We start from the raw sequence: 288,358 nt of genomic DNA on the forward strand, positions 1-288,358 counted from the left end.
GGGGGGGGCACTGTCAGGGACTCAGACACCGCTGTGCAGCCAACGATCCATCTAGGCGAGTGCGCATGTGCGGGACCGCGGGTGCGCGTGCATGCAGACGTGGCGGCGCAGCGCGCGTGCGTCATGACACACATTGTACCAACCCAGCCTCCTCTTAAGGATTGCTCACCCTCTCATCCGGCGCTGGATTATCGTCAGCTTCCTGTACCTTTGACCTGTGTTCTGTTCCTGTTTCCTGTTGTGACCCCGGCTTGCTCCACGGACTTTGTCTCTGCCTGATAACTTGTGTACCGACCCCGGCTTGCTCCACAGACTTGTCTCTGCCTAATAACTTGTGTACTGACCCCGACTTGCTCCACGGATCTGCTTCTGCCTGATAACCTGTGTACTGACCCCAGCTTGCTGTTACTTGTGCTGACCACACGTGTATGACCCCCGGCCTGGCATTTACCACTGCACTGCTTGCTTTCACTGGAGCTTCTCAGAAGGGACCCAGATATCCCTCTCAGCCATCCACCTACACCACTACAAGCATCCAGTGCTACTTGAGTCTCGTCACCACCTGTCTCACTTCCAGGGGTGATTCGCACTGAGCTGCAAGGGAAGCCCTCTCAGCACTTCGGCCTCCACCCAGTGATCTGACTGAGAGAGGGGGATTCCAGGTGCATATCCAGGTGAACCTGCACTAACGGCTGTGAAGCGTTCCAGTGCGAGGTGACCAATCGGATGACACCGCTGACATCCGATTTTGCTTCCTTTCCGTTTTTTGAACGGAGGAAAAAATAGGGTTCTGTTCCGTTCCAAAAAACGGAACAGAACTGAAAGGAAGAAAATCGGATGTCAGCGGATGGTATTCCGCTGACATCCGCAATGCCATAGACTTACATTATGTCCGTAAATCATCCGCAAAAAAATAGGATGATTTGCGGACATACAGAGCACCCGTGTGAAAGGGCCCTTAGGCTCTTTTTTCTAACGCAAAAGCTTATTGCACAAAAATGGCTTCCACTTCACCCCCCCATTATTCCAGCTTGATACTATTTTAATAAGGAAAAAACTTGAATGCAATTGAAATAATCTTATAAATATGCATTATTGTCTCTCTCATTAATCAGTATTCAGTAATGGAAACACATTTTTTTTTTTTTGGAAAATGTAAAATATAAAAATCTTGTTTTTTTTGTAAAGATTGCAGTTACAGTGCCTAGAAAAAGTATTGATACTCCTTGAAATATTCCACGTTTTGTCATGTCATGAAAAAAACGTAAATGTATTTTATTGGGATTTTATGTGATAGACCAACACAAAGTGGCACATAATTGTGAAGTAGAAGGAAAAAGATAAATGGATTTCAAATTTTTTTACAAATAAATATCTGAAAAGTGTGGCGTGCATTTGTATTCAGCCCCCTGAGTCAATACTTTGTAACACCACCTTTTGCTGCAATTACAGCTGCAAGTCTTTTTGGGTATGTCACTACCAGCTTTGCACTAGAGAGTGACATTTTTGCCCATTCTTCTTTGTAAAATAGCTCAAGCTCTGTCAGATTGGATGGAGAGCGTCTGTGAACAGCAATTTTGAAGTCTTGCCACAGATTCTCAATTGGATTTAGGTCTGGACATTGACTGGGCCAACACATGAATATGTTTTGATCTAATTCTAAACCGTTCCATTGAAGCTCTGGCTGTATGTTTAGGTTCGTCATCCTGCTGAAAAGGTGAACCTCCGCCCCAGTCTCAAGTCTTTTGGTGACTCTAACAGGTTTTCTTCTAAGATTGCCCTGTATTTGGCTCCATCCATCTTCCCATCACCTCTGACCAGCTTCCCTGTCCCTGCTGAAGAAAAACATCTCCACAACATGATGCTGCCACCACCATGTTTCACAATGGGAATGGTGTGTTCAGGGTGATGTGCAGTGTTCGTTTTCTGCCACACATAGCGTTTTGCTTTTAGGCGAAAAAGATACATTTTGGTCTCATCTGACCAGAGTACCTTCTTCTACATGTTTGCTGTATCCCCCACATGGCTTCTCGCAAACTGCAAATGGGACTTCATATGGCTTTCTTTCAACAAAGGCTTTCTTCTTGCCACTCTTCCATAACGGCCAGATTTGTGGAGTGTATGACTAGTAGTTGTCCTGTGGACAGATTCTCCCACCTGAGCTGTGGATCTCTGCAGCTCCTCCAGAGTTACCTCTGTGGGCCTCTTGGCTGCTTCTCTTATTAATGCTCTCCTTGCCCGGCCTGTAAGTTTACATCGTCGGCCATGTCTTGGTAGGTTTGCAGTTGTGCCATACTCTGTCCATTTTCAGATGATGGATTGAAAAGTGCTCCGTGAGATAGTCAAAGCTTAGGATATTTTTTTATAACCTAACCCTGCTTTAAACTTCTCTACAACTTTATCCCTGATCTGTCTGGTGTGTTCCTTGGCCTTCATGAGGCTGTTTGTTCATTAAGGTTCTCTAACAAACATCTGAGGGCTTCACAGAACAGCTGTAATTATACTGAGATTAAATTACACACAGGTGGACTCTATTTACTAATTAGATGACTTCTAGAGGCAATTGGTTCCACTAGATTTCAGTTTGGGGTATCAGAGTTAGGGCTCTTTCACACGGGCAGTCCGATCAGATCCGCCTGTCAGTTTTTTAGGCGGATCTGATCGGATGCCCCATTCAGCCCTATGGAGCAGCGGATGTCAGCGGTGACATGTCCGCTGACACCCGCTGCCATCCGCATCTGATCCTGTCCATGAAATCCAAACGGATGGAAACCCTATTTTCCATCCGTCCTGGGGATCGGATCAGATGGGATCGGATGAGAGCGGACAGGGGGTCCGCTCTCATCCGATTCCCCATAGAGAGCAGCGGGGGCTGTGACACCTCCCTCTCCACACTGCAAGCGGAAATGGAGCTGTCATCCGCCGGCTCAGCGGGGATCGCGGATCGATCCCCGCTGAGCAGCACGGATCCGCCTACGGAGGCGGACCGTGTGAAAGAGCCCTTTAGGGACTGAATACAAATGTACACCACACTTTTCAGATGTTTATTTGTAAAAATTTTTGGAAAAAAAAAAATTTCTTCCACTTCACAATAATGTGCCACTTTGTGTTGGTCTATCACATAAAATCCCAATAAAATACATTTATTTTTTTGGTTGTAACATGAAAAAATTTTGAAAATGTCAAGGGGTATGAATACTTTTTCAAGGCACTGTAACTGCAACCTTTAAAAAAAAAAAAAAAAAAAGATTTTTATATTTGACCTTTTCCAAAAGAAAAAAATGTATTTCCATTATTGAATACTGATTAATGAGAGAGACATTAATGCATATTTATAAGGTTATTTCAATTGCATTCATGTACCTAATAAAACATATGGATATGAATACTTTTTCAAGGCACTGTATATATGTAAATGGGGCACCCATAATTGCTTAATACATAAGCGGGTTCTGCTTCTCTGCATTGCTGAGTATAGAGAGTATAGAGAACACCAAGTATAAAAAAACAAAACAGTTTGAACTACCATCCATAACAGATATTTACACAGTGCATGTCGAGTGCTGTGGTAAGAGAACGAGTCCAGTGGTATCAGTAACCTACTGGCTGCTACAGACTCCAATGGTGAGATCTCTCTACTACGGTATGTGACTCTGTTCCCACCCTAATTGGAGTTTTGGATGCTTTTGCTCCTAGTGTAGCATTCTCCACAGTACAAAATAAATTAAAGTCCAACAGGAATGATAGAAAGTCACAGTGGATGCAAAAATCCACTAAAACCCCTAGGCGAGAAAAGAAGACCCTTAGGTGGTTTCATTCTTTAGTATCTACCAGCAATTAAAATAACAGTTTAGATGAAGGTTTGACTATTTAATGAGGACAAATGTATAAAAACACGACAGATCAATTCAAAAGTAAAATTTCCTTTTTCTGTGTATAAATTAATAACACACTTTGTGAATATGTGACCTTACATGGGCTAAGGCTTTGGCTCAGTCCCATGAAAACATCTGCTCCCTTTGCAGGTACACTGAAGAGACCTCTATCTCTGCTGGAATCAAGGTACAGCCAACATGCCCTTTACAAGAGGTCATCCCAAATGATACAACTTGTGAATCAACTTAAGAACCAGCAACAGAAGGTCCTCTTACCCTGATCCTCAAACAGGCATCCAGGCCAGATTACTGCTGTGAAGCCTCCTTCAATCATATCATCAAACAATAACATGTAGGAAGGAGACCTAAGGAGGCAGCTGTACAATTCCCACAAATGAGTCACTTTAAAACACTGACAGATGCATCTGTCATATTGCACCTTCAACTAACCTGACGCATGCAGGCTCGACACACTGCAATTGTCCACCAATCCCTGTAGTTATTTTACAATATATCCATAAGCAACCTCTATAGAAAGCTGCTGTTTCTTAGTCTGTAGGATATTTACAAAGATACACTTTTATAGGGAATACAAAGTATATTCATTAGAATCAATATTATACATCATATAGATTTACAATGGAATAAGAACATTATTCACAAAAGTGTCAATTCTTTGCATGGATATTATTACAATTGTTATCATAGCAAGGTGCTGTTGGGTCAAGGCAACATTTTCTTCATAGTTACAGTTTGACAGGAAGCTCTGTAATTTGCTTATTTTTCTTCTTATATTTGGATTTAAACGTATTTATCTTATAACAATCAAAATCAAATTTATTTTTAATAAAGGCCTTTATTTTAAAAAATGCAAAATTGTTTTTTTTTGCAAAGCATTTTATTATGCTCAATAGCATTAAAATGTCAATATCCTAAAAGACCTATTGTGCAATAACAAGAAGAAAAAAAAATCTCATATAATCACTGAGAGGCAAACATTATATTGTAAGACTTACCTCTGAAGCTTGTCTGTCAGATCTTTAGCAATATGTTATCATTATAATCTCTACTAGAAGACAGTTCCACTTTTTTGAATTTATGATTTTATGTGCTCCAGCTCTATGCTTGGCTGGTCTTATCCACTTCTAAAGACCCCTCAAGATTCAGAATCCGCAACTGATAATGAAAAAAAAAGTCAGTACTAGTATTAAGTAAAGCATTGGTTAACACTGTGAAAATAAAAATGTGAACTGAGTTTAACATGATGTGAAGGATGTGTCGGTGTGTTGTGGCGCTATTCGTTTTCAATAGCAACCCAATCCAATTGTGCTGCAACACAATAAAGGTTTGCTATATAATATTGTATGAATTCTGATTGTGATGTGCATAGGGTAAAACAATTTAAAAATATTACCTTTACCCAATGACTTGGACTGCTGCTATACTGCTCCTTATGCCTCTATGATCTTCCATTTTTTTTTCACTTTCTGACATGCTGCCTGTAAAGATAAAGGTACATATTTGTTTTAACGCATACTGTTAGACAGGTTAATTTGGTTGGTCGCAGGCTGGTTGCTAAGTTGTGACTGGAAACTCCTTGGCTTTTTTGACATGCGTTTTCCCTTCCAGTGCTCATTGCTGTTAGGACCAGTTATAGGTGGGGGAAGTGACCACTTTTTGTATTAAAGTTATATTGGTCAGGCAGCGCACTGAAACCTTTGCTGCCATTATGCAAAGTGCTGGGTGTTCATTGCGTTCCTGTGCCTGTAAGGAGGGGTGGGATCCCTCCAGTCACCTGTCCTCCATCTATTCTTCAGAATACATGTGCTCTCACTATGAAGACTATTAAAAGGTAGAGTTAGGGTCTGCAGATATCAGGGTGCCTTGTCGGGGCCTGCAGCTTACGCATGTAATTGCAAATGTGTGCAACTAAACCCCTGTTTTAAATGCATAGCAGGGGCGTAACTACAGGGGTTGCAATTGCAACCGGGCCCCATGCTCCAGGGGGCCTGTTCGGCTCCCCTGTACACCTGGATAGGAGGGGCGGCGGGGGCAGCATGTAGAGAAATCACTGTCCTCCTTTTTCCTCCTGTAGCAGGAGGAAAATGGAGGATTGGTTCCTCTGTATGCTTTACCAGCTGCTTCCTTTTCTGAATGGACAAAGTCATAGTCAGTGACATTGTAAAAAAAATAAAATAAAATGATAAAAAATAATACAATTAAAATACCAAAAAATATTAACTACTGACACCAGTGGGTGAACTTCCAGGATTGCAAAGGTCACACTTGCGACCAGGCCCTGGCATTCCACCACCGTAGGGAGGCCCCAAGATGGCAAGAAGGGGGCCCACTGCAGAACTTGTGAAAGGATCCTGCTGCAGGAGAGTAATAAAGGGCCCCGCAATGAGAGTAAACGGCCCCAAGATCAGTGGGAAGAGGCCCAGGCTTGAAGGGAAGGGCCCTGGCCAGGGGTCTGGGGGGGCCCTTCATGGTTTCTTGAATCGGGGGCCCTGAAGGTTCTAGTAACGCCTCTGATGCATAGCGTTAGACAGGGTAATTCGGTTGGTCGCAGGCTGGTTGGTAAGTTGTGCCTGGAAACTCCTTGGCTTTTTTGACATGCGTTTGCCTTTCCAGTGCTCCTTGCTGTGAAGACCAGTTATAGGTGGGTAAAGTGTCCATTTGTTGTATTTTTACATATTTGTAGCGCACCTCAGTAGGCTACTAGTGTTAGGTAAATTTCGTTTTTGGACTCCCTGTAATCAGGGAGAGCAGTTATCATTTGTTAGTGTCTGTACTAGGTTCTGCTGGTGCAGGCTCTGCTACTTTCCCCTGCATCCCAATGAGCTCTGGGATACAATAAGTGGGAAAGTTTGACCCTGGCCTGTATATTTATGCCTCTTCAGCCAATCTTTGGCAGGGACCTAGAACAGCCTCCTCTTGTCCCTGGGGGAGTAAGACCCAGCCTGAGGGCTGAGGCATCCCTGAGAAACTATCTACGACACCAAAGAAATCCTTTTACGCAGATCCTGTTAGGGCTCATGAACCTCTGTCCTAGCATTCTGAAAGTATTCAGAAACTACTGAGGATCCAGGTAACAGGCAACAAGTACAGAAGCGGCCTGGTACTGCAGGTGACATTAAATTATACAGGGCACAGTGAGTACCTGACATGTGGATTCTATAGACTTTTCTTTGCACTATTTGAGAGAGCTTACCACAGTACATCCAGCTGTTCAGAGCTAGAATCATCCGTTAAATGTTTTGTTCAAAGTTTTAGGGGTATCCCAAGGCTCATGCTCATCCTAGCCCACTTCTGACTGTAAATAAACTGCAAAAAAGGCATGAACAGACTGTTTTATGACTCGAGTGACTGTGAGCTACCATGTGACTGGCTGCTATGTGCCTATCAGGGAAAAGGACCTGGGACCAAACAGCCAGAATGGTCTGAGGTCTGTGCTACATATAAATACAGTTATCTATAGTGCATGATTGTGTGTCTGTGGTTTTACATGGTGGTCTATTCCCTTTACTGGACAGCAGAAGATTCCTAGTTGTTTACATGACTAAAATCACATACTGTAGTACATATTGTGAGAGGAAGTCAGGAAAATCTATGGGTTGTGTCCAGGATGTGAGATATATTTGTCCCAGGTTCATGCTGTACACTGATTGCTTTTCTGTTCATGCTCTGTAGTTAGCCCGTTTGAGCTCAATGAGTGTTAACAAGCTCAGGTTTAACAAATGAAGCATTCAGAGCTCTATAAAACTCCCAGGCTTGCTTGGGGAAGAGGCTCCACCCTGGAATCAGATCTCTGTGCATGGCAGACTGGGGAGCAGCAATAGCTCTGAGTGATGAGATTAAGTCTGTGTGACTAAAAGCCTATGTTTATTTCTGTGTGACAGTCGGGTGTTTGGGCAGCAGTAGGCTGTTCCAGACCAAGTAGAACTGTTTTGCAGTTATACACCCAAAGTGGCAAGGGTTTATTTTCTGTTTTGTTTTATTTTTTCCTGTTTTGCCACCTGCACTTCGTAACCACAGACTTGTAAATAAACCACAGTTTTGTTTTCACAAAGATCCTGTTGTCTGTCTGTGCCTTCTCAACTGTGCTGTGACCCATCCAGGGGGTCCAGCACACTCTGCTACTGAGCTAATCCCTCACATATGGTGGAGGATGCGGGCAAGTGAAGTAAAGCCAGCATGGAGGAGATACTTAGACAGCTGGCTCTGGCAAAATGCAAATTAACAGCAGACAAATGCAAGTTTGCAACAGAGCCTTGCAGCTCACCAACAGAGAATAGCAGCCCAGCAGCAAGCCCTGGAACAGTCGGAGTCCTGCCATAGGGAATTGCTGGCACAGCAGGAACAGAGACACCAGCAAAAAAATCGAGGCCAACATGCATCAGCTTTAGCAGAGGCAGCAGACTGAGGCTGGGAGTGATGCCAGTAACATACCGACTTTTCGAGTAAGTCAGTGACCACCTGTTTCTGACCACCTTTAAAAGGACAGCGGAAAAAGAAAGTTGGTCTAAAGAACAATAGACTGGACTAGTGGCCCCCTATTATCTAGAGAGTCCCAAAAAGCTTATTTTGACTTGAAGCCTGTGGAAGCCAGCGTGTGCACAATTGGAGCTATCAGCTGGGAAAGCCACCCCGGTCACAAATGTATGACCTTATCCACCTGACTAGGAAATGGCTGCAGCAAGAAACTCTCTCTGGACAAAAAATTGTGGCGCGGGTGGTCATGGACAAATTTGTAAGGTCTCTCCCTACTACCTTGCAGAAATGGGGGAGCAATGGAGAACCAGAAATAGCGGACAAACTTGTGGACCTTGTGGAAAGATACCTAGTGCCCGAGAATCCGATATCTTCCCCCAAAGACTCACGGACTTTGCACCCCAAGACCAGACCATGTCCAGCTATGGGTAAGACTGCACCAAGGGATGGGGGTGGAGAGAGTGAAAAAGTTGGAACTAAAGGTATTTTTGGGACTGCTTCTAATGTCTAGCGAGAGCGGCCTGGAAGACCAGTCCTGCAGGAGGTGACTAGAAAGTTAGTTGGTTACTGCTGCCAGGAAGAGGGGCATGTAGCGGCAGTTTGCCCAGCTAAAAATGAACCAATGCACTGTGACTTTCTTACAGAGAGATGGCAGTCCCTATTTGCAACTACATGCACTGCAGTAAAAGGTAAATGAGAAACCCATATGCAAAATATGTATAGATGGTAGAAATGTTGTTGTATTGTTGGATGCAGGTAGCCTGGTTACCTTGGTAAAAACTGAACTGGTGGTGGGAAAAACCTTGCATCCTAGGAAAATTGAGGTTATTTGTGTACATGGGGACACTCAAGAGTATCTGGTGCCCAGGGTGTCTTTTGAAACCTCCCTCGGTAACCTGTGTCATCAGGTGGGTTTGGTTCCCCAACTACCACCAGACACCATTGTGGGAAGGGATTTCCCCAAATTCTGGGAGCTCTAGGATTGCCCAGATTCACTATTAAGTGGTTCTTCAGAGTTCTCCTAGGGAATCCTCTAAGCGTGAGGATTCTGCTGAGTTTCCCTTGTCAGTATTAGCAGGGGAAACAACAGGGCCTAGGGAGGAGCCTGCAACCTCAGAAGAGAAACAGCGACTTCTTGTGTTTGATGATCTAGAGGTACACAGAGAAAATGTTGCCACTGAACAATTGAAGGACCCCATATTACTAAAGAAATCCCACACTAAGATACGCCATAAGTAATTTATACCTTAAGGTTGCCTCCCTCAAGGCCATACCCTTTTCCCAATTCCATTCAAAAACTTTGCAAGTAAACCTTCTATCAGCATTGAAAAAGCAGACTCGTTCCTTGGATCTACCCATGCTTCCCCCCAAACATAAAATTTCTTGTCCTGCTGGATCACCACTTCAACTTTGACAGTGAGACAATCCTTCCTCCCCTACAATTGGAAGGTTCTTTCAGGCTGGGTAGGAGTACTCCTTTATGCTATTGTTACCCCTGGTCTCAGTTCAGGCTCATGTATGTCTTACCTTCACTGAGCATTCTACCTCACCTGTTCCACAAAAACAGAGTGAGCGAATAAGACAGGGATTCTTACGGCACCAAACCAGCCCAGAAGCCTAGTACAGATATACTCAGACTTCTTCAAGACATCCCCTGTCTCTTCCGAACAGACTGGATCTGCTCTCACAAGCACAGCTTCCCAGTCTCTGGCTTTACCAGCATATCTGTTGAAACCCAGGTCTTATGAGGAAAGGGAAGTCAGTTGAGGCATGAAAAGACACATCCAGGAAGATTTAATGTCATACCTGGAAATCTTACTTCACCTTGTGTGAAAGAAGTTAGTTCCATCCCAGAGATTACTCTGTACACCATGTTCTGGTCTTAGCCAGAATCCAGCTCTCAGCACCCTAAAAGAGCATGTTTTGGCCTCATCCATCATCTTCCAAAGGCTTCTGGCTTTGAATTTTCTCATTAAAACCTTTTATTTAGGGTGTTTCTCGCATTAGCCCCCTCTTGGAACATCCTGTGGTCCCTTTGGACCTTAACTTGGTTCTTTCTGCCTTGCAAAAAACAGTTTAAACCCATTAGGGATATTCCTTTTGAGTCTTTTACCACCAAACTAGCCTTTCTAGTGGCTATTACATCTGTTAGATGTATCTCAGAACTAGCGGCTCTTTCAAAGGACCCCTCTTCATACCTCACAATGACAAGGTCGTATTAAGCCCTAGACCTACATTTCCTCCAAAGGTGATTTCAGCATTCCACTCCTTGGGTCAGAAGTTTTAATTTAGAAAATTTTAGTTCAGTGGATTCAAAGTGTCAAGGGATTTATTTTCAGATTACAGTCACATGCCTGATGAAGGGGTCCTGCGTGACTCTGAAACTTTGTACTCTTTGTTTGTGATGTGATCATACTTCAATAAAGCCGTTTGGACTCAATTTAAAGATCCGTGGTGTGCTGGAAAATATTTACATAGTGTTATGTAAGATCCAGTATCCTATAGCCTTTTCCAGGAACCTGTGCAATGGGAATACGGATGGTTAATTGGTTAATTTCAGACTAGGGGCTAACAAAGAGCGGCACAGGCATTAAGCCTGTGCCACTCAGCAAAATTGAGAAAACAGAGTAGGTCCTGATCCCAACTGGCAAATTTGGTGCAAGCCTTTCGTTAATTAGGATAGAAGTGCTCAATTTTCTCTGCTTTGTCTGTGTCCGGCTTGTCATAAAAAGCAGGAGGGCTGTAGCTGCTTGCTTCAGCTCTATCTGTCCACCCCATCCTCTGCTCAGCTGAGAGCCAGGAGGAACATGTAGTGTGTAGTGTAGAGAGGCAAATGAGCTATCTGACAGGTTGTTGACAGACAGTACGCATCCCATACACAAGGTCCAATCTGTTGGGAGTCTGCAGCAGCTTTAAAAATAGAATAGTAATTAGTAGTACATTTGCTAATAAGGCTTTGGAACCTGTGCTAGCTTCTAGGTTACTCTGAAATAGTGGTTATCGGGTCATCTAATTTGAGATGCATGCCACTTGTGCCATTTTCTTATTAGCCGGGTTTGTTCATCCTTGTGATAGCAAATAGTGTTAAGTTATAAAAAACAAAGAGAAAAAAGTTTCAAAACAAAATTTTTTATAAAATAAAAAAAAATCCAAACATTTTTTAAAGCCTTCTGCCCCAGTCGTTAATGGCGAACATAGATGTCCATGTCTGGTGCACCCCTGCACAAAAAAATAATTGCACCACACATGGTAGGTTAACTTTAAATTGATGAACTGTAAAATCTTTTAAAGCCAAATACCAAAGCTTATTGCCGTTTCACAGACGCAAGCAATTTATAGCTTCACATGTCTGGTATCTATTTACTCAATGCAACCTCATCTTTTGTATTTTACCAAAAATTGTGTATTAATGTCAGTGTGGGTGACAGATTCATGACCTGCCACCTGTTCAACAGTGTAAAAAGACAAGCACTCTGCCTTTCTCTGTATGCGAACTTACAGCTGGTAATAATTATCTTCAGTTTCTTTATCTATGAACTGTAGGAAATTATATTTGAACTTGATGCAGTAATAGTGCCACTTTGTAAAAGCAATTTTAGTAAGAACTGTATCAGAATCTGCCACGTTTTTGTAAAGCTACTGAAGCTGGTAGTAGGGCTTTTATTATCTGGACCAGGATCTTTTAAAGGGCCATATTGTCAGAAAAGAGGCGCATATGCATTATTCAATTCCTCATTCCTCTAATTTGCTCTGATGAAGGGGGGACACCCCAAAAAGTGTAAGCGGTTCTTTGGAGGTCAACATCCTACCAGGGCCTGCATCCGCAGAGGAAGCTCAGTGGAGATTATTGGTGGTCCTTTATTGCTCATTTTTGCACGTGTTTCACATTTGCTTTGCGAGTATAATGTGTATGTCTTTTCATTTTAATAAATTGTTTTAAAGATAATGCGCTAGGCTGGTGCGCCCTCTGTCCATTCCTTTGCTAGAGTCTGTTTGGGTTACCACGACCTGTTGAGAGTGGCAGCACAGCCGGGACAACATCCATTATACCTGAATCGCATTCTCAGGATACCCGCCCTAACGCTACCTCTCAAGTGCAGGAGTCATTTATTCTTTGTATAGTTTCCTGTGAGCCCAGGGTGTCATTATTTCACCCGCAACCCAAGTTCACAGAAGAATGGTTTGGGACACACTCTGATGGTGTTTTCCCACATTTGTTTTAAAACTAAATAGTTGGCGAACATTGAATATTTTGGGTTAAAGCTCTCAGTAGTTCATGATCGGGTGGATGGGTTGGGAATTAGTAATTTTAGTCTTGTTATTTTTTCTGTTGTATGGTATATCTATTCCTGTGCCACTGCAATGCCTTGCTATGTTCATTAGATGGTGCTCATGTCTACTGTGGGAGTAAGGCATTCAGTCGATTTGTTGAGCTAGTGCTATTCTTCAATCAGTAGTATACACTGTGTATTTATTTTCATGTATGCCAGATTAGCTGGCAGTGAAAAAAAGGCAGCAGTAGGCAGACGATTAACTACTTTGCAAACAACAAGCAAGTCCTTTCTTTGAAAATGGTGCCCAAGTGTAGTGTTTATATCTTTCATCATCACTGTAATAAGTGCTAGGCTGGGTCCAGAAGCTGGGCAGTGGGCTCTGCCACAGGGCAATGAATAACGCTGCCTTATTTTTTTTTTCTAAATATTCTACATTGTATTAGTTTAAGAAACTACATTTTGTATGCCTTATCTAATAATATGTGATCTTATGGTGCCACCCAGTGGTCATATACAGACTCCACAGTTTATGTCTTGAAACATTGCTCTTTCAGACCAGTCTTTGTTCCATGTTTTGTGTATTTCCATACAGGAAATCTAGCCAATTAGTTCAATAAATAATGTCTAAAGAGGAATCCCCTAAACAGATACACTGTTGGTGCAGTCTAACAATGAAAAGCTCTTTACTTCATTTCACAAATTTTCTCACACCAAAACTTTTCACTTGGTACGATGTCTTTTGACCTACTCATTTAGCTTGCTCCGCCCACCCCCTTCCCTCTTTCTACCCTGTTTGTACTGCCAAATTTGCCTTCCTTTGGTTTATTGTTGCTAATTGTAAAGTTATACACTCATCAATGGTGAAGAAGGATCTACGTGTTTTGATAGATTATAAGCTTAAAGTGTTACTAAACCCACAACAGTAAAATAAGTCTGTATATGCAGTAAAGCATGCCTGTTATCCTCACTGTGAAACCTAAGGGGTTAATCCTGTGCATTGTGTAAAAAGTATATGCACAGATCCTCCTCTTCTTCCACTGACTCCAGACCATTTTCTGATAGTACAGAGCCTTTGGAGTCAGGCTGCACATGCTCAGTTTGGTGTGCATTGTTAGACTTTTTTTTTTCTTGGGAGAGTGCATGTGATCAGCACAGGGCCAATCAGAACTGTCCAGACAGAGGGCCAGGGGTCCTAGATCCTAATAGGACAGCTCAGTGCAGTGCATAAACTCCTCCTACAAGCTTTACCCGGAACTGATAGAAGTCACAAGACTGCTATATACTGCTGATGAGAAAAGGTATTTAGCCATTTATATTTACTAAAATAATTGCATTTCCACGTTCTGTGTACTGTGGGAGACCAGATATAGTGAATGCAGGGTCCTGGGTTTAGTAACACTTTAATCTTAGCATGCAATGCCAAGCTGTGGTTTCTAAAGCAAACAAAATCCTTTCTTGTATTAAGAGAGGTAGGGACTGCAGAGAGAGAGAGAGAGAGAGAGATAATTTTGCCCCTGTACAAATCATTAGTTAGACCTCATCTGGAATATGCAGTTCACTTTTGGGCACCAGTTCACAAAAAGGATATCGGGGAACTGGAGAAAGTGCAGAAAAGGGCAACCAAACTGATAAGAGGCATGGAGGAGCTATGAGGAAAGATTAGCTGAACTAAATCTAATCTCTCTTGAGAAGAAGAAAATGTGGGGGGGGTATAATTAATATGCATTAATACATGAGTGGTACATATAGTGAACTTGGTGTTGAATTATTCACTTTAAGGTCATTACAGAGGACATGGAGGCACTCTCTTTACGTCCAGTGGAAAAGAGATTTTGTCTCCAAAATATGGAAAGGTTTATTCACGGTAAGAGCTGTGAAAATGTGGAATAGACTCCCTCAAGAGGTGGTTCTGGCCAGCTCAGTAGATTGTTTAAAAAAAATAAAAATCTTTCCTAAATGCAAAAATATAACTGGATACCAACATCTATAGGTAAAGTTGATCCAGGGGGGGATATCTAATTGTCTCTTGGGGGGATCAGGAAGGAATGTTCCCCCCCCCATATTGTTTAATTTAGTATTTAATAAATACTACACTAGGAGATTCCATTTCTCTTATGTCTGGTGATTCCTCTTATATGACCCATTTGAATACCCCTTGATGACACCGCTCTGAATGTGCTGGAGCACATATATCTCTGTCGTTGACATAATTTCCAGAGATACATCATATTCATAACATATTGTGTGTTCGCTGTCCTAGAATTTAGACAGCATATAGTTCCGGTGAGTGTGCATTCTCTTTGGTGGAGGATATCATCTTGGTGACACTTCAGATACAATTGAGCACTGAAAACTACAATAATTTCATTGATTGATCGATTCATTGCACTTTTTAATGATTTGCTGTGTTACACTTAGTTTGTGATTTAAACATCACTAATTTAGATAGCGCTTCACCCTTTATTGATTTATCACTGTTAGTGTTTGTATATTTGCACTATTTTGCACGTCGCTGACTCTATATTGTTTTGCCACTGACATATTTTTCTATTATTGGTTTTGTTACATCCACTTTATAAAACTTTGTGAAAGTGTGTTCCGATGACCAGGTAGCTGCCTTGCACACTTGCGTCACTGACGCCTGATGATGAAAGGCCTAAGAAGCGCTAAGCGCCCGTGTAGTGTGCTCCTTCACAGGGAAAGGAGGAACCTGACCCTTAAATCGAATAGACCTGAGTCTGTCTGATCCATCTGGAAATGGTCGCAGAGGAAGTAGACAGTCCTTGTCAAGGCCCAGCAGGGAGTACAAATAGTGAGTCTCGACTTCCTATTTAGCTGTGTAGCTGCCAGTTACACCCGAATTGCCGTAAACACATCCAGGGCATGCAACGCAATTTCCTTAGGATGTTTCGGCCTGAGACACAGGGAAGGCAACACAATGTCCTAATTTAAATGGAAGTCAGACAACTTTTGAAAGGAATGACGGACAGGTGTGCAGAACCACCTTATCTTTGTGGATCACCAAGTAAGAGGTGCGGCAAGACAACGCCACTAATTCCAATACCCTGCACGCAGAGGTGATCGCCACTAAAAAAAAGCCACCTTCTGGGACAGGCACGAAAGTCACACCATGAAATGTACACTTTCCACGTACGATGGTAGATTTTCCTAGAGGTAGACTTCCTAGCTTTTAACGGTGTTGGAATCACCGACCCAGACAAACCTCTATCCTTCAGCACCTGGCTTTCAACAGCCAAGCCAGCAACTGTAAAGCAGGATAGAAAATCGGCCATTGGGACAACAGATCCTTCCTGAGAGGCAGTGTCCAAAGAATGTCAGCGTATCAAGACCTGCGAGGCCAGCCCAGGGCCACTGGAATGATGGTAATCTCTCCTGCCCTGATTCTGTGCAACAGTCTAGCCAGAAGCTTGAGTAGAGGGAAGCGCGTCTGTGGCGTCTGCTAGCAGATCCAGTGACCGTGCCACAAACCTTTGCACCTTCCTGTTGAGCCGAGATGCCAACAGATCCTCTCGGGGTGCTCCACCGGAAAAACAGCTGATGAAACACATCCGCACTCCCCTTGGTCCAATGCCTGCTGACTGAGATAATCCGCCTGCTAATTTTCCACCCCTGGAATGTGTACAGTGGAAAGGACCGGAACTAAGCATTCTGACCACCGGAAAATTCCGGCAACCTCCAGAGCTGCCAACACACTTCTTGTTCCACCCTGGTGATTGACATAAGCCATAGCCGTGGCGTTGTCCGATTGGATTTGCACAGGACACCCCTCAAGGTGATATGTCTTGTGACCCAGGCAAAGTCTGATCACTTGGAGTTCCAGAACATTGAAAGTGTCCAGACTCCCGATCAATGTCCAAACACCCTTTGTGGAGCTCCACCCCAGGACACCACTGTCCAATACAAGGGGAGAAAGAATTTTCCCTGACGAAGAGCTAAGCCTCCAGACCAGAGACCCTTTTGTTTCCCGTCTCAGCCGGATCTGATTGTCCAGAGACTTCGGACACTTGTCCCATTTGGTCAAGATATCCCTTTGCAGGGACCTCATCTGGAACTGTGCAAATGGGACCACCTCAAAAGGTAGAAACCATCAGGACCAGCCTCCGTATGCAAGTTCAGGGGGACGACCACCTGCTGGACAGCAGGAGATGAATCGCAGCATGCAATTTCTGGAATTTGCCCAGCGGAAGTAACACTCTGGAAAAAGCGGTCTCCAGAGTGAGACCCAGATAGTCCAGCTTCGTGGAAGGAACCAGAGCGGACTTCTGGTAATTCAGAAGCCAGCTGAACTCCCTCAGAGTCCATATATTGATATCCACGTTGTCCACCAGAGCAGTAGGGGACTCTGCTCGCAGGAGAAGGTCGCCCAGTTGCCCAGCACCGCGATCCCTCGCTGACATTAGAACGCCAGCACCTGGGCCAACATTTTTGTGAAGACCCGAGGAGCGGAGAGACAAGACCAAAGGGTAACGCCACAAACTGATAATGCTCCTCTTCCACGCCAAAGCGGAGACAGCTCTAGAGAGAGACACATATTGGAATGTGTAAGTAAGCATCCTTGATGTTGATATAGACAAGGAAATCCACCTGATGCAGGGATGCCACCACCGCGTGAATAGACTCCATTCTAAACTTCTGTACACGCACAAAGCAGTTTAGGGCCTTGAGATCCAGAATTAAACACACCTTGCCTTCTTTCTTCTGGACCGTGATCAGGTTTGAATAAAACCCCTGAAAAAGGTTGGACCTGTGACAATCACCGCCTGAAGTAACAGGTCTTGCACTGCCCCAAAGAGAGCTTGCAATTAGTCTGGGGACAGACGCACATTAGAACCTTTCTGGAGGCTAAGAACGAAACTTGATCTTGTAGCCGGACTGTAATACTTTGTGGACCCATTTGTCTTGCACCAAGGAGGTCCATGGGCCCGGAAACCAGCAAAGACATCCCCCCCCACCCCAGGCACAGGTGAGGGCACACCTTCAAACAGAAAGAGCCTTGTCCGTGGGTCTGGAGAATCCCGCCCTGGGCTTGCCAGACCAAGGTCGCTTGGATCCTCCCGAAGAAGCCTTGAAAGGCTTTGAACCCTTATCAGCCGCCCCTGAGGGACGAAAAAACTTCTTGTGAGCTGAGAATAGCCATGTCTACGATGAGGTTCCTTACCCTTACCAGCCTGCGAAAGAAAAGTTCTCCCCCCCCCCCCCCCCCCCGTGAGACTCTTAATGAGGTCATCCAGGGTAGCTCCAAACAGGCGATCTCCATCAAAAAGAAGATCAGTTAAAGCTCTTTTAGAGGTCTGGCCTGCAGACCAACACTTGAGCCACAAAACACGCCTAAGGACTACTGCTGAAGCAGACAGTCTAGAAATCAGAGGAGCCACATCCATAGAGGCATCACAGATAAACTGCAGCCCCTGAACCAACTGGTATGCTAGCTCAGTAAAGGCAGGGGGGAGCTGCTCACCCTCCAGGTCACGGCATAAAAGCTTAGCCCACTCGGTCAGAGTTTGTGACACCAGGGCAATGGTGAAGACCGGCCTAAGTGCCGAGCCAGCCACAGTGAACATATTGCAGGCCACAGCCTCCGCTTTCTTGTCAGCCAAATCCTTAAATGCCGCTGAGTCTTCTACCAGAATCATGGTTGCCCTATTTAACCTGGAAACTGGGGGATCCACCACCAATGGAACAGTCCACTTTTTAAAGGAGAGCCTCTTCAAAGGGGTACCTCACTGCAAATCGCTTAGGGACCACAAAGGGACGTTTTGGGTGTTCCCACTCTTTTGCGACAAATCTGTCAAAATAGGAGGGGAAGGGAAAACACCTTCGCCGCTCTAGACAGCTTGTGAGTGCCAAAGGGAACTGGTGCCTCCGCCGCAGCTTCAGTTGCGTCCTCCATTTTTCAAGTCTCACGCACAGACACAATAAGTGCGTCTACCAGCACCTTTTCGTGCGCGACTACAGGAATGGAGGAATCATCCTTACTATATGATAAATCAGGGCGTGTGGCCGCAGACCCCTCAGGGTGGGAAAGTAAAGAGACCCAGTGTTTTGCCTAATAAAACAGTGTTTTGAACCACTACTACTACGCTCACTATCATGCAAGATAGGCACAAGTTAATAAATGGCAAAACAATTGATTCAATTTATTGTAATAATAATAATTCTAACATTCAATGATTAGTTACAGAATCAATAGACATAGCAAAGAATTAGCATCAATACATCAACGGATATTGTAGCATCACCCGTTGCCTCTACGATTGGGGGACTCTAGCAATCAGCAAGGGGACCCCTACCGAAGAAGCCAAACGGAGCCCACGCTCCAGGCGTAACGCGTATAGGGAGGCGGAGCCTGCGTGCCTGATGCCGATCGCTCGGGTGCTACTCTCTAACACTGAATGCCATAACAGCAGGCACGGCTGAGTGCCCAACAAATGTGAGTTACCCCTTTATGCTCAATAAAAGCTCATTATTTACATTCAGAGAGCACTAGATCTTTGCTTTATCTTTATTTTATGTCCTGGCGACCACCGGAGGTGAAGGCTGGAGAGGTTACCTGTGATAGTCTGTTTATCCCCTGATATGCTCATGCTGGCCCGTTTGGGTCTGGTATCAAGGTGAGAGGCCAATCTTACTGGTGGAGGGAGTTCACACACTGGTGGTTCCTGCTTGATTCACAAGGGATTGAGGCTGTCCTGTCATCACCTGGATATACTAATCATTACTTTGGAGCACTTTATATGAACATTTATGTTTCATCAGAGCACATATGATGGACACCATATTTTGTTGATAACACTTGTTGATTCATTAATCACTAATTATTTTTGTGCACTTCTGGCGCAGCACGTTTTTTGATTTTTAACACCGGGAAATCGACTCAAGGCATGTCTGCGGCTTCTTCAGAAAAGCCCTGATTTTCCCCAGAGAACCCCCTTCGTTAATACCATAATTCTGTCAAGTCATTCTTGCCACGCATCCGTGACAAATATTTGCTGTGTAAGCAGCATGCATGAATATGCGCAGTCCATAGATCCGGCGCATGGACATGCGTGGACAGGCGCAATAACTTGTTTTTAATGACTGTTCATCTTATTCCCACAAGACTGCTCATTTCATTCCACAAGTCATATCTATGATAACAGGTTCTCAACCTGAAGTGGCCTTGATTCCCATGAAATAATTTGAGAACAGCTGGTTCTCACCGTCAGCTCTATTTTGTCTGATAAAACAACCCTTGTTCACAAAATAATGGCATCCATTATTTGGTGAAGTTTCAATTACATTTAACTATTCACTCTCTCTGATACAGCTGTATCACAATCGTATCACACCCAGGAGTCCGCATGAGGGGATAAGGAGGGGCTCCTACAACCAAAATTGCCGCCCAGAAGGCTCCTCTGTAATTGCCACCAATGATTTTAATGCCGGACCAATGCAAAATGGCCGCCGAGTTACAAAAAACACCAGCCTATACACAATACAGGCTACAACAAAATGGTGGCCCCATGAGACTCCCAGGGACTCAAGAGGGATCCCTGGGGCCCAGGCAAGGCAAAAAAGCAAAGGGTGGAAACCAGGCAGGAGCCCCCACCAGGTACAGTCCCCCCCAGCCGATCGCCCAGTCGGCGGCAGGCACACATCCTGCCCCCCATCGCCAGTACAGCGCCCTGCCCCAGCAGCAGCCCAGACCCCCACACTACCCCATGTTAAGAGCAGAGGGGGATGGATGGTGGACTAGATGACCCACACAGACCACCAAGCCACAGGGGGAGGTCTAATGAGAAGGAGGGGAAACTGGGGGTCTGACCATCCCAGAAAGGGGCCCGTGTCCACCCCAAACCCCTCCAGGGGGAGAGGGGAGACAGCTGCTCACCATACCAAGAACTATACGGGCTTTGCTCCAGACAGAACCACTTGTCATCTAACTGGAGAGTGTGGGCCGAAACTCAGTTGTATGCGACCTTGTGAAATGTATAACTCGAAGACCAGCCCCCGTCCGAAGCTGTGGTCTGTGCGCGCTCGCTGGCCAGACTGGGGTGCCCACTGGATCTAGATTATCCAGCCCATCACTTAATTGTAGATCTCACAGTACCTATAGCAGAGAGGGAGAGTATATCTCCTGTGACTTCCAATAGGCGTAGTCAAGCCTTCTTTTCTGCCTAGTGTCCTACTCCTGTAGGGGGCAGTATAACCCACTGTCTGGACTGCCCAATTTAAAGCGGGAGTAAACTCTATTGTTTCTAATGTGAAGGCGAGTAAACTCTAGTTAAAAAAAAAAATAATAATTTGTGCAGAAAGCCAGTTAATTTCAAGGAGCTCACATACTTTTTCTTGCCACTGTATATAATAGCATGTACCAATTTAGCACACCCCATTAAACCCAGTAGGTCACTGGAAGGACACTGCTTTTAGGAGGTAAGACACTGGACAAGTCAAAAGACCCAGCTTTTTCTATTGACTATGGCCCCTGCACAGAGCAAGCCCAGTAGTAGCAAACAGTGAATGGAGGTGACAAAATAAAAAAACAGCAAAACCTTAGGGTCATGCCCAGTGATCTTACCTGCAACATGGTCTTTCTGCACTCTGCACAAAGTTGCCACAGCAACATTAATTTCTATGGAGAGAGCCATACTCAGAGCTAGGTCACAAGTACAACTACCCATAGAAATGAATGGGAATGTAGCATGCAAACACAGAATGAAGGTAAGCCAGCTGGTACTGTCAATGACATGATTGTTGAATCAGGGCTGAAGGTAAGTATAATCCCAGGATTAAATGCCTAAATGAAAGTAAGTGTGTGTGTGTGTGTGGTTAATTACTTCAGCACTGACACAATATGTTAATTTTCTTCACACATGTTCATTTGTGGTCATACAATTAGGCCCGTGATTGGCCCCAAATTTATTCTACAGCAGAACAACCGCAAACATACAGCCAACATCATTAAGAAGTATCTTCAGTGTAAAAAAGAACAAGGTGTCCTGGAAGTGATGATTTGACCCTTACAGAGCCCTGACCTCAACATCATTGAGTCTGCCTGGGATTACATGAAGAGACAAAAGGGTTTGCGGAGCCTACATCTACAGAAGAACCTGCCGAGTTCCTTCATAAACTGTTGCTTAAATATTGATAAGAATAAGATATTGATGCTAAAATATTGATTTCATTAAGATTTTTCTTGTGTTCATTCACTTTGCATTTTGTAAATTGATAAAAATTAACAAATATAATATATATTTTTAAAGCATTTTTACATTACCTAGCATTTCTTTACACCTGCCTAAAACCGTTGCACGGTACTGTAAGTTGAAGAGCCATGCAAAAAAAATGGAATGGTAAAGCACCACAGATTTTATACTACCACAATTAAAGGTTCTGAATGGGGCCTAAGTTAAGCCCAGAAATAGACCAATATAAAAGTCAGGAACAAATCAGTCTAATGTAGCAGGCAGCAGACTATTTAAACCTAAGCTTTTCCTCTTGCTGGTCTGCTGTTTTCACTTTAGAAATTCATTCTCCTTCTACATCAGCAATAGGCAGTCCTATTGCTTAAACGGCAATCACATAATGATCTGGTATCCCCGTCTAGTACGATGAGCTATGGATGGATGATGCTGCCCCAGGAATCATATCTATAAACACCCTGGACTTGCAGGAAGTGGTCGAATAATGCTGGTTGATATTCAGCCTGGAAGGTTCTTCTAGTGCCACAGAAGTCCTTCTACAGTCCTTCTAGTGCCACAGAAGTACTGTGAGGGACAGAACAGGATTGTAGGTGTTTATTGCAGAAAAAGCAGCATCTTTTTTCTGATACAGCATGTTATCACAGAGCAACACAACAACTGCTCTAACTGGAGCATGGAATCCAAGTTATACAAAACCGGTAAGCAATGGATATGTTTAGGAAGAGAACCCAAAGGACCCCATAAGGCATAGTGAGAGGAAATAAAATAAAATCGTGTACCTAATAAAGCATCCAGATATGTCAAGTTCCCCTGAAATTGCATTAATGTGGACAGCTTTTGATTTTTCCACTTGTATTTGTACTAAACATGGGGATTCCATTAAAAAGGTGTTTCTTTTTAACCTTTATCTTGCATCTTAAGGTTTTTTATGTGAAAGATACATAGTAAATAGTAACAGAGGTGCTGTTTAACCTCTGTGTCTTGTGCTTGCAATATGACATTTCCACAACATACACTTCTGCATCCAGTGGTTCTTTAAACACCTCTGCCTGTAGGCCACGGTAATTCCCCAATGCTTTAATTATTCTCTTAGAATAAGCAAAAGGACAATAATAGAACAGGTGAAAATACCCAATAAGAGAAACCTATAATAGAGGTTTGCAGTACCATGAGAGCAGAAATAAAATGACGTTAGGGCTGCAGCTTTTACATTCTGCTGTGCTAAGAGAATTACAGAAGCAGCCACTGATGACCTTTTTATAAGGATGCAAGTGAGCAGTCTATTTCTAGCTTTAGTATTCTGTGATACATTGTGGTTGATTTACTAAAGGCAAGTAGGCACTTTGCATATGAAATAGAAATACAAGGTAATAACCGTGCTAATGGAAATTACATATAGCTGCAACTTCAAGTGTGACCACACCCCAAACGAAATCTATATAACAAGTCGCGCTAATTTGAAAATGATGGAAAGTAAAGTCCATAAAAGTCCATATATAGAAGGATCACAATGTTCTGATCAGGCTCCCTATGGATATGTGCTTACCAGAAATGGTAAATAATTGGGCAGGTTCTCTATAATAAGTCTTGTCCCCTTGATAGCAGACTGGAACCGATAACCTTGTGTTGATTCAGTAGTCGTTGAATCGTAAAATAAATGAAAAACACAATAGCGTAAAACCCAACACAAATGGTAATAAGTGACTTAAAACACCAAAGTGAGTGATGTAAATTCAAAAATGAGGTTGTGTAGAAAAACACCACCAATGTGAATGCTCAAAAGCAAACAATTAAAAGGAAAAAGAAAAAAATCTCTAATAGTGGGACACCTATAGGTACCCCTTACCAGAAAAAGTGAAGACAAGTGCATAAATTACCGTATGTGCTATCCTTCACCAGCTGGAATCGCCTCTTACCAAGCGAAAGAAAATTGAATGCCAAAGTGAATAGAGGTGGTCATAAATATAACAGTATCTTCTGTGCAAAGGACCTCCACCAAATGAGCTCGCCTCTTACCAGAAAAATATATATATAAGCTAAATTGCAGAAAATCATTCATAGGTGTCAAATGAATAAGGTGCCAGCCTTCACCAGTAAGATTTGCCTCTTACCCAATGGGATTGTTCAAATCGCCTGTAGAGATATCAGACCTCATAAACGGAAACTGATGCAAAGTCCGACCCGAATGACTCCAAGGAAAGCCTCTGCTTGCATGAACTCCAGCCTCACTCTGCAGCACGTGTGAGGCTGGAGTTCATGAATGCAGAGGCTTTCCTTGGAGTCTGGTCCTACGCAGACGCTCCTGGCTCCTCCCGGTACCCAAGCAGGCACGCTCCTGAGTCGCGGCTGTGTATGTCCATTCACACCTGGAGCCACGGCTTGGCCCCACTCCTCTGTCTCTGGATTAGCTTACTGGCTACGATTGATCGCAGCAGGAGCCAATGGCCAAAAGCCAATCAAGAGTGAGAGTCCCTGAAGAGACAAGGCTCTAGTGGACATTGCTGAATCGAGAGGGGGCTCAAGTAAGAATTGGGAGGCTGCTGCACACGTAAGATTTTTTATCTTCATGCATAGAATGCAGGATGGTAAAAAAATCTTGTGCCTTTACAACCACTTTAAGTGAAAGTGATGAAACTTCACTTAGCAAAGAATATCCAATCACTTGCAAGGAAAATAAAAGAACAGAATTTTTCTTGCATATGATTGGATAATGGTCAAGTGGAGCTGAGCTTGACTTGGATAAAAGTGAGCAGAACTTCACCTCATTCACTTCAAGCTCTGAGAAAAAAATCCCCTGCAGCGTGAAACTGCACTTGCAAAGTGAATAGTAAATTTGCCTTTTAATAAATCAACCCCATTGACTCAGAACAAGCATGAAGATCAGAAAAGCATCAGATTATAGTCTGCATACTTCTGGGTCGATGACTGAGAAAGGATTAGAGGCCAGGGAGGGATCAGCAAAGCCTATAACTGCACTCAGTCCAGGCTTTCTAACAATGGCAGCTATACCCCACATGTGACTCATGTGAGGCAGAGGCACTTATTGGATGAGCAGCCAGTCAAGTCTGCCCGAAAAAACAGGCAGCGTAAATACAGCACCTGGATGGACTTCTTGGGATCCCGCTCTAGTAGATGGGCTCTGTGGGGTTTAATTGCTATAGGCTAGCATCAAGAAGCTACAGACCTAAAAACCTTTAATGACTCTAGGTATGCTTTTAGGTTATAATTGCATATCTTCCTCCCAGCCTTTGACTTTAAAGGCCCATTCACACTGTTCCACGTGTGTTAATGCATGGACCCTTCTTAATTCCTTAAGTTTCTATGGACCCTTAATGCACAAAAATTTAAAAAAATGAAATCTGCCCTCATTTTTTGATATTTTTTTCAACATTGACACTTGTGTATTCATGTCTGTGCAAATTGGGGCATTGAAGATTTGGGCAAGTTATTTTTTGCAGTGGCGTGTTGAGAAAATATTACGAATCAATGCATGTTTGGCAAGTGTTACCAATGCGCAAAAAGGCAAGGCACATGCAAATGTGTCAACCTGTGTGGTAACACACATGGAACAATGTGAACTAAATCTTTGTGTTCTAGAAATACTGGGATCTGAAATCTCTCTAACTAAACAATCTGCCTTAACATATTATTATATTTAATATTATATAATGTGGACTTATCTTTAATATCTGCCCTAGAGTTGTAAAGCGCTGCGCAAACTGTTGGCACTATATAAATCCTGTATAATATTAATATGTACAATAGATTTGATAAATGCACTTTTTTGTGTATTTACGTTACAGATTGTATTCCATTACTAAACAAGGGACACATGTAACTAGCCAAGAACATCTTGATTCTACCAAGACCACATCTGCTAAGCCACTATGTAAAATATTCCTGTGCATGCCAATTAAATGCAGCAAATGGAGAGTGCACATCTTGTTTACCAATGATTCTTTATAATGAATGCATATGCCCAGAAGCACATTTTACAGCTTGTTTATTGTGAAAAAGACTTCCATTTTTGCACTAAATGTTCTCTCTAAATTTTATTTTTTTGTCATAAGCAGAGGTGTAGGAAGAACTTTTTAAAGGTGAGGTAACTGAGTTGTACCTGGACTATTTTGAATGACAGTAATTACTGCTATTTATTTTACCCTCTTTACACTAACCATACGCATAAATGCAGCCTCACGGAAATGGGTATTTATCTGAGGTGCACAGAGCTCTCCTAGCACAGGCTGGGGTTTAACTGAGAGTCTCCGGTTTCTAACGATTGGGACCCGGGACTCCCTATTCTGGGTCACCGGATAGCCTTGGTTTGGCTATCACAGTAATCAGTCGCTGTGAGACCACATCTGTGTTTACTTCCTCTTCTAAATAAATTCTGAATAAATATAAATATACATTGTATTTATCTTTTCTTGCAGAAGAGGAAGATTTAAACAAAAGTGTGTAAAAAAAAAAAAAATAAAATGTAAAAGTAAAAATAAAGAAAAAAATAACAAGATCAAGGTTTTTGCAGGGTAAGGGGAAAAGGTCAATGTTGGGGTCAAAGGTCACAGTCAGCATATCTTGGGTAGACTTAAAAAGAGAAAAAAAAATGTAAATTGGTATCAGTGTCAGTGTGTTTTATGCAGAATAAAAAAAATGCAAAATGTGCACCATCCTGGACCCTACTACGGGTACAAAACAACTGCAACTAACATACACATATGTGGTGTCACTGCGATCATCAGGAGCAGAGGAATTTATTTTAGGTTGTTCTTAGATGATAAATTATAGTAATAGCAAGAAATATATATTATATATATATATATATATATATATATATATATATATATATATATATATATATATATATATATATATATATATATATATATATATATAATATTTTTCTTTTTTTTTTTCTTTTTCCATTTTGGCCCAGTTTTCCTTTGATAAAAAAAACAAAAATAGGATATATCCATTACTAATTTGTCCTGAAAAAAACAAGCTAAAATTCACTAGGATACACAAAGTAGTTATGATATGTACAGTTTTACTAACACAAGTCAAAGCTGCAAAATTGTGCTTAGGCATTAACATTTGTTTTACCCTTAGTCACTAAGGGGTTAAATATTCTAAATTGCACCTGAAAACAATAAAAAGAATAAGAGAAAAAATAAATATGAATAATTAAATGTGTTAAACTTTTTATAAAAAATAATATGTTCATAATTTAAAAAATAAAAGTTATTTAAATCCTATAAAATACTGTACAAAAGTGAATATGTATAAAAATGCTCAAATATGGTATTAACAAAACACAATTAGACCAGAGGAAGTTGATGTTTTATATCAGAGCTGTATCTTTAAATAGGCAAGAATCTATGGTTTTGGAAGCTCCTTCATATATGTTGAAGTTCAATCTGTAAGAGAGGAGTAGTCTTTGATGGGATGGAAAGAGTCATTCATATAGCTGTAAATCTGATGACTGGCTGATAAGTCTGGCTCAGGCTCTAGTGGTAGAAAATCTGGCACAGTTCTGTTTTGAGAAAATTCTGTTGAACTCATCGCCATGCTGGCACCGAACTTCTCCTGTCATAACAAAGCATAAAAACAAGGCTATAATTGTACTTGTACATTTTATCCTCACCACCTCCACTACCAACAGAATGCAGTAAGTATGGCAGAGTAGATCTAAGACGATATGCCCAACCCCACTGGTCAATCACACATCGTTCATGATATGTCTTAGCCAAACCAGTGCTTCTGTGTACCAATCTAATTATGTAAATCCTGAAATAGGCAAGTCTTTACAAAGTGTACACCAAGAGCATTCTATTTTCAGTACAAAACCTTTAAAATCATACTCTATATTATACAGCAGCTTTTTGTGTGTCACTTATGTATGGCACGCGCAAATGTTAAATAATGCACCTTTAAGACACATTAGCTCCCTTAAACAGAAGCTATAATGGTTTGAGGTCATTTTAATTTAATTTAATTTTTAACTCTATAGGGGAAATTTACCAAAATTGGAGCAAACTGAATCTGGAGCAGCTGTGCAAGGCAACCCATTAGTTACTTCGGCTTGTTCAATTAAGCCTCAAAATCAGAAGCCAATTTGTTGCCATGCACAGCTGCTCCAGATTCTTGCTGATCCAGTTTTAATGGATTTCCTTCTTTATGTTAGGTTATCTAGGAGACCGGAAGTGAGGAGCATTTTTGTCGCTTAGGGCAAATGTAAACACTGCCATTTTTCTTTTGGGAAAGCATGAGATCAAAGTGTTTTTTTTTTTTCATGCTTTCAAGGGTAGAGGAGAGATCTGGGAGTCTTTTAGACCAGTGGTTCTCAAATCCGGTCCTCGGGACCCACCAACAGGCCAGGTTTGCAAGATAACTAAATTACATCACAGGTGATCTCATTTGCTTCTCAGTGATTGCAGTATTCTAGTCTGCATCCCCCAAGGTAATACTTAAAATCTGGCCTGTTAGTGGGTCCCGAGGACCGGATTTGAGAACCACTGTAGACCACAGATGTCTCCATAAAGAGAACCTGCCATGCTTTATTGCGATCACAGGAGATGTTTACATTTCTTGTGATATCAATAAAAGTGATAAAAAAAAAATAAAAAAATGTAAATAAATTTTTTAAAAGGGACAGTGTGAAAAGAAAACATGTTTAATAAAATAAATTATAAATAAAATGTAAAGCGCCCCTGTCCCCTCGTGCTTGTGCCCAGAGACAAACACATATGTAGATCGCACACATATGTAAATTGTGTTCGCACCACACATGTGAGGTATCAACTCGAACTTTATAGAAAGAGCAATAATTCTAGCTCTAGACCTCCTTTGTAAAGGCCTGTACACACTATCTGAAAATAGTATGAAAAATACCTATTTTGGAGTATGTTACGAGATACAGAATCACAGTCTTAGACTATGGGTTATATGCAGTTGCCTTTAGGTGACTGGACACTGACAAACAGAGCTATAATGCCAGCCCTAATGTAACCCTCCAGTTTAAAGTATTAAAGTATAACTATTGGTAAAACTTTTTCTTAGCTTTGGATAGAGTGGACAGGGATTATAACACCTGTCACGTTTTTATTGCTGTCTGTATCCCCATTAGGGAGACTCACCCTATTTGTCCTGTTTACCATTATTATTGAAAATTAAAGTAAAAGAAAATCCCAAACTTTGGGTTGTCCCCAGAAATGCAATAGGAAAGCTTACAATGGGGACACTAAATCACTAAATCTGTAAAGGAGGAAAGGGACCTTTCTATGCAATAGCGGTATAGCCTTTTATATCACTATATGCGTTTTTGGGGAAAATTATGAGTACATGCACAGTATAAGCAATGAAAAGCTTCTATGAATGCAGGACATGTGGCTAAAAGAAAGGTCCACTTCATACATACATAAAGCACTTTTCATTGATGGAAGAAATAATAAAGTTTCTACAAATGGAGGAGGGGGATGGAAAGGGCAGGCATAGTGAGAATGCTTGATAAATGCCCATGACAAGTCCAGGGACTGTATTAAAGGAGATGTACAGCCAAAGCTCGTTTGGCTGTACATCTCCGATGGAACACAGGAGTGCAGTTTGTTCTGCACTCCTGTGACTTGTTTTCAGCAGAGAGCGGGCTGAAGTCTGCTCTCTGCTGATGTCACAGGAGCCGCGTCATCGTGACCACAGAGTCGGGATCCACCAGGTGCCTGGCTGGACCAACACCCAGCTCAGCCTCTCAGCAACCCACTGAGAGCCTGAGCCAGCCACTCCCTGCTCCTCCATAGTCCAGCGCTCCAGTGAGTGAGGAGGGGCAGAGCAGAGAGCTACTGTCACCAGCATTCTGCTCAGGGAGCTGTCAGAACCGAGCAATTGGTGGTGTTTGATAGCTCGGTTCTCAGTGTAGAGGCACTGGGGGACAGATGCAGCATCAGACCGATACTGCATCCAAAGTATAAATGGGGGGGGGGGGGAAATCCTTAACCAATGCAGCACCAGAAGTTTGCGGGTGGCGGGGAGAAGAGGACAGAAGATTTCAACTAAGACAGCAGCCACCAGCACAAGGGACACTTCTCTTTGAATGTAAGTACTGTCCCTTGTGGTGATTTTAAATCAACAAAGCCTTACAGAATGACAAATGACAGTTACCGGAAATTGGTTTTTGTCCCCTCGCAAGCATGCAGACTGTAGCTCCGACTTAAGGGTGGATATGCGCTTCTCATTTAAGGCTACTGTTCTTTCAAGTGCTGTTGCCTTGGTGCATGCAATTTGGTAGACATCTAGGAAATTTCTTATCATAACCTATGGGGAGGAAAAAAAATATTAAGGTAATGCATAACATACCACTTTCACTATCATTTGAATTAGTGTTGGATAGAGTGGGTAAAGATTACAATCTCTATCGGCTTTTACTGATGTCCTCATTTGATAGTTTTCTTGCACTTTGTGTCATGTGTCATTGGTTCATGAAGTGAGAGAATATCTTCCCAACGGAAATGGCAATATTACAAACCTCAGATATTTAACCCATTCCCATAGTTTAAAAAAAATTAACTGGAGCTATACATTAACCATTTGCAAACCCACTTACAGTAATTTACCACAGTAAACTCACCGTGCCTAAAGACTTTCTGCTTTCCGAAAATTGGGTCATTTGGGGGATATTTGTACTATCCTGGCATTTTAGGGCCTCAATAAATGCGATAGGCCATCAGTACATCAGGAATGATTAATTTCCAAATATATATATATATAATATATACACACACATACACCATAGTTTGTAGACTCTATGACTTTCACACAGAATAAAGAATATACACAGATTTGGGTTATTTTCCCCAAAGAATTGTAGCAGAAGTCATTTTGGCTTAAATGTATGAAGAAAGAGGATTTGTTTGCAAAATCTACAACAGAAACTAAGAAAAACATGGGGTTTTTTTTTTTTTTTAATTTTTGGAATTTTTTCTTCGTTTATATAACAAATAATAAAAACCCAGTGGTAAATAAATACCACCAACTCTATTTGTGTGAAAAAAAAAAGATGTAAATTTCATTAGTGTACAGTGTTGTATAACACTATTGTGCTGAATAGAAAAACAATGCCCTGATCACGAAGGGTGTAAAACCTTTCAGTGGTCAAATGATTAAACATTGGTACCCCCTATATTTTCACCAAACACTTTTCACGGATACACTATATGGCTGAAAGTGTGTGGATACCTGACCATAAAAACACTCTCACTCCAAAACCATGGCCATTGATATGGAGATACCACCCACCCTTTTACTATTCTAGAAAGGCATTCCACAAGATTTGATGTGTATCTAAGGAATGTGTGCCTAATCAGCCAAACAGGCAAGTCAGGTTTTGATGTTGGACAAGAAAACATGGCTTTCAACTGATGTTCCAATTCATCCCAAAGGTGTTTAGTAGGGTTGGGGCCAGGGCTCTGTTTCATTCCAAACACATCCAACCATTTGACCTGGCTTTGTGTATAAAGGCAGTCATGTTAAAGAGGAAGTAAACCCTCCTCTGCAAGTTGTACCTATAGGTAAGCCTATGATAAGGCTTACCTATAGGTACTGTAAATATCTCCTAAACATGTACCGTTTAGGAGATATTTACCTTACATGCAGCCAGTGACGTCACTGACGCATGCGCTCTGAAGGAACGGCCGCTCGGGTTGTTCCTTCAGAGCCCCGGGCCGTGACTGTCGGCTCCCGCGCGCGTGCACGGAAGTGACGTCACCGCGGCTCCGGTCAATCAGATGGCCGGATGCCGCGATCCCGGAAGACGGGCGACTGGACATGTCGCCCGTCATAGAGGTAAGCGGGCGGCACGACGGGGGCTCGTTCTAAGGTAAGTATTTCATAATGAGCTAGTATGCGATGCATACTAGCTCATGATGTATTTCTCTTTCAGGTTGTAAAAAAAAAGAAAAAAATGTTTAACGAGTTTGCAACCTCTTTAAAACAGAATAGGGCTTTGCCCAAATTTAAAGTGATGATAAAGTATTGTTTTTTTTATTTTTTGAATAAAAATAACATGTCATACTTCCCTGTTCTGTGTAATGTTTTTGCACAGAGCAGCCCAGATCCTCCTCTTTTTTGGTCCCTCTTTGGCAATCCTGGCCCCTCACTCCTTCTGAATGCCGCCACAGCAAACAGCTTGCTATGGGGGCACCCGAGCCAAGCTGCCGCTCAGTGTGTCCATTCAGACATGGAGCCGCGACTCAGCCCCACCCCCTCTCTCTTCGTCCACCTTGATTGTGTGGCTAAAAGGTATCTGTTTTTTGTTCAACCAACTGGCAACATAAAAAAAATTAATAAAAAAAATAAAAAAAAAGTGTATGGCCAGCATTAGATTTTGTCTATATTGCATTGATAAATAAAAATGTATTTATTATTAATTGATATATGTAAAGGACCTGGCATATTTTAAACTCTGTTCCTCCAGTGCTTTCATCCATTTCAAACATATTCAGTGTTAACTTTGGAAGCTGGATTGGTGCATCATGCTGTGTGGATGTCGCCCGTGATATTGATGCCTCATCTCGGATCTAAATAAAAAATATATAGAAAACAACCAATAGTATCAGTCATTAAGAAAGGCATTCAAGATCAGCTGCTTTTGAAAAACAAATGCAAAAACACACACATATGCATTAAAACTAAACTCCAGGCACGTACTTCATTGGATTCTTACATCACAACATATCCCATTTAAAAACCATGGTAATGAATATGGATCTGCCAACATTTCTCCACCCAGCTTGAACCAATGTAAGTATACATATCTCATACCAGAGGGGCTGGTGAGGAAGCGGACAATCACTGTCAGTAGTTGGAGCTACTACACAGTGATAGCGCCAATCTTTTTCCAACCTTCTCCTGGGGACGCTCACTTGGTGCTGCCACGATTTACAGAGTGCCTTGTATTTTTTTTCATGGATACAAAGTGTTCTCTGATTGGATGAGGTGGAGATCATGTCGTCAGTGTACAGATCTCTACCTCATCAAATCGGAGAACACACAGTTTGCATTCGGTGCAGCTCATATGTCACATTAAGGTGAGCGGCTGTGTCCATGCAGCCCCTGTGTCCCCAAAGATTTACATAGGCTGTCTGTACGGAGCACCGGGTGACTCCATCTGAATAAATAAATGGCCAATTCACATGTATGTGCCTCAGCGCTGCGGGAATGAGGCCTTCATCTAACTTGACCAAAATATTGACTATATGGGTTTAAGTAGGATAAACTATTTAATTGGCTATTGTTCCTTTGCTCTGTGTAATTTCTGTTGTTTAAATGATACACAGTGGTGATCAAACACCACCAAAAGAAAGCTCTATATGTGTGAAAAAAGAAAAAGCTACAAATTTCATTTGCGTACAGTCTTGCAAGATGGAGCAATTTGCAGTTAAAGTAGCACAGTGCTGAATAGCAAAAAATGCCCTGGTCATTAAGGGGGTAAAATCTTCCAGAGCCCACAAGTGGTGGAAATCGTATATACCGTGTTTCCCCGAAAATAAGACCAGGCCATATAATAATTTTGGCTACAAAAAACACACTAGGGCTTATTTTCAGGGGATGTCTTATTTACATTATGTACAATAATCTACATTTATTGAAATACAGTTATGTTATCATGACGATCTTAAAGTGGTTGTAACCCTAAAAAAAAGGAAAAAAAATATCCTTATCCTTTAAACCATGATAGACAGGAGAGTGCTTGTGCTGTCATTTACCCCTCTCTATGTTCTAAAAACCTGGAATAAAACATTACATTTTTTTTAAAAAGTTCCGTCTTCTCTCTCTCTCTCTTCCCTATCAGCTCAGGAGTCAGCATTATGACAGTCTTCTGATGACGCCCAGTGGGAGGGGCGAAACACGTCAAGCTTAATACGTCATATACGCACGGTGGAACGCACGCCATTCCTGGCTAACCACCAGCTTACAGAGAGAGAGGAACAGTTTGTTTTTACATGTAAGTGGATACTATTTTTTTAATAAAGATTTTAAATGGATTCACACTATGGAGCGTCTATCTATTTTATGTAACGCGGTTGAGAAGAGTTTATAAAGGCATACACTGTGACCCATATCTTCCTTTGATCCATATCTTGCATGAATGATTAATTGACCAGTGTGGAGGAACCCAGTATATTGCTACACGCATTACCCATCATTGCTCCGGTGAGTGGGAGCACTGCCTGATCACCTATTGCACTTTCATTGATTCACTATTGAAGTCAAATTACAGCACCTTATAGAGGATCATATGGACTTTTAATGGAGTGTTTCATGGACTCTTAATTTACATATAATTTGTCACTTTATTGCACAGAGCACTTTGGCATAATTAATTTGTCTCTAATGCTTTTTATATATTTCTAGCTATTTTTTTATATATATTTCTAGCTATTTTTGCACAATTTATTGAATACAGGAGCAGCGCTGACATCTATTTTTATACATTATGACATTCTGTAATCCCAAAAGTAAACCTTGGTTAACGCATCTTAAATTATGTAATCGGTTTTGTGAAAAGATTATATAATGTGCAGTGTGTCTCCTCTTGTAACTTTACAGTGGAAAAAGACCTTATTTACAGCGCTGCAGGGCGCTCACATGATCCTCCGGAGCTCTTCTTTCCCGCTCGGAGCACTGAAGAGGGAGAGGCCACTGACGTCAGCCGGAAGGAGAGGAGATCTTCGGCAGGTCACGTGAGCGCCCATTGGTGCGGTAAACAAGGTATTAGCTACAATAAAAAGGTACAGAGGGAGACACACTGCACATTATATAATCTTCTAACAAAATCAATTACATGTTTTTATAACAACTCTAACTAGGGCTTATTTTCGGGGTACGGCTTATATTGCAACCATTCCCGAAAAAAACTCTAGGTCTTATTTTCGGGGTAGGGCTTATTTTCAAGGAAACAAGGTACCAAAAAATAAAAAAATTATAGCCATCATAGTTACCCTTTAAAATAAATATAAAAAAAAAAAAACACTCAAGACTATTAGGCATGCAGTCACACTCTCCTATAGTTGTACTGTAACATCTATGACATACATTTTATATTTAGGCCAAGTGGCTAGCTTCACTGCTATGATCTTTGTTTTAACTTGCAACAGTGACTCCTTAAAGTGGATTTAAACCCTCACATATACCCAGTGACGTGAACACGCTTAGATGATACACAGAGATGAAACAAATCTCCCTACAAACGTTTTACATGTACCGTATTTTCCGGCGTATAAGACGACTGGGCGTATAAGACGACCCCCCTAATTTTCATCTACCAGTAATACTTATACTTAGGTTACCTTGGAGATATTATACTTGGCGTATAAGACGACCCCCCATTTTTGGGCGATTTTTTTGAGGTTCAAAAGTAGTCTTATACGCCAGAAAATACAGTATATCTGCTGTCTTCAGCTTTATATATTCTTTAGAAAGTAAACATCCTGTTAAGAGATTTTCTCTTCATGTTCAGCAATGGGAGTTGTGTCTTGGCATACAGCCAAGAAAGCTGATTGGAGGAAAGGCGCATCCCCCCATAGGCACAGAGACTTGCAGAGCTGTGCTGTGTCAAGACAAGCTCTCTGCTAATCTATTTATAGCAACCTCCCCATAACACAAAGTTCAGGCTGGTTTTATCTTGGTTGACAGAGAACTTGTCAGAAGTAATCATGCTGATAAAGCAACGAAACAGGAGAAAGCCATGGGACTTAGAGCTTTTGAGAGCGATAAGAAAGCACTACAGATATATGCGCTTAGGTCAAATTTCATGAATCAGGTTTACATCCACATTAAAGTATAACTACAGGCAACTTTTTATTTTAAGTTTTGGAGTGGAAAGGGATTAGAACCCCTGTCAGGTTTTTATTGCAGTCTGTGCTTCTATTTGGGAGATTCGCCCTCGCTATTTGTCATGTTTACTATTAACATTGAGTGAAGGTAAATGAAAATCCCACAACAGGAATATAGGGAAATCTTATCATGGGGGCACTAGTTCTGGTGACCCTGATGACTATCGGGGGTTCCCTCACTTAGGAGGGATTTTATCTCACTTCCTGTTTTGGCTATGCACAGGAAATGTAAGGAAATTTCCCAATGGGACACAGATGGGAAAGAAAGCCTCCCTTGCTCTAATCAGAATGAAAATAAATGTCTTTAATTCTACTTTAATAGTTTAGGTGTTTCTTAGGAGTTTCTTCCAGGTGTTGTTTTCTACCATAACCCAAAGCATACTGGTAAGTTTACTGGTCTAGTTCCAAAACGGACCTACTGTGTTAGATTAGGGTAGATAAATGTTTTATGGAAAATGTATCCTGTAGATATCGATGCGGTAATTTATATACACCATATATATACACTGTGAATTTCACAATAATTTTTTCAATTTTTTCATCAAAGATATATCACCGCATCGTTCTATCTATGATTGTTGGGCAGAAATCACTGATTGGAGCTTTCTACATATTTTACAATTATATTGCTCCGTTTTTAATACACTACATAGTTTTTTCTTGGCCGGTTAAACGGCTTCTTTAGACATCAAGAATTTTCTTGTGACACGGCACATTATTATCATTACTATTTTTTAATAATAATACATTATTATCACTTTACACTTTTTCATTTTATTTTTATTTTCATGGTTACTCACAAGGTCTTTAATACATATTCTTTTCATTCATACTTTATATACACATATATTCTCTTTATATATATGATAAACGTATCACATACACTGAATATGTTTTTATCCTTGATGTTTTTCTATTTTTCTTTACTTTAGCACTTACCACTAAGGATATTCATTTTGATTGATATCCACATATGTAAAATGTTTTTGCACAAGTGTTTTGAAGTTTGGATTTTGTTGGGATCACTCTGTCTGTGCAATCTAGCTGTAGATTCCCAACAGCTGACCAAGGGGAGGAACAACTAGTTTGATGACTCCAATTGTTGCCAGCTGTATGTATGGGGTGTATATATGGCCGATGCACATCCAGAGTGAACTTGGTGATGAATAAGCGACACATCCAGTCGTGAAACGCGTCCACCGATTGTCCTGCACTCACAGTGTGTATCTGTACTTGCCAATTCGATTGATGTGGAATAAAGACACTCCTTTTTTGAAATTTATCGGAAGTGCGGTCATTCCTTTTGTTGTTTGAAGATTAGGGTAGAGACATTAGTATGTGAGCCATTACAGCAGACAGGGCATTGATATGAATGATGTTTATGCACTCTGTAAAGAACTGCGTACTGGGTTAGAAAAATTAAGGACATAAATGATGCATTGATGCAGATATCCATACTCTAAGGGTGACTGTTTCAATGGAAACAAAGACTTGCTGCAGAATTCTGAAGACTAGTCTAATGTTTAAAATGCATTTACCTTTGTGTCCCCTCATATAGGACTAACATAAGAAAGGAATATTGGATCTAGAAACCAGAAAAAATACCTTCTGGGGTATTCCCGGACAGATTATTCACTACAATATGTCAGAGTATTAAAAAAAAAAAAATTGTATATACTTTATTAATGTAACAGCAATATACAAATACTAAAGTTTAAATATCACTTCCCTCCAAAAGTCAACATCGTCTTACACATATATATACAGGCATATGACATCATGCACACCAACACTCCATTATTATAGCATACCTATGCAATGACAGCCATACTGTAAAAGAAATACAAGCAAATTAGGCTAAGCATAAGTTTGGGAAAACCCATCTGTCATGGACATCCACTTTAAGGGACACTCCAAAATAACTGCAGGGCTATATGTCAATAGCAGCTGATAATTAAAAACAGAGTCTCTCAGAAGGTAGGCTTAGCATAAAAGCATAGCTAGCAGCAGCAAGTGATGTATAGCACATTAGCCCATTAGGAATCCAGCCAAGCAGAGCATCACAGCCAGAAACAATAGGAAAGTCATTGCAGAGGTTTCAGTGATCAAGTGAAAATGGCATACAGGCATAATCACTCACAGATCGATCCAGCCATGCTGACAAATTAAGCCGCAAAGAGAAGTGCTGAAGTACAGCTAATAATGAGAAAGTGAAGCCACAGCCGTATAGGCAATTCATAGACAGCGCCCCCACAGAGTTCACCCGATTCTGACTCAGACCGCTGATTTGCCAGTACCTCTTGTGCTTTCAGAATAAACAAGAAGTGCTGTATTCACCTGGGATCCACTGTGTACTTCAGCTTGCTTGCTCCTTGAATCTCTTCAGAGTCTGCTTGTGCTGGCTGACAATCAGCACTGGATAGGAGCTCACCGCATGTGGCCTGGAAGGCATCCACCCTATTACACTGTGCAGCGCCAGCTCCTTATTTGCATAAGTGCTAAGCAGATGGGGGGGGGGGGGAGTGTAAGCAAGAGCTGCAAGGCATCAGACGTCCATAACAGCCCCGTCAATGCATTTCACCGCATTTGGCTTTCTCAGGACGATGAGAAATGGAGGGTAGTTATATTTAACTTTTATATTTGTATATTGGTGTTACATCAAAGTATATACAGTATAACTTTTTTGAATACGCTGTACGCTGACATATTGTAGTGAACAATATGTCGGTTAATACACCGGAGACTCATAATTTCTGATTTCTAGATCAACATTCCTTTCTTATGTTGGTAATATTTGTATGTAGGTATTTCTGACCAGACCATTATTATTTAATAGTGAGGGGGTGTCTGATAGGGTGTAATGTGGCCCTGATTTGATGTTTGATTTTATTTTTTTGTTGACACCTTTGTGTCCCCTCCCTCATCCCCAGTAAAGATCAGCTCAAGCATGTTCGAATTCTAGTCCAAATCCATGATCGGGCCTGCCAGGAAGCGGTTTGTACTGGGCCAATTATAAGCAGCAAAGGAATTCCCTTGTCCTACAGCCGCATGTATACACACCCCTTGTATATATACAGGTGGCCGCAGGCCAGGGAATGCCCCAGCCCCAGATGATTGGCCCAGTACAGATGACAGCTTCCTGACAGCCTCGCTCAAGAGGATTGAGACTGGGATTCAAACATGCCCAAGTGTATCCCTAATCCACATCTTGAGAGCCCAGGTCTGAGGGATTTACAGAAATAGTATCTGTACTTCAGTCTCTCTAGGTTTTGGAATTGCCCTCCTTATATCTGTATAATCTGTGCATACTCTAGGTCCCTGAAAACACTTGAATTTGAGTTTTCAAATGATGGTCTGGAGAATAATTTAGAATCGATCTTCTGCACATGCTGTAATTGAATTTTCCACCACCCAGCATGCACGCTAATATTTTTTTGAAGTTGCAAAAACTTTTGTATAGATTTAACATTATGGTCTATTTGGTAAGCAAAACTAAAACAAGAATTTCCTTATGATCAACATAAAACATCTCGATATAATAACAAAAGCTACTGCAAACAGTGATACCTTTTGAAAGGCAGCTGAAACGGACGTCATGTACCTCACCAAGATTTCTTTATCCCTGGAAAATCACATAAAAACCTACTATTATTACCACAGCCAAGCAAACATTTGACTTCAACTTAAAAACAGTTTCAAACTTATTGCGTCTGACCAATATCAACTGAACAGATTTTATCCTAATAATTTAAATCAGAATGATTCAAAGAGTCAAGAATGTGCTTTGCAGAAAGGTCTAAAAATCATAAGCGAGCTAGAGGGTTAAAGGAATAATTATGTTTTTACTGTGAATTTTCCAAGGGCTTTGTACTTTCCCAGGCTTGGAATTAAAGCACTTATTGATTGAGCTCTAGTTTGTTATAAGAAACTGGCACCCACCTCGCTGCTGCGCGTAGTGCACCTTCTGCACTGGCAATACTCTCTTCCAGTTGACGTTTTCCCTGCTCCAACTTTGCAAACCATGAGCTTTGCTGACATAAATACTGATCTTTTCTCCCTAGCTCCTTCTTTGCCTTAGAGAGATTCTGCAAGGATCATGGAAAATGCAAAGGATGTGTTGTTACTTCTCAATATTCCAGCATGACTTCCATATACGCCATTAACCTTTTCCAAGAGAAATATGGAGGTTACCACTGCTTGACCTCTCCCGGAAATGCTTTACCTGGCTGTCATTATAATCAAAGGGCTTCAATATTAACGTTTTCTGATGTTCTATTATGTGTTCTGATCTGGAAGTTATCAACCTTTTTCACATGACATTGTATTAATACTGTGACTATTCGTATACGGTCAGTCTTTGTAATTCATATAACCTTTGCTAAATAAAGGAATTCTAAAATGACTTCAATAACTTGAGCCACTGACCAGGAAGGAACAAGTATGCTGGCAGAGAGTTCAAACACTTGCTCATTACTTTTGGGAGTCAATAACTCTAAAAGTATTGAAGTTATTGGATCATAATGACAACCAGGAGACTAGCAACCTACATATTTCTCTCAGTATAGGTTTCTTTAAAAGTAGACCTGTCATGATATAGAAGGGCTCCAGGTTATAGAAGGGTATAGGCAAGTTTCCTTGCAGATATCCTGATCCACTATCTTCAATATGTGTACAAAAAGGATTCCCCAATGGTGTGGGACTATGAATGCCACTAGACACTGTATATCAAAGTTAAAATGATAAATTTTATTGAACAAATCACACAAGCAAAAACAATAATTGTACAAATAAAATATGATATAATGACAAGAACATAAGAGGGGGGGGCACATAAAAATTGCATGCAATGACAGATCATATACCAGTCCACATTGAAGACGCTCAGGTGCACATGGTGGATTGAACCGGAAAAAAGACCCTACGCGTTTCGGGCATCAAATGGCCCTTCCTCAGGGTTTAACCAGAGTTCCAAGACACCTAATATGCCCTTGAAGTCTACACAGAGGATTTTGGAATGATTTGTCAATTAAAAAACGGTAATTATTACCGCCAAAAGGAATGCCCAGTTCCAGTGAGCCAGTTAAAGGCAAATTGAAAAGAAAAAGTGTAGTAGTTGCCCTGGAGGACCACCGGGGCACCACGATGATCGAAAGTAGCTCAGCAAGGACCACTCCAAAAGAAGACCTCACTCGTATTGTATGGATAATTATTGTCAACCCGTGAAGTTTAGAGACAATATAGTGACAGATGGTCGTATATTGTAGAAGGGGAGTAATCGTTCCGTATTAGGAGTATCACAGCATGTAAATGTCTGTCTTTTAGGTCCTGGGACTTGGCAGCCTGTTTCCTCCACTATCTTCAATATGACCGGTTAGTAGTGGCAGTTTTCAAGTTTTTTTAAGACAGGTTTACTTTAGGAGCACACTAAAGTATTTTATTCATAAAAATATTGCAATGCTTAGGTTACAAATTGTCAATCTTTATAATAGATAGTATAGTAGTAGACTTTATGTATAGAAAAAAAGCTCTTTACATAAAGAGCTAAAAGAATAGAAAAGTTACCTTGATTGTTTCTGACAGGGCTTGATCTTTTTCTGCACTTTCTTTTGAGAGCAGTTGTATTTTATAATTAAGATCTAGTAATTGCTGAGACTGTTCATGCAGAAGCATCCGAGCATCCTCCTCCCGCTGAAGAGCTTTAACTAATTCTTTATAGACAGTTTTCAACTTCTCATGCGGGTCCTCCTTCAAAAGAAAACAAATTTGAGGAAGAGATGAACCTGATACTTTGCCATAATATGTGTGAATATGAGTGAAAAGCATTGCCATTTCAAACAAATTGTCTTCTAAAGCACTGAACCTCAAATACTCACAGGTTTATACAGTAAGGCAAATGACAACGGGGTTGATTTACTAAACCTGGAAAGTGCAAAATGTGGTGCAGCAGTACATGGTACCCAAGCGGCTTCTAACTTCAGCTTGTTCAGTTAAGCTTTGACATAAAAACCTGGAAGCGGACTGGTTTCTATACAGAGCTGCACCGGATTTTGTATGCTCCAGTTTTAGTAAATCAACCCCAATGTGTAGTACACACAGCAATCAATTCCAATATACCTTTCTATTATCTGACTCTTATGATTTCTGCTTCTACAAGTACGGTTATGGGCAGAATATAAATAAGACTTTATTTAGGGTATACAGTATAATCCACCTAAACAGTTTACTTTATAGGAGGTTTTACAAGCATTTAAGTAATCAAGCCACCTTGGCATGCTCTGGAAATCTGTGGAATATTTGAGATACTCTAGCTTGTATTTTCATTAAAAATAACACTGTCCAACAGAGGAAAGAACAAATACAAATCTGGAGTTGCCCTGGCAGAAAGAACCCTCCCCCATTAGATGGTGCTCCTTGAATGGTGACCAACGCTATTCAACCTACTTTCTGCAAGCCCAGACCATGATGGATGTCATTACATTGGCTTGGGCTCACATTACTGCTTTACTAAACAGTGCTTAAACTACATTATAGGAGAGCTGTTCAATAAGGACTACTGCCACGGGACTAAAAGAGGAAGGACCTGTAAAATCATTGCATTGGCCATTAAGACTGCTAGGATGTAGAGCCCATTCTGGTTGGTTGCCTGAAATTGTATTGTGGTAAAGAATTAATTTTTGAATAGTCTCAATGCACCAAGAAAATAGACATACAGCATTTTGTTCTGACAGTGCCCCACAAAACACAGTAGTGTCATACCATGTGTTGCGGTGTCTTTTAATACATGTGCACCAGAGTTGTATTGCTTTAGTTCTTTGGGGTGCCATTCAAAATGAATAGCATTGCAACGTTCTAATGTACTAAACCTGTGTAGAGGTACGGTAGCAAGCAGGTTACTGCAAAGCACTGAATTGGGTTTCAAGGTATAGGTAAAGGTCTAAGCACAGATGGGCTTTGATTTCATCTGGTCATAAAGTGATTTTGATTTCCAGGCTTCCATACTCTTAGGAAAGACATATCTAGGTGTATATTCTGATTAATGAATGAAATAAAATTAGGGTCAGCAGGAGCCCGTTTCCTTGTGGAGTTGGCATCCTAATGGTGGCAGAGCTTCGATCTGTGCTTTTGGCAAAACATTAAACATTACAATAACATTAAAGTGTATCTTTAGTTTTGTATAAAGTAAGGAATGGTTAGAAGCCCTGTCTCCATAAAACTATTGCTTATGCCTCCACTTACACTTTCAAATTGTTCGAAATGCTGGTCATCCTCTTTAAGCTTCTGTGCTTTGTCAGCATTTTTGCCACATTTCCTGAATTTCTCCTTCATATCGGACAACTCCCGGCGCATGGATAGCCTTTCTACTTCTGCTGTATGCAGGCGCCCAGTAAACCCAAGTATCTGGTTTCTTAAGGCAGCTATGCACTCCTATCATAAAAGAAGAAAACAAATTCAGACACATGCAAGCTTCATGAAAGAATGAGCAGTGATCCATGAAAAACAACAAACTACATTTTATTAGTCCATCTGCTAAGGGCTCATTCACACTGTAGCTCTAAAAATGCTGCTTTTTCAGGCATCTGAGCTTTTATTTCGGGGCCTAAAAGCTTGAAGAAGCGTGTACTTTTTTGTGCTCTTTTGTGTGCATTTATTGAGTTTCTTTGAGCTTTTTTGACCATAAGCGTTTGTTTTTTGTTTTTTTCACAAACCCTCAGCTCATTAACTTTTTTTTATTTTTGTGCATTTTCGGGCTCCTTAGAGCTTTTTTTGCATGTATTAGGGCAGTCAGGCGTCTTTTCTGCTCAAAAGCTCCTCTCAAAAACGTGAATTTAATGGGATTTTTTTTTGGCCTGTAAGAGAATATGCCTGTAAACTCCTGAAAAAGCCATAGTCTGCATGGAAACATTGGCTACCATGGAGGGGATTTTCCAGGCAGAAGAAAATGAGAGATCAAAAAAGCTCAAAAGCCTGTAAGAGACACTTCTTTGAGCTCCATTGAGATGCCGTGTGCATGAGCCCTAATGAGAAATTTAAATTAGAGTTCTAATTGGTTTAACTTAGCACCCTGTTAAGAATAATTCTAGGTAAGTAGTTCAGAAAATTGTTAGCGCAAATGTAAAATATATTATACATTTTTTTATTTATACACACACACTTTATATTTATCTTTATTTATATTTCAAAACTCGCCCAGTCAGCTGTACGGCAGAAGATTACTTCTTTTTTTGTTTACAAAAGATTTTATTAGAAAGTCAGTACAAAAAAAAAAAAAAAAACAATAACGCTTCCACAGGTCGACAATGTAACATCACATATAAAAAAAAATATCTATATATTGCATAGAAAAATACTCTGAAAACATAGCAAGTATACACCGAGCATTGGTCATAGTATAGCAGAATATCAAATAGTCAAATACACATGAGGGGTCAGAACTGTCAAGTTAGACATATCATATAAATCAAGAGGTACCAACAGGCCCAACACAAGTGTCCCAAGTGTCCCATTTAGCATGGAATGTCATCATGGAGCCATGAAGGGAGTGAAAGATCTTTTCTGTTAGTTTAATGCATTCCATCCTGGAGAGTACCTGAAGCCATAATAGAGTATTTGATTTCCAATTACAAGTGATCATCCATTGAATGGAACACATCAAAGTATGAATCAGATTGGATGTAGACTTCGGGACACCAGGGACTTTTACAAAAAGCAAGCATATCTTAGGAGAGAGAGAAACCGATGTCCCTGCCAACCTGGTCACCAGTCTTTGTGCATGATCCCATATGGGTCGCAAAAGGTTGCAGCTCCAAAAAATATGGAGTAAATTACCCTCCTCTGAACAGCCCCTGAAACAGAGGGGAGAGACTGAACCGTAGAAGGAGTGGACCAAGGAGGGAGTCAAATACCATCTTGTAACTACTTTAAGGGGTGTCTCCCTGCATGCACTGGAACGTGAACATTTACGCATCTTTGATATCATGTGGTGCCATTCTGGGATGGAGAAACTACAGTCAAGGTCTTGTTCCCATCTGGTCATATACTTATGTTTATCTGGGAGGGTACTAGTCACAATATGTGAGTATAGGTTAGATATAAGCCCTCGATCTCTAGATGAGGAGGAGCAAATGTTTTCAAAAATAGTAAATGGAGGGTTTAGAGTAAGGAGGTCCTGTGATTGAAAAAATGCCCTCACAATGGTATAGTGGTCCCTTTCAGAACTGGGGAGACCATGTATATCTACCAGTTGTTCAAATGTACAGAAGACATTGCCTATTGAGAGCTTTTTAAGGTTCACCAGGCCTCTGGCTATCCATGGGGATAAGTCCTCTCTGCTCAGAGGGAGCAAACAGGAGTCAAAGTGTCCCAAAAAGGATGTTAACGGAGGGACTCGAGACAACAGACCCAGGGGGGTTTTCAGTTTTAGCCACAGCCACTTTGTTCGCAATTGAGTTATAATTAATCGGCGGTGCACCACTCCAGAGAGCCGCCGAGAGATAACTCGGGGAAACTGTGGCCTGTTCAAACGAAAGCCAGGGAATACTCTCGGGGTCTGCATTCCATTGAGCCATTTGAATGAGTTTGGCTGAGAGATAATAGGACCATAAATCTGGGATGCCCAGGCCACCCTGGGATTGGGGGGCATAGAGTATATGACTGTTATATCTGGATCTCTTACCGTTCCAAATGAATCTAGAAATTTCCCGCTGAAAAGAGCCGATATGAGATTTAGGGACATTAACAGGAAGGGCCCTAAATAAGAACAAGACCTTAGGTAAGATACTCATCTTTATGGCTGTAATTCTCCCCAGAAACGAGATGTGGTACGAAGACCACGTCTTTAATAAAGTACTTAATTTTTTAAATACTGGGGGGAAGTTAGATATAAAAAGTGATTCATAATGAGGAGTAATCTGGACCCCTAAGTAGCGAAAAGATCTCAAACACCAGTTAAAAGAGAAACTCTCTCTGATAGAGGTTTGCATCCAATTAGGCAGGTTAATCGGCATAAGAGCATTTGGAGAGGTTAACCCCTAAGCCCCACATGGATCGAAATTTCTCTAGTTCGATCAGCAAGTGAGGTAGTGAAATATGAGGTTTGGACAAAAATAACAAGACATCATCCGCATACATACTCAATTTGTATTCTTTCCCCCCCTTATGATGCCCTGTAATAAGGCCATTATTCCTGATGGCTGTAGCCAAGGGTTTGATTGCTAGAGCAAACAAGAGGGGGGAAAGTGGGCAACCCTGTCTCGTACCTCTATGTAAGGGAAAAAATTCGGAGTTGCACCCGGGAAGGCGAACTCTTGTTTGTGGGGACTCGTATAAAGCTTTAAATCCATGAATGAACCCATCCCCAGCCCATATTTAGGAAGAAGGTGCTCTAGATAAGGCCAGCTGACGCTATCAAAGACCTTGTGAATATCTAGACTCACAAGGCATGTAGGGGATTTGCTGAGATTGGCATCATTAATTATGTTAGTGACTAGCCTAATGTTGTCTGACAGCTGTCTACCTGGAATAAACCCAGTCTGGTCAGGGTGGATCAACTCATGAATTATATTGGATAGTCGGTTAGCCAGCAGTCTGCCGAATAGTTTAAGGTCATTATTCATGACCGAGATGGGTCTATAATTTTGAGGGAGGGAATGATCTTTATCCGGTTTCGGAATGAGGGACATGTTAGCCAGGAGCATTTCTTCTGGAAAGCTTCCTCCCTGAAGGACGTGATTGAATAATTTAGTAAGTCTAGGGGCAAGGATTGTGGCAAAGGTTTTATAGTAAGAAGAGGAAAAGCCATCTAGGCCGGGGGCAGTGGAGGTTTTGAGAGCTTTAATCATATCTAGAACCTCGTCTACTGTACAAGGTGCTTCCAAAGTATCTCTTTGTGTACTTGACAAAGACGAAACAGATAGGTTGTCTATCAAGGGGTGAAATTCGTTTACAGGTAGCATAGAGGGCACTGAGAGGAGGTTTTTGTAAAAGCTTTTAAAGATTTCCAAGACTTCCTTGGGGTGCGAAACCATCCTCCCGTCAGACCCTCTAAGCTTGTAAACATGAGTGGGTCTTGTTGTTTGAGTTAATTTCTTTGCAAACATAGTAGATGTGGAGTTGCTGTGGAGTGTAAATTTGGCTTTGGACCACCTAAGGGCCTTTTCAGTATCACTGGAGAGGATGTCATTCAATGCTTTCCTTTTAATATGGATCTGATCCATAAGTGTAGAGGTGGGGGAGAAATTATGTTTATAATATAATTGATCTAATTCTTTCGTGAGGGTTTTTATGTCTGATAATCTAGACTTGTTCCTGGCTGAGGCCAGGGCAATCAAATTTCCCCTGATGACTGCCTTATGGGCCGTCCACACCACAGGAGTGGGTGAAATCCCATCCTCATTCATCTGGAAATACTCCACCAGCGAAGAGGAGATCTGGGCAACCACGCAGGATCGTTCAGTAAGGAGTCGTTCAGTCTCCAGTTAAATGTCGTGCTACCCAGACCTACTCCCCCTGATTCAAACAGCACAATTTGGTGGTCAGACCAAGGGCAGACATGTATCCCTGCAGCCGAAGAATTAGCCAGCCAAACCGGGGTACCAAAAATGTAGTCGAGCCTGGCTGAGCTATCATGGGCATGAGAATAAAAGGTGTAACCCTTTACTCCAACATTGTGGGCCCGCCAGGTATCTATCAATTGTTTATCACTCAAAGCACTTGTCAGGCTTTTAGGGAAAGCCTTGGATGAGGCCGTAATGTTACTTCTATCCAATGAAGGATGGGCAGCAAGATTGAAGTCCCCTCCTACAACCATGTATGGGGATTCAAACCTGTCAAGAACTTCGAAAAATTGTCTAAAAAATGAGGCATGCATGTCATTAGGTGCATATACAGAAGCTATGGTAATAGCTTTGCCAGCAATACTCCCCTTGATAATCAAGAATCTGCTCTCTGGGTCACAGTATGTAGAGGATATATCAAATATTATACTATTACGTATAAAGATGGCAACCCCTCTTGTCTTATTTTGGAATGATGAACATTTAAATTGCTTGAAGGATTTGTTGAAAAATTTAGGGTGTCTGTCTGTTGCAAAGTGCGTCTCCTGTAATAAAATTATGTCCGCCCCTAACCTTTTATAATGTTTGAAGGCCTTATGTCTTTTGTTGGGGGAATTGAACCCTTGAACATTATGTGACAAAATTTTAATCCCCATGATCTAGATGAAAAGGACTACGTTCGTTCTGAAATTCCTGCAGGGTAAACTTTTGAGAAAAAGGAAAAAAATGACCAAACACGTAAAACATCCAGGGAACCCAGGAAGGGGGCCCCAGACTAATTGGGGGCTGAATCTCTGACTCGGTATAGTGTGAACACAGCTCCCAGTTAGGGGCTAGAAAAGCATAGATCCACCAAAATACTTGCATAGTATATATAAAGACCTGAGAAAATGACTTTCTATTGACATACGAATATTTTTTGAAACAACAACTGATCAGATAGGAGAAGATCAGCCAAAAATTTTGAACCTGAGAAAACGTCTTGGGGATGGGCAGAAAAATAGAACCAATCCAAAAAATCATTACCCATTGGACATAACCGTCCAAAAACCGTGAGCGGAGATCCGGGCACCAAAGGCGCGGAAAGTCCAGGGGGACCAACCTCGCCTCGGGCGCACGGGCACCCGCAAAACGGCACATAGGGGACAAACCAACGGGAGAGGAGAGAGAAAGGTAAACAAGCAATATCAAGTAAATACGTCAGAAACATTTAAACCATCAGAATGTCTTTGCAGACACACTAGTGGGCACAGTCACCCCATGGTAAGGGAGCGACCACACCAGGGCAAGGGCACACCAGCGTCCAAGAAATCCAAGGGGTCACTTATGTGAAATTTAGTGTATCACCGGGAAAGTATTACTTAATAGTGGACATCCTTAGAAACCGCCATCTCTAAAAGGATTCTGTCATCTCCGTTGATCCCTTCTGGTAGCTGGGGTGGACCAGGATGGTGACGGCCTAGGGGTGTTCTGATGGCGGACTTCAGGGGCAGCTTCCAGGAGGCCTAGTTTGACTAGAAGCTCTTTTCCTTCAGCCAGGTTATATACCACGTAAACTGTAGCATTGTGAGGGACTGACAGCTTGAAGGGAAAGCCCCATCTGTATTGGATTCGGGCTGCTTGCAGCACAGAGGTGACCTCTTTCATTTTGCGCCACCTTTCGAATGTGTGGCCTGCGATATATCAGGATAGATCTGTATGCGCGTGCCCTCCATTAAGATGTTGGGAGTGTTTCTGGAAGCTTGCAAAATATCCTCCTTGATTAGGAAGTCTTTGAGACATAAAATGATGTCTCTTGGAGGCTTATCAGGAGGAGGTTTGGGGCGCAGAGCTCTGTGGATCCTGTCACAGGTGAAATCAGATTCCTGTTTGTCAGGCAGCAGGTCTGTGAAGAGCTTGGAAACTGCAGGGATCAAATCTGTAACCGTTTCAGGAATGCCTCTAAGGCGCAGGTTATTCCTGCGATTCCTGTTGTCAAGTCCTCCACCTGTGTTTGCAACAAGCTATAGTTATCAGAAAGCAGCTCAAAGTCCTTTCTAAGGTCATTATGGGCGATAGAAAGTTCGTCGTGCTTGGTCTCTAATAAATCTGTGCGGCCTCCCAAAGCGGCTATCTCCTGAGTTAAATGTATTAGTGGACTTGTGGATTTCAGTTTGAAACTTGTCTGCCAGTTTTTCATAGATAGCAGCAAACTCTGCATCCAAATCCGCCTTTGTGACAGCACATGAGTTCTCACAGGTCCCTGGTTGAGAGCTGGGAGGTGAAGGTGGATGTGCTGGTTCTGCCTGAGGCAATGGGAGGGACTGGGCGCCATCTTGCGACATCCTGGTGATTTCCTTCGTGCAGAGCAAATAGGTCGTCAGGGAGTGCTTTGGCGTGCCCCCCCCCCCCCCCGATTCTTTTTCTTGGCCGACGGCATGCACCAGGTGTTCCCCCGGGGGTGTTGAAAGTTGTGGGCAAGTATGAGCTAAATTGGCCCCGGGGATCCCACAGTTCCCTCTCCTCTCCGACGGAGCTGCACACTTAGCACCCGTCCATCTTAGCGATGAGCATTACGGCATTAATTTGCCGGGCAGGATGAGCAATGTGCTGCCTGTTTGATGTCTCTGTCCCCCTCTGCAGCCAAGATGGCTGACTGCTGTGCTTAAGGAGTTGTAGGGTTTGTTGTGGCCCTTCTATGGGGAGTGTGAGGAGATGGTGTGGGGACCGCTGGATGGGTGAAGGATGCTGCGGTATGGCTCCGGGCCTAGGCCAAGATGGCGGTCGCGGCCGTGGAGGAAGGAGCCCGCGTGTAGCCTGTGGGGCCCCGTGGGAGTGAAGGCTCGGCAACGGTGGAGCTGGCTAGAAGGCCGGGCAGTGTGTGGCGTTATTTGTGCCTACCTCCCTCTTCCCTGTCCGTCCTGGGTCTCTCTCCGAACGGCCGCCTCGAGGAATTCCGCGGCCGGATGCCGCTTTAGGCGAGTCCGCGGTCTCCGGTCACCACTAGGCCTCAACCGCCGATCCGCCCACGGTGATCCTATTCACAAAATTTTTGGCCCGATGGGATCACTAGAGGTTGGGGATGTTGGGTGAGAAGTTTGGTCCCAAAAGGAGCATCCAGAACCGAGGATTGACCCTGATTAGAACGTGGGGCCGGCGGAGCTCTCGTTGTATACGTCCGTCTCGGTCCTCTTCCGGTCACGCCCCCCCCCCCAGAAGATTACTTCTAAAACTACTTTTACATAAGTAGCCAAGGGTAAGGATTAGTGTTGAGCGAACACGGACTGTATTATTCGTGTTCGTACCGAATAATTGGATTTTTTGTACCCGAACACGGACACGGACACTTTACTGTATGTTCGGGTAAAAATCCGTGTTCGGTCGTTTTATTTCCGGGTTTTGCATGCTTTGGCGCTCTTTTCATGGCGGGCTTTCAACAGCCAATCAACAATCGTTTAACTGGTGTGCCTTAAGCCATCCCAGCCATGCCTGCAAATGTCTCAGTAGCTGTGATTGGCCGTCTGAAGCATGTGACCAAGTCTTTATAAGTTCGAGGCAGCCGCAGCGGCGTCATTATGCTGCTTAGATTCAGGGACAGAGCACACATCAACGTGCTGGCTGCTGATTAGGGAAAGATAGGCAGGAAAAAAACATTTGTGTCCGGATAGAATTGAGGGACAGGTCGGAGTGTTTAGGCAGGGCGAGTTGTAGGCATTTTAGGGATAGAGTCTGCTGAATTATATAGGGTCAGTGTCTTCTACAAACTACAATCGATATTGCTGTGTGGGGGGTGGGGTCTGCACTCAATCCTGATCTACGATCTCTTCTCAATCCTGTTAGGGACAGAGTCTGCTGAATTTTAGGGAAACTGTGTTCTACAAACTACAATCGATATTGCTGTGTGGTGTGGGATTGGAGATAGGCAGGTGTCAGTGATCCACATCCATTTTTCTGTGTGTGAGCTGCAGTGAACACAATCTTTTTGGGCTGCAGTGAACACAATCTTTTTGGGCTGCAGTGAACACAATCTTTTTGGGCTGCAGTGAACACAATCTTTTTGGGCTGCAGTGAACACAATCTTTTTGGGCTGCAGTGAACACAATCTTTTTGGGGTGCAGTGAACAAAATCTTTTTGGGGTGCAGTGAACACAATCCTTTTTGGTGTGCAGTGAACACAATCTTTGTGGGGTGCAGTGAACAAAATCCTTTGTGGGGTGCAGTGAACACAATCTTTTTGGGGTGCAGTGAACAAAATCCTTTTTGGGGTGCAGTGAACAACATCCTTTTTGGGGTGCAGTGAACACAATCTTTTTGGGGTGCAGTGAACAAAATCCTTTGTGGGGTGCAGTGAACACAATCTTTTTGGGGTGCAGTGAACACAATCTTTTTGGGGTGGAGTGAACAACATCCTTTTTGGGGTGCAGTGAACAAAATCCTTTTTGGGGTGCAGTGAACAAAATCATTTTTGGGGTGCAGTGAACACAATCTTTTTGGGGTGCAGTGAACACAATCTTTGTGGGGTGCAGTAAACACAATCTTTTTGGGGTGGAGTGAACAACATCCTTTTTGGGGTGCAGTGAACAACATCCTTTTTGGGGTGCAGTGAACACAATCTTTTTGGGGTGCAGTGAACACAATCTTTGTGGGGTACAGTGAACAGAATCTTTGTGGGGTGCAGTGAACACAATCTTTGGGGGGTACAGTGAACACAATCTTTGTGAGGTGCAGTGAACACAATCTTTGTGGGGTGCAGTGAACACAATCATTGTGGGGTGCAGTGAACTCAATCTTTGTGGGGTACAGTGAACACAATCTCATACTGAAGGTTTGAGGGTGCTGCCTGTTCCATACTCCCCCTACTCCTCATCTAGCCTTTTAGGGGTACAAACAATAGTAATTGGGGCCTAGTGTGGTTGTGTACGTGTGATATACATACACTTTTTTGGGATCATATTTTCTATTCCGCTATTTAATCAAAAACCTTTGGGGATCAGTTAAATTGGGGGATAGTCTGTGTTGGTACGTGTGAGAGAGATCCACCTTTCCAAGTTGTTGGGGTTCATCTCATACTTCTGAAGGTTTGAGGGTGCTGCCTGTTCCATACTCCCCCTACTCCTAGCCTTTTAGGGGTACAAACAATAGTAATTGGGGCCTAGTGTGGTTGTGTACGTGTGATATACATACACTTTTTTGGGATCATATTTTCTATTCCGCTATTTAATCAAAAACCTCTGGGGATCAGTTAAATTGGGGGATAGTCTGTGTTGGTACGTGTGAGAGAGATCCACCTTTCCAAGTTGTTGAGGTTCATCTCATACTTCTGAAGGTTTGAGGGTGCTGCCTGTTCCATACTCCCCCTACTCCTAGCCTTTTAGGGGTACAAACAATAGTAATTGGGGCCTAGTGTGGTTGTGTACGTGTGATATACATACACTTTTTTGGGATCATATTTTCTATTCCGCTATTTAATCAAAAACCTCTGGGGATCAGTTAAATTGGGGGATAGTCTGTGTTGGTACGTGTGAGAGAGATCCACCTTTCCAAGTTGTTGGGGTTCATCTCATACTTCTGAAGGTTTGAGGGTGCTGCCTGTTCCATACTCCCCCTACTCCTAGCCTTTTAGGGGTACAAACAATAGTAATTGGGGCCTAGTGTGGTTGTGTACGTGTGATATACATACACTTTTTTGGGATCATATTTTCTATTCCGCTATTTAATCAAAAACCTTTGGGGATCAGTTAAATTGGGGGATAGTCTGTGTTGGTACGTGTGAGAGAGATCCACCTTTCCAAGTTGTTGGGGTTCATCTCATACTTCTGAAGGTTTGAGGGTGCTGCCTGTTCCATACTCCCCCTACTCCTAGCCTTTTAGGGGTACAAACAATAGTAATTGGGGCCTAGTGTGGTTGTGTACGTGTGATATACATACACTTTTTTTGGATCATATTTTCTATTCCGCTATTTAATCAAAAACCTTTGGGGATCAGTTAAATTGGGGGATAGTCTGTGTTGGTACGTGTGAGAGAGATCCACCTTTCCAAGTTGTTGGGGTTCATCTCATACTTCTGAAGGTTTGAGGGTGCTGCCTGTTCCATACTCCCCCTACTCCTAGCCTTTTAGGGGTACAAACAATAGTAATTGGGGCCTAGTGTGGTTGTGTACGTGTGATATACATACACTTTTTTGGGATCATATTTTCTATTCCGCTATTTAATCAAAAACCTCTGGGGATCAGTTAAATTGGGGGATAGTCTGTGTTGGTACGTGTGAGAGAGATCCACCTTTCCAAGTTGTTGGGGTTCATCTCATACTTCTGAAGGTTTGAGGGTGCTGCCTGTTCCATACTCCCCCTACTCCTAGCCTTTTAGGGGTACAAACAATAGTAATTGGGGCCTAGTGTGGTTGTGTACGTGTGATATACATACACTTTTTTGGGATCATATTTTCTATTCCGCTATTTAATCAAAAACCTTTGGGGATCAGTTAAATTGGGGGATAGTCTGTGTTGGTACGTGTGAGAGAGATCCACCTTTCCAAGTTGTTGGGGTTCATCTCATACTTCTGAAGGTTTGAGGGTGCTGCCTGTTCCATACTCCCCCTACTCCTAGCCTTTTAGGGGTACAAACAATAGTAATTGGGGCCTAGTGTGGTTGTGTACGTGTGATATACATACACTTTTTTTGGATCATATTTTCTATTCCGCTATTTAATCAAAAACCTTTGGGGATCAGTTAAATTGGGGGATAGTCTGTGTTGGTACGTGTGAGAGAGATCCACCTTTCCAAGTTGTTGGGGTTCATCTCATACTTCTGAAGGTTTGAGGGTGCTGCCTGTTCCATACTCCCCCTACTCCTAGCCTTTTAGGGGTACAAACAATAGTAATTGGGGCCTAGAGTGGTTGTGTACGTGTGATATACATACACTTTTTTGGGATCATATTTTCTATTCCGCTATTTAATCAAAAACCTCTGGGGATCAGTTAAATTGGGGGATAGTCTGTGTTGGTACGTGTGAGAGAGATCCACCTTTCCAAGTTGTTGGGGTTCATCTCATACTTCTGAAGGTTTGAGGGTGCTGCCTGTTCCATACTCCCCCTACTCCTCATCTAGCCTTTTAGGGGTACAAACAATAGTAATTGGGGCCCAGTGTGGTTGTGTACGTGTGATATACATACACTTTTTTGGGATCATATTTTCTATTCCGCTATTTAATCAAAAACCTTTGGGGATCAGTTAAATTGGGGGATAGTCTGTGTTGGTACGTGTGAGAGAGATCCACCTTTCCAAGTTGTTGGGGTTCATCTCATACTTCTGAAGGTTTGAGGGTGCTGCCTGTTCCATACTCCCCCTACTCCTAGCCTTTTAGGGGTACAAACAATAGTAATTGGGGCCTAGTGTGGTTGTGTACGTGTGATATACATACACTTTTTTTGGATCATATTTTCTATTCCGCTATTTAATCAAAAACCTTTGGGGATCAGTTAAATTGGGGGATAGTCTGTGTTGGTACGTGTGAGAGAGATCCACCTTTCCAAGTTGTTGGGGTTCATCTCATACTTCTGAAGGTTTGAGGGTGCTGCCTGTTCCATACTCCCCCTACTCCTAGCCTTTTAGGGGTACAAACAATAGTAATTGGGGCCTAGTGTGGTTGTGTACGTGTGATATACATACACTTTTTTGGGATCATATTTTCTATTCCGCTATTTAATCAAAAACCTTTGGGGATCAGTTAAATTGGGGGATAGTCTGTGTCGGTACGTGTGAGAGAGATCCACCTTTCCAAGTTGTTGGGGTTCATCTCATACTTCTGAAGGTTTGAGGGTGCTGCCTGTTCCATACCCCCCCTACTCCTCATCTAGCCTTTTAGGGGTACAAACAATAGTAATTGGGGCCTAGTGTGGTTGTGTACGTGCGAGATACATACACTTTTTTTGATCATATTTCCTACTCCGCTATTCAATAAAAACCTTTGAGGATCAATTGAATTGCGGGATAGTCTGTGTCGGTACGTGTGAGAGAGATCCACCTTTCCAAGTTGTTGGGGTTCATCTCATACTTCTGAAGGTTTGAGGGTGCTGCCTGTTCCATACTCCCCCTACTCCTCATCTAGCCTTTTAGGGGTACAAACAATAGTAATTGGGGCCCAGTGTGGTTGTGTACGTGTGATATACATACACTTTTTTGGGATCATATTTTCTATTCCGCTATTTAATCAAAAACCTTTGGGGATCAGTTAAATTGGGGGATAGTCTGTGTTGGTACGTGTGAGAGAGATCCACCTTTCCAAGTTGTTGAGGTTCATCTCATACTTCTGAAGGTTTGAGGGTGCTGCCTGTTCCATACTCCCCCTACTCCTAGCCTTTTAGGGGTACAAACAATAGTAATTGGGGCCTAGTGTGGTTGTGTACGTGTGATATACATACACTTTTTTGGGATCATATTTTCTATTCCGCTATTTAATCAAAAACCTCTGGGGATCAGTTAAATTGGGGGATAGTCTGTGTTGGTACGTGTGAGAGAGATCCACCTTTCCAAGTTGTTGGGGTTCATCTCATACTTCTGAAGGTTTGAGGGTGCTGCCTGTTCCATACTCCCCCTACTCCTCATCTAGCCTTTTAGGGGTACAAACAATAGTAATTGGGGCCCAGTGTGGTTGTGTACGTGTGATATACATACACTTTTTTGGGATCATATTTTCTATTCCGCTATTTAATCAAAAACCTTTGGGGATCAGTTAAATTGGGGGATAGTCTGTGTCGGTACGTGTGAGAGAGATCCACCTTTCCAAGTTGTTGGGGTTCATCTCATACTTCTGAAGGTTTGAGGGTGCTGCCTGTTCCATACCCCCCCTACTCCTCATCTAGCCTTTTAGGGGTACAAACAATAGTAATTGGGGCCTAGTGTGGTTGTGTACGTGCGAGATACATACACTTTTTTTGATCATATTTCCTACTCCGCTATTCAATAAAAACCTTTGAGGATCAATTGAATTGCGGGATAGTCTGTGTCGGTACGTGTGAGAGAGATCCACCTTTCCAAGTTGTTGGGGTTCATCTCATACTTCTGAAGGTTTGAGGGTGCTGCCTGTTCCATACTCCCCCTACTCCTCATCTAGCCTTTTAGGGGTACAAACAATAGTAATTGGGGCCCAGTGTGGTTGTGTACGTGTGATATACATACACTTTTTTTGGATCATATTTTCTATTCCGCTATTTAATTTAACTGGGCCTCCATGCGAGACCTGTGTGCCTTGTTGCGCTGTTTTGAGTACTCCACCAACATGGCCAGTGGCAATGACGCCGTTCTCAGCTTAACTATCCCACTTCCATGCCTCCTTGAAAAAACAATTCGGGCGATGATGGAAGAGGATGTGGCACAGGATGAGGAGGAGGAGGAGGATGAAGAGGTAACATTTCCAAGGCTTTCAGGGCAGTCATTCGCAAGGGGCTCCGAGGGTGGGTTCCTGCACACGCAAACGCCAGGGACGCAATTGTCCAGCAGGGGCACAGTTCTGGAGGATGAGGAGGATGAGGAGGAGGAGGAGCTGGAGGAGGAGATGGAACCATGTTCACAGCAGGGTGGCACCCAGGCCAGCTCATGGCCATCACTGGTGCGTGGCTGGGGGGATACAGAGGACACGGACGATACACCTCCCACAGAGGACAGCCTTTCGTTGCCTCTGGGCAGCCTGGCACACATGAGCGATTACATGCTGCAGTGTCTCCACAACGACCGCCGAGGTGCCCACATTCTAACTTGTGCTGATTACTGGGTGGCCACGCTGCTGGATCCCCGTTACAAGGACAACGTACCGTCCTTAATTCACTCACTGGAGCGCGATCGCAAGATGCGCGAGTACAAGCGCACGCTGGTAGACGCCATGCTGCTGGCATTCCCATCTGACAGCGGGGCCACAGTGGAAGCACAAGGCAGAGGAGGAGGAGGAGGAGGTCGCCAACGCAACCAGGGCACCGCCAGCACCTCAGAAGGCAGGGTTAGCATGGCCGAAATGTGGAAAAGCTTTGTCAGCACGCCACAACAAACAGCAGCACCAGCAGCTCAGATGGAACGTCTTAGCAGGAGGCAGCATTTTACCAACATGGTGGAGCAGTATGTGTGCACACGCCTACATGTAGTGAATGACGGGTCTGCCCCCTTCAACTTCTGGGTCTCCAAATTGGGCACATGGCTTGAGCTTGCCCTTTACGCCTTGGAGGTGCTGGCGTGCCCTGCAGCCAGTGTATTATCTGAACGGGTATTTAGCACGGCTGGGGGCGTTATAACAGACAAGCGCAGCCGCCTGTCCAGAGACAATGTGGACAAGCTCACGTTCATTAAAATGAACCAGGCATGGATCCCACGGGACTTTTCCGTACCTTATGCAGAATAGCAATGGATACCGACCTTACCCACCCATTGTTCCATTTTTGCTCTCTCACTCTTTTGGGGTGTACCCTCATTTAAAATTTTTGAAAAGAAGCAGTGTTGGCTACCTCGTCCTCCTCCTCAGGGCCAGATTAATGTAGGGGCTATTGGAGCTGCAGCTCCAGGCCCCTACCTTTTATATAGGCCCCGGGTTGGCCATATTCACTGTTACCGCTCTTCTGTCACTTGTAAACACAGAAGTCTGGCTTCTATGCTCGCTTCCCCAGGCAGCACCCTCAGAACCTCCCCACACAGCGTGAAGGCCGGACAAGGAGGGACAGTTGGCGATGCATGGATGTGTTTATGGGCTTCAGAGACAGCATCCCATGTTGAATTAGGCATGCATGGCTGCACCCTTCCTCCTCTGGGTGCATGGCAAGGCACGGCCCTTAAGGCCCTTCAAAATCCTCAGCACCAAGCCCATGATGCTGTTAATCCGGCCCTGGTCCTCCTCCACCGCCGCTTCCACCTACACCGCCCATAGGTGTGCGCAGCCTATTGCATTAAGGTGTGCACCCCAAAGTTGAAATACACATGCATGTGTTTGCCAGCAGGGAGAGTAATGTATCGGGGCCATGTACCTGTAGGCAAGGAGAAATAGAGCAGAGCAGGTCCCAGGGAGATCTTTCCCATCTCCTCACTGGCAATGCTATGTGCCCTAGGTGATTAGGGTGTGCCCAGGCACACCCAGCACACCCTGTGCGCACGCCTATGTCACCGCTAGGCTTGTGACGGTATCAGATTTTCATGCTGCGATTAATTGATTAAGGTTTTGCCACGGTATACGGTATTATCACGGTATTCTATTATTAAATTTAAATTATTAAATTTCCACCTCACTTCAATTTCATTGCTGAATTTAGGGGCTTTGGTTCACTTATGCACATTATTATATAGTCAGTCAGTACAGACTCTGTGAACCAGGCCTAAAATAGGTCATCAAGCAGTGTCTGGCCTAACTGGTGATAACTGGTTCTGGCGCTCGGCTCCGATCCGATGGCCTGGTCATTAAGAGGGCAAATCCTTGTGGTCAAGAAGTGGTTAAACCTGAAGGAGGTGTTGTTTATAAATTACTTTACTATTGCTTTAGGCCTGGTTCACATGTATGCGGGTTGGTGGTTCACATTTGCACAGGCATAGCAGCCCATTGATTTGAATGGGCTGCTATGCCCTCATTTTCCGCAGAAAAAAGGTGCATGCAGCATTTTTTTAAAATTCAGTGGCCTTGAAATCCATCCTGCTTTTGCACCATGCGACTAACCTGCAGTTCCTGCTCTGGCAAGCTTTCTGCATTTTTTGTATACGTGGGCACGGCATTTAAAAATAAACAGTTTGCGTGTGCAGCAACGGCAGGTAAGTCGCATGGTGCAAAAGAAGGATGGATTTCATGGCCACTGCATTTTTTTAAATTCTGCATGCACCTTTTTTCAGCTGAAAACGCAGGCATAGCAGCTCAAGCCCATTCACATCAATGGGCTGCTATGCCTGTGCAAATGTGGGCCCCCAACCCGCATACATGTGAACCAGGCCTAAAGCAATAGTAAAGTCATTAATTGGTTAAACCTGCAGGAGGACCGGTGTTTTTATCTATTAATGACTTTACTATTGCTTTAGGCCTGGTTCACATGTATGCGGGTTGGGGGCCCACATTTGCACAGGCATAGCAGCCCATTGATGTGAATGGGCTTGAGCTGCTATGCCTGCGTTTTCAGCTGAAAAAAGGTGCATGCAGAATTTAAAAAAATGCAGTGGCCATGAAATCCATCCTTCTTTTGCACCATGCGACTTACCTGCCGTTGCTGCACACGCAAACTGTTTATTTTTAAATGCCGTGCCCACGTATACAAAAAATGCAGAAAGCTTGCCAGAGCAGGAACTGCAGGTTAGTCGCATGGTGCAAAAGCAGGATGGATTTCAAGGCCACTGAATTTAAAAAAAATGCTGCATGCACCTTTTTTCTGCGGAAAATGAGGGCATAGCAGCCCGTTCAAATCAATGGGCTGCTATGCCTGTGCAAATGTGGGCCGCCAACCCGCATACATGTGAACCGCCAACCCGCATACATGTGAACCACCAACCCGCATACATGTGAACCAGGCCTAAAGCAATAGTAAAGTCATTAATAGATAAAAACACCGGTCCTCCTGCAGGTTTAACCACTTCTGGATCGCAAGGATTTGCCCCTTTAAAGACCAGGCCATCGGATCAGAGCGCCAGGACCAGTCATCACCAGGTAGGCCAGACACTGCTTGATGGCTATATAATAATGTAATGTGGGCTGCTAGGCGTGTGTGTGTGTATATATATATTTATTAGAGCTGCACGATTCTGGCCAAAATGAGAATCACGATTTTTTAGCTTGGAATAAAGATCACGATTCTCTCACGATTCTCTGTGTAACAAAAAAAAAAAAAAATTGGGATAACTTTACTGTTACGTTTTTTTTTTTTTTTTTATTCATTAAAGTCTAATCATTGCGTTTGAAAGACTGCTGCGCAAATACAGTGTGACATAAAATATTACAACAATCGCCATTTTATTCTGTAGGGTCTCTGCTAAAAAAATATATAAAATGTTTGGGGGTTCTAAGTACTTTTCTAGCAAAAAAAAAACTGATTTTAACTTGCAAACAGCAAGTGTCAGAAAAAGATCCAGTCTTTAAGAGGTTAAACTTCCTTTCTCCCTGGCAGAGGGAAGGAAAAGATACAAATGTAATCATTTTTGTTTATAGTTAGGAGACTTAATGCTGAAAGGTGTTAGCTGAGTGAGTGAATGAGTCATCCAGCTCACTGAAATGTATCAATTCACAAGTCAGGCAGACTTGACAGAGAAACTCGGTATTTTAAAAATGCCACAATAACAATACCGTGGCTATGCAATACCGCGATATATCGAATTACCGAAAACCGGCATATGTCTAGTCACCGCCACATCCACCACCACCTCAACCTCCCTCCTACTCCATATGGGCCTCGTCCTTCAGAGATGAAGAAGAACATTGTTTTATTTTTCTGTTTTTTTTTGTTGTTTTAAGTTATTTCCCTATCCACATTTGTTTGCAGAGCACTTGCCATGCTCTTAATTACGTTTTGCTGCCATTTGCAGCACTCTAGCCCTTTCCTTTGGTGTTTTAGAGCCATTTTAGTGCCTTAAAGTTCGGGTCCCCATTGACTTCAATGGGGTTCGGTGTCCGGGAAAAGTTCGGTAAAAGTCCGGGACACGGACCCGGACTTTTTTTTAAAGTTCGGCCGAACCCGTCGAACACGGACATCTAGGTGTTCGCTCAACCCTAGTAAGGATCAGTAGTAGAATCTTGCCAGCAGAGCTAAATGCCGAAAGCACAGAGTGCGAGTAAACAGTGGCAGCTGTCAATGGTGGTATTCAGATTTATATTCTCTACAAAACAATGGCAAGTCCCATCACCGTTTCTTTTTAATTGCTCATTTTTGCTCTTATGTATCAACAGAGCCCCTGGCGGACGCAGACAGTGTGCAAAATGAATCAGTAAGATCCAGCATGCAAGTATAGCAGAGACAGATGTAAATTTCCCCCAAATTAGAGGTATGCCCCAACTAAGAAATTAAAGTGGAAGTTCAGGCAAAATCTAACCAACGCTAAACCTGCTCTCTGCCACATTCTAAACCATATCTATCTAACCCTGTAAAGCAAAAATCGCTATACTTACCTATTTTGCAGTCAATCCGGTCCGGTCCCAGCATCAGCAGTGGCTTCAGTGTAGAGACGGGTGTAGGAGAGTTCACAGACAATGGAATCCCCATATAGTACCTCTAAGGGTGACGTCATTTCCCAGCCATTTCACAGCCATTGTTGGTCCTTTCCTGCACACAGCTTCCGCCGCTGGAAAAGGGCCCAGATCGGCTGCAGAAAAGGTAAGTACAGCGATTTTTGCTTTACAGAGTTAGATAGATTAGGTTTAGAATGTGGCACAGAGCAGGTTTAATGTTCGTTAGTTTTTGTCTGGACTTACACTTTAGCCTCTTCATATGGAAAATCTCTCTTTACCCTAGTAATATAATAGGGCGGTGTTCTGATGTGATGTTGTATGGAAGGCTGCATCTCCCCACTCAGACACATCTTGAGACCAGCTTCAGCTAGGTAATCTGGCTACCTGTAATGTTGGGCTCTAAACAAGGAGTCAGACCAGATACAGTGGAATACCCCTTTGTGCTCATCAAAATGAGTATCAGGCCAGCTTCCTGTGGGACTATGAAATAGCAGCAAGGGACCATAGCTACTCTCCGTGGACAGAGCAGGAACTTTATTTTTATCCACTTCCAGCTGCTGGTTGTCTGCTCATGAGACCAGCCTGCCTGCAATGGCTCACCAAAGTTGAGTATAAATGCAGGGTTTGGAGGATAGCCACAGTAAGTTGACTCCCAAAGACATTGGTTCTCACAATACAGTGTGTGTTAGCTCCTGTAAAAAGAGGCCTGTGTGACTTTTATGGAATTTAAAAGTGAACTATTGACTTATAAACTAGCCAAAGCCCATAGCCTCCTGCTCAGATCTTTAGATCATAAAAGAATGCAAGCTCTGGGACAGGCATCCTGTGAGACACCAGAGCAGCCAATCCAACACTAGATCCTGATGTGGAGAGTGTCAGATTCTAGGACCAGTGTAGGGCTATAAAGAAGTGACACACTGTGGGGAATGTGGATGTTGTACAGATTACTCCCCCCCCCCTCCAAGCGCTCTCACAGGATGCAGTGACTCTATGAATAGGGAAAAATAGCAGAGCATTGTGTGTGTCTGGTAGTTTTAGCAGACCCTGTCCAATTGAGGCCTGTATTTCTGCCTCCTGCCAGGCTGCTTGGGGAGTGGCACTAGAACAAACCAACCTGAATGAAGCTGGGTGTTTTAGGGATGTGGGTGCTTGACATACACGGTCGGCTCAAAATAAATCCCCAGTGCCAAAACACACAGCACATGCACACAATACAAATATCCACACCCTCATGCGTGTGCACAAGTAGTATCTGCATCACAGTCCCAGCCAAAGAGAAAATGTAGGGAAATGTGGAATGGCGGTAGAGCCTAACAGAGCCCAACAGCCAGAAGGGCAGCAATAGGCCCTGAGTGAGACACAAGCAGCTGAAACGCTGTCGAGGAAAATTATCAGACACTATGAACAAAAATTCTCCCCTCTCAACTGGGATATCACCAAACTCACTGACAGTCTGGAAAGGTGGCCGAGGAGATAAAAATGGTGGCTACAGTACAAGAGACAGTTTTCGGCCTCTGCACAAGACACACAAAGCTCTAGCACAATTAAAAAAAAAAAAGAAAAAACACCTCTTAATCCAGTCACACACTGCAGAATCCTCACTGGCCTGATTTATAGCCATCTCCTGTGAAAATTAACACAGATCAGGTTATACATTTTCACATTATGTCATGGGCCTGGTCCCGACATTCAACCAGGAATCCCCAGACAATACATGCCTGGCTTGAAATGTAAAGTCCTGTGAAAGCTAGAACACAGACTGTTATCAGTGGAAGAGCAGGATTATCATATCATAATAAAAACTGGGAAAACCTGTGCATGATGGACTGGCAAGACTTCCAGGATTTAATTTATTTGGTACAAATCTACCAGTGCATGATTGCCGACTAGAGAGACTTCAAGGATTTCAAAAATATATGACATGAATCTACCAGCAGCTATTATTAGTAGTAAATTCTTGCAAGGAAGAGCATCAGCAGAGCTGGAGAAAGCAAATCTGCTCTCCTGAGGACACTAGCAAAAACAGACATGATGGTTGTGGGCAGGGTTGTCCTGTGCTGACCAAATTCTTTTTGTTTTTGTTTCCAGTGGTCATTTCTCCTGCTCCTGTAGGCAGAGCAGTGTAACCCAACAGTCACAGACATCTAAGAAATAATGAGTTCCTCAATGTACCATAAAGAAATTCAGTGTAATTCCTACTGACCACTAAGTACACAGGATGTGATGCCATACCTTAACTGGAGTGGTATTTGTAATGCCCACATTTGGTGTCTGGCCAATGATCTTGTGAAGACCACAAGCGAGTCTGTAAGCTAAGGAATCAGAATCTATGTAAACTGAATGCCTGTCAAAGGCCACAGTCCTATATTCCATTTCTACATTCAGTTTCTTAATCAGCTTTGAGAAGCAATTTCTGGCTGCATTAATTATCTGTCTTTCAGAGGTACAATTCAGATCTAAAAGAGAAATAAAATGGGATTAATATTACTTCATATACTTACCAAAGATATGATTTGTACTAAAAAGCTACACCACAAATAAACTATTGATTCACAGTATGACTGATTAAAGAGAGGCCAATATTGCAAAAGTGTCATATTCTGGCAACAGTATGTAATTAATTGATGGTATAATAATATTTAGTAAATTAGTTGCATTTTGTTTTTATTTCACATGCTATTTTTCCCAGCATTTACCTGCAGACCAAGCTGTCCAGCAGACATAACAGTAATAGGGCTTGGAATAAACAAGAACACTGAAGAAATGATCTAAACAGCTGGAGCTGAAATCGCAGAATAAAATATTGTTGTAAGCAGCCTTGGTAGCGTGTTATATTTTGTGTCAACCCACATCACTGCCACTTTTATGGACCAATGTGTAAATGTGGAAAAAATATATAAATGTATGTGAAAAAATTGGATTTTTGTACTTACCATTAAATCCATTTCTCTGAGTTCATAGACAGACACAGCACTCCATAAATCATAACTACTGAGTTATATTGCCTCCTCCAGGAGCAGGATTAGGCATAACAAAAAACACCTGGCTAAGACCATGGGCCATCCTCAGCTTGGCATTAAATCCCCCTCTCTGCTCTAGGTAATCAGTTTAGTAGCAAGCAGTATTAGAAGTATCTGAACTCCATTGAGGGGTGGATGCTGTGTCCATCGATGAAATGGATTTTATGGTAAGTACATAAATCCCATTTTTTTTCTTCCGTTCATCGACGGACACAGCGCTCCATTAATTTATAACTACTGGGACGTCCAAAAGCAGTGCCAAAAGGAAAATGAGGGGTAGGGAAAATAACCAAAGACTAAACATAAGAGCCTTAACCAGGTCACAGGAGCCTCGTCTGAAAAATAAAAGTTTAAAGAAAAACACCCCTCAAGAGGGAACAGCCCCTCTTAAACAGCAGCCTACAAAACTTTGCGGCCAAAAGAAGCATCTGCAGATGCCTAAGTATCTACCTTATACAATTATGTGAAGGTATGCACCAACGACCAAGTGGCCGTCTTGCAAACTTGCGACATTGATGCCTGATGACGGAAGGCCCAAGAAGCACTCATCGTACAAGTAGAATGTGCCATGACAGGGAAAGGTGGAACCTGACCTTTAATGGAATTACTGTCTGTCTGATCCATCTTGAGATGGTAGCCGAAGAAGCGGCCAGCTCTTTTCTTGGTCTGTCCGTAACCACAAAAAGCGAGTCTGACCTCCGAAAGGACTCAGTAGCTGCCAGATACACCCGAATCCCACGAACCACATCCAAGATATGCAAAGCAAATTCCTTGGGATGACCTGGCTTGGGACACAAGGAAGGCAACACAATGTCCTCATTCAAATGGAAGTCAGAGACAACTTTGGGCAGGAATGATGGACAGGGACGAAGAACCATTTCATCCCTATGGACCACTAAATAGGGACTGCGACAGGAGAATGACGGCAATTCCGATGTCCTGTGGGCGGAGGGAAGAATGTCATCTTCTGGGATAATGTAGGCAAGGGAATCTCCCAAATATTCTCAAATGGAGGTTTCTGGAGAACCAAAAGTACTAAATTTAAATCCCATGCTGGCAAAAGAGACCATACAGATGGAGCCACATGTCGAACCCCCTGAATGAAGGTACGAACTAAAGCGTGCATGGCTAGGGGTCGCTGAAAGAAGATTGCCAGGGCAGACACCTGGCCCTTGATGGTACTCAGGGCCAACTGATCAATGCCCTGTTGAAGAAAGGTTAAGATGGGAAATGGTTGTCATCAGCTACAGCATGCTGCCAGGATCTTCCCAGTGCCCTCTGCAACGCTGAACCCTCTGCAAGGGGACCCTCTCCTGAGGGTAGAACACACATTAGGGGAGAATCTGCTGCACACTCTGCACTGGGACCCCCCTGCACTATACCTCCACTGCAAACAGTGGGGCATGAACCTAGGGGTCTCCTACACTGGGACCCCCTCCAGACTACCAGGGCAGGACACACTTTTCCAGGGCCCTTACAGAGTGGGGATAGCGGGGGAGACCCCAAGGGGTCTCCGCTGCATCCTCTGTCCTGGGACCCCCACCAGACTCCAGACAGGGGGGAAAGGGAGAGGGGGAAGCCCAGATCACTGAGGGATATTAAAGGATGGGAGGAGGGAACCTGCAGGCAGGCCTGACCGTCCCTGGAGGTTACCTGCGTCCACCCAAAAAAAAAAAGAAAACGCCAAAAGGGGAGGGGGGGGTACTGTACTTTCCCTTCCATGGTGCGGGTAAAGCTCCAGACAGAATCCTTGCCACCAAAGTAGGGGAGCTGTCGGTCAAGGGACCGCTGCGACTCAGACCCAAGCCCGGTCATATGTGACCCTGTGAGATGTTTAACCCATGGGCCAGCCTCTGTCCATGAGGCTATGTCGCAGCTGACCTAGCGCGTAGCTGCGGTCTGCACACGCTCGCTGGCTGGGCTGAGGGGACCACTTGATCTAGATTATCCAGCCCGTCGCCCAGCCCGGCAGTTGACTATAGATCTCCTGAGAGAAAAAACAAAAAAGATGTAAGGAAGAAAAAAATTGCTAGAACCAGATATCCCAGCCGGGAGCCTAGGTCCTTACACCTGACTAGACAGATTAAAACTGATTACCTAGAGCAACAGAGGAGTGTTATATACCAAGCTGAGGACGGCCCATGGGCGTAGCCAGGTTTTTTTTTGTTCTACTTAGTCCTACTCTTAAAGGAGGCAATACAACCCAGTAGTTATGATTTATGGAGCGCTGTGTCCGTCGATGAACGAAAGAGAAATATCATTTTTAACTTCCCTGTAAAATTTTGCTTGGAGTACATTACAGGCTGGGTTATGCAGCTGCCTTCAGCTGACTGGAAACTGGCAAACAAAAGCTGTAAGGACAGACCCAGCAGAACCTATCCCTTTCTCAGCAAGCCTCAGTTTTTTAGCAAGCAAGCAAAAAAGAAGTAAAAACATATGAACAGAGGAGAGGGACCTGTGACTTTTAATGTACTTCAAGAAAGGGATTTTTACAGGCAAGTCAAACAAGCTATACACAACAGGACACAGGATTTTAGGCAATAGGGATGTCCAAAAGCAATGCAACTAAGAGGAAAGCAACACAGCAACAAACAAGAACAGGCCCACAAAAACAAACACAGAACAGAGGGCTCAACACTCCGAGAGCTGGTTCACATAAGGATGTGCACAGGAATGCGCTGCATGCTCCTGTGCAATTTAGATGTGGTTCAGTGCAGTGCAATTTGAGTCGATTCATTTTGAATGGACTTAAATCACATTGCACCAAAAGAAGTACAAGCACTACTTTTGGAATTCACTGTACCCTGATTGCATGGGACTTCTGTACTATGAAAGCCAATGCAGGCAAAGACTCTACTTTTGTGACCTGCGTTTCAGTGCAGTGCAATTTTAAGCCCATTCAAAATGAATTGACTCAATCACATTGCACCAAAAGTAGTACAAGCACTACTTTTGGAAATCACTGTACCCGGATTGCATGGTACTTCTGTACTATGAGAGCCAATGCAGGCAAAGACTCTACTTTTGTGACCTGCGTTTGAGTACACACACTGCAGATCACATCTGCAGTCTGTTTTCAACGCAGTTTGGAAAACACGCACAGAACGCGGGTTTCCACGCCGTGTTCTGGTGTGAACAGGGCCAGAGCAGCTTGAAGCATCTAATGCCTGAAACTGTAGTGAAGCTCCAAAAATCATCACTTAAACCAAAGAATCCTTCACGTATATGTTGAAAGCTCATATTTTCTTTAAAGGAGAGTGTTTGGTAGTCTGTCTGCAAAGTAATGTAAAGCAACAAGCTAATGGTGGGCAGATTGTACTTTATGAATAAACCCAAGATCTCAGGCCATGTTCTTGGACCAGACAGCCTCCAAGGTCTGACAGACTGGCATGGTGGCAACAGCAGGCTGCATTGCAGATCAACAAGAGAAAAAAAGGTCTTAGGCTGCATTCACACTTGATCATAGCGTTTTACCGCAATTTTTACCGCGATTTTTAGGCGTTTTTTTCAGGCGTTTTTGGAGGCAGCCATTGACATCTATCAAAAACGCTGGTAATCAGCCCAAAAAGAAGCTCATGTACTTTTTTCAGCTACAGGCGTTTTGCAAAACGCTCAGAAGTGAACAGGGGCCATTTAAATGAATGGGGCTTTACTTGTTGGGCGTTTTGGAACGTTTTTTTAGTGTTTTTGGAGCTGAAAAACACTCAAAAACACCCAGGTGTGAATGGAGCCTAAAGGAGGTCTTCAAACTGCTTAGTGTTCCTTGAACACTAAAACATCCTCAACAGGATCTGTAAGAGTTTTGTTAAAGCAGGAAATGGCTGGATCCATGACAGGGACCATCCATTTTCCAAGGAACCCCTTCTCAATAGAATATTGCTAAACAAAGCATTTGGGATGGATAAAGATTTTTTCCAGGTTAGGTCAGTCACTATACAAGACAGGCTTCAAGTGTAAGACATCTTTAAAACACCAACACTGGCAACTTTTGACTGGGTCAACACAGACTGCCCTAGGTCAAGACAGGAATATACTGCATCAATTATGACTGAAATAAAATCCTCCTACTTGGGAAAGATTTGAGCAGATTGTATTTTCTCCTGAGCAAACTACTCAGAGTCAGATGGGGAGCCCTCATCTTCAGAGCATAGAGGAGAATCAGAGATGGACTATGGAGGAGAGGCAGAGGGAGCTCATTTGCATCCTCTGCGATCCAAGGCACGAAACAGCAGATAGCCTTTCCATAAAATCAGGATTAAAAATAGTGAGTACTGATTGAGAGAGTGAAGTTCTACTTTAAGAAAAAATAATTTAATATACTCCCATATCTTGTACAATCTTTGAAATGTAATAAAAATGTATTGAACGCAAGAAAAAGGAATTTATAAAAGGATTACCATCATTCATGATTACAATGCAAGGGTTTTTTTAGAATATTAAAGTGTATTTCCACTTTCGTAGACAAAATTGAGAAAACCCTGCTATATGTTTGTTATGTGTTTCCATTCACAGCATGCCTAAAACATTTATTTTTTTAAATATTTCCTATCTTTTAGATGTTTCACAGGATGAGGTGTCATGGCTAATTGCAAGCTTTTGTGTTAAAGTGAGCCTGTCACAAGTCTTTCCTCATTAACATACAATGCAAGGAGCCCAGCCTTTACACCTTTAACCTTTTGTTAGGACAGAGTGTTCAACTCTAGGTACAACAAATAATGAAGATTTTCCTGCACAGTACAGACAGGTTAATTATAACAAACACAGCTGACCAGTTCCCTCATAAACAAAGATATTTTTTTTCCTTGCTGGAGGGTTTAGAATAAAGCATCTAAAAACGCCAAGGTGTGATCTTTAAATATTTTTTAAGTTGTGCTAGGTGAAAGGGGATATGTAACAAATAAAAATAGCCAGTTATCCCAATTTGACTGCAAAAGCGTAATAATGCTTAAATGGTACCTGTGTTTTAAATAATAAGGACGCAGATTCATTTAACCACCCACCAATCTAACGTACCCCCAATCCCTAGCCAACCGCAGTAATAGCTAGACTCCAGCAAGCAAAATCACACACTAGCATATATTAAAAAAAATATAAAAAATCTAACAATGCAAGATCAACTTGTAATGGGCTGCCTCAAATGGATGGATTTTGATACAAACAAAAACTTGACATTACCCCTGTTGTTTAAAACTCCAAGTAATTCAGACATAGAAGTAACTACTGCTGACAGGAGATCTGTATTTGTAAGCCACTTTACAGCTTCATTGCAGTACATTGGTTCATCGTGTGATCCTGGGGAGAAAAAAAAAGAAAGTCAAAATACACCTACTACGATTTTCATTTTCATTACTATAAAGTGACATATTTAGCTGTTAAGCTGTTGTCAGACTGCAAAATATGCCCCTAATAGTGCCAGTCATAAGAGTTATTCTGTGTCACTGTGGCCTCAATAAAGTACACAAAAAAACAAAACAAAACTAATCTGTTACCAAAAAACTGCACTAGTCCTGAATTTATAGATTATGTTTTTTTTTTGTTTTTTTTTTTTTTTTTTAATGGCTTTAGTTTTGTGATCATGCACTGTAGTTCAGGGTCCTATATAAAAACACATACCCTCCTAATGCAGTTTTGCCCAATACCATGCCTGAACAGGAAAGGCAAGGGAAGCACACTACCTCAGTGCTGCTGAGGCAAGGATACTGGGGTGGGTGTGTTGCATGCTAGGAGTCAATAGCCCACACATGTGACATGCTCACATGTCTTGTTTGAGCTACTCAACAATCCATCTTTTCAGCTCCAGACCAAGCTGACATATGGACTGGCAGCAAGAGATCCAGGTGTAAGAGGAACCAAAGGAGACTTGGAAAGATGCATTCATCTGAGAAGTAGCCCTGGGAAGATAGGAGGGATCAGCTTTAATGGGTTCCAGTGGTAAACGATTAGCCTGTGAGCCTAAAGGGCTGCTATCTGTACTAAGTCACTGCCTTTAGAGTATACAGAATAGATGCCCCCAGAACCATTAGGAGAGTATAGTTGAGGTTTGGACCCAGAAAGCTCTTAGTGGCTAACTTGTACTAATACACAGTGGGGTTGATTTACTAAAACTGGAGAGTGCATAATCTGGTGCAGCTCTGCATAGAATCCAATCAGGTTTCAGGTTTTATTGTCAAAGTCTAATTGAACAAGCTGAACTTAGAAGCTGATTGGCTACAACGCACAGCTGCACCAGAAGCTGAGTGCTCAAGTCTTAGCAAACCTCCCCCAATGTCTGGAAAGAGCCAGTTCAATTTTACTGTGCCTCGGTATTTGGTTGTCTGTATGTGGTGTGCAATATTCTGCCAACTTACACAGGAGCTATAAATTCTTGTGTCACTATTACCTATTATTTCTTAATATTGACTAGAAAAACTAAGATTTCTTTTGGAACTACAGCTGTGGCCAAAAGTTTTAAGAATGACACAAATATTAATTTTCACAAAGTTTGCTGCTTCAGTGTTTTTAGATTGTTTAATGTTACGATGGTATACTGAAGTATAATTACAAGCATTTCATAAAATGTCAAAGGCGTTTATTGACAATTACATTAAGTTAATGCAAAGAGTCAATATTTGCAGTGTTGACCCTCCTTTTTCAAGAATTCTGCAATTTGTCCTGGTATGCTGTCAATCAACTTCTGGGTCACATCCTGATGGCAGCCCATTCTTGTATAATCAATGCTTGGAGTTTGTCTGAATTTGAGGGTTTTTTTTGTTCAACTGCCTCGAGGATTGACCAACAGTTCTCAATGGGATTAAGGTCTGGGGAATTTCCTGCCCATGGACCCAATATTTTGATGTTTTGTTCCCCAAGCTACTTAGTTATCATTTTTCCTTATGGTAAGATGCTCCATCATGTTGCAAAAGGCATTGGTCATCACCAAACTGTTCTTGGATGGTTGGGAGAAGATGCTCTCGGGGGATGTTGTTGTACTATTCTTTATTCATGGATGGGATTGTGAGTGAGACCATTCCCTTGGCTGAGAAGCAACCCCACACATGAAAGGTCTCAGGATCCTTTACCGTTGGCATGACACAGGTCGGATGGTAGCGCTCACCTTTTCGTCTCTGGACAAGGTTTTTTTCTGAATGCCCCAAACAACTGGAAAGGGGAAAATTACTTACAATTACCTCAGTCCTCAGCAGTCCAATCTCTGTACTTTTTGCAGAAAATCAGTCTGCCCCTGATGTTTTTCCTGGAGAGAAACTTCTTGACACTAGGCCATCCTCCAAAAGTCTTTGCCTCACTGTGCAGGCAGATGCACATCACACCTGCCTGCTGCCATTTCTGAGCAAGCTCTGCACTGGTGGTGCCCCGATCCCGCAGCTGAATCAAATGTAGGAGATGGTCCTGGCGCTTGCTGGACTTTCTTGGGCACCCTGAAGCCTTCTTCACAAATGCAGTGGAAATTTATTTTTTGTGAATTAAGTTCATTTGCATGGAAGAGAGGGACTTTGCAATTAATTGCAATTCATCTGATCACTCTTCATAACATTTTAGAGTATATGCACATTGCCATCATAAAAACTGAGGCAGCAGACTTTGACACAAATATTTATTTTCACATTCTCAAAACTTTTGGCCACGGCTGTATAAACTATACCTTCTCTCTTACAGCAAACCGAGTTTGAAAGAGAAATTTTAACAGGTGTGGTAAGGCAAAAAAGAAGTAAGGAATCCAGTTAAATGTGGTCAAAAAATCCATTTGGATTTTGAACACTTAGGCTCCATGTACACGGGGCGTTGTTAAAAGTCCCTTTGAATGCTGGAATTTTTAGGACGTTTGAAACGTCCGTTCGGTCGCGTTTGTACCCGCGTTTAGCGGCGTTTGCGTTTAGAAGCGTTCCTAGAGGTCAAAAAAATTATTCCCCTTTAAAATGGAAAAACGCGAACGCTAAACGCGGGTCATCGCGTTCAGACGCGTTCGGACGCGTTTGTGCGTTTGAAACGCCGGGAAACACACGTTCGAACGCAAATAATTGCGTTCTAAAAAAAGTCCCTGAACGCAACTGCCTGCAAATGACTGTAAACGACCTGGTGTACATGGACAGATAAGATAAAATGTAGATGGGTTCAGGGGCTTCTGAAAAAAACGCCCAACTGCTCCTAGTCCTAAACGACCATTTCCAGCGTCCTGTGTACATGGAGCCTAAAGGTAAATACAGGATGGAAACTTTTTAGATTTTTTGTTAATACTGGTTTCATTTTGATCTTAACGTCTGCCTAGCTTTTTATTTTCCATCTAATATTCAGCATCAATATTCAACATTTAAATTATGAAAATATAAATCTTACTTGTTTTCTGTGTAGTCTGGACTTCGCTAACGCACACTGAAATCCCAGGTCTCCTCTGGGCTTTTTCCACCCACGTAAACACAGATTTTCTAGATTCACCAAGCCGCTGGAGCCGTTTGGCAGCCAAAACCACAATGACACCTTTCCGAAACAAAAGCTTCATGGGTTCCGCTTTCCTCCAAGAATTGTCCTTTTTCTTATTCCCATTTTCAGACAAAACTTGGACTAGATTTTGGATCTCCTTCTGAACGTCTATAAAAGAGTTCAATTCCTCTTGAAGGAGGGTTTTCTGTGCAGCCAACAAACAGCTTCTGGTGTATAATGGGCACAGTGCACCAGCCATAAGGGCACAGGCTGCGAGGAGAGACTTGTGGTCTCTCTCCGTGTTGATTATTGCATTTTTAATACGCACATTTTCCATGGCCATCTGATCCTTTGTTTTTTCAGAGATTGAAGCTTTGTCTTTTAATTTTTCAGCAATCTTCTGATATTTCTAAAAATGGAAAATAAAAACCTAGTGTAATCATTTTATGTATCGCACGTTCAATATCAAAAGGGATCGGTTTAGAGTTTGTTGAAAATTAGCACTGTGTACTTGGACAATTACTGTTGTTCACCTTCTCTATTCCCTCGATTGCAGTTTATTCAAGAAATTGTTTTATGAATGTAAAAAAGGGTTCTACAGAAAATTGCCTTTTACAGTCATCGAAAAGGGACTGCGCTTTTAACCACCTGTACGTTGGCTCTGAGAAGTGGTTGTACTGGGATGATACCTGCAGCAGCAAGCATCAACCCCTTACCGTTCTTTAGAGGCCGCAGTCGCCTTTCAGAAGATAACAGCTGATGCGGCTGATGTCCCCCCTCCCACGGCTCTGCACAGGTCTCCCATCCGATCAGAAGACAGGCTGGTTGGAGTCCCGAATAAAGCCGGATTCGGTTTTGATCGGGTCTCCAATGTATTAACCCAGAAGCGGCGTCATGATGGCACTTCCGGTTTACTTGGCGGCTAATGGCGCTAAATTTAAAGAACTGTCGGCATTTGAATACTTTGAAGTGCAGTGGAGGGCTCTGGGGTCTTTTAGACCCCTGATCCCTCCATAAAGAGTACCTATCACTGCCTTTTACTGTCACAAGGGATGTTTACATTCCTTGTGACAGCAATAAAAGTGATCAGATTTTTTTTTTAAAGTGCTAAAAATAAAAAATGTTATAAAATATAAAAAGGAAAAAACATTTTTTAAAGCGCCCCCGTTGCCGTGAGCTTGCGCACGAAAGAAAAAACGCATACGCAAGTTGCGCCCACAAATGAAAACGGTGTTCAAACTACACGAGGTATCTGCGATCGCCAGAACGAGAGCAATAATTCCAAAAAAGACCTACGCTGTAACTCTAAACTGGTAACTGTTAACATTTTTAAAGAGTTGCCTATGGAGATTTTTAAATACCATTGTTTTTTGCCATTCGGCGAGTGTGCGCAATTTTAAACCGTGACATGTTAGGTATCTATTTTCTTGGCGTGACATCTTTCACAATATACAAAAAATTGGGCTAACTGTACTGTTTAGATTTTTTAAATGCAGTGAAATAGATTTTTTCCAAAAAATATGCGTTTGAAACCGCTGCGCAAATACTACGTGACAAAAAATATTGCAATGACCGCCATTTTTTTCTTTGCTAAAAAAATATATTAAATATTTGGGGGTTCTAAGTAATTTTCAAGCTATAAATACTGATTTTAAACGTGTAAACAACATGTGTCAGAAATAGGCTTGGTCCTTAAGTGGTTCATTTTGTAATCTGAATACTTAAAGCGTGAAAAGGAGATCAACTCTGCAAGTCCAAATTAAAGCAGGCCGTTCATTAAGCAATATTCTTTCCTTCAACCACGGGTTGAAGGAAAAAAAATATATATATCATACGCAAAAAAAACCTGACAGGCTGGTTGTACTGAAGTTGATCAATAGGTTGACTTCAGTACATCCAGCCTGTCCATAGATAAATCGAAATTCTGTCAGTTCCTGCTGAGCCAGACAAATTTGAATCCATCTAGGGCAAGCTTAAGCCCTCCCCCCATCATTCATTCACAAAATGGCGAAATCTCAGTGGGCAATAGAAGCTCTAATACTTGATGGGAAAGAGGAATTACAACCAGAAGGGGATAGATGGTGCCTCTCAACTTGTAGTGACGGGGTCTCGGTACATCAATGAATACCAAGAAAGATTTTACATATAGTGTGCAAAATCCAATTTTCTTTGTTATTTATTGAAAGGCACAGGATTCACAGACAACTGGAACATCCAAAAGCAGGTCGAAAAAGGAGTAAACAACATAGTAAACAAAATGTTAACAGGCCCAACTAAAATAGGAAAAAAACTGGGGATTGCATGCAACCCAGTGAGCTGTCTGATGGACCTTACTCCAAAAGCTGACATCAGATGAACCCCCTGATAAAACTTACAGAACCTGTGAACCCAAGATCAGAAGACAGCATTGCTAATCTGGGAAAGTGTTGCCTGTCCAAGAAGCACTCACAGAGCTAGTAGAGCATGCCTTGACAGGAAAGGGTTGCATCCAATTCCTAAATTGGTTCTAAAAGGCAGAACATGTTTTACCTTAAAGTGATAATAAAGTCTTGTTTTTTTTTTTTGTTTTTTAAATAACAAATGGCGCCCTATGCTGTCTCAGCCAATAAAGGAGAGTCCTCGGACAGCTGAGGCTTCAGTGCACATTGGTGGTTCAAGATGGGGCTCAGGTAAGTATTAAGGGGGCTGCTGAACACAGAAGGTTATCGATCTTAATGTAAGGTAAAAACCTTCTGCCTTTAGAACCACTTTAATGCATTCTATGCTTTAAGTCCTTGTTCCTTGCTTTAAGTCCGTGTTCAGCTACCTGAGCCCGATCTTGATCCATTGCTCTGCCCGAAAGCAGTGGCTCTCTACTCTCCTTCCTCATTAGACATGGAGGCCAGCGGCTCCTTTTGCTGTCAAGCACAGCCTGTGAGGAGGAAGCTGGTGGGGGGGCAGAGCTGAGTCTGGGCTTGTGTGTCAATGGACATACAGAGTTCGGCTCGGGATCAAGCCAGAACAAGTTCTCCCAAAGCAGGGGGGAAGGAGCCAGGAGTATCTAGCACGGATTACTGTATTAATGTCACCGGTCCCCAAAAAGTGTAAAAAATGTCAGGGGTCCGATCTGTCCACAGCAATGTTGCCGTCCCGCTAAAAATCGCAGATTGCCGCCATTACTAATAAAAAGAAAACGTCCAAAAATCTATCCTGTAGTTTGTAAACGCTATAACTTTTGCGCAAACCAATTAAAATACGCTGTTTGGGATTTTTTTTTACCAAAAATATGTAGCAGAATACAAATCGGCCTAAACTGATAAATTTGTTTTTTTTATTGGGAATGTTTTACAGCAGAAAGTAAAAAAAATATTGCGTTTTCAAAATTGTCGCTCTTATTTTGTTTATAGCGCAAAATCTAAAAACCGCAGAGGTGATCAAATACCACCAAAAGAAAAAACTCAATTTGTGGGAAAAAAAGACATCAATTGTATTTGGGTACAGCGTTAAAGTAACGCAGTGCCGGATCGCAAAAAAATAGCCTGGTCTTTAAGGGGGTAAAACCGTCCGGAGGTGAAGTGGTTAAAAACATATATAAAGTGGAGTATTGCACTCCCGTTTAAAAGCATTGGGCGTTTAAGCGTTAATGGATTTCACTGGCCGTAATATTCATTTATTCTGGCCACTGGAATGCATTAGCGTTCAAAGCGCACCTAAACACTCCTAGGGTTTACACAAGTTTAGGGGAATTCAGCGTTTTTACTGCTCTTCAGCTCTTCTACTGAATGCACTTTAGATGTTGTTTTTTTCCAGCCTGTAAATGCTGCTCTCCCAGTATGCCTTTAAATACCTTTGTGTGCATGGACACATAGGCTAACATATAGGTGCTGGCTGGAAGAAAAAAAAAAAAAAAAGGCCTTACTTGAGTTTGTTACATGGAAGTATTTTAACCCCCTCCCATCCGCGCTACAGCCTATATACGGCTGCAGCGCGGACTCGAATTTTCGGGAGGCCGTTTTTAAACGGCCTCCAGTGACACGCCCCCCCGCGCGCTCCCGCGAGCGCGCATCGGGGAGAATCTGTGTCGGCCGTGTCACTTGGACACGGCCGATCACAGATCGTGGTGAATGGCCAATCACAGCGGCCATTCACCACGTGATCAAGCCGTCCAATGAGAGATGATCTCATATGTAAACATGTGAGATCATCTCTCATCGCCGGCGCTCCTTCCTCACACAGACACTGCAGTGTGAGGAAGGAGGGGGAGCCGACAGCCGCTGGGGACACAGACAAATGTAATCAGGGCACTGATCACCAGTGCCCTGATTACTGAAGGTAGAAAAACCACACACATTGCCCCCCCATCAGTGCCCACAGTGCCCGCCATCAGTGCCCCCATCAATGCCCACAATTAGTGCCCATAGTGCTGCCAGTCAGTGCCCATCAGTGCCTGCTCTTCTAGGCACTGATGAGCACTGACTGGCAGCACTATGGGCACTGAGTGTGGGCACTGATGGTGCTGCCCATCAGTGCTCATCAGTGCCGCCCATCAGTGCCACCCGTCAGTGTCCATCAGTGCCATCCGCCAGTGCCCATCAGTGCCGCCTATCAGTGCCCATCAGTGCCGCCCATCAGTGCCACCTCTCAGTGCCCAGCAGTGCCACCTCTCAGTGCCCAGCAGTGCCACCTCTCAGTGCCCAGCAGTGCCACCTATCAGTGCCCAGCAGTGCCACCTATCAGTGCCGCCTATCAGTGCCGCCTATCAGTGCTCATCAGTGTGGCATATTAGTACCTCCTCATCAGTGCCCATAAGTGCCACCTCATCAGTGCCCATAAGTGCAACCTCATCAGTGCCCATAAGTGCAACCTCATCAGTGCCCATAAGTGCAGCCTCATCAGCGCACATCAGTGAGGGAGAAAAATTTATTTTCAAAATTTACTCGCAGAAAATAAGAAAAACTTTTTTTTTTTTTCAAAATTTTCTGTCTTTTTTCTTTTTTTTTGTAAAAAATAAAAAACCCAGAGATGATTAAATACCACCAAAAGAAAGCTCTGTTTGTGTGAAAAAAATGATAAAAATTTCATATGGGTACAGTGTAGCATGACCGCGCAATTGTCATTCAAAGTGTGCGAGCGCTGAAAGCTGAAAATTGGCCTGGATGGGAAGGGTGTTTAAGTGCACAGAAGGCAAGTGGTTAAATAAAGTTGACCACAAAACATACTGTTCGATTGTACAGTAACCTACCAAGATTGTAAAATCTGGTTGTAAAATGTGTGGCCAGCATTAGAATGCAGGGGCAGAGTGTGTAAAGAAAAAACTTGTACCTGAGCCTTCATACGAGCTTCTCCAAGGAGAACAGAGTAATGTTGTTCCAAATCTTTGGTCTTTGTCTGCCAGGTACAATGCTGTGCTTTCATTTGTTCAGCCAGCTTGTCTAGAGAGTTTTCATGGTTTCGCTGTAGATCCACAATCAAAACAGCCTTGTTTTTGCATACTTGCTCTAGATGTGACACCTATCGTAAAAGAAAATGTAATGGTAAATTTTCAAGTAGCAAACAGTGTGATACACATTTTTTTTTTTTATGGCAAGTACTGTACCTTCTCATTAGCTTTGTTGAGGTCAGAGATCAGGGTATCAACATTCTCCTGCAACACAACACACAGCTCTGGCCACGTGAAATTGCCCAGCATGCAATTTTGCTGTTTTAGAAGAACACATCCTGCCACTAGGCGTTGGTATAAACTGTGCAAGAAAGTCAACGTTTCCTTAAAGGAAATAAAAACATTGGATAAAATAAAGAATTGGAATAGGAAACTCAAAATAAAAAATAAATAAATGCAAATAAACTTGGGAAGGTATTTTAGAGAATACTGAAAATAAGCATGATAGATATAGACTCCTCTATCTAAACCCCAGAGATCCGTGAAACTGTAATTCAATAAATACTTCATTGGTTCTGCTTTGAGTAAAGCAAGTATGTACATGCCATGCCTGTGGGGCTCCTGTGGAAGTGGAGAATCATTGTACTAGTCCCTGCTACTACAGTTATTGCTGTTGTTTTCAGGTCCCCATTCATGGAATGCCTTGCATTTTTCTCACTGAATGCAAGGTATTCTCTGATTGGATGAGGTGGAGAGGCAGAGTGCTGATGTCACAATCTCCACTTTGTCCAATAAGAGAACAATTTGCATTGGTTGAGAAAAATGGCTCCCTTTCCTTTATTTTCGCCTGGATATCTGGCCAGTAAGTTTGTTGTTTTTCAACAGACCAAACTGTTCTGCAGATGTAGCAGTTTTAGGGTTCAGACAAACCACTGACAGGGCGTTCGTGCTTGGATGTAACTCTTTTTTTTTTTTTTAAAACACTGCCAATCCCAGAAGTGATGTAATCAACTGCTTCTGGGTTCTTACTAGAGATTGACCGATTATCGGCAAAGCCGAAATATCAAGGGCCGATATGCTTTTTCCCTGATATATCCCCAATATATTGCCGATATTTCGGGAAAGTGCTTGTACCGGAGTGATGCCTGCAGCTAGAGGCATCACCCCGGTACCGGCGTCTTGTAATGACAACCGATGCGGCTGAGAAGCTGCTCGGCTGTCATTACAAGGAGCGGGAGGGGACGCCCCCCGTCCCGTCCTGCCGCCTTCCGCGGCTCGCCCAGATCTCCCATCCCACCAGGAGACCCGGGCAACCAGCCTGCACAGCCGCCAAAGACCCGATCAAAGCCGCATTTGGCTCTGATCGGGTCTCCATGCAAAAACCTGTCCGGCGCCAGATTAAAAAAAAAAAAAAAAACACGACAGCATTCAAAACAGCTTTGAATGCTTTTAAGTGCAGAGGAGGGTTTTGGGGTCTTTTAGACCCCCAGATCCCTCCACAAGAGACCTATAAAGTAAAAAAAAAAAAATTTACAAAAATATCGGCCCCCATAGACCGATAGGCATGTCCAAAAACATGTTATCATTGTAGTGTACACAGGGTGTGTCCAGTAGGTCCAGTCCTTCTGCTCTGCTGCCAGGATTCCCCTTGTCCCTGTACAATCTAATTCAGCTGTGATTTATCACAGCTGCATTGAAGGGTACACAGGGAAGGTCGGCAGCAGGAGCTTAAAAAAAAAAGCAGTCTTGCAATGTTTATCAACAACATTGCTCAGACAGGAATACAGAAAATTACATTGAAAGCTAGGTTTCTCACCTACAGATGAAGAGTTAAAGCAACCCAAGTAAAAAAAAAAAAACAGAATTAAATGTTCCTCTGTTGAACCCCTTATTAACCCCTTAGTTTACTCTAATCAGCACTAATTTAACTCCGTATTCTCCTTCTCCATTCAATTGTAATTTTCCTGGTGATTTTTTCTTCTAATTTATTAAGTAATTTAGTTAAACTTTTTTTCTGTTTTTGTTTGCTTTGTTCATTAATATTTTTCACATTCACAGGTATCACACTGGAAAAAAAAAGCGCAAAATTAAAAAAAACTTTACTTCATTTGTAAATAACTTTGCAATGCCTTGTACCAAAATCATAATTATAGTGTTGTTTTAAACAGGACAAATTACAGAATAAAATACACACTTTTTATGTGCAGTAACACTATTTAGGTTTAAACTAACACTGCTCAAAAAAAAGAAAAGTGCATTTTGTTTAGTTTTATTACGTTTAATTGTCTAAGGATTGCGAAAGAAAACTATTGTTGCAGGACAATATTCACAAAAAGAAAACCTGGTTTGTCCTAAAAAAAAAAAAAAAAAAAACACAACAACAAATTTATGTATTACAATGTTATGTTAAGTAATGATAATTATAATTTTTTTTATCTTTGGGGGGGGGGGGGGATGGGCCACTAAGAGGTTAAAGTTTTTTATGCACTGCTTGAATACGATTGGCGATTTTTGTAACAAAATCTAAAAAAAAAATTCAAAGAGAAAAAAAAAAAAAAGTTATGATCAAATTATCCCTGAATAAATAGGCTCATAGCAGAGATTTGAAAATTGCCCTGGTCCATAACGGGTAAACAGGTGTGAGAGCCAAAGTGGTTTAGAAATCTGGATTAAAACAGTGCAGTGCATAACGCTGAACGCCAAAGGCAGAGTGTTTCTTGACCCAGCTTTAAATTGACTTTAGTCCCAGACATTAGCCATTTGTCCCAGAACGGTTTAAAAAGGACATCAGAACTCAGGAGGTCCTGTTTGTCAGAGAGCTTTCAATGACTGTCCGCAACACATATTAATTTATCAGTTTACTTTTCACATAAAAAGCCAAATAGTCTCTACGTTCATACCTCTTTATTCTTTTGGAAAGTCCTGCTGATCTTTTGCATTTCACTCTCAGCTTCTAATACCCTTCGGGCTTCTTTCTCCCAGGCATCTTGTGCTTTTCCAAATTCCTTTTGCAGCCTAGCAATTTCAGACTCCTTTTCAGCACATTTAGTGCTCAAATGATGCAGTTCCTTTTCAGCAATGGTCTGTTCAGATCGAGCATTCTGAACAACAGCGAGATCATATTAACAGGAGTTCCTGGACGGTACTAAGAAAAGGGGTCTATTTTTTTATGTTTTCACACAATATTCACAAGCCTTCACCTAGGCGACATTCACTTTTCCAATTAGATTGAATTGGAAAAATGTGCAAATCTTGAGTGAAAATTGTATGAATCTTCTCTGAAAACATCAATCAATAGACTCCAAACTGTTATGTACACAATACAAATTATGTGATTTAAAGACTTTAAATTGTATAATATAATTGTAAAAACAGGTATAAAATGGCATTTAAGACAGTAAACAAAGGTTAACTCATTTTAAATTGTTTAATCCTTTTGTAAACAGTCATTGGATTTTTGTACTCACTATAAAATTATTAAAGATGCAACTTAAAAACAAAGCAGGACTAAGGGGTGGCCCTCTAGTGCTGACCTTCCCCCCCTCCCCCTCCCCCTTCGGCTTTCAGTTAGTAGCAAGCAGTATCCAGACAATAGCACGGACAGCCAAAAAAGCCTGAATGGGTGCAGTGTCCTTCAATGGACTCAGAGAAAAGGATTTTACGCCAAGTACAAAAATCCAGTTCTCTATCGTTTATTGAAAGACACAGTTAAAAACTTCATAACAGATAGGACTTTCCAAAGCAGTGCCAGGAAGAAAGAAATTGAGGGATGAGCCCAGAAACAAACAACAAAGCAGAGAGCCAAACCCAGACATAACTCAAACTGCCTAAATCACTGGAGGAAAAGTTGGCACTCGGGATAACAACAACTAGCAGTCTCCCTTTACTGAAATAACATGCATAACAGCTGTAAAACAGCCAACGCATTTCGGATGGCAGGCCTTCATCATGGCTGAGTACAATGACATTGCAAACATTCAACCAAACAGTCACATGATTAAGCTCACTATTTAAATGTTTGTAGTGTCATTTTATTTTAGCCATAAATAGAAAGAGTGTGGGCCTGGATCACCAGTACACGGATCCATATGGATATAGTGGACAACGAGGCAGCGCTACCTTGTCTAGGACCCTCTGAGTTGATGAATAGTGCATCAGACCTCCAGAGAAGCTGAAGAAGAGAGGTAAATTCTAATAGCCCCAACAACATCAGAGCAACAAAGAACTCCTGTTCCTGGATCCTGGATGGGAAAGATGGGGACACAAGGAGGCCAAGACAATATCCTAGTTAAGATGAAAGGCCAGGGCGAAGAACCACACCTTGCCCTTATGCAACACCAAAAAGGATTGCTTACTGGAAGGAGTCGCAATCTCGGACATCCAATGAGCAGAAGCGATGGCCCCCAAGAAAGCTTTTCAATAAAGTCAAGAACAGAATCTCTCACATATTATCAAATGGAGGCTCATATAAGGCTGACAAGAAACATGCAGTTCCCAAGGTGGTAAAGTGGGCCCAGAAGGAGGAACCACCCAGGTGATCACCTGGAGAAAGGTACATTGAATCAGGAAAAGAGGCCAAGGAGTGTAGAAAAGGACTGGCTTAGACCCAGCCCTTAACGGTACTGAGGGCCAAATAGCAATCCAAACTTCTTGAAGGAAGACAGAATGCGGCAACCGACAACCTGCGGGGATGAACTCCGAGAAAAGAGCAAAAACCAAAGTAGGTCTTCCAGGTGCCATAATAGAGAAAGTTAGAAGCTGAGCTCCAAGCTTAATGAAAATACAGCTGGAGACAGGTCCTTGTTCTTCAGCACTTGCCTCACAAGCCACACCGTTAAGCCAGCAACTGTAAAGCAGGGTGGAATATAGAACCTTCAGAGAGAAGATCTGAGCACAGAAGGAGACGCCAAAGCAGGTCTTCAACCAGCTGAATGAAACTCGTAAACTAAGCCTTGTGTGGCCAATCCGGGGCAACCAGGACAAACAGAAAGGCTAGCAACCTCCAACAGGGAACTACACACCTTGCCAGGTGCATAAACGTGGGAACTAAAATGGCATCCAAGCAAGGAAAAACATTGTGCATGCAACCATTGAAAATCTTGCTTCACTAAGGCCTGAGACATGGCCAGCAGAGCCCATGCAAATTGCCAGCTGTATACTTCTCTGCGCAATCACTTATCATAGCCATGGGTTCCATCTGGAGGGGAGATCCTGCATCAAGCCAAAACACCCTGCAAGAAAGCAGGTATAGAAAAATGGTGGCCCCCGAAAAAAGCAAGCATGGCAAAAGGATTGCAGTCATCTTGCCTCTCAGTACAGTAGGAGCCAATGCTGCAGTATCAGCAAGCAAAGGATGCCTGCTGACAGAGGAGAACACTTGAAAAATGCAACTACTTGCAGGTTAAGCCACGAAGGAGGAGTTCCTGCATCTGCTCAGGAAGAAGAAGGGTGGATTCTGCCACATGCCCACCTGGAATAGAGGGGGGTAGAGGGAGGAGCACTGGATACGGAACATGATGTGCTATCACTATGAAAAAAGGTGTAATGTGACCAACCCATCCCCCCCAAGGACTCGCAGCAGGACCTGTGGGAGATTGATGAAAGACTCCCATTGGAGCAGCATTAGCTGACCAAAATCCTGTCAGCAAGGCATCCAATGGTGGAGACAGGCAATTGCCCATGCACATCTTATGGCCAATCAAGCCCCCTGCAGTAGCTACTCCCACTGGGTGGAGAGGAAGAACCACTCCCTCCACGCTCTTGGACTTTCCCCTTGGGACTATGTCTCTAAGGGCAGATGCCTATAGATAAAATGGCAGCTGCAGAACTGCTGACATGGCCCACCAACCCCCCCAAAGACTGGGAGGAACTGCTCCTTGCAGAAAATGCAGAAGCCCACAGTAAAGATGGCATCCCCACCCAGGCTGACCACTCCCACTGGAAGAAGCTGCCCTTTAATGTTGCTTCCATGTGTGTGCCAGGAGCGTCAGAAAAGGGGCCAAGTAGAAGCCCTTAGTAAATACGGTGACCATAGGTCCAGTATACAGTCTTCCCACGGCCATGTACTTGTGTGTCCCAGTGCGGATCGTGAGCAATGCATCTTCAACGCACCTATGCCACTGCACCAAGACCAGGCCTCCTGCTGCCCCAGAAATAACCCTGGTGGCAGAGACATAGAATGTGCAGTGTATATGTGACCGCAGTTGCTAACACAATGGTGCCGAAGCCGCAATGAGGAGAAGGGGCTGCCCTCTAGCTCAACCAATTATTTCTAGCTGGCGGGGAGAAACGCACACGCTATAACAAAAACAATGGCGCCAGCAGAATTGCCCCTGGCATTATGTGTCCCCCACACTGGGGAAAAAACAGCAGCCTCTCCTAGCACATAAGTTGTCTCAGCTACAGCACAGTAACCAATAAAAAATCATCACAGAGCTGTGTTTCCCCCAGTGTTCACATAGACTGCATCACTCCCCTCAAAATCCTGTAAAGAATAACAGAGCAGTAGGGCTAACACCATTTGCCACACACCAAAGAACACCCACCACATAAAGGCCTACATAGGAGGAATAGGCAAAGGCGGAAACCCAACAGCAGTCAAAGGGGGTAATAGGGAAAGTACCCAGGGGCAAGGGAATACACACAATGTAAACCCAAATACCCCTCCACAATCAGGAGATATACTCATGGCCCTGAGGTAAACATGAGACTTAGTGCTCCAAATGAGGAAATCTCCATGTGGGGGGATGAAGCACCTCTCATCCTATATGATCTGGGTGCCGTTGGCCAATACGAGGGGCTGCGATGGAAGAATCTGGTCCAACCATTGTATGCATCTGCTAATGGGGACAAACTCCAGCTGGTCGCTCTGCAGGGCTGAGCCGTTGCAGCAAATCCCTCCATACTAAGGACACAATGCGCTTGTGGGTGATTCTGGGGGACTACCTAGATCTAGGATACCCAGCCTGTCACGCAGCAACACAGTTGATTGAAGACAAAAAACACACCTTGATCCACCCACAGAGATAAAAAAACAATTGACTGGAACCATTAATCCATCAACAAATATGAACACAAAAAAAGGAGTAGAAACTCTTTGCTTTTCTAATACTAAGACGCTAGGCAAAAAAAAAAAAAAAAAAAAAAAACTGAATCCGGTCTGAATGATAGAGAAATGCTTGTTTCTATATAAGACTGCATTTAAACCTGAAAAAAAAAAAAACTCTGAAAATAATATAAGTCAAAGGATATGGAAGAAAATTTAAATACGATTTTGCTTTGCTTGGTACTTTAATGGTTCATTTTATGTATAAAGGTCATTTCTTCAAAGTAAAGACAGAAGGAGCAGAACTGTTGCTGCGAGTAATTAATTTATGATTCTATTCAAATGGAAAAGACAACAGAATAATGTATACCTGAAGATTATTATGCAAAGATTGCATCATCTGATTGGATGCATTTAGCTTCTCTTTTAACTCTTCACAGACATGTTGTGTGTTTTCCAGCTGAAAATGACAAGCACATCAGTAGAAACAGTAACTTCTTTGCAATCCTACACTATATTACAAAGGACATATACCTTCAGTGCCTTTAATGCAATAATGGCAGTGCAAACATCCAAAACAGCCATACCGGCATAAATGTTGTCATCTTTGTTATGCCACATACAGGCTACTCTACAAAGCACTTTCATATAATACTCATAGATAACTTTGTACTTTCAAACAGTGTTATTCTTTCTGCCGGTGTCCGCAGCTAACAGATTTCACCCTCCCCCTCAGCAGATTCACGCTTACCCAGATCTGACACTTGTAGCTACAGGGATTGTTTACATCCTGCACTGTAATTCTCTGTCTCAGCAGAGCCCCATAGAAGTCTATAGAGCATGACTCCCTGTGATTCCAGCTGGGAGATAGGGATAGACAAGCTCCAACAGGCTTCTATGGGGCTCTACTGAGTAGCCATGGGAAGGAGACAGAGGACTTGTGGCTCATATGTAGGTCAGCCCTGGAAAACCGTTCCCACTACCAGATTTAGCAGATTTTGAGTACCAGGGCTTGTGGGTGGAGAAGGAGCTAAGCTTGAAGGGGTCTTGACATAGAGGTTGAGGAATTGGTGGAAACAAAAGCGTCTGCTCCTCCTCTCCTCTGAGTGCTCCCATAGCAAGCTTGGATGGGGAACCCCGAAGAGGAGAGAAGTAGAACATGTTTTATATTTTAATTTAAAAAAATATATGCTTTTAGAACTTCTTAAATAGCTGTAATGGCACTCCTTTGAGTATACTTGTGCATAACTGTGGTAAGAACAGTAAGACTATAAGTTACTTCAGGGCCAGACTAATATGAGTGTACTCTGTAAAATGCTTCTAACAGTGCATGCATGCGTATGGAAAGGTTATTCCAAGGGAAATCAAGCCATTGTTTCTTGGTAGCTTACAAGAAACTGTAGTAAGGAAGTGTGGCGGCTTCAATTGTTGACCTCTCCTGAAAATCTTAGTTCCCTGCTTGTTATGCTGGCGCAATGGGCTCAGTATTTTCTGAGTTACTGACCACAGTACAAGACTTCTGACTATCCTGAAATGCTTAATTGTTCTGGGTCAGTTACAGGAAAAACTGAGGACAGAAACCGTAGCAATTGCAGCATTCATGTTTCTGATGGCACTAGTTTAGTTTAATACACTAGTTTGCCACAAAACATAAAAGCTCTTCAAAACTGGACCATTTTTTTCTTAAACACAAAGAAAGAAAAATACCAGAAATAAGCTACTCTGTATAAAATATTTGAAATCAGCTACACAACACTATTGACAGAATATTTATACCTAAAACAAAAATTTAAACTCCAAAACATTTAGCAGGATGTCATACAGAACCAAATAATCTGAAAAGCCCAAGTTCAAAATGTTGACTAAACCTATAAATTAAATCTTGTAATTTATCAATTTGGGCCATGTCCGAAGTAAAATAGATTGCAGGAATGATTTCGGTTACAGAAAACCTGTTCTCTCAACTGCCACACTCCAAACCTTTGAAATGAGCCAGAAAGTAGAGTTACAGCAGGCCAGAGGCCATATGTTTGGAGCCAAAACGTGGCAGAGTTACCTCATTAGATGTGCTTTGCAGCTTGTTCTGGTAATCTGTCAAGGTATGTCTTAAAGCCTCAAGGACAGCAGGCCTGGCAGGTTTAATGTTATCACTATAAGTCCCTGAAGAATACAAGGATAATAATAAAATACAAGAAACTGCAAATCCTGAAAAACACAGTTTAAAAATGTAATTATAAGAATAAAAATTAAAATGCAGTGACAAGGTGCTTATGATTTTTATTTTTTTTTCAAAATATACTATTTTTTGTTTAATTGTTTCCTAAGATACAAATATGACCAATTACAAGGCTTTAAATTTCTCTCCAGGTCTTGGGTTGCTGTTTTAAAGTAAAACTAAAGGCAAATATTTTTTTTAGTTTTGGATTGAGTGAGAGGGATTAGAACATCTGTCATTTTTTAATTGCTGTAATTGAAAGTGAAAGGAAAAGAAAATCCCACATTTTGGGTTATCCCCAGAAAAGTAATTGATGGGAAATCTTGCAATAGGAACACTAGTTCTGATGACCTGGGGGTCCCCAAGGAATACCCTTTGCAGGAATTTCCTTTTAGTTCCTGTTTTGGCTATGGGACAGGAACAGGAAGTGAAATGAAATCTCCATAATAGGACACAGATGGCAATAATAATCTGATAGAGAGGTTATAACCCTCCCTTGCTCTATCCAAAATTAAGAAGAAAAAAAAGTTTTGCCTATAGTTCTTCTTTAAGGCCCCTTTCACACACGATAGTCCTTCGGCAGATTCCGTTTTTCTCAGCGGGGGATCGATCCTGAGCAGGCGGGTGGCAGCTGTGTCTCCGCTCTGTGTGCGGAGACACAGCTGTCAGGTCCCCGCTGTCCGTTCTCATCTGAACCCATCCAATCCGATGGATGGATGGAAAAAAGGGTTTCCATCCATGCAGATTTGACGGATCGGATGTCAGCAGACATGCCTCCGCTGACATCTGATGTCCCAAAGAGATGCATGGGGCATCCGTTCAGATTCCCCTGAAAAATGGACAGGCGGATCTGAACGGTCCGCCTGTGTGACAGGGGCCTAACTGTTGCATTCACAAGAATCTAAATTCATATGGGTAATGGATTATTACAACTATAATCAATAAAACAGTTTAGGATACTCCATGAAATGTATATTATCTATGCTTGTTATTGTAAATGACCTAAGGTAGAGCCTTACTTGATTACATTTTGGCTAGAGCTCAACTACTTTTTTACTTTACTAATTAATAGTTCAATTTTAATAAATTCCTTTGCTTATTTAACCTGTACTTTTATAGATTTTTTTTTTTACTAGGTATACGAGTCCAATTGCAGTAACTTTATAAATCTGTGTTAAAAATGCTTTTGGTTATAGTTTCTTGTTATATGTGTATGCTTCTTGCGCAAAAATGCAGTGACTCTCTCTCATTCATTAGCATTCACTAAAGATAATTTTTTTCTTTAAAGTTATAGATATCAAATAATGTGAATAGTATCAAGTGAAAGAGGTAAAAAATAAAAACCTTGGATCTTTGTATACTATATATATATATATATATATATATATATATATAGCACCTCTAGTATCTACAAGTTATCAAATTAAACAAATTTGGGTCAACAGCTGTTTAAAGCAGAGCTCCACCCAAAAAGGGGAAGCTCAGCTTGTTTGCACCTTCCCCCCTCCACTGCCATATGTGGCACCTTTTTTTTTTTGGGGGGGGGGGGGGGGGGCGGATACCTGGTTTTGACTGGTACCTGCTCCCACTTCCTGGTAAGATCACCGTACAGCAATCTGCGTCATGTCCGGCCCCTCCTTCTTCCCCCGCTGCCTCCTGGGACCTGTGTGTGTCCCAGAAGGGGATGGCACTATTCAAAAATGCACAATGTGCCTCGCACATGCGCAGTTGGAAACCAGGCGTGAAGCTTGAAGGCTTCACTGCCGGTTTTCCTTACTTGCAATACCGACTCCTGCACCTGAAGCCAATTAACAAATCGGCCTGGGTTGTCGGCATTGAGGGATCCCCGGACAGCTAAGTGTCCTGGTATTAAAAGTTAGCAACTACAATATTTGTAGATGCTGACTTTTATTTTATTTATTTTTTTTTTCTACAGGCTGGAACTTTGCTTTAATTAGAACAAAAATATCTGCAAATGACAGAACAATCCAAAAACAAAATCTTTTTTCTATGTCAAAAAATGGAAAAAACAGAATGCCTTGTTAGGTACTACATAGGCTTTGTGAATATGTAATCTTATGGGCTAAGGCTTTGGCTCAGTCCCATGAAAACATCTGCTCCCTTTGCAGGTACACTGAAGAGACCTCTAATCTCGGCTGGAATCAAGGTACAGCCAGCGTGTCCTTTCCAAAAGGTCATCTTAAATAATACAAACTGTAAATCAACTTAAGAACAAGCAACAGAAGGTTCTCCTAGCCTGACCCTCAACCCGGCATCAAGGCCACAGCACTGCTGTGAAGACTCCAATCATATCATCAAAACAAGACAATGTAAGGAGGAGGCCTAAGGAGGCAGCTGCAGAATTCCCACTAAAAGGTCACTTCTAAACACTAACAGATGCATCTGTCATATTGCACCTTCAACTAACCTGACGCATGCAGGCTTGACACACTGCAATTGTCCACCAATCCTTGTAGTTCTTTCATAATATATCCATGAGCATCTTCTATAGAAAGCTGCTGTTTCTTAGTCTGTGAGATATTTAGAAACGTATTACAATTTATAGGCAATAAAAGGTACTGTATATTAGATAGAATCTTAAGCATCATATACATTTACAATAGAACACTAACATTATACACAAAATAAGGATTTTTGATTTTCCTTCAAAATCCTTTATTTGGAATACAATACAGGATGCAGGTTCCTTTAAATCTTAGCAATGGGTTATATGCAGCCACCTACAGGTGACTGGACACTGGCAAACAGAATTATGTAACAGCCCATAAAAACCCCTCCCAATCCCAGCAAACCTCAGTTTTGTAGCAAGCCATAAGAGAAAAATGTCAGAACAGGGAGAGGGGTTCTGATCCTGTACTGGTACAGGGCCAACCCCTTTGTGCTGGTTCAGGTCCATGTACCTGAATCAGAAGTACCTGATTTACCCCTGATTTATCATGGCCCTGTGCACAGTGGACTATCCTGCACACCTTTCCCCTTTTCCCTGTGCCTAAAATCTGCCATATAGGTAAGGGAATCCTTTGAGGGGTACTTGCAACCTGTGCCACGGAACACAGTGCAGTCACCCTGTGTCTTATGACTGAAAGCTTTTGGATAACCCGGTTAAGGTGTACACAGAGACATGGGCCTCAATGGAGCAGAGATGTGTCTAAAACAGTAGAATGCTTGCTCTGTAGCAGAGCATGTGCTCTAAATAACAACTGGGCTAAGATACTGCAACAAGATACCGTCTCAAGGGGCAGGAATTTGCACACAGTGTGGGTTACAGCCCGTCTGACTTGTTCTCAGAGGATGTAACACAATTACCACAGCGGCTGGAGCAGAAAAAGCATTGCACAGTCATTCATGGCCATGACACATCTGCAGTGTCACAGCTGCCCAATAGCCCAAGCACTTATGCTGTCCACCCTATTGTGGCTGGAGGCAGAGGTTCCAGGAATTACACCTAGAAATAGAGCAGGGGAGCTATTGGGAGATATGGAACCCCACAAGAATTAGCATAGCCTTCAGGAACTAGATGACATCAGTGCAGATTGGCACTGTCCTGGACCTGTAGGGCCCCCTACGGTTAACTGCACCTAGCTGTAATGCTACACTAAGGGTGAGTGCCAACTGCAGGGTCTAGGGCCAGAAGCAACATTAATCCCTTCGCGCCTAAGGGTAAAACAAATCTAAATGCTTAAGCCCAATTTTGTGCCTTTGACATGACTTAAAAACTGTAAATATCATCACAACTACTTTGTGAATCCAGGAGGATTATACCTTGTTTTTTCAGGACACATTGGGCTTTAATTTGGTGGTAAATGGTAAAAGATAGCTCCTGTTTTTTTTTTTTTAATCGAAAGAAAACTGCCTAAAATAGCAAAAAAAAAAATATATATATATATATATAAATATATATATATATATATATATATATATATATATATATATATATATATAACTTTGAACTTTCATATATCTTTTTTTTTTTCAAATTTAGCAATAAAATTCCTTGCTATCACCATAACCTACCACCAAAGAATATCCCGAAACAATTCTTATGTTCCCAACGATCACAATGATACCACCTATGTGTATGTTAGGTGTTGTATGTACCCGTAGTACAGCCCAAAAACAATAGTACACATTTTGCTTTTTTTTTTTATCCTCCCTCCTCCCTTAAAACACACTGACACTAACGGACAGTGATGCTAATCAAAAAAATGCATTTACACACACTTTTTTTCTGTGCAAGGATAGAGAGTGATACAATGTATCTCTTGCGGGCGGGCCACTCCCAGTACAAAGGGAGATATGCGGCCCCACAGCACAAAGCCCAGTGCAAAGGGGGTCGCAAATTTGTGTGAAGTCAGCATGAAGGGGTTAAAGTACAACTAAAGGCAAAACTTATTTTCTTTAGTTTAGGACAAAGTGGAGATAGATTAGAACACCTGTCAGTTTTTATTGCTATCTGTGCCCCCATTAGAGAGATTCACCCTCTCCATTTGTCCTGTTTACCATTATCATTGAAAGTTAAAGTAAAAGAAAATCCCAAATTTTGGGTTGTCCCCAGAAAAGTAATGGAGGGGAAATCTTCCAATGGGGACACTGGATCTGGTGACCTAGGGATCCCCATTGGAAGATTTCCTTAATTTGCAGGGATTTCATCTCACTTCCTGTTTTGGCTATGGGAAAGGAAGTGAAGAGAAATCTCCCCAGTGGGATACAGATGGCAATAAATAAACTGGCAGGAGCTATAGCCCTCTATTACTCCAAAATGAAAAAAAAAAAAAACGTGCCTATAGTGCTACTTTAAAGGCAGGCCCCACATCTTTGTGAAGCAGGGTACAGGCACAGTTTCCAAGTCTAGGAAGTCTAGGTCAAGAGGCACCAATCCAAAAGCTGCAGGGGGGTAGCTACAGTGGCTGTGGCACAGCTTGTTGAGAAAGATTTATTAGTGTGAAGATAAGCAAGGAATCTTCCTAATTTTCCCAGTAGAATCAGACATCATCAGCCAGAAACCTGCTTTCAGTAGACAGAGGTCATCCTTCAGCTTAGGACACTAGCAAAAAAAAAAAAAAAAAAAAAATTGAGGTTTGCTGCGAGTGGGAGCACGTTAAATGTGTTGTCCCACAATTCAGTTTTCCATTGCCTAATCTGAAGGAGGCTGCATATAGCCTGTACTGTGTCCTGTACTGTACAATTAAGAAAAGGGGTCTATTCTGTGCATAGAGATTATTATAATCCTTACCATAGCAAGGTTTTGCTCCATTAAAGCAAAGTTGTCTTCATAGTTACTTATTTTTGCAGAAAGATCTGTAATTAGCTTGTTTTTCTTCTCAACCTCAGTTTTAAACTCATTTATCATGAACGAATATTCTTTTTCCAATCTAAACCAAGAATAAAACAAGTATTTCTATTACAAATGGAAAATACTCAATAGCATTCAAATGTCAATATTCAAAGAGGCCTACTGTGAAATAACCATAAGACAAAACCCTCACACATCAGACCAAATACTGTATTTTGACACTTACTTCTTAAGCTTGTCTGTCAGATCTTCAGCAATGGACTTCTCTCTATTATAAGCCATTTCCACTTCTTTGATTTTCTTTTTTACAAGCTCCAGCTCTGTAGCAGTTTGTGCTTGGCTGGCCTTTTCCACTTCTAAAGACCCCTCAAGATCTCGAATCCGCAACTAATAGAAAAACAAATATTGTAAAGGCAGCCTTGCTTATCACCAATACACTCCCAAAATGATGTCAGATTTAATAATAATTAAAATATTGGTTATCGCTGTGGAAATACAAATGTGTATGGATTTTTTTAGCATGATGTTCGGAATCTTGTGGTCCCATTAATTTTAAATAGCACCATATTCCTTTTAAAATATCACCCCAGCACAACTGTGTTACCAACATTGTAGCATATGCAATTTTTGGGCTGTCTTGACATAACGCACATTAACCTGCAGGCACTTTCTGCAGCATGTCAGAAAGTGGGTTAGTCTTCAGAATGACACAGATTATAAAAGGTAATATATTTTATGCACTCTAATAGTCATGTCAAAGTATTTTAAAAAAAGGTCTTATGTTGGAATAGAGGAATAAATAGTTATTTCCCAAAGTTTGGTGACAATACAAAGCCATGAAGGGAAATAACCTCACAAAAGAATATAGCAAACTTACAGGAAGACCTCAATAAAATTTAGGGGTGGACAACTACATGACAAATGAGGTTTAATATTAATAAGTATAAAGTAATGCACTTGGAGATTAAAAATATGAATGCAGGTTACACTCTAGAGGGAGAACCTCTGGGTAGCTGGGAAGCTGCAGCAAGCAAAGCTATCAGACTATAAGCATGAACCAAAAGGGTATTTACTCCAGAGATAAGACTATAATTCTTCCACTGTAAAGAAATCTGGTGCAGACACATCTTGAGTATGCCATCCAGTTTTGGTCTATAGTTGTCAGGAAGAATGTCCTGGAACTGGACAGAGTCCAGAGAAGGGCAAGGAATCTGATAAAAGGTACTGGAGGACCTCAGTTATGAAGGACTACATAAATAAAACTTATTCTCCCTGGAGAAAAGACACTTACAAGATTTGATTTCAATATACAGTAGGCTCCCAACTTACGAACGAGTTCCGTTCCGGGAACCTGTTCGTAAGTCCAACTTGTTAAGAAGTCCAATAAAAATCAGCGCTTGCAGACAAAGTCCCCCTGTCAGAACACAAAGGCACAGCGGGGGGAGGTTGCTGCACCAACATTTAGCCTGTTGGGGTGAATGTAATAAAAAAGTGTGTAACCAGCTTTACAGGATTGACATGCAAACACGTTCTCATCTTTGAAAGTTTGCAAGTTAAATGTTCGTATGTAGGGCACTTACTGTAAAAATATCGAAATGGTGATTCTAGCATAGGGAGAAACTATTCAGTCTCAAGTCTTAAGACACATGGTCACTCAATGAAGTTGGCCGAGAAGCAGTTTAACCATAAAGTACACAGGGGGTTCTTTAAATGTTAGAGCAGTAAAGATGTGGAACCTTCCACAAATGATAGTGTCAAAGGGGAGAGTACATAATTGAGAAAAACTCTTAGAAGGGCATCTTAGCAAACAAAATATACAGGGATACGGGAAATGGTAGAAACATAAATACATACACACTTATACACCGACACCCATACAGGAGGAACTGGATGGACTTACGTCTTTATTCAACCTTACCAACTATGTAACTAGGTACCTGGATAACTTCAGAATTAAACTTGGACTCAAAGTGCGCTGCTCTTTCTGCCTCTATGTTCTCTATCAATTTTTTCACTCTCTGACTTGCTGCCTGTAAAAGACAAAAGTTGCAATACTGTCAGTGATGAAAACCGTATAAAGTGCAGACTGTAGTACATACATGTTTCATGCATAGAAACAATATTGTCAAATCATATGGTTTATTCCTAGCTTCACTGAAGGGAAAATATATTTGATACAAATAAATTAGGAGTGGACAGTTTAGGATTACCCTTAGCTGCGACTGACAGATTTGATGGAATAAATAAAAACTCTCATAAAATTGTATAAAGTTTATTGAATCCCAGAGGGGACGAAGTGCATAAAGTGCTTGATCATGTTCAGTTTAGAGTGGTTTTATTGAGGATTAAAAGACCCTCTTTGCTGGCCGTAGCTCCATTTTTCAAGCCCACATTATGGGTTTTCTTATGGGGCGAGGTATAACCAGCACTGATCCCCCACTTTCTCGCTCTGCTCACTGTTCTTTTAACATTATGAACACAGTGCTCATTGTTCATTCATATCAAAAGATTACTAAGTTCTTTGTCTCTCTGTGATCTATCTGCCGGTGCCTGTACACCTAAACAGCCCCAGCTGATGTATTACACAAACCTGCAGTGCTGTGTTATCTTTCGCTTTTATGAATGAACCATAAGAGAGCTGTCAGGACCAGTGCAGTGCTAATTACTCATGAACAAAAATAAAAGATCTCACAGTGCTGCGGGACTGTGTAATCCACTGGCTGGGGCTGTATGTTTACAAGCAAAAGACAGGCACAGCACCCAGGTTGTGTGACATTTTTGTTAATAGCAGTACTGGTATCCACAACAGCCCCTGCTACCAAAGACCAGTGCTGTGACTCACAAATCTGTCTTGCTAGCAGTGTTGTTGGACAGCAAGTGGAAAACGGTCAGACAACCCTGATTGTCAAGGGCAGGAGGGATTACAATGGGACCAAGAATTACATGCACTCGGTCCCCCATAGGCATAAATAAAGTTACAAAAGCATAATGAGAGGTCTTTAAAGATCTTTCATAGGAACAGCTTTAGGCTTCTTTCACACTTGTGCGACGTGACCTGCGAGTTGGAACTGCAAAGTCGCATGACAAGTCGTACTCCATGATTTTCAATGAGTACAGGTCATATCTGTGCGACTTCAAAGTAGTCTCTGCACTACTTTGGTCCAACTTTGATACGTTCTGAGGTTCATAGACCTCAAGATTACACAGGCATTACTTAAAGTCCAGTCAAAAGCGCGGCAAAATCGTGCAACTTTTTAGGTCGCACAAGTGTGAAAGGGGCCTAAGTGCTTTTACTTCTGCAATGCATACTGGCACATTATGCTTTTACCTTGCAAGGGGAATCTTTTTTTTTTTTTTTTAAGTATACTACTGCTTTAACTGGAGTAATAAAGTGACATTCATTACATCAGATAATAAAAAGCAATAATCACTGACTCAAAACACTGTATTAGTACTGTTGAAATATTTTCTGTTACTTTGAAAAGGTGTGCAAATCCTTGGGGGTCAAGGTGGGGTGATACATCAGCTTCCTGCTGATTGCAAAAGTGAAAGAACAAATTCTTGAGCATGTTCCAAGGAAGGAGTTGGCCACTGGCATTATCTATACAGTCTCCCACTCAGTTGCTTGATTACATTATATGAGATCGGTTCTAGAACAGTAATCAAGTACCTGATCAGCACAGCTAAAGTGTGCACCATGCAGTGGGTAGCAGGCAGGAGCGCGCTAGTCTAAAGAGTGATCAGGGATGTATTCTTTCAGGCTGGGTTCACACTATCTGCAGCATTGGCTTGCAGCAGGAGTCCGGTGCGTCCTCGTTCACTATTTCAGGTCCGAATCTTTGCCTGAATTCGGACCTGAAACAAAGCCAAAGACGCACAGAACCCTGCTCTCAGTGCATCTGAATGTAGCACTACACATAGAGATATTGAAAAGGCAAAATTTATTGTAGACACAGACATAAAGGTAATGAATGCAGATATGGTTCTCTGGAATGATTATAAGATATTTATGGAGAATAAATGTCCACAGAATTTTAAAGAAACAGGGTGAAACAATTCAGAAACCTGAAACATAGATAGAAGTATTTCTTTGTTTTTTTGTTTTTACTTTGGTTACACTTCACATCAGGTCATCCCTTTGATCTTCATATGAATGAAATGGATAAATACAAAAGTAACAAAAATGTTACATTGCCTCTCTAAGGCTCCATTCACACTTGTTCGATTTGTCATGCAACTTTGGACATCAAAGTCACATGACAAAACTGCACACCATTCTTTTTAACGGCACCCGTTCAAATTGCCGCAACTTAAAAGGTGCCCACAACTACTTTGGTGGGACTTTTGATGCAAGTTCGATCCATAGAATGTAAAGTCGAATCAAAATCATACCAAAAGCAGCATCAAAGTCGCGCAATTTCCAGTGTGACTTTGGAGACGCTAATGTGAAAGGAGTATGAACCATGCTTTGAACTGTGTTTACAAACACTGTTCAGGTGCTCCATAAATTACAGCAGCCACTACAGTCAATGCTATATTCCTTAGAAAGTCCTGGCTGCCATTTTCACAGAAAGGGTGTTAGGGGGTGCAGCAACAGTGAACAAGGCATACTACGTACACACTGTGTACTTTTGATGAAGTTTATTTGGGTGTACATGGCACAACCGGATTTGAGACTGGTTAATGTTACAGCAGTGTTACACTGGGGATAGACCATATCTTTGTGCCTACCAAAGGGTAAAAGGGAAAAAACTCCAGCATCTTTGGAATAACAAAATGGGCAACCAATGGAGGAAGTAAATAATCTGCGTTATTGGTGCATGATATTCTTAATTAGTATTTTGGCTGCTGTAACAATAACTATGATAAGCAGTGCACATCTTTATTTGGGAGGTCTATGTGCTGCCAAGAGTTTTATACCTGCGGCAGCCTGCAATTCCAATAGCATAGTGGAGGAACTGCAGGCTGTTACAATTATGTATGTATTATTAGAGCCTCTGGGTGCCTGTAATTTATACCGGCTAGTTGTTTTTTTTTTAATATGACATTTTAAAGAAAAAGTCAGTAACAAGCAAAATAAAAGCCAACTATTATGTTTAATAAATTAAATTGCCTTAAAGACCCACTTATGCCTCTCATTTGAACCTCAAATTTTTGAACCATGGTTAATTCATCTGGCACAATGACAATCTACATTACGTTGCACCATTTACCTCAAGCTCATTTCTCAGTCTCTCTTCTCTTTCACGGCTCGATTCAAGCTCACTTTTATGTTGCCTCACAGTATCCATATGTGTATTGTTTTTTAAGTTCAATTGATGCAAGTTTTGTTGTAGCTCTTGAATGGTCTCATTTTGTTTCTAGATGAGAGCACATAAAATTGACAGGATTAAATATGCTTTTTTCTTTCTTACAGGCAAACACTGAAAAAAAAAAAAGGCTTTAAGCTCAGGCTCCAGACAGATCACCCAAACAGACATACAGGGATTGATGTACTAAAACTGGAGAGTGCAAAATCTGGTGCAGCTCTGCATATAAACCAATCCATTTCCAGGTTTTTCTGTCAAAGCTTAACTGAACAAGCGGAAGATAGAAGCTGATTGGCTACCATTGACACTCTCCAGTTTTAGTAAATCAATCCCATACTTACCTGAATAACAGATTCCAGCTTACTCTTGTCCAGCATTTGTGACTCTAGATCTTGCCTGTAGTTTTCAATGGCTTGGTTTTGAGTTTGCAAATCCATTTCAAGAGTTTTTCGTGTATCCTGCCACCTGAATTCTGTGGTCTGGAAATGCCCCTGTAAAGTTTGCATTTTTCTGTGTAGTTCTTCGATTTGTTCTGTAGAGGGATAATTAAATAAGAATCAATTTTTGCAATCATTTTCAGAGAACAGGGTCTGCAATTAATAGGGAACACGTGGTGAACAGGGGTCAGCCAAAGGGATACAAATGAAACTTTACAAGCAATAGTATGTCAATTAATTTGACCCCCCCTCCCCTCCAACGTGTGGGAGCAAATCAATAGAGTGGCGCAGATAAAGTCTAAATTGAGAAAAAAAGAGCAAATACTGCTCCTAAAGCCCATCTGTTAATAAGGCGGAATCTGTCCTGTTTTCTCTGCATCAGACAAAGCATAAAGAGCAGGAGAGCTCAGGCTAAGGATCCCTCTGCCTGCCCCCGCTTATTTGAAAGGGAGGAGGAAAGCTTTACCCTGCGTTTGCCGAGGTTAATAGCTGGACAAATAGGCAGGGGGGGAAAACAAAAAAAAGCTTTCCGTCCCTATATGCAGGCTCTGCCCATGTAGTGTGTACACTGTACAGGCAGGGAGAGGCATGAGAGACATCTCCTAGGTTACCAGCAGTTCCTCTCTTGTACGCCAGAGGTCCGATCTGATGGGGGTTTGCCGCAGTTTTCTATATAAATCCCTTTTGATATTTAAGAGCAAAGCTCTTTTTAGTTTTCATTTCACTCTAAACTAGGAACTGGCACAGAAGAGACACAGACTTAAAAACGGTCTCTTTCCTTTGTTAATGCGGTGAACGCTACTCACATCAGTTTCCTGTACCACTATAATGGCACAGGAAGCTTTATTAAATTCATTTGATGCAATGTAGAAGAAGTATAGCAGGATCCTTTTTTAAATCTCACCTCTGAAAATTCTGTGGAAGTGTTATTAAAATAAACCTGGGCAAATCAAACTGGGTGTCATAAAAAAAAAAAAAGAAGGATGAAGAACTAGCTATATTTCTTAGAAGTAACAGAGAAAAAATTCAGATAACCAGCCAAACTGTGCTATCTATCATGGTTGAATGAATGTCAGGACTGGACAGGAATACAAAATCCTTGGCAGGCCAGGATGGCCTTCAGAATCTAGAGCCAGAGTACCAAATTTGAGGAGACCCCAAGGGGGCAAGGGAAGGTCAGCAAATCTGTTCCTCTGCTCTAAGAGGGAGAGGTCTACCATGGTGGTGGAAAGATCTTTTTTGAAGAATTTAAAACATTCTGACATTTTTTTACAGAAGAATGTCAAAACCATGTTAGGGTGAAGGGTAGAGTCCACCAGTGAAAGCTGGGTGTTAAGGGGGATTTCAACTGCTCCTCAGTAGAATCCCTACAGGTAAGCACATCCTCTACTGGCCAGTAACTTTACTGTTAAGGTGGGTCACTGGCCAATCTACAGTAGGGTCAAGGAACCTTCAGGGTGCTTCCCGACCACATAGCGGTAAAATTGCAATTAGCTGGTATAGTGAAAATGTCTTCACAACTACAGGGCTTTGAAAGACCCAAGGCTGGAGAAAACAGGTTGATTCTCCAGCTGCAGAATAGTATGTATTGCACCAATAAGGGCCGAAACAGTCTCTTGCACATCTGACGTAATGAAGGAGACTGGGGTTTCTGAAAATAAATCTCAACAGAGAAAAACTGCGGGGATTGTGTTTGAATCAGTAGATCACTGACCAGGGAACTAGCCTTGTTAACGGCAGCAGGCAGAAGAAAAACACAGTGGCTTAATTCATTGAGCTATAATGCATTTATTATTTGCCATAATAATTAGATTTTTGTCTTACCATACCATAAAATCCTTTTCTCTGATGTTCATTGACGTACACCGCTCCAGAATCTTTTTGACAATTGGGTTTTGCTGCCCCCTACAGGAATAGGACATTAGGCAGGAAAAAGCTTTATCACGCCTATGGGGCAGTCCCAGATATACTCCCACTTCCTGATATAGGCACTCAATAGAGGGGCGGGTGATGTGTCCCTCAATGAACATCCGAGAAAAGGATTTTACGGTAAGACAAAAATCCTATTGTCTCTTTCATTCATTGACAGACACAGCTCCAGAATCTTCTTGACCATTGGGACGTCCCAAAGTAGTATCAAACATGAGGGGTGGGAAAAAAACAGCAGAAAAAAAAAAATTCCCAAAGGCTAAACCTAGCCGACAAGGTAACATGGTGCTCAACCAGGAACAACTGGAGCTCACCTGGAACATACACCCTCAAAGAGGACTAGTCCTCTTAAACAGCAGCCTGCAAAACCTTGCAGCCAAAAGCAGCATCCGCAGATGCCAGCACATCTACTAGTAAAATTTAAAGTGTGCACAGACGACCAAGTGGCCACCTTGCAAACCTGCATCAATGACGACTGATGATGGAAGGCCCAAGAAGCACTAAGCGCCCACGTAGAATACACCTTAAACAGGGAAAGGAAGAACCTGACCCTTGACTGAGTAGGTCTGTACCACCGTCTGTCCAATCTATCTGGAAATGGTCATGGCAGACGCTGCCAACCCCTTGAGGAGGTCCATCCGCAAGGACAACAGGGAGACTGATTTCCCAAACTACTCGATTGCCACCAGTTACACCCTGATCGCCCGAACCACATCCAGAGAATGCAAGGCAATCTCCTTAGGATGCTCAGGTTTAGGACACAGGGAAGGCAACACAATGTCTTCATTCAGTGGAAACCAGAGACCACCTTACAAAGGAACAACTGACAAGGGCTCTCTATGAACCACCAAGGGGAACGACAAGACAAAGCTGCTAGCCCCGACACCCAACATGCAGAAGAAATAGCCACCAAGAAGGCTACCTTCTAGGACAATGTAAGCAGAGGAATCGTGCAAATATTTTTTAATGGTGGTTACTGAAGAAACAACAGCACCAAGTTTAGATCACACGGGGCAACGGAGACCACACTAGGGAAGCCAAGTGGCGAACCCCGGGAACAACAGTGCGAACAAAAGAATACGTAGCCAAATTGGCATTGAAAGAAAACCGCCTAGGCCGAAACCTGGCCCTTGATGGTACCCAAGGCCAGACGCTGCTCAACACCTTGTTGAAGGAAGGCAAAACTCAGTTCCACCGAAAAGAGCGGGGGTGATCCCCAAGAGATTCAAACCAAGCAAAATACGCTCTTCAAAAAGGCATTGGAAAATCTTCCTAGAAGTAGATTTGCTAGCTTTCAGCAGCGTGGGAATCACCGATTCAGACAACCCTCTATCCTTCAGCACCTGGCTTTTGACAGCCAAGCCGTTAAGGCCAGTGACTGTAAAGCAAGATGGAAGATTGGCCCTTGGGCCAACAGATCTCCTCTGAGAGGAAGTATCCAAGGAGCAATGGCACCAACCGTATCAAATCTGCGTACCAAGACCTGCGAGGCCAGTCTGGAGCCACTAGGATGGCCTGAATCCCTTCTGCCTCGATCCTACGCAGGAGTCTTGGCAGAAGGTCTAGAGGAGGAAAAGCATATATCAGGACGATACTGGCCCCTAGGAGCCACCAGTGCATCTGAGGCGTCGGCCAGAGAATCCAGAGACCGTGCCACAAACCCAAGCACCTCACTGTTGAGACGAGAGGCCAACAGGACCACCTCAGGGAGTTCCCCACCGGAGACAAAACTTAGAAAATACCTCCGGAGGAAATGTCCAGTATATAGATCGGTAGTCTGGATTCTTCCAGAGTCCAGACCCCCTGAGCACAATCTGTGCCAAAAACACCACCCCAACCAGACAGACTGGCATCCGTGGAGACCACCCTCCAGTAAAGGGGCGGAAAGATCTATCCTGTCAAAGCTCTGGGGAGCAAAGCCCCCAAAACAGGGACCCTCTCATACCCCGGCTCAACAGGATCAGAATGTCTAGAGACTGTGGATTTTTGTCCCACGTGACAAGAATCTCTCTTTTTTGCAGAGGTCTCGTGTGGAACTGAGCAAACGGAGTCGCCTCGAAGATAGACACCATCAGACCCAGCACCCACATGCATGTCCTGAGAGATAATTGACTGCTTGTCAACAGGAGATGAATGCTTGTCAACAGGAGATGAATGGCATCCTGCAGCTTTGGAGCTTGTCCCAAGGTAGGAACACCCTGGCTGAGGCCGAGTCCAGAGCAGCCCCAGATAGTCGGTGGATGGAACCAGAGCCGATTTATGGAAATTTTAATTTCCAACTGAACTCCTGCAGAGTCCGCACAGTAATCTCTCGGTTGTCCATCAGAACAGTTGGAGACTCTGCTCGCAGATCATCCAGGTACTCCAGTACCTCAATCCCCCACTGGCGCAACAACGCCAACACCGAGGCCAACACTTGTGAAGACCCGAGGAGCTGAGGCGAGACCAAAGGTTAATGCCACTGTTAATGCTTCTCGCCCACGGCAAAGCGGAGGAAGCGCGAATGACTGACATATCAGAATAGGAAGGTAAACGTCCTTGATATCGATAGAGGCACATGATCCCCTTGATGTAGGGATGTCACTACATCAAGGGGATGTACCAAATGGACTCCATTCGGAGCATCTCTACCCGCACAAAGCGGTTCAAAGCTTAGAGGTCCAAGATTGGACATACCGTGCCTTCCTTACTAGGAACTGTAAACAGGTTTTAATAAAACCTATAAAAAAAAAAAAAGTCCAATTCTGAAACCGGAACAATCACTTCATGTAGTAGCAAGTCTTGCACCGCCCCGAGGAGACCTCGCAGGCAGTCCGGGGATAAACGTAGGTTGGAAGGAAGAACCTCTCTGGAGGATAAGACCAAAACTTGATCTTGTAGCCGGACCGAGGCAGCTCGTGGACCCACCTGACTTAAATCAGGGAGGTCCACGGGGTCCGGAAAGAAGCAAAGACGTCCCCCCCACCCTAGGTACGGGTGAGAGAGCCCCTTCAGACAGAAGAGGGCTTGTCTGCAGGTCTGGAAAGACCTTCTCTCGACATACCAGGCCAGGTCCTCTTGGAAACTCCGGAGGAGGTCCTAACAGACTTAGATCCTTTGATCTTGGGATCCTGAGGAACGAAAAGGCCACTTATGAGCCGAGAAAGAAAAGGCATACAACTGCGATGAGACCTTTCACCCCTGGCAGCCTGTGAAAAAAGAATACTCTTCCATCTGAAAGACCCTTAATGTTATCATCCAGGGAGGATCCGAACAGGCGATTCCCCACAAAGGTAGGATCAGATAAAGCCTTCTGTAAAGTCTGGTTCACAGACCAGCATTTCAGTCATATCATGCGCCGAAGGACCCCTGCTGTCACGGACAGCCTAGAGACTAAGGCTGGCCATACACTATACAATTTTCTTGTTCAACTTTCCTTTAGATTTACCAAAACCATGTAATATAGGGTCAAACCTAAACACTTTCAATTTGTATGCAGTCACGCAGGCCCTTGCACTACATAGTTTAAGGTAAATCTAAAGGAAATTGAATAAGAAAATTGTATAGTGTATGGCCAGCCTTAGGGAGCCGCTTCCAGGGAGGCATCAATGACAAACTGCAACCCCTGGACCAACTAGTCCGCCAGCTCCGCAAAGGCAGGGGGAAGCTGTTCCCTCTCCAGATCCTGACACAAATCTTTGATCACTCCGTCAGTCTGGGACACCAAGCTATGGTGAACAGGGATCAAGGACCGAACCAGTCACAGGAGCACGTGGCAGACCAAGTCTTGGCTCTCCTGTCAAAGGGATCTTTAAAGGCTCCTCCACCATGAATTAAAGTGGATTTCTTCTGCCCCGGGAACCTGAGAGTCCACCACAGGTGGGACATCCACATATTCAACAGAGACTCTCTAAGGGCATATCGAAACGCTTAGGCACTGCCATATTGCATTTAGGACCAACCCACTAACTCGCGACAATTTTGTCAAAGTAGGCAGGAAAAGGGAATCCCTTTGCCTCCTATGAGGTGCTGCGGGTACCTAAAGAGGACCAGTGCCTCCAACGCAGCGGCAGCTGCATCCTTCACTTTTTAAAAAGACCCGCACTGACGAAATAACTGTAGCCACCATGCCTTCACATGCGCAACTGCCGTATAAGAGGATTTCCTCCTATCAGAGCACTCGAAGTGCGCGGAGGCAGACCCAGCAGGGTCGCTACAGACCAAGCTCACCTCGAAACATATTGATCAAGGGAGGCTGCCGACTGCAACCCCGCAAGAGAACGCCGGCCAAGGTCCACAAATGGACCACCCATGAGACCCCGCAGAATAACAAAGGGGGGGGTCACTCTCGGAGCCCTCCATAGAGGACAAAATAGGACACAGCCCGCATGAAAGGGGGGCTGCCCGCTGTGACGCGGACGCGCAGGCAGGGTACCATCACCCACACAATAATGGCGGCAAAACTGTCACTAAAAATAAATCGCCCAACAGCGCCATCCTGATCAAGGGAGGTGCCAATTTGGCCATATGGCCCAGCAGGCCGCAAGCCACGGCCTAAATTGTTGTAGAGGCCCAGCCACAATAGCACGGATTTCCTGTCCGGTAGATGCCCAAAGGGAGAGTCTGTGGCTTCAGATAGACTCCCTGAGGCCGCCCCCCCCCCCCCAAACGGAGGAGCCCACCTCGGCTGCATGGCCTAGGAGACCACAAGCTGCAGGCTAAATTTTTGAGGGCACCCAGCCGTCAGAACGCAAGCCCAATCGGTCCGCTTAGTCAGCAGCCCGGTTAACAACTCGGTCAGCAACTAGCGCCGACGGGTAGGCTACAAAGCCGTGGCCTAAATTTTCAGCCGCCTCACTCAGCTCAGTCAGCTGCGAGTAGGCCGCAAAGCCATGGCCTACATTTTTGGCTGGATACGGCCTTGTGAGGCGCGTACCCGCAGATGGTAAAACTTCCGCTCCCCCAGCCCAACAACCGCCACAGGGAGCCAAAAGTTACATACATAGTTACATAGTAGGTGAGGTTGAATAAAGACAATAGTCCATCCAGTTCAACCTGTGTAGGTGCGTGTGGCCGTAATCATCTCACATAACCCTGAATTTTCTGATCCTTGAGATGTACGTCTAAAAGTCTTTTGAAAGCCACCATACTTACCACAGAAACCACCTCTTGTGGTAGAGAATTCCACAATCTTGTAGCTCTAACAGTAAAGAACCTCCCACGTTGCCTGAGGTTAAAACGCTTCTCCTCTAATCGCAATGTATGCCCTCGAGTCCTCATGCACTCCCTACGACTGAATAGCTTTTTTTCTATGCCGAGATCACCATTGAGAGATTTATAAATTGCCATCATGTCCCCTCTCAGGTGTCTCTTCTCCAGGGAGAATAAATCAAGCGATTGCAGACGCTCTTCATAATTAAGGTCCTCCAATCCCCTAATTAGCTTAGTTGCCCTTCTCTGGATCCTCTCCAGCTCCAACACATCCCTCCTGAGGACTGGCGACCAGAACTGGACAGAATACTCCAGATGTGGTCAGACCAGAGTTTTATAAAGTGGAAGGATTATAGTCTTATCTCTGGAATACATCCCTTTCTTTATGCATGCTAATATTCTGCTGGCTTTGGCAGCTGCCGCTTGACATTGCATGCTATTGCCTAGTCTATCATCTACCAACACTCCCAGATCTTTCTCCATTTTTGATTCCCCAAAAACTGATATCGAACTACTGATCCCGTCCTCAATGCTGTTTATGAATAAATTGAACAAGGTAGGACCCAGGACTGAGCCTTGGGGGACCCCGCTTACCACCTCAGACCAGTCTGAGTATGCGCTGTTTATTACCACCCTTTGGACACGCCATTTTAGCCAATTCCGTATCCAAAGCAAACCCTGCGGTCAATACCTGCAGACCTTATTTTATAAATTAGGCGCTTGTGGGGAACTGTATCAAACGCCTTGGCGAAATCCAGGTACACCACATCCACTGGTCTGCCCCTATCTAGCTCACAGCTCACCTCCTCGTAGAATGTTAAGAGATTGGTTTGACAAGAACGCCCATTTGTAAACCCGTGCTGATTACTGCTGATGATGTTGTTGTCTTTAGCAAACTCTACGATATAGTCCCTTTTCATCCCCTCCAGAAGTTTACATACTATCGATGTCAGACTGACAGGCCTATAATTACCCGGGACATGCCTCTGCCCTTTTTTGAATATCGGTATCACGTTAGCTTTCCTCCAATCCCCTGGTACATTTCCTGTCATAATACTGTCAGCAAAGATCAGGAACAGTGGTCTAGATATAATCTGAGTTCTTTGAGTACTCTCGGATGTACGCCATCCAGGCCTGGTGATTTGTTTGTATTAATTTTATCCGGCCTTTCCCTGATGTTAGCCATAGCGGCAAGTCCTGTGTAATACTACTGACCATACAGTTATGGTCAGTGTACCCCTCCTTTTCCTGAGTAAAGACTGATGAGAAAAAGGCGTTCAGCACGGTTGCCTTTTCAGTGTCCTCTGTAACCATCCCCCCATCTTCATTAATTATGTGTGCAATATGCTCTGCCCTAGCTTTTTTGCTGTTGATATATTTAAAGAATTTCTTTGGCTTCTTTTTATTATCCTCCGCTATTTGTCTCTCAAAGTTGATTTTAGCCATTTTGATTTCGTATTTACTTTTCTTATTTGCCTCCTTGTATTGCTCGAAAGCCGATACTGTGCCCTCTGATTTATATTTCTTGAAGGCCATTTTTTTTCCCCTAATAAGCTTTTTTAACGTTACGGTTTAGCCAGCCAGGTTTGGCCTTGTCTCTTATAAATGTATTTCCTATATATATATATATATATATATATATATATATATATATATATATATATATATATATATATATATATATATATATATATATATATATATATGGATTTGAAATGAAACAAATAAAGATGTGCTTTAACTGCAGACTTTCAGCTTTAATTTTAGGGTATTTACATCCAAATCAGGTGAACGGTGTAGGAGTTACAACACTTTGTATATGTGCCTCCCACTTTTTAAGGGACCAAAAGTAATGGGACAGATTAACAATCATAAATCAAACTTTCACTTTTTAATACTTGGTTGCAAATCCTTTGCAGTCAATTACAGCCTGAAGTCTGGAACGCATAGACAATAGACATCAACAGGGTTTCATCCCTGGTGATGCTCTGCCAGGCCTCTACTGCAACTGTCTTCAGTTCCTGCTTTTTCTCAGGGCATTTTCCCTTCAGTTTTGTCTTCAGCAAGTGAAATGCATGCTCAATCGGATTCAGGTCAGTTGATTGATTTGGCCATTGCATAACATTCCATTCCTTTCCCTTAAAAAACTATTTGGTTGCTTTCGCAGTATGCTTCGGGTCATTGTCCATCTGCACTGTGAAGCGCTGTCCAATGAGTTCTGAAGCATTTGGCTGTATAGGAGCAGATAATATTGCCCGAAACACTTCAGAATTCATCCTGCTGCTTTTGTCAGCATTCACATCATCAATAAAAACAAGAGAACAAGTTCCATTGGCAGCCATACATGCCCATGCCATGACACTACCACCACCATCATCATGCTTCACTGATGAGGTGGTATGCTTTGGATCATGAGCAGTTCCTTTCCTTCTCCATACTCTTCTCTTCCCATCACTCTGGTACAAGTTGATCTTGGTCTCATCTATCCATAGGATGTTGTTCCAGAACTGTGAAGGCTTTTTTAGATGTTGTTTGGCAAACTCTAATCTGGCCTTCCTGTTTTTGAGGCTCACCAATGGTTTACATCTTGTGGTGAAACCTCTGTATTTACTCTGGTGAAGTCTTCTCTTGATTGTTGACTTTGACACACATACACCTACCTCCTGGAGAGTGTTCTAGATCTGGCCAACTGTTGTGAATGGTGTTTTCTTCACCGGGGAAAGAATTCTTCGGTCATCCACCACAGTTGTTTTCCATGGTCTTCCGGGTCTTTTGGTGTTGCTGAGCTCACCGTTGCGTTTTTTCTTTTTAAGGATGTTCCAAACAGTTGACTGGCCACACCTAATGTGTTTGCTATCTCTCTGATGGGTTTGTTTTGTTTTTTCTGCCTAATGATGGCTTGCTTCATGGATAGTGACAGCTATTTGGATCTCATATTGAGAGTTGACAGCAACAGATTACAAATGCAAATAGCACACTTGAAATTAACTGTGGACCTTTTATCTGCTCCTTGTAAATGGGATAATGAGGGAATAACACACACCTGGCCATGGAACAGCTGAGCAGCCAATTGTCCCATTACTTTTGGTCCCTTAAAAAGTGGGAGGCACATATATAAACTGTTGTAATTCCTACACCTTTCACCAGATTTTGATGTATGTCTGCAGTTAAAGCACATCTTGTTTGTTTCATTTCAAATCCATATATATATATATATATAAAAATATAAATCAGGACATACCCAATACTGTTAACCCACCAAATTTGTCCTGAAAAAAAAAAAAAAAAGGTAATGATATGTATAGTTTTACTACCATGTGTCATAGTCGCAAAACAGTGCTCAGGCATGAGGATTTGTTTTACCCTTTTTTATTAAGGGGTTAACTACCTGTACAGTAAGAGTCATAAAGTTGTGTTTGGAATAGTGTTAAACAAGACTCACAACACAGATAGATATACTGCATGCATCCCTGCAGATGGGTGAGCAGAAAGACAGTCCCACTATTTTGTGGCACTATGAGCCACAGCAAAGATTTTTAAGATTCTAAATAACACTGTGTTATTTAAACAATTTAAAGGCTAGGTTCACCTTTTGAACCTGGTTACATGTTACACCCTAAATATACGTGTAACATGTTGCAAATTCCTCCCCTTCACCATCAAACTGCCTCCCCATGACAGCAGGCAGGGAACCTTCTCCCCTGCAACCGCTGTCACATTTAAAATTGGCAACAGCCACGTCACCTATTCAGGCTGTCACTTCTGCAAAAGTGGCAGCCTCACCACCGTTTATCAGGTATGGGGTAAAGTTGAAACCATATTATAAATGGCCATGAAGTGGACTGCAGGAGCACAGATCTTTATCATTTTACCTTTAAAATGTTCTTGTATTTTGATGGCCTTTTCTTTCTCCTCTTCCAGAGCCATCCTTTCCATACCACATTGTTTTCTTGCCACTGCCAATTCATATTCTAGACTTTGACGAGCTGCCTCTCCTTTCTCAACCTCACAACGAAGCCTGACAACCTGGTTTTCCCATGACAGCAACTTAAAAAGGGATTCAAGAAATATAAAAATCAGCATATAAATACTATTATGAACTTCTATAACATTCAAATTAAACCAGGGGTGTCAAACTAAGTTTCATCACGGCCCACATCAGCATTATGGTTGCCCTCAAAGGGCCGGTTATATATGTAAGATTAGATGTCCAGAGCACATCACGCCCCCTTACATGAGATGTCAAGAGCCCCCCCGCCATCAGAAGTCCAGAGTCACCCACCCTTCCTTACATCACAGTGCACCCACTTACACGGTGCTGCTGCCAGGATGAAGATGCAGGTGGATCTGGGAGGAAGAAATTACAGGTTCTGGAGGAGGAGGACCAGAGGAGGGGTAGAGTCAGCTTCCAGAGTCTGCTGAATGCTGAGATCAGGGGAGGCAGAGAAAAGGTGGTGTTGCGGCTGGACAGAGAGGTGCAGGATCTGTAGGAGGAGTTCTACCCTCCTCTCTGCTGCCGACTGCTAAGAAGGGGGGGGGGGCAAAGACAAGCCCTTCTGCAGCTGCACAGAGAAGCACTGGATCTGGCAAAGGAGTTCTGTCCCCTCTGCTGCCGACTACTGAGACAATGTGGGGGCAGAGACAAGGGGGGTGCTGCAGGAGAGGTGCGAGAGCCACATGAAGTGGCCTGGGGGGGCCGCATTCAGCCCGCGGGCCTTGTGTTTGAAACCTGTGAATTAAACCAATAAATCACAGGTGCCAAGACTTCCAAGCTGTGTAAAACATTTACATCAATCTGATTTCTATGATTGAATTTGAATGGCTGTAATTAATCTATTGAACTTAGTACATGTTACATGGTAAAGGTTTTCTGCATTTGAGACACAGGGAAAGAAGAACCCACAGTGTATGCTTTTGGAAATAGTTCTCCTGCATTACAAGCAAATAGGCAAAAGGCGTTCCCAGATCATTAGATTACTGACAAAAATGTATCAGGTTTACTAGTGCACTACAGGTTGCATGTATATGTAGCACTGCCCCCGTAAGGACTGCCAGTTATTCACTCTACGGGTCCCCCTAAGTTACTAGCACACAGTCATGACAGATACAAGTTCCTAATTTCTTCTCTTCAGCTCACTCCAATAATCAGTCCAGGGGTATTTGGTTGTTTTGTGGTTTATTGTAAAATGGGGATAGAAGAAGGAAATAGTGGCATACACCAGGTTAACTATAGTCAATGTTAAGGGCTCCTGTCTTCTGATACAGCCAGGCTGTTGATTCACCCTGACACTATGGATGAATTTTAATTGAGTCTCTTTTTCCTAAGACGACTTGGTGAACAAACAATTATCTTCAGGACACTCTCCCAAGTATCATCTCTCTTTTCCTCTGCTGACACTCGTCCACTGACTATCCTACAAGTAGGGGTGACCCCCCTCAGGTCAAGCTCCTTGACACGAGCCCCTGTACTCACGATAGTGCAGTCGCAGGGTCTTTAGTGTCTCCCCTCTCAGTCAGCTTCCCTGGACCTCTGAGCTCAGCTCCTCTCAACCTCTCCTCTGGCCCTCAGGACAACCTCCTACGACTGCATGACACCTCTACAAAGCTTTTATACAGTATCCCAGAATGCACTGAGACGACCTCCCCTCTGCCAATCACCAGGGCTGTATCAAAAGCCTATACACTCATTCGTCAGGTTTTCTCCCACTGTCCAACATGCCTCCCTATTGGACCAGCGTGAAACACTCTTCAGACTGAATGAATCGCATACTGAGCACAATGAGCAGATCTCACTAATAGATCCTGCTCCCTGATAGGCAGAGAACAATATAGATTTGCCTGAAGCTCTTCTGGTAAGCAGACAGAGCTCAAAACTATACTTTCTCACTAGCACCTACCTAGGAGGGTGCTACATATAAAATTACAAGCCCTGAGAACAGGTACTTTTGTTTTCACTATGTGTTTATTTTACATTTTGGCTGGAGAACAAGGTTATTTCTGATAATCAAGCTCCATTGGTCAACCCAGGAGCTGAACTAACCAGTGTGTGGTTCCCCGTACAACAACAAATCACTAAAATAGTGATCAATTACTTACTGATAACAGCATGATATAGATCTCTAAATAATAATTATCTTTTACTTTTCCCTTTTCCCATGTGACGGGAAAAAAAAGAAAGAAAAAAAAAAAAAAATGAATAGGTAAAACCATACTGATCTCCTAAGCCAGATAAGTAATACACTGGGCAACCTTGAAGTCAGGGATATGAATACTTTTTCAAGGCACTAGATCACTGTCAACAATAGAGTATTTTCTATGGCTTCTATAAAAACATCCCACTGGCTCCCAAAGTATTCTTTACAGCTCATTCAGGAGATTTATATTTAAAAAATGAAGTATAGACACCTATTTAGTGCCATTAAAGCGGAGTTCCACCCTAGAAAAATTGTTTTAGATAAAAATACCCCTGGGACAGTCAGGGCTAGTGCATTTAAGCAACGATAGCTTCTGAACTGTCCAGGTTCACTTACCTTTTACAAGAAATACTTACCTTGAAAATGTCTTGTCCAGCGCTGCCATCTCAGGTGTGGGCAGCTGAAGCCGGAGCATCCTCTTCGGTGTCCTCTTTGGTGACGTCGGAGTCCCAGAATGCGCTGCTCGTCACTTCCGGTGCAGGCGCATCATCCCTGCACAGCTTCAGCAGGGAATGACGAGCCTTCACCGGAAGTGACGAGCAGGGCCAGTGCAGGCACATTGACTTCTGGGATCGATGACGCTCATCTCCCAGGAGTCAATGCAAGGAGGAAGTGACGGCGTAGGCCGCGGCCGCAGAGGGAGGAAGAGGAAGGAAGGTAAGTATATTTTCATTAAAAAGAAGGTAAGTGAAACAAAAAAAAAAATTTAAAAATTACCAAATCCTTTTTTTTTTTTTAGGTAAATTAAAGCAAGCGGACGGTGAAAAAAAAAAATTTCAGGGTGGAACGCCGCTTTAACAAATTATGCATGTGTATAATAATACTGCAATGCAAGATTTTTTGCAACAGAACACACAACTGCATGTACCGTATGTGAACTGAAACAATGCAGAATTTTCATATGCAGTTTTTATTTTTTTTTATGTGGTGTGCCCATGTGTAAAAGCTGCTGCTTGTGAATGAGGCTGGAGAGAAATCCCAAATAATCAAATCCAAGCCATTTTAGTATTTGGTCATATTTATTTAGTTATATTTAAACCACCCCAAATACCGCATTTAGCTTTGGATAATGTCAAGAAGGGTTAGGATCTTTTTCAGGTTTTTTTATTTCTGCCTGTGTCACGGATACAGAGATTTCTGCCCCAATTCCCATCCCAGGTGAACAACAGTAAGTCAGGGAGAAATAACTCCAACGTGAGGGAAATTTCAACAGCTGTCACTAAAGCAGGCGTCTTCACTGGAAGGTTTCTCCTCTTGTCCTGTTCCAGAGTAAACTGTACCGTTTTGGAATGTTACAAAGTTCTAACCCAGGGATTCCAAAACTACGGCCCTGCAGCTGTTGCAGGACTACACATCCCATGAGGCATTGTAAAGCTCTTTACATTCACATACATGACTAGGCATGATGGGAATTGTAGTTCCTGAACAACTGCAGGGCTGTAGTTTGGGAATCCCTGTTCTAACCCATTCACACTGTATCCAAAACTAGTAAAAAAATTAATAAATACATTTATAGGAAATAACTCACCTCTTCATTATGTTTTGACGACAGTGCTATGTTTTCATGTTTTAACTTATTAAGCTGCAAATGGAGTTCCCCAATTTTATCCAACTCTGCCAATTGCTGATTTCCATGGTTAGATGACTCTGACCTGAAAATGGATTAACAAAGAATGACACTTGAAGCTCAGTATGCCTGCATAGTGCAATACACCCTGTCCCTTCAAACAAGCATATTTCCATAACCAGTTAAAGAAGGTCCTAACTCATTCTACCTTTGGTGTGATAGTAACCAGGCAATGGGGTGGTAAAAAGAGGCTGCGGCTTTACTGCCCTCTAACCAACAACTTAAAACCTAACATACAGCTGGAGGGGGTTGTACATATGCCACGATGCTTTGTATTGTGGCAAATTGAATGTGTCTTGTAGAGCGGACAGGGGGCACCACCTGCCAAACTTGCCCATCAACTGAACTGTAAGCAACACTTGAATCACTGTTGTGATGTGTTGGTTCTATTCAAAATTATCCCTTGGTAAAGGAAACAAAAACACAACACAGGCACTCAGAAGGCATCAGGATCAACTTTGAACACGTAAAAGCTGCTGCTTAGCCGCCCTCTGAAAAGCGTTAGACTGCTGATTTGTTATCTTGGCCTTAAGGCCCTGTTCACACCTGAGCATTTTTCAGCTTGTAAAATGCTCATCTCTGAAGTCTCAAAACACCCAACAAGAAAAATCCCATTAATTTCAATAGCCCATTCACAAATGAGCGTTTTGTCGCCTGAAGCAAAACACCTGAAGCTCAAAAAAGTATATGAGCTTCTTTTTTAGCAGATTACAAGAATTTTTGTTTCAAAGCCCCATTCAGTGTGAACAGGGGCTTAATTGCATCCACCTACTTCAGGCTGCTTTTGTGTTTCTACTAGGGATGCACCGAAATTTTGGGACGAAAATGGGCTTATCCCATTTTGGCCGAAAATGGGTTAAACATGCCGAAATTAATGGCCGCCATGAGGAAGGAGGAGGGCGCAGCGCTGGTTTGAAAAGTCCCTCCTCTGGCCAGCCGCCCACCTCCCTGTGATCCCTACTACTACGATGTGTATGAATGAACTGAACTGACCTGACACCAGGCGGGCGGGCGAGCAGTCGCTAATAGCTATAACTATGTGAGCGCTTCACTTCCCTGTCATGCAGGTATCTCCTCTGACAGGGAAGTGAAGCGCTCACATAGTTATATGTATTAGCAGCCGCTCGCCCGCCCTCCCGCCCGGTGTGTCAGTTCATTCATGCACAGATCGTAGTGGTAGTGACATCACCGGGAGGCGGGCCGCCGGCCAGAGGCGGGACTTTTGAATGAAGGACACCAGAGGAGCAGAGTGTCTGACAGTAAGGACGCTGAGGCGGGGGGGGGGGGAGCTTAGAAGAGGTTACCAATGGTATAAGTATTATGCATGGGGGGGGGTTAATGTATTGTCACTGCTGTTCACTGATTCATTAGTGACGGACCAGTGGCAGTTAATTAACCCCTTTGTGCTGCATTAATGCAACCAGTAGCAGTGCAACCAGTGTTAATTAACACTGATACTGGTTGCACTAATGCAGCACAAAGGGGTTAATTAACTGCCACTGGTCGGTCACTAATGCATCAGTGACCATCAGTGGCAATACATTAACCCCCTCATGCTGCATAATACTAATACTAATACTAATACCAATGGTAATTAAATTAACCTCTTTCCAACCCGTCACAGTACATATACTGTGACAGGGTGGCAGCGACAGGTGTACGTCGCTGCCTGTTTTGGCGTATGCCCCTCTTCTATTTTAAAATTATTTAGGGGAAAAAGTCATTTTCGGTTTTCGGCCAAGGGCATCCTGCATTTTCGATTTCGGCCCAGAATTATCATTTCGGTGCATCCCTAGTTTCTACTGACTTATTTTGGATGAGAAGCAATGCTAATAAAACCCAGATGACAAATGGTCCAATGACTGCTTACAGAGGATGGTTGTACACACAGGCACAATCGGATTGCCTTTAGGGCAGCATATACCCCAAGCGCTTTCCAGCATTCCATAACCTTGCAAATTAACTAACCTAGCAAATGTATGTAAATGCAGAAGGAAGGTTGAGAAGGAAAGTTAAGCCAGCATATTATTCCTGGCACCACTTAGCTCAGGAGAACAGTCAGGCAGTTTTTCTAGCTTCAATGGTCAATGTTTCCCTACAGACCGAAGTATGTATAGTACTGGAGTGAGCTAATGTTATGTCGTTTCAGTTGGTATGGTATTGAAATAACTTTTATATGAGGTTTACTGGCGATCTGATTGTCCAAGTGGGGAAACAATTGTGAAAGCCCGGAATTAGGAGATTTCTACTTTTCCTTCTCAGCCATTTACATTCCTGACATTGACAAACAGTAGGCAGATTTCCTCATCTAGCAGCGCCTGGACCCAAGAGAGTGGTATCTTCACCCATAAGTGTTCCAGGACCTGCATCAATGGAAGGGGACACTGGATTGGACCTCCTGGCCTCCAGGTTCAAACAACAAACCGGACAGGTTTGTATTCAGGTACTTGGCGTTTTGAATGCTTTTTAAGTGCAGAGGAGGGGTTTGGAGTCTTTTAGACCCCTGATCCCTACATAAAGAGTACCTGTCACTGCCTATTACTGTCACAAGGGATGTTTACATTCCTTGTGACAGCAATAAAAGTGACCAAAAAAATTTTTTAAAAAAAGACTGCAGAATTGGTATTGGCCCTGAAAAAACAATATCGGTCGATCCCTAATGGAAGAAGCAATGGATACTCTAGTGACTCAGTAGGATCATTACACCTTAATCTAATGTAATTTCTCCCATAGAAGCCTCTTTCTGGTCTGCTCACCAGGATCAAGATGGAGGAAATTTCAGTGATCCTCAATGGTTGGCCCTGGTGGATTTGGTACACCAACCTAGTAAGATTTCTTGTAAACGCACTATGGGCTATGCCAGGCCATGTTAGTACTATGTTGCTCGCCCACGAGCCTCTAGGGGGAGAGCGCGCGCGCCGCCGGAAGCGCGCTCCCGCCCCCGCTCGGTCACTAACATCCCTGCACGAGTGACCGGCGGCTCCGATGTCCGCCGGCCACTCGCAATCTCCTGCTGGAGAGGGAGAAAGGCAGGCGGCTAATGTAAACAAAGTCACCTGTCATTCTCCCTGGTGTAACAGCAGAGACTATACGATCCTGCCAAGTAGGATCGTATGTCTCTGTGGTTACATCACAAGCCACGCCCCCCCACAGTTAGAATCACGCCCCTAGAGATATATTTAACCCACTGATCAAAAATAAAGTTAACCCCTTCCCTGCCAGTGTAATTTTTACAGTAACAGTGCATATTTATAGCACTGATTACTGTAGTAATGTCACTGGTACCTCCAAAAGTGTAAAAAACGTCAGTCAAGGGTCCGATCTGTCCGCCGCAATGTCACTGTCCCGCAAAAAATAAAAACACAGATCGCCGCCCTTACTAGTTAAAAAAAAATAAAAAAAAATAAAAAAAATTACATAAATCTTTCACATAGTTAGTAAATGCAATAACTTTTTCGCAAACCAAAAATCAAAATACGCTTATTGCGATTTTTTTCACCAAAAATATGTAGCAGAACACAAATTGGCCTAAAATGTTAAAAAATTTTGATTTTTACATTTTTCATACCCCAAAAAATATGAAAAATATTGTTATTTTTTCAAAATTGTCGCTCTTTTTTTGTTTATAGCGCAAAAAGTAAAAATTGCACAGGCGATCAAATACCACTAAAAGAAAGCTCCGTTTGTGGGAAAAAAAGGACGTCAATTTCATTTGGGTACGACCGCGCAATTGTCCGTTAAAGTCACGCAGTGTCGAATCGCAAAATAGGCCCTGGTCTTTGAGCAGCCAAATCCTTCGGGGCTTAAAGCCTCGTACACACGCAACGAATTTCCGCCGACCGGTCGTCCGTCTTTGGTCCAGAGTGGTGTTTTGTTGGTTGGAATGTGCTCTAGACTGCACACGAATTTTCCCGCACGACAGAATTCTACTTCAGAAGGGATGTCATGTGTTGGTTTGCTTTCTTTGTGTTCTTTATTCTCTGAGCATGCCCAGTCTTGCTCATTAAATTTTTCCCTGTTGAAATCTGTACTGACTGCACGAAAATCGGACGTGTTTTGACGGAGGACAAAAATTTTATAGCTTGCACACCAGATTTTTTTCGGCCGAAAAGTCGGAGTCGGTTGTCGGAAGCATCATACTAACAAGCCGAAAATTGGCAGATCGGACATCGGACGAAAATTACCGTCTGAATTTCCATTCGTGTGTATGGGGCTTTAGTGGTTAATATTACTTTAAGACTTCCTATGTCTCTCAATGGACTCCAAGAAAAGGATTTCTTGTCAAGTACAAAAAGAAATACTTTTGTCAACACTGCACAAAAAATATACATGAAAACACTTTATACATTAGAAGCCAGGGATGTCAGATGAATAAACTGTACATGGGTTTATCAAATAAGCAATGTAAACATTCATATATCTTAAAATGTATTATTTTCCCCAATGGGCATCCAGTCAGTGCATTTAAAGGTTAAAGCAGTATTAAACCCAAAAGCAAACATTTATTATATTGCAGCTTACCAATCCTTAAGTGGGGTACACACTAGTAGAAAATCTGCCGAAAATTCCCGTCCGAGGTAAAATCGTACGATTTTCGGCTAGTGTGTACACAACTTTCAGCAGCCGAAGCTGACATTTTCAACGGAAAAAAACGGAGGGACAAACACAAAAATGTTCTCGTCCGTCCCCAGCATGACCAATTTTCATTTAATGTGTATGCAGTGCGTCCGCGAACAATCGGATACGAAAGACCGCGAATGATCTGAAGTTGCTGATGACCCGGAAGTCTAGGAACAAACGTCCCAAAAAAAAACGGACGAGAAATTTCGTGAACATTATGCACTGTCAACTAAAAAACGGTTATGACCGCTGAGCATGAGAGAGAAAACTCGGAGGATATTTTGTCCGATTTCCATCAAGTGTGTACAAGCCTTTAGATGTGATGGCTGCATTCATTGTGTTTTTTAGGCTTTCTTTCTTATATTTTCATCTAGTTATTCAGCGAAGCACAAACTCTCCAGCAGAATGTATCAGTTTACATAGATGAGACAAACCATTTAACACTGGTAGTGGTGCTTAAAATGATCAACTTTAACTGTTTGCTCTAACCGATTAGAAAGTGTGAGCTGGAGCTTGTCTTCAGTTTGCATATTTAAATCTGCTAATACATTTATCACTGACAAGGCTGCGGTCTGCTATGCCTCCTGTGCTCATTCATCCTGAGTTGTGCCTCACTAATACATGAGATGTTTTACTGGCCAGATCACCAGATGAAAACAAAGCAATAAAAGCCAAAGAAAAGAAAACTAATGCAGCCATCACATCCATTGATTGGTCATCTGCAAAATATTACATTTTTGGTTTGGGGTTTAATATCGCTTTAACATAATCTAATGGCATATTACTGGAACAACAAACCAACATGCTGTGCACATATAAGAAATGTCTGTACAATTAAAATCACAATTAATCCCAATCCTACATTTTAATTGCATTATCTGTAGTGTGGTTTTGAGAAATGAACGTCATCTTTTCCATAGTGGCAACTGTTTTTGTTAACCAGGACAATGCCTGTTATTTTAAATTGCTTCCTTTCTTCCAGGCACTGTTCTCCACGATGACATGCTGCATAGATTTATGACAGACTGCAAAAGAAAAAGAAGTAAATGAAGCACAAATAATGAAGTTAAACCTTGTTTGAAGCATGCACAGTGATCCATGTTTGTTTCTTTTACGACACAAATTTGGCAACCTATCAGTACTAGAATTAAATTAATAACAAAACAGATGACGTGATTTGTCTGTCCCGACATAAATCAACACTGACATTAGTGAACCAGTAAAATGAGCATTTGGAAGGATCAAAATCTTCTCCCTTTAAACAGTGATAATAGTGCAGCCTTACTTTTAAGTATTAGCCATGTGTGCTGTTCTGTAGTTATTGTGAGGACAATCTACTGCAGGAGTTAAAAATCTTCACTATATAAATTATGTAAATACTCGCATGAATTATCCAGTCACATGAAAAGCCAATTCACTTTTCACTTTAAACACCTATCTGCAGCTTAACTACTTCGGCTCCGGAAAGTTTACCCCCCTTCATGACCAGGCCATTTTTTGCAATAGGGCACTGCGTTACTTTAACTGACGATGGGCTCTTTCACACGGTCCGCCTCCGTAGGCGGATCCGTGCTGCTCAGCAGGGATCGATCCGCCGATCCCCGCTGAGCCGGCGGATGACAGCTCTGTCTCCGCTTGCAGTGCGGAGAGGGAGGTGCTCTCTATGGGGGATCGGATGAGAGCGGACCGCCTGTCTGCTCTCATCCGATCCGATCCCTGGACGGATGGAAAAATAGGGTTTCCATCCGTCCGGATTTCACGGACAGGATCGGATACGGATGGCAGCGGGTGTCAGCGGAGGTGTCTCCGCTGACACCCGCTGCCCCATAGAGCTGCATGGAGGATCCGATCAGATCCGCCTAAAAAACTGACAGGCGGATCTGATCAGATCGCCCGTGTGAAAAAGAGCCCAATTGCACAGACATGAGGCACTGTACCCAAATACAATTTCCATTTTTTTCCCACAAACAGAGCTTTCTTTTGGTGGGATTAAATCACCTCTGTGGTTTTTATTTTTTGTGCTATAAACAAAAAAAAGACAATTTTGAAAAAAAACAAATATTTTTAACTTTCTGCTATAAAACATACCCAAGAAAAAAAAAAAATGTAAAAAAATCAAATGTCTTCATCAATTTAGGCCAATATGCATCCTGCTACATTTTTTTTTTTAACCAAAAACATCACAATAAGCGTATATTGATTGGTTTGCGCAAAAGTTACAGCATCTACAAACTATGGGATATTTTTATCAAATTTTTTATTTATTTATTTTTTTTACTAGTAATGGCAGCGATCAGCGACTTATAGCAGGACTGCGACATTGTGGCAGACAAATAGGACACTAAGCAACACTTTTGGGGACCAGTGACACCAATACAGTGATCAGCGCTAAAAAAATATGCACTGTCATTGTACTGATGACATTGGCAGGAAAGGGGTTAACACAGGGGTTGACAAATTTGCTTTGAATCTAGGAGCCAGCTAAAGAAGTTAGGAGCCAGCTTATTTGTCGAGCCCTGTCATAGGGGGCTATCCCAAAGCTTACCACTGGGGACTCCCCTGATCCCTGCGTTCACCACAGGGGGCTTCGCTGATCCCTGCGCTCTTAATGAGGGTTCTGCTGATCCCTGCGCTCACCTTGGGGGTTCTGCTGACCCCTGCGCTCACCATGGGGGTTCCGCTGACCCCTGCGCTCACCATGGGGGGTTCCGCTGATCCCTGCGCTCACCATGGGGGGTTCCGCTGATCCCTGCGCTCACCATGGGGGTTCTGCTGATCCCTGCACTCACCATGGGGGTTCTGCTGATCCCTGCACTCACCATGGGGGTTCTGCTGATCTCTACGCTCACCTTGGGGGTTCTGCTGATCCCTGTGCTCACCATGGGGGTTCTGCTGATCCCTGCGCTCACCATAAGGGTTCCGCTGATCCCCGCTCTCACCATGGGGGCTCTGTTGATGCCCCGCTCATCATGGGGCTTGAGGGGATGATCTTGAACACACCAGTTCCAGTGTTCCCACCTAGACCCACCTACAGCATATGTCATTACAGTTTTATAGGAGGGAATGACAGAGCAGCTGGGGCCCCTGAGCACTGTACAATGTTTGCCCAGACCTCTGTATTTCCATGCTGTCAATGGTCCCTAGCAGAGGATGGGAGAGATGAGCAGAGGGCTCAGCTCTGAATACATGCAGTACAAGGCAGAGCCTTAAGGAAGGAGCTTCCCACATACACTGGGAGCTGGGCTGGGAGCTGGGCTATCCTCACCTCCCACAGGAGCCCCGCACTGAGTGGCTACCCACGTGTGTCTGTTCGCCTCTACTACACTCTACGTATACATGGGACAAGTCACTGTACCGGCAGATGCTGGCCGCTCTCTTCCTTCGCCGTCTTCCCATAACCCCCCTTTCTGTCTCTGCTTGCCGGCTGGAAGTCTGGCTCCGGGAACCGAACAGCCTTGCTAGCTGCACCTGGAACTGAAACCTGACAGGGTGCGAAGCCTGGAATATACGGGAGTAAGAGAACAATAAATTCCGCGCTTTCGGCCTGTGGGCGGAGAGATAATGGGCGTGGCGTTCACGGTGCTGGCATTCGATAGGCTGAGGGATAGCGGCTTTAGGAATTACTTATGCCTACTGATAAAAAGTGAATGGGCTTAGGCGCCAGGAGGCAATTTCTAGTCGCAAATGCGAACTGGCGCCTGGGATTTGTCAAGGCCTGCGTGACCAAGAGTAACATATGCCACCTTAGCATATGTTAAGGTGGCATATGTTAGCGAACAGATCTATCTAGGGAAGACCCCAAGCTTCCACAATCTCCGCAAATACTTCTTGGTTCAGACTCCATTCTGATTCCAACACTTTTCTTCTGCTTAGTAAATCTGCCAGAATATTTTGTGATCCTTTAAATGCACAGCTGTCAAGGAGGCCAGATTTTTCTCCGACCAGGAGAGTAGCTGAATTGCCAGATCTGAAAGCTGCCTGCTTCTTGTGCCTCCCTGTTTTGACACGTAGGCCACCGCTGTCATGTTGTCCGATAGAACTTGAACATGAAGGCCCTTGATTGCCTGTTGAAAGGACCAAAGACCTAGAAGGATGGCTTTCAACTCCCGCCAGTTGGATGACTTCCTGGCCTCTGCTTTGGACCATGTTCCTTGCATTGTCCGACCGTCCAAGTGGGCTCCCCAGCCCCACGCACTGGCATCCGTGGTCAGACGTTTGATCAGCTGGAAAGACCACTGCAGACCTTCTTCCAGATTTCTGGAATTTCTCCACCACCACAGAGATCTTTTTGCTTTCGTGGTAATTCTGATGAATTCCTCCAGAGGTTCTTGATGTGACCATTTCTGCAGGATGTCTCTCTGGAGAAGACGAGAATGCAGCCTTGCCCGTTGTACAGCAGGGATAGCGGCTGTGAGCAAGCCCAGAGCTGCCATGGCCGACCTGACAGTAACTTGATGACTGGTTTGCATCTGGGCAACCGCGTTCTGAGTTTTCACTATCTTCTCTTGAGGTAGGAAGACCTTCTGGAGGACTGAATCTATCCTGTATCCCAGAAATTTTATCTGCTGAGATGGAATTAAGCTGGACTTCTCCAAATTCATGAGCCACCCCAGACTCTCTAGATGGTCCTGAGTCTCCTGGAGGTGTACCAACGCCTGGCTCTTGGATTCTGCAATAATTAGCAGATCGTCCAGATAAGGGACAATGGAAATACCCTTCAGCCTTAACGGCTCCAGAGCATCCGCTATTACCTTGGTAAACACCCTTTGAGAGGATGAGAGGTCAAAGGGGAGGGCCCTGAACTGTAGATGCCAGACCGATTCCCCCAGATTGACCGCCAGCCTTAGGAATTTCCTCCTTTTTAGGGATTTAGAGAAAAATGGGGCCCTCTCCGGGTCCTTCCACTCTTTCTCAATAGACTCCGTAAGGACTTTATGAAAAAGGAAAAACCCTGCGTTTGTCTGTTCTAGGCCCTGGTACATTTTGTCATGGATTGACACTTGAACTTTTTCCTCTGCGATTTCTAACGTGGTGTAAATCGCTCCGAGTAATTCCTCTACTTCTTCCAATGATAATTTGTATCTGGAAGATCTAGCCACCTCTTCTTTTTCTTCATCCTCTGAATCCTTGAAGGAACAGAGAGCACTTGCCCTTTCATCCTTTGAGTCACTGGATACTGCAGATTTAGAAGTGGATGGCTGAGAAGATGTTCCACCCGTTTGTTGGGAATCTGTTAGAGTTGCTGGTGTCCTGGACAACAGGGAACGAACTGAGGACAGAGTGTCTGTAAGTTCCTTGAATGAAGAGATGAAGTCACTATTCTGCTGAACAGTCTCTTCTTTCACCAGGTCAGCAATACAAGTTTTGCAGAGTGGCTTCGCCCAGGAATCTCTAAGCGGGTTTCTGCATGAAGGGCATTTCCTTCCTGATGCTGGGGCCCTGGTTTTCACTGTGGCTTTAACCTAGTAAAGAAAAAGCCACCATGAATCCCCAATAAACACTACGGAAAACCACCGCCTAGTGATTTTTTACAAGGGAGAAGCAGTGACCCACATCCAAGGATAAGAGTAAAAAGACTCCCAGACACACACACATCCTGTCAGACTGAGAACAGTATACTCAGTGCTGCAGGGCAGGCTCCCAAGGAGGCAAAGAAAAAACCCCAATAAAGCTCAAATGGTAAAGAGAAAAGAGGCACCTCTGCACCTCTCCTACCTGAGCCTGGCCGGCGCTGGCGGGGAATTTGAAAGTCGAAAGCGACTCCCCGCCAGCCGAAAACGCGGACCCCCGACACCCGGACCGGATCCTCTGATGGGTCTCTGCTCCCCTGAGCGAGCGAGGTCAGTGACTCCGGAGCGTCCCCTTTGCACCCAGGGAGGGGAGCTGGAATGGTCCATAGAATACACACCGCAATTAGGCTTCCACTTTTCTCCCCCTGGAGAGAGCGCAGCCCCTCACCAAGCTCCTGCAATGCTTCCACCATGGCGGAGGAAACACAATGACTGAGGCATGGTGGAAGAGGAGGAGTTTTTATCTTGGCAGTGTTTCCCGTGAATTGGGTGGAGCTGCTCTCTCTCACCAAAATAATATATATATATTTTTTTTTTTTTTTTCCATAAAAGATTCTTATTAAGAATAAGGGATTATTGCAATTTTTAAAGTAACACTCCTTTGCAGAAGTGCATAAATATGTAGAGCACGTTATCTTGAACTTCCAGGAGAGAGCGGTGAAAATGAGATTTAAAAAAATAAAATAAAAATCAAATAATAACCACACTCCCTAAAAACTTACCTTTAACCACCTAGGCGGTAATCCCGAGCGTGACTCGGGGTTGATTTTTCATATCAGGAGCGGTAACCCCGAGTCACGCTCGGGGTAGAGTTGCAGAGTGCCAGCGGAGCCCCCCTTGGCTCCCAGAGGCAATTCACTTACCTTGTCCCGGCGATCCAGCGATGTCCTTCGCTCCGATCGCCGGGTGACCGGCGTCTGACTTCCTGGTTCCGTTCCCTGCGAGCAGAGGCGGCGCACGGGAGCGGAACTGGGCGGGAAATTTGAAAGTGAAACAAAATAAAAGAGGTGATACACTGTAATCTGAGAGGATTACACTGTATCACCAGAGATAATTACACATCTGACAGTACAGTGCCCCTTCTTACAGTAAACTTGTGATTTGTGCCCAAAAAAATATATATATTATGGCATCAAAAAAGCTCCAGTCTAAAGCGCTTTTGGACCAGCTGAGTGACAGCGGCAGCGACAGCGACCCGGAGGTGCTCGCGGAAGTGAGCGATAGCGAGTCATGCGGTGATTTGTCGTCTGACACTGACACGAATCTGGCAAGTGACAACGGCGATGACCCTGACCTGAGCGATGTGCGCACTTGGTGCGCTATTGATTGCGATGCGGACCAGGTAGCGCCCCCAAGATTCCCCTTCACCGGATCACCTGGGATGAAGGTAGATGTCGAGCGTGACAATCCTCTGGCCTACCTGCAATTATTCCTCACTGAGGAGGTAATGTAAAAAATTGTCACGGAGACGAATCGCTACCAACAGCAGCAATCCGCTACGCTGCATGCCAGGCTTTCCTGAAGCAGAAGGTGGGAACCGGTAACGAAAGAGAACATGTGGCTGTTTATGGGACTCCTCTTTCTTCAGGGGTTGGTGGGGAAACCGTTCCAAAAATGGTACTGGACCACCAACAGGTTACTGGCCACTCCGTTCTTTGGCACCGTGATATCTGAGTATCGCTTCTCCCTGATTATGAAGTATTTCCACTTCACAAACAATGAGGAATTTGATGAGGCCACGCATCCTGCGCCCAAACTGAAAAAGATCTGGGAGGTATGGCAACTTATTGTGGGAAATTTCCAGCGGACCTACATGCCAGAAAGGGACGTCAGCGTGGATGAGAGTTTGATGGCCTACAAGGGTCGCCTAAGTTGAATTCAGTACATCGCATCAAAAAGAGCGCGGTTTGGCATCAAATCATATATGCTCTGTGAGTCATCCACGGGGTACATATGGAATTCCGTAATTTACACCGGCAAAGGCACTAAATTCAACCCCAGGTACAGCGGCTATGGGAAGGCCACATCATCCGTCCTGACACTTCTGGAGCCATTGCTGAACCAGGGATATTGTTTGACCACGGACAACTTCTATACCTCCCCGGAACTATATGATGTTTTGCTACAAAATAGAACCGACGCATATGGTACCGTTCGGCCTAACCGTCGAGACATGCCGTCTTTTTTTGCCAAAAAAAAACTAAAAACCGGAGAAATGGTTGCCTGGCAGAAGGGAAAGATGATGGCAATGAGATGGCGAGACAAGAAGGATGTGTGTCTTATGAGCACTGTGCACACTACCTCCACTGCCACGGTCCATACAAAACGTGGGACAGATGTGCTGAAACCACAGGTCGTAATTGACTATAACAAAACAATGGGAGGTGTGGACAGAGCCGATCAGGCCATGACCTTCTATCCCGCTGTACGAAAACAGCAAAAAAATACTATAAAAAAATATTTAGACATCTTCTGGAACAATGTCTATGGAACGCTTACATCCTGCACAAAGCCAACAGTGACAACCCTCTTGCTCATTCCGAGTTTGTCTGGAAGGTGGCTAAGCAGATTTTTGCAAAGTACCAGACACCATCAGGAGTTGAAAATAGACCTGGACGTCGCGCTGTTGACGTGGTCAACCCAGAGCGTCTGACCGGCCGTCACTTTGCAGACTATATTCCGCCAACTGCAAAAAAGGCAGCACCAACCAGGATGTGTGTTGTCTGCTGCTCGAAACGCGATAGAAATGGAAAGAAAGTCCGAAAGGAAACCAGGTTCCATTGTCCTGATTGTGACGTTGGACTTTGTGTAGTTCCTTGTTTCAAGATTTATCACACGCAGCATTTGTATTGAATTTTCTTTCTTTGACAAATTTCCTTATTTACTGCATTATTGAATAAAATTACATTATTTATGAGATTATAATTCATGATTTTGTGTTTCAAAATTTATCACATCTGGGATGTCTACTAGAGTCTTGTTTTGCTCAGGTTTAAGTCAGTAATTACTAAGAATTGTAGGCCTATAATACATAACACCAAATTTCCATGAAAATAATTGTACAGCTTTTGGTATAAACTTCCAGACATAATCATACCGCGATGGAGGTTAAGCAAAGGGCGCCAGATGAAGCCTGCAAAAACTTCCGTCTCTCCTCCTCTTGGGAAGGAGAAGGGCGGGCATTGAGAACAGGCAGTGGAAATTCCTTGCAGCACTGGTAGTGACTGCTTGTCATACTCCCGGCCACCACAAGAGGGCGCCAGTTCCCCGTTGGAAGCATCTCAGTGAAGAAGGCCGAAAAGCCGGGGCCTCAATTTTCGGATGGTGCGGTAGTTCGAGCGCTCGGGGGGGGGGGGGGGGGGCGCAAAGCGACAGGACATCTCCTGTAGTGCACCCCAGGCGCCAGGTCGGGGTTTGTCGAACCCGGGGTAACATCAGGGGCGATCAAAAGGTTAAATGTGTTCCTAGAGAGTGCCTCTCTCTGGAGCCATCGGCGGGTCCACCAGACCTGTTGATGGGCTTCGGCTGTGTGCAATCACAGCTGGAGCGGGTCACCGGTGTTCCGTGAAAAAAAACCTACCCGTGAGAAATGCCTACCCTCGTCACTTCCGGGGCACCTACGTCAGCAGAGGGTATGAAATGTTCACGGTAGTGTGTTATACACCGCATCACCACATTAAAATATCTCCGCTGCAATATGAAACATCTCCGCTCCTACCCCTGTCACTTCCCTCATCTCGGCTAATAAATATAAAAGCGGATCACGGAGCCGAGATCTCTGTCATTTACATTTCATACAGCCGCCACCGCTTTTACATTTATTAGCCGAGATCAGGGAAGTGACAGGGATAGGAGCGAAGATGACCCATGTTGCAGCCCAGCTGTTTTAATGTAACTGCCGCAAATGTTACGTTACACACACTGCCGTGATAAAATCATACCCTCCGAGCATGCGCAGTTGTCAGTTCCTCAGCTGTTCAGTGACGTACCTGGGGCTTTGAGCATGCGCACTGCTACGCTGCTCTGATGTTCCTGACAGGAAGTGACGAGGGTAGGCATTTCTCACGGGGTAGGTAATTCTCACGGAACACCGGCACAGCACGTGCGCTACCCAGACTCAGAAAAGCAGAACGACATACCAGTACTTGATTCTGCGCACAGGAGCCTCCACCCCGCAGTAAATGTACGTGGAAAGGTCCGCAAGGGGTTAAACAATGAAACAGGAATTTGCTTTGTACATGACTGGATAATTGAAAGGACTATTCACACAATTTATTGGGACACCACAGTGGCCTTGCATTTTTTTTTTAAACAGTATTTGTAGGTTTGCAGGTTGTAGTGTGGAGTTACACCAATGGAGAGAGGGTAGAGTTATCCATTCTATGCTTCAAAGCCGCATTAAACCCAAAAGCACTCTTAGGCTCCTTTCAGACGGCCGCTCCGCTGCTTAAGTCCGCTGCGGGACTTTTTTTTTTTACTACGGAGCGGATGACATTTCTGTCATCCGCTCCGTGTGCCCACATATCATCCCATCCGTTTGCGGATGATATGCGGACATAATGTAAGTCTATGGCATTGCGGATGTCAGCGGATGACACCGCTGACATCCGATTTTCCTTCCTTTCCGTTTTTTACACGGATGGAAAAATGGGGTTCTGTTCCATTCGTAAAAACGGAACAGAACTGAAAGGAGGAAAATCAGATGTCAGCGGATGGTATTCCGCTGACATCCGCAGTGCCATTCACTTACATTGATGTCCGCAAATCATCCGCAAAAAAATAGGATGATTTGCGGACACACGAAGCGGCCGTGTGAAAGGACCCTTATAGACCCCACATTTCTCCATCAGGAGGACCTGTCAAGCACTATTCCTATTACAAGGGATGTTTACATTCATTGTAAAAAGAATAAGAGATCAAAAAAATAAAAATGTTAAAAGCGAAAGTGTAAAAAATAAATAAGATCAAAATAAAATAAACAATAAAAATTTAAAAGAGCCCTAGTCCCCGCATGTTCGCATGCAGAAGCGAACGCATACGTACGTCATGCCCACATATGTAAATGGTGTTCAAACAAACCACACGTGAGGTATCGCTGCAAACGTTAGAGCGAGAGCACCGATTCTAGCCCAAGACCTCCTCTGTAACTCTAAATTGGTAACCTGTAAAAATGTTAAAGCCACGCCTATGGAGATTTTTAATTTCAGAAGTTTGGCGCCATTCCACGAGTGTACACAAATTTTAAAGCGTGACATGTTAGGCATCTATTTACTCAGAATTACATCTTTCACATTATACAAAAAAAAAAAAAAAAAAAAAAAAAAAAAATGGGCTAACTTTAGTGTTTTTTTTTTTTTTTTTCCCATTTAATTAAAGTTTTTTTTTTTTCTAAAAAAAACGTGTTTGAAATATTGCTGCACAAACACCGTCTGACATAAAAAGTTGCAACAACCACCAATTTATTCCCAAGGGTCTCTGCTAAAAAAATATTTATAATGTTTGGGGGTTCCGAGTATTTTTCTAGCAAAAAAATGATAATTTTTACATGTAGGAGAGGAGTCCCAGAATAGGCCCGGTATGGAAGTGGGCAAAACCGCCCCCACCCCCAGACTAATAATACTTCTGTCCAAAGGTCCCCCTGTGCTCATTCATCCAGCCTGGGGACACTCTACTACAGGAGGTATGTTACTAGCCAGATTACCAGGTGAAAACAGAGGGAAAATTAGCTAGAAAATAAAACTGATGCAGCCACCACATCTAACAATTGGTAAGCTGCAAGCAGTGGCGTACCTAGAGCATTTGGCATCCGGGGCAGATCCTAAAGCTGGCACCTTCCCCAACTTTTAAATGAAAAAACGCCAACAAAAATTTGTAATGTTTTCAAGCATACTTATTGCACACATTTCACAGCCCCCCATCACAGTGCCCCTTGCAGTCTGCCCCACCCCCCCCCCCCGTCTCTCTAATCACAATGCCTCCTTTTACACTCTCTGCCTCCCCTGCACAGTCCTACCTTTGGCATAAACACATGGCTAATACTATTAGCAATGTGTTTAGGTTTGAGTAAGAGATTGGAGACATGATACAGAGGATAGTCAAATGACTGCAGACATGACACAAGAGATGGTCAGAGACTGCGGACATGACACAAGAGATGGTCAGACACTGCAGACATGACACAAGAGATGGTCAGACACTGCGAACATGACACAAGAGATGGTCAGAGACTGCGGACATGACACAAGAGATGGTCAGAGACTGCGGACATGACACAAGAGATGGTCAGAGACTGCGGACATGACACAAGAGATGGTCAGAGACTGCGAACATGACACAAGAGATGGTCAGAGACTGCGAACATGACACAAGAGATGGTCAGAGACTGCGAACATGACACAAGAGATGGTCAGAGACTGCGGACATGACACAAGAGATGGTCAGAGACTGCGGACATGACACAAGAGATGGTCAGAGACTGCGGACATGACACAAGAGATGGTCAGAGACTGCGGACATGACACAAGAGATGGTCAGAGACTGCGGACATGACACAAGAGATGGTCAGAGACTGCGGACATGACACAAGAGTTGGTCAGAGACTGCGGACATGACACAAGAGTTGGTCAGAGACTGCGGACATGACACAAGAGTTGGTCAGAGACTGCGGACATGACACAAGAGATGGTCAGAGACTGCGGACATGACACAAGAGATGGTCAGAGACTGCGGACATGACACAAGAGATGGTCAGAGACTGCGGACATGACAAGAGATGGCAAGAGACTGCGGAGATGACACAAGAGATGGTCAGAGACTGCGGACATGACACAAGAGTTGGTCAGAGACTGCGAACATGACACAAGAGATGGTCAGACACTGCAGACATGATACAAGAGATGGTCAGAGACTGCAGACATGACACAAGAGATGGTCAGAGACTGCGGACATGACACAAGAGATGGTCAGAGACTGCGGACATGACACAAGAGATGGTCAGAAACTGCGGAGATGACACAAGAGATGGCCAGAGACTGCGGAGATGACACAAGAGATGGTCAGAGACTGCGGACATGACACAAGAGATGGTCAGAGACTGCGGACATGACACAAGAGATGGTCAGAGACTGCGGACATGACACGAGAGATGGTCAGAGACTGCGGACATGACACAAGAGATGGTCAGACACTGCAGACATGACACAAGAGATGGTCAGACACTGCAGACATGACACAAGAGTTGGTCAGAGACTGCGGACATGACACAAGAGATGGTCAGACACTGCAGACATGACACAAGAGATGGTCAGACACTGCAGACATGACACAAGAGATGGTCAGAGACTGCGGACATGACACAAGAGATGGTCAGAGACTGCGGACATGACAAAAAAATATGGTCAGAAACCGCGGACATGACACAAGAGATGGTCAGAGACCGTGGAGATGACACAAGAGATGGTCAGAGACCGCAGACATGACACAAGAGATGGTCAGAGACCGCGGAGATGATATACGATAGAAGAGCACTAGGGGGGCTGGAGCACAAAGGGAGCAGAGAGCACTGGAGGAGCTGAAGGGCATGGGGGGGGGGGACTGGAGAGCATTGCAGGGATGGTTGGAGAGCGCGGGGGACGGAAAGCACTGGGGAGGGGGACTGGAGAGCATTGCAAGGGGGGTTGGAGAGTGCAGGGGACGGAAAGCACTGGGGGGGACTGGAGAGCATTGCAGGGGGGGGTTGGAAAGTGCAGGGGACGGAAAGCACTGGGGGGGGGGGGGGGGTTATTGCGTCTACAAACTAGGGGAAAGATTTATGTCATTTTTATTTATTTATTTTTTACTTCTAATGGCAGTGATTAGCAATTTTCAACAGGAATGCAACATTGCGGCGGACAGATTTTTGACACTTTTGGGGGTACCAATGACATTACTACAGTAATCAGACAGAATGACACTGGCAGGGAAGGGGTTACTACTGTGGGTGATCAAGGGGTTAAATGTATGCCTCATGCTTACTAACGTGTGGGGGGGGGTTCTGTGACAGACACAGAGATCACAACTTCACAGCTATGCTGAATCTGCTGATCTCTTCTTGTCTGTCACTGAGAAGATCCGCCTGCTTTGTTTACATAAGCAGGCGGGTCTTCTCACCTTTTCCCGGACGATTGGGGGAGGAAGGCAGCGATCGCCGCCTCACCTCCCCACGGCCCAACTCCCGAGTGCACCTCCGGCGGTGCGCGCATGCCGCCGAAACCACTTTCCTTTCAGCGACGTAGGTCTACGTCGCTGGACCCAGGGGAGCCGCACTGCTGCAGTAATATTACTGTGGGCAGTCGGCAAGTGGGTAATCTCCTTGTTTGCCAATCCCCCCACCACTACCAGAGTGTGAACTTAGCCTAAAGTGATATTAAACAATGTTCTTGCTCTCCAAGACATACTGTTACTGCTGCTTCTGCTCTTAACTGAAGCTTTAAACCGTCAAATGTCTGGTGTCAATACTGATCACATGGGCAACACCATGGCAGTTTCAAACCAAAAGCTAAAGGCTCGTACACACTATAAGAAAAAAATCGGGTGAGAATTTTCGTCCAAAGAACTTTCGTACGATTTTCGTATAGTGTGTACACAACTTTCTACAGCCGATTTCGACTTTTTGTACAAAAATTTCCCAAGGGACAAACTCCAAATTTTTTCTCGAACAGGAACAGAACAAATGATTTGCGTTTAATGTGTACCATTTTCGTATGATTTTTGTACGAGAAGAATCAGAAAAGAAAGAAATGCACTTCATCAGAAAAAATAAACAACAAAAAAAGCTTTTGTCGTACGAGAATTTTTCGTACGAATTTTCGCTCATAAGTTTTGATTTGCTGTGAAACAATGAGGAAAATCGGACGATCGTTCGCCCAATTTTCTTATAGTGTGTACCCCACTTAAGAGAGCATCTTTCTTGGCTGTAAAGCAGTAGTCTGCAAACTGTGCAGCCTGGAGTTCAGCTGTGGCCCTTTGCTTGCCTTTATCTGGCCCTTGGGGCAATGATTTATCCTCTGACACCAACAATGGGGCACTATCGTCCCAATGACACTAACAAAGGGGCACAATTCCTACACTCCAATAGACACCAATGATGGGGCACAGTTTCTCCCAAAGACACCAATGATGGGGCACAGTTCCTCCCAATGAGACCAAACAAAGGGGCACAATTCTTGCCAGTGAAACCAATGATGAGCCATGGTTCTTCCCACTCAATGACACCAGCGATGGGGCACAATTCCTCTCACTGACACAAAAGATGGGGCATTGTTTACTGCCACCAATACCAGGACATTTTCTATTTCCAGTGGCCACTGTCCGGCCCCCCTAAAGTCTGCAGGACAGTAAACTGGCCCTTTGTTTAGAAAATTTGGAGACCCCTGCTGTAAGGACTAGGGGGGTCTAGTTTTGCTTTAGAAAGATTACAAAGCTTCATTTTTTTAAATTAAAATAACAAACGTGTCATAATCACCTGCTCTGTGCAATGGTTTTGCACTAAGCAGCCCCCATCCTCTTCTTCTAGAGTCCCCCACCGGCGCTCCTGGCTCCTCCTCCTTATCCACTGCCCCCATAGGAAGCCTCTTTCTATGGGGGCACTCATGCAGCCTTGCTCCTGAGCCCCGCCCTCTGTGTCCATAGACACACAGACAGCTGAGTACAGCCCTGCCCCCTTGTCACAGAGTTTGATTTACAGCACTGGCTCCTGTTGCTATCAATCTACCCAGAGAGGAGGGACAGAGCCGCGGCTCTCATGCACAGCTGGATTGTGATGGGGCTCAGGCAAGTGTGAAGTGGGTGGGGCCTCCCAGGCACAGAAGGTTTTTTTTTTTTTTTACTATAATGCATAGAATGCATTACGGTGACAAAACCTTAATACTTTACAACCCCTAATGAAAATTCAGGTGTTTTCCCACATCTGCCGGAATAGAGGAGCAGCCTAGGTGCTAGGCACAGCCTCCCACAAACATAAAAGGTTATGCTCAGCTGTACTCTGGGTATACAGTAGTGCAACTGCAAACATGACTACCCTGTACAGTTGTATGCAAAAAAATTGATGATAGCACCACACCTGGAGTACCGCTGCACACATAAGCTTGCAATCACTTCCAGCGCTATGAGGTCCTCTGTGGTGGAATGCATCAAGGACAACAGCAATTCCAAATGCTCAGCGGATGCAGCCCCCCTCAGATGGGGTAATCAAAATTGGTACTACAAAAACAGACATACAAGAAGGCGCACACACCTAGTGCATTACCAAAATACATTTATTCAATATAAAAATGGATAGTCACAAAGTAGCAACTAAAAATAGCCATAGAACCACACAATGTCATGCAGTTTCGGACACACAAATGCTGTTAACATGGAAGGGGTGTAGAGGTGACATGTTTTGGGGGCGCATCACCTTTCTCAGAGCTAGGGTACCAGTGCGCCCCGAAAGCGTCAGCTCTACACCCCTTTTATGTTACCAGCATTTGTGTGTCCGCACTGCATGATATTGTGTGGTTCTATGGCTATTTTAGTTGCCACTTTGTAAGGATCTATTTTTATAGTGAATAAATGTATTTTGGTAATGCACTAGCTGCATACTGCCGCGCACAATTTTTTGGAGCACCAGGGCGAAGAGGATAGCAGAATTCAGCTGATCAGCTTCAGGTTCCCCTTGCGCAAGAGTCCCTAAACCAACTGAGGCTTTACTCACTGCAGCCTTTTATATTTGTATTTTAAAAATAACCAATACACTAATGTGATGTGTGGCTGGGAAGGTTATGACCCGTTCATACCTGAGATGCAAGTTTCTGAAATGTAAGTATGGCTGAATTTGGATTGGATTCGGACACAACTCGCACAGGACCCTTTTTTGGGTTTGCACCAGAATCAGATTAAATTGGTGTTCACTGCTCTAACAAATCAGGTGATGCCTGTGGGTTGCGAATTCAGCCATACAGATTGTATGGTTGAATTTGCATCGTCTTCGGACCAAAGTCGCACAGGACCCTTTTTTAGGTCCGAATCGGATCACACCTATACAATCCGATTCATATCCAAATTGACAGTTCGCACTGCGATATGCGAACCGATCTGGGGGTGTCGTTAACTTTGTATTGACACCCCAGCAATTTACATACGGCAGTGTGAACTGCCTGCGAATTGAATGTGATGCAGGAACTTGCAGGGTTCCTGCATCGCATATATGTAAACCGGCATTTAGGGAGTGGGTAGCCCTACACTGTCGCGCAAAAAAGAAAAAAAAAATTACAACAACGCATCGCAGAGGAGTGAATGAGACCTTAGCACTATATAGGTAGTACAATAACACAATTCTTTAACTACTTGCCGACCACCCGCCATATATTTACTGCAGCTGTGTGGCTCTATTGCTCGAAACAGCGTACCTGTACGTCGTTTTGTTCAATAGCCACTAGATGGCGCGATCACACCTTAATTGGCTAGAGGGGATGTCAATCAGTGGATACGGCAGACCTGATGTCTGCCAGCCAACCGCGATCATCCCCTGGAGAGGCAGAACGGCAGTCTGCCTATGTAAACAAAGCAGATCGCCGTTCCGCAAGGGGACAAGATGGAGGATTTCTGTCTCCCCCCCCCCACACAGTAAGCAGTGCACCCCCTAAAAACACATTTAACCCTTTGATCACCCCTGGTATTAACCCCCTTCCCTGCCAGCGTCATTAGTACAGTGACAGTGCATATTTTAGCACTAATCACTGTATTGGTGTCACTGGTCCCCAAAAAGTGTAAAAAATGTCAGATGTCCGATTTGTCCGGCGCAATGTCGCAGTCCCGCTAAAAATCGCTGATCGCCGCCATTACTAGTAAAAATAAACAAAAATTCTATAAAAACACCCCCTAGTTTGTAGACGCGATAACTTTTTGTGCCAACCAATCAATATACACTAATTGGGATTTGTATTAGAATAGATATTGGCCTAAAGTGGTGATGAAAAAAAACATGATTTTTACCTTTTTTTATTGGCTGTGTTTTAAAGCAGAGTAAAAAATCTATTTGCGGGAAATAAGGACATCAATTTTATTTGGGTACAGTGTCGCACGACCGCGCAATTGTCCGTTAAAATAACGCAAAGCCGAAACGCAAAAAATGGCCTGGTCATTAAGGTGGCAAACCCTCCAGTCCATAAGCGCCTACGCAGATCTTTACTTAAAGCTAAGAGAGGGAAATGTATCAATAAATGAGCAAGAATTGCGATTTAGTCGCATTAGCGACCAATAATTAGTAGCAGAGTCTATAGTGACCGGCTACAGGCATACACTGAATTACTATTATACCGAGTACATACACAGACGGTCCCTCCCAATGACAGGAACTGAACTCACCTCCCCAAATCACAGCAAACACCTCACTCTCCCGTTATCGGTCACCTCCGGGTTGCGTATGTCGTTACTGCAGCCGCCAGTACAATCCGCCGTTTGCTATTGGAGCATGTAACGCTCGTTGGGATTCTGCCGAAGTTGATTGGCTGGGAGAAGCTGTCGGTTTAGGAAACACACACCCTAGAGGGAGTAGCTAGTCACCAACGGCAACAAGAACAACGCTACGGAAGCCGAATAGGTGTGAAGAAACGACGTCAGTGTCACATGACCAAGACTGAGCCGCACTTTTCCTGTCATGCGCAGAGGTCGGGCATTCGGCATTACTGCAAATACACACACTGTGTGTATAGGTACTCCGCCCCCTAGTCCTACTCGCCAACCAGAGAGAAGCGGGCGTGTCCTTTCTCCTGCATTCAGTAGCGGTGGGGGGACTTGAAGAAAAATGTGTATGTGAGTCTTGAAGAAAGAAAACTTTATTAACTATTGAGCAGACGAGCACTTCCTTTCTGTGTCACTGGTCTGGTTTTCTCCGCCTCCAGCTGAGTCCTGCTGCTAGGAGGGCACAGGTCAGGTGCTGGGGACTGTACTGTCTTCCTGTGCTCCACATTGACAGACCTGTAGAGGAGGCGCAGTGCAGCGGTGATCACTGTAAGGTGAGCAGGGGGAATTCAGTGCAAGAAGGGGACGACAACACATGTACAGTGCTAGTTCTTGGCTGTAATTCTAGTGCTTTATGCTGCTCATCCTTTCTGATGTTGGATGGTCTGTGCTTATCTAATATGCAAGCAGTTCATGGAAAGGCTCAGCATTGCCTAGGCTTAGGGCCCATTCATATCTTTGTGTTGTAAAGTGCGATATGCATTTATTTTTTTTTTTTAACCACTTAAGCCCTGGAGGATTTGGCTGCTCAAAGACCAGGCCCTATTTTGCGATTTGGCACTGCGTGACTTTAACGGACAATTGCGCGGTCGTGTGACACTGTACCCAAATGAAATTGACGTCCTTTTTTTCCCACAAACAGAGCTTTCTTTTGGTGGCATTTGATCACCTGTGCGATTTTTATGTTTTGCGCTATAAACAAAAAAAGAACGACAATTTTGAAAAAATAACAATATTTTTCACATTTTTTTATATGAAAAAAATGTAAAAATCAAAATGTTTTAAAGTTTTAGGCCAATTTGTTTTCTGCTACATATTTTTGGTAAAAAAAAAATTGCAATAAGCGTATTTTGATTGGTTTGCACAAAAGTTATTGTGTTTACTAACTACGGGAAAGATTTGTCATTTTTTTTTTTTAACTAGTAATATTGGCGATCTGCGATTTTTATTTGCGGGACTGCGATATTGCGGCGGACAGATTGGACCCCTGACTGACATTTTTGACACTTTTTGGGAGTACCAGTGACATTACTGCAGTAATCAGTGCTATAAATATGCACTGTTACTGTAATAATGACACTGGCAGGGAAGGGGTTAATTTTATTGATCAGTGGGTCAAATGTGTCCCTAGGGGTGTGATTTTAACTGTGGGGGGCGTGACTTGTGATGTAACCACAGAGACATAGGATCCTACATAGCAGGATCGTATAGTCTCTGCAGTTACACCAGGGAGAATGACAGACGGCTTTGTTTACATCAGCCGTCTGCCTTTCTCCCTCTCCTGCGGGAGAACGCGAGTGACCGGCGGACATCAGAGCCGCCGGTCACTCACGCAGGGATCACTGCAAACGAGTGGGGGCGGGAGCGTGCCTCTGGCGGCACGCGCTCGCCCCCTACAGGCTCCTGGGCGAGCGACGTACCCCTACGTCTGTTTGCCCAGGAGCGGCTGACCGCCGCAGTAAATAGTCGTGTGGCGGTCAGCCAGTGGTTAACACATATTGTGGATCTTTTTTTTTTTTTTTTTTTTGAACATTAAATTTTTATTGAGATTTTTCAAGAACAGGGTTAGAGTGGTGGAGGAGGGTGAGGATGGTAGAGGGGGGGGGGAGGAGGAGAGAGATAAAGGGGAGAAGGAAATGGGAAGAGAAAGAGGAGGGAGGATGCAAGTCGCTATATTAATCAATCATTTATAAGTGGTGCACTGTACACTCTATTAATCCTTGGGTCTGCAGCAGTATAACAAATGTAGTACTATCGGGGTCTACAGTAAAGAACTATAATATATTGTGGATCTTTTTAATCAACTTCTTCTAAATTTCTTCTAACAGGAGAAGTTCCCCATAACTGGTGGATAGATATTGTACCTATCCACAAGAAGGGCAGCAAGGTAGAAGCTGGCAATTACAGGCCAGTGAGTTTGACATCGGTTGTAGTCATGTGAATGGAATCACCCCTGAAAAGAAGGATCATTGATCACCTAAAAATACACAACTTGCTGAATCCAAAGCAGCATGGCATTACTGAGAGCAGATCATGTCAGACTTATCTGATTTACATTTTTTGACTATATTACCAATGTTTTGGACAAAGGTGGTGCTGTGGATTTAGCATATCTTCCTTTCAGAAAAACATTTGATACAGTTCCATTAGAGCTGCACAATTATTAGTTAAAAAATCGTGATCTTGATTCAACCCTCCTTATATTCCTAAAGTGATTGTGAAGTCTCTTTTTGTTATTTAAAAAAAAGAAAAATGTTCTACTTACCTCCTATGTGCAGTGGTTTTGCACAGAGCAGCTCAGATCCTCTTCTTCTCAGGTTCCTCTTTGGTGTTCCTGGCCCCTCCCTCCTGTCGAGTGCCCCCACAGTGAGCAGCTTGCTATGGGGTTATCTGAGTCGAGCTGCAGCTCTGTGTGTCCATCCAGACACAGAGCTGCCATTTGGCCCACCCCCTCTCTCTACCGATTGGCTAACTGACTTTGACAGCCCTGGGATCCAATGGCGCCATTGCTGTGTCTCAGCCAATCAGGAGGGAGAGTCCCGGACGGCCGAGGGGTCCATGGACAGAGATGGGGCTCAGGTAAGTATTAGGCGGTGCTGGGTGGGTTTGGGGCTGCTGCACACGAAAGGCTTTTTATCTTAATGCATATAATGTATTTAAAATAAAAAAAAAACCTTCTGCCTTTACAATTCCTTTAATCCAACATTTCCACGATTCATACAGTGCAGAGCCGTTCTCTGCTCACTCTCAGCTGTCAAAAAAAAAAAAAAGCCCCCAGCAAATGTTTATCAACATTGCTCAGCACAAGAGATAACTATAAACAATGTATCATTTTGGCTCTTTTAATGCCAGTTCACACTATAGCAATGTCAGACATCACATGTGATTCGCAACGCACTGCTGTGCAAATCACATGCAATGTCTGTGCAATGCAAATTCAGCCATACAGATTGCATGGCTGATTTCGCATTACATTCGGACCAAAGTTACACAGGACCCTTTTTTTGGTCAGCACCAGAACACACCTATGGGACACCTATGGGACCCAATTCCTGTCCGAACTGACAGTTCGCACTGCGATATGTGAACTAATCTGGGAGTGTTGGTAACTTTGTATTGACAGTCCCAGCTGTTTGCATATGTCAGTGTGAACTGCCTGCCAGTCAGGTGCGATGCAAGAACCCGCAGTGGATTTGCAGGGTTCCCGCATCGCACCAATGTGAGCACTTTGATCAAAGGGATGAACTTCAGTCTATAAGTGAGGGCAGTTTAACCACTTAAAGACTAAGCCTTTTTCTGACACTTGTTGCTTACAAGTTAAAATCAGTATTTTTTGCTAGAAAATTACTTAGAACCCTCAAACATTAAATATATAATATTTTTTAGCAGAGACCCTAGAGAATAAAATGGTGGTTGTTGCAATATTTTATGTCGCACTGTATTTGCCAGGGGTCTTTCAAACACATTTTTTTGGGGGAAAAAAATACACTTTAATGAATTAAAAAAAAAAAACTAAACTATAAAGTTTCTTTTTTTGTATAATGTAAAAGATGATGTTATGCTGAGAATCGAGATCTTTATTCTGCGCAAAAAAATGTGATTCTCATTTTATCCAGAATTGTGCAGCTCTAAAGCCCCATACACACATACCGATTGTCGGCCATAAATATTCGGCCGACGACCGATCGGCCGATTGTCGGCTTGTTAGTATGATGCTTCCGACAGCCGACAGCGCATTTTCGGCCGAACAGAATCTGTTGTGCAGGCATTAAAATTTTTGTTGGCCAACACCAGAACGGCCGATTGTTCACCAGTCAGTACAGAATTCAGCCGACAAACAGCCGATTAGCAAGACTGGGCATGCTCAGAAAAGAAAAAAGACAAGGAAAGTTAACCATCACATGACATCACTTCTGCAGTCGGCTGTTGTTGGCCGACAAAATTTGTGTGCAGTCTTTTGCACTTTTCAACAGACACCGACAGCCCTGGACAAAAGACGGCCGATCGTTCGGCCGACGTTCGCTACGTGTGTACGGGGCTTAAGTTCCACATAATGATCGAATACAAAAGTACAAGCTAGAACTTAACCCTTGGGTGGTTCAGTGGGTATGCAGTTGGCTAAATGATAGATACCAGAGTGTGGTTGTAAATGGGGCTCACTGAGAACAGAGAGCAGTCACTAGTGGTGTACCACAAGGCTCTGTACTGGGTCCTGTTCTATTTAATCTATATGTAAGTGATATAACTAAAGGTTTGTTGGACAAGGTGTGTCTTTTTACTGATGATACAAAGGTGTGTAATAGGGTTCATATCCCTGGAGGTGTCTGTAACATGGATGATTTGGCATTGCTGGAAGATTGGTCAAACAGGTGGAGACTGCAGTTCAAAGTTTGTAAATGTAAAATAATGAATCTGGGGAAAAATAATCCATTAAAAGAGTACGACATTGGAGGTACAGTGTTGGCCATCACTACAGAGGAAAAAGATTTGGGGGTACTTATTTCAGATGATTGCAAAATGAACAAACAGTGTGACCAGGCAATGGGTAAAGCGAATAGAATTCTACGATGCATTACTAGAGGGATCTCTAGCAGGAAGGAGGAGGTCCTAGTTCCCCTATATAGATCTTTAGTGGGACCTCATTTAGAATACTGTGTCCAGTTCTGGAGACCTCACTTACTCAAAGATACTGATCGGATAGAACAAATCCAGAGACTGGTAACAAAAATAGTGAAAGGTCTGGGGGGGAAAAACATTGAGATTAGAGCTGCACAATTCTGGATAAAATGAGAATCGCAATTTTTTTTTTGCTTAGAATAAACATCACAATTCTGAAGAACTTTTTATATTAACCACTTTAAGACTGCTCACGTTGCTGCTACTGCAAGGGCACAGCCCTGTGTCCAGCGACCTACATCGCTGGATTCCTCCCTGTCTCGGCGGCGTGCGCGTGCTGCCGGAGGTTCGCTCCCACTGTGTTTAGACACAGCGGGAGTCGGGCTGGAGGAGGAGAGACGGCGATCACCGTCTCGCTTCCCTGATCGTCAGGGAAAGAGTGAGAAAATCTGCCTGGTTGTGTAAACAAAGCGGGCGGATCGTCTCTGTGACAGACAGTGACAGATCACAGGATTCAGCATAGCTGAACCTGCAATCTCTATCTGTGTCACACAAACCCCTTCCCCACACACACACGTCAGTAAGCATGAGGCACACATTTAACCCCTTGATCACCAACAGTGTTAACCCCTTCCCTGCCAGTGTCATTATTACAGTAACAGTGCATATTTTTAGCACTGATTACTGTAGTAATGTCACTGGTCCCCCCAAAAGTGTCAAAAATGTCAGTTAGGGGTCCGATCTGTCCGCCGCAATGTCGCAGTCCCGCAAAAAATCGCAGATCGCCGCCATTACTAATAAAAAAAAAAAAGACAAATCTTTCCCGTAGTTCGCAACTTTTGCGCAAACCAATAAAAATCAGCTTATTGCGATTTGTTCTACCAAAAATATGTAGCAGAAAACAAATTGGCCTAAAATGTAAAATTTTGATTTGTACATTTTTTTGGGGGATGTTATATATCAGAATTTGAAAAGTATTGTTTTTTTTTTTTTTTTTTTCAAAAATTTAAAATTGCCACAGGTGATCAACCACCAAAAAAAGCTTTATTTGTGGGGGAAAAAAGGACATAAATTTATTTGGGTACAGCGTCGCACGACCGCGCAATTGTCTGTTGAAGTAACGCAGTGCCGAATCACAAAATATGGCCTGGTCAGGAAGGGGGTAAAATATTCCTGTCTTAAAGTGGTTAAAAATACGCTCATTGAGAATTTTTGTCAGACATGTAGCTAAATACATTTTGGCCTGAATATATGACAAAAATTTAATATATTGGATATTTTTTAACTGTTAAAGTAGAAAATGTTAATTTTTTGCAAAATTTTCACTCTTTTTTTCTTATTAATATCGCAAAAAATAAAAATCAAATACCAACAAAAGAAAGCTCTGTTTGGAAAAAAATGACAAAAATTTTGTTTGGGTACAGCATTGCATGACCACGCAATTGTCAGTTAAAGTCACGCAGTGCCAAGTTGAAAAAAGTGGCCTGATCATTAAGCAGGAAAAACCTCCGGTCTTAAAGTGGTTAAAGATTTACAACCCCTGAACATTAGATTACAAGATGGCAATAAAATAAGACTTAAATTTGGTTTGAAGCAGAGTATTATATTCTCCATTCACTACGGTGCTGCAGCTCCCTTAGTATTCCACTGGGTGGTGGACATGTACCTATGGAGAAAACAAAACAAGGAAGCGCATACAGGCATTCCCTGAAGTTGTGCCTAAGTTGTACCGAAGTTGTTTTCTGAATCGCAGGAATGCTGGATTAAGATCGTGTGGGGGGTCAAATAGAGATTGCGATCTTTTAACAATCATGCAACTCTAATTGAGAGCGACTTCTGGAACTTATTAAGTACAGTCTGGATGAAAGAAGGGAAAGAGGAGACATGACTGAAACCTTTAAATACATCAGGGGGGTGAATAAGGTTCACACCTTATTCACCAGCTGGTCGATTGGGTATCTCAGTGGGACAGGACAGTCCACTGCTTGTAAAAGCCCCTCTGATTGATTTTACAAGAGAGTTGACTGTCGGCTCTAAACCCTGCAGGGCTAAATGTAAAAAAAAAAAAAAAAAACTTCTCACCTGCAACTGCATGTCTCAGGCATTGGGCGATAGGATGTGCTTCCAAAAAATAAATTTCAGTTTTAGTCCCACCTTAAAACACAAAGCAGTGTACAAGTTTACTCCACATACACTGTAATGCTGTGCTCAATATGATAAATAGTGTCAAAGCCTCTTCATTCAAAAATATACATATAGTTGGTGCTAATTATACATGATTACAAGTGTAATCATGTATAATTACACTTGTGAGAGTGAGAGCGATAACACCAAATCTAACACACCTGCTCCCCATTCACACCTGAGACCTTGTAACACTAACGAGTTAAATGACACCAGGGAGGGGAAATGTCTAATTGGGCCCAATTGGGACATTTTCACTTAGGGGTGTACTGACTTTTGTTGCCAGCAGTTGAGACATTAATGGCTGTGTGTTGTTATTTTGAGGGGACAGCAAATTTACACTGTTATACAAGCTGTACACTCACTACTTTACATTGTAGCAAAGTGTCATTTCTTCAGTGTTGTCACATGAAAAGATATAGTAAATTTTTTTTACAAAAATGTGAGGGGTGTACTCACTTTTGTGAGATACTGTATATACTCCATTTCTGGGAAGATTCTGTTGCTCTCATAAAAAAACACAAGCTTTACAGACACTCTCCGGCATCCATCTCCACGCTGGTTCCTGGTGTCGTCACCATCCTGTACAAGTTTAGCAACAGTAGAAGCCAATCGGGAGTCTTCTTTAACCACTTGTGGACTGTATTACTTACATATATGATGGCAAGGTGGCACTGCTGCGCCAGAGCATGTACCTAGTATGTGATCCGACACTTCTGGTAGGGGGCGCGCATGTGCGCCTGCGGCGGCCACTCCTGCTGTGATTATACATAGCAGGAGCTGATCTGCGAGGACCCCAGACTCGATGTCCTCCGGCACCCACCAATTATTCGGCACAGAGACAGAACGGCAGTCTGCCTATGTAAACAGATTGCCATTCTGTCAGTAGGGAAGGCATGGATCCTGTGTTTCTGCAAAGCGGGGACAAAGATCCATGTCTTTCCCTAGTAAAAGAACGTTTCAATGTACACAAAAAACTAGCTAGACACACAGCTAACTCTTTGATCGCCCCTTCCCAGTCAGTGTCATTAGTACAGTGACAGAGCATATGTTTAGCACTGATCACTGTATTGGTGTCACTGGTCCCCAAAAGAGTGTCAAAAGTGTCAGTGTCCGAATTGTCCACCGCAATATCTCAGTCCCGCTATAAGTCGCTGATCACCACCATTACTAGTAAAAAAAAAAAAAAAGACTTAAAATTCCATAAACATATCCCATAGTTTGTAGATGCTATAACTTTTGCGCAAAGCAATTTGAAATGCGCTTATTGGGATTTTCTTTACCAAAATATGTAGCAGAATACATATTGACCTAAATTTGATGAAGACCTTTTTTTTTTTTTTTTTTATTGGATATGTTCTATAGCAGAAAGTTAAAATTATTTACACACACACACATTTTTGTTTATAGCTCAAAAAATAAAAACCGCAGAGGTGATCGAATAGCACCAGAAGAAAGCTCTATTTGTGGGGAAAAAAGCCATGCATCTTGCTTGGGTACAGCATTACATGACTGCGCAATTGTCAGTTAAAGTAACGTAGTGCCATATTGAAAAAAAATTGCCTGATCATGAGGGGGGGGGGTAAAGTAAATCTTACGGAGGTCAAGTGGTTAAAAAAAGGATGTACCTGTACGTCCTTAGGTTGAAGTGATTATACTGGGATCATGACTGCAGCTGCAGCCATGATCCTGGTATCACAATTGATTGTTGATTTTCATTCCTGTAGAAATGATCTGATCAGCTCTACAGCCACCCAGTCACTTCTACAGGGCGCAGAAGGGGGCCCGTCACTGTTCCAGGGCTCTCTAGTGCGGTCAGGGAGCTCAAAACAGCGACCTGTCTGTGATCTGTGACCTCTTGGTAAAAGATTACCTGTCCCTGCCCATGCTATCACAAGGGATGTTGTTCACCCTTTGTGGTAGGAAAAAATGTAAAGAAACCGTGTTAAAAAAAAAAAAATGTAAATAAAATAAATGATTACAATAAAACACAATTTAAAGCTTCCTGTGCTCACATGCAAATGCATATGTAGGTCCAATACACATATGTAAACAGTGATCACACCACACGTGAGATATTGAGTGATAATTCTAGTGGCAGACCTCCTGTTTAACTCCAAGCTGGTAACTTAAAAAGGCTTTTTAAAATGTTGCCTTTTAATAATTTATTGTACTAGTTCGTAGTTCGTCGCCCTTCCACAGCTATGTGCAGTTTTAAAGTGTAACATGTTGGGTACCTATTTACTCTGCGTGACGTATTTTTTTTACATTATATTCTACCCAAAAATAAGATATTGTGCAGTCAGTCATTAAAGTGTTTTTTCTTTCCAAAAAGTTTGCGTTTGATAAATGGCTGCCTAAATCTCGTGTGGTATAAAAAAAAAAATTGCTACAATTAAAGAACTACAAGCAGGACTTTCCCATTCACAGAACATTGGGTTTTGGTAGAACATATTAAAAAGGTGAACTTATTCTGTAACCCTCCGTTTTTAAGGGTTTCAGGAGCTGATTTAATCAGTTACTGAGTATGCAGCTTCTTCATCTTTTATTCTTTGCCTATGGTCTAATTTATGCTGGTGCCATGATCACTGCCTCTTGTTCCATTACAAGGTCTCCTTCCTCTTGCAGCACCCTTTTGAAGGAACTCTTACATCAGAGACTAGGGTTGTGTCTCCCTACACTATGTCTATCAATATTAACACTCAGCCCCATAGCCTGGGATAGCAAGATACTCTCCTGCTCCCCCCCCCCCCCCCCCGTCCCTTTCCCTTCTCCAAACTAACAGACTGATCCAAGACGACACTGTCCACGGGTAACTCATTAATGTGATGACTAGGTGTTCAGGGAAGCAGCACTGAAAGAGCAGGAACCACCAGCATTGAATGTTGGAAACTGAAAGTGTTGGGGTAAGAATTTTGACAAATAATTTCTCTATCGTTCATTGACAGACGCACCCTCTTCTTCATGATCTGTGTGGGTTATGCTGCCACCTGCAGGAGCAGTCTAGGCAGTAAGTTAGTACAAAGTTTTTACATATACACACCCACGGAGCTGTCCCTCCAGGCAATAACCCTCACAGACACAGCCCAGCACATCAGTTTGTTTCTGCCTGGAGAAGGAGTAGGACTAGGTTTCCTGCTAGTACTCCGGTCTCAGTTTTTTGTATTCTTTTCAGAATATTTTCTTTTATTTCTCTTTACTCGCTAGCTAGTGTTCAGGGAAGAATTTCCTGGTGATCTACAAGCAACGATGCCAGCTGGGGCTTCACACTGGATAATCTAGATACTTATGGTCCCCCCAGCCTGGCCTACGAGCGTGATCAGGTTATAGTCCCACTAGGCCTAGCCAGGACGGTGCCCCTTGTCCGGATGGGGACGAGCCTGTGAGCGGTTGCCTCGCCGGGACGCCGAGTCGCACCGTACCCCTCGGCTGGCAGCACCCCCACTTTGGGTGGGAGGAAGTCTGCCCAGAGAGGAGCCCACCGGTCCATGGTATGGTAAGTAAATGTGCCCCCCTTGCCCCTGCTTGCCTTGGGGGGATGTTGGCCCTCTCCTGGGGATAATGGGATTTGTGCCTCCTGAAAGATCCCCCTGGCCTGCCTGGTGCCCGGTCTGTGTGTCTTACCCCCCCTTCCCTGTTCCTGCGGGATGCTATGAGTCTGGGGCGCCTGGCGCCCTGGGGGCGGGTGGCATGGTACCTTGGGCTTGCTGGTTCCTGTTGTGGTTTCTGAGGCCTTCATAGTGTCGGTCCCTGGCCACATGGCTCGCCGTGGGCGCCGCCATCTTAAGTGTGGGCAATGTTGTTTTTTCCCCATATACTTGTATGGGGCAGCCATTTTCACTGACCTTCCTATTGTATTTGCATAGGCAACCATGTTTGTGTAGCCTTGTGCTGCACTGAGCACCGTGATTTTTCATTCAGGCAAGATCAATTCCTGTGCTCCTGTTTCCTGCTTCTGGCCAAGGTCATTTTCTGTCTCTTTCTGCATGCTGCTGGAACAATCAGGAGGGCGTTTTCTCTGAGGTGGTACAGTACTAGGGTCCCTGCGGACATATCCTTGCACGCTCTGCTGTTAGTTTAGTTTAAAGGAAATCTCTGCAGACCGCTGTGATCGGTGGTGGGAACCGCGATCGGTGCTTCTTAAAGCGACAGTACTCCTTTTTTTTTTGCAACTTGCAATATGGAGTCCCAAACTGTGAATTAACCCTCAGACCCACTCCCCGGACAGTCCAGATCGCAGTCGCTGGCCTCGATTTCAGCAGCTCTGGAAAGCCTGGTGACAAAAGTTGATTTAGTCATGAAAAAGGTTGATAGCCGAAAACGGCTGCTGCATTCCGTTTATGGATGTGTCCTCTGATGCAGAGGATGATGAGCTTGCCCCGGATGCTCCCCTTCCTGAGGGGTCACTGTCCTCTCAGTCAGATGGTGTAGAGGACCTGTCCTCTTCAGCCTCAGCGCAGGAACGCGCTTTAGTGGAAGCCCTGATTATTTCAGTACGGGACACTTTAAAATTGGCTGATGAGCCCACGCCGGCAGGGACTCGGTGGCTTTTGGCTCCCAGAAATCTCAGAAAGCTGGCAAGGTTTTCCCTTTTCCCCGACACTTTTCACGATATTGTGAATGACCAATGGCGGCGCGTTAAGCATGTGTCAGTTGTGCCAAAAACGCTTTAAACACCGGTATCCTTTTGCTAAAAAGGTCTCCAACTGTTGGACGATGCTACCTAAAGTGGACCATCCTGTCTCCAGATTAAGCAAATTTACTCTTGTGCCTGTGGAAGATTCCCCGGTTTTTACGGATCTGGTGGACGGGCGGGTGGAATCCCTTTCCCACCATCTTCACGTGTTGGCAGGTTTCATTTTGTAACTGTTTGTGTCTGTTTTAGTCTCACAGACGGTGACGGAATGGATTAGGGGTATGCAGGAGTCTTTGGACCCCGAGAGCAGGTCATCCAGGCTCTGGTCTTCCTGTGTGATGCGTCTACGGATGCGGCTTTGAAGGATCTGCGGGAGGCTGTGCAAGATCTCCTGGCTTAAGGGGTGTTTTGCCAGTTCTTCAGCAGGAACACTCTCAAGGTTTCTATTCAAACCTGTTCAGGGTGCCCAGAAAGGAAGGCAAGGTGCGTCCAAGTCTGGATCCCAAAGCTCTGAACCGCTTTGTGCGGATGCAGAAGTTTCGAATGGAGTTCATTCGGTTAGATCAGGGGGATTTTCTGGCTTCCATTGATCTCAAGGATGCGTATCTACACGTCCCCATTTTCGAGGGACACCAGCGATTCCTACGCTTTGCGGTGGCAGAGGAGCACTTTCAATTTCTGGCGTTACCCTTTGGTCTTGCTTTGGCTCCCACAGTATTTACCAAGGTCCTGGCCTCTGTGCTGGTCTTGTTACGTTGGTGATGTATCTTCATTGTGGGGTATTTGGACGATCTCATGTTGCAAGCAGTCTCACACTCAGATCTTGTTGGGCAACTTCTCTATCACGATTCAGACCTTTTCAATAATTCGGGTGGACGATCAATTTCAAAAAATCTCTGCTCTGACACCATCAGTACGCTTCACTTATCTGGGGCTGACTCTTGACTCTGCTCTGGCGAGGGTCTTTCTCCCCCTGGACAAACTTCAGAAGCTGCAAAAAGCTTGGATCAAGGGGAATAGTCCCTTCATCCAGGGTTGTTTCCTCTTCTGTGTGCCCGGTGGGAGACTCCGGAGGTTGATCTGTTTGCGCCTCGCCTCAACAGGAAAGTTCAGCGGTTTGTGGCCAGGTCTCGGGATCCTCTCGCGACAGACTCTCTGGTGGCTCCTTGGAGCCAGTATCGCCCAATTTATGCCTTCCCTCTGCTCGTACTCCTGCCGAGGTTTCTTCGCCGGGTGACGATAGAAGGCATTCAGGTCATTCTGGTGGCACCAGACTGGCCTCGGCTGTCTTGGTATGCAGACCTGGTAAGAATGGTCATAGACCCTCCATGGAGACTTCCTCTGTGGGAAGATCTACTGTCTCAAGGACCGATCTTCCATCCTGCTTTACGCTCGCTGGCTTTAACGGCTTATTGAAAGCAAGTTGTTGAGGGATAGAGGTCTCTCTGACTCGGTGATTCCTACCCTTTTGAAGGCCAGGAAGTCGACTTCCAGCAAGATCTATCATCGCATGTGGAAATCTTACATTTCATGGTGTGAATCGCTGTGGCTGCACCCTCGCATGTTTTCTATAGCTAGGGTTTTGGCTTTTTTACAAAAAGGGGTTGAGCAGCGCTTGGCTGTTTACTTCCAAAGTCCGTTGGCCACTAATAGCTTGATTTGCACTTTCATCCAGGGGGTGCGTCATCTGGCTCCTCCGAGTAGATCCCAGTTATCGCCGTGGGATCTCAATCTGGTTTTGTCTATTCTTCAAAAGCCTCCCTTTGAGAATATCAGGGAGATTTCTCTGCTTTCCTTGTCACAGAAGGTTGCCTTCCTAGTGGCTATTATACTAGCAGAGTGTCTGAGTTGGCGGCGCTACCCTGTCTGCCTTATTTGGTGGTCCACAGGGATAAAGTGGTCCTCCCTGCCAGTACCATCTTTTCCCCTTGAGGTGGTGTGGGATTTTCAACTTAATGAAGACATTTTGTTGCCTTCCTTATGTCCTAAGCCTAAACATCCCAAGGAAATTGCCTTGCATTCTCTGGATGTGGTTCGGGCAATAAGGGTTTATCTGATGGTTACTGAACCCTTTAGGAAATCGGACTCTTTGTCCTTACGGACGGTACTCGCAAAGGTTTGGCTGCGACCATTTCGAGATGGATCAGGAAGATGGTTGTTCAGGCTTATTCAATCAAGGGTCAGGTTCCTCCTTTCCCTGTGAAGGCTCATTCTACTAGAGCACTGAGTGCCTCTTGGGCTTTTCGCCATCGGGCTTCGGTCTTACAGGTTTGTAAGGCATCGATTTGGTCGTCTGTGCACACCTTTTTCAAAATTTTACAAGGTGGATTTGTTGGCTTCTTCGGATACCTCTCTTGGCCGCAAGGTTTTTGCAGGCTGCTGTTTCATAAGAGAATGTTTTTTGTTTTTTTTTCTTATTCTCTTAGGGGTCTTTTTACCTGGGTGAGCTCATGTTGTTTTGGTTGATCTTCATGTTAACCAGTTGGCTAGGTTTAGCCTTTAGAGTTTACGTTCCTTTCTGGCTGCATTTTTCCCACCCCTAATACTGCTTTGGGACGTCCCACACAGCTCATGAAGATGAAGCTGCGTCTGTCAATGGACGATAGAGAAAATACGATTTTTGTAAGATCTTACCGTAAAATCTTACCGTAAAATCTTTTTCTCTGGTGTCCATTAACAGACGCCTGTGGGCGTTTATATGTAAAAACTTTACCCACACAGCTCATGAAGATGAGGCATCTGTCAATGGACATCATAGAAAAAGATTTTACTGTAAGATCCTACAAAATTTTTATTTTTTTGGAGCTAGCTAAAAAACACTAAGGGTTTAATACTACTTTAACCATGCTCTGCTAGCTAATCTCTAGTGATGATGTAATGTAGAAATCATACAAAAACCAAAAACCCATACTTTTTTTTTTTTTTTTTTTTTTTTTTGGGATAATGTATGATTTCAGTATAACCTCGGATGTGGCAACTTCTTCCACCAAAATATGGCCATAACCAATAGGTTACTTAAATAATAATTGCTGATGAGCTAGGGTACTTTTAGCAGGAAATTGCTGGGGTTATGATGCTACTATAACACAGTAGTCAGAACAGTGATCAAGAATAAGGTGCTGTAACGTATGATAATTGTGCATGGGTCTCTTGCTTTTTTCTGTTTCTCATTGCTAAGCATAATTTGCACTACAGAGATCAAACATAAAAGGGCTACAATATCTCTTCACCTTTGGACTTTATCCTGAAAGATAGTTACTGTTTAGAGCATGTGTTTAACAATTGTCAACATAATTAAGACTGTTTGCCCTGAAATCCTTAATATCTTTGTTTGCAAACATTATGAGACAGTTGAAGATTATGCTATTGTTAAGTAATTTTTTTTTGACTAATTAGAATTAATCATCGTAATAAAGAAAACATTTCCATCTTAATGGAGGGTTTCAGGCTGGCAGTAGAGGACAAATAAACACAAGTCATCTTCGTGTTGTAACCACCAGGGATGAGGTTTGTGCTGTTTGCAGTTCACTAAAATGTCAAGCTGAATGGCCATATTTGGCTTGGTTGCCCTTGTGAACCTCTGGGTGCTACTGCAGCTGAAGCACAACGTCTGACTGTGTGGGCCATAATCCTCTGGTTGGTAGGATGCAAGCTGTCTCACAGTGTCATTGGTTGTTAGGACACTGGTGGCTGCATGTGTTCTTTCAAATAAGATCCTCTGCCTGCATCTTAGCAACTGATTACATCATTGGTTGCTAGGATGTCAGAAACCACATGATCATTGTTTGTTATTATGCACCATAGCAAATGATGATGCTGTGGAAGGAAAAAAAAAAAATATTGCGGGGCAACCCCCCTTGCTTTGCGGAATCGGCTTTCTCAGGGGGATCTCTCCGTTGATTCCTGCTGAGCAGGAAGATGACAGGTCCATGTCCGCTCCCCTATACAGAGTGGACACGGACACAGTCTTGCGCTCCTCTTTGGGGCAACTGGATGGAAAAGGACCACCTGTCCATTTCCATCCGATCTGCCCGACAGAAAATAGGACCACCCTCGGTTTTTGGAGGACAGGATCGGATGGCGTCGGGTGTCATCCGCTGCTCCATAGGGGACAATGCAGCGCCCATCAGGTCTGCCAGAAAAACTAACAGGTGGACCTGATCAGACAGCCTGTGTGAAAGGGGCCTTATATTACTGGGTGAAAGGCTTGACAGATACTGTCAAGACTTTTAGGAACTTCCTTTCTGTCCACATGCGGATGATCTTTTGGCCCAAATGCTGGTCAGTGGAACTCCCATGCAAGAAGTGTCTTGAGTGGCTTCCTTGATAAGAAAAAGAAGGCCCACACTAATACAGTAAGTAAGAAAGTAAGCACTGTCCCTTGTGCTAATATTTTAATTTTTTATTTTTAACTAAACTTAGGCTGTTAACACTAAAGATTCTGTGTCTTGTACTTTGTTCCAAGTAAAAGTTTTTTTTTCATTGAATGACGATATGGAAAGAATTCTTAACCACTTCTGGACCGAAAGGTTTTACCCCCTTAATGACCAGGCCATTTTTTGCGGTGAGGTACGGTACTGCGTTACTTTAACTTACAATTGCGCAGACATGCAACACTGTACCCAAATAAACATTTTTACTACAAATAGAGCTTTCTTTTGGTAGTATCTGATCACTACTGCGGTTTTATTTTTTGCGCTAAAAATAAAAAAAAAGAGTGACAATAATAAAAAACATATTTTTTCTGCTATAAAAACACAGCCAATAAAAAAATATTTAAAAATACATTTTTTTCATCAGTTTAGGCCAATCTGTATTCTGCTACATATTTTTGGTAAAAAAAAATCCCAATATGTGTATATTGATTGGTTTGTGCAAAAGTTATAGCATCTACAAACTATGGTATATTTCTATGGAATTATTCATTATTTTTTTTTTTTACTAGTAATTTCGGCGATCAGCAATTTTTTTGCAGGACAGCGACCTTGCGGCTGACAAATCGAACATCTAACTGACACATTTAAAACTCTTTGGGGACCAGTGACACTAATATTGTGATCAGTGCTAAAAAAAATGCAATATTACTGTACTAATGACAATGGCAGGGAAGGGGTTAACATAAGGGGTGATCAGAGTTAAGTGTGTCCCTAGGGAGTGGTTACTAACTGTGGGGGGGGGGGGGGTTGTTCTGATTGGGGAAAGACAGAGATCCTGGTTCCTGCTTGACAGGAACAAAAGAGCTCCATCTTGTCCCCTTGCAGAACGGCGATCTGCCTTGATTACATAGGCAGATCGCTGTTCTGCCTCTCCCAGGGATGATCATGGGTGGCCGATGGACATGGGGTCCGCCGGACCCATTGATTGACATCCCCTCTAGCCAATCACGGTGTGATTGCTCTATCTAGTGGCTATTGAACGAAACAACGTACAGTTACGTTGTTTTGCGCAATAGTGACACTTTGCCGCAGTATATACAAAGCGGCTGGTCCACAAGTGGTTAAAGCTGGGTATATATGGTTGGTTCGTTTTTTGGGCTGAACAAAAAAAAAAAAGTGGATGAACAAATCCTCCTCATTTGGATGAAAAAATTCTCCTCACTGCAACACTGTATTCTGATGGCTGCACTCTCTGCTTTTGAGAATGCACTGATCAGCAGCTGCAGGCCATTGGCTGCAGCCGCTGATTGATGAAAGTTTTCCATCATGGCTGTTTGACAAAAGTTAGTCTACTCATTGACTTCTCTCAAACAGTAGGGGGGGCACACTCAGATTGAAATTCGCCAGTCCCTTCTGAACCAGCCAAATCTCGATCCGCTTGTACCCTCCTTTAGAAGTAATTCCTCTTAACGTACTATAGAATTTTGTATACAATGGGGAGATTTACTAAAACTAGTGCACTCAGAATCTGGTGCAGCTGTGCATAGTAGTCAATCAGCTTCTAACATCAGTTCAATTAACCTTTGTTATTAAAACTTGGAAGCTGATTGGTTTCTATGCAGAGCTGCACCAGATTTTTTCATTCTCCAACTTTAGTAAATAACCCCCAGTCTCTCCCTGACTCCCTCCATTATAGAATGCACGTATTCATGTTTGGATAAAGGTGTTTAATCACCTTCAGGGTTAGTAACTTTGTTGAGCGTAAGGTTTCACCTCTTGCTCAGTACTGTATATCAGGTTGTGTGTAACATGAGATCAGTTTTCGCACATCGAGTGCTTTGAGCTATGCCTATTTAAAGTTTATCTGCTTATCTGGGCCCTTTTTTGGACATATTCACAACTATATAATAATGTGTTAAACTCAATGAGAAAATCACATCTAAAATTCTTCAGATTCTGTTTAAAGTGAATCAGTAGGGCACATCAGCATTACTAAAGAACATTGGAGTTGACCTATTCTAGGAAAAGAGCATGTTCACTTTGAAAATTAAATATTCACCATGCAAAGGATATCCAATTGTATGCAAGAATTTTTTTTAAAAAAAAAGCAAGTTTCTATTTCGTTCATTGACGGATACAGCTCCTGTCATTGGATTATACTGCCCCCTACAGGAGTAGGACACTTTTTTTTTTTTTAGATAGACAATTTTTTCTTCCTGGATTTTTGCTGTGAGATCTACTATCAACTTCTGGGCTGGGTGACAGGCTGGATAATCTTGATCCAGTGGTCACCCCAGCCTGGCCAGCGAGTGTGTGCAGACCTCAGCTCTGCGCTAGGTTGGCCTGCAACATAGCCCCACTGGACGGTGGCTGGCCCTGCAAGTTAAACATCTCACAAGGTCGCATACGACCTGGCCTCCCACAACCTGGCCTCCCACCTGGTTTCTGGTCTGGTGAGTAGCTGTCTCCCCCCCCCCCCCTGCCCCTGGAGGGTTTTGGAGTGGACATGGGCCCTTCCTTGGGACAGTCAGACCCCTGAATTTCTCCTCCTTCCCGCAGGCACCCCCCCTCAGCCTGCTCCCCCTCCACATACATGGGGGCTGTTTGGGTGGTCTGGTCCTGGCCTGGGATGGGGGCAGGGCGCTATCTGGTGATAGGGGCCGGGGGGGGGGGGTGCCACCGGCGACCGAACGATTGACTGTGCGGGGAGGGGTTTGTACATAGTGGGGACTCCTACTAGGGCCCTCGTCCCGCCTGGATCTGTCCTTGAGACCTAGCTGCCATTTCTGGGTCCCTGTATACCTTGTGGTGCTGCCATTTTATTGTAGCCTGTGTATTCCTATACATGGCAGCCATGTTTGTGCAGTCCGGCGACCATTTTCTTGTGGTTTTCTTTGCAAATAGCGGTGGCCATGACAGTGAAGCCCTGTGGGCGGTGATTTCAGCGGTGGGAGCCCCTCCCCTGGTGTTGACTTCTGGATCGCTTTGCTTCCTAATTGCCGTACGTGTAGTGTGGCTTCTCCTGGTGGTTGCAGGTGCCTGTCGCAGCAGGTGGTGAGTCTGGTGGGGTTCTCTCCCTCTCCGAGGATCGCTCTGTGCATTGTGCTTGGCGACCGGGTAGTGCGGACAGCGCGGTAGGGGCCGTCCCTTGGCAGTGTGTTACACTTTTTGTGGGGTTCCTCTGGTGATTCATGGAGTCTTTTGGAGCACATTTTCCCACCTGACCTCCTCTCTGAGGCTGCGGGGCCCTCTGGGTCCCAACCAACCATCCATGCACTGACGGCGGTCCTGGAGTCCCTTGTGTCCCTGGTGGTGGCAGTTTGCGGGCGACAGGCTAGCAAAAACTGCCCCCCGCCTTCCCCTGCCTCATCTGTCTCATCAGATCCTGAATCTGATTCAGCCACGGACATGGGTCACCCTTCTGGGCCAGCAACCACGCGCCTGGAATCCTCTGATAGTGAGGATAATTCCTCCACGCCTGCGACCACGCATGAAAAGGTGCTGGTGGATGCACTGATTGTATCTGTGCATGAGACCCTAAAGATGGAGGACTCAGATGAAACTACAACGAAAGCGCAGGTACCCTTTGGCACTCACAAGCCATTCAGAGTGGAAAAGGTGTTGCCTTTCCCTTTTTTATATTGACAGAATTGTCGCAAAAGAGTGGAGACTACAAAGCATCCCCATGGGGTACCTAAGCGCTTTACTAGTCGTTACCCTCATGAGGAGTTCCTTCTTAAGAAGTGGACAGTCCCATCAGTGGTGGACCTTCTAGTTTCCCGATTAAACAAGGCAACCATAATTCCAGTTGAAGCGTCCCCGGCCTTTAAGGACCCAGCTGATCGAAAGGCGGAGGCTGTGGCCCGCACTATGTACACCTTACCTGGCTCAGCGATGAGGCCGGTATTTACCATTGACCTGGTGTCGCAAACTCTGACCGAGTGGACTAAACTCCTACGCCGTGACCTGGAGGGAGAACAACTCCCCCGCCCCCTCCCCCCTGCGTTTGCTGAGCTGGCGGACCAGCTGGTCCAGGGGCTGCAGTTTATCTGTGATGCCTCTTTGGATGCGCCTCCTTTTGATGGCTCACCTCTTTGTTTTGGCTGTGGTCCTTCCGCATGTCGTTTGGCTTAAATGCTGGTCTGCGGATCAGACTTCTAAAAAGGCCTTGACTGATCTTCCCTTTCAAGGAGATCGCCTGTTTGGTGCTACCCTGGATGACATCATTTAAAGGTCTCTCAGGTGGGAAGAGTATTTTTCTTCCGCAGGCTACGAAGTGCAAGGAATCTCGTCATAGACGTGGGCCTTCCTTCTTGGCTCATAAGAAGTTCTTTCATCCATCAGGGGCACCTGACAAGGGCTCAAAGCCTTTCAGGACCTCCTATGGCAGATCCAAATAAACCTGGTCTGGCAAGGCGAGAGCAGGCTTCTCCAGACCAGTGGACAAGACTCCTTCTGCATGAAGGTGCGCTCTCACCCATATCAGGGGTGGTGGGGGCGGGGAGTCTTTGCTGGTTTCTGGACCCGTGGACTTCCCTGGTACAAGACAAGTGGGTCCACAAAGTCATTCGGTCTGGCTACAAGGTCGAAGTTCGCTCCGAGCCTCCGCTTCTCGGGTCTTCACAAAAGTGTTTGCTCCGGTGCTAGCCTTTCTATGCCAACGGGGGATCGAACTGCTGAGCTACTTGGATGATGTCCTTCTGCGAGCAGAATCTCCTTCTGCTCTGGTGGAGAACCTAGCAATCACAATACGAACTCTGCGGGAGTTCGGCTGGATTCTGAATTTTCAGAAGTCTGCCCTGGTTCCGACCACAAAGCTGGACTATTTGGCCCTGACTCTGGACTCCGCTGTAGCCATACTCCTCCTTCCACTGGACAAACTCCACAAATTGCAGGCTGCAATTCATCTCCTGCTGTCCAACAGATGGTCATCCCTCCGGACTTGCATGTGGGTGCTGGGCCTGAAGGTGTCTACCTTCGAGGCGGTTCCGTTTGCATAGCTCCATACGAGGTCTCTGCAAAGGGAGATTCTGACCAAGTGGGACAAGACTCTGCAGTCTCTGGACAATCCGTTTCGGCTGAGTCGGGGAACAAAGGAGTTCCTGATATGGTGGCTTCGCTCTCTGGAGCTTCGGCTCAGAAAATGCTTCCTCCCCTTGTATTGTACTGTGGTCACCATGGATGTCAGGGGATCTGGACGCTGCTCCAGACTGCCGATCAATGTCCTGGAACTCTGAGCGATCAGACTGTGTATGCAACATTGGACAGATCGTCTTCAGGGATGCCCAGTGTGCATTCAATTGGACAATTCCACGGCCGTGGCTTATGTTAATTACCAAGGGGGCACAAGAAGTGCCCTGGCAGCTCTGGAGGTAGCCGGCATTCTAAGGTGGGCAGAATAGTTAGTTCCTCCCCCTCTCTGCCGAACAAATTCCCAGGGTGGAAAATTTGGCAGGCTGACTACCTCAGTCAGAAGGTGCGCCTCCAGTAGGACACTCCCGAGGTGGATCTGTTGTCTCGGCTCAACAGAAAGGTTTAGAGATTTGTGGCTCAGTGAAAGGATCCACTGGCAGATGCCACAGACGCACTGATGGCCCGGTGGGGTCAGTATTATCTGATATACGCCTTCCCTCCTCTCAAGCTTCTGCCCAGACTCCTACGCAGGATCGAGGCAGAAGGAATTCCGGTCATCTAAAGGCCCGTACACACGTACCGATCGTCGGCATACAAACGTCGGTGGAGGAAGGATCTGCCGATTGTACGCGTGTTAGTATGGTGCCTCCGACAGATGTCTGCGCACAATCCGCGGACAAAAGTCTTTCTTGCAAACATGAAAATATTTGTATGCCGACACCAGAACGGACGATTGTTCGCCTGTCAGTACACAATTCGGCCGACAGACCGCAGATTTGCAAGACTGGGCATGCTCAGAAAATAGAAAACACAGGGAAAGTTAACCATTACATGACATCACTTCTGCAGTCGGCGGACAAAATTCTTGTGCTGTCCTTGTGCTGTCTTTGCACTTTTCAGCAGACACCGACATCCCGGGGAGAAAAGAGGAACATTTGTAAGCCGACCATCGGTACGTGTGTACGGGGCTTTAGTGGCCCCAGTCTGGCCTCGCCAGACTTGGTACGACGATCTGGTGCGGCTGGTCGCCGACGTTCCTTGGAAGCTTCCTCTCAGGGAGGATCTGCTGTCCCAAAGACCAATCTTCCATCCTGCTTTACAGTCACTGGCTTTAGCACCTGGCATTCATCAGCCAAGTCGTCAAAGGATAGAGTCGGTAAATCCTATGTTGTTAAAAGCTAGGAAATCTACTTCGAGGAAGATCTACCATTGTACGTGAAAGACGTACATTGCGTGGTGTCAGTCTTTTGGGGTGCGTCCTTGCTCCTTCTCGGTGGCTCGAATCTTAATCTTCCTTCAACGGGGGGTTGAACAGAAGTTGGTCTTGAGTACCATCAAGGGCCAGGTGTCGACTTTGGCGGTCTAATTCCAGCGACCTTTGGCCACACACTCCTTGGTGCATACCTTTCTTCAGGGTGTCCGACATTTTGTCCCTCCAGTGCGGGCTTTGTTGCTGCCTTGGGATCTCAATTTGGTGCTTTCAGCTCTACAGAAGCATCCATTTAAAAATATTTGGGAGATTCCTCTGCTTGTGTGGGTACGTAAATTGCATGCATTCCCACAGTCACTCTAAAAATGTGTGAGCAGGGTTGCTTTGCGCTCTAAAGAATGTGTTGCAGGGACCTTTTTCCATAGTTGCCAACAATCATGGATTGGCTGGGACAGTCATAGATATTTGACAGCTGTACCGGGCTGCATCCTGAAAATCAGTGCAGATCAGACTGTCAGTCATTGCCGCGTGTGCCCGGCACAGACTTTGTCACTCACATGGGTACACTCAGGGAGAAGATCAGCCATGCTGCCAGACAATTGGAGAGACAGAAAAAACCCAGTAATTGCTTCCTGGGGACAAAGATCCCTCCTACCTACTCCCCCAGCAGCTGATGATTTCAAGGTGCTCTCACAGGTGGCTCCACTTGGACTCAACATCCCAGAGGGGCGGGCTCAGGGTGGCTTGAAGTTTGTTTGGGCGGGACTCGAGGAGGGGGTGCACCTGGGCTGCCTTCCACTATGGCACATGTGAAGCTGTGTGCGTGCGAAGCAACACTGAGATGGAGGTAAGTGAAAATGGCGGCGCAGTGCTGAAACGATGGGATATTTTTATAGAATATTTCTTTATTTATTTTTTACTAGTAATGATCAGCAACTTATAGTGACACTGCGACAGACAAATCGAACCCCTGACCCTTTTTTTGGGGACCAGTGACACCAGTACAGTGATCAGTGCTAAAAATTGCACTGTTACTGTACTAATGACACTAGCAGGGAAGGAGTTAACATCAGGGGTGATCAAAGGGTTAAATGTGTCCCTAGGGGGTGCTTGCTACCTGTGGGGGGGTTGCTCTGACTGGGGGAAGCAGAAACACCAGATCTCCATCATCTTCCCTTGTTTACATATGCATACTGCTGTTCTGCCTCTCTCGGGAACGATCACGAGTGGCCGGCTGGTTGGCTCCCCCTTTTCTCCAATCAGTGCACGAGCCACCTAGAGGCTATCGCACAAAATGACATACAGGTACGTGATTTCGCGCAATAGAGCCAACCTGCCGCAGTAAATGTACGTTATGCGGTCGGCAAATGGTAAAACAAATTATCCAACCTATTTTTAAAGGCACATTTACTTTTAAGTTGCCTCATCCATCTATCCACAAATTGTTTTGGCAATACTTGAATTTAAGTGGTTCTAAAGGCAGAAGATTTTTTATCCTAATGCTTTCTATGGGGCCAGGAGCTCACAGCGAGGGACCTGAGGAGCGGAGGATCTGGGCTGCTCTGTGCAAACCTACTGCACAGAGCAGGTAAGTATAACTTTGTTGTTTTTAAATGAAAAAAAAAAAACGAGACTTTAGTATCACTTTAACAGTACTTTTTTAAATATTTTATATTGGGTGTATTTGCATATGATTTAATAAAGGCTGCTGATCAGTACAATGAATTCATAGAAATACCTCTGTTGGTGGGAGTCCTGGGAAAGGCAGAGGATCAGTGTGCATTGGATAAGCTGCGGACTCGCCCCCTCCCTCTGTGTTAAAGAGCCAGTCCTGTTTCTCCGTTCTATGCTCTGTATGGGGAGGCGTGCGAGTGGTAGGAGGGTGGAGTTCACTTCGGTGTGACTTATCAGTCAATAGCCTGATAGAGAGTACAGAGGCTGACTTTGCCCAACCACACTGCCTCTTGACCTCCCTGGCTTCTCTGTCCTTATGAATGTAGAGGTAAGGCTGTCTAGCCCTCTCCTGTGAGTATAAAACCACCTCTATCCTTGTTTCTAAACTTTTATTGTGTAGGAGAATCATAATATGGTCATGTATCTTTATTATATTGTTGTCAGTATTGTTTTTCTGCAGTTAACTCTCGCCTGTCTTTTTGTAAATGCTCACATCTGATGCTTTTGCTTAGAAATGTTAGTGTGTTTTCTTAAGGTTGCTACAAGTATAAAAATGCATTTCACTAAATGTTTTTTATTAACTTTTTTTAAATTTTCCCTGCAATGTCTTGAAAGTAAACTGATTAAGCTTTTGCATATGACAGTTGTGATACTTGGTAATGCACTAGTGTGTGATTTTGTTGTGCTTCAGTCATGTTTAGATGGGTTATGGCATAAAAAGGTTGTTTGCACGTGTTCTTGTAATAAGGCACGTACTAAACAATTTTTACAAGGCTTTAGAGTCCACAGAAACGAGTGGAATGCTACATTTTCAACAGCACGCATACTAAAAATGTTCAGAGAATGAAACGGCTATAGGCTTGCAGATGTGGTTGATTGTTCAGGTTGGATCTGACCACACAAACGGCTGTGAGTTATCTCTGACAAAGTGGTTCTGGCTTACTTTATGGGAAAGAATAGGAAAAGGATTTGCAAGCCTGTCTAATCTTTCTCTTGGATAATTGTCGGTGGGAGGGCATCTGCTGTGGCCAAAAGCCTTATACTGTTGCCTAATGTAGCCAAAATTACTCTAATATAGTGATAGTCATCATCTCATGAATCAACTTTTTTTACTTTTTTTTTTTTTTTTTTTTTTCATTTTTTTTTTCTTTCAGACCTGCATAGTAAATGCATAGTGTGCTAGTATGCATCACATACTAGCACATTATGTGAAAACTAAGCCCTCCAGCAATGTGATGCAACTGCTGGAGGCAGTGTCCATCTTTACCTGGTCTTACTTTCGGCTCGTGGTCTCCAGCTGTGTGACAGGCCGCAGCCGCGATGGCGTCACTCCCACGCATATACGCGGTGGAGCCATCATTCACGGCACAGGTATCTGTAGGAACGGCGTGGGTGGCCATTCCTTCAGAGCGTATGCGCCAATGATGTCATCGGCTGAATGTGATGTAGATATCTCCTAAACGGTACTCAAAGGAGATGTTTATAGTACCTATAGGTAAGCCTTATTATAGGCTTACCTATAGGAACAAATTATAAGTTTTCGTTTTTACTTCCTCTTTAATCCTATAGAAAGTTTATGGAGGGAGCTGAAACCTTAAGGATTTACAGAAGATCTGTAAAGAATAGTGGACCAAAATCCCTCCTGAGAGGTGTGCAAACCTGGTAACCAACTACAAGTAACCCATTACCTTTCTGCTTGCCAACAAGGGTTTCTCCACCAAGTACTAAGTCATATTTTGCTTGGGGATCATATACTATTTTACTTATTGAACTGTAACTCAATTTATAACATTTGTATCATGGGTTTTTTCTGGATTTTTGGTTGATATTCTGTTGCTATCGTTTAAAATACACCTATGAAGAAAGAAATTGAAGGAAAAGGGGGTGGCTAGGGGGACTTTAAGGGTACCATCTTAGACAAATAGTACAGATAGGCAACAATTGAGTAAAATGTCAAAATTTATTAACACAAAAAAAGCTTCCTTGATAAAATTAGATTGTCCATGTGTATGGACAATAAGGACATACAGATACAAAGTATTGATGAATACACCAGCAATATTTTGATATAGTGTGTGCTGTAACTACAGAAGATGGGGCAGATAATTGGTAGGGCCCTTAACTGACTACCAAGACCAGCCAGACATATGGAGTAGTTGGAATGCTCGATTGCCCGACATGTTTCGTGGGTTAGCGCTTCTTCAGGTGCAAGAACGAAGGCATATAGTTGGTATTACAAACATAAACTAGATATAAAGAAAGAAAACATAAGTGTCACATATAGGTACATATACAAAGGGTCATATCCATTGGATTAGCTTTTGGGCATGTCTGATTCCCCCCACACATATATTCCATCACCTAAACAAACCCACCTCGTCCGAGGGAGGCCGGCTATGGCTATGACCCTTTGTATATGTACCTACAGTATATGTGACACTTATGTTTTTTCTTTCTTTATATCTAGTTCATGTTTTTAATACCAACTGTATGCCTTTGTTCTTGCCCCTGAAGAAGCGCTAACCCGTGAAACATGTTGGGCAATCGAGCATTCCAACTACTCCATATGTCTGGCTGGTCTTGGTAGTCATTTAAGGGCACTACCAATTATCTGCCCCATCTTCTGTAGTTGATGCATATACTATATCAATTATTGCTGGTGTATCAATTAGTACTGTGTATCTGGGCGGCACAGTGGTGTAGTGGTTAGCACTTTCACCTAGCAGCAAGAGGGTCGCTGGTTCGAATCCCAACCACGACACTGCCTGCCTGGAGTTTGCATGTTCTCGCTGTGCCTGCATGGGTTTCCTCCGGGTACTCCAGTTTCCTCCTACACTCCAAAAGACATGCTGGTAGGTTAATTGGATCCTGTATAAAAAAAATTGGCCCTACTATGTATGTATGAATGTGAGTTAGGGACCTTGGATTGTAAGCTCCTTGAGGGCAGGGACTGATGTGAATGTGCAATGTATATGTAAAGCGCTGCGTAAATTGACAACGCTATATAAGAACCTGAAATAATAATTATAATCTGTATGTCCTTATTGTCCATACACATGGACAATCTAATTTTATCAATGACCCTTTTTTGTGTTAATAAATGTAATATTTGTCTATGACGGTACCCTTAAAGTCCCCCTAGCCCCCCCCCCCCCTTTTCCTTCAATTTCTTTCTTCACATGTTTATTGGGACGCTGGTACCTGTGCTGAACAATCTATACTATTCTGAGCTTTGTCAATTTAAAATACACCTATGATAAAAATTATAGACCCTTTGGTTCTTTATAAGTGGGCAAACTTACAAAATGGGCAGGAGATCAAATAATAATTTCCCTACTGTACCACGGTCATACCACTGATTAAAAAAAATATTTACATATTTGCACTCCCATTGGCTTAGGGAGTCTGACGTTGGCAGAGTGCCAAAAAATGAAATGTTAGACTAGGAAATAACAAGTGTAGAGCCCGGTCATGTGTTCTGTAGGTCACCTGGAAGGCTCTCTAAGGTAAGAAGAATGGCTAATGATATCTGCTGACCATTATTGATCATTCCTTCTTATATTATAAATATTTGACAGTTTGGTACCTGTGTATAGCTAGTCTGTGCTTGCTTAACCACTTTAGAACCGCTCACAGTAATACTACTGCGGCAGAGTGGTTCGTTATCGTCCAGCGACGTAGTATTAACGTCGTTGGACACTCCCCCCTTCTGGGCGGCGCTTGCGCGCCGCCGGAGGTTTGCTCCCGCTGTTTTCATTCACAGCGGGAGTCGGGCCAGGGGAGGAGCAGCGGCGATCGCCGCTGCTCTTACCCGATCGTCGGGGATCGAGTCTGGAGATCCGCCCGCTGTGTGTAAACACAGCGGGCGGATCTCCATAGTGACAGGGAGTGACAGATCGGACTGTTCAGCATAGCTGGACATCCGATCTGTCCATGACTCACACAGTCACCTCCCCCCCTACACGTCAGTAAGCACCAGGCATACATTAACCCCTCCCTCTCCAATAAAATTAACCCCTTCCCTGCCAGTGTCATTTTTACAGTAACAGTGCATATATATAGCACTGATTACTGCAGTAATGTCACTGGTACCCCCAAAAGTGTCAAAAATGTCAGTCAAGGGTCCGATCTGTCCGCCGCAATGTCGCAGTCCCGCAAAAAAAATCGCAGATCGCCGCCATTACGCGTTAAAAAAAAAACACCAAAAATGACAGAAATCTTTCCCTTTGTTAGTAAACGCAATAACTTTTGCGCAAACCAATCAAAATACGCTTATTGCGATTTTTTTTACCAAACATATGTAGCATAAAACAAATTGGCCAAAAATTTTTAAAAAAATTGGTTTTTACATCTTTTTTGGGGGGAATTTCATATAAAAAAAATGTTAAAAATATTATTTTTTCAAAATAATCGCTCTTTTTTTGTTTATAGCGCAAAAAGTAAAAATCGCACAGGTGATCAAATACCACCAAAAGAAAGCTCTGTTTGTGGGAAAAAAAGGACGTAAATTTCGTTTGGGTACGGCGTCGCACGACCGCGCAATTGTCAGTTGAAGTCGCACAGCGCCGAATCGCAAAAAGTGGCCTGGACGGAAGACAGCAAAATCCTCCGGTGGTAAAGTGGTTAAAACCACAATAATAGACTATGTTTAAATAAATTGCAAGCCTTTGTCTCAGGCTGTAAGGCTGGCCATACATTGTACAATTACCAAAAGCCATATAATATGAGGTCAAACCTAAACAACACTTTCAATTTGTATCCAATCAGGCAGGCCCTTGCACTGCATATACAACTATCAACAGAATATGTAGTCATGGATTTTGTGTGGACATATAGAAGAGAAACTGAGTACTATAAAAACAACTTTATTATGTACCATTAAAAATCTATTATGCAACATTAAATATTACTCTCCACATAGGGGTTCACAACATGCAATGATTCTGATTACAGTTCACATGCGGATTTGATGCGTTTCGGGATTTCTTTTTCAGGAGCTCATGTGACAGAATCCGTACCCTGGAACCCACTCCTAATCTTTATTGGAGTAATATCAGCCAGTAGGGTAGATTGGAATTCATGGCATGTGTATGTTGCCCATTGAGGTGCAAATAAGTAAGCCAAGGTGAAGCCACTGCCTCTTGGGTGGAAAATTCAGGAACATTCAGTAAACAGCCAATGGTCTTGTATGCATAATCTTAAAATAAAAGGACCAACTTTCCAATGAGGAACTATCCAGACCCAATGTGAGTTAGTCACCATAAAGACAGCATGGTAGTCAAGGCACATATGTTCCAAAGAGGGGGCTCTTGATATTTATCCTAGAAACAAACTCCGTTCACATGGTTCCAGCATGTAAAGCACTACATAGTTAAAGGTAAATCTAAAGGAGATTGTACAGAAAGTTGTATAATGTATGGCTAGTTTAGATGAGTCCTGCTGGCATACTGAGCAGTACTAGTTTAAAGCCAGCTCATTTATTTGTACTGATTTCCTTGCCATTTTACTAGTATATCTAATGAATGTGCCTGCTGTTTGCTTTTATTGGGCTGACTAGCTCCTAATGTCTACAGTGTATTAGCAGACTTGAACCTTGTGGAGCACCAATTTTAAATATTTGGTGTTAATAGTCTATTCGCTGCTAGGATTAAAAGAAAGTGAGATAAGTCCTGATGTGCCTGGTAACCAAAAACCTTAAAAGGCTGCTGCTACTGCTAGTAGAGATGTCAGGACTGCTCCATTAACCACTTGCCGACTGCCTAACGACGATTTACGTCAGCAGTCAGCCCCTCACAGGCAAAGTGACGTAGATCTACGTCGCTAGCCTGTGAGGGTCTAGGGAGCGAGCACGCGCCGCCGGAGGCGCGCTCCCACGTGGTCACGGACCCCCCCCCCCCCCCCCCCCGCGCTTGTGAGCGGTGGACCCGATGTCCGCCGGTCACTCTGCGATCGCCGCTGCAGAGGGAGAAAGTCAGGCGGCTAATGTAAACAAGCCGCCTGTCATTCTCCCCTGTGTAGAAACTGTGATCACACGGTTCTACTATGTAGGACCGTTGATCACTGTTTCTACAGCTCAACAGACAGCCAATCACAGTTAGAATCACGCCCCTAGGGACACACACAGCCCCTCCCTCTCAAATAAAGTTAACCCCTTCACTACCAGTGTATTTTTACAGTAACAGTGCATATGTATAGCACTGATTACTGTAGAAATGTCACTGGTAACCCCAAAAGTGTCAAAAATGTCAGTAAAGGGTCCGATCTGTCCGCTGCAATGTCGCAGTACCGCAAAAATCGCAGATCGCCGCCATTACGCGTTAAAAAAAAAAAACAACAAAAATGACAAAAATCTTTCCCTTTGTTAGTAAACGCGATAACTTTTGTGCAAACCAATCAAAATACGCTTTTTGTGATTTTTTTTTTTTTTTTTTTTACCAAACATATGTAGCATAAAACAAATTGGCCGAAAATGTTAAAAAATTTTGATTTTTACATTTTTTTGGGGGGGAATTTCATATAAAAAAATGTGAAAAATATTATTTTTGCAAAATTGACGCTATTTTTTTGTTTATAGCGCATGATCAAAAAATCGCACAGGTGATCAAATACCACCAAAAGAAAGCTCTGTTTGTGGGGAAAAAAAGGACATCAAATTTGTTTAGGTACAGCGTCGCACGACCGCGCAATTGTCTGTTAAATTCACGCAGTGCCGAATCGCAAAATACCCCCTGGTCAGGAAGGGGGTAAAATTTTCCGGGGCTTAAGTGGTTAATGAGTGTATGGAAATGTTTTTTTTTTTTTTTTTTTTTTTTGTGCAGTTTTAATTTACCTCATTACAGACTGTATTGGACATATTTTACTACTTTTATGTATGTTTGCTTGGATATTTTACTAGAAGTTTATCCTATTCAAATGGATTTTTAGTCCTTAAAATTCAGAGATTTGTAAAAGCTGTGCAGAATATATTATTGGCTGCTAGGGAAGGCAGATATGACTGTGCTAAGTACAGTAACTTTTAGCAGTGACCCCCAAACTTTTTGGCACTGGGGACTAGTTTCATGGAAGAAAGCTTTGCCAAGGACCGTGGGGGGGGGGGGGGGTTGGTGTTGGGTGTGAAGGCGGTCTCCACAGCCGATTTGTAGGGGCAATGACTAGTGTATTACTTGCATTGTAATATGAAATAAAATAGTTCAACTCCCCATAATGCAGAATCAGAGGAAGCCCTGATGTCACTTGCCACCATCGCCTGCCACCAGCCGCTACTGTGAGGCCTGTTTGCGGTCGATGCAGGGCGGACAGATAGAGATGTCATCTCTCTGTTCGGCCGCCCACCACAACACTAAAACAGCAGCCTTCAAGGCCCGGCTGCAAAGAGGCCAGGGACTGGTAGCAGTCCGCAACCCGGGAATCAGGGACTCCTGACTTATAGCAGTAATATCTACTTTTTTAAAAATATTCCCATCCTGCCAATTAGTAAAAAGTTTGCTTGCATTTAAATGCATCAGTTTAATAACATAGACCTACAGTAAGAAAATATGTTGCAGTTGCTGGTCTTTCCTGTATGAAAATGCTACCTGCCGCTGCCTTGATGTCATGATATCATGATCCTAAGGCTCCAGTACTCTGAGCCACTGACCCAGAACAAGCATGTATATTAGGTATTCTGATTTCACTTACTGCATGGGGCATCCAGGCACGGAGCTTTTTCAGAAGGTCAGCAGTGGCAGCCTTTTATTTCTCGAACTACAAGTGTCTTGTAAATGCGCACTATTGTTTCTACACACAATGCACCTAATACTCTATCAAATCGTTCAACTCTGTCCCAGGCTCTTTTGCATTATTACAGGATTCAGGAAGTTTAAAAAATTGAAAAGGTAAAACACAAGTTTTTCCACTTGTTAGACTAACATTTTGCGATAACTGAACACTGTCTAACAAAACACTGTCTGCTTGAGGTATTTTAGTATGGATGCTGACATAAGCTGGCGTACCTATACAAATATTGGACTACATCAATTAGGATGAATTTAAGTGTCTCGTTCTTTAAAAAGTTAACCAAACTCAGGGTCATGCTGTAGGCCAAGCTCCTATAGTGCCTTTTTTTGCAAAAGAAAGGTTACACACTAAGCATATACAAGATACCCAACATTTTGTATTCTGTCTGGAACATATATAGGCAGAATATTTCTGTGCTCTAAATAGGCTTTGCTTGTGTACACTTTAAAGGGAAAAGCAATAGAATAACTTACTTAGAACCCCCAAATATTGTACATTTTTTTTTTAGCAGAGAGCCATTTTATTCCTTAGGGTATCTTTGGCATTTTTAATGTCACACAGTATTTGTGCAGTGTTTTTGTAAATGTAATTTCTTATGGAAAAAAATACACTTTAATTAAAAAAAAAAAAAACCCACAATATTTACCCCAGTTTTCTTTTATAATGTGAAAGATGTTATGCCGAGTAAAAAGATACTGAAATGTCATGATTTGAAATTGCGCACACTCTTGAAATGGCAACAAACTACGGGAATTAAAAATCTCTACCTTCTTTTCAAGCAAAACATCAAAAAGAAAAAAAAAATGACTTCTGGCCTGGACAGGAAGTGACATCATGACGTCGCTCTTTTCCTCCAAGGCCGAAGAGGCGATCAAAGAGTATACTCTATCTACGGAGCCAGCCGCACCGTTGGATGGTTTCTCTGACAAACCGGCGGAAACAGCCCCGAGAAAAATGAGGTGTTGGCGTGTGGCTCAGAACGGTTTCCTGAAAAAGCAAACCGCCATTTGGCTACTGGGGTGCCAAATTGTACATTCTACGGTGGCATGTGAATGCATCCCTCCTACATGACCAAAGCTTAGGCACCCAGCTATGTTATATGAGTGTGGGGGGGGGGGGGGTGTGGGGGACAATCCTTAGAGCTATATAAGAAATGTGCAGCTTAAACAGGGCATAAGAGCTGCTCTCGCCCCCAAGTCAATGTGAGTGCAAAAGTTGCTTTAAGGAGGTAAGAGGTAAGTCAAAAAGAGGACAAATGCACTTGCCAGTTTACTAAGAATGATCTCCGAAGAGTCTAGGCAGAGTAAGGCAACCTTTTGAGAGGTGAAGATCTACCTGGAGAATATGGAAGAGATTAAAGATCACCTTTTTTTTAAGATGTTCACTAGCAAGCCCCTAATAAAAAGTAAGAGTAAGGATGGCATGGTGAAAATTAAGAAACCTCTAAAAAAAAAAAAAAAAAAAACTGTCACTGTAAAAATATAAGCTTAGTCTACCTTTAAAAGTTAGCTTCAACAAAAAACTCGGCATTCACTTTTATTCACAACTTTTTCATGACTCAAGGGCATCCTACATGGCTGATGTAGTCCATAATGAACACAGAACTGGTACTGCAATTAGTAAAATGTTTGCTTGCATTTAAATGCATCAGTTTAATAACGTAGACCTAGTGGGTAGGGCAGTGTCGAGGGGCCAGTAGAGCATAGGGCAGTTTCGAGGGGCCAGTAGAGCATAGGGCAGTGTCGAGGGGCCAGTAGGAGCGTAGGGGTGTGTCGAGGGGCCAGTAGGAGCGTAGGGGAGTGTCGAGGGGCCAGTAGGAGCGTAGGGGAGTGTCGAGGGGCCAGTAGATTTTAGGGCAGCGTCGAGGGACCAGTAGCACGTAGGGCAGTGTTGAGGGGCCAGTAGGAGCGTAGGGCAGTGTCGAGGGGCCAGTAGATTTTAGGGCAGCGTCGAGGGGCCAGTAGATTTTAGGGCAGCGTCGAGGGGCCAGTAGCGCGTAGGGCAGAGTCGAGGGGCCAGTAGCGCGTAGGGCAGTGTACAGAAGTCAGTAGTGGGTAGGGCAGTGTCGAGGGGCCAGTAGGGCAGTGTCAAAGCCAGGGGTCAGTAGGGGGTAGGGCAGTGTACAGAAGTCAGTAGTGGTTAGGGCAGTGTCGAGGGGCCAGTAGAGCGTAGGGCAGTGTCGAGGGGCCAGTAGGGCAGTGGACAGGGAAAAGTAGAACAGGGAGTCAGGAGGGCACACCACTGGGGGGCTCTGGAGGTAACAGAAGTAATTGCCTGATGCAGAGCAGCGCCTACAGTATATGGGTTGTACTTTACTTGCCAGATGACCGTTCGCTTTATAGGGAGTCACAGATGGTGACTTGCCACCTTTCTGCAGAATTATTAATTTTGGCTGCTGTTGCTTTTTGGAGCTGAGACCTCATTTTTAATAGTGAAAGCCGTGTTCTGTGCTAGGTTGAGTTTCTTGTAGTAGATGAAGGAAAGAGGAAGGGCATTATTTTTCTGGCAGTACTATAGTTTTCTGCTGAGTCACTGACCAGGCGCTGCTTTTGTCATTTGTGTTTTTTTCCAGGAACAATTATTACGCATCTACCGAGCACTTGTATGTTATTTTCACCAGTACCTTTTTAGAAAGTGCTGACTGTGTAAAAACAGAGGAGGAGGGAGAACTTCTGAAATACTAGGTGAAGTGTGACAGCTTCACAGTACTCAAAATTGTATTTGCAGACTAACGATTGTTAAGGCCCGTACACACGTACCGATCGTCGGCATACAAACGTCGGTGGACGAAGGATCTGCCGATTGTACGCGTGTTAGTATGGTGCCTCCGACAGATGTCTGCGCACAATCCGCGGACAAAAGTCTTTCGTGCAAACATGAAAATATTTGTATGCCGACACCAGAACGGACGATTGTTCGCCTGTCAGTACACAATTCGGCCGACAGACCGCAGATTTGCAAGACTGGGCATGCTCAGAAAATAGAAAACACAGGGAAAGTTAACCATTACATGACATCACTTCTGCAGTCGGCGGACAAAATTCTTGTGCTGTCCTTGTGCTGTCTTTGCACTTTTCAGCAGACACCGACATCCCGGGGAGAAAAGAGGAACATTTGTAAGCCGACCATCGGTACGTGTGTACGGGGCTTTAGTTTAGAAGTTGTCGCTTCTCATTGGAATAACAGACAATGGAGTCCTAAGTCTCAACATGTTTTTTATGGCTATTCTCTGTCTTCATAGCTTGTACTCCTATGGCTTTTTTGTATGGTAATATGCAGAGCCCCACGGCAACCAGAGATTTCAGCAATCTACTGCAGCCCCTTTACTATAGTTTTGTACATGTAGTAGTACAGTCCTGCACAATAGTAAACTATCCATACACCGATCTAATATCGACCAGTTACTGTTGAATTGGCCAAAATGTTCTCGATAGTTGGCTTTGTCTGCACCACCTGGTTTGACAGGACTATTTTTTTGTTCATTCAACTGTTGTCAAAGTGCCCAGGTGGAAAATTTCTGACCGAGCTGTGCCTACATCCAATGAGATGCAATCGCTATTTGGGTATTCTGACAGCTGCGAATTCTGGATCTCAGAATGCAATGGCTGACGATGCATATTCAACCATCTGCACTTTTTATCGAGCTGAAATCTTAACATGTATGGCCAGCTTTAGTCCTCGATCGATGAAGGTTTGTAGTTTAACCACTTCAATACCGGGCCAACCCTGACACTTCTAACATACATTTAAAAATATACTTTTTTTTTTTTCTTTCGCTGGAACATTTCTCGGAACCCCCAAACATTATACATATATATATATATATATATATATATATATATATATATATATATATATATATATAAAATGGTAGGTGTTGAAATATTGTATGTCATACGGTATTTGCACAGTGGTTTTTCAAACACAATTTTTTTGGAAAAAAATAAACCTTAATGAATTTTAGTGCTCACAAACACAATATAATACTTTTTTTTTTTTTTTTTTTTTTTAGTAAAATATGAAAGATAATGTTACACATGAGTTAATAGTTACCAAACATGTCACGCTCATGGAATGGCAACGTACTATGGTACTTTATCTATAGGTGATGGTTTTAAAAGCATTTGCAGGTTACACAGGAGGGTGGGTGCTAGAATTATTGCTTTCACTCTGATGATAGTGATCGCACCACACATGTGAGGCATCCCTGCGGTTTACTTGTGTGTTCGCCACTGCCTGTAAGAACGGGGTGCTGATTTTTTTTTTATTTTTAGTGTTTCTTTAAAAAAAAAAAAATTTTTGATCACTTTTATTGCTGTCAAAGGGAATGTAAACATCTCTTTTGACAGCAATAGCAATGACAGGTACTCTTTATGAGACCCCCATCTCACCTTTGGGCTCCAATGCAGCTGATCAGACATAAATCGGTCTGATCATCTGCTTTACTATGCAGCCAGCAAGCCAAGAACTGGAAGTGAAGAAATAGTCATCGCCTCTAGCTTCTGACGTCACACATATGTGGAGGAGCAGCTTCAGTTCCTCTCTTTTTGAGGCATTGAGCTGGATGCCACCGGCCACATTGTTATTTGGCTTCCCAATTTTTTTCAGGAGAGCCTGGAGAAGGCAGCGGCAGGAGGGGGGGGGGGGTAGGACCCCCTTTCCACCACCTGTAACAGTGTTCCAGGGGCTGCCCAGCTGCTCAGAGTACTTTTAGGCTGCATTCACACTTGAGCGTAGCGTTTTCAAGCGTTTCTTACCGCAATTTTTACCGTGATTTTCAGGCGTTTTTGGAGGCAGGCATTGACATCTATCAAAAACGCTGGTAATCAGCCCAAAAAGAAGCTAATGTATGTAAGCCAAAGAAGCTCATGTACTTTTTTCAGCTACAGGCGTTTTGCTTCAGGCGTTAAAATGCTCAGATGTAAACAGGGGCCGTTTACATGAATGGGGTTTTACTTGTTGGGCGTTTTGGAACGTTTTTTTTTTTTAGCGTTTTTGGTGCTGAAAAACGCTCAAAAACGCCCAGGTGTGAATGGAGCCTTACATGAAAAAGAATTGCCTAAAAATTGATAATGGAATCATGGTTATAGCCTCAACCATGATCCCGGTATAAATGCTTCCCTTCCGCGATGTGTATATATACTGTGGCCGGTAGGGAAGCAGATAAATTAAAAAACCTTTTTATTGTCTAACTGAAGTTATTGAAAATGTAAGACTACAGAACCCATTAGATCCCTTCTCTAGACTTTATACAATGTTACAAAGCCATAGGAAGGGATCTGAGGGGGCTCAAAGGGTTGTATCTTTAATAACTTGAGTTAGTCAATAAATCATTAGACTAAAATTTTTCTGTATAGTTTTATATGGAAATCTCTCATCTCCTGTCTATGTAATGCATCTTTCCCCTACTCTTTCCATTACTGACTCTGAGTAGGCCCCACAGTACGGTATCTGGTCAAGGTTCAAGGTACTGAGCAAAGAAAATAAAGGTCCCACTGTTGTTAGTAAGTGAAAGGTTAGGTTAAAACCTTCACCTCTTTTTCACATGGAGACTATAAAAGCTGACAAGGTAGTGCCATTTAAAATGCATGTAGCACTACTCCCTTGGGAGCTGCTGGTTACAGGTTCCCCCTGGGTTAGCATTAGTAACAGCACAACAGTTCAACATTTTCCATTGATTTTTGTTTCACTCATGAAACAGTCTAGGAGCTTTGAGTTTTTGTGTTTTTATTGAAAACTTGGATGGGAGAAGGGAATTAGTGGGATACTCCAACTTGTATAACTAGGCACAATTAGCTGGGACGACTGAATAACACTGAGTAACGCTGAGTAGCACTGTATAATGCTAGTCACGGCTAGGCCGCTGCTTCACCTTGTCATAAGTAGTGAAATAGAATTGAGTGAACTTCCTGAGGTAAACTGTACTGTAGAACAATCTTGAGGGCCCTTCCTGGCACCCCCTTTGTTCCTATTCTATTCTTCAGGGTCAACTACATGGCACCCCTTTACTGTTACACTTCCTGTGTGAGCTAGCTCCTTGATCCCCTGACTTCTCTGGAGTGGTCCCCTCTCCTAGGCAGACCCTGTGGCGAATCCCCGAGTATTCACGAATCACGACACTGCTTTTCTTGAGAGACTCTGCCACCAACTCCACTGTCAGCACTCTGGATCCTCTGTAGCTCAGCTCCACACCTGGTTCACTAGGCCGACTGCCTGAACCACTTTCCTCACACCTGCAGGAGGAAAGACCTGCCTCCTCCTGGGACTCTGCTTCCCGCCAAAGACGCCCTGTCACATGTCCCCTCCGTATTTATGGTCAATCCCGGGATGCATTTCAGGAATGCCCTCCCACTGGGACTGCCATAAAACATGATGTGTCACTGTCTGGGTTTCCTCCACAGTCCAACAAGCTCCCTCATTGGATACAGTGGGGACACTCCCTCAGACCAAGTGACACACACCTGGAAACATGTGATAGGCAAACGAATAGATCAGGCTCCCCCGATAAGCAGCAGGAGCCACAGATGCTTTTACCTATCACCTACCTAACTAGGAGGATGCTACATGCAAATCAATTTAAATCTGAATTTAAAAAAATAAGAGACTCTATTATTTTGACTATTTGTGTCCCAGTTAATACATATCCCATTAATTCACATTGATCATTAGTTCCACTATAGGTTTTCTGTTCTTGCACATTTACTTCCTAATCCAACAGTTTCTTTTTTAGAGGGCAATATTTGGCTGGCACAACCAAACCGTTTCTCTCCTAATTGTAGCATGTGAGCTTCATTTATTGTTGAGGCCTTAAAATTCTAAGCATTCCTGAAAATTAATTCATTAGAAATGTGTCATATGACCTGTTTTGTAAATGTAATTTCTTTTCTCATGGTTTTTTTTTTTCTTCCCATACCACCCAGAGTACAGAATTCTTTAGAAGAATAGAACGCTTTTGCTGTGAACTTTGTCCTTGTTTTACACCCAGTCACTAGAGAAACTGGTGTTACTCTGCTGATGCTTGGAGTTTTATCAACGGTGTTCCAAAAACAAGGCACCGTAAGACGGGCACAAAAGGAGTTTAGGAAAAAAAAAAAAAAAAAAAAAGATTTTTCTTCAATATACCTACATGTTATGTATTTTTTTCCCACAAGTCTTGTAGCTGTTGGTCTCAGTAGAAATGTTTTGAGTTCCATCTCTAATCTTTGCTAAATCTTAGTCTTAGCAGTCTAATTTACAGTACCCAGTCTGCCAGTCTGATGTGAATGGTCCATTGTTCGGTGTAATGCGCTGTGGTCTGTGTTGGCACTATGATAATCATTTCTGACTATCTCTATTATTTTCTTCAGGTGTGCTTGAAACAAGAATTATGAGTAACCCTTTCCAGAAGCTAGTAGAGACTCTTGATCCTGATGAACCAGACAAGAAGTTTTTCAATCTCCACAAGTTAAATGATGAAAGATATGGTGAGAAGTTATTTTTTTTTTTTTTTTTTTTTTTTTTTTTTTACTGTCCCAAAGTTAAAGTGTTGCTAAACCCAGGACCCTGCATTCACTAGATCTGGTCTCCCACAGAACATGGAAATACAATAATTTTAGTTAAAGCGGAGTTCCACCCAGGGGATACTTTTTTAAATAAAAATACCACCGGGACAGTCAGGGCTAGTACATTCCACAATGGCTAGCCTCTGATCTGTCCCGGGTTGCACTTACCTTTTAGGACAAATACTTACCTTGAAAAAGTATTCTCCAGCGCTGCCATCTCAGGTGTGGGCAGCTTGAAGCCAGCGCGATCCTCTTCTGCGTCCTCTTCCTTCTTCTTCGGTCCCACGATGCACTGCACCGGCCCCGCCGTCACTTCCGGTGCACGCGCGTCATCCCTCCACAGCTTCTGGGCATGCCCAGAAGCTGTTTAGAAGGGAATGACGCGCGCGCACCGGAACTGACGTCGGGGCCGGTGCAGGCGTATTGATTCCTGGGAGCGATGATCTTCAGCTCCCAGGAATCATTGCAAAAGCCAGGAAGTGACGAATCGCCGTGGCCGCCGAGGGTAGGAAGAAGGAAGTAAGGTGAGTATATTTTCTCTACAAGGTAAGTAAAAAAAAAAAAAAAAATTGCGATTATCCATTTGTTTTTCAGGTGACCCGGAGCGAGAAGATGGAGGTAAGTATAAATTTAGAGTGGAACTCCACTTTAAGGTTATTTTTCAGCAGGAATGCGGGGAGCGCAGTTCCGGCACCTCCAGCTCTGAATGTATGTAATGCAAGGGGTTCAGGGTCTACTGATGCTAGCTGCTTGGGGATCGATTGTTGCTGGAGGGAATCTATTTTTGCAAGGGGGGGGGAGCTATTGTTGGTAAGTGGGGCTATTGTTTCTGGTAGGGGATCTACTATTGCTGGGGATGGGTCTTATGTTGCTGGAGGTCATTTGTTGCTTCCGAAGGCTCTAGTGATGCTGGCTGCAGAGAAATCTGTTGTTGCTGCTGGGGGTCTAGTGTTGCTGAAGGAGGGGGCCTTTTGTTGCGGGTGATCCATTGTTGCTGAGGGGTCTATTGTTGCTGGCTGCTGGAGAGTCTATTGGTGTTGGCTGCAGGGAGATCTGTTATTGCCACTGGGAATCTTTTCTTGCTGGAGGAGGGGGTATTTTGTTGTGGGAAGTCTATTTTTGACTAGGGGATCTATTGTTGCTGGCTGCTTACTTGTTGTTATCAAATTCCATACACATTAATTAGCACAACGCTTGTTACTTGGTTCTGTATTCTCTAAAGGGACAGTATTGGGAGGTGGGTAGGGGGAGGAACCTAGGAATGGTGCAAGAGGGGGTAGTGGGTGGAGTCAAGGGGTGGCTCATAAAGGGGGAGTTCAGTTCCTGTACCTATTGTCTGAGGGAAAAAAGCCCTGATTTTAGTAAATCTAAACTATTAAATACCATCTCTCAATCAGCAGTATATAGCAGTCTTGTGACTTCTATAAATGCCTGGTTAAAGCTTGTGGGAGGAGTTTTTATACTGCACTAGCTGTCCTATCAGGATGCAGGACCTCTGATCCTTTTTCTGGACAGTGCTGATTGGCCCTGTGCTGATCATGTGCACTCTCCCAAGAAAAAAAATTCTCTAGCAATACACACTAAACTGAGCATGTGCAGCCAGACTCCAGTAACTGTCTTATCCAGACATATTATGGGGACAATGCAAGAAGAGGAGGATCTATGCATACATGATTAAACAGGTTTTTTACACAATGCAGAGGCTTAACCCCTTAGGTTCCACAGTAAGTATAAAAAGCATGCTTTACTGCATATACACACTGATTTTACTGTTGTGGGTTTAGTAACACTTTAAATGATAGTGAAAGCTATGGTATGAAATAATCTGGAGACACATTTGTATGACAAATTTTAAAACTGAAATATAGGTGAATATTAAAAGAAACAAACGTGTATTTTAATGAACACTTAAAGCCTACATTTTTTTTTTTCATATTGTTTTTAAATCAACACAAGGGATAACATATCAACGTGAAATTGTGCTGCTGGCTCCCCTGCCCCTATAATCCCACAACCATAATCTTTCGGTGCTGCGGGGGTTAATATGAGTGCTGGACTTGTGACAGGCAGGTGGAGGATGAGGGGAAGAATGAACGATCCACCTTCCTCATTCATAAATAGATTTTCATTGCTGGAAGCTATAGTACAGCTTCTATGAATGGAGGAGGAAGGTGGAAAGGGCAGGTCATTGGGGAAACTAATGATTAGTGCCTGTCACTGTTCCAGTGCTCATTTTTCCCCTGCAGCACTGAAAGGTTATGGATTCAGGGGTATCTTGCCCGGAAAGGGAGAGAGGGTGGGGCGGTAGTTGGCTGAAAGCTTTGGATTTCAACTAACAGACCAGCCAGCACCACAACACTGCATAGAATGTAAGAAATGTCGCTTGTGATGATTTAATAAAAACATTATAAAAGTTGGGCTTTTTTTGGAAAAAAAAAAAAAAGTTGGGTTGTAATATTTATTAAAAGAGAGAGGTAGCCTTATCCCATCCAGAATTAATTTCCCTGTAATCCCATGCACAACATCCAGGACACATTTAAAGAAGCATGGTCATTACTCTGCCCATTACTTGTCAGTCAATAAAATGAACAGTTTGAGAGTGCAGAGTGATGATCTGATCTGTCTGCTTCCCTGTCCAGTCACTGGATGCCATTCAAGATTTCCTGTATTCAGGGAACATGCTGACCAGAGGAGAGAGCAGAGTGAGCACAGAGATGATCATTCCCATGTGGTGCTGCTTAATTATCCAAACAGCAAGCTGAGAGCTGTGTTTTGAATTTGTATTCTTGATGATGTATTCTTGTGTTGCTGAAGTTGAGGACCTGGCTTCAATGTCGGAATGTCAATCAAAAACTAGCCGAAACAGAAATTTTTCGGCAGATATTTCACCTGTGTATTTTTCTAAATAAAATAAAATTCATCAAAAAAAGAACAGGTTATTTTACTAGAATTTCAGTAGCGCAGGGATGGTGATGACCCCCTATCATATATAATATATATAGCACAAATAAACCAAATAGGTCAGATAAAGTGCATGAGTTGCATCAATAAAAAATACTTAAAATGCTTAAAACAAAATCAGAGTCCTTATAAGTCCTTTGTTATAAAGTGACAAAGCAATATAAAGTGCATTGATGAAGGGTCACTGGTGAAAGTTATAGGAACCACCATAAATTGTCCCCACCACCAGTGCCGGGAGGAATAGCAAAAGTGCAGACTCACCAGACTTCACTCTCATGGAATAGGCAGATACAGCATGAAAACTCCTCCTCTCAATCACAGTGTGTGGAAGACAAAAGCAAAAAACACCTCCATAGCGTGATAACGTTTTTAAAACAAAATTTATTTAAACATAAAATATCACACTCACTTGTTCATAAACTGTTCAAAGCATTGCTCAAAATGATCTGGGTGAGGGTCTGACAGCCTGAAAGCACAATCTGCGGCACACGCTGCATACAACAGACTCCAGAGACTCTACTCCCTTCTCACGATCAAACACAGTGGATGCCGTATAGCCACGCCCCGACGCGTTTAGTCATTTCTGACTTCGTCCCGTGTGTATTTATCTGTCTGTCTAAAATTAAGTGTGAACCTAAACCGACTTTAGGGTCTCTGCTCCGGCATCTGTCCCCCATTCAGTGTATTCCACTGAGGGTGCAGGTCAGGCTAGGAGTCCCCCCTAACTCCATGTAATGGAGGCTGCTATCAGTTATCACACGCCGGGCTTATATGGTTTGCGGTGGCTGAGATTTTTTTCTCTTTGTTCTTCTGTCTAAAATTAAACTGTAACAAATGCATGATTAACAGTTATTGGTAAATCACTGAAATACAGCTGTCCTGATGAATGCTTTTCTTTAGAGTTAGACATAATGTTCGATCAACTGGCAAAGGAGTTTATGATTGTACTCCATGTAGAGCAGGGATCCTCAAACTATGGCCCTCCAGCTGTTGTGGAACTACACATCCCATGAGGCATTGTAAACATTCACAAACATGACTAGGCATGATGGGAATTGTAGTTCCTGAACAACTGGAGGGCCATAGTTTGGTGACCCCTGATGCAGAGCATGTTATTGTAAGTCAGCTGCAAGTGCAGAATATCAATAACTCCAAATACACTTGATGAAGCTATTGCTGAATTTTCTTATGAGTTGATTCCGGATTTAATATTTCAACCCTAATCTGTAAAAATATGTCTTCTCAGTACGTCTGCCCTTCTCCATTCGGGTGCTTTTGGAGTCGGCTATCCGGAACTGTGATGAATTTCTTGTAAAACCTAAAGATGTAGATAATATCCTGAATTGGAAAGTCACCCAGCATGAGAATGTGGAAGTACCATTTCGTCCAGCACGCGTCATCCTGCAGGACTTTACGTAATTACGCTATTTTACTACTTGGTTAATCTTCACTAAATTGTATACATATCCGATTTTGATGTAAAATAAACGTTGCTTCGGATTCTACTGCTGCTGTTTGTTTATCATGCCAGAAAACTAGAATGTGATAAATAAGGGTTTTCCCTAGGGACATATGGGACCTTTTTTCCCTCCCTCCTCTGGTGCCATCTTAAATAATAAAGCATGATAGAATAGTGCTTGCTGCTGCTATTATGAAATGAAGGGGCAAGGTTCACCTGATAGTTGTGAGAAAAAGTTTGAAATCTCTTACAAATGTTCTGTGTGAATTGCTCAAAAATGAGATGGGATCACCTAAGTTCATTTTAACTCCTAATATAATAAAAGTCAGTCTCATTTGATAAAAAAAAGTTTAAAAGGGAGTCATTGTTTTGGATACAGTGGGAAAGTATAGGAACCTGTGTCAATTTTTTTTAATTATTTTTTTATCCTGATTTGGAAGTTTTCCTGCTCTTGTCACGTGCCACCAAGCCAGAAAATTATGACTTTCTTTTAGTAATCGTCTCTTGCAAATATGATTTTTCTCCCAACCCTTAGACTAAAAAACATAACAGAACTAAAAAAAAAAAATGCACTGTATCTTTTTGAGGAGTGCTGGTTAAAAAAGTGTTACTGTAAGAAAGTTTACACTTGATTCTGTAATTTGTCCCATTTAACATCAAACTAAAACTATGATTCTGGTACAAAGCATTGCAAAATTATTTACAAATGAAGAAAAAAAAAGTTGCACTTTTGTAAATGTGACTCAAAAGAATAATGAATCAACAAAGAAAAACAAAAAAAGTTTAAATATTAATGGTTAATAAAATAGAAATGAACAAAACAAAAAAACAGCAGGCAAATAATAGTTGAAGGGAGGAGAAGGAGTTAATTTAGGGTGGATTAGGGTAAACCTAAGAGTTATAAGAGGTTAAACGGAGGAAAATGTAAGTTTAAATGACGTCATCTGCAGGTTGAAGCACATCTTTCATCTGCAGATGAATGAAACAGAACAAAAATAACAATGTTACTTTGTATCTCTCGGTTTCATCTGAAATGTTGATAAAAACTGAATAAAACTTTTTTTTTTTACAGTTTTTACAGCAGCAGCTGCTAGAGCTACTGTATGTACACAGCAACTCCCACCTTTAATTAGAGCTGAGAATTGCTGGGGTTGTGAGGGTGGCTCACAGCAGCAGGCTAGAAGAACTGTATGTGCTACACGTGTCCTGTGCACTATGATGAACAAAATGTACAGTGCAGAAAAAGCAAGAAAGCATGATAATCAAAATCATTTAGGTAGTAGAATACAGTTCAATAATTAACTTTTACTGTACTTGAGTAAGAACAAGGAAAGAAACAAAGACTACTGCTGCAGTACAGTAAGTAACAAAGGTTTGGGCACCAGTGGGGACCATGCTGCTACACTTTGAGCAGTGTCCTAGCAGCATTGTCAACTCTCCATTCGAACTGGTGTTATACAAAAAGACTGGAATACCAGTTAATATGCCAAACATTTTTACCTAAGATCACATTTTAAAGTACAACTAAATGCTTGTTTACCCAAATGCTTGTTTTACAATTAACGCTACAGCACGGTTGTCCAGTTCTGGGAGGGCATCTAGTGGCGTCCTTCCAGAACCATGAATGCCCCCTGTAGTGCGCACCCAGCTCGCTCGGTTTTAGCTGTGTACTTCAGACAAAGCTGATCACAGATCCGAGTAAAGGGCCCTTTACAACGTGATCAACTGTGTCCAATCACAGCTGGTAGCACTGTAAACACGCTTGCTGGTTATCGGCATTCCTTTCCTCCACACTGTCACAGCATGAGGAGAAACAAGCCGGTTACCGGCAAGTGTGAAAGGGGGCATCTACACTGATAATCAGGGCACTGATCATCAGTGTCTTAAAGATCAGTGCAGCCCCAATGGTAGGGTCTATTTATAAAAACAATTTGCTGCACGAACATCATAGCTGATCATGATGTAAACACACTTACTGGTTATCTGCATTCCTTTCCTCACGCTGTCACAGCTTGAGGAGAAGCGAGCCGGTTACCGGCAAGTGTGAAAGGGCTCATCTATAACAGTGTTTCTCAACTCCGGTCCTCAGGGCACACTGACAGGCCAGATTTTAAGTATTAAATTTAGGGGATGAAGACTAGATTACTGCGATCACTGAGCAGCAAATTATATCACCTGTGATGTATTTCAGTTATCTTGCAAACCTGGCCTGTTAGTGTGCCCTGAGGACTGGAGTTGAGAAACACTGATCTATAATGATAATCAGTGTCCTGATTATCAGTGCCACCCCAATGGTGCTCATTAGTGCCGCCTCATCAGTGAACATCAGTGGAGGGGAAAAATTACCTGTTTGCATAATGTTATAACGGAAGTTAGGAAAAACTTTTTTGCTAAAAAAGAAAAAAAAAACGAGTGGTGAATAAATACCACCAAAAGAAAGCTCTATTTGTGTGAAAAAAATAACCATTTAATATGACTGAGCAATTGTCACTCAATAGTGCGACAGCGCTGTATGGTGAAAATTTAAAGTGCCCAGCAGGCAGGTGGTAAAAAAATTATCACATTGCATTGAATTCCCCCATTTAGTGGAATCACTTTCCAAATATTATATTTTATTCCTTAAGGCCCCGTTCACACTGGGGCGATCCGACTTCCCGGGGCCTGCACGCACCGCGACCTCGGAGTGGCCGGCACGGACTTCATAACATTGAAGTCAATGCAGGTCGCTCCAGGTCGCCCCAAAGAAGCTCCGGACCCTTTTTCTAAGTCGGAGCAACTTGTGTCGCTCCTATTAGAACGGGTCCACAGCTTCTCTATGCCAGGCGACCTGTCAGGCGACCAGGTCACCTGACAGGTCGCCCCAGTGTGAACGGGGTCTAAATCTCACTTATGTGCCTGATTAAACTGTTATTTTTATTTTCTTGAGGAGTAGGTTGTGCATAAAAAAATATACTATGTAAATGAGGGTGTTATTGCTGGCCAAATGTGCATTGGCATGCTTAAATGAATTTTGGAGCAGGGACAGGCACCCCAGATGACAACTGTGCTTGTGTTAGAGGGCTGATGTCCCCGGGTTAGAGGAAACATGGAATGAGACTTATTATAGAGTCCGTATTTGAGCTGAGCATAGAGGTCCCATTGAAGGGACAGGGAAATTCAGCAATGGAAAAAAAAAACCTTTTCATATACTTTAGGGTCTTTTTATAAAAACGATTTGTTGAATGAATATCAGAACCATTTGCCCAACCATAACTAATTCTGGACGTATTTTATGTAATAAGATTATTTCCTATGAACCTCCACTTCATCTAGTGGCCATAATGCCAAGCAAATTTATTTATTTATTTATTTATTTTTTATAAATGGACTCTTAAGTTTTATGAGGGTGCTTCTGTACCATAATAATGACCAGCTTTCTGGTTTCCAACTGTAGTTTTATCAACTCCTGCAATAGTGAAATATGACACGGTGTGGATAAGAGGTAGCCACACAGAAGCTGGTCATTGACCTACCAGGATGCCCCCCAAAATATAGTAGATAGCTTAACTGTCTGCCTACTAAATCCTTTTCCTCTTTATTCCATGTACTAGACTTTACATAGGGCCCCTGTTGTGTGATACAGTTGAATTTAAGTTACTGTAAAATAACTGACTTTAGGGGTGTCTGTTCTCATTCAGAGGTGTGCCTGCAGTGGTGGATTTTGCAGCAATGCGGGATGCAGTAAAGCGGTTGGGAGGTGACCCCAAGAAAATCAACCCTGTTTGTCCTGCAGATCTAGTGATCGATCATTCTATTCAAGTTGATTTCAACAGGAGGTGAGACTGTTCCAAAATTCTCTCCCTTTTACCCTTTTGCATGCATCAATTTTATGTTTTTTCATTTTTCTTTTTTGTATAAAGTCAGGAATGCACGTAATAAAACTGAGGAATTGATGCATGAAAACATCTCCCAGCTCTTTTCCGATCTCCTTTTTGAAGCTGTCGCCTATACTTGTTGGATCTACCTTACCTCTGAGCTGAATGCCATGTAGTTGTTCCAGCTTTTACATAACCTATTTGTCTCCTGCTGAGCTACTGTTACAATTTGGGTCCTGCATAAAAAATAAGTTGAACTGAATTGCTAGTTAAATATGCAACTCTGGTCATCATTTTTGTTTTGAACAGTAATAAAGGGTTGTAACTAACTTGGGTTGTTTCTGCTATATTTTATAGAATTTCTCCCACCTCCCAGTGCTTACACAGCAGGGGAATAAGAAGAAATCACTTTTGGCAGCGGTTTCCATTTGGGATACTTGTTTGCTACAGTTTATTAGGTTTAAATAAAGTTATACTTACACAAAAAAAGGATCATAGATACACTTAACTCCAACAGAACAATATTCCATTTATCTCCCTGTTTTATTTTAAATTTGTTAGTTAATCTGTACCTCTCGCAGCTCTTTTCAAGTATTTAGCTTGCTGTTAAAACAGTGTTGGTGACTAATGTCAGAATATGGGAACTTTATAGTTCATATTCCTATCGCACACCTTCCTGGTTTGTAGGCTCGTGTGTACTGGGTGCTGAAGCGATCACCAGTTGGCAACTGTATCGGTTACAAGTAGATACATATTCGCCAGCACACCAAGAATCTTGCAAAAGCAGTCCAAAAACGTTATTCCAAATAAGATCTCATCATAAAAATATAGTGCAACGTTTCGGAGCCGCACAGGACCCCTTCGTCAGGCATGTGACGAAGGGGTCCTGTGCGGCTCCGAAACGTTGCACTATATTTTTATGATGTGATCTTATTTGGAATAAAGTTTTTGGACTGCTTTTGCAAGATCCTTGGTGTGCTGGCGAATATGTATCTACTTAGAATATGGGAACTGACTGTAAATTTTTATGCATAATTAAACTGAATTTGGAAGCTCTTTTGCACCCTTCTCCTTTTCCTTGTTCTGTGTTGTGAATGAATCTTTTTAGGACTAGAGGAAAAATGCAAAGAAATGTATTTAAAATGCATGCGTTAAAAACATAGGTCTAAAAGTACAAAAGTGTATATAACCCATTAAATAACTGAGCTTCTTTAGCAATATGGAGGCATTAACAAAGCTATTGACCCAAGGCTGTTATTTGTTCAGCCATAGAGCAACTGCAAAATGTACTTAATTATCTTTCAAAGTCCAGACAGCTCTATACTAAAGAACAATTACATTTCACATGGGCTACTTCACACGAAAACCCTTGGATCTACCTTAAACAATTCTGTTTTTGTTCTTTATCCCTCAGTTTTCACACCTCAAAACTTGCATTTTATTTTTTATACAGGACCCAATTTTTTTGAAAAACAAGTAATATTCTCATTCAGTAGATTCAACAAGCATTTGCTACAAGAAAATTAAAAAAAAAATTATCTTTGTCTGCGCACCTCCTTCTTCTTATCCCCTGTTTTTCAGGGAGGACAGTTTACAAAAAAATCAGGAATTGGAATTTGAAAGAAACCGAGAGCGATTTGAGTTTTTAAAGGTGAGTTCCTCAATGAATAGAAAGTAAAGCATTCAAGATCCCAGCTGTTGCATCTTCTTAGTGTTTAAAGAAAAGGTAGGAATACTACTGAGTAACCGTGCTCAGGCAACTATTTTTGGCTTGCCTGGTTCACATATAGTAACTTTTTTTCCTAAAAAATAACTAGCTTAGGACTAGGCTAAGCCTGCACTGCTGATCGCTCAGTTGTCCCCTCCTCTCTAAGGAGAGAGCCGTGACTGCTCTCTGATTAGGAGCAGCTGGCTCAGTCTCCTAGAGGCGCAGCTGAGAGGCTGAGCCAGCTGCCGATCCAGACATGTCGGTGGTTCCAGACTGTAATGTCAGGAATTGCACTCCTGTGATTCATAGGAGAAGTATGGCCAACAAAAGCTTTGGCCATACTTTTCCTTTAATTTTCCCTGTATTATATAAGCCAAGTATAAAAGCTGAAGCAGATAGATGTGGCCTCCCTATGGTCCTTTTCTTTAAATGGAATAACCAATAGCTGGCAAGGAACAAATACTTGGTCAAAATTTCAGCCGATTGTGGACAAAATTTTAGCCACGGGTGGCCTTGTTCGTAACACCCAACCCATTAAACTTCAACTTCAGAATCTTTGGAGATTCGGCTGCTGTCAGATCTGTAGGCAATTCTCCTTACTGCAGCAGGAAATTGCATTTTTGAAATCGGAGATATTTAAATTATCTGTTAAACAAACTCCAGCTGGGACTGCTGCAATGCCACTGCCACAGAGGACCCCCAGAAATGGCAGATGGGTTACTGTAGGTTCTGGAAGACTTAGAGTGGTGGATAGAAGACATGTCCCACAGTTGGTGGTTCCCCATAATTCATTTGCAGCACTCTCAGAATGTAAGGACAACATGGATATGGACTCAAGCACAGAGGGTGAGAAACCATCGACTCCTATGTCTAATGTATGCAAGACTGCAGCCAAGGACAAAAAAGATAAAGTGAAGTCTCAAAGGAAGCAGCTGTTGCTGGGTGATTCAATCATAAGAAGTGTGGAGCTTAAAGAAAATGGTTTTGTGAGATGTCTCCCTGGTGCTACTGCTAGACGAGATAGAAGACGTATTATTAATATTGTTAAGCAAGCAAAGCAGGAAGGGGACGTGGATGTTCTTGTCTATCTAGGGACAAATGATCTGGCTTGCAATGAAGTGTCAGAGGTGAAAAAATCTTTTATCACACTTGGTAATGACGTACAGGATTTTGCATCCACCATTTCATTTTCTGAAGTTCTGCCTGTGCATAATGTTCAGAATGATAGGCAGAGGCGCATAAAGGAGTTCAACATATGGCTTAGTAAATGGTGTCAAGAGCAAGGATTTGGCTTTGTTTCTCATGATAGCTCTACTTGGAATAGAAAGGAACTATACAAAAAAGATGTTTTGCATCTTTCTCTCAAAGGAACAAATGTACTTGGTGAACAACTCCAAGAATTTGCGAAAGAGTATTTAAACTAGGAAGGGGGGGCAAAAGAGTGAAAATACAAGAGTCCAATTGCCCCCCGAAACAATGCCAGAACAGGTCAGAAGCACAGAGGTTAAGAAATGACAAGCTCAGAGTCCTGTCTACAAATGCTCGCAGTTTAGGTAAAAAAATCAATGAACTTGGGTCAATAATGGCATCTGAGAATGTAGATTTAGTGGCTGTTACGGAGACATGGTTTAATGAAAGAAATGACTGGGACATAACCATACCAGGGTACTCTTTATACAGAAGAGACAGAGAAGGCAAGAAAGGAGGAGGAGTGGCCCTGTATGTGAAAGATAGCATTAAATCTAACCTAATACAAGTTGGTGAGGCCAACATAGAGTCAGTTTGGGTTATGTTGCAGTTTGCTAATCATGCAGGAACTCGTGTAGGTGTGATATATAGACCACCTGGTCAACTTAAAGAACTAGATGATCTACTAGTTGAAGAAATAGCTAAAATGACAATGAAAGGAGAAGTTATCATTATGGGAGATTTCAATCTTCCAGATATAAACTGGAAAACCAAAAAAGCAAGTTCTACCAGGAGTACAGATATTCTAAATTCCCTACTGGGGTTGTCTCTGCAACAAGTATTTGAGGAGCCAACAAGTAGGGAGGCCATTTTGGATTTGGTATTCACAAATGGGGATTCGGTATATGATGTCATTGTAGGCGAAACCTTGGGATCTAGTGATCACCAGTCAGTGTGGTTTAATATAAGAACTGTGAAAGAGTCACACCACACAAAAACAAAAGTTTTAGATTTTAGAAAAACAGACTTTTCAAAAATGAAATTAGTCATAAATGAGTCCTTATCAGACTGGAACGGATTACATGGAGTCCAGGAGAAATGGGACTACTTAAAAGGTGCATTATTGAAGGCAACAGAAAATTGCATTAGACTTGTCAGTAAAAGCAAAACAAGGAAGAGACCACTGTGGTACTCAGCAGAAGTGGCCCAAATCATTAAAAATAAAAAGCTAGCATTTTGTAATTATAAAAAAACCCAGAGCAATGAAGATCAGGAAATCTACAAGATTAGGCAGAAAGAGGCCAAGCAAGTTATAAGAACTTCTAAAGCGCAGGCAGAAGAAAAACTAGCTCAGTCTATGAAAAAGGGGGATAAGACATTCTTCAGATGTATAAATGAAAAAAGGAAATTAAAACAAGGAATAACTAAATTAAAAACAAAGGACGGAAGGTATGTAGAAGAGAATAAAGGGCTAGCCGACTGCCTTAATGAATACTTCTGTTCAGTTTTTACAGAAGAAAAAGGAGAAGGACCTCCACTTGAAAGGATGACTAATGAATCGTTTGATGCATGTGTCTTTACAGAGGAAGACGTTCTAAGATTGCTGTCTAAAGTGAAGACAAATAAGTCACAGGGTCCTGATGAGATACACCCAAAATTATTAAAAGAGCTTAGTGGTGAGCTGGCAAAACCATTAACAGATTTATTTAACCAATCATTAGTAACAGGAGTCATCCCGGAAGATTGGAAATTGGCAAATGTCGTGCCCATTCACAATAAAGGTGGTAGGGAGGAATCGAGCAACTATAGACCAGTGAGTCTGACATCAATAATAGGCAAATTAATGGAAACCCTATTAAAGGATAGGATTGTGGAACATCTTAAATCCCATGGATTGCAAGATGAAAAACAACATGGGTTTACTTCAGGGAGATCATGTCAAACAAATCTTATAGATTTTTTTGACTGGGTGACTAAAATAATAGACGGTGGAGGTGCAGTAGACATTGCATATCTGGATTTTAGTAAGGCTTTGACACTGTCCCACATAGAAGACTTATCAATAAACTGCAGTCATTGAGCATGGACTCCCATATTGTTGAGTGGATTAGGCAGTGGCTGAGTGGCAGTGGCTGAGTGACAGACAACAGAGGGTTGTAGTCAATGGAGAACATTCAGAACAAGGTCATGTTACCAGTGGGGTACCTCAGGGATCTGTACTGGGACCAATTTTTTTTAATATCTTCATAAGTGATATTGCAAAAGGCCTCTATGGTAAGGTTTGTCTTTTTGCTGATGACACAAAGATATGTAACAGGGTTGATGTTCCTGGAGGGAAACGCCAAATGGAAAAGGATTTAGGAAAACTAGAAGAATGGTCAGAACTCTGGCAACTGAAATTTAATGTGGATAAGTGCAAGATAATGCACCTGGGGCGTAAAAAAGGGCAGAATATAGAATATTTGACACAGTCCTGACCTCAGTATCTGAGGAAAGGGATTTAGGAGTAATTATTTCAGAAGACTTAAAGGTGGGAAGACTAAGTAATAGAGCAGCACGAAATGCCAGCAGAATGCTTGGATGTATAGGGAGAGGTATAAGCAGTAGAAAGAGAGAAGTGCTTATGCCGCTGTACAGAACACTGGTGAGACCTCACTTGGAGTATTGTGCGGAGTACTGGAGGCCATATCTCCAGAAGGATATAGATACTCTAGAGAGAGTTCAGAGAAGAGCTACTAAACTAGTACATGGATTGCAGGAAAAAACTTACCAAGAAAGGTTAAAGGACCTTAACATGTATAGCTTGGAAGAAAGAAGAGACAGAGGGGATATGATAGAAACTTTTAAATACATAAAGGGAATCAACTCGGTAAAGGAGGAGAGCATATTTAAAAGAAGAAAAACTACCACAAGAGGACACAGTTTTAAATTAGAGGGGCAAAGGTTTAAAAGTAATATGAGGAAGTATTACTTTACTGAGAGAGTAGTGGATGCATGGAATAACCTTCCTGCAGAAGTGGTAGCTGCAAATACAGTGAAGGAGTTTAAGCATGCATGGGATAGGCATAAGGCTATCCTTCATATAAGATAGGGCCAGGGACTATTCATAGGATTCAGATATATTGGGCAGACTAGATGGGCCAAATGGTTCTCATCTGCCGACACATTCTATGTTTCTATGTTAAAGTAATTGGGTGGAAAAGCTGAATAGTAACTGCATCCTATCCAATTTAAATACATGTGGGAGATACTGTTCTTAGAATACATTAGCTCACAAAGGGATTCCTCCATGTGTGTAAGTTAAGATATTAAACAAATATTGGCAATTCGCATAAAAGAATGTGTTGCTGTTAAAAAATAAAAATTAAAATAACATGCATGGATAGGCTAAAGCCTCCCTTATGGCGCTTTTCCACTGCATGGAACCATACCGGTTCGGCACCCTTTTGTGCTTTTCCACTGCTGGTACCGCATGGTATAGGGTCAGAACGGTTCGGTACGGTACGGTACGGTATAGGTTTGCTTTTCCACTGCATGGAACCGAACGGTACGGTACGGCTCTGAAAAAAACAGTACCTACTCGATTGTGGTTCCAACAGGTACCAAACTGGTACCATATCCCACAATCCTTTGCATGCAGTAACTACTAGCCACTGATTGGTCAGAGAATCCCACCCACCCCGTTGTTATCCCACCCACTTAACTTAGTACTACTTTAGTGGAAAAGCAAACCTATACCGTACCGTACCGAACCGTTCCGACCCTATACCATGCGGTACCAATAGTGGAAAAGCAAACCGGGCCAAGCAGGGCCGAGTAGAGCCGAGCTGGTACTAGCCAGTACTTGCAGTGGAAAAGTGCCATTAGTTCCCATACCTCTTAACTGCTCCTATGTGAGACCACTTCTTGCCAGTATGGCATTCTCCATCTTGAGTGTTTTGATGGGATACTAGAAACAGGGTGTGGGCTATTCCTGGCAGTGTGAGCTGCCTTGTTACAGCATCTGTATGGGTGCAGAATATCATATTCAGAAGTTTGTATCTCTGACAGTCCCAATCCACGAGATCGTGGAGCCCACTTAGAGGGAATTCATACCCTGGTAATTAAAGACATCAGAAGTGATATTGATGGCCCTCCTCCCTCCCTTACAACATTAACCACTTTACACCCAGCCCTATTTCGGACACTTTTTGTTCACAAGTTAAAACCAGTATTTTTTCCTAGAAAACTACTTAGAACCCCCAAACATTATATATATTTTTTTAGCAAAGACTAAAAGGAGAATAAAATGTCGGTCATTGCAAAATTTTTTGTCACGCGGTATTTGCGCAGCGGTCTTTAAAACGCCATTTTTTTGGAAAAAATTTGAAAAATCACATTTCACTGCATTTAAAAAATACTAAACAGTAAAGTTAGCCCATTTTTTTTGTATATTGTGAAAGATGATGTCACGCCGAGTAAATAGATACCAAACATGTTACGGTTTAAAATTGCGCCCCCCCGTGGGATGGCGACAAACTACGGTCAATAGAGATCTCAATCTGCGATGCTTTAAATTTATTTAACGGTTACCAGTTTAGAGTTAGAGTGTAGCTCTTTTTTTTAAATTATTGCCCACGCTCTGGCGATCGCGGCGATACCTCACATGTGTGGTTTGAACAGCGATTTAATTTGCGGCTCGACTTGCGTAATACGTTTTTTTTTGTGCGCGAGCTAACGGTGATGGGGGCGGCTAATTTTTTTTTTTTTTTCCTATTTATTTTTTCTTTTTTTTTAACTTTATTACAGGTTTTTGAAAAAAAAAAAAATCTGATCACTTTTATTGCTGTCACAAGCAATGTAAACATCCCTTGTGACAGCAATATGTAGTGACAGGTACTCTTTATGGAGGGATCGAGGGTCTAAAAGACCCTAGACCCCTCCACTACACTTCCCTGTATGCAAAACGCCGAAAACGGCATTTTTGCATACAGCCGTTTTTCAAATCTGCCGCCTTTTGCAGCACAGTAACCCGGATGTGACGTCATGGACGCCGCCTCCGGGTTACGTCATCGGAGCCCCGATCGATGCCGTTTCCGGCATTCATCGGGACTCCATCCAGCCGGCGGACGCGCCGGCTGGGTGCTCGGGGCTCCCCTCCCGCCCCCCGAGTAACGATCGAGCGGCTCCCGAGCCGCATCGATCGTTACCGACGGAAAGCCGACCGTCGGCTTCAAACAACGGTACCGGGATGATGCCTCTAGCTAGAGGCATCATCCCGGTATAACCACTCAAAGTCAGCCGACGTAGATCTACGTGGCTGGTCGTTAAGTGGTTAATGACATACAGTAGATAGTTATCAGCAGCAGACTGCTGAGAGTAAAACAAAAAATGGCATCTCCATGCCCACGGAGTGAGGTGATGATGTAGAGCAGCAGATTGGGAAAAGATCTAACCAGTGAGGCATCCCTGGAGTCCCTTGTGGCTTCGTGGCTCAGTTGGTGGTCATCTGGTTCACTCGAACATAAAAGGAAATACTGTATGTTTTTATCGTTGGCTGGCTTATGGTCCCTTTACTACATTTTAAACTTGGCAAACCTGTCAGTTCCTGAAGAAGTGCACACAAAAAGCATTAAGCTTGATTCCATCCCCAAGCAACAATAAAAGTTGATGTTGTTCTAATCTATTAGTGTTATGGGATGATGGAAGGATGCATGTAATTGGATGTTTTTTAATGCCCTCTTATTTTTAGATGTACAAATTTTAATACGGTCCCAATAAAAAATTGGATTAGATTTGACAAATGTTTGACCACTGTAAAGTACCTTAAAATCTCAAGTAGTGGAATTCTAGGGGAGTGATGGTACATCTCCACTAATGGGTTGACAATCCTAATTTTTGTCCTGTACTTCTTTTCAGTAACTATGTGAGTAGGCGTGAACCTGGTAAAATCTTCAGTTTACCATGATTCCTTACATGGGCATCCGCAGAACTTTTTTTCAGGGGGGAGGGGAGCATAATTTTAAGATCACCCATGCACCGCCCCTTTTCGACAATGTCGTGAAGGCGATGTCAGTCACCGCACGAGCCGCGACTCGCAAGTAATTATTTTAAAAGGGGGAAACGGCAGAATTTATTTTTAAAGCATGTGTTATTATTGATCCCTTCCCTGGCTGATCCTCCATGTAGTTTCATTAAAAATTTCATATCCTGTCTACAGTCTGTTTAATAATCCTGTGGGTTCCTTTGAAAGCTGGTAAAGAACGGCTTATTTTTTTAAAAACATATACAGAGAGCCTCTCCTCCGCCCCTCCCGACTGACGTCAGCGGGGAATCCTCCCCCCCCCGCTGTAGGCAGCTGCCAGATGGGGAGAGGAGAGAGCCGGCGGTCACGTGAGCGGCGATTGGCGCTCTGAAAACTGGTAAAGAGCGGCTAATTTTTTTAAATACATACACGGGCACACAGGATTATTAAGCAGACCAGACAAGATGGTATAAAGTGGCTTAACAGCCACTTTAAGGGGGGCGCCCCCCCCCTCCCCTTGGGAACGCTCATGATTCCTTTTTATGTAAGCTGTTCTCTCATTCTTTGTGTGATGGATGGTGCTGGGCACAAATGAGGGGGGCAAGTTGCATATAAGTAGCACTTCTTTACACAATTGGTTCAACAATTCCCTATTTAAAAACTGCATATTGCTTTATTTTAGTTGCAAGCATTGTTTAATTACCAACACTTCAACTTGCAGTGGGGTTCTCAGGCCTTTCAGAATATGAGGATCATCCCTCCTGGCTCAGGTATCATTCACCAAGTCAATCTAGAGTATCTAGCCAGAGTAGTCTTCTACCAAGATGGCTTATACTACCCTGACAGTCTTGTTGGAACGGATTCTCACACCACAATGATCGATGGGCTTGGAGTTCTTGGTTGGGGTGAGTCAAGATGTTTATTAGACAATTAATGATTTTCATAGAAAATAATGTGTTTTCCAATTAAAGCAACAAGCTGGGTTTGTTAAAATGTATATCCAGCCAAAACTTTTTTTTCTTTGTTTTCAGATTAGAGTGAGAAAGATTAAAGGATTAGAGCCAGCGCCATAATGCTATCCAGTGCTCTGTTAGAAAGATTTCCCCCTGCTGACAACTGTTTTACTGAACAGGAAGTGAGAGATAGTTTCCAAATGCAACACAGACGAATACATTTTGTCTGTGTCCTGTTGCAAATTTTTCTCTTGCGTCTTGTCTGGTAAAACCATTATCAACTGGACAGAAAGTGAGGAGAAATCTTTCTAAAGGATCCCCAGATCGCAGTAAAAACCCGGCACTTCCCCACTATATCCAAAACTGGGAAAATAAAGTTTGGACATGTGCCTAAATAAAATAGTTCAATGTTCTTTATTCAGTTACAGGTGATTGTAGCTTCTATTGTTGAGAACATTTATGAATCGGAAGGTATGATGTTGGTGCTTGGGTGTTTTTTTTTTTTCATATTACTAATTGTTGTATGCTCTTTGTCAATTGTATATACTCAGGTGTTGGAGGCATTGAGGCTGAAGCAGTCATGCTTGGCCAGCCAATAAGCATGGTGCTTCCTGAAGTAATTGGCTACAAATTGGTTGGAACCCCTCACCATTTGGTGACTTCCACAGACATTGTGCTCACAGTAACTAAGGTATGTTTGGAGAAATGTGCTTCCATTTTTATTTTATTTTTCCACTCATTATTTGAACAGTGATGTTTACCATACATCACTTTGATTCCATCATCTCGGTTTGGGCTGGGTGTACACAAACACGAGTGGAGTAGCAGTTTTAGTATTTTCAGGTTGATGTTTCAAGCCATGACTGAGACGACCACTGTATTTTGCATTTGTTGTGTATGTGAGATGCCTTAGGAGGCAAAAACAGAAGAAAGGAATTTGTTCTGTGGAATCGAGAGGAAAAAGTCAGTGTTTCAAAATATTGCTTTTCACTATGTTAGAGTGATTTGAAATGCAAGAACATCCTGAAACATTTACTCATTTATATTGTTGACACCTCTTTTTGGATCAACCAGTATTTGCCATGTATTTGTAGTTTGTATACCATCTTTGTCTTGTAAAAATAAGATTATGAACCAAAATATCACCTTTCCAGGGTCAGAAGATATGTCCTCCCAAAGTTTATAATATCTAGTATGAGTAAATATTTCACATAAGAAAATTATGCTTTACTTTACAGCACCTTCGTCAAGTTGGCGTTGTGGGAAAGTTTGTGGAATTTTTTGGCCCAGGTGTTGCCCAGCTTTCTATCGCTGACAGAGCCACTATTGCCAACATGTGTCCAGAATATGGAGCCACAGCTGCATATTTTCCTGTGGACCTGATCAGCATACAGTATCTACAGCAAACAGGTATGGGTACATCTCTTTTTAGTTTATGAATATTCTTTGTGTTAATCTAAAAAATATGTATCTGTATCAGAATACTCTTCTGCCTGCAGGTCATTGTGCTGTAGTATAATTTAGAACACCTATGGGCACGTCTACCTTGTTTGATATTTACATTACATGGCACCACTGTAATGGCAAATTTCAGTAAAGCTTCAGTATATAATCCCCTGCGCTCTCTATAGCTCCCTCCCTAATCCCAAAGCAGCTCCAAAAATATTATAAGAGATTATTATATAAAAATCTGTTCAGTTGTCCCAGTGCTTTACCCTTTTTATCCCTAAAATATTAAATTGCCTTATATACAGTATACATAAATTATATCGGTGAAACATTGGTGTGGTAAGGGCAAACAAAATCCTACAAGTGCATACATATACAAAAGTGCATACATATACATGAAAAAACAAAATGATCACTTAAGGTCCTAAGAACATCCTTGTGCAAATACAGTACACCAGAAAATTCCTAAATCACTGTGAGCAATCAACTCCTTGTTTCCCATATATTCATCCAACTGTGAGCCAGATGTGACGTCAAACGCTTTTATTTGAGTATCCATTTGTTATTTAAATCGTGCTTTTTTTAACCTGATTCACACTATGGAGATTGTCTGTCTGTGTTTCAATGCATGGGGTATGATGAGCAAAAAGGAGTAATTCCTTTGATTGCTAACCGGAGGAGGTTGAAGTAAAGATGCTGATATACCTGGACCAGCTTGCATGATCCCTATGACCAGCTTAAAAATAGGTGGTCATATTTATTTGGTAGGCCTTTAAAATTTCTGAGCACTGCAGAAGGTGGAATATATTGGAAAGGAGGAGTTTGATTCCTCACAGTGATGGACTTTTTGGAAATTTTAAGCTATATATTTTTTTTTCATGCTCTTATTTATTTATGCACAGTTTGTGGCATTTTAGATTTGGTTGCACTTGCTTCACTGATGTTTCACTGACACAATTTATGTAAAAATATGGTAATGTAGGATATTAGGGGTAGAGCCCTGAGACATTTGAATAAATGTCATCCTTGCTGGGTGAAGGTCTGGAGTTTTCTAGCTAAAAGGATGTAGAAAACCCAGGTGCTTGACGTCTTTTTGATTAAAAACTAGAGAATAATTAATGGATGAGTTCACTTTACCTTTAAGTAAGGATAAGTTTCACAGTACCAAATGTATCTGCCTTCCAACCCCCCTGATCCATCTGCCCAGCCACCTCATTCATTCTTAGTGTTCTCTGAGTGAATGTACTACAACTACCGACAGCCTTTGCACCTGTCGTTTTGTAGTTGTCAATGAACTACCACTGCTCTGTTGATTTGATTCTTCCTGTCAGTGCAAAAATGCCTGCCTTTATGATGTATGGGGCAGACGTCCTACACTAACAGTCTGCAGGAGACTTACATGGCATCAGTGATCTGTGAGTTGCTGGTGCAATGCTTTCCAGGCTCCTAAACAAAAAAAAAAATGCACATTTCTTTTTTTTTTTACCTGCAAAAAATGTGCATTTATTATTATTTGTTAAAGGTGAAGTTGCCCTATAAAGAACAAGCATTTAATAAGGCCTTTTCAAAATCAATTTAAAAGTATGTTATTTGAGTAACAAGGAGATGGCCCCTGCCCCCATCTAAACTGGCCTTCACAGCAAGGAGCATATGGAAGGGCAAACGCATGAAAGACAAAACCAGAGAAAATTCCCAGCTCAACTTGCCAACCAGTCTGCTTACCAACCGAATTAACCTGTCCAACAGTATGCATTAAAAACAAGGGTGCTCCCACTGTGGAAACTCTCATCAATTTAGAAGGGTTAGGACTGTGAGTAATACAGGGTGCCATAAAGGGGCCTTGCAGCTTAGGCATGCATTTGCTAATGTGTGCTAACTAAACCCCTACTTTTGGCGCAGGTACCCTTTGGCACTCACAAGCCATCCAGAGTGGCAAAGGGGTTTCCTTTCCCCACCAATTTTGACAGACTTGCCGCTAAAGTGTGGGGACAACCAAAGTGTCCCCGTGGGGTTTATAAGCGCTTTGCTAGGTGTTACACCTATGCGGAGTCCCTTTTTAAGAAGTGGGCCATGATTCAGGTGGAAGAGTCCCTGGCCTTTAAGGATCTGGCAGCTAACCGGAAGACAGAGGCTGTGGCCCGAAATTATGTACACCTTAATGGGTTCTGCAGTGAGGCCAGTATTTACCATTGCTCTAGTGTCGCAAACTCTAACCGAGTGGGCTAAGATCCTACGCCGTGACCTGGAGGGTGAGCAACTCCCTCCTGCCTTTGCTGAGCTGCGTCCAGGGGTTGCAGCTTATCTGTGATGCCTCCTTGGATGTGGCTCACCCTGAAGGCTCGCCTCTCTGTTTTGGCAGTGGTCCTTTGGCGTGTCATTTGGCTTGAATGCTAATCTGCGGACCAAACTTCTAAGAAGGCCTTGACAGATCTTCCTTTCAAGGAGATCTCATGAATGACATCATTAAAGGTCTCACAGTGGGGAAGAATACCTTTCTTCCACAGGCTACTAAGGGTAAGGAAACTCGTTGAAGATGTGGACCTTCCTTCTAAGCTCATAAGTATTTTTTCGTCCCTCAGGGTCGACTGACATGGGCTCGAAGCCTATCGGGGCCTCCTCTGGCGGCTCCAAACGAACCTGATCTGGCAAGCCGAGAGCCAGCTTCTCCAGACCCGCAGACAAGGCTCCTTCAGCATAAGGGTGAGTCCTCACCTGTATCAATGGTGGAGGGATGTCTTCGCTGGTTTCCGGACCCGTGGACTTCCCTGGTGCAAGACAAGTGGGTCCACAACGTTATTCGGTCCGGTTACAAGATTGAATTTCGCTCTTGTCCCCCAGCAAGGTTTTTTCCTTCCAGCCTGCGCCTGCCCAAAGACCAGCTACATTGTCTGTTTGGGTGGTATACGACCTGTTCCTTCAAGGGGTGATTGTCCCGGTTCCGACCCCGGGAAAGTTTTCAGGGTTTTTACTCAAACCTGTTCATAGTCCACAGTAAGGAAGGCAAAGTGTGTCCAATCCTGGACCTCAAGGCATTAAACTGCTTTTTGCGGATACAGAATTTCAAAATGGAGTCTATTCGAACGGTGGTGGCATTCCTGCCTCAGGGGGATTTTATTGGCTCTGTCAACATCAAGGATGCTTGCCTTCACATTCCAATATGTACCAGCGTTTTCTCCCTGCTTTGCTGTGGGAAAAGAGCATTATCCGTTTGTTGCGTTGCCCTTTGGTCTCGCCTCTGCTCCTTGGGTCTTCACAAAAGTGTTGGCTCTGGTGCCAGCTTTGCTACTCCAACGGGGGATTGCGGTACTGGGTTACTTCGATGATCTCTTCCTGCGAGCGGAGTCTCCATCTGCTCTGGTAGAGAACTTGGAGATCACAATACAAACTCTGCGGGAGTTCGGCTGGATTCTGAATTTTCAGAAGTCTGCCCTGGTTCCGTCCACAAAACTGGACCATTTGGGCCTGACTCTGGACTCTGCTGTAGCCTGAGTGCTCCTTCCTTTGGACAAACTCCAGAAATTGCAGGCAACAATTCACCTCCTGCTGTCCAACAAATGGTCATCCCTCCAGACTTGCATTCAGGTGCTGGGCCTGATGGTTTCTACCTTAGAGGCGGTTCTGTTTTCACAGTTCCATATGAGGTCCCTGCAAAAGGAGATTCTGACCAAATGGGAAAAGACTCTGCAGTCTCTGGACAATCAGATCTGGCTGAGTTATGAAATAAAGGAGTCCCTGATATGGTGGCTTTGCTCTCTGGCGCTTTGGCTGGGAAAATCCTTCCTCCCTTTGTAGTGGACAGTGGTCACTGCGGATGCCAGCCTGTCCGGCTGGGGCGGCATCCTTGGCAAGCATTCTGCTCAGGGGATATGCACTCTGGAAGAGTCCAGACTACAGATCAATGTCCTGGAACTCCGAGCGATCCGACTGTGTCTGGATCATTGGACGGATCGTCTTCAGGGATGCCCTGTGCGCATTCAATCGGACAATGCCATGGCCGTGGCTTATGTCAATCACCAAGGGGGCACATAAAGTGCCCTGTTGCCTGTGGAGGTAAGTGGCATTCTAAGGTGGGCAGAACAGTCCGTTCCAGCTCTGTCTGCCATGCCCATTCCCGGGGCGGAAAGTCGGAAGGTCGTTGGACAAAGGAGAATGGTCCTTCATCCAGAGGTGTTTCATCAGCTGTGTCTCCGGTAGAGAACCACTGAGGCTGATCTGTTGGCATATCGGCTTAACTGAAAGGTGCAGAGGTTTGTGGCTTGGTCAAGGGATCCTCTGGCGGATGCCACAGATGCATTGATGGCCCTGCGGTGTCGATATCGTCTGATTTACGCCTTTCCTCCTCTCAAGCCTCTGCCAAGACTTTCTACGCAGGATCAAGGCAGAAGAAATTCCAATCATCTTAGTGGCTCAGGACTGGCCTTGCCAGGCTTGGTACGCTCATCTGGTTCCTTGGAAACTTCCTCTCGGGGAGGATCTGCTGTCCCAAGGATCGATCTTCCATCCTGCTTTAGTCACAGGCTTTGACAGCTTGGCTGTTGAACGCCAGGTGCTAAAGGATAGAGATTTATCTGAGTCTGTGATTTCTACACTGTTTAAAAGCTAGGAAATCTTCTAGAAAGATCTACCATCGTATGTAGAAGACGTACATTGTGTTGTGTGAGTCTCTTGGGGTTCATCCTCGCTCCTTCTGTGGCTTGGATCTTAACCTTCCTTCAACGGGGAGGTTGAACAGAAATTGGTCTTGAGTACCATCAAGGGCCAGGTATCGGCCTTGTGGTCTTTTTTCCAACAGCCTTTGGCCACGCACTCCCTGGTGCGTACTTTTCTTCAGGGTGTCAGACAATTGGACTCCTCCAGTACGGGCTCTGTTGCCGCCTTGGGATCTTAATTTGGTGCTTTCAGCTCTTCAGAAGCCTCCCTTTGAAAATATTCGGGAGATTCCCCTGCTTGGCTTGTCACAGAAGGTGGTCTTTTTGGTGGCTGTCACCTCTGGCGGCATTATCCTGTTGTACACCTTATCTGGTGATTTACAGGGATAAGGTGGTGCCTCGCCCTTGTCCGTCATTCCTTCCTAAGGTGGTCTCTGACTTTCATTAAAATGAAGACATTGTGTTGCCTTCCCTGTGCCCCAGGCCTAAACATCTGAAGGAAATTGCCTTGCATGCCTTGGATGTGATCTGGGCAATTTGGGTATACCTGGTAGCTACGGAGTCTTTCAGGAAGTTGGACTCTCTATTTGTGCTCACGGTTGGACCTCGCAAAGGGTTGTCCGCTTCCTCTGCGACCATTTCCAGATGGATCAGACAGACAGTGGTTCAGGCCTATTCCTTCAGGGGTCAGGTTCCGCCTTTCCCTGTCAAGGCGCACTCTTAGTGCCTCCTGGGTCTTCCGTCATCAAGCATAAGTGACCCAGGTTTGCAAGGCGGCCACCTGGTTGTGGGTGCACACATTTACAAAGTTTTATAAAGTGGATGTGTTGGCATCTGCGGATGCTTTCTTTAGCTGCAAGGTTTTGCAGACTTCTGTTTAGAGGATCTGATGCTGTTTGAGGGTGTACTGTTTGGCTAATGGTTAGCCTTGGGAATTTTTTTCTGTTTCCCACCCCTCATGTTTTAACACTGCTTTGGGACGTCCAAAAAGTCAAGAATGACAGGAGCTGTGTCCGTCAATAAACAAAAGAGAAAATGGGGTTTTAGACTTACCGTAAAATCCATTTCTCTGATGTTCATTGATGGACACAGCACCCCCCCCCTCTGTGGAGGTATAATTCTCCTGACACTGCTTGTAACAAAACTGAGTGACTATAGCAGGTAGAGGGAGTAGACCCCCTGGGACTGCCCATGGGTGTAGGCAGAAGCTTTTTATGCCTAGTGTCCTACTCCTGTAGGGGGCAGCATAACCCAATGGTCAAAAATGACAGGAGCTGTGTCCGTCAATGAACATCAGAAAAATGGATTTTACGGTAAGTCAAAATCCCATTTTCTTAATCAGTTTAGGCCAATATGCTACATATTTTTAGTAAAAAAGTCGCAATAAGCATATATTTATTAGTTTGCGCAAAAGTTATAGCGTCTAAAAACTATAGAATATATTTATGGAAGTTTTTTAATTGATTTTTTACTAGTAATGGCAGCGATCAGCGACTTATAGTGGGACTGCGATATTGCAGTGGTCAAATCGAACACGAATTGACACTTTTGACACTTTTTTTATGAACTAGTGACACTAATACAATGATCAGTGATAAAAATATGCATTGTTGCATTGGCACTGTACTAATGACACTGGCTGGGAAGGGGTTAACATCAGGGCTGATCAAATGGTTACCTGTGTGCCTAGCCAGTGTTTGTGTACTGTGTTGGAGGTGCTTTTACTAAGGGAGCGTATGGATCCATATCAATGCCTTCCCTACTGACAGAATGGCAATCTGCCTTGTTTACGTTGGCAGACTGCTGTTTTGCCTGTGTAACGAACGATCAGAGGGTGCCGGCGGACATCGAGTCCGTGGTAACCAGTGGTTTGCTCCCACTGTGCATAATCAAAGCGGGAGCGAGCCGTCAGCAGCCCGCATTTGTGCCTGCTACCTGGAAGTCCAGGGGTCACGTTTTATATATACATGATCCTGCACACAGCCGCCGCCCTTTAGCGGTAAAACTGCTATAGGGCAGTCGGCAAGCTGTTAAAATATAACTATAGGCAAAACTTTTTTTTTCATTATTTGCCTTTAGTTATAATTTAACTCTGCAAAACTTTCTTTCTTTCTTTTTTTTTTTTTTTTTCTTTTTTTTAAATGATTGAATATCAGAAAGAACAAAGTATGTTTGTATCAGCTACTGATTCATTTTTGATAAGACATTATAATATAGGATGATAATTCGCCTCTTTGTTTGGAAAATACACCCAGGCTCCCTTCACTGTTTTGTAATCACAATAATTAAACTTCGATTTTTACTGTGGTAAATGTATTACCTAATAGCTTTTATAAATTGACTTTGTGACACATGTTTATTGATTGCCCTTTTTTTTATTGCAAATTGCAGACTTAAGGTTTACTAGGTGACTAAGCTAAAATTGCGGTTTCAGGCAAAACAAGACTAACTTAACTACTTTGCATCCATAGCAATAATTTTTATAAATTCTAAAACACATATAAAATCTGATTTTTTTTTTTTTTTTTTTCTTTTTTTTGTAAGAAAATTACTCTGAAACACCCAACATTATATGTTTTCTGAAAGAAGAGACCCCGGAGAATAAAATGGTCTTCATTGCAATTTTTTATGCCCAGCTGTTAATCAGACGCATATTTTCAGGACAAAATACATTAAAATGGATTTTAGTGTATACAAACACAACATTATATATATATATATATATATATATATATATATATATATATATATATATATAATTTTTTTTTTGGTAAAAGATGAGGTTGCTTTGAGTATACGGTATATCAAACATGTCAAGACTCAAAGTTTCGTGGACCCATGAAATGGCCAAAACTACTGTGCCTAAAATAGGTCATAGGTAACACTTTTTAAAAGCCTTTACAGGTTATCTGTTAAGAGCTGATTATGAATTGATCTCTAGAATTATTGCTCTTATTCCACCGTTCATGCTGATACCTCACATGTGTTGTGCAATTGCTGTTTACATAAAAAAATCACACATGATTGCTTTTATGTTCAAAGGTTAAACTGGGTGCTTTTAATTTTGTCTTTTTATTTTAATAAAATTTTTTTTTTTTTTCTTTTACTATCATAAAAAGGCTAACAAGGCGACTAACTTTATGGAGATATAAGGGGGAGGTTTACCAAGGCTGGAGCACCCAGAATCTGGTGCACCTGTGCATAGTAACCAATCAGCTTCTAACCTTCAGTTTGTTCAGTCGCCTCCATTCACACTTGTGTGACTTGTCATGCAACTTTGAATGTCAAAGTCGCATGGCAAGTCGTTCCCCATGTTTTCCAATGATAACCATTCATATATGTGTGACTTAAAGTTGCAGCAACTTCGATTGGACATTGGCAACATCTGCACTGACAGTACCTCCTAGTGCACCCTATATAACCCCACCAATTCCATGGGACTCCAGTTGATGGGCCTTATCTCCAGTTGATGATGGGCCTCATCTCCAGTTGATGATGGGCCTCATCTCCAGTTGATGATGGGCCTCGTCTCCAGTTAAAAAAAAAAAAAAAAAAAGTTGCAGCAACTTCAAAGTAGTTCATGCACTACTTTGGTCTAGTTTTCTTGCAACTTGAGGGCCATAGACTTCAATGTTAACACTCAAAAGTTGCATGAAAGTCGTACCTGATTGTTATATAATGCAACAGTTGTCCATTATCATTGGTCGAATCCAAAGTCATATCCAAGTTGCACCCATCCAAAGTTGGTGCAGCTTTGGAGTTGTACAAGTGTAAATGGAGCCTAAGCTTTGACAATAAAACTTAGAAGCTTAATTTGTTACTTTGCACAGCTGCACCAGATTTTGTGTCCACCAGTTTTTGTAAATCTCCCCCTTAGGATCGTTGAGCTCCCTGATGTCTCCTCTGCCTTCCATTAAAGCTAAGTAAGCACAGAACGCGCTTGATTAGTTGCTTCCCAGGCTTTAGTACTCAGGGGTTGACCGCTATGAAACTGAAAGTGACTAAATCCTTGCTGCTTCCAGAATCATTCCTCCAAGGAGATTGGGTAATAGAGCCACATTTTTACCCCTTCCCTTCCCCCACCTTAAGTTGGAAAGGCAGCCATAGGAGATTGTACACATGCCACGGCTGCAATACTTTGTGACATATCTCTTCCTCACCACCTGTCAAACATCTCTGAAAAGTGATCCATCCATTGCATTTTAGAGGGTTGGTAAGGTCTGCCACAAATGTGACCATGCCCTTAGAAGTGGAATTAACATTAAATATTCTTTTTGCAGGTCGCGAGGAAGACAAAGTGAAGTACATTCAGCAGTACTTGGAAGCTGCTGGGCTATTTAGGGATTTCGGTAATACAGAGCAGGACCCAGATTTTACCCAGGTAAGATTTTGAAAGATACAGTATGACAAACTTCAAAAACAAATACAACCCCGAATTAAAAAAAGTTGGAATGCTTTCTAAAGCCTACATAAAAACTGAATGCAATGATTTGTAAATCTCATAAACCCATATTTTATTTACAATAGAAAACCTATCAAATGTTTAAACTAAGAAAATGTACCATTTTAGAGGGGAAAAAAACAAGATAATTTTAAAATTGATATCCGCCACAAATCTGAAAAAAAGTTGGATCAGGGCCATGTTTACCACGGTGTAGCATCCCCTCTACTTTTAGGAACACTCTGTAAACGCCTGGGAACTGAGAGCAGTTGCTGGAATTTCAGGAGAGGAATGTTGTCCCATTCTTGCCTGATATAGGTTTCTAACTGCTCAACAGTCCTGGGTCTTTTTTTGTTGTATTTGTTGTTGGTGCAGATGCACCAAATATTTTCTGTTGGTAAAAGGTCTGGACTACAGGCAGGCCAGTTAAGCACCCCTTCTACTATGAAGTCATGCTGTTGTCATAGATGCAGTATGTGGTTTGTCACTGTCCTGCTGAAATATGCAAGGCCTTCTACCCAATCATGTTACTGACCTAGCCTAATTAGTTTCAAAATGTTTTCCCAACTGATCTTTGTAATACAACTTACTTTGCCAGCTTTTTGTTGCCCTGTCTCTAGTTTTTGAGACATGTTGCTGCCATCTTCTTCAAAATGAACTTGCCTTTTTCTTTAAATAGTACATTTTCTTAGTTTTAACATTTTGATATGTTTTCTATTGTGAATAAAATATGAATTAGGGGTTTGAAAATCATTGTTATCTGTTTTTATGTAGATTTTACACACCATCCCAACCTTTTTGGAAATGGGGTGGTAGAAAGTAAACAGCTTATAATACTTGTATAATATGTTTTAATTTAACTACTTCGGCTCCGGAAGGTTTTACCCCCTTAATGACCAGGCCATTTTTTGCAATTCGGGGCTGCGTTGCTTTAACTGACAATTGTGCCTTTGTGCAACACCGTACCCAAATACAATTGATGTTCTTCTTTACCCACAAATAGAGCTTTCTTTTGGGGGTATCTGATCACCTCTGCGATTTTTAGATTTTGCGCTATAAACCAAAAAAGAGCGAAATTTTGAAAAAAAAAACACTATTTTTTACTTTCTGCTTTAAAACCTTTCCAATAAAAAAAAAAAAAAATTAAAAATCCAATTTTTTTTATTAGTTTAGGCCAATTTGCATTCTGCTACATATTTTTGGTAAAAGAAATCCCAAAAAGCGTATATTGGTTTGCGCAAAATTATAGCGTTTACAAACTACTGGATAGATTTATGGACTTTTTATTTATTTATTTATTTATTTTATTAGTAATGACGGCGATCGGAAATTTTTATCGGGACTGCGACATTGCGGCGAACAGATCAGACCCCTAACTGCCATTTTTTGGGGACCAGTGACATTATGCATACATAATACAGTAATCAGTGATAAATAATATCCACTGTTACTGTATAAATGACACTGTCAGGGAAGGGGTTAACACTGGAGGTGATCAAGGGGTTAAATGTGTTCCCTTTTGTGCTTACTAACTGTGTGGGGGGATGGGTTGGACAGAGGCAGAAAAAGATCGGTGATTCAGTTTAGCTGAATCACACGATCTTTCCATGCCTCTTTGACAGATGACCTTCCTGCTTTGTTTACATAAGCAGGTGGCTCTTTTGTCATTCTAGCCGAAGATCGCGGGAGGCCGGAGGCGATCGAGCCCGCTCCTCCCATGGTCTGGCTCCCACTGTGTCTAATCACACACACGCGCGCCGCCTAAACTGCGTGCACATAATCACGTAGATCTACATGATTATGCACAGCCGAGCCGCCCTGCCGCAGCAAATCTGCGTGGGGCGGTCGGCAAGTGGTTAAAGATCTATACTAAATTCAGCTTGTCCTGTACAGTTAAGCTTGCCTTAGGCCCCTTTCACACAGTTGGACCGATCAGGTCCGCCTGTCCGTTTTTCAGGCGGACTTGATTGGGCCACCCATTCTCCTCTATGGAGAGGCGGCTGTCAGCAGAGATGTGTCTGCTGACACCCGTCTGTAATCCAATCCACCAAGATTTGCTTAAAACAGATGGATGGTGATACGTTCACCATCTGTTCAGCGGATGGGATCGAATGAAAACTGACATTCTGTCCATTTTCATCCAATCCCACCATAGAGGATAGTGGGACTCTGACAGGTCCATCTCTGCACAGTGAACAGAGATGGACCTGTCATCCGCCTGCTCCGCTGGGATCAACAAAGCTAGCGGAGCCCGCCGAGGGGATCCGCCCCGTGTGAAAGGGGCCGTACACCTGTGGGATTTATTTCAGAAGATTTTGTTTGAAGAATGTTTGTTCCATTATCTAATAAAAGATAAAGGGACCTTAACTGGTTTCAACCAGAGTGCGCAAAAAAAAAATCAACAAAAATCTTCCCTCCTTATCCTTTTGATTTTTTATTTTTTTTTTGTCTAATTGGGACCAAACAAATTTCTTTCATTGAATTTGCTCCCAGACAAGAAAAAGTTGTAACTAGTCTTATGTGCATGCACTTGTCAAAGTAAATCCGGACATGAAATATTTGTTCTCTGAAAATTGGAACTTTGACATGGTACTTGAAATAAAAGCCAACTTTCTGGCAGTGCAGTGCTTGCTGGGAAAAAGTAGTTTGACCGCAGTCTGCACATCTCATTTACTATGCATTTTTTGAAAGCATTTTTAAAAATTGAAAAATTATATTGGAGTGTTTTTTTGGTTTTTTTTTTACCTAATACGCTCAAATTCAGCAACAGCCTGTTCCTTTTTATTGAGTGCCTGAGGTTTTACTACAACCTTTTGTTTTTTATCTACTATATATCTAGGTTAATCAGCAATCATTACAAACTGCTAAATGCAGATTGCACTTACCCATCAAAACCAATTAGATTTCACACTACTGAAGCTAAAAGATGGGCTATGTTTGCTGTGGTTACCAAACTGTGTTGCATGCATTGTTTTGTTGAATAAGACTGATTATGTTCAACTCTGATATAATATTCTGCTCCATAATTCTTCTGGTCAATGCAGGTGGTAGAGTTGGACCTCAGCACAGTGGTGCCTTGCTGCAGTGGACCAAAGAGACCCCAGGATAAAGTATCGGTCTCTGACATGAAAACTGACTTTGAAAGTTCTCTTGGAGCAAAGGTGAGATAGACTGGGTAGTACTACCTGATTATCAGAAACAGAGAGGAAATTAATTTTGATTGCCCATAGTTATTGTGACCAAATCAGAAAGCTTACAAAATTCAGACTCTGCTCATTCAAAGTATCTAAAATACACACACTGTATATGGAAAATATATTGCACCAAAGAATAACACCTAAAATAAAATTATATAATTCAGTATTTCATTTTGAAATTACTAAAATAATCCACGTAATACATTGCACACAATTTTATGATTGAATAATGTCTCCAAACCACAATATTCACCAACATATATTATATGTCATATATTTAAAAGCAAGTATAACAACAACGTATAAGGTGTGTTACACTCGCGCTATTAACGTGTGTCTTCCAATAATCAGCTTGTATGGCTGCTGCTGGCTCTCTATAGCTTATTCATAGCTATTGAGCAAAAATACATTGATGGGTGAATCGTGCTGCGCTGCCAATTAGAGAAGTAATATTCTATATATCAAAGCGCGGTGACTCAATAAAACCAATCCAAGTGCAAATGAATCACAAACAAAATCGCCAAAGTGCACTGTGCAATTATGTAAATTCAAGAAAGTGAATACTGTTTCATTCCAGATGTTCATAAATAAAACCATATAATAACTAAAATAAAAAATAATAATAAAATTACATGGTGTATCCCTTCACCATTAATATTGAATGTCCATGTAAAACTCTTTCCTTTATCCAGGTGACACCGCTGTGCTCTCTAGCCTCTCACCGAATTCTGCTTAAATAAGCATGTAGGATTATCTTCCCATTGATGTTGCTGTATATCCTGCTCGCCACTACGTGTCCTCTGTACTGTTCCCCAATGCTCTATTTTAAATGTTGGTAATGAGTGCTTTCTGAGACTTCTAGGGATCCTCTCATTATATAATTCAGGATGGGGTATATACAAGATAATTTCATGGTGTAGTAAGTTTTTAGAAGAATTTATTTAAAATAAGCAGCTAAAACTCACATTTAAAACCACATATACGGCAACAATCCACGAGCGCCATACTCATTTCCGTGTTTACATCACTTCCAGTAACCTCCACTCACGCCCTACGCGTTACATGACGCCCACGCGACTTCTTTAGGGGCTAACGGAGGTTGTGATTGATCTCCTTATATAGTTTAAACAGAGAGCGCCACTCGGAATACAGTATGGCACAGTATGGTAAGGAAGAAAAAGAGCTCTTGTCAAACCCACCAAAGGTCAGGATAGCCACTGGCCCCATGAGGATGTATGTAGTCCAAGGGATCCGCTGCTCCACTTGGTCGAGGGATTGGCAAAATCGGCTGTTTCTGGGAGCCAGGAATCTTCCCATTCCCGTAGGTCGCTGGGCACCAATGGCAAGGAATAAGGTCAGCACCTGGGGAAGGATAGAAGCGTGATTGACATGTTTCGGAGCCACCCAGCTCCTTAAAGCCTGTTTGCCTCTACAGTGCATTGCGAAAGTATTCGGCCCCCTTGAACTTTGCGACCTTTGGCTTCAAACATAAAGATATAAAACTGTAATTTTTTGTGAAGAATCAACAAGTGGGACACAATCATGAAGTGGAACGAAATTTATTGGAAATTTCAAACTTTTAACAAATAAAAAACTGAAAAATTGGCTTGCAAAATTATTCAGCCCCTTTACTTTCAGTGCAGCAAACTCTCTCCAGAAGTTCAGTGAGGATCTCTGAATGATCCAATGTTGACCTAAATGACTAATTATGATAAATAGAATCCACCTGTGTGTAAGCAAGTCTCCGTATAAATGCACCTGCACTGTGATAGTCTCAGAGGTCCGTTTAAAGTGTAGAGAGCATCATGAAGAACAAGGAACACACCAGGCAGGTCCGAGATACTGTTGTGGAGAAGTTTAAAGCCGGATTTGGATACAAAAAGATTTCCCAAGCTTTAAACATCCCAAGGAGAACTGTGCAAGCGATAATATTGAAATGGAAGGAGTATCAGACCACTGCAAATCTACGAAGACCTGGCCATCCCTCTAAACGTTCAGCTCATACAAGGAGAAGACTGATCAGAGATGCAGCCAAGAGGCCCATGATCACTCTGGATGAACTGCAGAGATCTACAGCTGAGGTGGGAGACTCTGTCCATAGGACAACAATCAGTCGTATACTGCACAAATCTGGCCTTTATGGAAGAGTGGCAAGAAGAAAGCCATTTCTTAAAGATATCCATAAAAAGTGTTGTTTAAAGTTTGCCACAAGCCACCTGGGAGACACACCAAACATGTGGAAGAAGGTGCTCTGTCAGATGAAACCAAAATCAAACGTTTTGACAACAATGCAAAACGTTATGTTTGGCATAAAAGCAACACAGCTCATCACCCTGAACACACCATCCCCACTGTCAAACATGGTGGTGGCGGCATCATGGTTTGGGCCTGCTTATCTTCAGCAGGGACAGGGAAGATGGTTAAAATTGATGGGAAGATGGATGGAGCCAAATACAGGACCATTCTGGAAGAAAACCTGATGGAGTCTGCAAAAGACCTGAGACTGGGACGGAGATTTGTCTTCCAACAAGACAATGATCCAAATCATAAAGCAAAATCTACAATGGAATGGTTCACAAATAAACATATCCAGGTGTTAGAATGGCCAAGTCAAAGCCCAGACCTGAATCCAATCGAGAATCTGTGGAAAGAACTGAAAACTGCTGTTCACAAACGCTCTCCATCCAACCTCACTGAGCTCGAGCTGTTTTGCAAGGAGGAATGGGCAAAAATTTCAGTCTCTCGATGTGAAAAACTAATAGAGACATACCCCAAGCGACTTACAGCTGTAATCGCAGCAAAAGGTGGCACTACAAAGTATTAACTTAAGGGGGCTGAATAATTTTGCACACCCAATTTTTCAGTTTTTTTATTTGTTAAAGTTTGAAATATCCAATAGATTTCGTTCCACTTCATGATTGTGTCCCACTTGTTGATTCTTCACAAAAAATTACAGTTTTATATCTTTATGTTTGGAGCCTGAAATGTGGCAAAAGGTCAAAGTTCAAGGGGGCCGAATACTTTCGCAATGCACTGTATTTGTAGTGAACAGTCAGTATTCACAGAGGTGGCATGTGGGCAGTGTGGGGTTGATATGTGGCTGTCTCATCGGCCAATTCGGCATTATGTGCATAAATACAAATATTTAATAAATGTATTGCATTGCCGCAAGGACATAAAGAATTAAAAACAATGCATAGTGTTGGCATAACATAATTATAAACCATTATTAAAAAAAGTTTTTTTGACGTATATACTGTATGTTGAAAATCTTGGGAGAATAAATCAGATCTAAACCCCAAAATAAAAATGTAATATTGCAGCTTACCAGTCCTTAGGTTTGGTGGTTGCATCAGTTTTCATTTTTAGGCTAAGAAAGAGAAAATACATGATCTTGCCAATGCATGTTGGTCTTTGTCTCTTCCTGTAAAAAGATGAAAAAAATGTTATTCTTTTGATATTCACTATTCCCTTCAACTGCCATGTAGTAGAGAGGCACAACAAAAATGCATGGAAACATAGCTGCCCCCATAGATCTAATGAAGACAAGAGTGTAGTCATGAAGGAACAGAAATGTGTCACTGACAAGACTGGTAGGTGAAATTTAAAGCGTATGTTACCCTAAAAAAAAAAAATTGATCCTGTTCCCATAAAGCATGTTATACAGCACAATGCTTGTGCTGTGTCATTTGGCCCCTTCATTTGGTCCCTTCTATCACCTAAAATACCTGGCTTATCCTGCCAGTTTCTACCCTCCCCTCTGTACACTGACCAAGGTGTATGATGGCTGCTGTGCCCTGACACCCTGGTCCGTGTACGTGCCTCTGTCATCAGCAGCCCTGCTCTCTGCTCACCTGTGTCCTCCTCCCCCCTTCCCTCCCTACCTGTCAGCTCTGTGTCACGGCCCGCCCACCCCTCCTGCTGCTCCTCTCCTCTTCTCTTCCTCTCCCTCTCCTCTCTCGCTCCCTCTCCTCTCCTCCCGAGTGACATTAGCAGGTGAATCTCGGCCCCGCCCCCTGCAGCTGTCAGACGGGGAGAGGAGAGAGCCATCCAGTCATGTGATCGCCGAACAGCACACTGAAATCGGGTATATACAGCATTTTTTTTAAAAAATACATTTTTTAAAAGACAGAGAAAGCAACACACAGACTTAGGAGGCAAACCAGATTATATAAGGTCCTGCAAGTGGCTTAAGAACCACTTTAAAGTAAAAAAGGCCTGATAAGCAAAACTAATGCAACCACCACATCTAAGGACTGATAAGCTTCTATAGATTACATTTTTGTTTTTGAGTTTAGATATCTTTTATGTCCATCTTTGGCTGATCTTCTGTTTTTTTTCCACCTTAAACATATAATACAAATTTCCTTCAACTTTTCAGAGAATACTGTTACCTTATGGCAAAAGGAAACCATCCTTGTCTTGAGAGTATTTAGGGACATGAAGTGATTTTGGCAATAACGTCATATATTGTTCACACCATTTAAATGTGGTCAGATTCTATACACGTTACCTTGAATGAATAAATATCTATATTTTCAGATCCTTCTAAAATCTTTAGGCTGTAATGAATGTATAAGCCCTGGTTTACACCAGTGCAGCTTTGGAATCTTGCTACTTCGGCGCAATTTTAAAGACGCAGATCAGTGCGATTTGCACCTCCCCGATTTCATTGTGACTTTAACAGAAGTCTTTGCAAGTTGCAATGAAATTGGGGAAAAAAGTAGTTCAGGGACCTTTTTTCAAAGTTGCTGCGACATGAGTCGCAGCAATTTGAACGGTTCCATTGCTGGCAATAGGGTGCGACTTTTCATTTGAATTGGAAGTATCAAATTTCATCACAAATTGCACCAGTGTGAATGAGGGCTTAAACATCATAATGCTGGTTAATCAATGTGCTCATTGCAGTTTTTTCCTCTGTTACAGCAAGGCTTTAAAGGTTTTCAGATACCTCAGGGACACCATAATGACAAAGTTAAATTCTCCTATCAAGATGTTGATTATGAACTCAACCATGGCTCTGTTGTCATCGCTGCTATCACGAGCTGCACAAACACCAGCAACCCTTCTGTCATGCTGGGTGCAGGTGAGTTTCATGGGCCTGTGTTCATAGGTGCTCACTGCAAACTGCACTGCAGGTAAATGTGCTGGGAGTGAAGCTGCAGCGAGGAAATTATCAAATCTGAGACTCTTATTTAATGACCTTTAAAAACCAAAATACGTTTTATGGAAAAAATTTAATATAGTGAAGCGCTGTAAACATTCAACATAAAAATTGTAGTGACCATTTATATGTGTTTAGGTACAAATTCAAATGTGATAAAATTCAAAATAATATAATCCACATCTGTGATGCATTAATGTTCCCTTGTGCTTTAGTTTAATAAATATTCTGTGATATAAAGAAAATTCTGTGGCTGATCATTCATCTTCACCTCTGTGTACCACTCCAAAAAACTTGTGCTCTCACCTTCTTTAAATGACCTGCCTATCATAGACACACAGAACACTTTTACCCTCTATTGGGGACAAATGGTACCATCTATACTATTAGACTCCTCTTCATAGGTGATATCACTCCGAAAAAAAATCATACACCTCTCTCAAAGTGCTTTCCATAAAAATTCAGCTTATTTACTAAAACAAATAAAACCATATACACTCACATGTTCATTTAAATTCTTTGTGCACGGAAGTAAAGCGCTTTTCTTTATATATACAGTGGGTACGGAAAGTATTCAGACCCCCTTACATTTTTCACTCTTTGTTATATTGCAGCCATTTGCTAAAATCATTTAGGCTCATTCTTCTTCCTCATGAATGTACACATAGCACCCCATACTGACAGAAAAACACAGAATTGTTGACATTGTTGCAGATTTATTAAAAAAGAAAAACTGAAATATCACATGGTCCTAAGTATTCAGACCCTTTGCTGTGACACTCATATATTTAACTCAGGTGCTTTCCATTTCTTCTGATCATCCTTGAGATGGTTCTACACCTTCATTTGAGTCCAGCTGTGTTTGATTATACTGATTGGACTTGATTAGGAAAGCCACACACCTGTCTATAGAAGACCTTCCAGATCACAATGCATGTCAGAGCAAATGAGAATCACGAGGTCAAAGGAACTGCCTGAAGAGCTCAGAGACAGAATTGTGGCAAGGCACAGATCTGGCCAAGGTTACAAAAAGATTTCTGCTGCACTTAAGGTTCCTAAGAGCACAGTGGCCTCCATAATCCTCAAATGGAAGACGTTTGGGACGACCAGAACCCTTCCTAGAGCTGGCCGTCCGGCCAAACTGAGCTATCGGGTGAGAGAGGTAAAGAAGAACCCAAAGATCACTGTGGCTGAGCTCCAGAGATGCAGTCAGGAGATGGGAGAAAGTTGTAGAAAGTCAACCATCACTGCAGCCCTCCACCAGTCGGGGCTTTATGGCAGAGTGGCCCGACGGAAGCCTCTCCTCAGTGTAAGACACATGAAAGCCCGCATGGAGTTTGCTAAAAAACACCTGAAGGACTCCAAGATGGTTAGAAATAAGATTCTCTGGTCTGATGAGACCAAAATAGAACTTTTTGGCCTTAATTCTAAGCGGTATGTGTGGAGAAAACCAGGCACTGCTCATCACCTGTCCAATACAGTCCCAACAGTGAAGCATGGTGGTGGCAGCATCATGCTGTGGGGGTGTTTTTCAGCTGCAGGGACAGGACGACTGGTTGCAATCGAGGGAAAGATGAATGCGGCCAAGTACAGGGATATCCTGGACAAAAACCTTCTCCAGAGTGCTCTGGACCTCAGACTGGGCCGAAGGTTTACCTTCCAACAAGACAATGACCCTAAGCACACAGCTAAAATAACGAAGGAGTGGCTTCACAACAACTCCGTGACTGTTCTTGAATGGCCCAGCCAGAGCCCTGACTTAAACCCAATTGAGCATCTCTGGAGAGACCTAAAATGGCTGTCCACCAACGTTTACCATCCAACCTGACAGAACTGGAGAGGATCTGCAAGGAGGAATGGCAGAGGATCCCCAAATCCAGGTGTGAAAGACTTGTTGCATCTTTCCCAAAAAGACTCCTGGCTGTATTAGATCAAAAGGGGGCTTCTACTAAATACTGAGCAAAGGGTCTGAATACTTAGGACCATGTGATATTTCAGTTTTTCTTTTTTAATAAATCTGCAACAATGTCAACAATTCTGTGTTTTTCTGTCAGTATGGGGTGCTATGTGTACATTCATGAGGAAGAAGAATGAACTTAAATGATTTTAGCAAATGGCTGCAATATAACAAAAAGTGAAAAGTTTAAGGGGGTCTGAATACTTTCCGTACCCACTGTATATATAAAAAATTCGAGAGGAGGAGTTGAATAGTACGGGTGGTACCGTTTGCGGGGGGGGGGGGGAAGGGTTTTTGTGACCTCCTATAATAGGCAGGTAATTTAAAGAAGACGAGCACGTGGATTTGGCGGAGTGGTACGCACAAGGTGAAATGTAAATGAGCAATGGTGGATTTTGCTTAACATCATGGAATATTTACTGATCTCCATTCTCCAGCACAAGGGAACATGTATGCATCAAGGATAAGGACTATATCATTTTGAATTGTATCACATTTGAATTTGAACTTTAGAACATATGCTGTTTTTGATTTAATGCACATAAGATCACTATAAGGGTCCATTCACACTAGCGCGACTTGTCAGGCGACTTGGTCGCCTGACAAGTCGCGGTGGGTCGCCTGCCATTGATTAGCACAGGATCCGTTCTAATAGGAGCGACACAAGTTGCTCTGACTTAGAAAAAGGGTCCTGTACTACTTTGGGGCGACCTGGAGGCAACTTGCATTGACTTCAATTATATGTATATGAAGTTATATATATACTTCACAGGTCACCCCAGCAAGTTGTGTCGCCCCTGTCTGAATGGGCTCTTAGTTTTATGTTGAATTACACCACTGTAATATATTTATATTTTTCGCTGTATTTATTTAAAAGAAACATTTGGTGTAAGCTAGTTGTTAAAGGTATAAACACTAGAGGGCAGCACAGGAGTGTTTTACATAATATTGCTATATTTTTGGAAAGATTTAAACAGGAACGAGATATCCGTGCTATGTGCTATTTGCTGTAGAGGAAGATATTTTGCACCCAGTACTGCTATTAGTGTACAAGTAAAGAATGTGCGTTTATGCCTTCATATAAATTACTCAAATTAAAAGAAAATGTGACATACTTAAAGGGTTTTAATAAATGCCATGTAAACTGTTTCTGCAAATACCTATTCACTGAGCAATTTTCAGGCGCCATATTCATTCATTTTTCTTTATAAATGGTCAGCAACTTCTCTATCCTATACGTTTTATGAAACTTCTACCTTTCTTTTCATCAGGCAACAGATCTGCCCATGTTCAGCTAATTTTAAAGCAAACCCATGCTGTGTCTTATTTCCTGGTCTACTTGCCTCTCTGATGCTCCGCTGCCACTTTGTACACCTTCTGGGATTGAAGAACATAATTTGGTTCTTCTGGTCATGAATGTACGTGTAACTCACTCCCTTTCCTTTCATGTGACAGCACAGGTTCTTTCTTGTTGATTGGTCTTGTGTTGTCACATGCGGAAACAAGCTTACACTTGGCTTCCTATCATTGCTTCCTGCTGAAGTGGAGAGAAGTTAAGTATGTGCTTCTGGGCTGGGGTCCATTAAAGCAAGACTGTTTTTGTCCTGTTTGGGCAATACATAGGTTTGTCTTAAAGTGGTTGTAAAGTCCATTTTATTTTTATTAAAAAAAAAAATGTTCTAATTACCTGCTCTGTGCAAAGATATTGCTCAGAGCGGTCTCTTACCTCCTCTTTTGGAATCCCTCGCCTGTGTTACTCACTCCCCCTTTTCTCTAAGTGGCTTGCTGAGCGGGCACCTGTGCAGGCTTGCTCCTGAGCTGGGCTATGTGCATCCATAGACATACACAGCTCAGCTCGGCCACACCCCCACACCCTCCTTCCAGGGTTTTACTGACAGCAACAGGAGCCAATTGCTCCCGCTGCTCAGTGTAGCCTGTGAGAGTAGGAAGAAGAGAGAGAAGTGCTGAAGCCGGGCACAGCATTGGATCAATAAAGGACTCAGGTAAGTGTTTAGAGGGGGAGGAACAGCTAGTGGTAATGGAAGCCTTTTTACATTGTTGCATGAAATGCAGTAAGGTAAAAAAAAAAATGTTTGACTTTAGAAACACTTTAAGAATAAGTTATGCATGATTAAATACGGTATATGTACAGAACCTTATCAGTTATTTCACCCGTCCTCTATTCTACTCCTAGGATTACTAGCCAAAAAAGCTGTAGAAGCTGGCCTGACAGTGAAACCCTACATCAAGACAAGCCTGTCCCCTGGCAGCGGTGTTGTGACATACTACCTCCGGGATAGCGGGGTTATGCCTTATCTTTCCAAGCTTGGGTAAGAGTCTAGAAACCTAGCGTCTTTAAAAAGAAAAAATGGCATTTTAAAATAGACAGTACCACCTATATAAGTATGTTCCTGGACCTGATAAGGATGGTAGTTCTCAGTACTCAACTTTTTGTTTTATTTGCATAGCTACAGTTTCCTCGCATTGCTTATACAGAGGTTGTCATTTTGTCCTGAGAAAACACTGGTCATAGTTGTGCTTCTGAACCTATTTCTAAATGTTATGTTTTGCATTTATTCAGCACATAATTTTAAATTTCCTGTTCAGATTTGATGTTGTAGGATATGGATGTATGACCTGCATAGGAAACAGTGGCCCCTTACCCGACTCTGTTGTAGAAGCCATTACTCAGGTACAGTATGACATTAAGTTAATTCATGCACTCTTTTTTTTTTTTCCTTAGTCCATCAAAATCTAAAAGGCCTTAGATATACTTCAACAAAATGTCTTAAAAATGTGGAGTGCATAATAGGGCAATTTATGCTGCTTTGAAGTTTAACCACTTCAATACCGGGCACTTTCACCCCCTTCCTGCCCAGGCCAATTTTCAGCTTTTAGCGCTGTTGCATTTTGAATGACAATTGCGCGGTCATGCAACATGTACCTACACCAAATTTATGTAATTTTCCCCCCACAAATAGAGCTTTATTTTGGTGGATCACCGCAAGCTTTTTTCTTTTTTGCTAAACAAAAAAAAAAGTTTGAAAAAAAAAAAAAACATTTTTTTTTCTTTGTTATACAATTTTGTAAATAAGTTTTTTCCTGCACTGACAGGCACTGATGAGGCTGCACTGGCTGGCACTGTTGGGGAGGCACTGTTGGGGAGCCACTGTTGGGGAGCCACTGTTGGGGAGGCACTGTTGGGGAGGCACTGATATGGGGCACTGATAGGTGGCGCTGCTGGGCACTGATAGGTGGCACTGCTGGGCACTGATAGGTGGCACTGATAGGCGGCACTGGTGGGCACTGATGGGCACTTATAGGCGGCACTGGTTGGCAATAATGGGCACTGGTGGGTGGCACTGATGGGCAGGGCACTGGCAGGCAGCACTGATGGGGAGGGCCCTGGGGTCATGGGTGGGCATCCCTGGTGGTTCTAGGGCCCCCCCCCCCCCCCGAGGGTCTGCACTGGTAATCAATGATCTGATTTACCAGTGCAGACCCCCCCCCCCTGTTAGGAGAGCCGCAGATCGGCTCTCCTTTACTCGTGTCAGGCACGTACTAAGGAAAGCCGATCAACGGCTCTTCCTGTGTACTATGTGACCAGCCATGATTGGACACAGCTGGTCACATGGTAAAGAGCCTACGTCGAGATCGGAGATGCGATGTGTCAGTGTGACACGCCGCATCACCGATCGCCGCTCTGCGTGCCCCCCGGGAGCGCGCAGAGTGCATTATCGTGCCGCCGTCATATGATGTCCGGTCAGGATAATGCAACCACTTTCCCGCCGTCAATCGCCTATAGGGCGGACGGGAAGTGGTTAAAAAAAAAAAAAACACAGTTGGCATGCACTATGCTGGCACATTGGCATTTCATGTTCTTATTTAAAGGATAAAAGCATAAGCGCATAAGCTCACCTTTCTGAACATGTTACATATTTAGGGTGTAACATGTTCAGCATCTGACCCCCCCCCCACCCCCGCTTGTGGCAGTGAGACGGAGGACCTTCTCCGTCTCACTGCCACATGGGCGTGCGGTGCTCCACCCACATGGCCACGTCATTGATTCACAGGTCCCTGTGAATCAATGAACTTCAAGTACCAAGTCCCGACAGTGTTTGCGGCTGACGGCTTGTAGTTCCCAATGAACTACAGCTTCCTGTCAGTGTGAACTGTCTGCCCTCATTGGAGGTGAGTTGGTTAGATTTGTCTGTATCGACAGTTTACCTCTACTTTTATTTAGCAACTTAAATATTTTTCCTCTGTCCCCAGGGAGACTTAGTTGCTGTAGGTGTGTTATCTGGTAATAGAAATTTTGAAGGACGTGTTCACCCAAATACTCGTGCAAATTTCCTAGCTTCTCCACCTCTTGTCATTGCCTACGCCATAGCTGGGACCATCAGAATTGACTTTGAGACAGAACCATTGGGTAAGCGCTATTCTTTCCTATTTCTTTATATTCCATTTACCTGCACAAGTTTAGGACTCAGGTCTTGCTGTATACATCCTGCTCAGGCTTTTCACAAAAAAAAAAATGGTTTAAAACTATATGTAAATATTTATTTAGAATGAGTGAAATAAAGGTATTTCTGATGTGTTTACAGCCTATTACAGTAACGTCGTCATTTAGAAGTTCACATATCTAAATGATGCTGTTACTGTAATATTTTGTAAGCATGTAGAAAATACCTTTTTTTTCTACCCATTCAAAGTAAATGTTTGTAGTTCTATGCTGATTTTTTTTTTTTTTTGAAAGTTGTAACCTGATAGTACCAAATAAAGGCTTTATTTTACATCTAATCATACATGATAATAACTCATTTTAGATAAAAAAAAAAAAAAGCATCATTTGTAAGAAGCAACGTGCTGCGACCTGCTGGCAAATGATATTAACATGCCCTTATGTTAGCAGCAGAAAATAAAATCCGATATCACTACAAATATAATCAGACTTTCATCCACGATGTCCGACTTTTTGGTCCAGTGCACTTGCATCGGTATTATGTTAAATTTTACACATTCGTTCTTTAATGTAAGTTGTACCCCAGTAAGGTTGTATCACCTGGTGTGAGATCAAACTTTATAGGTCCCTTCTTAAATGCTTATAAGTAAATGTAAATTCATACAGCAGTCCTAAAATCGGTAAAAAAAGGTTAGACGAACATATCCAACTGGTATCATGTTTAAAAATCTGCTTCATCAAGAGCCATAACTTTGTCGGTATTGAAAATAAATAAATAAGGGCTTATGTAACAGTGGAAGTGATGACCTGCTGAAGCAGGTGCTCCCAGCAAAGGTGCGCGTGTGTGTGTATAAATAGATAGAATATATATATATATATATATATATATATTCTATCTCCATGTATAGATGTATATCTCTATTTTATATATCATGTGTGTGTGTATATATATATATATATATATATATATATATATAATATAGTTTTTGTTTTTTTTTGTTTTTTTTTAATAACCCTTCCTTTTTTTTTCACCCATTAAGAGACATTTATTTTTCCCATTTCTTAGGAAATGTTGCAATAGTGCATGCTTTCCATCCTGGGCCATGTAAGGCTATAAGAATCACTTGTCTAGCCATCTCCTGTATCAGGTTTGGCGGTAAACCAGGCATCTGAAACTGGTTTATGCATCCCTACCATCATCATTGGCACTGGCTCCTATAAAAGTATATGTTGGCAGGGTATTTGCTTAGAAGGGCCACTGTTCACGGATGTGGCTCCCAATAGGAGACTCTCCAGTGTCTAGAAAGATAAGATCTTGGAGTTTGCTTTTCAAAATGATTGTGCTTTCCATACAAGGGCTCTTCTGGTGCACATATTCCTCTAGCGCTTCACTGAATCAAGTTCCTGACATTCTCCTAGAAGAGAGTAGGGACATTTAAAGAGATTTATAGAGGACCACATAAAGCATTGAAAAAAAAGCTAGTGCAAAGTAATTTGAATAGCAGAGCTATTCCTGAGAATGTTCGATCTGTTGATGTTCAGTACTGTCTCTTACAGGCAATAATGCTGATGGGAAACCCGTATTTCTCAGAGATATTTGGCCCCCCAGAGATGAAATACAGGCTGTAGAGCGCAAATATGTTATCCCAGGAATGTTTAAAGAAGTCTATGAAAAAATTGAGGTATTGTAATTCAATTTTATGTCTTCTTTATGTTTTGGCATTAAATTATCTTCCATTCTTACAAAAACTCCATACTCCAAGCATAATATAGAAATGAATCCATTAAAGCCTTGCAGCTATGACATTTGCTAGTAAAACTGTACATATCATCACAACTTTTTTGTGTATCCAGGATAATAACTTGTTTTTGCAAGACAAATTGGGCTTTCAATCCGTGGTAAATGGTACTGCAAATCTGCTGATATTTTTATTATCAAGGAGAACTGGCACACTCTTGACGATCGCAGTGATACAGGTGTATGTTATTTGGTGTTTGTACTCCAAGTAGGGCCCAGAAACCAAAGTGCGCATTTTTCTTTTTTGCCTAAAATACACTGATCCTGACTTTTGACTTTGACCCTAATCTCAACCCTGACTCTGACCTATATCAAACCCTGATTTTTCTTTCTTTTATTTTTTATTTTTTCAACACATTTACATTTTTTCAACATGTTTACATTTTTCTTCTCTAGCAGGATATTTCTCCATTCAAGAGGAGAAAAAAAAAACACAGTGGCAGGATACACAGTTACTGTTCACTGTGATGGCCAATCAGAGGCTATTATAGATGATCATGTGAGTGGAACTGGGCTTCCTGGTTCCTAATCGTTGGCACTCAGCAGCATGCTACCAGCACAAACGCATGTACGCATATAATGCAGTCCCACGGAAAAGACCCACCTTGTGAGGCAGTATATATGTGTACACGTGGCGGGAAGGAGCTAAGAACAATCTAGGGAGTTATTTTTTTTCTAAATGAGCTGTTATGATAATGAACATATCTGTGTATGCCTAAAAATTTCTCCTTAATACTTTAAGTTCTTTGTGGACGGTCACTATTGGCCGCACGGTCACTCTAAACTACAAATGTGGCTCTGGTCAAAGAACAGACCCAAAGATTAATGCTAACATATTTGCAAACAAAATGCACTCACCTATAGTAAATTTTATTTGCAGAAAGTAAACGAGAGCTGGAATAATTTGAAAGCACCAACTGATCAGTTATATCCTTGGGATACCAGTTCAACCTACATCAAATCCCCTCCTTTCTTCGACAACTTGGTATGTGTTATTTGATTTCCCAACGTGGTTATAAGTAGAGCTGCACAATTAATCGTTAAAAAATTGCAATCTTGATTAACCCCCCCCCCACCCCCACATGATCTTAAAACGGCATGTCCTCGTTTCTTACAGAGCTGTTCTCTGCTCACTCACAGCTGTCAAAAAAAAAAAAAAGCCCAGGCAAATTTATCAACATTGTTAAGGCTGCTAGATAACTATGAACACAATGCTTTATATGTATCATTTCTTTCTTTTAGATAAAAGGAATGAACTTCCATCTGGGAAGTTTAACCTATTAAAGACTAAGCCTTTTTCTGACACTTAATGCTTACAAATTAAAATCTGTATTTTTTGCTAGAAAATTACTTGGAATCCCCAAACATGATCTATGTTTTTTTTAGTATAGACCCTAGAGAATAATCTTTTATGTCACACTGTATTTGCGTAGAAGTCTTTTCATACACAGTTTTTTGGGAAAAAATACACTTTAATGAATTTTTACAAATCTAAACCGTAAAGTTAGCCCAAATTTTTGGATTATGTTAAAGATGATGTTACGCCGAGAATCATGATCTTTTTTTCTAAGCAAAAAAATCGGGATTCTCATTTTATCCAGAATCGTGCAGCTCTAGTTATAAGTTTTTTTATTTTCATACATGAAATAAGGTCAGAATAGAATTTTGGGAACTGCTCTGCTGACTTGTTCCTAAAGCCCCGTACACACGTACCGATCGTCGGCGAACGATCGGCCGTCTTTTGTCCCCGGGCTGTCGGTGTCTGTTGAAAAGTGCAAAGACAGCACAAGAATTTTGTCCGCCGACTACAGCCGACTGCAGAAGTGATGTCATTTAATGGTTAACTTTCCGTGTGTTTTTTCTTTTCTGAGCATGCCCAGTCTTGCAAATCTGCGGTCTGTCGGCCGAATTCTGTACTGACTGGCGAACAATCGGCCGTTCTGGTGTCGGCATACAAAAATTTTAATGCTTGCATGACAGATTCTTGTCGGCAGAATGTGCGCTGACGGCTGTCGGAGGCATCATACTAACAAGCGTACAATCGGCAGATCGTTCGTCGGCCGACGCTTGTCTGCCGACGATCGGTACGTGTGTACGGGCCTTTAGGGTTAAGGATCTGCGGCTATCTTCCAAATCCTTCCTTTGACTTAGTAACGATGAAAAAGCATGGATCCAGTGGAGTGTCTGGGCATCTGAATTGCAAATGCTGCTTCCAGGTTAGTGCCTCACCAAGTAGTACGATAAGTGACAGCTGTTAAGCATGCTCCTTCAAATACAAGTCATCAGTAGCAGCCCCCACATTTCTCCAATGATAGTTTTATTTAAAACACAGAAATTAAGGCTAGTGTGATAGGTAGAGCTAGTGTCGCCAATATATCATCATTTGAAGGCAACTTTATCTGGGTATTGTGATTCCTCCATGGTTTTGAATTACTGATTTTGTTTTGAAGAATTTATCTTGTAAAAAAAACAATTACTTTTAGGAACAGTCCTCTCTTGTCAGTATAGCTAGTGCTGTAATGCACTGTGGGGTTTATTTACTAAAACTGCAGAGTGCAAAATCAGGCAACTTATGCATAGAAACCAGTCAGCTTTCAGGTTTTATTGCCAAGCTTCAAACAAGTTGAGATCAGAAGTAGATTTGTTACTATACACAGCTGCACCAGATTCTGAGTCCACCAGCTTTAGTAAATATACCCCTGTGCTTAAATATGTTTCCTATCGGGTGCAATTTACTAAGCTATAATCATTTTTTGATAATATGTTTAGCAAGGACTGTTAGAACCAAAAAAGAACGGGCACGTGGCTGAAAATAACAATTTCTCTTTCGTTCATTGACGGACACAGCTCTTCATCTTCTTGACCGTAGGAATATACTGCCCAATACAGGAGTAGGACACTAGGCAGAGAAAAACTTGAACACACTTCTGGGGCAGTCCCTGGGGGTATACTACCACTTGCTGCTATAGGTTTTTTCTGCCTAGTCAGGAGTAAGGACCTAGTTCCTTGCTGGGATCTCTGGTCAATTTTTTTTGTTTTTACATGGATTTTTTTTCTTTCTACATGGAATTTTTTCCTCTTTTTATTATTTTGTTTCTGTGAGAGCTACAATCAAGTGCTGGACGGGGCGACGAACTGGATAATATAGATCCTTAGGGTCCCCCCAGTCCGGCTAGGGAGCGCGTGCAGACCGCAGCCCCGCACTAGGTCGGCCGCGAAATAGCCCACCTGAACGGGGGCTGGCCTGCAAGTTAAACATTTTGCGAGGGCGCATACGAACTGGCTTCGGCCTGATTCGCAGCATTTCCTTCTTGCCGACGGCACCCATATTACGATGGAACGGTGTCGTGTCCGGCGTGGTGCCCACCCTGTTCCTGGTGTGATAAGTAGCCCTCCCCCACTACCCCTGGAGGGTTTTGGGGTGGATGTGGGCCCCTCCCTGGGATGGTCAGACCCCCGGGTTCCCATCCTTAACCCCAGCCCCTCTTAAATTTCGCTCACTGTGGGTCGTTTTTTTTTTTTAATGACAGCCTTGCCGCCATTATTATGTGGGACACCTGCCCTGTTTTTGTGAGAGTTCCCTTCCTGTATTTCTGCGTCACAGTGGGCAGCCCCCTTTTAATGGGGCTATGTCCTGTTATGTCCTCTATGGAGGGCTCAGAGGGCGACCATCCCTTGTTTTTTTGCAGGGTCCGTTGGGTGGTCCATTGTGGGCCCTTGGCGGGATCGCAGTCAGTGGCCTCCCCTGATTATGTTTTTTCGGGCTAAACTTAGTATATAGTGACCCTACTGGGTCTACATCCATGCACCTTGAGTGCTCAGATAGTGAGGATGATTCCTCTGCTCCTCTAGCCACTCTAGGCACTGGTGGATGCATGGTTTGTGTCAGTGCGTGAAACTTTAAAAATGGAGGTTGAGGCTGATGCCGCGTCAGAGGCACGGTTCCTTTTGGCACCCACAGGCCCTCCAAAGCTGCAAAGGTGTTCCTATTTCCACTTACCTTGACAACATTGTCACAAAACAGTGGGGTTGTCCAAAACGCAGTGGTTGCTAAGCGTTTTTTGCTTGCGGCATCCTTATAAAGATTAACTGCGTTACAGGTGGACGGTTCCATCTGTAGTGAACTCGCCGGTTTCCAGGTCAAATTGAGCTACCTTCATTCCGGTTGAGGAGTCCAGCTAATAAGAGGCCAGAGGCTCTGGCCCCCCATATGTGGCTGGTTCGGTGATTAGGCCGGTAATTACTATTGCCCTGGTGTCGCAAACTCTGACCAAGTGGGCTAAGCTTTTACACCAGGACCTGGAGGAGAAGCAGCTCCCACCTGCCTTGGTGGAGCTGGCAGGTCAGTTTGTTCAAGGGCTACAGTTTGTCTGTGATGCCTCTTTGGATCCCACTCCCCTGCTTTCTAGGCTGTCTGTCTCAGCAGTGGTCCTGCATTATCTGGCTGAAATGCTGGTCTTTTGACCAGGGTTCTAAGAAGGCCTTGTCTGATCTTCCATTCATCGGGTATCACCTGTTTGGAGCTTCCTTGGATGACATTATCAACGGCCCCACAGGGGGAAAGAGTACTCTTCTTCCTCAGGCTTCCAGGGGTAAAGAATCCCGTCGCAGAAGGGGACCCTCCTTTTCAGCTCACAATCGACTTTTTTGTCCCTCAGGGCCTCAAGACAAGGGATCCAAGCCCTTTCGGGCCTCCGCTGGGGGTTCCAAAAAGTCTTGGTCGGGCAAGCCACGAGCAGGTGCTGCCAGACCTGTTGACAAAAATTCCTTCGTGTGAAGGGGCGCCCTCATCCGTATCTGGGGTGTGGGGACATCTTTGCTGATTTCGGGATCCGTGGACCTCCCTGATCCAGGTCAAGTGGGTCCACGAAAACATTTGCTCCAGCTACAAGATCGAGTTTCGATCATATCCTCCGGAAAGGTTCTTCCCTTCCAACCTGCACTTATCCCCAGATTGCTTAAAGAATCTCTATAGGTTGGTGCAAGATTTGTTACTTCAAGGGGTGATTGTTCTGGCTCCAAAAGAATGTTTTCAAGGTATTTACTTAAACCTGTTTACAGTTCCCAGCAAGGAGAGCAAGGTGCGCCCAATACTGGACCTCAAGGCGCTAAACTGCTTTGTGCGGGTACAGAAGTTCTGCGGGAGTCCATGCGCACGGTGGTGGTGTCCCTTCATCAGGGGGATTTCCTCGCCTCTATCAACATCAAGGATGCCTACTTTCACATCCCAATATGTGTTGCCCATCAGTGTTTCCTCTGCTTTGCGGGGGTGCGCAGTACTGGGGTACCTGGACAATCTGCTTTTATGAGCGGAGTCTTCGTCCAACTTGTTGGATTACTTGGAGATTACTCTGCAAACCCTGAGGGAGTTTGGTTGGATTCTGAATCTTCAGAAGTCTGCCTGGTTCCATCCACAAGCCTAGTCTATCTGGGTCTGACTCTGGACTCGTCCTTAGGCAGAGTGTTTCTTCCTCACGAGAAACTTCATAAGTTGCAGGAGGCAATTCAGATTTTGCATACCAGCAGACGGTCATCTCTTTGGACTTGCATGCAGCTGTCTGGGTGGGGAGGCATCCTCGGCACAAAGTTGTGTTCAAGGGGTCGGGTCTCTGGAAGAGTTCAGACTACCAATTAATGTACTTGAGCTCTGAGCGATAAGACTTTGGATCATTGGACAAGTCGTCTGCTGTGGTGTCCGGTGCAGATTCAATCGGACAATGCAACGGCCGTGGTGGCACCAAGGGGGCACAAGAAGTGTCCTGGTGGCTCGGGAAGTAGCCGGTGTTCTAAGGTGGGCAGAAAGATTAGTTCCAGCCCTCTCTGCTGTGTACATTCCAAGGGTAAAAAATTGTCAAGCAGACTATCTCAGTCGACAGGCGTTAGACCAGGTGGAATGGTCTCTTCATCCGGAGGTGTTTCATCAGTTGTGTCTCGGGTAGGGTACTCCAGAGGTGGATCTGTTGGCCTCTTGTCTCAACAAGAAGGTTCAGAGGTTTGTGGCACGGACACGGGATCCTTTAACCGTTGCTACAGATGCTTTTGTGGCTCAATATTGTCTGATTTACGCCTTTCCTCCTCTCCAGCTTCTGCCGAGACTACTACGCAGGATCGAGGCAGAAGGGATTCCAGTCATCCTAGTGGCTCTAGACTGGCCTCCCTGGTCTTGGTACGCTAATCTGGTATGGCTGGTTGCCGATGCTCCTTAGTCAGGTGCTGAAGGACAGGGCATTTTTTGTCCCTTTTAACACTTGTTAATATATATATATATATGAGATAACACAGTGAATGTTACAAATAACTATAACTGGTTATATATAGTATCTACTTTATAGTTCATTTTATCAGGAGTTTGGACAGCGCAGCGCTATTTTACTATTTTCCAATTTGTTACAGCATTGTTGTTTTGAAGTGTCTGCAGCTCCCTTTTATATAATTATAATTATATTTTATATATATTTTAATGGTTTTCTTTCAACGCCTGTTGGCCACACACTTCTTGGTGCAAACTTTTCTCCAGGGCGTGGGACACTTGGTTTCTCCCAGTACTTTCTCCATTGCTGCCATAGGACCACAATTTGCTGTTGTCTGTTCTCCAGAAGCCTCCCTTTGAAAATATTCAGGAGATTCCCCTGCTTACGTTGTTTCAGAAGGTGGCCTTTTTGGTGGCCATTACTTCGGCGTGCAGGATGTCTGAACTGGCGGCGTTGTCTTGTTCACCTTACCAGGTGGTTCACAGGGATAAGGTAGTTCTGAGTCCATGTCCGTCGTTCCCTCCAAAGGTCATCTCTGACTTTTGTCTGATTGAAGATATTGTGTTGCCCTCCCTGTATCCCAAGTCTAAGCATCCTAAGGAAGTTGCCTTGCATTCCCTGGATGTGGTTCAGACAATAAGGGGTGTATCTGGCAGCTACGGAGTCTTTTAGGAAATCAGACTCACTATTTATTTGTCCTCACGGATGGACCTCACAAGGGGCTGGCTGCTTCTGCTGCGACCATTTCCAGATGGATCAGACAGACTGTGGTTCAGGCTTGTTCTATAAAGGGTGAGGTTCCTCCTTTCCCTGTCAAAGCGCACTCTACTAGGGCGCTTAGTGCCTCCTGGGCCTTTCATCATCAGGCGTCGGTAATGCAGGTTTGCAGGCGGCTATCAGGTCATCTGTACATACATTCACAAAGTTTTATAAAGTGAATGTGTTGGCATCTGCAGATGCTTCTTTTGGCCACAAAGTTTTGCAGGCTGCTGTTTAGAGGATGTTTCTTTCAGGTAAGCTCCAGTTGTTGACAGTTGAGCTCTAAGTTACCTGGTTGGCTAAGTTTTTAGCCTTGGGGAAGTTTTTTTTTTTTTCTGCTGTTCCTACCCCTCATGTTTGACACTGCATTGGGATGTCCCTATGGTCAAGAAGATGAAGAGCTGTGTCTGTCAATGAATGAAAGAGAAAATAGGATTTTTGTCTTACCGTAAAATCCATTTCTCTGATGATCATTGACGGACACAGCACCCGCCCCTCTATGGAGTTGGGTTTTTTCCTTCTGACGCTGCTTGTTACAAAACTGAATACAAATAGCAGGAAGTGGGAGTATACCCCAGGGACTGCCCCATAGGCATGTTCAAGCTTTTTCCCTGCCTAGTGTCCTACTCCTGTAGGGGGCAGTATAATCCTACGGTCAAGAAGATGAAGAGCTGTGTCCGTCAGTGAACATCAGAGAAATAGATTTTACGGTAAGACAAAAATCCCATTATTATGGCAAATAATAAATGCATTATAGCTTAATGAATTAAGCCACTTGTGTTTTTCTTTAGACAATGGAACTTGTGCCACCAAAACCCATCCAAGATGCCTATGTCCTCCTAAACCTTGGTGATTCTGTAACCACTGACCACATTTCTCCAGCTGGGAATATTGCAAGAAATAGCCCTGCTGCTCGCTTTTTAACCAACCGCGGGTAAGAAAGAAACAAGCACAGTTTAGCTGCTTAGCATCATGCATGAGATGTTTGACCCTATTTTAAGCCTGATTTTTAACTCATGTATGTTGTCCGAAGATCCCACAGTATACTTGACTACATTTTGCTAATCTGCAACTCACTTTTTTGTGATAAGTGTTGGGCCAAGTCCTTAATAAGATTGAACTCGGAAGGTTATAGAATGGAACCCAGGTATGCTGGTACATGACATATGAATTAATGACACATTCTCTAAAATATAAATAGAAATTTGCTTTAAAGAAAATCTGTACACAGAGAAATGTGGTGGCTGCTGTTGCTTACCACCTTTTGAAAATGCTGGTTGCCTGACTACCTCTGGCTTTAAAACATTTAAGACATTGATCAACAAAAAGTATGAAGTTAAAGTCTAAATCCTGATCCACATACTTGTTCTAGGTCAATAACTCAAAGTACTGAGCCCTGGATCAGCATGACAGCTAGGTAACCAGAAATTTCAGAAGGGCTCGCCAGTTCAAGCAGCATTTATACTAAAGCTTTCTTTCATCAACTTCCAAAATATTTAAATCCGCCCTGTCATAAAAATGTCCTAAACCTGCAAAATAAATGGGGGAATACTTACCCTTCCCTCTGCCAGAATCCCGTTTAGTAGAAATCTTTCTGTAATGTCCACAGGCAAACACTTCCCAGAATGTCAGTCCACCAAGGTTCCCTACAGCCTGCTGACCTTCATGTCACTGCTGTATCCTGTAATGAGTGAAGCTGTGGAGGACCCAGGAGATCAACCCTCCTAGAATTAAAATAAATAGCATTTGGGTGCCAGTTGAATGATATTTTCTAAGTAAATAATCAGCGGCAAATATATGTGCAGGACAACACACATCAAACTATAATATACGGGATATGCCACGCTTATCCAATTATTATATAACATATACAAGATTGAATGAACAAAATAATGAACAGTGTAAAATCTTCCAAAAAAATCAATATTAAAAACCATTTTATAACCACACAAAAAATATATAAAGTCCATACACCAAACCAGATAAAGAGTCCAATACCAGTAGGTCCTTATACTCCAATAGGATCTCCGTAAATGTATCAATTGGTTAGGAATAACACTCATATTAGCTTACCAGATGACATGTGATTCTTGGTAAGAAAAGGGTTAAATCACACTTGTGTATGTCAGGAACCATGAATCAGACTGAGACAGAAAATACAGTAAAATCATACCTTGAATGTAATGGTAAAAAATGGTATAGAACTGTAAACGTAGTCAAAACTTAAGCTAGGGATCAGAAGTCAGACGAGCCAGTGATCAGTAAACCCGAAATGAGCGTAGTTGGAGGCAGAGGAACAGGATCAGGAACCAGAAGGGACGTCAGCCAGGCAAAGTCTTTCACAGGAATACAGCAGAGAAACTCCAGATATATTGACAAGGCTAAGGCAGAAAAGGAATGAACAAGGCAGCCTAATTGTAGGAAATTGTGGAAAATGTAGTCTGTTCTGGTGCCCATTACTGTATATAAGTTTAATAAAGTATCCCATCGAGGATTTTACACTATGGGAGTGTGGCACTCTTTCTTTCTGTCTTCCCGGAGCTTTGGTCTGCCTAAGCACCTGTGAGCAGGCAGTGACGGAGGATCCTGGTGTACTGTGGCTTTATGACCATTCTACACAAGTGTGATTTGACTCCTTTTTTTTACCAAGAGTCACGTGTCAACTGGTACCTGGTAAGCTCATATGGGTGTTATTCCTATCCAGTTGATACCTTCACAGAGATCCTATCCGAGTATAAGGACCTACTGGTGTTGAACTCTAACTAGTTTGGTGTATGGACTTTCTTTGAGTCCTTAAGAACTTTATATGTTTTTTGTGTTGCCATAAAACTGTTTGCAATATTGTTTTTTTGGAAGGTTTTAAACTGTTCAATTTGTTCATTCAATCTGGTATCTATTATATAATAATTGGATAAACCCACGCCCAGAATTACCAGTTTCCCTAGGGAAAATTTCTAATGCAGAGAGGAGCTTTCTGACAGCGCAGACAATGGTAAGTACCCACTCTCATATTTTGCAAGTACACCTGTTTAGGAAACTTTTCATTTCTCTTTTATTCATTGACGGACACACTCCTGATCTTCTTAACCATTGGGTTATACTGCCCCCTACAGGAGTAGGACACTAGGCAGAAAAAGTCTGGCTACGCCTATTGGCAGTCCTAGGGGGTATACCCCCTATCTCTGCTGTAGGTACTCAGTTTTTTCCTGAGTTGGTCCTGGCAACTTTTCTTTTTAGATAGATTTTTTTTCTCCTGTTTTTTTTTCTGTGAGATTCGCAATCAACTGCCAGACTGGGCGATGGGCTGGATAATCTAGAACAAGTGGTCACCACAGTCTGGCCAGCGAGCGCGCGCAGACCTCAGTTCCTTGCTAGGTCGGCCCCCGACTTAGCCCCACTGGACACCTCGCGGGTCTCGGCCCGAGTTGCAGCGTTCCTTATTTCGATGGCAGGGGGTTCTGTCTGCATTTTGCGGTGGTTTGCCATTGAAAATAGCGGCGTCCATGACTGGAGCCCTCTGGGATGCAATTTCGGCGGTGGGAGCCCTCCTCATCCCCTGCTGCTGACTCCTGGATCCTTTAATTTCCTGATTGCCGCTCGTGCAGTGCAGATTCTCCTGGTGGCTGCGGTGCCTGGTTTCTGCAGGGTGGTGAGTCTGGTTAGATCCTCTCCCTCTCTGCTGAGGATCGATTGGTGCTCTGTGACTTTCAAACTGGTGGTGCTGCCAGAGCAGTGGGGGTTGTCACTTAGCAGTGTTTTACACTTTGTGGGGTCCCCCTGGTGACTCATGGAGTCTTTGGTGCACATCTCCCCACCTGATCCCCTCTCTGGGGCTGCCAGGCCCTCCGGGTCCCATCCATCAATGCACTGATGGCGGTCCTGGAGTCCCTTGTGTCCCGGGTGGAGGTGGCCTTTGGGCGACACGCTGGCATAAAGCGCCCCCCGCCTTCCCCTGCCTCATCTGTCTCCTCAGATCCTGAATCTGATTCGGCCGCTGCAGACGTGGTTCACCCTGCTAGGTCTGCGAGGATCATTTCTCCCCCACTGCAACCATGCACAAAAAGGCACTGGTGGACGCACTGATTTTATCTGAGCTTGAGATTTAAAGTTGGAGGGCGGAGGCGCTGGTTCCCTTTGGCACTCACAAGCCATCCAGAGCGGCAAAAGTGTTCCATTTCCTCTCCTATTTTGACAGAATTGTCACTAAAGATTGGGGACGACCAAAGCATCCCCTTGGGGTCCCTAAGCGAGTTGCTAGGTGATACGCCTATGAGGAGTTCCTTCTTAAGAAGTGGACTGTTCCACCAGTGGCGGACCGTCCGGCTTCCAGCTTAAACAGCTTAAACAAGGCAACCATGATTCCGGTTGAAGAGTCCCCAGCCTTTAAGAACCCATCTGACAGGAAGGCAGAAGCTGTGGCCCGCAATTTGTAAACCCTGGCTGGTTCGGCACTGAGGCCGATATTCACCATTGCCTTGGTGTCGCAGACTCTGACCAAATGGGCTAAGCTTTTGCACCATGACCTGAAACGAGAGTAGCTCCCCCCTGCTTTTGCTAAGCTGGCGGGCCAGCTGGTCCAAGGGCTGCTGTTTATCTGTGATGCCTCTTTGGATGCGGATCCCCTAGTGGCTCGGCTCTGTTTCATCGGTGGTCCTTCGGCGTGTCTTTTGGCTCAAATGCTGGTCTGCGGATCAGAAAAGGTCTGACTGATCTTCCCTTTCAAGGAGATTGCCTGTTGGTGCTACCCTGGATGACATCATTAAAGGTCTCACAGGGGGGGGAAGAGTACCTTTCTTCCGCAGGCTACTAAGGGCAAGGACCCTCATTGTAAACGTGGGCCCTCTTTCTCAGCTCAGAAGTTTTTTCATCCCTCAGGGTTCGACTGACAAGGGATCGAAGCCCTTCGGGTCTCCTTTGGAGGATCCAAGCGAACTTGGTCTGGCAAGTCAAGAGCGGACTTCTCCAGATCCGTGGACAAAGCCCCTTCAGCCAGAAGGTGCGCCCTCACACCTATCTGGGGTGGGGGGGGGCATCTTAGCTGGTTCCGGGACCTGTGGACTTCCCTGGTACAAGATAAGTGGGTCCACGAGGTAACTCGGTCTGGCTACAAGATCGAGTTTCATTCTTGCACTCTGGTAAGGTTCTTCCATCCAACTTGCGATTGTCCCGGTCCGCTACAGGCTCTTTTTTGGGCCATGCAAGACCTTTTACTTCAATGGGTCATTGACGTATGAACGTTTTTCAGGTTTTTTTTTTTTTTACTCAAACCTGTTTAGTCTCCAGGAAGGAAGGCAAGGTGCGTCCAATTCTGGACCTACGCCGCTTAACTGCTTTGTGCGGGTGCAGAAGTTCAGAAGGGAGTCCATTCGCACGGTGGTGGCTTCCCTGCATCCTCGCTTCCATCGACATCAAGGATACTTACCTTCACATTCCAATATGTGTCGGTTACCAGCGCTTCCTCTGCTTTGCCGTGGGAGAGGTGCATTATCAGTTTGTGACTTTACCCTTTGGTCTCGCCTCCGCTCCTCGGGTCATCACAAAAGTGTTTGCCCCGGTGCTAGCATTGTTACGTCAGTGGGGGATCGTGGTATTGAGCTACTTAGCTGACCTCTTTCTGCAAGCGGAGTCTCCTACTGCTGGTGGAAAGCTTGGAAATCACCATACGAACTTTGAGGACGTTTGGCTGGATTCTGAATGTTCAGACTATGTGGGTCTGACTTTGGACTCGGCCTTAGCCAGAGTGCTCCTTCCTCTGAACAAACTCCAGAAACTGCAGGCTGCAATTCATCTCCTGCTGTCCAGCAGATGGTCATTCCCCCGGACTTGCATGCAGATGCTGGGCCTGCTGGTGTCTACTTTCGAGGCGTTTCCGTTTGCACCGTTCCGTACGAGGTCCCTGCAGGGAGATTCTGGCCAAACAGGACAAGAATCTGCAGTCTCTGGACAATCGCATCTGGCTGAGCCAGGAAACAAAAGGGTCTCAGGGCAAATCCTTTCTCCCCTTATATTGGACAGTGGTCACCACGGATACCAGCCTGGCTGGCTGGGGAGGCGCCCTTGGCAAAGAGTCTGCTCAGGGGATCTGGACACTGGAAGAGTCCAGACTACCGATCAATGTCTTGGAACACCGAGCGATCAGACTGTGCCTGGAACATTGAACGGATCGTCTTCACGGATGCCCTGTGCGCATCCAATCGGACAATGCCACAACCGTGGCTTATGGCAATCACCAGGGGGGGGGGGCACAAGAAGTGCCCTGGCAGCTCTGGAGGTAGCCAGCAGTTTGTTCCAGCCCTCTCAGTCGTACACATTCCAGGGGTGGAAAACTGGCAGGCGGATTACCCCAGTCGGCAGGCGTTGGACCAAGGGGAGTTGTCCCTTCATCCAGAGGTGTTTCATCAGTTGTGTCTCCAGTGGGGCATCCCCGAGGGGGATCTGTTGGTGTCTCGACTCAGCAAAAAGATGCAGAGGTTTGTGGCTCGGTCACAGGATCCTCTGGCAGACGCCACAGATGCACTAGTGGCCCCATGATGTCAGTATTTATGCCATCCCTCCTCTCAAGCTTCTGCCAAGACTATGCAGGATCGAGGCAGAAGGGATTCCGGTCATCTTGGTGGCCCCGGACTGGCCTTGCAAGGCTTGGTATGCCAATCTGGTGCGGCTGGTTGCTGACATTCCTTGAAAGCTTCCTCTCAGGGAAAATCTCCTGTCCCCAAGGGCCAATCTTCCATCCCGCTTTACAGTCGTTGGCTTTGATTGCTTGACTGTTGAATGTCAGGTGCTGATGGATAGAGGTTTTATCTGAGTCAGTGATTCCAACACTGTTAAAAGCTAGGAAATCTACTTCTAGGAAGATCTACCATCGTACCTGGAAGACGTACTTTGCAGGTTGTGAGACGAGTCTCTTGAGGTTCATCCTCGCTCTTTTTCGGTGGCTCGGATCTTGACCTTCCTTCAACGAGGGGTTGAGAAGAAACTGGCATTGAGTACTATCAAGGGTCAGGTATTGGCCTTAGTGGTCTTCTTTCAATGGCCCTTGGCTACGTACTCCCTGGCACTTACTTTTCTTCAGGGAGTTAGGCAATTGACCCCTCCAGTGCGGTCTCTGTTGCTTCCTTGGGACCTCACTTTGGTGTTCTCAGTCTTCCATAAGCCTCCTTTTGAGAATCTTCGGGAGATTCCTCTAGTTACGCTATCCTAGAAGGTGCCCTTTTTGGTGGCTATCACCTCTGCGCGCAGGGTGTCGAAATTGGCAGCATTCTTCTGTCGTTCACCTTATTTGGTGGTTCACAGAGATTAGGTGGTTTTTCGCCTCTGTCCATCGTTCCTTCCTCAGGTTGTCTCTGACTTTCATTTAAATGAAGATATTGTGTGGCTTTCCCTGTGTCCCAGGTCAAAACATCCGAAGGAAATTGCTTTGCATGCCTTGGATGTGGTACGGGCAATTAGGGTGTACCTGGCAGCTATGGAGCCATTTAGGAAATCAGACTCACTATTTGTGCTTACGAATGGGCCTCAGAAAGGGTTGTCCACTTCCTCTGCGCCCATTTCCAGATCAGACAGACGGTGGTTCAGGTCTATTCCATCAAGGGTCAGGTTCCTCCTTTCCCTGTCAAGGCGCAGTCTACTCGGGCGCTCAGTGCCTCCTGTTTCTTCCATCATCAGGCGCCAGTGATGCAGGTTTGCAAGGCGTCCCCCTTGGTCGTCGGTGCACACGTTCACAAAGTTCTATATAGTGGATGTGTTGGCATCTGCAGATGCTTTCTTTGGCCGCAAGTTTTTTGCACGCTGCAGTTTAGAGGACCTGGTCCTCTTTGAGGGTGTATTGTTGTTTTTAGGTGAGCTCCAGTTGTTTTGGTTGAGCTCCTGTTTACTTGGTTGGCTATAGTTAGCCTTGGGAGTTTATTTTTCACTGTTCCCACCCCTCATATTTAACACTGCTTTGGGATGGCTCAATGGTTAAGAAGATCAGGAGCTGTGTCCGTCAATGAACGAAAGAGAAAATGGGATTTTGACTGACCCTAAAAGCCATTTCTCTGATGTTCATTGACGGACACAGCACCCACCCCTCTGTGGAATTGTAATTCTTCTGACACTGCTTGTAACCAAAGAGTACCTATAGCAGAGAGAGGGAGTATACCCCCTGGGACTACCCATACCTGTCGCCATACTCTTTTTCTGCCTAGTGTCCTACTCCTGTAGCGGGCAATATAACCCAGTGGTTAAGAAGATCAGGAGCTGTGTCTGCCAATGAAAAATTACAGAAATGAATTTTACAGTAAGTAAAAAATCCAATTTTTATGATGAGGCCTCTTTAAGTATAATAAATCTGAGTCTTATTTCCTAAAAAGTTTGGAATAACATATCACCGTATTATTGTAACCTGTCGTCCTCTTTCCAGTTTAACCCCAAGAGAATTCAATTCCTATGGGTCACGTAGAGGGAATGATGCGATCATGGCTAGAGGCACGTTTGCCAACATCCGATTGTTTAACAAGTTCATCAACAAGCAGTCTCCTTTAACTATACATTTTCCTTCTAATGAAACAGTAAGTACTTCCCAAATCAGACTGTGGACAAATCATATTTTTGCATTTCTTCCATGGATTTTGTTGTTTGCTTGCAGTTGGGCTTTAAAAAATCTCCAATAAAGTGAACATTTTAATCCACATCTCTTGTACATTGTTAATACACCTGTGTACTTGACTAAAACCCACAAATGAGTGACAGAGAATATGCTGATGGCATAAGATCTTCTTCAAAAAATGTTATCACAAAGTCACTATCTTAAAGTGAATTCCTTCTATGTAAGCTTATATTCAACAAGCCTAGACTAAAATGAGAAATTCACTCTCTTTTTGCCCAGGTAGTGAGTGGGGTTGATGTGATATTAGTGACCCAAGTGTTTAATTTAACAGACTCACCACCTACATAATGCACTTTAGGCTCCCTCTATTTATATTTCTCAGAGAAGTCTATGAAACTTATACCACAGACACTATTGAGGGAGACTGAAAATGCACTTTTAGATGGGTGGGAGGGATATGTTGAAGATAAGTGATTTTTTGGTATCGGGTGTGCCTAGTTAACTCAAACCGGTTGATGGAACTTCCTTGTTAATTTGAACAGTTTATATGCCATTTTATCTTATTTTTCAAACCCTTATATTGATATGAAATGGCTTGGCTTGATGGACTGTGTATGTTATCAACCTGACTGTGCATTTTTATAATAATTAGATTTATTTTTTTAGCTTGATATTTTTGATGCAGCTGAGAGATATCAGCAGGCTGGCCATAATTTAATCCTCTTAACTGGCAAGGAATATGGATCTGGGAGCTCCAGAGACTGGGCAGCCAAAGGACCTTTCTTACAGGTAAACGCATTTGGTATGACCTGTAATAGAGCATGACCTCACTAAAAGTAAAGATTTGAACTTAAGATACATGAAAATGTTGCAAATTAGTAATCTTTCTTCTTTTGGGTGAAAATAACCCAAATCAGTATAGAATATTTAGTCTGTAGGAAAGTTATAAGAGTCCACAAACTATAGTATACAGTATATCTGAAAATCGATCACCCCTATTGTACTGATGGCCTATCTAATTTCTTGAGGCCTGAAAATGCCAGAACAGTACAAATATGATGACCCCTTTTTGGAAAGTAGACAGTCCAAGGTATTTAGTAAGAGGCATGGCGAGTTTTTTTTTTTGAAGTTGTAATTTTTGTCACAATGTTTTGGAAAATTATGAAATTAAAAAGGTTTTTTTTTTTTGCATTTATTTACATATTGTCACCAGTTCAGTACAGCGCCATCATACGACTGGTGTAGGTGGTGATCAGGGACAGTGACTGGGGACAGTATGTAAAAAAAAAAAAAAAAAATAGTAATTCTCTTTTTTTTTTTTTCCAATTCATTTTTTAATTAAAATTTTTCTTCTTTACATACAGTGACCAGAGCATTATAGTGTTACCACAGTAACCTTGTGCTACTCTGGGGAGGTGATTAGGATTATTTATTTTTTTTTTTTTTAACACACTATTATTGCTTATAACTGTAGTTTACTGTAGTTTACAGTTTTAAGCAACCATGTTTTAGTAAATGAAAACTACTCATTCAGTGTTTACTATTGTGAAGAACTGTGATTGGCCACAGCAAATCACATAGTACAGATGGGCTGTGATGGGCCCTGTCTGTATCATGTGATGACTGTGACCAATCACAGAGCTCATCACAATAGTACACAATGAAATGCATGTAACAAAGCCTTTCATTGTATACAACTGTCAGTTGATCTGCAGTGGTTGGCCACAGCGATCACATGGTACTGGCAGCAGGCCGGTGCAGTGAACTGCCATTGGTCGTCTCTGATGGAAACGGTACGTGAGAGATCGTGCCGGAGCTCGGCCCGTGGCACGATTCTGGGAGGACGTCATATGACATCCTCTTAGAACAACAGTGCTCCCGCCGAGATGTCATTTTTCAGTAGGCTGGGCGGGAAGGGGGTTTTATAGAGGATCTTCGTTTCCCTAATTCCCTCCCGTATTGTGATGTACAGTATCTCACAAAAGTGAGTACACCCCTCACATTTTTGTAAATATTTTATTATATCTTTTCTTGTGAACAAACTGAAGAAATTACACTTTGCTACAATGTAAAGTAGTAAGTGTACAGCTTGTATAACAGTGTACATTTGCTGTCCCCTCAAAATAACTAAACACACAGCCATTATTGTCTAAACCGCTGGCAACAAAAGTGAGTACACCCCTGAGTCAAAATTTCCAAATTGGGCCCAAAGTGTCAATATTTTGTGTAGCCACCATTATTTTCCAGCACTGCCTTAACCCTCTTGGGCATGGAGTTCACCAGAGCTTCACAGGTTGCCACTGGAGTCCTCTTCCTCCATGACGACATCACAGAGCTGGTGGATGCTTTACCCTCAGCTTCTTTAGCAAGGCAGTGGTCATCTTGGAGGTGTGTTTTGGGTTGTTATGTTGGAATACTGCCCTGCAGCCCAGTCCTTGAAGGAAGAGGATCATGCTCTGCTTCGGTATGTCACAGTACATGGTGGCATTCATGGTTCCCTCAATGAACTGTAGCTCCCCAGTTTTGGCAGCACTCATGCAGCCCCAGACCATGGCCACTCCCACCACCATACTTGACTAAGCAAAACACACTTGTCTTTGTACTCCTCACCTGGTTGCCGCCACACACGCTTGACACCATCTGAACCAAATAAGTTTATCTTGGTCTCATCGGACCACAGGACATGGTTCCTGTAATCCATGTCCTTAGTCTGCTTGTCTTCAGCCAACTGTTTGCGGGCTTTCTTCTGCATCATCTTTAGAAGAGGCTTCCTTCTGGGACAACAGCCATGCAGACCGATTTGATGCAGTGTGCGCCGTATGGCCTGAGCACTGACAGGGTGACCCCCCCACCCCTTCAACCTCTTCAGCAATGCTGGCAGCACTCATACATCTATTTCCCAAAGGCAGCCTCTGGATTTGATGCTAAGCACGTGCACTCCATTGTTTCGGGCGACCATTGCGAGGCCTGTTCTAAGTGGAACCTGTCCTGTTAAACCGCTGTATGGTCTTGGCCACCGTGCTGCACCTAAGTTTCAGAGTCTTGGCAATCTTCTTATAGCCTAGGCCATCTTTATGTAGAGCAACAATTCTTTTTTACAGATTCTCAGAGAGTTCTTTGCCATGAGGTGCCATGTTACATTTCCAGTGACCAGTATGAGAGCGTGAGAGCGATAACCCCAAATTTAACACACCTGCTCCCCATTCACACCTGAGACCTTGTAACACTAACGAGTCACATGACACCGGGGTTGGAAAATGGCTAATTTGGCTCATTTTAGACATTTTCACTTAGGGGTGTACTCACTTTTGTTGCCAGCGGTTTAGACATTAATGGCTGTGTGTTGAGTTATTTTGATGGGAGAGCAAATTTACACTGTTATACAAGCTGTACACTCACTACTTTACATTGTAGCAAAGTGTAATTTCTTCAGTGTTGTCACATGAAAAGATATAACAAAATATTTACAAAAATGTGAGGGGTATACTCACTTTTTTGAGATACTGTGTATATCCCAGGGGGCTTCACAGTGTTGAAGACGTCATTCTCCCCTAAGCAAGAATGGCAGCAGGGGGGTGGACAAAAAACTGTAAAAAGTCAACACAGAAATAAAATTATAGATTTTTGTTTGCAGGGGGTGAGAGGAACGCAGGGAAGCTCTGTGCATCCAGGTGGTGAAATCCTAAATTAAAATACCAATATGAGGCTTAAAACTCTGCAATACATAGAAAACCAGCACTGTTTTTAGCGTAAGTGTCACTCTTGCGCACTCTAATATGTGTATGTTTTACAGGGTATTAAAGCTGTCCTTGCTGAGAGCTATGAGCGCATTCACCGCAGTAACCTAGTTGGAATGGGCATAATCCCTCTACAGTATTTGCCAGGAGAAAATGCAGAGGCACTAGGACTCACTGGTAAAGAGCGTTACACCATTCTTATTCCTGAAGACAAAGATCTCCGGCCTGGCATGAATGTTGAGATAAAGGTATGTTCTTTTGAAAATGTACATCGGTTCCTCTCATCCCCCTGCCTTTTCCCACACGATACGGTAGACTTGGGTACTGTTCCCTTTTAGTTTAACAATTGGTTGGTTTTGCCTCCCCACCTAGGCACAGTGTGATCCCTATATGGGGTGCCGGTGGGTTGGTAATGCCAATCACTACTCTCTCGTGACAACCCATTTACCACCCCTTGTCTACTAACCCTCACGATTTGCTGTAGTTACGGTTATTGGTCATGCTCTGTTACCGAGCTTTGATTACATTACCTTGCATTATTCTGTATGTCAAACGTTGTTACTCACTTGCATTATTTAATAAAATACTTGAAACAGAAAATGTACATCGGTGCAGGTACTTTTTCTTTGTAAATGGCCAGGTTCCCCCTATGTGTGGTAACAAGCCCTCTCCCTTATATGTTCCTCTATAACCCTTTTCGTCCTACCAGAAACTTATACTTGCCTTTTTTCCACTCCCCCACCAATCTACTTAGAAAATGATACTGAAGAAAACTACCATTTATTTCCTGTATGGGAAGCATGTGACACCCATCCCTTTCTCCCACATGACAGCACTGGTGTTGGGTGTTTGGCTGCTCAGTCCCTTAGTGCTGTTAAATAGAGGCAGAAATTTAGTCCCACTATGTGTAAGCTTCAGCTGCTAACTCCCTGTTTTAGATTCTGATTTGCAGTAAATCAGAACTTTAGATATGTACAGTCATTCTGGGTCAGTGACTTTAAAAAACATTGTAGTCAGAGTCCGACAACTATTTGTAGAAATAACATTTAGCAATAGCAGCCAACCCTGTTCTTAGTACAGATATCTGTGTATATGGATGACCTTGGCCTTAGCATTACACAAATGGAGAAAAAAAACTAAAACATTTTGGCTTCAATATAGACAGTAGACCATAACCTGTTTCCAGGATAAATCACAAATGATGTTCATTTTCTTTCCCTACAGCTTGATTCAGGCAAGACATTTGATGCCCTAATGAGATTTGACACCGATGTGGAGCTCACTTATTACCGCAATGGAGGCATCTTGAATTACATGATCCGTAAAATGGCTAACTCTGTTTAATATAAAAGTCTAGATGACCTGTGATGATACCCATATAAATTAGATAATGGTCATCAGATACCTAAGGCTTCTGCAGACTCAAATGACAGTATACTGAGTATGAACTCATCACTTAGTTGTAAAAGGTAACCTCCCTTGCACCCCTATTGGAAAGTAAAGTTTATTTGGCCCCGTTTCTCATGGCTGTCCAGAAGTACTAATAAGCCTGACCGAAGGATTCACTTTGAGCGTTTAGATTACTTTTTCATGAATGACTTCCATCCATTGTCTATGGGTACTGTTTTGAAGTGTGGAGATAATAAATAAGACTTATTGCATCTTATCCAACGTACCATGTATACCATACCTTATTGAATGTCAATTTTGGCCTAAGACGGTAGAGTGTTGTTCTAGGAGGAGGCCTTAAAGACAAGTTTCCCAGTTATAATTCGGTATTAAACATAGAAGACATAATGATAAGGTTTATTTAAGAAACATGGAAACCTACTGCCTTTGCCCCTATTCTACCTGCAAAAAATTGTGCAAGTTAACTAGTCTTTCAGTTTTCATATCCAGCTTTTTTTTCAATCAGTAACTGGACTGTAATAAAGTCTCAGGGTTATCATATTCCCTTCTGCTATGCCCAAAGGCCATGCCATTTTGAAAGGACAAAACTTTTGGTATTTTCTGAATTTGAGCTTGCCCATCCCCTTCTGCCTCTACCTGTTTCTACTGGCCACTGAGGCAGCTCTTTGTATTGATGGGCCAATAAGAGGGGTTGTCAGCTGAAAGCTCCAACACTTTCCCAAGGAGTCAAAGATATACATGTTCTGAACAGCCAGGGATTTGGGCATAGCAGGGCAATGAGGGCTTATATGTGTGGTCTACCAGCCACAGTTGAATTGGACTTGGACTGATTCCAGTTTGCATCTATGGTGTGACTATTGGGAGAAAACATCAACGTTTTTCCTGATTTACAGAATTGAATTGTATTGAAGATCCCAAAGTAGGCATGCCCTCAATGGCAAAGAGGAAGTGGTAATATGATGTTGCACAGCAAGGACCTGCATTGGGTGTTGGACACAACCCTGCCATCCTGAAAAACTGCTCAGGTATACCTGAATTATTACAGGTATATGGTTATCTCTATAGGGCTAGAAAACTGTTCCAAGTTTAGGGCTTTGCAGGGCAACATGATTCAAACATTGCACTTTCAGTGTGGAAAAAAAAAAAAGCTTTCCCATATAGACATTATGTTTAATGGGAATTTTTAAAGTGCTGTGACTGTGTAAAGATGGTAACCCATAGCAAATGCTCATATTTCAGTGTACTCTGGTCACTAGAGATTTGTTTTGCTATAGGTTAGTTTAGTTTGCTCCAAAATAGTTCTGAAGTTCCCAGTTGTTCTTAGCAGGAAATAATTGATGTATTGATTGTGTGTCTGGATTACATCCCCTGTTCCACACTTATGCAGTGTTTTTTTTTCTTCCTCAAATCTTGGGTATGTGTCTGTTAAAGGTCTTTTTCTTTACAAAATTAATTTGTAAAAAAAAAAAAACAGTCAAAATAAATCTATTTTCAGGAGATGTGTTTTGCCTGATTTTATTATTTGTCATATCATTTATTTCAGAATTTGTGTTAATTTCTAATAAAAGCTTTAGAGAATGTTTGTTTTAATATTTGTAAGTTAAATGGTCAGCCTATCCCATACGGATTTGGTTTGATCATGGTTGAATCAGCTACTAGCTACTCTTGCCTTTTGAAGTCTCCAGTGGGACAGTAATGAGTTCTGTGTACCCCGAAAACGAGTTGTACCCCTATTCTATTTAAATTTGCCAGTCTGTGACTCACGTTAGTTTTAAGTATGCAGAAGTCAGTATTTCATATACAACTCACATCATGAATTAGAGATCATACAATCTGCAGGATCATAAATCCAATTGAGACAGGGAGGCAGGGCCTTAAAATACTAAACACACACTGTTTTTTATTTACATTTTTCCGTTCTATTACTGTATATGGATGATGGCACTGTAATTATTTTAATAAAAACATGTGTATATGTGTGTGTGTATGTATATATGTATGTATATATATATATATATATATATGTGTGTACCTTTTTCCTAATAGATATACAGCTGTCACATGACCCATATCTTTCCCAGGCTGTCTGCAGGGAAACAAAAGCAGAAGGAGCTTGTAGTCCTCTGCTGCTGGTCACATGTTCAAGATAAAAACAGCCTTTGGAATACAGAGTAAAAATATCAATAAACTGTTTAAAATTGGCATACAAATCTACATTTGAATCAAATATTTATTGTTTTGTGGAAATAACATGGTGTGGGTGGATTTGTGCCAGTCACAGCCTGTCCTAGGATAAGAGGGAGGTGAAGCCTCTATCAATCTATATGTAATAACCCGCTCACGTTGTTTACTGGTTGTTAGGGAGGAGATGGCCGCCTGCTCCTTAACGTCATGGTATTTAGAAATGGTAATAATTGTGCCGGCTACCACCAGGCGTTGAATTACCGCATGTTTTCACTACTAAAATACTGCGTGACTTCATAAAATAACTCATGCAGTATTTTAGTGTGTTCTTTTTTTTTTAGTGAATGCAAAAAAAAAAGTTTTAAAAAACATTGAGCGGCATCTTACCACATACTCAGATGCGGTAAGATACTGCTTTGTGAAAGGAGCCCAATGTCATAATAGATTGGAAAGTGTACTGAAATATAGTACCTGCTTTATGGGATACAGTGATTTGACATTTGCAAGCTCTTTTGCAGGTGTCAACATCTTCACCTGGTCTTTTTCTGGGTTCGGTATCTTTGGACATCTTAATTGGGTGCCCCAGGCAATGTAACTCCTGTGCATGCACACAGGAGTTCGTTGGTTAAAGCATCCAGTAGATGCTGAAATTTCACACTCATCTGCCCAAGCACCAACGTTTCAGCACATTACTACTATTAGTTTTGTGTTGCTTGTGGTTTCCAGTAGATCAGACATGCAATGATCTATCGGCCCATAGGCAAATAGGGCAGAGTTTGATCAGCTCTGCCCTGCTACAGGATGGCTAGTGGCACGCACAGAAAACATTTGACATCAGGGGTGCTCTTTAGAGTTCTCTGTCATAGGATCCCCAGCCCAGAATCGTATTATTTAATTTCCTGTAGCTGAGCCTGGACTGCTGAAACTGGGCACAGTTTAACTTCAAAATGGCGCATTGCTATTTTATACCTTAAAGTGGTATTAAGCCCAAAACCAAAATTGTATTATATTGTAGCTTACCAATTCTTAGATGTGGTGGCTGCTTTAGGTTTGTTTTTTTTCTTTCCATCTTTCACCTGGTGAGCTGGCCAGTAACGCACCTCCTGTATTAGAGTGCCCCACTCTGGATGAAGGAGAACAAGGGGGCACCTTTTGGACAGCAGCATTGTTACCTTGGGGGGGGGGGTTGTTGGATGTACTAGCAGATTTAAATATACTAACAATTTGAAGCCAAATTACATTAGAAAATCAGTTACAGCAAACCGTGTTGTTCGTTTTGGGATAAAGGTTTTACATAAATAAAAGTTGGTCATTGTAAGCACCCTTGTCAGTAGTAAATGGTTTGTCCCAACTCCCTAACTGCTACATTTGCAGCAAAGCTTGTTCTGTTTAAAAACAACATTTTGACAGGATTACCAGGTGAAAATAAAAGGCCTAAAAAAGGCTAATGCAGCCATCACATCCAAGGACTGGTAAGCTGCAATATAATAAATGTTTGCTTTTGGGTTTAAAACTGCTCTAAAGCATATCTATACTCTTGATTGGATGGAATAGGGAAAGGTTAAAACCGGCCAGGTTTTATTGCTATTTGGGGATCTGTTCGGAACATTTCCCCTCAATTCCTGTTTGAATAAGGGGGAATTGTTACCACATTACCTGGACATAAAGCCCGCATCCCGACTGTATACAAATAACAGAGAAAACCCCCTAAGAGGTGGGACTTTGAAGGGCAACAATGGAAGATGTATATAAAAATAGAAAGTTTATTGACATATCAGAAATAACGAAATAAAATTAATGCGGAAAGTGTAACAATAAAGTGGTTGACCATAATTAACCCAATTCTCTTCATTGTTATGCACAGGAATTGGGTGAATTGTGCTCAACCGCTGTATTTTTCCACTTTCTGCATGAATTTTATTTTGTTATTTCTGATATATATATAAAAATTTAAAGTTTTTATTGACATATCCACCATTGTTGCCCTTCAAAGCACCACCTCTTAGGGGGTTTTCTCTGTTGTTATCAATTCCTGTTTGGGACAACCTTTCTACCAGACCAGATGTGATGAAAAGTCTTAAAAAGTGAAGCGGACAACTAAAGAAGTGTCAGAGGCTGAAGCCTTATTCCCCTAATTAACTTGGGTCAACCCTAAGACAGGAAGTGACAGGGAAATTTCTCTAAGACAGGAAGTGAAGGAATCTCTCCACTGGAGCCTCAGATTGCAGTAAAACCTTAGAGTAGTTCTAGTCCTCCCTCGCTTTATCTTTGGCTAAAGATACACTCTCCCAGAAGTTGGTTCCAGAAGATTAGTGACATGCGATTGCCATCATCCCAAACAGTCAATACATAAAATTAACACTGAAAAGTGTTAATCTCCTCTAGAAGAAAAGGGGGGGATTTTTAAGGCAATAATAGATGAAAAAACAATAAATAAAATGTAAGTAATTTATTATTGTAATAAAAAATGACACACCATGTCATTGATTAACAGATAAAGAGGTTCCATGACCGAGCGTGGAAAGCCACAACAGGTCATGGATCACAAAAGTCACCAAGGTAGTTTGTATGCTTTGTGAGTGCCGCAGTAAATGTACGGTGGGCGGGGCTGAAGCGGTTAAAGATGTTCTTATCCCCCTGAGAAAGATTTGGACTATTGTGGTCCAAACGCGTTGGAGTCCCTTCTTGGCAGTAATATAAGTTGGAATATCTCTATGTATATTTGTTTTCTGCCAGTAGAACAGGGACATCTTTTGTTGTTGAGGTTATGCATACCAGAGCTCGTGCTTTTACTCAGTCATGCTGAAATTTTAATAAATACTTTTTGTATCAATAAAAACCTTTTTTCTATAGTTATTTTTGTATTAGTTTGACCTTTTTTTTTTTTTTTTTTTTTTTTTTTTTTTTTTTTGCTGCCTTAAAGCCCTTGGGAGAACCTTTTTGTTTTGCTTTTATACAATTATTTACCACAGTTATTTATATGCTAGCTCTGTCATGGCTTAGAAGGCTTTACACCATCTATGTACACTGGGGGAGATTTACTAAAACTGAGGCACACATAATCTGGTGCAACCTATGCATAGTAACCAATGAGCTTCTAGGTTTTAGCCCTCGTTTACACTAAACACAGATTTGAAATTGTGCGATTTAAAACCTGCGACTTGAAAGACATCTGTGCTGCTTTGTGCACAGATGTCTAATAAAGTCGCATCTGAAATCGTCAAAAGTAGTGTAATAACGACTTTTGAAAATCGGTGCAGCGCCACAAAGTCGGTGTCGCACCGATTAGAACGTGCCATTGCCAGCAATAGGCTGCCACTTGTAATGCAATTTGACCTGTCAAATCGCTTGACAAATTGCTTCAGTGTGAATGAGAGCTTATTGTCAAAGCTTAATTGAACAAGTTGTATAGTTTTCAACTGCTTTTTCCCTAAGCTTAACTGGTTCCCGCCCTCAGTATAGTCAAAAGACGGCCTGGCAGTACCACTCTAGTTCTGGGAGAACGTCATAGGATGTCCTCCCATTCTTGGCATTCGGCGATTGGTAGTGAACTGTGTCCCAAGGACACAGCACATCACTGAACAGGGTAAAGAGCCAATGACAGCGGCTCTTTATCACTGTGTCCAATCACAGCTGATCACAAACTAAACACACTTGCCGGTTATCGGCATTGCTTTCCTCGCGCTGTGAGGGGAGAGCCGGTTACCGGCTAGTGTAAAAGGGGACATTTGTGGGATCTAGCCTTGAAACTCCTACACAGGAGCTACTTAACGCCGACAAGACTAGCGCTTGTTTTTAAAGATTCTTCCAATCTCTGTTGGAGAGATTGTGGCTTTCAGGAATGCAAATGTCTGAGGAGTTTTTGGAAATCGGTGTTCTCCCTAATAGCATCAGTTACAGGAATTATTACTTCCCCTGAACCTTCACTAGCCCTGCTGAATCTAAACATTGATCGCATGCCTTCACAATATAGGTGTATAGTTACTCATATACTAAAAGCAGCATGCCTAACTATAACCTCAAATTGGAGGACTTCTTATGCACCTAACGTTTCAGATGTCATCACCAGAGCCCAATAATACCTTTACGAAAACATTTTTGCACACTCCAATTCAATCTCCAAATTTTCAGAGCAGTGGCAACTATGGGTGGCAAAATTTTCAGAAGCTTCTCTATGAAATACTGATCCTTAATTCAGTATACTATGTAATGGTAGCTTATGGTTAATAGAGGTGGTATTGTTTAATTCTTGTCTTTTTATTTTTTATGCTGTTTATGACTGCAGTTTTCCGTTTACATATGTACCAACTTCACTATGATCCTAATTAAAAGATTGGCACTACTGTTCTCCTGACAAGTACTGTATAAACAAGCTTTACCTTTCAGCTCTTAAATAACTATTAATATACCTCTAAAATAAGTCCAAATACTTTTCTGCTGTTATTGTCATCTTGATACTGTTTAAACTTTTGTGTACTTTATACCTTGTCAATTGTTAAACTTTAATAAAAAACAATCTACGTTGTTACGCTCAGACCACATAGGCAAGACGGCTCATAAGGATAATGCAAGGAACGCTCATAGCACTCAGGGCTGAAGCTCAAGAAAATGATGAAATGCACATTCTCCCAGGACCCGGGTACCTAGGAGATTAACCTCCTACCAGAGTATATAGGAATGAAACCACTATTATACTTGCATTTAAATATAGTACAGTGTACTGGTTATTCATCTATAGCATCTGCATTTGTAGAAGAGGCTTCCACCCATATGTCCCACACTTTATGGAATTTTTTGGCACAGCCACGAGATAGATAAGTAGCCTTATACAGTGGCAGAGCCAAATTGACTAAATTCTTCCAAAAATTAATTGATGGTGCCGTGAGGGATTTCCACCGGAGAACAACGGCCTTGCGTGCATAGTAAAGTAGCAACCTCATGAGGGTTCTGACTGCTCGGCCAAGGGGTCAACAAGTCCTAACAGACATAACTCCCCTGTTAGTGGTATTTGGACGGTAGTAACAGACAGTATGCATGCGCTAAACCTCAGACCAGAATTTTTTAATCTGAGGACAGGATCAGAACGTATGAGTAAAGTCTGCTGATGGGGAAGCACACCTCCAACAGGAATCTGGTATGGAAGAGTATATTTTATGTAGACCCATGGGTGTGAAATAGACCCTATGCAAGATTTTAAATTGAATAATCTGTCCCTAGAGGAGACCAGGTAAGAGAAGGAGCACCCCCACATATCCTCCCAATCTTCTGCCTCTAATGAAGGAAAGTCTCCCACCCACTTGGCCTTGAGAGACTCCATCCCCAAATGTAAGTTGGGCAATTCATTTTTATATGTTTTAAGGGGGGATGGGTGCGCTGATAGTGTGTTGAAGCTGCTCCCGGTATTCAGTGCTTGGTGAATATATAAAATAAATGTGGTGTGCTGGGGTGTGCTAAACAACAATAGATATATGAATAAAAATTATAACATATAACCAAACTTAAATATACAAAGATATTCGTGAATAATCAGTATGTGCAAAAACACAAAAGTTCATAAGTGTCCATAAATGGGTGATAACAAGTAGGTGAAAAACTTAAATCGATTCCACATCCAAAGTGTATCCACCACCAAGTGAAATTCCTCCTTACCGAACGGAAAAAGGGTAAGGTGCAAATATTAAACTCATATGCTGAACAAAATCCGATCTCCTTAGTGAACAAGCAATCACCTCGTGCAAAACACCTGGGTTAGCCTCTTACCAGATAGCAATCAGTATGCGCTTGTATCTGCAAAGACACTGCCTCCCCTTCTCTTTAAAATCCACAAAGTTTGTCACAGCAACCACTCTGATGATTCCAGCTCCACCATATAACAAAGGGAACAGAGGACTAATAGTGTATTACCCATGAGATTTTATTATACAAGCGGTATTGCACTTACAGTTAAGATGTCTTGAAATCAGCATAAAAAATATTGACGTTAGAATTCCTGACGAGGCTTGCGTCCGGCTGCAGCACGGTCCGCAAGTGCTATGTGACGTGTGCGCCTCCTAATCTGACCGGTTTCTTCCGATTGGACTTCGACTGAGACAGGAGTACCTGCGCACCGTCACTTCCGTTCTATTTATACAAGTTGAAGCAGACTGCCATACGTCCGGTGTCTGCAAGGCAGGTCTATGTAAATGTTTGGCTGATATCAATGCAGATAAAAATGTAAAAATATATATAAAAAAACAATCCATATATTAAAAAAGGTATATAAAAACACTTTATTCTGTTTAAAAACAACCAAAATTTATGCTTAATGGGTCGTTTATATATCAATCCTAGTGACACCGGAAGTAGACACTTTCCTTCCTGTCCTACATAAACACATTAAGGAGCGTAGTTGGAAAGGGTGACACCTACATAGGAAATACATCTTGCTTAAATTGGTATATAAACTACATCATATAGTTAAACCAATATTGTAATCTTTATGATAACATTTAAAACCTGCCAAATTATAAAGGGGATCAACAATTGTTTATGTGTGCATTTATGTCTCACTCTATGTTGAGTCCCCGGGGTCTGGAGCATCTGAGCTCATATATCCAGAAGGTTTCCCTCCTGGATATAGACCTCCTCAGATTGCTCCCCCTCCAGTGCGGTGTATATTTTTCAATCACAATGATTTTTAATTTTTTGGGGTTCTTCTTGTCGCATTGGGCAAAATGTTGGGATACACTATGCCCGGGAAAGGCTTTATATATGTTGGCCAGATGTTCTCCAATACGTATGGAGGCCGTGCGTATGGTCCTTCCAACGTATTGAAAATTGCACTCACACTGTAAAAGGTATACAACCCCCTTGGTATGGCAGGAAATAAAGTCCCTGATGGGATATTCTTTACCGATCACAGTTGTGCGAAATTTGTTGGTCCTGATAGTCTGGGCCTCCTTACACACCTTACAGTTTCTGCAGGGAAAGAAGCCCTTCATGTCAGGGAAGAATTTTGGGATAATGGGTGGATCAATGGGATTGGGAGCTATCAGATCCTTTAAATTCTGTGCCTTTCTGTAGATAATTGGCGGAATTTCTGGTAGCATGGGTCCTAAAACTTTGTCTCTCTGTAAGACTCCCCAGTGCTTCCGGAATACATGGTTTGGCCACTTATAAATTTGTGAAAATTTAGTGACAAAGGCAAATTCAAACTTGGAACAATTTTTCCCTGGATTAGAAACATCTTTGGGTCGTGTCAATATTTCTTGTTCTATCGACTGGAGAGTCTGAATTTCTTTCTCTAGTTCTTCTGGTTTGTAGCCTTTCTCCAAAAACTTTTCTTTCAGAACCAATGCTTGTCTTTGGAATACTTGGCTATCAGTACAATTTCTTCTGACTCGTCTGAACTGTCCCTTTGGTACAGCTCTGAGCCAAGTTGGATGATGACAGCTGTCCAGGGATATAAAGCCATTCCTATCTGTGGGCTTATAATAGGTATGGGTGGAAAAGCTGGAACCTTTCCTGGAGATGACTAGATCCAAAAAATTCACTGAGACGTTACTATATTCATACGTAAATCTGATCCCCCAGTTGTTACAATTCAGATTTTCCATAAACTTTCTCAGTGAATCTTCATCCCCTTGCCACATCAACAGCGTGTCATCTATGTACCTCCTCCACATAACTAGTTGCCTAGGTCTGTTGGAGTAAATATTTCTATCTTCCCACAGTGCCATAAATAAATTGGCTAGGCTGGGGGCAAACTTGGCCCCCATAGCCACGCCCATTTTCTGTAGGTAAAACTTTTCACCATAATAGAAATAATTGTGTTCCATGCCAAAAACAAACAGGTCCAGGATGAACCTCTTCTGGTCCATAGGTATTTCGTAATTGGTGTCCAGGAAAGTACATACCGTTTCATATCCTATTTGGTGGGGTATCACTGTGTATAAAGAGGTCACGTCCGCCGTGACCAATAGTACATCACCCTCCACCTCTAATTGTGTCACTTCTCGGATACATTGATTCGTATCTTTAAGGTATGAAGGGGTTTCTTGGACCAAGGGCTGCAGAAAGAAATCCACATATCTTCCGATTCTGGAGGTGACGCAATCTATCCCACTAACTATGGGCCTCTAGTCAGGGGCGTAACTAGAACTTTCAGGGCCCAGGTGCAAGAAATCATGAAGGGCCCCCCCCCCCCCCCCCAACACTGCCCTAAAACTCCTTCAAGACCCTCAACCTCTCACAGGCTTGTAAGGCCCCCTGGACACCGATGGGGTACATACAAAAAAAAAAACGACTGTATATACTTTATATATAATATTCTTTCATTAAAGGGAATGTGAACCTCTACAATAAATTTATTTGATTTGCCTCCTTAGGATCGGTAAAATCAGACCTGGGGAATGAGACCAGTAATAGTGCTGGTGGGGTAAGGGGGGGGGGGTATGGGATCAGTGGCAGGACTGGCGGTGAGGGGGGAATGGGACCAGTAATAGTGCTGGTGGGGTAAGGGGGGGGGGGGGTATGGGATCAGTGGCAGGACTGGTGGGGAGGGGGGAATGGGACCAGTAATAGTGCTGGTGGGGAAAGGGGGGGTATGGGATCAGTGGCAGGACTGGTAGGGAGGGGGGAATGGGACCAGTAATAGTGCTGGTGGGGAAAGGGGGGTATGGGATCAGTGGCGGCGGTGGTGGGGAGGGGGGAATGGGAACAGTAATAGTGCTGGTGGACTTAAGAAACACCTCCAAATTCACCCATAAAAGGCAAACAATTGCGCTCAGGAGTATAGGACAATGTTGCTACTTATATAGAAGTAATTATAGGTAATGAAATCATGTATAAATGTTGTAATATGAATTAGATCACACAATACAAAATAGAAAAATTATAGTATCGCAGGAATGGTGGTACCTCCTAGCCACCTTTAAGGCTCTTTCACACGGGTGTTCCGATCAGATCGGCCTGTCATTGTTTTAGGCGGATCTGATTGGATGCCCCATTCAGCCCTATGGAGCAGCGGATGTCAGCGGTGACATGTCCGCTGACACCCGCTGCCATCCGCATCCGATCCTGTCCGTGAAATCCGGACGGATGGAAACCCTACTTTCCATCCGTCCTGGGGATCGGATCGGATGGGATCGGATGAGAAAGGACAGGCGATCCGCTCTCATCTGATTCCCCATAGAGAGCAGCTGGGCTCTGACACCTCCCTCTCCGCACACAGAGTGGAGACGGAGCTGTCATCCGCCGGCTCAGCGGGGATCGGCGGATCGATCCCTGCTGAGCAGTGCATGGTCCGCAACGGAATGCGGACCGTGTGAAAGGGGCCTTACGTGTTTAAAGTAAATTGGGAAAACCGACTATAATATAATAACAGAATTACTGCGCACTTCAGCTTAAAATCATTTAAAAGTCCTTAAAAGTCCATAAACTCAAATGGTCAATAACTTGAAGCATACACACGTACATATATCTACACACATATAAACACACACACACACATACATAAACACACACATACATATATAGATGCACATATGCACACACATACAGTACACACAAATACATACACACATACATACACACACATACATATACACACATACATACACACACATACATATACACACATACATACACACACATACATACACACACATACATATACACACATACATACACACACATACATATATAGATGCACATATGCACACACATACAGTACACACAAATACATACACACATACATACACACACATACATATACACACATACATACACACATACATACACACACATACATATACACACATACATACACACATACATACACACACATACATATACACACACACATACATACACACACATACATATACACACATACAGTACACACACATACAGTACACACACAGTACACACACATACATACACACAAATACATACATACACACACATACATATATAGATGCACATATGCACACACATACATACATACATACATACATACATACATAAATGCACATACAGAAAGCCTTTTTAAAAAACGAGAGAGGACTGTACCTTCCTGCCGGGTATTGCACTGTAGGGGGAGGCAGAGAGCACAGCACACACTCTGGTTTCACTTTACATTGCTTCCAATGTTATGTGAGATCAGCTCCGTCGGGAAGATCGGGGAGCTCTCGGTCTCAGCTTCGCTTGCCGCTCCTCCTCTCAATACATACAGGGGGCCCTCTAAGGCCCCCTGTAGCATGGGGCCCGGTCGCCATGGCGACCCCTGCGACCCCTGTACGTCCGCCCCTGCCTCTAGTAAGGCTCTTATGTACTTTGGGAAGATAATATATGGTGGGAATTCTGGGTGCTAAAGGCACCAAGAATTCCCTCTCCTTTTTGTTAATAATACCTTCCTCGTAACCTTTTACGACAATTTTTTCCAGTTGTTTCTTATATTTAAGGGTGGGGTCTTTTTTCAGAACTTCATAGGTGTTACTGTCAGATAATAATCTTTCCATTTCTTCTGTGTATTGCTCCTTGTTAAGTAGAACAATACCCCCACCCTTATCAGCAGGTCTTATTATAAGATTCTTATTCTCACAAAGTGATTTCACTCCCTTCCTCAGATCTCTCTGAGGTTGTGATCTGAATTCCTTATCTTCCAATTCCTTTAAAATCAGGTCTTTAAAGATAGTCACATGATGACTTTGTACTCCTTGGGGGTTAAATAAGGAGGCATTCCTAAGACCTGTCGGAATTGAAGTGGTAGATGTATAAGAAACATGATTTCTTTCATTAGCTTTGGACAAAAAGTGTCGCTTGACATTAAGCTTTCTCATGTATTTATGGATGTCGATAAAGGTTTCGAACTTATTCAGTTGCTTTTTTGGAGCGTATTCGAGCCCTTTATTGAGGGTATGTTTTTCGGAATTGATCAATGTGATCCCACTGAGATTAAAAATTCCATTGGTTTCTACATTGGATTTTCGATTCGATCCCCCTCTACAGCCTCTTTTCATTTTTTTCTGTTCCCTTTTTTGGGGCCCTGGCCTAAAAAATTCTTCTTTTTGGAACTGATGGGTGTCTTCTGTGGGGGTATTTCTCTCCAATCATCTCTCTCTTCATATCTCTCATGTCTAAGAGGTTCATACCTGTTATAAGAGCTTGTGGGATATGGTCTAGGAGTATGTGGTGTATCTGAGTAGTTTTCCATGTAATCTAATTGTACTCTTCTTGGGGATCTTGATCTGGAACGTCTCCATGTCCTTTCAAATGAAGGATGGCGATATCCTTGTTCTCTTGATCTTGAACGTCTCCGCGTCCTATCAGATGAAGGGTGACGGTATTCCTGTTCCCTCCTATAATAATCCTGAGCTTTAGGATGCGCTTTTTCATTATCACCTTTATTTTTTTTCTGGTGATTGGATACGTTCTCTCTCAAAGTTTTGGGTTTCAGATTCTCTTTTGATTTTTCTTGGGAAGTCCCACTTCCTTTAGGTAACTCAATAGGTTCCCTAGAAGCGGAAGCTCCAACTCCAACTTCGGAGACTCCCTCCTCCATAGGTGCTTGTTCCAGGCTAGGGACTTCTCTTTCCCCCAGAGCATTTTGCCACTTAAATACTCTGGAGGTTTTATAATCCTCAAGATCTCTGAAAAACTTTTTCCTCTTTTTGATCTTTTGTTCTTCCTCCATCGCCATAATTTCTCTGAGCTCATGGTTATAAATTTTATAAGCCTCCTCCTGCATGGAGGGGGATAACTTCTCTTTTATTTCCAAGATCTCTTTGTTTAATTTAAGGACCTTTTTCCTCTTTTTATCTATCAAGAAATTGAGGAGGCTGATACCAGCCCCATTGAAAAATTGTGACCATTCCAATAGGTCCGGGTCTCCTTGGTCTGGATAGACATTCCATCTCAGACTCCTTGGGACCATCTTTTCTTGCACGTATTTGCAGGAATCACTTAATTTAAAATTTACGGGTTATAAGAACATTGACAGTATAGAATTTTTGGATGTTACACTGGGTCATTCCGGCCACAGGGTCACATCCAATCTATACAGGAAACCCCTATCGGGAAATAGTCTTTTACATGCAAAGTCTTGCCACCCTTTACATACTATTAAAGGCATACCCGTGGGTCAATTTTTATGGTTACGCAGAATTTGCAGCAATTTCTCTGACTTCAATATACAGGCATCTGCACTCTTTTCCCGGTTCCTCGAAAGAGGTTACCCACGCTGGATGCTTGACAGAGCATACCGTATAGCTGTGGAAAAGAATCGCAATGACCTTCTTCATTCAGGACAATCGGAACAGCCGCCCATGGCTGATAATGACACGGCTGCCGATGTGACATCATACACTGACGACCGTGTCCCAGCCATGGACACATGTGGACATACAGACAGTTTTATTCATAGACAGAAAGATAAAAACAAAAATAAGAATAGGAATCAGTATAAGAACAGAAATAATAATACGGATAATGTCAAAACCTTTCCATCGGTAACTTTATCCCTGCCCTACAGTCTTGAGTTTAATGAGATCAAAAAGATTATCCACAGTCACCTTCCAATTTTAAAAACTGATGACATCTGTGCCAACATTTTGAGTGATGGAGTTAACATAGTCGCCAAAAGGGCAGTTACACTAGGAAATTCCCTGTCACCTAGTCTTTACACCTCTAAAAAATACAACACATCTGCCACTTGGTTACATTGCAAGGGCAATTTTAAATGTGGCATGTCAGATTGCGTTACCTGCCCTCATATATTGCGGAGCAATAACTTTGTATCTAGCCAGAATAACAAAATTATGAAATTTGCAAGTTTTTCAATTGCAATACGCAGTATGTGATTTATCTTATTACGTGCAAGGCTTGCTCCGCACAATATGTCGGCAGGACTACACGCAGGTTGAAAGATCGCTTTAGGGAGCATCTTAGTGATATACGCACACTAAAATCCACGAATGTTGCGCGACATTTCAACAATAGACATGGAGGTGACACTACATTGGTGCAGGTACAGGTTATCGATCACATCACCAAACCCATCAGAGGTGGGGATGTGTATCGACTCCTCTGTAAAAAAGAAGTTCTGTGGATCTTTAGGCTCCATACTCGGATACCACATGGCTTGAATTGGGAATGGGATGTCACTCATTTCTATGAGTGAAATTTTTTCTCATTCCCTTTCTTTTTGTCCCCCCCTTTTCCTTTTTTACATTTGCCTTGTATGTTAATCCACATGTGTATTCATTTACACCTGTGTATTACATACGGACATTTTTGGTCCTTTCCTCCTCCCTCCCTCCCTTTCTTTACAGCTATACTGTTGAAACGTATCGGTATATGTGGAGACCTGAGACAATATTGTTTACTTATCTGGAGAGTTTTGTCAATGTGTTACAATTTCTCTCCTTTTGAGAGATCTGAAACTAGAGTCTTGTCTTTCTATAGTTTTGTATAGATACATTGCATAGGTCTTTTATATATGTGTCCCTCATACAACTCTATATGTATTTTTTGTGGATTTATATCTTACTATTAGTTGCGATATTTCTCTGGTGTGAGTTTTTCCTTCCATTTTTGTGGTTCTTGCTTTTTCATTAACATTAAAAATGGGTTTGATTAGATCGCTCCATATATGTGTGCCAGATTCTGAATTCAGACCGATTTAGACGCGTGTATCTTTCATACACGTGTGTTTTGAATAGACACACGTGTTTTTGAATTTCGCCATATATGTTTACATGGATACTCATGGATAAATTATCTTAATATCATTTTTTGATACAATTTTGACAAATAAATATTTTTTGATATATTTATCAATCAGTTTTGACAGTCTTTATAAACCTTTTTTCCATACATGTACTCATGTGTGGCCTTACATGCGTCTATTGGCCTAATCCAGATCTATTCTAAATTTTGTATTATAATATATTATATTCTTGTATTATACTATATACTTGTCATTAATGAAACTGCTCTTCCCACCTTTTGTGTACATTTCTGCATACGGTTCCTCTCTCACCCAGGCTCTGTTATTTATGTTTGGCGCTAAAAAAACTTTTCAAAAAAAACTTTTCTTCAAATTGTTTTGCTCCAAATATAATTATGTTTGAGGATATTACAACTAACTTGACTTTTTCACATTCTCTATGGATTTTCATTGGTCATCATTTCTTCAATATTGATGACATGTGATTCAGAGGATGTTTTTGGATAAACATATTCCACTAGAATATATCATTCCTCACATTCCCATGACATACACATATACAGTCTTTATTGCACTTTATATCGATTATATATCGTATGTACTTCACTCTTTTGGCAATATGTGTATATATAGATCTTCACTATTATTTTAATATTTATTCATATATATATTAGCACATTATTATTGTTGCCAAATTTTTTAAATTTTTCATTTTTTATTTTTTCATTTATTATCACTGTTCACATCTCACACGTTCATATATGTTCAGACATATATATATTTTTCACTTATTTTTTTCACACTTGGTGTCCAACCATTTTTTTATCTCAGATACATGTGACGATCTTTTCACCAATCTTGGTTTATATTTTCATTTATATTTGCTTAAATTCTGGTATATATGTTTATATGCGTTTTAATACGCATATATTCTTGCAGCCTGTGCTTTGAGAGTAACCATGAATGCACTCATGTTTTTAATCTTGTGTTTTTGTCTATAACTATTAGATTGGTATCACTTTTTCCCATTCGGGATTTTTTATGTGCAATCAGAATGTCTTCACTGGTCATTGCAAAACAGCTTGTTTGAACCATCCACTCACGTGTTTCAACATGTGTTTTTTATATTCCTTAATTGATGGCTCTCTTACAAATACCCTGCGGCTTTTTGCAATTTCACAGTGTGGTTATGAGTAAGCGACTGGTAATGTCGTGAAACGCGTCAACCTTGTCTGCTTGTACACTGTCTGTCACTTGATTTTATTGGAACAATCAAGGAAACATCTTTGATTTCAAGAAATATTTCTACCAGAGTGCGGTCAATCCTCTCATATTTTGGGGGTATTGTTCTACTTAACAAGGAGCAATACACAGAAGAAATGGAAAGATTATTATCTGACAGTAACACCTATGAAGTTCTGAAAAAAGACCCCACCCTTAAATATAAGAAACAACTGGAAAAAAATTGTCGTAAAAGGTTACGAGGAAGGTATTATTAACAAGAAGGAGAGGGAATTCTGCCTTTAGCACCCAGAATTCCCACCATATATTATCTTCCCAAAGTACATAAAAGCCTTACTAGACCACCGGGGAGGCCCATAGTTAGTGGGATAGATTCCGTCACCTCCAGAATCGGAAGATATGTGGATTTCTTTCTGCAGCCCTTGGTCAAGGAAACCCTTTCATACCTTAAAGATACGAATCAATGTATCCGAGAAGTGACACAATTAGAGGTGGAGGGTGATGTACTATTGGTCACGGCGGACGTGACCTCTTTATACACCGTGATACCCCACCAAATAGGATATGAAGTGGTATGTACTTTCCTGGACACCAATTACGAAATACCTATGGACCAGAAGAGGTTCATCCTGGACCTGTTTGTTTTTGGCATGGAACACAATTATTTCTATTATGGTGAAAAGTTTTACCTACAGAAAATGGGCATGGCTATGGGGGCCAAGTTTGCCCCCAGCCTAGCCAATTTATTTATGGCACTGTGGGAAGATAGAAATATTTACTCCAACAGACCTAGGCAACTAGTGGATGAAGATTCACTGAGAAAGTTTATGGAAAATCTGAATTGTAACAACTGGGGGATCAGATTTACGTATGAATATAGTAACGTCTCAGTGAATTTTTTGGATCTAGTCATCTCCAGGAAAGGTTCCAGCTTTTCCACCCATACCTATTATAAGCCCACAGATAGGAATGGCTTTATATCCCTGGACAGCTGTCATCATCCAACTTGGCTCAGAGCTGTACCAAAGGGACAGTTCAGACGAGTCAGAAGAAATTGTACTGATAGCCAAGTATTCCAAAGACAAGCATTGGTTCTGAAAGAAAAGTTTTTGGAGAAAGGCTACAAACCAGAAGAACTAGAGAAAGAAATTCAGACTCTCCAGTCGATAGAACAAGAAATATTGACACGACCCAAGGATGTTTCTAATCCAGGGAAAAATTGTTCCAAGTTTGAATTTGCCTTTGTCACAAAATTTTCACAAAATTATAAGTGGCTAAACCATGTATTCCGGAAGCACTGGGGAGTCTTACAGAAAGACAAAGTTTTAGGACCCATGCTACCAGAAATTCCGCCAATTATCTACAGAAAGGCACAGAATTTAAAGGATCTGATAGCTCCCAATCCCATTGATCCACCCATTATCCCAAAATTCTTCCCTGACATGAAGGGCTTCTTTCCCTGCAGAAACTGTAAGGTGTGTAAGGAGGCCCAGACTATCAGGACCAACAAATTTCGCTCAACTGTGACCGGTAAAGAATATCCCATCAGGGACTTTATTTCCTGCCATACCAAGGGGGTTGTATACCTTTTACAGTGTGAGTGCAATTTTCAATACGTTGGAAGGACCATATGCACGGCCTCCATACGTATTGGAGAACATCTGGCCAACATATATAAAGCCTTTCCCGGGCATAGTGTATCCCAACATTTTGACCAATGCGACAAGAATAACCCCAAGAAATTAAAAATCATTGTGATTGAAAAATATACACCGCACTGGAGGGGGAGCAATCTGAGGAGGTCTATATCCAGGAGGGAAACCTTCTGGATATATGAGCTCAGATGCTCCAGACCCCGGGGACTCAACATAGAGTGGGACATAAATGCACACATAAACAATTGTTGATCCCCTTTATAATTTGGCAGGTTTTAAATGTTATCATAAAGATTACAATATTGGTCTAACTATATGATGTAGTTTATATACCAATTTAAGCAAGATGTATTTCCTATGTAGGTGTCACCCTTTCCTACTACGTTCCTTAATGTGTTTATGTAGGACAGGAAGGAAAGTGTCTACTTCCGGTGTCACTAGGATTGATATATAAACGACCCATTAAGCATAAATTTTAGTTGTTTTTAAACAGAATAAAGTGTTTTTATATACCTTTTTTAATATATGGATTGTTTTTTTATATATATTTTTACATTTTTATCTGCATTGATATCAGCCAAACATTTACATAGACCTGCCTTGCAGACACCGGAAGTATGGCAGTCTGCTTCAACTTGTATAAATAGAACGGAAGTGACGGTGCGCAGGTACTCCTGTCTCAGTCGAAGTCCAATTGGAAGAAACCGGTCAGATTAGGAGGCGCACACGTCACATAGCACTTGCGGTCCGTGCTGCAGCCGGATGCAAGCCTCGTCAGGAATTCTAACGTCAATATTTTTTATGCTGATTTCAAGACATCTTAACTGTAAGTGCAATACCGCTTGTATAATAAAATCTCAAGGGTAATACACTATTAGTCCTCTGTTCCCTTTGTTATATGGTGGAGCTGGAATCGTCAGAGTGGTTGCTGTGACAGACTTTGTGGATTTTAAAGAGAAGGGGAGGCAGTGTCTTTGCAGATACAAGCGCATACTGATTGCTATCTGGTAAGAGGCTAACCCAGGTGTTTTGCACGAGGTGATTGCTTGTTCACTAAGGAGATCGGATTTTGTTCAGCATATGAGTTTAATATTTGCACCTTACCCTTTTTCCGTTCGGTAAGGAGGAATTTCACTTGGTGGTGGATACACTTTGGATGTGGAATCGATTTAAGTTTTTCACCTATTTGTTATCACCCATTTATGGACACTTATGAACTTTTGTGTTTTTGCACATACTGATTATTCACGAATATCTTTGTATATTTAAGTTTGGTTATATGTTATAATTTTTATTCATATATCTATTGTTGTTTAGCGCACCCCAACACACCAAATTCATTTTTATAGATATTAGATAAAGGCTTGACCATGCAGGCCCTGAGCAGATCCTCCAGAGTCGAAGTATAGAAAGTCACCTATGAGCTCTCAAACTGGAAATAAAAGCATGCCTGAGCTGTAAAAATCTGAACATGTGCGAGTTGGGCAAACCATATATTAGTTTACATCCATCAAATGTCTGCCTCCAGTACATATCTGGTCTACATATTTAATACCTTTGGATGCTCATACAATAAGATCAGATACCGACATGAACTTCCAGCAGCCTCGGATTAAACCAGAGAGGATTATGTTGTGAGATATGGCAGGGAGGTATAGGACGTAAGGAATTGGTTGCAGACCATACTTTTAGAACAATTTTTATAGCCTTTTTTAGGGGGAAGGTGAGCAGAGTAAAAAAAAGTAGATTCCTTGACGCCTCATAAGAGCCCAAACAAGCTGCCTCTAGAACCACTGCTGCATTGGACTCAACTGAGATTAGCCAGTTATGTGCATGGGACAGTAAGGCGGCCAAGAAGTATTTATAAAGGTCAGCACAAGCCACCCTCACCCCATGGTCTTTGTAACACTGTTAACTTAAATCTGGGTTGACCTGAGCCCCAAATAAAGGAGACCAAAGCAGTATTTATCAGGCGAAAAACCTTTTGGGTATTCACACTAGGGAGTGCCTAAGAACATAAAGAAATGCCGGCAAAAGCTTCATTTTAAACAAGTTTGAGGGAAAGGGGGAGATGCGCCCAGGCTTTCAGCCTTGGCTTCATAGTTTGTATCAAAGGCTCTAGATTCAATGAGTGACAATCAGAGGCAACTGGGGAGATGTAGATGCCAAGATATTTCATTTTGTTAGCCCATAATAAAGGGATATTAGGGTCCATTAGAGATTGTGCCACTGTGTCAATTGGTAATATTTGGGATTTATCCCAGTTGACTTTGAGTCCCGAGCAGTCAATGAAACCAGAGAGGTTGTTTTTAAGAGTGGGACCAGGATCCTTTAAAAAGAGGATAAGGTCATCCACGTACAAGGCCAGCTTTTCATCTATGGGGCCAACTCTGATGCCCTTAACTTCATCAGCCTGTCTAAGGGCCGTGCCAAGCGGCTCCATCACCAGGGAAAAGCGAGCTGGTGACAACGGGCAACCTTGTCTTGTACCCCTTCCAATTGTGAAGGGAGACGAGAGAGCATCACCCAGTTTAATTCGAGCTGTCGGGTACTTATATAAGATGTCAATTCATCTGCGGAATTCAACCCCAAAACCCATGACTTCCAGAACTTCCAGAGGACATGTAGGACCAGGCCACCAAATCAAATTCCTTTTCAATGTCTAGAACCACCAACACCCTAGTAGAGGTCTCAGATGAAGGCAATTGTATATGTGGAAATACTCTACGCAGATTTATGTCTGTCGACTTCCCTGGCATAATTCCAGTTTGGTCAATGTTAATCAGAGATGGGAGGATCGTCTGTAACCTGGTTGCTAACATTTTTGTCATTATCTTGAAGTCATAGTTTAGTAAGGAAATTGGCCTATAGGAGGCACATTGGGTTTTGTCTTTGCCCAGCTTAGGGATGAGGGCGATATGTGCCTGTTGCATAGAAGGGGGCAAGGAGATCTACTCTTTACACTTGGCATACACCTGTAAGAGTTTAGGTGTGATTAGGGCCGCACGTTCTGTACCATTCGCCAGGCAAACCGTCCGGGCCTGGCGTTTTACTGCTGGGAAAAGAATGGATCAGCGTTTCAATTTCTTCAACAGTAAAATCTTAGTCCAAAAACTCAAGGTCCTCTGTTCAGAGAGTGGGCAATCGCAAGGCTTGCAAGTACTCACTGAGCCTCTCAGCTGGCCAAGCAGGAATTGCTCTGTGGAAGTGCTCATAGAATGTCCTGAACTCATTCAGGATGAGGTCACGGTTAGAAATAACTCGGCCGTCCGAGGAACAGATTTCAGACACCACCGTTTGCATTTTGGAATTAGCTATAAGATTTGCTAGGAGTTTTGCTATTTTTGTCCCCAGACTCAAAGATCCTTCCGGTCAATGAACTAAGATCTAAATGTGTAGCTGTGGAGATATGTAGAGACAATTCTCTTCTCGCGTCAGCTAATGGGCTGAAATGATTTGGAGTCAGGGAGACAGAAAAAGCCTCTGCCAGCTTGGATTCACTGTCTTCTAACTGTCGCACTTGATATGATAACTCAGAATGCACCGCTTTAATAGCGGAGATGTATTCTGCCCTCGCATTGGCTTTAAAGGCCTCCCAGACCACGTGAGTCAAGGCAGTGCCTTCATTAAGTTCCCAGTATTGTTGTAATTTAGGTGAGACCATCTCACCAACCTTGGGGTCCTGCAACCACTTAGTAGCTAACCGCCAACAATTTTTCACCATGTTTCTCTGAGAACCTCAATTTGATAGCTAAAGGGGCATGATCTGAGAGGCCCGCAGGTAAGAACAAGACGTCCTACAAGGCTGACAGGGCGCAGGTGTTACCAAAAACCAGGTCTATCCTGGACTTATGAGTGGTGGAGTGGAAGGAGTAGGCCCTAGAAGTCCGGTGCTTTCATCTCCAAATTTCAATGTAATTAACCACTTGCTGACTGCGCACAGTATTCCTACGGCAGCAGTGCGGCTCCCTTGGGTCCAGCGGCATGGACCTATGTCACTGGACTCCTCGGAGGCTCCCGCCTCCCTTCCCCGATCGTCTGGAAAAGTGAGAGAAGACCCACCTTCTTATGTAAACAAAGCAGGCTGATCTTCTCAGTGACAGACAGAGATCGCAGGTTCGGCTATGCTGAATCCTGTGATCTCTCCCTGTCTATGTCACAGATAGACACACACACACGGCATACATTTAACCCTTTGATCACCCATAGAGTTAACCCCTTCCCTGCCAGTGTCATTATTACAGTAACAGTGCATATTTATAGCACTGATTACTGTAGTAGTGTCAAAAATGTCAGTTAGGGGTCTGATCTGTCTGCCGCAATGTCGCAGTCCCGCAAAAAATCGCAGATCGCCTCCATTACTATTAAAAAAAAACAATAAAAATTACATAAATCTTTCCCGTAGTTAGTAAACGCGATACCTTTGCGCAAACCAATCTAAATACGCATATTGCGATTTTTTTACCAAAAATATGTAGCAGAAAACAAATTGGCCTAAAATGTTAAAAAATTTAGATTTTTACATTTTTTGGGGGTGAATGTTATACAGCAGAATGTGAAAAATATTGTTGTTGGTTTTTTTTTCAAAATTGACGCTCTTTTTTTGTTATAGCGCAAAAATTAAAAATAACACAGGTGATCAAATACCACCAAAAGAAATGTCAATTTGTGGGGAAAAAAGGACGTAAATTTTGTCTGGATACAGCGTTGCACGACCACGCAATTGTCCATTAAAATAACGCAGTGCCGAATTGCAAAATAGGGCCTGGTCAGGAAGGGGGTCAAATCTTCAGGTCTTAAAGTGGTTGAAGGCTTGTGCCCATTTAAGTAAATCGGGGGAATATACTCTGTTGGAGTATGGATCTAGAATGAAGATGAAATCTCCAGCTATGTATAGTCTGTAAAATTGTAAAGTGGCTAATATTTCATTCTCTGTGCACAGGACCCGCTGGTTGAAAGGAGGGGGAATGTACACATTAACCAGAGCATACACAATCTCTTTGGTCTCCAATAGAAGAATAATGTATCTTCCTTCAGAGTCTGTTAAAAGGTGTATAACCTTGTATGCTAACGACTAATTTAGCAAGATAGCCACTCCCCTTGTATAAGGGTTTGCGAAGAGCAAGAATCTTATTGCCCAGGAGATGAGTTTCCTGCAGGAATAGTATATGAGGTTTATGTTAAATACTTAAACATCAAAGCTCTCTTAATCTTGTCGTTCAGACCCCGGACATTCCATAACATAAGTGTAAGTTCGATGACTATCAGGTACCCTTAATCCAAGAACTAGTTAGCAAATAAGTGTGGAAGTGTAACCCACTTGACCTCTGAGAGAGAATGTAATGCATAATTGCTCTGAGTAGGATGATTACTGACAATTTGTGTTTAAAGAACCACTCGTGCAGTGAACATAGAACGTAGAGAACAATAATATAAAAAAAAAAAAACTCCATACTGACCATGAAAAACCCCAACAACAAAAACTAAGTCAGTCTTATACCCGAAACCTGTTTACGAACTCTTCCTTGGTAGCAAGATCTGACCAGAATCAGTTTGCTTTTTTCCGTTCTGGGGAAAAACACCTTCAAGGGTGGAATTGCTCCTGAACGATCAAAGGTAACTTGGAACTGTAAGGAAGGTAAATAAGCAGCTAGGCATAGCTGGTGAACAAGGCTTCAAAGGTAATAAAAGGCTAAATTGCTGCGCTAACTGATAGACGTGATATAAATAATAACAAATGGAAAGAAGCCACACAGAATCTGGAATAATAACAGATCAAGAATAAAAATACAAAAAACAATGTGGCGCTGCTCCTAAAAACATCTCAAAATGACTGGAGTGAAGAGAGTCTGTGAAATGTCCCAAACCACCAGAAAGGTGCCAAACTGTAAATCCGGGAAACCACCACCAGACACCCTGTTCACACTGCCTCTTACCGAATGGGGATGATCCCCATGACAGAGATCCAAAGCGCCCAAATATTTAAGAGAGCCCAAGGCGTTCCTCTTCCCGTACAGCAGTATCCAAACACACAATCATGGATAGATGTGAAACAGAAAACAAGGCACCATCATAGCGCAGACCGTATAATTTATTGGAGAAAGTTAGGATTAAGAACACTTACACAATGATGGATAAAACGAGCATCTCAGTAATTTCCAATGTTCCTCTCAACATGTCCCGCTATGCGTCCGCAGAAACAACCCAAAAGATGGCCGCCGCGTCTCCTCCGTAGGGGAGTGACTCTGGACATAAATGGTGTGCTCTGATTCAATAATATTTCTTTTTGAATACCCACGCAACTTAATACCTGGACGAGCTCTTTGGCAATAGCCTTAGCTGAGGTGTTATGCAAGTGACTGGCTTCAGGATATCGTTTGGCATAGTCCAGTGTTACCAGTATGTGTGATGGTGCAGAATACTGACACTCTGGGCATGCCTCACAATATTTGTTGACATTGGCATGTAAACCAGGTCAAAAGAATCTCTGGGTTATTCTCTGCTTAGTTTTCTCTATACCCAGGTCCACCCATTATAAGACCATGGGCAAATGAGCACTCTATTTGCCTTTAGTAAATCACTCAACCCCAACCCCCCCTTCCCCCCCCATATTTAACCTAAACCAAGCTAGTCTTAAATCTCTCCCCTTCACCCTCCTAACACTTATGCTGACTAAACTGTGTAAAAAAAAGTGTATATACTTATCTATTTTAAGCCCACCATTTTTTGGAATGTCTGCGTTATATACTTAACTTAGCAAAGTCAGCATTACAGCCAGTCCAGCATCTGGATTACCTGGGGCTTCTTGTCGACACGGTGTAGACAAAGATATTTTGCCAGCAAGAAGGGTCTCAGACCTGAGGGGTCAGGTTCGGTCTATAGTATGACTGAGATATCCATCTATACATCTTTGCATGATGTTACTGGGGAAGATGGTGTCCACATTTGAGGCAATTCCCTATGCTCAATTCCATGTCAGACCCTTGCAGAAAAATGTTCTGTCTGTGGAATGGAAAAATTCAGTCCTTGGACCATATCTTTGCTACCAAGAGTCTGAATTGGTGGTTGTTGACCAGAAATCTGGAGAAGAGGAAATCCTTTCTTCCAGTGTCCTGGAGAGTGGTGACTACAGATGCCAGTCTCTCCGGCTGGGGAGCGGTTCTAGAAGAAGCCACTGTCCAGGGAAAATGGTCTTGGGTAGAGAGTCATCTCCCCATCAACATTTTGGAAATTTGTGCAGTCAGACATGCTCTAAAATTCTAGACGCCCAGACTTCAGGTTCACCCTGTCAAGGGTGCAATCCAACAATGCCACGGCTGTGGCTTATGCCAAGGAGGCACAAGGAGTTGATCAGCCCAGAAAGAGGTGGATATTATCCTGACCTGGGCAGAGAAGTTTGTGCCATGACAGCAGTGTTCATTCCAGGAATAGAGAACTGGCAGGCAGAATTATTGAGCCATCAACAGATGTTTCCGGAGAATGGTCTTTACTAGGGATAGACCAATTATCGGCAAGGACCGTATATTGGTGGGCGATATGCACTTTCCCCGATATATCGGTATCGGCCCCGGAACTGGCCGATATTGCCAATATTTTTGTGATGTCATTCTGCCTTCTTAATCCGCCTGCCTCACCTTGGACAGCCTCGTCTGGAGTTGGGACTAGTCTTGCGGGAGTGTATCACAGCCATACACCCACCCACAGCAGCCTGAGATTGGCCTAAAATGTTAAAAAATTTAGATTTATACATTTTTTGGGGGGGAATGTTATATATCAGAATGTAAAAAATATTGTTTTTTTTTTTTTTTCAAAATTGTCGCTCTTTTTTTCAAAAATGTTAAATTGCACAGGTGATCAAATACCACCAAAAGAAAGCTCTATTTATGGGGGGGAAAAAATTTGGGTACAGCGTTGCACGACCGTGCAATTGTCCGTTAAATAACGCAGTGCCGAATCGCAAAATATAGCCTGGTCAGGAATGGGGTAAGATCTTCCAGTCTTAAAGTGGTTAAAAATACGCTCATTGAGAATTTTTTTGTCAAAGACATGTAGCTAAATACATTTTGGCCTAAATATATGACAAAAATGTAATATATTGGATGTTTTTTAACTGTCATAGTAGAAAATGTCAATTTTTTCGCCAAATTGACACTATTTCTTTATTAATATCGCAAAAAATGAAAAGCACAGAGGTAATCAAATACCACCAAAAGAAAGCTGTGTTTGTGGGAAAAAAAGTACATAAATTTTGTTTGGGTACGGCGTTGCATGACCACACAATTGTCAGTTAAATTCCCGCGGTGCCAAGTTGCAAAAAGTGGCCTGGACGTTAAGCAGGAAAATCCTCCGGGGCTAAAGTGGTTAAAGGAGTTAGTTGTTTTCAGACACATACAAGCTAAGTTGTCAGCTGGTTTTGTATGTAGGGTGGCTGGAAAATCTGGAATATCTATGTTCAGACTATGGGAAGCTGTATACGGACGGAAGCCCACAAGCACAGTGTGGGTTGTGGTTCCGTTACAGGAAGATATTAATATTAGTATAAAACTGTGTGTAAATGAGGGCCATTAAACAGCCATAAACACGATGGCCACTCCTCAGATGCTTAATTGGTCAGATGGCCTCTGTCAACACCCCCTTTGATTCCAGAGAAAAGGGGCATGCCAGGACAGTTTGACAGTTCTTATGTACCATCAATGAAGAAACAACCAAGAAATATCTGTCAAGTTATGAGAACCAATAACACTGCTCATTGACTGAACTCTGGTGAAACCAGGACGTTGCAAGTATTCTTCCCTTTTAACCCATTTTTATTTCTTTGTTGTTATATTGTCTCTTTATTTATGTGTAACACCCTTTTTTCAGTAAATATTTTATTTGCACCAATTTGACCTTTTCATGATTAAACTTTATTTTGAAAAATGTTAACCTTGTCTCTAAATGCGCTATGCAAACTAAAAATAATCCCTGTCTCTTGAAAAGCGCTACTGTATAGTATAAATCCTCTGAACATTTCGGTCTAAAGTCAGAGTTGGTATTGCTAAGATATGTTTCCTCCTCAGTCAAAAGAAGGTGGTGGTGGTGGTAGCTTAAAGTGTTAATTGCTTAATTAATGTAGTCCAGTGACATTCACTCTCAGGCGGCTGGCACCTAGCTTGGGTCCGCCAAGCTGGAAAAGCTTTGTGAAAGGTGCAGCTGAGAGTGGCATTGTTACGTAAATGACATTGCGATGTGAGATTGGCCAGGCCTCTGTCACGAGTTGGATCTGATACCCGCATTTGTCACAGGCAGAACTGATGGGCTTTGATTCGACGGCACTGATAGTCAGGACACTGATGATCAGTGGCCTGATTATCAGTTTTTGATGTCCCCTTTGCACTGGCTGGTTACTGGCTCTCCTCCCCTCACGCCAATAGATCCCCTCCCAGAACTATTTGAAGTTTCAAAAATTTCTTTAAGAGCTTTAGAAATCGCTTGTTTGCAGGGATTGCCTCCAAAGGCTGTGCAGCAAAACAGGTTAAGGGACCCATCATTTTTAATGAGAACCAGAGAAAGAAGAAAGAAATTGAAGAACCAGAGAAAGCAAAGTATAAGTAGATTAAACTTTGACTTTTAGAAACATTGATTAATGTCATACTTGTTTTTAAGGGTTCTCTATGGCTGCCTTTAGATAACAGTTATTGCTTCTCATGAACAACAAGAGAACCAGAATAATATGGCAATAAATGGATGTTTTTTCATTTCATGATATATTTAATTTCTTTTACCAACTGTTGTAAGGCTAAATATTGCCGGTACATCACTAGAAACTCAATTAATATCTCACCACAATTAACAGCAGGGAACATATTGCAGTAAAAGAATTACACATCTGTCTTCCTTCACAGCACATTAAAAGGAAGAGCTCTAGAACACAAACAACCAGCTTCAGATACCATGTATATTTCACTTTTTATTCCTGTAGTTTAGTATATCATGTAGTAATCAGGAACTTCTAATTCTAAAAAAAAGAAAAGTTACAGAGGTGTAAAAATTCTACAAACATTTTGTGTCTACTGACAGTTAATGGAACATCACTTTAGTTAAAATGATGATCGCTTTATACTAATGATTTAATCTCATTATGGACATTCTATTTTCTTAACAAAAGATCACATACTTCTGTTTTTAAACTATCAAAGTCACTTAAAAAAAGTCCCAATTACAAGTACTGACTGTCCTAATTTGTGTTGGCAGAGAAGGATTCATCTATTTCTTCTTGGTTGAATTCCTTAATTCTGAAATTAACCTTCGCCCACTTGTTGAAATATTCCCGGAGCCCGTTAGGATTTTCTATCACAAACTTGTCAATTTTGATAAGTGGAATGTTCTGGAAGCTCTGGTAGTTGCCAGAAATTCCCCAATCGTCTCCACATTTGGGATTTTTGCAGAATATCTTGCACTTTTTCTGGAAGCCACCAAATGACATTGGCTTTGAGTGTTCTCTAGTGATATACTTGTCCTTGAAGCTTTTGTCGATCACTGTGTGATGGGATTTCTGTTAAGCAAAGAGAGCAGTTAAAGGAGTTGTAAAGTGAGCAGGTTTTTTGTCTTAATGCATTATATGTACTGGGATAAAAACCCTTCTGGGTGTAGCAGCCTCCCCAGCACTCCCTAATACTCACCTGAACCTAAACTCTGTCCAGCGATGTCCACGAGTCCCTCGCCCATCCGGGACTCTCCCTCCTGATTGGCTGAAACACAGCAGCTGCGTCATTGGCTCCCACGGCTGACAATCAAAGTCAGTCAGCCAATCAAGAGAGAGAGGGGGCGGGCCAAATAGCAGCTCTGTGTCTTAATGGACAGATGGAGCTGCAGCTCGACTCGGGTGCCCCCATAGCAAGCTGCTTCCTGTGGGGGCCCTTGACAGCAGGGATGGGCCAGGAGCAGCAAAGAGAGACCCGAGAAGAGGAGGATCTGGGCTGCTTTGTGCAAAATCAACTGCACAGAGAAGGTAAGTATAACATGTTTGTTGTTTTGTTTGAAAAAAATTAGACTTTACAATTACTTTATTATATTTGAACAAATATATTGGTAAACTGGTTGATATATGCATAGGTTGGGCTTCTTTTCTACTGGGATGTAAGTTACTATCACCAGGTAATAAGGCAGACAGTAATGTGCAAAGTGAATGATCTGACATCAGAAAGTAGAGAGCTGATTCGTTTTTTATTGCCTACTGCACTTTGCACTACTATGAACCGGATCATAAACGTTATGTTATTTATTGTCTACTTTTATTGTTGAAGTGCTGGCAGCTATTCTGAAATTTTCCAAATATTCATTAGATGGCAGTCAACCCAATTCACCACTGATATGCAATATCTCTGAGACACAATGGGGGGAGATTTACTAAAACTGGTGTGATAAATGCTTAAGGGTCCCCATTCTTCAGGCTAGAATGTCCTATGAGTTGAATGCCACTATCTAGTGAGGGTGCAGGCTGAGCACTCATCCAAGGCACGCTGCAAAAATAGGACTACATAGCCCAGCCCGAATGGTTAGCAGGTAAAAGCAGCCTCAGCTCGATTCATCCAAGCCATGCCCCCAACATGTTTTACCCCTCCCTCGGGACTTAATCATGGAGATGAGGGTCTACTGGTGGCAGGGGAAATAATATCATCATCATACACCCAAATATTGTTGTGAGAAAAACACTCAAAATTTGTAAAGGGACAGGTGAGTGAAAAATGCACCTTTTAGTATATATGAGTCCAAGAGCCTGAAACAGTCAAGAACTTCATATTTCGTATAACAATAATTAGAACTGACAGGCAATTTAAAAGCATTCATACACAGGTTCAACAGGTAAATAAGGACTAAAAATAATACATAAAAAAATTCTGTGTGCACCAGCTTTAGTAAATCCCTCCCAGTGTGTGTGAATGGCTGAATCCTGAAATTCTAAATAATTGTAACCTAGATCATAGGAGACAATTTAAGGGATAATGCAATGCCCATACACATTGGTACATGACTTTAATGACCTGTTACAAGCAAAGCCACCCTTGCATACATACCTCATAGGCCTATGTTCTGAGGTTTGGATCTAGGCTGCGGAGATACGGTAGACTACATTATATCGAAATGCTTTTTTGCTGAAACAGTTCCACAGTGTCCTGTGTGTGATTAACTATGTGCCCAGCAAAAACTGGCCTTTCAGAGCTCATAGGACTGTTTTTTTGTTTTGCATCAGTGAAGGAAAAGTGCATTATTTTTGCCACGTTGGTGTGCTGACATTTTCCTACAACCATATATGTTTTTTACATCCCCTAGGTAGATGCTTAAATACAACAGTTATCTAGTCAGAACTTGCATATTTTATGAGTCTATATACATATTTCTGTGTGGGCAGGCTTCCCAGCCCTCTTCTCTATACACCCATATACTGTATATTGGGATGAATTTATCTAAACTGAAGCAGAAAGAATATGAAGAAGCTGTGCATGATAACCATCATAACAATCAGATCCTATCTTCAGCTTGTTCAGTTATTCTTTGAAAATAAACGATAAAAGCTGATTGGTGGCCATGCCCAGCTGCTCCAGATTCTGGCTGCTCCAGTTTCGATAAATCCCCTCACTTTGTGTGTGCAATATTTCCAAGCACTGTCTGCATAAACTGAGCCATTCCACTTGCAGGTCGCTGAAGTTGGGGCTTAAGAATGTGTATTCTACTCAACTAACCTCTTTATTAAAGCAGTAGTAAACAGCTGTTTTCTTTTTTATTATGACATTGCCTGCAGGGCAATGTCCTAATGTGCTGGTATGCATCGTATACTTGCACATTATGTGAAACTTACCTGAAAATGAATCCTTCCAGCGGCGCGCTGTCATCGCTGCAGGCGCTTTTCATCTTCACCCGGTCTTCCTTTCGGGTTCAAGGACTCAAGCTGTGTGAGTGGCCGGAGCCGTGATGACATCACTCCTGCGCATGCAAGCAGGAGCCTCCATTCACGACACAGGACGGGTGGATGTTCCTTCAGAGCCGTTGATGTCACCGGATGCATCTACAGTAAATATCTCCTAAACGGTGCACATTTAGGAGATAATTACAGTACCTATAGGTATATCTATAGATAAATGTATGCATTTAAATTGCTTGTTTAATACAGTATGTGTGACTTTTCTACTTACATTTATAATTCTGATGTTATCTGTATCACATGCAAAAGTTAAACATTTTCCACAAAGCAGACGTCTGTTCTCCTCTGATAGAACAGGTGCTTTAACATTCTTTTTAAAATCACGAAGCCTTTTCTCTTCTCTTTGAAACTGAAGGTTCTGTGAATAAAAAGAAAAATTTGAATTGATTAGATAAAATTTTAGGCAACATTTATTGAAACCTAAAGTGGTACCTATGTCCAGGCTGAGCTGGAAAAGTCAATTAAAAAAAGTAGGAGGTACTCACTGCCCTGTTATCTGAACTTAGTCTCTGTGGGGTTTATTCACTAAAACTGAGTGCAAAATCTGGTGATCTGCAAAGAAACCAATCGGCTTCTACGTTTTTTTTTTGTCAAAGTTTAACAAGCTGAATTTAGAAGCTGATTGGCTACCATGCACAGCTGCACCAGATTTAGCACTCTCCAGATTTAGTAAATCAACCCGTGTGTTGTTTTTTTGCATGTATTGACCTAACCTGATTTTACACTGACCGTTAAACCCCAAGGTAAAATATGACAGCTGATTCCCAATCATGTCAGTGCTTTCTTTACAGTAAGCACTCACAGGTGGGCTTTTGCTGTACAAGAGAAAGCTTTTAAAGCGGAGTCCCACCCAAAAGTGGAACTTCTGCTGATCTGCTCCCCCCCCCCCTCCGGTGCCACAATTGGCACCTTTTAGGGGGTGGGGGGAATGGGTACCTGTTTCTGACAGGTACCCTCTTCCACTTCCGGAAGACAGCGCCACGGCGCCATCCCTCAGAAGTTCGGCCCCCGCCCTCCTTCCCCCACTGCCGAGCCAGTTGGAAAGCGCAGCGCGCGTTAGGGAACCAAAAGGCTTCACTTACAATTAATGGCTGTGACAGCACCTGAGAGCCGATCCAAAAATCGGCTAGGGTGCCAACATTGCAGGCGCCCTGGACAGGTAAGTGTCTACATATTAAAAGTCAGCAGCTACAGTATTTGTAGCTGCTGACTTTTAATTTTTTTTTCCCCAGCTGGAACACCGCTTTAAGGGAATCTGCCATATTGCCCATTCAGGGCACCGGAGTCAGAGGGCAGGGGCAGTGCTTCAGAGGGCAGGGGCAGTGCTTCAGAGGGCAGGGGCAGTGCTAGCATAAGTGCCATGGATCTTCTTGCAGCCAAAAGTTACAAGAACGTCTGCAGCTGCAATTGAATACCGTCACCTTTTACTGCTATAAACAGAGCTGGCAGAGGAGCTTTTCCACTACTTGCTTCTAATAAATGACATAATCGAATGCAGATGCCGGCAAAGGAGGTGAATAGTGGAAGATCTCCTCTGCTGGCTCTGTTTACAGTGATGAGGTGCTGTACTATTATGTGTGATTTCTAAACTCCTCAGAGTCTGCAAACTGCCAGGATACAGAGACTGTACACTTTACCCTCCAATACAGACAAGGAATCTGCAGAGATGCTGAATGAGGCAGTGCTTTCACGATCTCAGGGCAACCTGCTGAGGGTTGATGCAGAGTTAATTGGTGTTCTCCATGTGACCCCACAGTGTCTCCTATGTAAATCCTGGTCATGTGAAAAGGGTCAATGCTCCACACACTAACCCTCTGCATGCTCCTTGCACACTTTCTATTCAGCTCACTTTACAATTAAATGAAAGCAGGTCTAACCTGAGCATGGTTTAGCATTTACTTTCGTTATTTTGCACTTCAGCATTTTTTAGTGCCTATACTAAAATCTAGTAATACATTTTCTCACTTTGCTCTCCACAAACTCAGTTGCTCTTTATATTTTTTTTGCTCTCTAAAAATCTACTAGAGGCCGATCTGCTGACATCCTAAAGATTTACTGCTGCTCAGGGTTTCTGGGCTTCATAAAAATTGCAGCCTCCCGTAAGAACAAACAGGAACAATGCCGGAGGCAATAATTTAATAATTAATGTGGAATGTATGTTACTTGCATTATTTTTTATCAATTTGCTATGGGTAAAGTTCCACTTTAACACCTCAAATTAGCCAGGCAAGTTACTGCCTCAAAGTGCAAAAGTAAATAAATAGGGATATTTGTGGGTGCAGTGTACAGAGCAAATAAACATAAGTTCCATTTAAGCATGCCTCTTTGGATGCGCCCAGTGAACAATTCAGTGTGGATATGCACAACATTCAGGTCACTATTTGTGCTCCCACTTTTTTCCCTTCGCTGTGTCCATGTTTTTCATTTTTTGACCAAGCATTTTTCATTATAGTGTGTCTACTTTTATTACTAAAATCAGAGATCAGGTACATCGGATGCCTAGGAGTGAGTTACTAAAAACTAAAAAGAAGGAAATAGAAACTAAAGGGGAACTGGCGTTTTTAACAGATTTTAACAGAAATTATAAGCAGGTGGAAGCAATTGTGCGTAAGCATTGGTCTATTTTATTGAAGGACAAAACTTTGAATAAGGTCCTTCCGGAAAGACCACATTTCATTTACAGGAAGGCCCCAAACCTGAGACATATGCTGGCACCAAACATACCTGACCCCCCAAAAAACAAACCGACTTTTTTGGATGTTAAAGGTTTTTTTCCTTGTGGTAAATGCAATGCCTGCCTAATGACAAAGAAAAATCCTAGGAAAATCACCAGCTTTCAGTCAAAAGTTACAGGACAACAATATGCGATCAAAAAACTAATCTCATGCAGATCCACACATGTGACTTATTTGATAAGTTGTCCATGTGGATTACAATATATAGGCAGGACCACACGAGAACTTTCTATCCGGATCAATGAACATGTGGGAAATGTAAGGAGAGGATTTCCCAAGCATAGCCTTTCCAATCATTTCCGTCTATACCACAATAGGGACCCATCTCAGATGACCTTTTGTGGTATCGATAGAGTAGATCGTCATTGGAGAGGGGGAAATATGACTAAAAAGATCTCCATGAATGAAACCCAATGGATATACAAAATGCAAACTTTACAGCCGTCGGGTATGAATATTGATATCGATCTTAATTGTTACATCTCGAATTTTTAAAATTTAAAATTAAAATCAACCTAATATATCCTTTTTATCTATAATTTTATCTGCAAATATACCTTTGAGAATTTTATTCATTTCCCATTTAGCGCACTTCATCTTTTATTTCTTAGCACTAATTTTAATAAATGTTATTAGCAACAATGAATTTAACAAAATTTTTTTAACACTAGATCTACTATATTAATAAATTAAAACTTTTTTAGGGATATGGTTAAAAATAATATAATATATGTTTTAATAATTTTAATAAAGTATATGTAGTTTGATCTATAAATTGTTATTGAGGGTAATATATATATATTTAAACTGTTTATATCATTCACTGTAAACAGCATCCCATCGCTCTATTTGGTATACATTGATTGGCATTTGAATACATTTTAGACTTTAGGATGACAGTCGGATCTCTTTTAATATTGGCGATTGTCTATTCAGGTTTAATATAGCGAAGTATTGGCGAGTTGCCCAAATAAGATATGGCCGCGGAGTACTTCCTGGTAGGAGGAGAGAACCTAACATCCCGGAAGGAATAGGCGGTTCAGTAACCGCGGGCCAGCGATTGGATGTTGTCAGTCCGATTCTTCTATTTATTGTGAATGGAAACGTACGGTCACATGATCCCCTGATGACGTCAGCGCGTCTGACGAAACGTGCGTCGGGAACGTGAGACCGTGGAGTTCCGGGTTGGTGATACGCAGGAAGAGAGGAGCGTCCCGTACACCGAACCCATGCTGCATTTACCCCATGAAGGCATTCTGTATATGATGTTTGAGTAAGTGCATTTCTATTAATAAACCCCTATAATAGAACATACTACACTATCGGAGTTTCCTTATCTTTTTCTCCATACCATACCACCCTGGAAATACTTGGAGTTCCTTGTGCGAGCTGAGCCTTATTAAGGGACCTGAAGGATAGCTTGGAGGCATTTGTGGACCTTATATGCTGTTTTAGACCCCCTGTAATTAAGGGGTCCACCAGCTTCGGTAAGAAGTATTTACCCTGAGCACTGGGTGGAGAAAGTCCCTATGGTGGAGGTCCCTCACTTGAAGCTAAAGTGATTTTCAGTCATTGCTGAGAGATCCGTATTGCACTGGGCACTTTAAGGATTGTTGATATATTTCACTAAGGACTTTTCACAACATATATATTTATTTATTTATTCACTAGTATATATATTTATTATTTATATGTTTATGCACACAAGCACTTTTTTGGTTGTGTTTTAAGTGTTTAAGCGCAATATTTTTACCCTTTTCACTACTTTTATTATAACTTAGGGATACAGGATTGGGGATATAGATCTCTTAGCTTAAATATTATCTTGTCTTGAAAGAGACGCAGACTTACATGCAATAAATGAAGAGGGTGCAGTTTGCATCTTCACCCAGGACACTGAATGACCTTGTCCTGGCATTGTGCTGAGGACTCATGTTGCATCTGTTTTTAGCTCTGAGAGTCCTGTGCTTGCAGTTAAAGAACTGAAAATCATGTTTTCTCTAAATTTCACTCTAACAATAAACTAACCTAACTCCTAAACACATTCCCTCTGCAGAATACTTACATTACCTGTGCCAAGAGCAGCAGCAGCAAGTTCTCTTAATGTCATCACAAAATCTACCAATTCCAAAGTGCCACTACTTAAAACAAGTTTTATGCATGCATAAGCATGTCTACATCCTGACAATGCCCTCCATCATATTTTTGACAACTTTCCACTTGCCCATCTACATGATTTCTATGCCTGGCTATAAGCATTTTAGGATCAGAGAGAACAACAGCGGAAGGTCTGTCCATCCCCATCTGGGTCCCTGTACAACTTCAAGGGTGTCCAATAACGATGACCTATCTTTTCTACAGTAGCTCAGAAAATATGTCCACCCTTGTACCCAACTGCACTACTAGAACTGAATCATTACATACATAGGGGTTAGGCAACACAGGTAGCCATATTATAGATAAGAAGTACATTCTTTGATGTTTTTCCTAGAATTTGGCTTATACGTTAGCTTGGACACCAGTGTGTGTTTGCGCAAAAGTCACAATATATACAGTAACTCTACATAATACCCTTATTATATACTGTACATACATGCTAATTAGACTTGGAATATTACACTTTTCAGATTTACCACAATATTATTAGTACTGCAAGTGTTACCTGTCTTATAAATTCAGTTCTGTCCTTCCTCTGGAGTGCATAAACTGCATTATTCATTAAAGACTCATGCAGCAAGTTAATTTTTTCTTTCTCAGCTTGCTCATGCTTGCTGGTGACAAGGTAGCACTTGCTGTCTTTGGCTCTTCCTCTGCCTGTGTGATATAAATATGAATATGCTATTTTCAAATCACAAAATATATGAAATCTTACCCCAAACCCCTGGCATCCTCTACTGCAAGAAAAGATAAGTAAAAGCCAAACCTGTGACTACTCTATCATAAATGAACAATTTATAAAAAATACCAATAGATAGAAAGAAAATAAAAAGGACTATAGAACAAAGATAAATAAAGTAAGAAAGTAGTACTGAGATTTAAAGGGTTATAGGTATTACAATAGGATATTGGAAAATCAAAGCGTGGCCAAAAAACGGCTTTATAGGAGGCAATATTGTCTAATAAAGCCAACTATTTAAAAGACTAACTCCAGGTACAAAAAAAAAAAAAAAATACCCTTGACGCCACCGTAGGACAGACGGCAGCGTGATATGTGTATGTCTGATGCTGTGATAAGCTTGTAAGTTTACTAGTATTGAATAAATCCCTCATTTTTGAATGATACTGGGCTAAGGAGTATTTCCTATAATTTTTGAGTGGAACATGTACCTTTGAATGGCAGTTTATTTAGAACCTTGGAGCCAGTGTGAAAGCCATCCGGTGGCATACCAGATTATGGCAGCCATGGAGACTGGTTATTGCCACTGTGACCGGGGAGTCTTTTTTTCTCATGCTGCTTTTACCTCTTATAATCTGGAGGTCAACAACATCTGGTAAGAAGTGAGCACTGGTTCCGGTAGCTTCACAATTAGAAGGTGTATTGTGGTACTTGGAGTGGTGGTGACATAAATTTTGAAACATGGGACTGCAATATTATTTTGTCACTGGGAGTCTATGGACTATATGAACTGCTATATGAACTGGTGTGCACGATTTTTATATGGAATACTTGTAGTTTGTCATTCTGTTTATTTAATAGCTGTACCTCTAACTTGGATCATCTTGGTAACATTGCCAACATATTCATAGAGAAGAACCAGATTACATGCCGGGATATCTATGCCCTCATCAGCCACGGATGTAGCTATTAACAACTTGCTGTTCCCTGAGTATTTAAATGTGTCTAGAGCTCCTTTCTGGTTTGGAAGGCTCATTCCTAAAATGTAAAAGGTACACAAACATAATTAATACATTATTTATTAAAGTGGAGCTGTCACTCTGCAACAAATGTACAGACTTACCTATTAAGGAATAATTCAGTATCCATTGTCACCAGTCAGCCAAACTGACTTTTCTAAACTGCACCCCAATACAATCTGGTTGACATGTATTATTACACACTGTTCTTTGTACTGGCTTGGATATGAAACCTATCTGTTTTAAATGTTAGAGTGTATTTTGGAACATGGTCTGCTCCACTCTGTTTCTTCCTTCATCCTAGCATAAACCCAAGGTTGGCCTCTCCTTTCTATCTTGGTGGGAATAGGATAATTGTAAAAGTGATCTAAGACACCTGGTTGATACCAACAATATTTATATACTACACATTTTTTACCTTGTTTCTAGTTGTGTCTTTCTATGTCTTACTCCTTTTTTTCTCTGCATCGTACACTACAGTCACAGGAAAATAATGGTCCAAATCATGTCTTCCTTATTTAAAGTATATCTAAAACCAAAACTTTCTTTAAATGTCAGATAGAGTAGGGAAGGTTAAAACCCCTGTCATATTAAAAGTGGTTGTAAATACTTACATATACCAGTGTTTACAACCGCTTTAAGTGTGCCATTGGGCAGGTTTTCTTTCACTTCTTGTCCTGTAGGCAAAACAAGAAGTGAGAGGAAATCCCCCTCCCCAGCTGTCACAATAACAAGTGCCCTAATTGGAAGATATCCCCTCTATTCAAAATTTTAATTTCTCATCTTCTTCAGTCCTGGTGATAATGGTAAACAAGACAATAATGAGCGTGAATCCCCTCAATGGTGAACCTAACTGAACCCATCACCACTCTATCCATAACTAAAACAAAGTTTTGACTTTAGATATACTTAAGCATAATTTTCCTAGCACTGTCATGGCATTATTCTAAAGGTACACAGAGATTGGACCTTTTTATTGAGGGTTTAAGCTGAACAGCCTCACCCGCTGTTGAGAGATAGCTGCCAACACTAGGCACCTGTAAAGCCCCATCTAGCTAAACGTATTACACAGTTAGTCAGGTTGAAAAAAAAAAAAAGACATAAGTTCATCTATTTCAACCACTAGAAAAATAAATACACAGAAAACTTTCATATACAGACCCCTATAACAGTTGATCCAGAGGAAGGCAAAAAGAATCCTACAATGCAGGGTTCCATCAGCTCCAGAGGTGGAAAAAATCCTTCCTAGGCCTCTATCTCAAAAGGTTTACAAACAGGTTTTCATTAAGATCCATATTGGAAAGCTCCACTGCTGGCCTGGCCCTATGATTCTACTGTGATTTGTCTCTGTTCCACTCAACCTACCTTACATGACTGAGAGGTTTAGGTACGATTGTGAAGCTTACAAGTATAGTCCTGTAAAGGTTACCAAAGACACTCCATCGGATGTTCAGTGATGATCTTTGGATATACTCATATTACAGTCTCACATGACTGCTCTATAATTTGAGGGTCCAAACTCTCTGGTAAGGAGACTTTCTGGAAACACGGTGGTGTTGTGTGCATTTTCTGCTGCACTGAAGCTGGTGTGGGGCTTTCATCTGTTTTCTCCATCCTAATTACATGGACTTTACTTGTTATTTTGATCTGAGTGTCATTTTATACATTAGATTAAGCAGTGCATATCAGGGCTTTTTAATTTCTGGCATTATTACCTTTAAATGTTAAGATCTACTTATATTCTATGTGTTAAGAATTACAGCCAGCTCTTTTTTTTTATTTTTTTCAATCAACTGCGCTGGCCTAAACTAGTTTTTGGGAAGTCTATTCCACATTTTCAGAACTTCCTGTGAAGAAGCCTTTTTGTTTCAGAAGGTTTAACCTCTTTTCCTTCAGACGTAAAGACTGCCCCTTGTCCCTTTTGTAATGACCTTGAAGTAAATAATTCTGCACCATTTTCACTTTATGGACCAATAGTGTAATTATCCATGATGAGCATATTTCCCTGAATTTCCTCTTCTGAACGAACTCTGCCAAGCTATACTTTGTTCATGGTTGTTACATGTGTTAGTCTCCTCAGAAAACGTTTAAGGGCAGAAAAGGTTCTTCACAGGAAGCTGTTTAATCATATTATAGGGATGATCGAACTTTTGAAAAGTTCGGTTCGACCAGAACACCCGAATTTCCTAAAAGTTCGGTTCGGATTCCAGAACCCTATTGAAATCAATGGGACCCGAACTTCTGGAATCAAAAAACACCATTTTGAAGCCCTAAAACCCAATAAATGCCCCTAAAAAGTGCCTAGGGTTCTGGGTCATGCCCCAGGGACTATGAATCAGGCAAAAAAAAGTTCTTAAAAATTGTCGTTTTTGATATATATATATGTATACCCCTAACCCAGAATCTGCAGAGTTCGGTCACCCTGACATGGCAGAGTCAGCTCACCCTTAACTACACTATGGTCACTCTGACATGGCAGCGTCAGTTCACCCTAAACTACACTATGGTCACCCTGACATGGCAGAGTCAGTTCACCCTTAACTACACTACGGTCACCCTGACATGGCAGAGTCAGTTCACCCTAAACTACACTACGGTCACCCTGACATGGCCGAGTCAGGTCACCTTAAGCTACACTACGGTCACCCTGACACTTAAAGCTATCCCTACAAAAATGAGATTTTTGAATCTAACTATAGTGGTATATAGTACCCTAACTACACTGCATATCCCTTTCCTCACACTAATAATTGCAAAATGACACTGGAGCAACACAAATGCTTCCATTCTCTTCCACAGGCTCTGTATTACAGTGCTAGAGTTTTGGTGGGGCTATGTTATATACTGGGGGGCGTATGGGGGGCCTATTCACTCCTCATTGGGCTCTGGACCCCGTAGTCACTCCAATCACATTTTACTGATGTTTCTGGGCCAATCATGGGCTTTTAAAGCCCCGTTCCTGTCCCATTGCATTTTGGGCAGTTCTGGTGGCCGAATTCCGAACTTTTACCTCACAAAGTTCGGAATTCGGCCGAATTTCAAACACCCAATGTTCGGGTCGAACCGATGGTCGACCCGAACCGTTTGATCATCCCTAATCACAATGGGATGCCAGGAAAGGGCACTAGCATGAGTCAAAGGCTCAATGCCCTGGGAAGTAATAGGTGTCTCTGAAGAATGATGAGAAGCCAGGTCATAGTTTTTGCAATGGACAGGCAAAGCTGGTCCTTGTCAATCTTGTAGGTCCCGAAGTCCCTCTGGGGAAAAGAAATGCTGAGGGGTATCATCATTTACCATAAGTGGCTATACATAACCCAAATGCTGTGAACATTTCTCAGGGAGGGAGTGATGATAGAAAACAACTCCATTACCCTTGTATAAGTGGGGGGGGGGGGCACCTTTATGCAAAGGGAGATTGAAAGGAATTAACATAGAAGCCCTGCAGTTTGATCAAGAGTCAGGCTCTGAGGGCCTGAGAGAACCTACAGCCAAAGTAGATGTCAGTGGGTTTTCTCTGACCCCCTCCATGTATTAACACACAAGCACTCTGGCCACCCATGGCATTAATATTCATGGTTTTAAGGTCAAATATTCAATGTCCTATGAAGGCTAAGATAGTCAGGAACTTCTTGGATGCAGCAACAGCATCCCATCCACACAGTCAAAGTGCTCGGTGCATCTGAACAGACATCAGTCCTATGTGAGACAAATGGATTTTTGTAAAATCTTACCGTAAAATCCTTTTCTCTTAAGCTCATTGACAGACGTAGTCCTCCTTGATTAATATCAACTCGGGTTATACTGCCCTCTACAGGAGTAGGACTAGACAGGAAAGAAAACGTTCTGGCCACACCCTAGGGGCAGTCCCAGAGGGTATATCCTCTCACTTCCTGCTACAGCAAATCAGTTATGTCACAAAGGAGTGTTTAGAGAATTTAACCCAACCCAACTCAAAAACAGAGGGGCGGGTACTACGTCTGTCAATGAGCTTAAGAGAAGAGGATTTTACGGTAAGATTTTACAAAAATCCATTTTTCTCTGTCGCTCATTGACAGACGTAGTCCTCCTTGATTAATATCAACTCGGGACGTCCCAAAGCAGTGCATCAAGGACTCATCGAGCAAAAAGATGAGACCTAAGTGAAAAAACCCAACAAACCCTCGAGGTAGACCAACGGTCTCCTCAAATTGCGGCCTGCAAAACCTTGCGGCCAAATGAGGCATCCGACGATGCCATCACATCAACTTTATAAAATTTTGTAAAGGTATGAACCGACGATCAAGTAATCGCCTTGAAAACCTGGACCCCTGACGCCTGATGGTGGAAGGCCCAGGAAACACTAAGCGCCCGAATAGAGTGCGCCTTAACAGGGAACGGAGGATTCCGACCCTTACATAGAATAAGCCTGTACCACCGTCTGTCTAATCCATTTGGAGATAGTCGCGGCAGACGCAGGCTACCCCTTTCTGGGGCCATCCGTGATCCCAAAAAGTGAATCCGTTTTACGGAACGATTCCGTAATCTTCAGGTATACCCTGATTGCCCGAACTACATCCAAGGAATGCAACGCACATTCCTGAGGATGATTGGGCTTAGGACACAAGGAAGGTAGCACAATATCTTCATTCAGATGAAAATCTGAAACCACCCTAGGAAGAAAGGATGGCTTCGGATGAAGAACTACCTTATCCCTATGAATCACTAGATATGGGGAATGGCATGATAATGCAGCCAGTTCTGACAACCTGCGTGCAGAAGTGATAGCCACCAAGAAGGCCACCTTCTGGGATAATGTAAGCAAGGGAATCTCCCTAATATTTTAAAAGGGAGGTTTCTGCAGAACCGACAAAACCAATTTAAGATCCCAGGGCGGTAAGGGCGCACGCACTGGCGGAGCAAAGTGCCACACCCCCTGGATGAAATTCCGCACCAAGGAATGAGTAGCCAGCGGCTTCTGAAAGAAGATTGCTAACGCTGAAAACCTGACCCTTGATAGTGCTCAAGGATAGTTTCTGCTCAACCCCCTTTTGCAGAAAAGCCAAAATTCGGGTCACCAAATAGGTACGTGGGGGAAATCCCAACGATTCACACCACGCAATATAAGTCTTCCATGTGCGATAATAGAATTTGCTAGAAGTCGCTTTCCTTGCTTTAATTAGAGTAGGAATAACTGAAGCTGACAATCCCCTGTCCTTCAGAACCTGGGTCTCAATGGCCAGGCCGTTAAAACCAGCGACTGTAAAGCACGATGGAAGATCGGTCCTTGAGACCGCAGATCCTCCCTGAGAAGATGTCTCCAAGGAGCGTCTGCGACTAGCCTGCCCAAGTCGGCGTACCCGGCTTGACGAGGCCAGCCCGGAATTACCAGGATAACTGGAGTTCCCTCCACCTCTATCCTGTGGAGAAATCTCAGCAGTAACTTGAGAGGGGGGAAGACATACAGTAGCTGATACTTCCCCTACGGGGCGCTCAGCGCGTCTGCTGCGTCTGCCAGAGGATCGCGGGCGCGAGCCCTGTTGAGCCAACCTGCCAACAGATCCATATCCGGGGTGCCCCAATGAAGGGACAGCTGGTGAAATACCTCTGGATGAAGAGACTATTCCTCTTGATCCAGAATCTGACGGCTGAAATAATCTGCCTGTCCACAACCGTGATAAATATCGCGGAGAGAACTGGAACAACTGTTCCCCCAATAAAGAATGTTGGCCACTTCTATGGCCGCCAGGGCACTCTTGGTGCCCCTTGGTGATTGACATAAGTCGTGACCGTGGCATAGTCCGATTGGATCCGAACCGGACTGCCCTGGAGCTGCTCGGTCCAGTAAATCAGACAAAGTCTGATCGCTCTCAGTTCCAACACCTTTATCGGTAACCTGGAATTTATCAAAAGAAATGACTTCCCCTGGCTGAGCATCGGAGACCAAAGCCACCAGACCAAAGCCTCCCTGGTCTGCTCGCTCAATCGGATCCGATTGTCCAGGGAATCGGGATTCCGATTTCATATGAGAAGAATCTCCTCTTTGGAGAATTTGGGTATGAGACTGGGCAAACGGTACTGCCTCTAAGGAGGCGACCATCAATCCCAGCCAGTTGACGGACAGCAACATCCGAATCAATGACTGAATCTTCTGGAGTTTCTCCGCCTGGAGAAACACTCTTGCCAAGGATGTATCCAAAATTAGCCCCAGATAGTTCAGTCTCCTGGTGGGAACCAGGGATGATCTTTTGGAAAAGCAAAGAAAACGCTGATGTCCTGCGAAGATGGGGATATGAAGATAGGCATCCTAAATGTCTATGGACGCCAGGAAATCCCCCTGATGCAGGGAGGCCACCACTGTATGGATGGACTCCATCTCTTCCAAGACCAGAATTGGACGCACCTAGCCCTTTTTCCTGGGCATTGTGAACAGGTTCGACTCATAGGTGTGCGCAGCCTATTGCATTAGGGTGTGCACCCCAAAGTTTAAATACACATGCATATGTTTGCCTACATGTACATGGCCCCGATACATTACTCTCCCTGCTGGCAAAGTGAAATAGAAGTGTGTGGCACTTCTCTTATGGCAGAGCAGGTCTGAGGGAGATCTTTCCCATCTCCTCACTGGCAAACAGAGCGATAATGCTAATGTGCCCTAGGTGATTAGGGTGTGCCCAGGCACACCCGGCACACCCTGTGCGCACGCCTATGGTTCGACTAGAACTCTTCCAAGGAATGGGAACTACCACTGCTTGTTGCATCAAGCTGTTCCCCGCAAAGCTTTTTAAGCGACCCGGGGATGTCGAATATTGGAAGGGAAGAATCGCACCGGTGGAAGTGATCGAAACTCGATCTTGTATCCCGACCATATGACCTTGCGAACCCCTTTATCTGGGATTCTGGAAAGCCCTGGATCCGGAAACCGGTGAAGACGTCCCCCCACCCTAGAGATGGGTGGGGCCCATTCTGTCAATCCAACGAGATAACAGTGGCTTTATTTAGTCTGGAAATCGGTGAGTCCACTATTGGTGGTACCGTCCATCTTTGTAATGAGGGATTCCTCAAAATGATAGCGCCTAGCAATGCGTTTGGAAATAGCAGGGGCTCGTTTACGGAAGACCCCATTTGGGCAAGGGAAACCCTTCACCATTTTTGTAGGCTTGCTAGTACCAAAAAAAGGAATATGAGTCTCAGCTACCTCTGCCAGTGTAACCTCAAGATTCAAGGTTTCCCGGCAATGACAAGCTCAGAATCCGTATCTGAAGTATCAGATGACATAGGGGTAGGCGGGGGTCGCTCTTCTTGACCCCGTCCCTGACAGGCTACCTCCACCCGGGATACCAAAGACTCCAAAACTGCTGATAATGCATCATCACAAGTAGGGTACTGGAGGGTCCTGTGGCCACCCCGAGGGGATCAGGTAGGGATACATGAGTGGCAGGGTTCATGTAACAAGACACTTGCCAGCAAACACAAAAAAAATTAATTGCAAGAAAAAAACATTTTTTTTTTTTTTTTTTTTTAAAACTTAGTCCCCCAGCGCAGTAGCGCCCCTCAGTCTACCTGCTTGGACCCCTCAGAAAGAGAGAGAGAGAGAGAGACCCCAAGGCTCACCTGATGCACAGAAGTTTCTTATCAACCTGCTTCCAGCACTGTCTGTTACAGACAGGAAGTCTTTGGCTTGCTTTCCCTGGGCCAAGGAGGTGGCTCCGCCCCTTTACACACCTTCCGGCGCCTCCCAATTACTCCACGAGGTGTTTGGTCACCTCAAACATGGCTGCCCCCATGCTGGAGACACGAGGCTACGCCAATATGGCGGCCTCGTGCGATCTGCAGGAAAATGGCGGCGGCCTGTGTAGGATAGCGGCGGCTTGCAAGCTAGCAGCAGCCTGCGGGATGTGTGCATTCGGCCTGTGCGGCCTGCGGAAGTGCCTCGGCCTGCGGGAGGTGTCCTCGGCCTGCGGGAGGCTGTGCGGCCTGTGGAAGTGACCGGCTTTCTGGAGGGATGGCGATCTGTGGCTGCAGTAACTCAGGCATGTGTACACACTAGACAGGTAGGATACCTCTATACCTCAATAGTAATGCCTTTTAGTAGTCTGCCACTGACTTCAGTCACCCTTACAGTCATATAGTGACTTTAGATAGTTAGCTCCCAAACCAAGCCTCCTGGTTTCTATTCACAAAAATCACACTCAAATTGGGGGATCTGTGACCTGTTATAGGATAGAGGGGAGACCCAGAAAACCGAGTGTCTGACCATCCCAGAGAGGGGCCCGCGTCCACCAACAACCCGACAGGGGGAGAGGGGGAACATTCTACTCACCATACCGGAACCAGGCGGGCGCCAACTCCTGACAGAACCCTTCTCCACCGGGGTGGGGGGCTGTTGACCAATACGGACGCCGTGACTCTGTTGGTCATTGGCGTCCAGACGAGACGTTTAAATCGCAAGGGTCAGTCCCCGTCCAGTGGG

The 288,358-nt window shown here is 42.8% G+C and overlaps 3 protein-coding genes across 5 annotated transcripts in view; 1 reads left to right on the plus strand and 2 right to left on the minus strand.

Moving 5' to 3' along the window:
• Nucleotides 1-26,892: 26,892 nt before the first annotated feature.
• On the minus strand, nt 26,893-136,270 carry CCDC171 (coiled-coil domain containing 171). The gene is made up of 25 exons (XM_082275063.1): nt 136,060-136,270; nt 118,968-119,130; nt 113,387-113,510; nt 109,537-109,711; nt 98,450-98,640; nt 98,013-98,159; nt 94,737-94,829; nt 93,026-93,186; nt 92,740-92,878; nt 89,914-90,016; nt 87,327-87,430; nt 85,641-85,730; nt 81,126-81,326; nt 78,442-78,609; nt 78,168-78,356; nt 72,783-73,275; nt 69,627-69,743; nt 63,664-63,887; nt 42,969-43,157; nt 41,295-41,477; nt 39,672-39,817; nt 39,300-39,354; nt 32,283-32,414; nt 30,001-30,153; nt 26,893-27,432 (listed from the first exon to the last, which is right to left on the minus strand). The coding sequence occupies exons 2-25, from the start codon at nt 119,021-119,023 to the stop codon at nt 27,259-27,261; spliced, it is 3,807 nt and encodes a 1,268-aa protein (XP_082131189.1). The 5' UTR covers nt 119,024-119,130; nt 136,060-136,270; the 3' UTR covers nt 26,893-27,258.
• Nucleotides 136,271-136,553: 283 nt separating this feature from the next.
• ACO1 (aconitase 1) lies at nt 136,554-241,951 on the plus strand. 3 transcript variants are annotated; one of them, XM_082244148.1, is made up of 21 exons: nt 136,554-136,709; nt 175,387-175,503; nt 179,789-179,957; nt 183,679-183,816; nt 185,437-185,506; nt 193,477-193,660; nt 194,260-194,399; nt 194,947-195,118; nt 204,087-204,187; nt 207,292-207,408; nt 212,371-212,530; nt 216,760-216,895; nt 217,173-217,257; nt 218,838-218,994; nt 220,585-220,709; nt 221,706-221,810; nt 228,627-228,769; nt 236,237-236,384; nt 237,089-237,211; nt 240,216-240,407; nt 241,384-241,951. In XM_082244148.1, the coding sequence occupies exons 2-21, from the start codon at nt 175,407-175,409 to the stop codon at nt 241,501-241,503; spliced, it is 2,682 nt and encodes an 893-aa protein (XP_082100274.1). In that variant the 5' UTR covers nt 136,554-136,709; nt 175,387-175,406; the 3' UTR covers nt 241,504-241,951. The 3 variants fall into 3 exon arrangements, with proteins under 3 accessions (XP_082100274.1, XP_082100276.1, XP_082100275.1); XM_082244150.1 differs by having other exon boundaries at nt 185,446-185,506; XM_082244149.1 differs by lacking the exon at nt 136,554-136,709 and adding an exon at nt 160,489-160,615.
• Nucleotides 241,952-270,405: 28,454 nt separating this feature from the next.
• Nucleotides 270,406-288,358, minus strand: part of LOC309561775 (antiviral innate immune response receptor RIG-I-like) — a 67,876-nt gene continuing 49,923 nt past the window's right edge. Inside the window, exons 18-21 of the mRNA XM_082265795.1 lie at nt 279,758-279,928; nt 278,717-278,868; nt 273,531-273,677; nt 270,406-270,892 (exon numbers count right to left, since the gene is read on the minus strand). Coding sequence (XP_082121921.1) covers nt 270,575-270,892; nt 273,531-273,677; nt 278,717-278,868; nt 279,758-279,928 — 788 coding nt within the window. The 3' untranslated portion in view covers nt 270,406-270,574. The remainder of the gene's footprint in view (nt 270,893-273,530; nt 273,678-278,716; nt 278,869-279,757; nt 279,929-288,358) is intronic.

Source organism: Pelophylax lessonae, assembly GCF_965119305.1.
Source record: "Pelophylax lessonae genome assembly, chromosome: 1".
NCBI lineage: Eukaryota > Metazoa > Chordata > Amphibia > Anura > Ranidae > Pelophylax > Pelophylax lessonae.

Bases quoted from the DNA above. Each gene is read 5' to 3' on its own strand.
- CCDC171 (XM_082275063.1), bottom strand. From the start codon at position 119,023: ATGGAAAAGATGACGTTCATTTCTCAAAACCACACTACAGATAATGCA. The intron at 98,641-109,536 runs GTAAAATGATAA...ATCCCTCTACAG, and splicing joins AATACAAGAACATTTTAAAG to AACAAATCGAAGAACTACAC. The intron at 43,158-63,663 runs GTATGGCATCAC...CTTTTATGATAG, and splicing joins CAAATACCACTCCAGTTAAG to GAGTGCATAGCTGCCTTAAG.
- ACO1 (XM_082244148.1), top strand. From the start codon at position 175,407: ATGAGTAACCCTTTCCAGAAGCTAGTAGAGACTCTTGATCCTGATGAA. The intron at 194,400-194,946 runs GTATGTTTGGAG...TTTACTTTACAG, and splicing joins TTGTGCTCACAGTAACTAAG to CACCTTCGTCAAGTTGGCGT. The intron at 218,995-220,584 runs GTAAGCGCTATT...TGTCTCTTACAG, and splicing joins CTTTGAGACAGAACCATTGG to GCAATAATGCTGATGGGAAA.